The following is a 288,358-nucleotide window of genomic DNA, read 5'->3' as shown; positions in this document are numbered from 1 at the left end:
AACAATTTAGATCAGCTAATATCACATTATAATGTGACCTTGAGAGATGCTCTGGACACAGTGGCTCCCCTAAAACAAAAGTGATCAAAGCACATAGAAACTCTCCCTGGTTTAATGAAAACACTCGAGCTCTTAAATTAGAGTGTCGAAAACTGGAGCGCAGATGGAGAACAACAAAGCTACATGTCTTTCAAATTGCATGGACAGAGAGTGTTAATAAATTAAAAAAGCCCTCTTTAAAGCTCGCTCAGAATACTATTCTACATTAATAGATAGCAATAATAAAAATCCTAGGGTACTTTTAGAGCAGTGGCTAAATTAACAAATGGGAATTCAGATCAACAGTGCAAAATACCAACAGATATTAGCAGTACAGACTTTATGAACTTCTTCAATGAGAAAATTAAAAATATAAGATCCCAGATCTCAGCATCACAGTACAAACCAAATACTAGCTTAGCAGACCCTGTCACATTGCATTCAGCACTTTAATAATTTTAATCCTGTAACTCACCAGGAAGTCTTAACTTTAATTACTAAAATGAAGCCCACTACTTGTTCCCTAGATCCAGTGCCAACAAAACTAGTAAAAGTGCAATGGATGTTCTTGCAGCCTATTCTAACATTATCAATAGTTCATTACTGCATGGCACAGTACCTGATGCACTAAAAGTGTCAGTCATTAAACCTTTACTTAAAAAGTCAGACCTAGACCCACACATACTAAATAACTATAGGCCTATTTCAAATTTACCATTTCTCTCTAAAATACTAGAAAAGTAGTCGCCAGTCAGCTTCAGTCACACCTTACGCATTACAATTTATTTGAGAAATTCCAGTCTGGCTTTCGCACTGGTCATAGTACAGAAACGGCACTAACACGGGTTGTAAATGACATTCTGATATCCTCTGATGAAGGAAATTCCACTGTAATTATGTTGTTGGACTTAAGTGCAGCATTTGACACCATTGACCATTCTATTTTACTGCACAGGCTAGAAAGCGATGTTGGGCTTACAGGCCCGTGCTCGCTTGGTTCAGTTCTTATTTATCAAATCGATTCCAGTATGTACAGAAATGTGCTGACAGTACTCCATCATTATACACAGAAGTTCAATATGGTGTCCGCAGGGCTCAGTACTGGGACCTTTACTGTTTTCACTTTACATGCTTCCACTGGGATCTCTCATTAGGAAACATAATGTTAATTTTCACTCGTATGCAGATGACACCCAGTTATACCTTTCATTTAAATCAAATGAAGTTTCTCCGATGTTGTCTTTAATTAGTTGTGTTAGTGAATTAAAGGAATGGATGAATGAGAACTACTTGTCTTTAAATACAGATAAAACAGAGATGTTAATTGTTGGAGGGAATGACGCTGATCACAGCAATATTTTGTCGTCATTTAACTCAGTTGGAATCCCAATTAATTTTACTGAATCTGCCCGCAATCTAGGAGTTATCTTTGACTCTAGCATGTCATTTAAAGCGCATATTACAAAGTCGTCCAAAACATGTTTTTCCATCTTAAAAATGTTAGGAAATTAAGGCGCTTTCTAAATAAACAGGATTGTGAGAAATTAATTCATGCATTTATCTCTAGTAGGATTGACTACTGCAATGCGGTGTTCACTGGCTGTTCAAACTGTTCTCTATACAGCCTCCAGTTAATCCAAAATGCGCTGCAAGAATTATTACAAGAACAAGAAAATATGAACACATAACCCCAGTTCTTAAATCTTTACACTGGCTCCCAGTTAAGTTTAGGGCAGATTTCAAAATCCTCCTTTTAACATATAAAGCATTAAATGGCCAAGGTCCGCTTACTTGTCTGAACTTATCATGACTTACAAACCTGAGCACATTAAGATCTCAAGATGCCGGTCTGCTTAGGATTCCAAGGATTAATAAAATAACAGTGGGAGGTCGAGCTTTTAGTTACAGGGCCCCTAAACTGTGGAATGGTCTTCCTGCTTCCATAAGAGATGCCCCCTCAGTCTCAGCCTTTAAATCCCGGCTGAAGACTCACTACTTCAGTTTAGCATATCCTGACTAGAGCTGCTGATTAACTGTACATACTGCATCTCTGTTGTTAGTCATTAGCACTATAACATAAGTAACATGATAATTATATTTGAATACTAACCCTCACCTATTCTGTTTCTTTTCTCGGTACCCAAATGTGGCCATTGGTGCCACGGCCCACCTGCCAAGTTGTTTGCCTGCCTATGGTAAAGTCATCCCTGATGGAGGATCACAGGAATCATGGGAAAGAGGGTCCTTTCATCGAGCAACGTTTCAGCCGTGGCATGGCCAAATGGGGAGGCAGCTAGATGGATGAGAGGTCTCCAGGACTCTAAAAATATCCAAACCTAATTATGTCATATCATCTACTGTTAAACCGTAATTCTAAAATTTTTATTATTATGCTGTCTTAAGGAATTGTTCTGTTCTGTGTATTGTATTGTATTGACCCCCTACTTTTGACACCCACTGCACGCCCAACCTACCTGGAAAGGGGTCTCTCTTTGAACTGCCTTTCCCGAGGTTTCTTCCATTTTTCCCTACAAGGTTTTTATTGGGAGTTTTTCCTTGTCAGGAGTCAAGGCTGTTAAAGCCCATTAAAGCCCACTTCCTGTGTGATTTTGGGCTATACAACAAATAAACTGTATTGTATTGTATATCGCACCTTTTTACTATATAAATATATATATATGTACTGTATACACATAAAATAAAAAAAACCAACTCGAATGACAAAAGTAACAAAATCCATTTTAATTTATATATTGTAAACAAGTATATACACTGTGGGATGAAAATTTTAAGAATGCATGAAAAGGCAGTAATTCTGAAACTGAACTATCAAATAAATATGCAGTAAAATAGGATCAGAATTCCCCTAAACATTTCTGTTAAAACAATCTCACCGGAAAGTCATAAATGAGTGGAAACAGTCGACCGAATAAAGTGCTCTTAGTGTCAATGGCAGCCAACCATGAATCCTCAGTTACGATTGTGGCAAGGGCTCTTCATCTTCACTTTTAACTTCGGAAATTCTATCAATCGACCGGAGAAGCTGCGACACCATGGACAGAGTTTCTGCTCCGGATATTAGTTGTCTGCAATTGAAAAGAAATGTTAAGCAAATATACCAACGAAAAAAGATTTATGCTAATTACAAATAAGATCTCTTCTAAAGTATCTTGAACATTTGTGGTCTTACACACATGCATCTCAAATCTTCAGGCTTTTTAAAAACCATTCCTGTTTTATTTCTTTCAACTATTATGACAAATAACAAACCATACAGAGGATATACTTATTTAGTTAGAAAACGTCTTTGGTTAAAATAAAAATGACTTCAACAAAATAACCAGAGTCTCTCTGGGTGGTCAGCAAGAGTCACCTTCATGTTTCTGGATACAGACTAAAGTGTGTCACGTGCATATCCGAGGATCACCTTCATCAGAGGTAAGCACTGCTACGCTGGGACACGAGGGGATGAGGCTGCTGACAGTATTGGCTCTTTTCTCACCCACAGCTCCAAGAAGACACCCAATGAGGACAACTGACTCCGTTCCCTTCCAGTCCAACGGCCATAAGACTGAGACGTTCCTTGTGAACGTTCCTTCTTCCATGTGAACCCTGAATACAATGAGGACTGATTGAGGTCATTTTTGTTAGGTAGAATGCCTAGACGGGGCTGGGTGGTCTCGTGGCCTTGGACCCCCTGCAGATTTTATTTTTTCTCCAATCGTCTGGAGTTTTTTTTTTCTGTCCTCCCTGGCCATCGGACTTTACTTTTAATTATACGTTAATTAGTCTTCCCTAATTTTATTTATTTATTAATTCACTGCTGTGTTTCTGGCCGCTGTTTACATATCACCGTGAGCTAACTCCACGGCAGCACATAGTATACTCCATGACGTCTTCAGCGTCTTAGAGATGGCTCGTTCCGTTGCTGTTTATATTGCAGCTGGCGACTTTAATCAGTGCAGTTTACGGACTATACTTCCTAAATACCGCCAACACGTGAACATTCCCACCCGTGAGAAGAACACACTGGATCATTGTGCCAACGAGCTGGCTGATGTTCTCTGCTCCATCTTCAACCTTTCCCTCAGTCAGCGCATCGTTCCATCCTGCTTTAAGACTACGATCATCGTCCCCCTTGCCTGAATGATTACAGGCCGGTAGCACTCACTCCAATCATCATGAAGTGTTTGGAGAGAGTGGTGCTGGCCCACATTCAGAGCAGCATACCGGACACTCTGGACCCCCTGCAGTATGCCTACCAGCCCAACAGGTCCACCTCAGATGCCATTGTGGACACACTACATTATTCCCTCTCCCTTCTGGAGAACAAAGACTCCTACATCAGGATGCTCTTTGTTGACTACAGCTCTGCCTTTATCCCCCATAAACTCGCCCATGAACTGTCTGCACTTGGCCTGCACACCCTCCTCTGTGACTGTGACTGACTCCTAGGCAGGCCCCAGTCTGTCAGGATTGGGAATAAGATTTCTGGCACCATTATCACAAACACAGGCACCCCACAGGGATGCGTCCTCAGCCCCATCCTCTACACCCTGTTCACCCAGGACTGTGTCGCCTCGCACAAAGATAACATCATCCTGAAGTTCTCAGACGACACCGCAGTGATTGGACGCATCACTGGTGGGGATGAGGCGGCCTACAGAAGGGAGGTGGACAGTCTGGTGTTTTGGTGTGAGGACAACAACCTCACCCTCAACACAGACAAGATGAAGGAGATGATAGTGGACATGAAGACGGAGAGGAGACCTCACCGGCCACTGTTCATCCGAGGGCTTGAAGTGGAAAGGGTGAGCAGGACTAAATACCTGGGCGTCTACATCAGCGAGGACCTCACTTGGACTCTTAACACCACACAACTGGTCAAGAGTGCTCAACAGTGGCTGTACTTTCTGAGGAGGCTGAGGAAGTTTGGTTTGTCGACGAAGATCCTCGGCAACTTTTACAGCTGCATTGTTGAGAGCATGTTGACCAGCTGCATCACCGTGTGGTACGCAACATTACTGCTATGGACTGCAAACACCTGCTGAGAAGATCACCAGGACCCCACTGCCCTCTCTGCAGAGCATCTTCAACTGCAGAGTCCACAGAAGAACTGCCTCGATCTTCAGGGACCCCAGCCACCCCCCACACGAACTGTTCACACTTCTACCCTCAGGCAGGCAGTACAGACGTATGAAATGCACGACTTCCAGGCTAAAGAACTCTCTTTCCCAAGGCCATTAGACTCCTGAATAACTGACTGGAGTTTATAACCGTGGGCCACCTCATTCTATCGACCTCACACAACTGTATTTGACTTGTCCATCACACACCTACCTGCACAATTACACTTTAAACTTCTGTTTTTATACTTTATACTGCCTCTGTTACTTATTATCTATCTGCTACTTATCATTTGTGTTGATCTTTATACGTTTGGTTTTGTCGTTTGCTATGGGACAGCAAAGAAAGAATTTCATTGTACAGGGAAACGTGTTTCCTTACTGTGCACATGACAATAAACTTGAACTTGTAAAGCACTTTGAGCTACATTGTTTGTATGAAAATGTGCTATAGAAATACATGTTGTTGTTGTTGTTGTTCCTGGAAGGTGGTATCCCATTTTTTGGAAAAGCAAACCGCCAGGCAAAGCATGTCTTGACTGTTCTCCAGAGCTACCCAGCTTTATTTGGAGGCTCTTCAGCTGTGTAACTGTTCTTTTTTATTCTTGTTTTTCTGTTCTTGTTCCTGGCCATTGAACCTTACTTTTATTCGATGTTAATTAATGTTGATTTATTTTATTTTCTTACTGTGTCTTTTATTTTTCTATTCTTTATTATGTGAAGCACTTTGAGCTACATTTTTTTGTATGAAAATGTGCTATATAAATAAATGTTGTTGTTGTTTGTGCCATTGTGCGTTTGCTTGATTTGCCTTGCCAGCACTGCTGGCAATGGATGACCCACTTGTGTGTTCCCTCTCTTGACCACAAGTGCAAATACCAATAAAGTATATTGCAGTAACACAATATTTATACAGTGGTACCTCGGTATACGTCTGCTTTGGAATAAGTCCAACTTGGTATACGTCCTGTTTAGAGGCGAAATATTTTGCTTGGAATATGACCTTTGTTTGGAATACGACTCGTGTGCTAGAACAACACGTGTGGTATACCGGGCACGTGCCTTCAAAAAAAAAAAAAAAGTTTTAACCTGTACAGTAATCCCTCGCTATATCGCGCTTCGACTTTCGCAGCTTCACTCTATCGTGGATTTTATATGAAAGCATAACTAAATATATAACGCTGGATTTTTCGCTGATTCAAGGGTTCTGTGGACAATGTGTCTTTTTACTTCCTGTACATGCTTCCTCAGTTGGTTTGCCCAGTTGATTTCATACAAGGGACGCTATTGGCAGATGACTGAGAAGCTAACCAATCAGAGCACACAGTTAAGTTCTCCTGACTGAGAAGCTAACCAATCAGAGCACGCAGTTAAGTTCCTGCGTGCTGAATGCAGTGTTAACCAGGAAGTCTCGTCTCGCTCATTCAACATCAACGTGTTTCGCTGTGTAAAGAGTTAACTTTTGTGCTCTTTTGTGTTTATCTTTGTGCATAGTCAAGCCCTTCATTATGGCTCCAAAACTATCTGCTACTGCTTCAGGGGCCGTGCCCAAGCACAAACGTAAGATGTTAATGACTGCCGAAAAGGTAAACGTTTTGGATTTGTCGAAGGCTACGATTCTTTTTATTTAAAAAGTAGGAAAGGAATATAAGATCTACGGCCGCAGTGTCCTTTTAACCAGGGTGCAAAACGAGTTGTAAGTGGATGTAATAAGGCAGTAGTCTGGAAGGAATCTGCTTTAGGGATTTGGATTGAAGAACAACAACGGCGGTGCTACACATTTGCCTGAAGAGGCTCCTTTGGAAGAGCTGTGACGCTCTCCTTTGTTGTGCAGTAAAATTAAACTCATTGTTATCGGACATTTTCATTTATTTCATCTAATTGCTTTTGTATTTATGTATTTTAGTATTAAGCAGTGTTTAAATTATTTTATACAACCCCATCAATGTATAATATGCCAATAACAATAGGATTTTTTTTTTCCATGGGAACGAATTAATCATTTTCCCATTATTTCTTATGGGAAAAATTTGCTTGGTATAAGTCCTGTTTGGAGAAGTCCAAGGATCTGGAACGGATTAAGGACGTATACCAAGGTACCACTGTATTTTTGTTTTTTAAATAACTTACAAACAGGCTACGCAATGGTACAGTGCTTAGCACTGCTGTATTACGGTTCAGTCCTTCCTGCCTTTGTGTCCAGACGCTCTGCACATGTCCATATGGTTTGGTTTTTTTTTCCCTGGATACTCCACTCTTCCTCCTGCATCTCCAAAGATGTGCGTTTGTTAGGTAAACATGTGGATGTGTGTGATCAACTCCTCTGCTAATCTTTTATTTATAATATCCAAGAACGTAGGACAGAGCACAACAAAAATAAACATATGCATTAACCTCCTTGATTTTAAACCCAAGCGTCTCTCAGGTTTGGATTTCTAGGTAAACACGGTTAACCCCCTAGTTTTTCCTCAGGATATTTAGTTGCTGATGTCATCCAATGTAAAGCTTTAAGCCTGAATAACTCTCAGCACAGTACTCTGCTGCTATCTAGTAGAGAACAAGAACCTCATGCTGCATAAATATTACAAACATTTCTATGCATTTTTCACCCCTATGGTGGGGAGGAGCCTTCAACAAAAACACTTGGTGCATAAATGAAAAGCTGTAAAGCCAGTTTTACAACAAACTGAAACTAAACCATTAGCCGAGTCATGCATACGGCATTTACGACTGAACCTCTGTGACATGTGTGGCACATCCAGTCCCATGACGCTTCACTGTGTTGCAAGTAGCTTTGTGGCAAAATGACTGCAATCAAGTGGAAGGACAAGAAAGACGTTAGCCCCCTAAGCACCGTTCACAATGCAGCAACTGTCGATGTTTGTCTCAGGGGAAATGTGGAAGTCCCCAAGCCTGGCAAATGTGTTGGCTTACAATAATACAAGGGGTGGATCCGGAACGGACATTCTACCCTCTCATGCACAAGCTACAGAAAAAATCTAAGAACAGTATGCAGAGATATAGCGTATACTGTCCCAATTGTGACATCACGCTGTTTGTTCTTTACAATCTCAAAACAAGTCACATGAAGGACGTGTACTAAATCTGCAGACGACACCAGACAGACCTGTCCTACTGTATTCATGGTGACCTTTTGGTATTTATAGGTTAGGTTACACAAAATAACTCGATGGGAAAGGAACCCAATGTTTTTGACTTGTTTTTCCAGGTGTAAACATGTACAGATTTACTTATACTGTAATATACAAGATATAATATATAACCTCCCCCATTGTATTTAACCCTCTATACAGGATCTCCGTAACACCACAATTTATTTATTTAGCACATTTTCATACAAACAATTGGGCTCAAAGGGCCTTACAAGATGTCAAAGAAATAAACAGTTACATGCAAAGAAAAGCAAGTTAAAATTAGATAAGAATAATACATAAATAGTATACAAAAATAACTAAAGCATGCTCACATCGGTTATTTTTGTCTCACCTCTTATATATCCTGAATGGGCTTGGGGCTTTCCTGGAAAACCATCTGGAGGTCGGCCAGACGTGCATAATAAAACTATATCCCCTCCTACACATCCTCTTGGGATTAAATAATAAATTAATAAAGTATCTATCTATCTATCTCTCAAACCGCCGATCAACTAGGTATATCCTGTGAATAGCCCAGCACAGCAATTGCTACACGAGTTGCCGCGATAATGACGGATGAAAAAAAAAAAATCTAACAGCGAATCAACATTTCTCACGAAATTGAACAAAATGGCCACAAACTTATGAAATGATAAAACGGTGTGCGGTGAGAACAGTTTGTCTCGCACACAAATGTTTCAAGGAAGGACAAGAAAATGTGGAAGACATTCAATGCCCAGGTCGCCCACACTTGTCTCGGATGGATGAAAACATCAAAACAGATTATTCGAAATGATCGTTGCCTAGGTGTTCGAGCTATCTCAGAGTTGGCTGGTGTTGTGATGTGGGATTTTGCATATAACTTGATAAATGTTTTGTATGTCTTTATTTATAATTTAGGCAAACCAAGTGGTGAGAGGTATTCGTGTTTGCCCCCCCCCCTACCCCTCTTTTTATGACGGTCTCTTTGTAATTTTATGACAGGATTTGGGGGTGTGTCTTAAACCAGTTTGAGGAGTATTTCTCTGCTAAAGTCTTTGTCTCATTCCCCATACAAAGCCAGGTTAGCTTAACATATGGTCTTGGGGGGGTTGAGGTGTTAAGATGTCCTATTTCTCCCATTGGTCTGAGATATGGCTGTTTGGAATTGGCTTGTCTAAGAGGCCTTTAGGTACCATGATGTCCTATTGGTTCTAGGAATTGGAGAACACCTATAAATTTGCTTACTCAACCACATTCTCTCTCTCTTACCAACATATGATGAAGAAGCATCACTCTTGCTAACCTGTGATGAAGACAACACAATGAAGAGCACAGCTCAGCAGCCATTTTGAACAGACATGTGGCTGAAAGCTGAGCACCAATGATGCCTTAACTAGAGACATTTTAAGTAACTACAAGTCTGTGTGCCACCTGAATTACACATCACCATTTTATCAGGTTGTATGGTTGCCAATATTCAAATGTACTTTGCATTTTGTTGTTATTTATGAGTATTATCAGTATTACATTATTTTATGTGTAACTTAACTCCTGCTTGTCTTTTTACTACATCTAATTGCCTGAGGTTATAGATATAGAAGGGAAGGTGGGGAGAAGTTATATAGAGTGGTAAGTCTGTGAGATTAGGTATTCTAAGGCTACATATTAATAATAAAATAGGGGAAAGTAGAGCAAAATATATATTACTCTACCAAGATAAAACAGCTGGTATTGACAGGGAATCAGTGAGACGCCATTTTGCACGAAGAACCTCACATGACAAAAGTTTGTGCAAAAATGGTTTGGAAAATTCTTTCACCCGATCAAAAAAAGTGGCGGAAAAACACCTGTGCTGACATTTTAAACACGACTGAAGAGCAGCCTGATTTTTTGGAAAATGCTATCATATGTGATGAGACATGGATTTTTCCAATATGACCCGGAAACCAAAAAGACAGTCCATGCACTGGAAAACCCTGATGTCACCGAGAATGCAAAAGGCAAAAATGACGAAATCCAAAATTCAAGTCAAAGCTGAATGTCTTTTTTGACATTGTGGTATCTTCCACCAAGAGTGGGTTCTTGAAGTGCAAACTGTCAATCAGGCTTACTATTTGGAGGTCCTAAAAACCCTTCGAGAGAGAGTGAGGAAGAAGAGGCCTGATTTGTGGAGGGGGGGTTGCTTCACCAAGACAATACTCCCGTGCACAATGCTTTTTCCGTAAAGCAGTTTTTGACTTGACAAACATTCCTGTCCTCGATCATCCTCCCTATTCGTCCAATTTAGCTACCTGTGATTTTTACTTTTCCTCGAAAACCAAATGTGACCTGAAGGGAACACATTTTCTCTGAAGTGAAGACAAAAATGACAAGCCTGTTGAAAAGCCTCAAGCAAGAAGACTTCTAGCGCTGTTTCAATTAATGGAAGACACGTATGCAGCAGTGTAGAGATCGGGAGGGGGAGTATACAGAAGGTGCCAATGTTTCAAAAGCTGTAATTCATCAGTAAATATTTTTTTTTTACCAGTCTGGTTATTTTTGTGTCTCTCCTCGTATATATCATTAAAAGAAATGGAGTCCCTAAATACAGAATTGTTTAAGTCTCTAAATGAGAAGATCAGTTGGTCAGGGTACAGAACTTGTTTTTATGTTGCACTGTTGTCCTTGGAACGACTTTTCATATCACTGTACTGACCACAGATGACATGACATGACATGACAAAGTCCACTTGGCTTGATGAAATTCTTTCGGGTAGAAAACCAAGTACAGGATTGGCAGGAAATGCCTAAATAAAGTTCCCAAGCTTACCGACCACCACATCCCACAACTCCTACCTCTGGAATCCTTAGCAAAGGAAGGCTACATTTTATAATCTGAAAATAACTCCAGCTATAGTTAAATGTTGTTATACCGCTGGTGTTGTCCTCAACGCATTTTACAACAATGACAAAAATAAAGTTACAAAGCACAACATGCCTAAATAATTGCTTGCAATTTGTTCCTTCACTTTACTTACTTTATGGAGGCTTCAGCACTGTGTGCAGCTTTGCTAAGATACTCGGAGGCCAGCAGGGCGTTTTGCTTCGCACTGTTCAAGCTAACAGTCTCTCCAGCTCGAAGTCGTTCATTTTCTGCCTTGCAATTTTGCAGTTCATTCTGCACAAAACAAATCCACACATCGTTTTAAAATAAATGAAAGTTCTACACAAAAGGTGAGTGCATTGGGTGACTAAGCTCACGTTTTATTCCTAGGTCTGGGATGTCCAAGGAGACTATACAGGATCGGCTTCATGGCTTTAGGTTTCATTGAGATGATGGTTTTCACTCTATGACAAATTCATTTTATAATTGTAAATTTGGATAGAAATAAACTCTGCCTCTAAAAGAAAGCAGAATATGATACTCCATATCAAGTAGCGTATCAAGTGTCCTGCAATGGAAAAGGAATCACCCAAAATGGACAGAACTCTAGAACAATTTTAGTGAGAACAGGCCATTCAGCCCAACAAGCTTGCCAGCCTTGTTCACCTAATTTCTCCAAAATAACATCGACTTGAGTTTTGAACGTTCTTATCGCTCTACCACATTACTCTAACTTATTCCATGTGTCTTCGTGTGACTTACCAACGTTTGTGTGAAATCAGCACTTACATTTCAGCCATGTCCCTCCTGTGTTCTCATTTGGGATCCACTGTACAGATTGCCTTGATAATTTTGAACACTCTGAACAGGTCACCTCCAAACCTTCTTTGTGCTTAAACTGAAAAGTTCAGCTCCCTCAGCCTTTCCTCATCGCTGAGGCCTCTCACTCCATGGGTTGGTCTAATCGCTCTTCTACAGATATTCTGTAGTGCTGCTGGGAGTAGTCAGTAACACCGAGACCAAAACTGTAGTCCTGGTGAGGCCTCACTAGTGCATCATAAAGCTTAAGCATAGCCTCCTTTACCTTGTATTCCACACATCTACGCGCTTTATGACCCAACATTCTGTTAGTCTTTGTAATTTCTGCACACTGTCTGGATGAAGATAAAGAGGGGTGCACTACTACTTCTACTAGTTGCATCTCAAGTTTCAGACCTCCCATTGTGTGTTTAAATCTAACATTTCTACCTCTTATGTGTAATACTTTAGATTTATTTAAATTAAATTAATCTGCCACAAAGCTGCCCAAGTCTGAATTCCGTCAAAGCCCCTCTGTAATAACTTGTCAGATTCCATAAAGTTTAGTCATCCTCATCAAACTTTAGCAGCTTATTGCTTACTAGCAAAATACCCGCGCTTCGCAGTGGAGAAGTAGTGTGTTAAAGAAGTTATGAAAAAGAACATTTTAAAAATAACGTAACCTGATTGTCAATGTCATTGTTTTGTCATTGTCATGAGTGTTGCTGTCATCAAGGATTTGATTATCATTATTTCTTTCAATCAGGCTCCTATTTGGAGGATGTGTTGTGTTCAAGTTATATTCCGTGTTTGTCAACCATTGTAAAGATAACAGCCGTCATTCATCGAAGTGTTCACTACCCAAATCGGTAGTCGTGAATCTAAGATGTTTAACAGGCATTCCCTGTATTAAGTTGTGGATTTGCCTGCGAAAATTTAGCGGTAGCGTGTCTCTTAACTTAATTTAAACTTTCCCAGTCCTGCAAAGTCAGTTCACGTGAGCCGCTCGGAGTACATGCATCAAAGCTTCTCAGCTGTGCTTGTGCTATCTCATGCGATCTCGCGATGTCCACGGCTTTATTTAATGTTAGCTCAGACCTGGCACTTAAAAGTTGTATCTCGCGAATATCATATTCGTCTTAGACATGACAAACACCAGCGGCAGCGTGTCTATGAACCTTATTTAAAGTTCAGCTTTACACCCTGCTTTCCTATTCGTTTGCATAAGCACAGTCCTTCACCAGCAATTTAAACTCCCTAACAGCAATTTTAACTCTGTTACAAAGTGATCAAAAGTGTCATTTATACCCTGCGTCTTCTCATTAAACTTGTATCTCGCGAATATCGTATTCGTCATGGGCATGACAAACGCCAGCGGCAGCCTGTCTGTGAACTTAATTTAAACTTTAGGTTTACACCGTGCTTTGTTTCCGAAGTAGCTGCACTTATGAATATGCTTATATGCGTCACTCACTTCATATATTTTTGCTGCCTTTTCAATTGTGTAATGCGTTTTTTGAACAGGTTTCATTCATCGAAGTGATCACTACCCAAATCGATACGTCAGAGGGTTTCCGCAGTAGCTGCACTTATGAATATGCTAAGCACAGTCCTTCATCCGCGAATATGCAGTGGCAGCGGGTCTCCCTCACCATCTCATCTTCGTTTGCATAAGTACAGTCCTTCACCCACAAATATTTACCTTATATGGGCAGGCACTCAATTACGGGAGGCGTGATGATGCGGACTTAACTCCGCCTCACACGGCACTCGAGCTGCAGGCTATGGCCGTATATATGGACGAAAGTAGGTTCCAGTTATGACCATTATGTGTAGAATTTCGAAATGAAACCTGCCTAACTTTTGTAAGGAATGAGCCTGCCAAAATTTCAGCCTTCCACCTACACGGGAAGTTGGAGAATTCGTGATGAGTGAGTGAGTGAGTGAGTGAGTCAGTCGGTCAGTGAGGGCTTTGCCTTTTATTAGTATAGATACTCTTGTTCAGCTCATTTATATATAAATCTAATAGCTGTATAAACACCGAAGACGAGTTGAAATCTAAGTAATCAATGCACACCTCATGTTATTTATTTGACACATGATTTGTTCATTTGGTCTGGTAGAATAATACGCACCCAATGCCTTTCCTTTTTCGGAAAGAGTTACCCATTTCCGCTGCATCTTCTCACCATTGCTCGTCAAACTGACCACTCTTGTGCTTGAAGTATCTTACTAGGAAAATCTGGTAATGATTGCTACCCCACCGGCCTAGTCTAGGTGTATTGAGGCTTTGGTATCCCAACATGCGTCTTGATTTACTGTTATTTTTACTCCTCTTTGCCCATTATGCAAAGTTATCAGTCATTGGAGTTCCAGCTATAAGCCTCATTCACGTGGCCTGAGCAGGTGCAAGAAAGTTGCTGCCAAGCTGCTGTTGCCATCGTATAACATTGGGACTACAGAAAAGGGTGATAGGACCACTTTTCTTATTTTTAGACCTTTATTTGGTATCTTTAGTTTTGATTTTTCACCCTTCTTCTATATGATTTACCTATTTTATAATTTGGCTCCCTAACCCTAGCAACCAGATGAACATACAGTGAGTATAAGAAAAGAATTCCCCTTCAAAATATTCCTTTTTTTTTTTTTGCTTTACAGCCTTAACACACAAACCAATACTTTTTCCAGCTTTACTTACTCAATGCCATCTCTAACATTCAAGTGAAAGACATCACAGCTACAGTTCAGAAAAATGATAAAAAAAAAATCAAAAACAAGAACTCCTGAGTTTAATAAAGGAGCCCTAAACTCACTCAGGTGTCAGTGCCCCCCATTTCCATTGCGGTTACTGGTTTCCTTCCACCTGTGCTCAGTTGGAATGAGTATGATTAGTGAAGCTGTTCCAGGTCCATTCATTCCCCTGCTTGGAAGAGCAACTGACTGTGGGTGGCAGGCCACTTTCAAAAGATCTCCGGGATCTCCGAGTTGTGGACAGACAGAAGGCAGGAGATGGAGACCAAAAAAATCTCAAAGGCTTCATCAATCCCAAGGAGCTCAGCCATCATAAAGAAGTGCTTGGTACTACTAGGACCCTCCAAACTGGATGGAAGAGCAAGGAGGAAACTGGGAAGAGAGGCTACCACTTTGAAGGAGTTGCAGGATTTGATGGCACAGAGTGGTCATTAATGGTGTGCATGTGACAGCAATTTGACAAGCGCCCCACCATTGTGGCTTGTGAAGGAGGGTCGCACTTCTACAAGAAAGGCCACCTTAAGACTTGTTTGAGCTTTCCCAGAATGCATCTTGAACATTCTGATGCTAAGTGGAAAAAAGTCTTCTGGTCAGATGAGACCAAAATCAAACTAATTGGCCTCAATACCAAACAGTACACCAATGCAGCTCACCATCCACAACACACCATACCTACAGTAAAGCATGGAGGGGGCAGCCTCCTGTTGTGGGGGTGCTTCTCTGCCGCAGGGCCTGGGGCTCTCATTAGGGCAGAAGGAAAAATGGATGGTGAAAAATACCATCAAATTCTTGAGGGAAAACCTGCTACCTTCTGCCAGAACATTGAAGATGGGCAATATGTTCACCTTTCGACACGACAACGAGCCGAAGCACACAGCAAAATGGACCACACAGAGGCTGAAGGAGAAAAAGAAGAATGTCCTGGTGTGGCCAGTCAGAGCCCAGACCTAAAATCATACTGAAAATCTGTGGAGAGATCTGAAGATAGCAGACCAGCAACGCTCACAACCCAATGTGACTGAACTTGAACAGTTAAACTGTAAAGAAGAGGGGTTTGGGGGGGGGGGCAAATATTGTGCAAAGCTGATAGAAGGATCCCAACAGACTCAAGGCTGTCATTAAAGCAAAAGGGGGGTCAACAAAATGACACTGGGTGATTCTTTATTAATCTCAGTAGGTCGTGTTATTGATTGTTATCATTTTTCTGAACTGTAGCCGTGACATCTTTCACTTGGATGTTATAGATTGCATTGAGTAAGTAGAGCTGGGAAGAAATATTTTTTATGCATGTTTTCATTTAAGGCTGTAAAGCAAAAAAAAGGGAATATTTCGAAGGGGGGGGATTATTTTCTATACCAACTGTATACACATATAGGCACTTGTTCTTTTATTAGGGTGAATAAACTGATTTCTGCCCATCTGACAGTTATTCCCCGTCTGACGTATACAGAATTATTGTTTGCAGTGCACCATCTATTGGAACGCATTTTGTAATAGGTGTACTAACAAAATATATTGCATGTCATTCCAGCAGATGGTGCATCAAAAACATTAGTACTGCCTTTGTGTACATAAAAGCATATAGAAGACACACAGATACTCACAAACACATTGACCAGGGTAAATATTAAAAAGAGAAGCACCTCCAGCACTGACCCCTGGTAGACACCAGGGGCCTCATGTGTAAATGGTGCGTACGCAAAAAAATGTTGCAATTACCAGTTTCCACGCTCATATCACGATGTAAAAAAGCTAAACTTGGTGTAAAGCCACGCACATTTTCACGCTAGCTCAAACTCAGGTGTACGCAAGTTCTCCATTTGGTTTTTGCAAACTGGTGGCACCCAGCGTCAAAGCAGTGATTTTGTTCCAGTGTGGTTTCCCTTTCTTTTTTAGATCCACATCCCTGACGGGGCTTTATCATAGACTGAAATTAACCGCATATTTATATCACTGTATCTGAGTGTAGAATCACAGATCTACAGTAGCTGATTGGAAAGCGAATTATCGGTATACAGCATCAAGCACACGCTGCCTCAGCCATGCTGTCTATTTGAAACGCACTCACACGACAAACACTTCAGAGCCTTTCCAGTACGGACCTCGCGGTTCAGAAACGGTTTCATCCCAAGAACTCTAAACGCACTCAATCAGTCCATCAAGTGCTCCTTGTAGTCCTCCCTGTAATCTTGCGATATAGTTATAATATTGCACAACCTAAACCACTTAATAAAGCACATATTTACATATGATGACGATATCATTTTTAAGATGAAATGCAGCAAAATATGTTTAAATAAAATAAATAAATATATCAAAATAAAATACCTGAAGCTGTACGACTTCATGCTTCAATTTCACAACCTGGTTTTCGGCTTTAACAGCACGTTTCTAAAAAAAAAAAATCCATATTTAATATGCTGTTTACGCATTAAATGTAGAACTTCTTTGAGTTTGAAAAGCACGCAGGTAAGTCAGGATTATTCTAAAGAACTTAACGTTTTTAAGAGAGTACCACAGCAGTCACTCATTCACATTCCTTGTTTGGGCTAAGCAAGTATCTCCTGTCTAAGCACTGATGGAGTTTCCAAATGAATGGGTCTTTCCATCCATATTTTCAAGTATGTACATTTAAAAGCAACATTCTTAGCTTTTTAGAAAATGTGGTTGACAACTTTGGTTTTCCGTTATGAACATTTCAACTTCTGGCAATAGTTTTTTTTTTTTTTTGAAACTATTAATGCCATCGGAATTTAACTAAGTGGCAAATTATATAAAAGATATGGGTGCCACAATCAACGAGGAGGTAGTGGGGGGTCTTTAATTAACAAAGCTCAGCTTCACTTTTGAGCACTACTCTCATTTTCTGGAAATTTTTATTTAACAATAGTTTAATAAAAAAAATGTTTTCAGCATTGTGAGCACACAACTGGATAACTGATGTGTGGATTACACAGCAGGAGGAACTTAAACTTGTTTGCTGCTCTGCTCAATGTCTGGCCTTATTGTACCCAAAACTTTGTTCTCTGCTCTGTACGAAAACACAACATTAAAGTTGTTTTATCTGCCATCGTTACAAATAACAAGGGATAAGTAAAAGATAAAAAGACATGCTGTATTTCTGGGTGGAGTACTCCTTTAAGTAACATTTGTTAAATAAATATCCAAAAAGGCAAAAAACAAAAAGTCCAATAATTGTGCTTTTTTTTTTTTTAAAACACATTTTATCATTTCAGGTTCAAGTTTACATTACTAAATGACTCAGCTGATGTACACGAGGCCAGCATTCTCAAATTCTGTTTTTGAAGGAGTTCAACTGGAATATTCTGAAATACAGGACTGCTAATGGATGCCTGCGACAGAACCAAATGATGCGTGTTACACTTGTATTTTTGCATATATTGTGGTTTAACCCAACTAGGATTCAGTTTATGTGGGTTATTTCTTATTCTAGCTTGACAGAATAAGAATGATTATTCTTATTAGTTTTGGGTCTTGTCTTTTTCAGATCACACTGTTTTGATCCCCTTGCCTTGTCTGACTACATCCTGGACATTTTCACTCTCTCACAATAATTGGACATGTTTTATTCATTCACCAGTAACGGTGTTCTGCACAACATCATGCAGTGGATCCACTTGACTTGAGCATTCCTTCTCTTTCTCTGTAAGTTTATCATTGACTTGCTCAGAGGGTGATGCGCTTACCTGAGCAGCTCTTCTTTTCTCCACCCTAGTGGCTGATTCTTCTTCTCTTCTTCCATCAGCATGTTTTCGCGTTAAAACTGATTAAGTCTGTGTCTGTGTTGCAATTACTTAGTACGTTTTCTTTAATTTTTCACTTAAACTGGCACTTCAGTCTTCAATCTGCCTCAAGAATGATTTAAGATATGAAGAAGTAGGGGAAGTGACAGCGAAGGTGGTAGGGAATGAGAACGGCGCCCATACACATGCGCCACACTGCCGCCCTGTTGAGAGTTGATTCTACAAATTAAATTCTAATTTAAAGCAGTGGGTCCAGATGGTGTATCGCAATGACTGCTGAAGGCCTGTGCACTGGAACTGGGGAGTCCTCTACAGCGCATCTTCAAGCTGAGCCTGCAAGAGGGGAGAGTCTCGAGGCTTTGGAAAACATCTTGTATCACCCCAGTCCCAAAGGTATCACATCCTGGTGAGCTGAATGACTTCCGGCCTGTCGCTCTGACGTCACATGTGAAGACGACCATGGAGCGACTGCTGCTTCACCACCTGAGGCCACAGGTCTGCCACACCCTCGACCCTCTGCAGTTCGGATACCAGGAGAAGGTGGGAGCGGAGGATGCCATCATCTACATGCTACACCGATCCCTCTCCTACTTGGACAGAGGCAGTGGTGCTGTAAGAATTATGTTTCTGGACTTCTCTAGCGCCTTCAACACCATCCAACCTCTGCTCCTTAGGGACAAGCTGACAGAGATGGCAGTAGATTCACACCTGGTGGCATGGATCGTGGACTATCTTACAGACAGACCTCAGTATGTGCGTCTCGGGAACTGCATGTCTGACATTGTGGTCAGCAGCACAGGAGCGCCACAGGGGACTGGACTTTCTCCGGTCCTGTTCAGCCAACATACATCAGAATTCCAATACAACTCGGAGTCCTGCCACTTGCAAAAGTTCTCTGACGACACTGCTATTATGGGCTGCATCAGGAGTGGGCAGGAGGAGGAGTATAGGAACCTAATCAAGGACTTTGTTAAATGGTGCGACTCAAACCACCTACACCTGAACAACAGCAAGACCAAGGAGCTGGTGGTTGATTTTAGGAGGACCAGGCCCCTCATGGACCCTGTGATCATCAGAAGTGACTGTGCTGAGGGTACAGACCTATAAATACCCGGGAGTGCAGCTGGATGATAAATTGGACTGGACTGCCAATACTGATGATCTGTGTAAGAGAGGACAGAGCCGACTATACTTCATTAGAAGGCTGGCGTCCTTCAACATTTGCAATAAGATGCTGCAGATGTTCTATCAGATGGTTGTGGTGAGCGCCCTCTTCTACGTGGTGGTGTGCTGGGGAGGCAGCATAAAGAAGAGGGACAAACTGGTGAGGAAGGCAGGCTCTATTGTAGGCACGGAGCTGGACAGTTTGACATCCGTGGCAGAGCGACGGGCGCTGAGCAGACTCCTGTCAATCATGGATCATCTCCACTGACAGAGGCTCCAGGCAGCTTCAGCAACAGACTGCTGTCACTGTCCTGCTCCACTGACAGACTGAGGAGACCCCACAATGTGCAACTCTTCAATTCCACCCAGGGGGGTAAACGTTAACATTATACAAAGTTATTGTCTGTTATACCTGCATTTTTATCACTCTTTAATTTAATATTGTTTTTTATCAGTATGTTGCTGCTGGAGTATGGGAATTTCCCCTTGGGATTAATAAAGTAACTGTCTGTCTGTGTGTGTACAATAAAATAAAATAAAATAAAAGGAGTAATAAACTTGGAGGTCAATCATCACCCCGAAAGCGGATAGTAGATGTCACGTAGTATATGTGTACCAAATTTCAGGTCAACAGATCAAACGGGGTGCAAGCTAGTGGTGATTTAAATCCTGGACAGATACTGTAAGATACAAGTAAGCCCGTCATTTTCTAACCCGCTATATCCTAACACAGGGTCACGGGGGTCTGCTGGAGCCAATCCCAAAAGTCACTAAATAAAAACAAAAACACGGGGGAGGCTGTGTGTGTTTGTTTATTCATTTAGCCAACAGCATGCCTAAAGACCACGTCACATTAGACGAGTTTTTCACTGAATTTCAGTCGTGGTGTTTATTTACAAAATCTTAGACAGTTGGAGGCAGTGTGCTGCCATGAAGACCACCGCCTAATGGGACATGCCCAGTGACCCAGTCCAACTAGTCTGCGACTCGCTACAAGAAAGTCAAGCAGGTTTAATTTTGTCTTTAGTTAGGGGGGCAGGCTGTGTGTGCAGGAGAGCCGACAACCAATGAATGTTCAGCCGCAGTTCAATGCATACATTGTAGTGACGAGCAAAAAGGAAGCCACATGTTGTGAAGCTCACAAATAGAGAAGCTCGTCTGCCTGATGTCTTATGTACTAAAAAAGAATGGAAAAAAGAAAGAACAAAGGCCACAACTACAGCTGAACTGCAGTCTTTTATGTTTGGAATGAATGTTTGGACCTCACAAGAAGTTAAGCTCGTCTGTCTGATGTCTCATATTTTACATACCATAACAGGATGGGGAAAAAAAAGAAATAAAGGGCTGAGATTGCTGCTGAACTAGCCTCAGCTGTTAACCCTTCAAACAGCACCAGCAGCAAGCTATTGGCTGTCGGAAAAAAAGGGATGAGCACACTGCACCGAAAGATCGTCACTTTGATTGGTAAATGTGACATGGGCTGCATTTTTCAGTTGTGTGACTTGACGTGGTATGGCAATGAGATCAGCGACTGCCACACCGGCTTAACCTGACATTTCCCCACTTTTATGCTTACCCCACACATCCAAATCAGCTGCTGCAAAGAAATGCTCCCTCTCAAACACAACAGCAGTCAGCATTATGCTGGTCAAACGAATGGCCCCTTATGCCCAGTGACACTGTCATTTTCAACAAAAAGGATTTTTTCCCACTTTTACGGTTGCCAATTCTCTGTAAAATGCATCAACTTACAGTCATAAGCTGCAGATGTTGCTCCACAGACTGAACCATATCTTCCAGGGCCTTTGTCTCCCGTTGATCTTTTATTATTCTTTTGTGAAGTTCATCTGTTAATCGCTTTACTCTGAAAAGGAAGGCACAGTACATTGCAATCGCTACTTTATAAAATATACACCAATAGTTTTAACCTGGGGGTGGCAGTCCTTTCTATTGTATGCCTTATTATAATCAGCAGGAGCACCTGACAGATGAATTTGCCACCCAAAGGGAATCGGACATTATTGCCCACACTCCTGCACACCGCCTTACTATGTTCTGCACCTATACAATTGTACAAGAAATAACTAAGCTTAGCTCCAATGGGACATTGGTGCAAAACACGATAATTACATGCAAACGACACAACAGTGATAACTGAAACAAATTGACAATTCTACGAACTCTGGAATTCAACATTCTAACAGATTGTGGGGAAAAACGGAGTCTGGTAGTTTTGGCTTGCAGGCTGTGATACCATCAAGAATCTTCAAAGGCTCCAACAAATTCAAAATAGTGCTGCAAGAATCCTGATGAGGGTGCGGAAATATGAACATATCTCACCAATCCTTCGGTCACTTCATTGGCACCCTATCCATCTCCGTATCGAATTCAAACTCTGTTTGCTTACTCACCAGTGTATCCATGGAAATGCTCCACAATATCTCAAAGAGCTCCTAATATTACAATCCACTACAAGAAACCTCCGTTTTATAAATACCTACCGCCTTCGCCCCCCTGTGACCAAACTTCATACAATGAGACACCAAGCCTTTGCAGCCGCTGATCCAAGGCTCTGGAATGCCCGATCAGACAGCCTAAGAACACAGAAGATCGTGGGCTGTTTTAAAAAACAGCTAAAGACTTTTCTATTTAGGAAAGCTTATTAACAAGAATGCTATAATTATTGTTGTTGTTTTATCTCTGTTTTTATCTTGCCTTACCTTTGTTTGATCTTTTCACATTGCACTTTGAGATTTACTGCTAATGTAAAGTGCGCTATAAATTAAATGCATTATTATTATTATTATCATCATCATCACCCAGAAGGCAGCGGTGTGCCGAGACTGTGAAAAGGATGACTGGGCTCCTTTAAGGAGAAGTTAGCTATTTTTCAAGTCCAAGTGATTTCTTCCCAATCGTGGAACATATTAATGTGCCACATAAAACTGTGTTTTGGAGTGTAGCGATTTCTATAAATTTTAAAAATACCTCGTCGGTTCATGCAGCTTTCCATGGGACTGATGGCAACACAGGTCTAACATGAAAAAAGCCTTAACACTTACCAAATATGTTCACTTTGAAGCAACAAACATTTTGATTTACAAAAATATGCCTTTTGCATTTATCAGCTATCCCTGTGATAATGAAAGGAAACTAGAAATAATTCTTTTATCATGGAATTCATTTTCTTATCACCTGCCTGCTCACAGCTGCCATCGCGAGTGGAGTTATGACAACCTGACAAGTTATTTTTATAACCTACAGGGCGAGACTCGCACTGAGTGGCATCAGCGTGCTGTAACGAGCACAGAAGAGTTCCATTGTACTTTCTACAAATACAATCAATCTGTACATACATGGGGAGAACATGCAAACTTCATACAGACCCTGGAGCCACGAGGCAGGAATGACAGCTCTGCGCCGCCTTCAGAGGAGCTCCATATGTGGTGATAGTAGACCTGAAGACGTTGGGGCATACTGTAGGTGCAGACTGCAGCACTTGCTGAGCTCGTATACGATTACCTTGTTTGGAGGCTCTATTAGCCAGACCTCGTTTAACGGATCACGTTCTGCATGTCTGCTAGAAAACTGCAAACTGAGCATCTTGAGTCATTAATGGGTCAGCACCTGTGTATATGGAGACACTGGTTAGCCTCATTCATGATGATGGGCTCAAGGGAAGGAGGTCCTTACCGTATTTGTTCTGATTTCGATAAATGCAGCAGTTCTTTAATTTGTCTTTTGAGTTCTTCATTTTCTTCTCTTAGCTAGTAATAAAGAGAGAATGCAAGACCATTACAGTACATGTACACTGCCAATGTTAGAAAACTTCTGAAATGTTAAGGTATTTTTTTTAAAATGAGATTTATAAAAGCAGCTAACACGGACACACCACTTAACAAAAAAAAAGAGGAATCAAAAGAACCAGAAAAACCACAGTATGGAACTATTACACACGTAGTGATAACTAAACCGTCAGATATGCCCCAACAGCCAATGAAATCAAATCCATAACAGCTTGGATTCATGCTCTGGTAATGCAGTGGTCCTCATGCTCGGCCCCCAGGCGTCCGAGGCTTTGGGCTTTTGTGTCCATCTGTCCAGAATGATTGATCTTTGCCTTGATGTTCAATGACAAACTGTAGTCTTGCTCCAATATCTTTTTTTTTTTGGACAGCAAAAGCTTTTTCCTGGCACACCTCACAAGCAGGTCAAATTTGTGTGAGCTGTTCCTCACTGTAAACGCTTGCACTTTGACTCCAACTGTTGGAAGAGTTACCTTCAGAAGTCACAATAATATCTTGTAGTTTCTGGAGACTTCTTTTTACTATCAAACATTCAGCTCTTGGACTGAATTTGTTGAACCAGCTAGTCCTGGACAAATCAGCAGTCATTTGAAATGGGCACAATTTGTTGATGACTTTCCTTAATGTACTGTAGAATGATTGATTTCAAATAATTTGGTGATCTTTATAAATCCTTTGCAAGAATGTCTAATGCATCCTCAATCTTCTTTCTGAGGCCTTAGAGAGCTCTTTTGAGCTTGGCATGATGGCACCATTTATATCAATAACACAAAGAACACCACGATATCTGCAGTTTAAACAAGACAGTCATATCTACATACTCACTAAGAAGGCTCAAGTTACTGGCACCTCATTGGGAACATCTGATTTGAATCTGATGGATTTGAAATGGTGATAAACGTTCGGGTGGACTTACTTTTTCCACCTGACAAATAAGCATTTTTTTTGTTAATTTAGATAATAAGAATGAATACACCATGCCAGTTTAATTTGTCCCTTTTTCAAGTAGATCACATTTATCTGTAGGCACTGCTTGCATGAAGATCTCATGCTTGTCTGTTCAGATATGTTGAAAACATCAACAACGTCCAAGGGGTGTACTTACTTTTTCACACAACTTCAACAATAAAATTCAAAAACCTCCTTACATATCCTATATAAAACTCTCTTCTCTGGCAAGAATGACAATGCTGACCCAAGTTGTATTACTTATATACATATTTACGATTCCTTACATTTGAAATTGTAGGACATGATAAAAAATATCAATTCATGACTGCCAGCCTGGGTGTGGACAGAACTCTACTGGTCTGTAACTCACTTCCTGTCGTCAAGCTCGAGTAGAAGACAAAACTGAAAAAGGGGCCTCTTTAAATAATGTTGGCAATAGCTATGTTAGACTAGAAGTTTCTATGGCAATGTTTTTGTACATTTGTAATTGTAAATTATTAAATTCTTATTTAATATTATTCTTATAAATTATTAAAAATGCAGGCAGCTGATACATTAAATAGTTTTGGGTATCAGCAGAGATGCTGGGAAGCATTTACATGAGCCCACGGGTTAAAGAGTTTGAATCAAGTTTGTTTCTGCCACCTTTACAACTCGGTGATGGCCAGTGTGGTTCTCTGCACTGGTCTGGGCTGTGCTGGGCTGGTGAAGTCACTTCAAGAGAGGCCCACAGAATCAACAAGCTAATTAAAAGGGCAGGCTCAGTCATGGGTCACACTCTGGACACCCCAGAAGTAAAAGAGGAGTAGAGAATGAAGACAAAATGAGTGCCATTATGAACAACTCTGCACATCCTCTCTATGACACACCAACAACGAGGTCGTTCAGCAGAAGAGTGTCAAGTAGCACTACTGGGGGTCCTTTATACCACCAGTGATATGCTTGTACAGAGCCTGACTGGGACTGCCAAGTCACAAGATTTCTTTCTTTTAGTGTGTGTGTTGTGACCGACAGCTGGGGCTCATGCCCAGCTGGGATGCCCCTTCTGTGTATGTGCCAGGGCAGCAAGCATGGGCTGCACAGTACCTCCCCCAGACCACTTGGAGGCGGCCCCCCTGGGTGACTGTGGCGCCTCAGATACCCGCAGGGTTCCGTGGGAGACGGAGTTCTCCACAGCTCTGTTGGGAGCTGGGGTGGCCGCCAGGGGGCGCTGCAGCTGGGACTCCTAAACCCTTATGGGTATTAGTTCAGCCGAACTCGGCAATCAAGCATCTGGAGCACTTCCGGGTGAACTATAAAAGGGGCCAGCAGCCACCACTCCGAGAGCCTGAATCGGGGGAGAGGAGGACAGCGCTTGCCGGGAGGAGTGGAGGTAGAGGAGACCAATGTGTCTTGTGTAGTGCTTGAGGTGTTTTTGGGACTGTGTTGTGCCTGTGGGGACGGGGAAGGCGTAGCCCACAGGCGAAGAAATTGAAATAAAACATTTATTTGTTTGTTTTATCAGTGTGCCTCCCGTGTCCGTCTGTGTCGGCTCAAGCGCCAATATAGCACATTTTGTTGCAGTATATCTCTATCTCCGAACTGATTGATTTAAACAGCTTACTGTACATTAAAAAGCCACATTTCCCCTGGGGACAAAAAGTTCTGTCTATGTAGATATCGGTCAAATGGAAAAATTCAAACAGAAAACAAGACAACATACTTGATCTCCATTTCTATTCCATGTCGGCTGCAGCGCACCTTCCACCATGCTGTCCTCCTCCTTCCCGTAAACATTGCTGCAATTAAGAGATTCCGATGCTTCGTCCACCATGCTGCTGCTTGTCAGCCATGAGGCATACGACTCGGGGACATCTGAGCAGCCGGGTGAAGGGGAGGAGAAACTATCAGAAGATGTGTTTAACGACACAGCAGAAAGTTCAAAATTGTGAGCTTCTTCAAAGGCAGAAGGCTGATAGCTCCCTCTCCAGTCATCGTCTTCATCACACTCGTCTTCATCATCCTCATTACCTTCTCCTTGAGTACTGGGGAGCTTTATAAGATCAGAGAAAAATGGCTCCTGGTAATTCCTGCAGTGGTCAGACCCTTTGGGATTGACTGTGCACTCATCCAGTAATAAGGCGCTCGAAAATGCTTTCTAAAGAAGATTAAAAAATAAAAAACAGAATCAACTTAAGCAAGAGGAAAAATAAAAACAAAATCACACAGTAGCATCTTGATGGGCGTACTTAAGTTCTTCTATTGTCACCAAACTAAAATGTACGCTCAGACATGAAGTGCTAAATTTCCATCTGCCTCTTGGCCAATCAAATCACACAATTTTAATTCTTTTCTACATTGTGACCACAGAGGCCTTCAGCAGAATCAGAGAGTACAGACGTCAAACAGGAGGAGTTTTTAGGCCACAGAAAATAGTCAAGGTGATATTTCAAGTAACACGCTGTAACAAGCCACCCGTCACTTGATGTTGGGACAGCACAGAAAGGATGAGGCTGCAGAGGAAAACCTTGTACACGTGCTTAATGGTTAATAAATATATAAATACAGAGGATTCAAAAAGTGTCCACGGCCCTTCGTTTTATGAACACTTTGCATTGTGTTGTACATTGATGTCCATCAATCTATACTCAATAACCCATAATGACAAAGTGAAGTTTTCAGAAAGGTTTGTGAATTTATTACAAATCAAAAACTCAAACCTCTCCTTCCTAGAAGTATTCAGACCCTTTGCCATGGCACGGCACATTGTGCTCAGGTACATCCCGTTTGCTTCAATTCTCCTTGAGATGTGTAGCAGAACTTGACTGGAGTCCACCTGTGGTGAGCTGAGCTAAACTGAATAGACATCGTTTACAAAGGCACACATGGACCTGCATATACAAGGTCCCACAATTCACAAGGCACGTCAGAACAAAAACCAAGGCAGGAAGTCCAAAGACCTCTCTGTAGGACTCCGCAATTAAACTGTGGTGAGGGCAAAGGCATCAAACAATTTCTAAGCTTTCAGTATTCCCAGGAGTGCAGTGGTCTCAAGAAATGGAAGAAGTTTGAAATCACCAGGACTCTTAGATTTGGCCATCAAGCCAAACCGAGTTAACTGGCCACAAAGGGGCCTTGGTCAAGGAGGTCACCAAGAAACCAATGGCCACTCACTTCAGAAGTGTTCTGCTGAGATGAAAGAACCTGTCAGAAAGAGGTCCATCTCAGCAGCACTCCATTTATGGAAGGTTGCCTCCATGGAAGCCACACTTAAATAAAAGTCAGACCACAGTTTAAAGGACTCCGAGAACATGAGGAAAAGGATTCTCTAATCTGATGAGACAAAAAACTAAACTCTCTGGACAGATCTCCAAGCACTTCTAATCACTCGCCTAATACCATCCCTATGGTGAAACATGGTGGTGGCAACATTATGCTACAGGGTCAGGTAGACCGGTCAGAATTGAGGGAAGAATTTATTCTTTGAATGCAATCAAATACGGAGAGGTCCTCAAGGAAGCGCCTCTACAGAGTGCACTTAACCTCAGACTGGGGCAATGCTGCACCTTTCAGCAAGACAATGACCCGAAGAATACAAATAAAACAATGGAGAGGCTTCAGGATAAGTCTCTGAGTGCCCCTGAACAGCCAGCCAAAGCACAGACATAAACCCCAAAGAACATGCGTGGAAAGACCTGGCAGTTTGTAGACCCTTCCTATCCATTCTAACCGAGTCTGAGAGGATCTGACGGGAAGAATGGGACAAACTGCCAAAATCCAGGGGTGCAAAAATTGTGCAGACTTACCAAGACTTGAAGCTGGAATGGCTACCCAAGGGGCTTCTACAAGATACTGAATTACGGGTTCAAATACTTCTATGAATAAGAGGTTTCCGTTTTTGATTTAAAAAAAATGTGAAAAACTTTCTGAAAATGTTTTTAATTTGTCACTATGGGTAGGTTGATGGACAAAAATGGCAAACATATCCGTTTATAATTACATCTACTGTATATCACAATAAAGTGTGCAGAAAACGAACAACTCTAAAACACCTTCCAAATCCACCATAGTTTTGTCTCAATGTGTGCTTCTGACTTCACTACCCACTAATCTGGGAAGCTGACTATTTTGGGGATTGCAGGCATTTTGCCCCAATGGCCACAGCCGTCTGCTTCAGCTTTTCTCGAACAAGTTTGGATGAGCTGTGTTTGAACTTTGGAGCTGTATACAATAATGTTTCATGTAGAGAAATGCTGGGATTTATTTTGTTTAATTTTTCTTTTCATGTTGTGCAAAAGTAAAACCAACATTATGATCTTAGGATAAGAGGACCAGACAGTCTAGAACTTCAATGCTTAACTTTTCCCAAGAAAACAGGAGGTGCAACACATAAGCACCTTTGACAAGATCAAGCATTTTGCACAGACTTTGAGAGAAAGCTGTCCACCCATCACCAGAGAAGCTAGTCAACCACCTGTGTGTAACCATCATGAGGTCACATGGTGTTGTTTGTGTAAAGAACGGCCAGCGAGAGAGCGGAGAGAGAGAGCGAGAGGAGAGAGCGAGAGAGCGGAGAGAGACAGAAAGAGAGAGAGCGAGAGCGAGAGCGAGCGAGAGACAGAAAGAGAGCGAGAGCCCCCCCCAATCTACCTGGGCATCAAAGATGCTATCCATAAATCAGCTCAATCCAAAAGACGCAGAAGACATCATTCCTCCTCTGATGCAGATGTTAGCTACTCTTCACTAAGCTTTGAGCATTTTTATTAGGGCTTTACATTAACATTTAACTTTTTATTCACTATTTTTGATAGTGGATTTCATTAAAATACAATAATGGTAAATAAGTATTGTTTTGCTTTTACATTTCTATACTTTGTATATCTTGATTGACTGAAATAATAAAGCAGACAGAGGACACCTGGCGTGGAGAGGTGACAAAGTCTTTTTCACAGAGTTAGCAGGCTGTGGTGTGCGGGACCCTCCAACAGAAAACAGCACCTCTGGCCGTACCCCCTTGTTGGTTGGTAAGTAGCATAAACCAAGGTAGGTCAGCCTCGATGTCTAGATTAGGTTACTTCCCCAGACTGTAAAAGTGTGTCAGCCCCCTTGCGTCTACGTTATATCCGGGAAGCCCGTGTTTTCTTCATGATAAAGCATGCAGGTCTCTATATGGAGTACTGAAGAGTGATAGGCCGCGAGGGTAACACTCATACTCTGTGCTTAAGTGGGCACAATCTATGCCCGAGTGTGCTAACCTCAGAGTGCGACTATCCACTTAATCCAGATCTGGGTCACGGAGAACAGTCCCAGGAACATCAGGCAATAAGACAGAAATTACCCTGGGACAGGGCACCAGCCCAATGCTGGGCATACACATGCACATTTACATACTGTGCCGATTTTGAGTTACCAAGTAACTTCACATGCACGTTTTTTTTTGGGATACTGGAAGAAACCCAAATGACCCCATTTTAACATCAGTTCTATACGGCTAAACAACAAAAATGAATTATCTGTGTCTCTGCTTGCTATGTCCCAATTTTTATTTTGAATTCCTAAACAGAACACTTCATGCTCCTCCTAGATCCCTTTTAGCCAGAATCGTAAATTTAGTATACCTTTAGTATGCAGTACTTCTAAAAATTTCAAAAATGCACCACAAAAAGAGTAAATAACGTTTGTTAGATTTGGTCTAGACCACGGTCTGTGAGGTGGTAGAAGGTCTACACCAGGGGAACTCAAAGTGGTGTGGTCTGCAAGTGACAGTCTCACCACAAAGGATGCCCAGCACTTCACAGACTGAAGGGGCAAACCAGCTAACCTGGGTAAAACCAGAACAGCGATGCTGACGTGGAGGGACACTGTACCATTGTACATGGCACACACCACACGTGGTTACCACTTTACTTCTAGAATATTCTCTTTTAAAAACTACAAGCAACTGAGGCATTAGGTTTCTATTCAGGGCCACAGGATTTAAAATCCCCCCCGAACGATGGCCACCCCCTTACTTGCAAAAACAGGAAAATGGTCCACCAATTGGTCAATATGGAGCCCCATTATTCACAAAGCACCTGTATAACAGCTGTGGTACCTTCGGCAAGGCACTGCTCTTTCTCTTCTCTGCATGTAGTCTGGCGGTGGGAGGCTGGTTTTTACTTCGAATAAATTCCTTGAAGGAGAAGGGGTTAATTTCATCGGGCTCCTTTGTGGGTTCATCTGCATAAGATTAAAAACAAAAAGCGGTAAATGTAGGTAGAGACGCCATCTTTTCATTGGTGGAGTCTATGTTGAGGGTATTCTCTCACTTTTTGTTCATAGGTCAATGCAGTACCATGTACAGAGCCCAGTGAACTTGCTAATCGACATGCGACATTCTTTGGTGGCGCGATCAGAACTTCCTTACCTCAAAACTTCTGTCTTCTTTACAACCAAAACTTTAACACAAGTGTTTAGCAGGGAATTCAAAATAATCCGCTCAGTTTTAAGGCCTGTTTATACTCGGACGCAGGCAGCTGCAGACAAACTGGCGCACAATGCAGGCATATATGCTAGACTGTTTATAGTTCAAGGATTTTCTGTGTGACACGGAGCAGAAGCAGAATGCCCAGCCCTTCAAAAGTTTTTTGGTTTTTTTTCTTTGCCTTTCCATTTCAATCTCATAGATATTTCCATTTCTGCCGGCTCAAACTTTCATCATTGCCCAGAGTCTGGCCGATTTCTCACAATGAATATGTGGACATTTGGCTATTGCGGTGTACTTTTAATATTGGATTGTGTATGTGCGGGTAGCGCCACTTCACACAACAGTACCCCCAATAACTGGTAGTACATACAGCTGCATAAGACTGCATTACTTAACTCTCACGATGACAGCAAGCTTTTTGTCCCAATTCTGACATCCATTTTTAGGTGACCCAGATGTCAGATGTTTCACCCAAGAACTCTGACAAATGAGATGACACCATTCACTCCATCAAGCTGGCTAATAACCCAGTTGTCCCAATATGTCATCTTACAGGATGTGAAGGTGTCTGCTTCAACAACATATCTCGGTAGTTTGTTCCAGATTCCCACAAGTCACACCCGCGTCACACCTTCAGTCCTAAATGCACTTCCCCTTAATTTCCACTGGTGCCCAAAAGAATGTGATTCACTGTTAAGTATAAAGATATCTGCTGGACCTCCTTTATCAACGCCTTTGGGGATGTTGAAGACCTGGACGAGGTTTCTGTGCCGTCTCCTCTGTACACACTTTAATTGAGAGTCTGTCACAGTCCTGGGATGCACCCGTTTGTTCTTCTCTGCACAGCTTCAAGTGCTGCTGTGTCTTTTTCATCCAACCTTATTCTCTACTGATTGACCAACTTAACCTGTACAATGGATGACCCCAAGTTTTACAACTGACAACATTTAGGATGATTTTATAGGTTATAAATGTCCCTAAAACGGAGAGCAAAATCCACTAAAAGTATTTGGAGAGTCGAAATTGACCTGAAGGCCACAGCAGAGTTCACAATGCGACACCTGGAGACCTTTTTTGCTTTATGTAGCCTTAATGCACCTTAGTAAAAGTCTGAACACTACTGGGTGCCATTTAGGAGTTGTCAATGTCAAATTTATATATATAGCACATAGGAATGCTGTGGCCAAAGTGCTTTAAAATGATAGAATAAAAGAAAAATATACAAGTAACATGAATAACATTAATAGAAATAAAATAAATGAACACAAATAAATAATAAATAGAAGTAATGTTACATAATCACAATGAGGAAACAAACCATCAGTATTACTTGAGTTGTGAATTAACTTCGCACAAGTCAATGGAAAAATCAAAACCGCCATAAAATAAGAAGCTGTACAAACAATGGCAGTTTTTTGTTCGTTAATTGAGAGAAATGTAAGCAAAGACACAAGTTTTATCCTTAACAGATGATATTTAGAGGACTTTAAAAACACGAGACGGAGTTCAATTTCACCCAAAGACGTAGTGAGAGTTAAACGACCACCGCAGGCGAGTGAGGGATAACATCGGCCAGAAGGAGAGGCACTTACCGTCTTCGAAGAGCAAAGTCTTCGCCTTGGAAGCGGACATCACGTCCCCGGACCTATCGGGCTCCTCAGTCGCCACTCCACCAAGGGAAGTTTGAAATGACCCAGCAGTAGACTTGTATGCGGCTACTTATTTTATTGTATCACGTATCACGGCTTCAAAAAGAACAGACACAAAAATCCCACTTACTCCCAAAAGAGCAAAAAAACATCCTAAACTGCCAAACGGATCGCCCAACTGAAACGGGCGGAGCAGCTCGCAAGAAGACACGCACCGTGTCATGTGACCGACGTGTTCCCGTCACGTGGCCGCTCTGCCCGCCATCTTTATGAGTTCCGGCGTCTTCGGTTGCCTGGTAACCAGGCAGCTCAGCGGCCCGGGTGAATCTAAAATGAGCGAAACGCGAGATCTTCGGAGTCGGTCTGTCTGTCCGTCTGCCTGTTACCTTCTCACGATTCGATGACGCGGAAACGTGAGCGGAAAGAAGGCACGCAGGAGTAACTGGGCTAAAGCGGCAGCACGATCGAGCGATTACCGTGGCGCAGTGCGTGTAACACGCTGTTGGTCAGCTAACGTTACCATAGAAGGCGCTCAAGATTCTGAAATGTGGATCTGACAGGAAAATACATTGAAAAAAAGCATTTAAAATTGAACCCCGATCCACATATTTAGCACGTTCATGCTTTTAACGTTCTTTTTGGATTTTAAGGGCGGCTGAGAATAGAGTAACTCAATCCTGATCTCGATCCTGATTCTTGCCTCCTATATGTTTCTTTGTTTTGTGCTTTTGAACTTCTCACACACGTTTTGCAGCTGATCAACATCTGACTGTCCTGAATGTGCCCTGGCCTGCACAAAATGAATGAAACAAAAAGCAGATGGGAACCTCAAGATGGTGGCTGCTGCTCTACATCACATATGTATAGCTCATCAGCTCAGGAAGACAAGGAAGACAAAATCAAGAAGAACGACCAGAGCGGTTGGTTTGAATGCACAGTCAACACAAATCAAAGAATCAAAAATGAATAAAAGAGACACCAACTATAAATGTGATCCTCCTTGGCTGAGACTTGAGGTCTGATTTCAGTGGAGTTTCTGAAGGTCTCAGGATGTGGAGGACATTATGGCTGCGTTTGCTGTTGCCAAAGCCCACAAGCGGTGATCTGCAAAGTGTCTGTAATACCTTGATGTGCCTTTCTTATGTACCAAGATTTTTCATATTTTCTGTTTAAATTTTAGAATGTGCAGAGCTGTGTTTGCCCAGTAAAGTTCCTAAGACAATGGGCGTCAGTTCCAGTGTCTCGGTTAAGTCCTATGTAATTAGATCTAAGTGTCCTTCAGTATACTGTACAATATTTGGAGTTTTTTTTTTTCGTATACTATTTATGGTATATCAGATGTGGCAGACCCAGAAATTGTGGTTTCATATCCCACTATTGACACTGTGTGACCCTGAGTCAGGTCACTTCACTTCTCTGTGCTCCAATTAAAATAACAGAAGAAATGTCGTCAATTCCATCTCAGACGTTGTAAGCCGCCTTGGATAAAGGCGTCCGTCAAGTAAAAATAATATTATGAGGTCACTGGAGCCACCACTTGTTCTCATTGCAATCAAAACTATGGCTTGTGATTCAGGCATTGAAATTCTGTCTGTCGGAATTCATCCACGCTATTTGCCCAGGGAGAGGAGTTTCATCATCCTTCCTAATGTTTCTATTCCTCCCTGTGCTACTGGGCACTGAACAATGGAAATGGTTCATTCACTCTGTCAGCAACACTTTAATGACGACTCCCTCTGGCCCTGCAGCTATAATATTCCAAGTGACTTTTAGAGGAACAATGACAATGTGACTAGTTTCACTCGAGGAAATGACAAGCTGGACCTGCTGTATTCGAATGTTAAAGATGTCTTTAAGTGTAAACTACTGGCACCTTTGGGCAGATCTGACCACAACCTGACTCCTCTAATTCCCAGTTACAAGCCTGTTACCACCAGAAGAATGAGGAGGTGGAGGATGGATGCTGAAATGGCTCTGAATGACTGCTGCCAAACGACAAACTGGGAAATGATGTGCAAGTCACATGGGGACAATATTGAGGGACTCTGTCACTGCTTCACAGATTATATTAACTTCTGTGTTGACACAGTGGTACCCTCAAAGACAGTGCGCTGCTTTCCAACCAACAAGCCTTGGATTTCTGATGGGCTAATATGTCTGCTGAATGAGAAGAGAAGAGCATTCAAATCTGATGACAAAGAGGCTTTGAGGGACGTACAGAAGAAGGTGAATGAAGGAAATGAAGCTTAGAAATCTAAAATAGGAAACAAAACTCACTCAAAAAACTCAACATAAAGGATACCTGGAATGGACTGGACATCATTACTGGACTCAAACAATCTGGGGCTCAGCTGTGGACAAAGCTAATGAGCTGTTCTCTCCCACTGCCACCTTCTTCCAATGACCAGTCCTACCCACACACACACACACCATCCCTACTACATCCACAACTCCTACCACATCAGCTGGAATGGCCAGTGACAAGTCCACCTCTGACCATCAGCGTGGACTGTCTATAACTGAAGACCAAGTGAAGGGACAACTGAGGAAGCTACAGACAGGAAAAGCTGTAGGACCAGATGAAGTCCACCCTCAAGTTCTTTAGGCCTGTGCTGACCAACTTTGTAGTGTCCCCTGTCACCTGGTCAGTGTGGCCCTAAGGCTCCAGAAAGTAGCAGTGGCACCTACATCACACATCATAAACAGATTTAAGAAGCTGGTCCTGGACTATTTAAGTCCTCTTGTGGTAGCCCACCTGGACCCACAGATTTGCCTATTGGACAATGACTGGAGTGGAGAACACAGTTATCTATCTGCACCACAAGGCTGGGCAAAGCTGGCCACACTGTGAGGATTCTGAAATTTTGATTTCTCCTGTGCTTTCAGTACCATCCAGCCATCCCTGTCAAGGGGTCATCTCAGAGATATGCAGGTGGACGAGCCTGTGGTGTCCTGGATGATGGACTGTCAGTCGGGCAGACCACAGTTTTTGAGACTTAAGGATGGTGGGAGCAACACTGGAGCACCACAAGGAACAGGCCTGTCACTCTGTGCACCTTTGACTAGAAATATAAGAGCAGGTGAGGTCACCTGCAGAAATTCTCAGATGATTCTGCACTTATTGGGGGGGGACTGATAAAGGGGGGTGAGACAAAGGAGAGGACTCAGGGGGAGAACTTTAACAATTGTCTGCAACTCAACATCAGCCAAACTAAAAAAAACTGCTTATTGACTTTCACTGCACCAAAGAGACTCAATGTCTGGCCACTCGTCAAGGGGTGGATGTAGAGGGGGTGCACTTCAATGAGTACTTAGGGGTCCACATCAATGACAGGCTGGACCAATCACAGAAGACAGAGCAACTGGAGAAGAAAGAGCAGAGCAGACTCTTCTTCCTTAGGACAACATCCTTACTGTGGGAAGTGACGTCCTTCACATCTTCTACAACTCTGTGATGGCCAGTGTGGTGTGCTGGGCTGGTGAAGTCACTTCAAGACAGGACCACCAAATCAACAAGCTTATTAAAAGAGCAGGCTCAGGTATGAGACGCATTCTGGATCCCCTTGGAGGTATTAGAGTAGGAGAGAATTAAAACAAAACTGAGTGCCATTATGATCAACGCTGCACATCCTCCCTGTGACACACCAACTCTGAGGATTTTGAGCTGACATATCATTCAGGTGAAGTGCGGCAACAAATACAACTGGGGGTCCTTAATACCAACAGCAATACGTCTGTAGGGTGCCTCACTGTGAGTGTGACAGCCTAATCACAAGCTTTTTTCTTTTAAATTGTCCTCCTTTTTAGTCATTCTGGTGGGTTTACATATCTATATTTATTTATCTATCTGTTTATGTATTTATTTATTTAAAGAGCTTCTGTAAAAAGGCAGTTTTCCTCCTGTGGACAAGTAACGCTCTATCTGTCTATGTACAGTAGTATATAATGCATTTTCCATCCATCTATTATATAGCGCCTTTCACATCTATCAATCTATCTACTGTATCTGTTATACCACGTTAGCAAAACTAAGGAGATGATTGTGGATTTCCGCAAACAGACAACCGAGCACAGCCACATCTACATCTACATCGGAGGAGAGGCTGTGGAGCAGGTCAGCAGCTTTAGGTTCCTCGGAGTCACCCTCTATGATCAGTCACCCAGCAGCAGTAGTCAAGAAAGCCCAACAACGCCTCTACTTCCTCAGGAGACTGAGTAAGGCCCGGATGTCCCCCACAACCCTGTGCAGATTCTACAGGCGTACTGATGCATCACATCCTGGTACAGCAACTGCTCAGTTCAGGACTGCAGAGCTGTGCAGCGTGTGGTGGACACAGCACAGCAGATGACGGGCACACAGCTCCCTGTGATCCATGACATCCACACTACACGCTGCCTCAGGAAAGTGAACCTTATCAGGCAGGACCCCAGCAACCCTGCACTGTCACTTTTCCCCCTTCTCCCACCGGAAAAGCAATTAAGGTCCATTCAGATGCACACCTCCAGGTTCAGGAACAGTTTCTACCCAACTGCAATCAGAGTCATCAACAATCAGTAACCTTGTGTCACCACCACTGCTACTCCACTTATACTTCTGTCACTGCCTCTATTTATTCCTAGGATTCTCCATCCATCCATCCATCCTCTTCCGCTTATCCGAGGTCGGGTCGCGGGGGCAGCAGCTTGAGCAGAGATGCCCAGACTTCCCTCTCCCGGCCACTTCTTCCAGCTCTTCCGGGAGAATCCCAAGGTGTTTCCCAGGCCAGCCGGGAGACATAGTCCCTCCAGCGTGTCCTGGGTCTTCCCCGGGGCCTCCTCCCGGTTGGACGTGCCCGGAACACCTCACCAGGGAGGCGTCCAGGAGGCATCCTGATCAGATGCCCGAGCCACCTCATCTGACTCCTCTTGATTCGGAGGAGCAGCGGCTCTACTCTGAGCTTCTCACCCCATCTTTAAGGGAAAGCCCAGACACCCTGCGGAGGAAACTCATTTCAGCCGCTTGTATTCACGATCTCGTTCTTTCGGTCACTACCCATAGCTCATGACCATAGGTGAGGGTAGGAGTGTAGATCGACTGGTAAATTGAGAGCTTTGCCTTACGGCTCAGCTCCTTTTTCACCACGACAGACCGATGCAGAGCCCGCATCACTGTGGATGCCGCACCGATCCGCCTGTCGATCTCACGCTCCATTCTTCCCTCACTCGTGAACAAGACCCCGAGATACTTGAACTCCTCCACTTGGGGCAGGATCTCGAGAGGGCACTCCACCCTTTTCCGGCTGAGGACCATGGTCTTGGATTTGGAGGTGCTGATTCTCATCCCAGCCGCTTCACACTCAGCTGTGAACCAATCCAGAGAGAGCTGAAGATCACGGCCTGATGAAGCAAACAGGACAACATCATCTGCAAAAAGCAGTGACCCAATCCTGAGTCCACCAAACCGACCCCTTCAACACCCTGGCTGCGCCTAGAAATTCTGTCCATAAAAGTTATGAACAGAATCGGTGACAAAGGGCAGCCCTGGCGGAGTCCAACTCTCACTGGAAACGGGCTCGACTTACTGCCGCAATGCGGACCAAGCTCTGACACCGTTGTACAGGGACCAAACAGCTCTTATCAGGGGTCCGTACCCCATACTCCCGAGCACCCCCACAGGATTCCCGAGGGACACGGTCGAATGCCTTTTCCAAGTCCACAAAACACATGTAGACTGGTGGGCAAACTCCCATGCACCCTCCAGGACTCTGCTAAGGGTGAAGAGCTGGTCCACTGTTCCGCGACCAGGACGAAAACCACACTGTTCCTCCTGAATCCGAGGTTCGACTATCCGACGGACCCTCCTCTCCAGAACCCCAAATAGACTTTTCCAGGGAGGCTGAGGAGTGTGATCCCTCTATAGTTGGAACACACCCTCCGGTCCCCCTTTTTAAAGAGGGGGACCACCACCCCGGTCTGCCAATCCAGAGGCACTGTCCCGATGTCCATGCGATGTTGCAGAGACGTGTCAACCAAGACAGTCCTACAACATCCAGAGCCTTAAGGAACTCGGGCGATCTCATCCACCCCGGGCCCTGCCACCAAGGAGTTTTTGACCACCTCGGTGACTTCAGTCCCAGAGATGGGAGAGCCCACCTCAGAGTCCCCAGGCTCTGCTTCCTCATTGGAAGGCATGTTAGTGGGATTGAGGAGGTCTTCGAGTACTCCTCCCACCGACCACAACGCCCCGAGTCGAGGTCAGCAGCGCACCATCCCCACTATATACGGTGTTGACACTGCACTGCTTCCCTCCTGAGACGCGGACGGTGGACCAGAATCTCCTCGAAGCCGTCCAAAGTCGTTCTCCATGGCCTCTCAAACTCCTCCCATGCCCGAGTTTTGCCTCAGCAACAACGAAGCCGCGTTCCGCTTGGCCTGCCGGTACCTATCAGCTGCCTCCAGAGACCCACAGGACAAAAAAGTCCTATAGGACTCCTTCAGCTTGACGGCATCCCTCACCGCTGGTGTCCACCAACGGGTTCGGGATTGCCGCCACGACAGGCACCGACCACCTTGCGGCCACAGCTCCGGTCAGCCGCCTCAACAATAGAGGCACGGAACATGGCCCATTCGGACTCAATGTCCCCCACCTCCCTCGGGACGTGGTTGAAGTTCTGCCGAAGGTGGGAGTTGAAGCTACTTCTGACAGGGGACTCTGCCAGCCGTTCCCAGCAGACCCTCACAACACGTTTGGGCCTACCAGGTCTGACCGGCATCTTCCCCCACCATCGAAGCCAACTCACCACCAGGTGGTGATCAGTTGACAGCTCCGCCCCTCTCTTCACCCGAGTGTCCAAGACATATGGCCGCAAGTCCGACGACACACCACAAAGTCGATCATCAACCTGAGGCCTAGGGTGTCCTGGTGCCAAGTGCACATATGAACACCCTTATGCTTGAACATGGTGTTCGTTATGGACAATCCGTGACGAGCACAGAAGTCCAATAACAAAACACCGCTCGGGTTCAGATCGGGGGGGCCATTCCTCCCAATCACGCCCATCCTGGTCTCACTGTCATTGCCCACGTGAGCATTGAAGTCTCCCAGGAAAACGAGGGAATCCCCAGAAGGTATGCCCTCTAGCAACCCCTCCAGAGACTCCAAAAAGGGTGGATACTCCAAACTGTTGCTCGGCGCATACGCACAAACAACAGTCAGGACCCGTCACCCCACCTGAAGGCGGAGGGAGGCCACCCTCTCGTCCACCAGGGTAAACCCCAATGCACAGGCTCCGAGTCGGGGGGCAATAATTCTCCAGGCCTGGCTCCAGAGGGGGGCCCCAGTCTCCCGCATCCAGGCAAGGGAAAACGTCGTCCATGGTCTTTATTCTTCATCGGTTTGTTGAACCGCTCTTTGTCTCATCCCTCACCTAGGACCAGTTTACCCCAGGGGCATAAAGCTCCAGACAACATAGCTCCTAGGATCATTGGGACACGCAAACCCCTCCACCACGATAAGGTGACGGTTCAAGAGGGAGTTCCTAGGATTTTGGTTTTATTTATTTACTTATTTATCTTCATTTATTTATTGTGTGTGGGTTTTTGTTGTCTATGTTCACTGTCTGCAGGGGCACATTCAAGCAAGCATTTCATTGTACATGGTACTTGTATACATGGCAATAAAGAACTGAAATTGAAATATAGTGCCTTTCTTTATCTATCTATTATATAGTGTCTTTCACTTTGATTTATCTATCTATCTATAAATCCATCTATATATTAATTATATATCACCTTTCCTATCTATCTATCTATCTATCTATCTATCTATCTATCTATCTATCTATCTATCTATCTATCTGTTATATAGTGCCTTTCACATATCTATCTATCTATCTATCTGTTATATAGTGCCTTTCACATATCTATCTATCTATCTAACTCCTTTCTTATCTACTTGACGTTTATGTAGTGTCTTTCACTTCTGTCTTTCACAGTTAGCTCTTCTCACTAATGATGATAATGATGATGATGATGAGAGGGGTGACGTGTTGCATGTCGATTAGCACATACACGTACATAGTCTGTACAGATGCCAGTTTTAACGGCCCGACGAACGCAAACCCCGCGATGTGGTGAGGCTTCTTCGTTTTCGCTGAATGAACGCGCAATTCCGTGATCATGGAGGAAGGCCTTCTCATCAGGAGCCTGGTTGTTTATAACGAACTCTTGCTTGTTGATACTGCGGACCCTGGGGACCGTGATGAGGACCACCTCCCACCCCAGGCGGTGTGTCTGTGTGTGTTTTTAGGTTAGGTTGAAGTATGGAATTTCTGTTTTTCACTGTACACTTGGCGCCCTCTTTCGGCTTGACAAAGTGTTTTTTTTTTTTAGCTTTATGCCACTAACAAATATGGCAACTAAGCAGCATCCGGTTGTGGTTTCCAAAACCATCCGCCAGCGATCTGTGCCCAACACAAAGGGTCCGCCTCGTTGAGCATACAGCGTATTATGTAATTTTTTTTTCTTTTTCTTTCTGTTGTTTGTTCAGCGGTTTGTAAAATCTTCCTTTGCCGTGTTTTGGCTGATGCGGTCGGCTTTGGGGAAGCTGACCTAAGTTGCCCTCCGTGTATTTCTGGATTTTTTTTTTTTTTTACCTCGCTACTGACTTAACTTCCTGGGTGGGGGTACCGAGGAGAGAACAAACAGCGCATCACCGAGGGACACAAAAGGGGGCCGAGAGCAGCGAATTTCTCGTCAGGAGCCGGTAAGTGTGGCGGCCGCGGTGATTTTCCAAGTGACATGAAGCTGTCGTGGGGAGCACACCGGATTTGTGCTTTGAATCGGACGGACGTCGGCGTGGCTTTCTCCCCATTTCACTTCGCCCGGACCGCCGGGAGCTCCCGGAATGAAGGAGACAGAAACGCCGTCACTGGCGAATCGGATAGTTTGTATCCGTGAAGTAAAATGAAAACGGGCGCAAGAGGTACAGTGTCGTGTCGCCTTCGTTCGTCCCTCTTTAGTCACCGAATTCATGTCGGAGGGACGCTGGAAGGGAGGTAGCGGGCGAGCGAGCGAGCGAGCACACGCACTGCAGCAGTTCGGGACCCCCAGCGCCTGGCGATCGTCCCGCTAGTCGCGTTGAGGAGGGCCGGGGCCAGCTGGGGACAACGACAGGAGACGAGAGACAGGAACCTGCCCTGGAAGGGATGCCGGTCGAGTTTAGCGTCACCAGTCGGGTTGTCGGTGAGCCCGAGTCTGGGAGAAGACACAGAGGGCACTTCAACCCATCATCATGGCAGCGCAGGGCATGAACGTACGTGGAACAGGCGAGCAGGGCACACCCTAATGAGCCCCCCCCAGAGCACACCGACTCGGCCGGAGCCTTGGGAGGAGGAGGAGGACTGTTGTTATTACGGGAGGAAACTTGTGAGGGGCAGGAAAGTCAGGACGAGAAAAGTAAGCCAAGAAACAACACCGTCCGTTACAGCGGGGACCGAGCAGTGGGGGGCACTTGAAGAAAGTGGCTAAAAAAATCAAATTAGCGCCATTGGAGCCCACCTCTTGATTTACTGAATCCCCTTTCTCGAGGGCTGTCTAGCCTGGCAGTCATGGGTGCCCGGTGGGACCGCATCTGAGTTAGGGGGGCTGCTTTGTCATCGAACACTGCCAGTAAAATCTTGGTGTACTTTTTATTTATTTGTGTTGAACTAGTCGTGTATGTGACTAAGGCAAGTTGAAATCTAAGTAATCGATGAAGACCTCAGCGTTTGTATTTGGAGTGTATTTTATAATTCATGTAGTGATAGAATGCATTGCAGTTGCCATTCCAACAGGTGGTGCATCACAAACATCTGTGAGAATAAAATGCATTCCAACAGATGTTTGTGATGTGGATCTGTTGGAGTGACGAATATGATGCATACTATACTGTGTGTCTCTGTTATATGGCGTTTGGTATGAGATTTGTAAAAGCAGCGCTAATGTTTGCGATACACCATCTGTTGGAATGAAAAATGCAGTGCATTTTATGACTGCAAGTGTTTGTGATGCTCCCTCTGGTGGAGTGACAGATGCAATGCATTTTATTCCTAAAGATGTTTGTGTTGTGCCATCTGCTGAACTGTGCACTTTGTCGGGGGGACGCCCCCCCATCTTTGCTTCAGAAGCCACCCTAACACACGTGATTTGCGTGTGCATTAATTATTTTTCCTTTAGAGCTTTAAACTTGAAATAAACAGCAATTATGGGCACGAAACGTATTCCTGGATTTTTGCATTTGTGGGGGTCCTGCGCCCCTAACCCCCTGAATCCCAAGAGACAACCTGTATTCTTGTCAATGCAAATCTCGTACAGCTGCTCTTTTCTAAATGCAGGGTAAGATCAGAAGACCAGCTGGTCAAAGGGGGGACTGACTGTTGGGGACACAAACCTGCAGCCACAGGGAGGTCTGAACCCTATGTGGTGCTTTCTAAGTCCTTGGAGAGCAACGCTCCTTTATCGCTGTCGTGTCAGTGCAATGACAAGTTTTAAAAGGAAGGCGGCCATTGAAACAGAAAAGGGTCAAAACCAGGAGGTCGATCAGAGGAGTGCTGAGGCCAAATCGAGAAATTCAAGAGCGAAAAGTCAAAGACCAAAAGCACGTTTAGAGGGGAACATATTTGAAAGGATCGCTTTGTAAATGTGCAGCGCGGATGGGGACGTGTCATCTTGGACCACCGTTAAACGTGTCACCTACAGGGACATCGCACGCTGCCCAACTGACTGACAGCAATCGCTTTTTATTTCTTTTTTTGAATTTATTTATACCTTTTGTTTAACCAGGAAGTCCCACTGAGATTAAAATCTCTTTTACAAGAGAGACCTGGTCAAGGCCACAGCCGCACAAACTCCTAACGTATAGAATGTAATGTACGACAAACATTAAACCACGTAAATATATCGGTCCATTGTAACATACAGACAGCATCTCTCTCTCTCACTCTCATATATATATAGATATAAACTGCTCAAAAAAATGAAAGGAACACTTTGAAAACCCATCAGATCTCAAAGGGAAAAAGAAATCCTGCTGGATATCTATACTGATATAGACTGGGTAATGTGTTAGGAACGAAAGGATGCCACATCGTGTGATGGAAATGAAAATGATCAACCTACAGAGCCCTGAATTCAAAGACGCCCCAAAAATCAGAGTGAAGACATGATGTGGCAGGCTAGTCCATTTTGCCCAAATTGAATTGCAGCAACTCCAAATTGTCCGCAGCACTTTGTATGGCCCCTGTGTTCTTGTATACATGCCTGACAACATCGGTGCATGCTTCTAATGAGATGACAGATGGTGTTGTGGGGATCTCCTCCCAGATCTGGACCAGGGCATCACTGAGCTCCTGGACAGTCTGAGGTGCAACCTGGTGGCATTGGATGGACCAAAACATAATGTCCCAGAGGTGTTCTATTGGATTTAGGTCAGGAAAGTGTGGTGGCCAGTCAATGGTATCAATTCCTTCATCCTCCAGGAACTGCCTGCATACTCTCACCACATGAGGCCAGGAATTGTCGTGCACCAGGAGCCACTGTACCAGCATAGGGTCTGACAATGGGTCCAAGGATTTCATCCTGATACCTAATGGCAGCCAAGGTGCCTTTGTCAAGCCTGTAGCGGTCTGTGTGACCCTCCATGGATATGCCTCCCCAGACAATCATTAACCCACCACCAAACTGCTCATGCTGAATGATGTTACAGGCAGCATAATGTTCTCCATGGCTTCTCCAGACCCTTTCACTTCTGTCACGTGCTCAGGGTGAACCTGCTCTCATCTGTAAAAAGCACAGGACACCAGTGGTGCATCTGCCAATTCTGGTATTCTATGGCGAATGCCAATCGAGCTGCATGCTGCTAGGCAGTGAGCTCAGGGCCCATTAGAGGACATGGGGCCCTTGGGTCACCCTCATGAAGTCTTTCTGGTTGTTTGGTCAGAGACATTCACACCAGTGGCCTGCTGGAGGTCATTTTGTAGGGCTCTGGCAGTGCTCATCCTGTTCCTCCTTGCCCAAAGGAGCAGATACTGGTCCTGCTGATGGGTTATGGACCTTCTATGGCCCTCTCCAGCTCTCCTAGAGTAACTGCTTGTCTCCTAGAATCTCCTCCATGCCCTTGAGACTGTGCAGGGAGACACAGCAAACCTTCTGGCAATGACACATATTGATGTGCCATCCTGGAGAAGTTGGACTACCTGTGCCAGCTCTGTAGGGTCCAGGTATCGCCTCATGCTACCAGTAGTGACACTGACTGTAGCCAAATGCAAAACTAGTGAAGAAACAGTCAGAAAAGATGAGGAGGGAAAAATGTCAGTGGCCTCCACCTGTTAAACCATTCATTCCTGTTTTGGGGGTCATCTCATTGTTGCCCCTCTAGTGCATCTGTTGTTAATTTCATTAACACCACAGCAGCTGAAACTGATTAACAACCCCCTCTGCTACTTAACTGACCAGATTAACATCCCATAAGTTTCATTGACTTGATGCTATACTCTCATTAAAAAGTGTTCCTTTAATTCTTTTGAGCAGTATATTATATTATATATACACAGTATCTATACCTACATACACAGTGGACCCTTGACTTATGAACTCAATTCATTCTCGAGGGCTCGTTGTAACTCAAGTCGTTTGTAAGTCAAGACTATTTTTCCCATAAGAAATAATAAAAATACCCATAATGCACCCCGAACCTCCCACAGCAACACTTACTTAACCTTTTCATAATAAAGAAGGGTTGTAGAAGGTGCATAATTTACCAAAACACCAATCATGTTTCTAATGTACTAACCAAAAAGTTCTAAAAAGTGCCTAGCCTACCAGAAACAGCACTTTCATACTCGGTGCTCACCATTTAATTTGACATCTTTGGGCTGCAGGAAGGGAGGAGGAGGAGGAGGAGGAGGATGAAACAGAAGGTGGTTATTGTTTAGAAGGAGCCTCCTTATGCACATCTTTTCTTTGTAAAATTGTCGAGATGGTGGATTTCGACATGCTGTGCATATTAGCGAGATCGCTCACACGAACGCCACTCTCATATTTCCGCACAATTTCCTTCTTTGTTTCGATTGTGATCGCTGTTTCTCAAGTTAATAATGACGGTAGTCGAGCACTCAGTTCAAAGCTGGCCGTGTTGTGAACTGCTGTAATAATCCACTCCAGTGCTGACTCAGCCTGACGACATCATCATGTGCCGTGCCAGCCCGCTAGCTAACATCCCTTAACAATCGCTTTTTTACCTTCGTTACCTTCTCTTCCTTCCTTAGCAATTCTGCGTCTTGCTGGCCATGGTCTTCGTGAATTATATGTATAGAGAAATCACTGCCCTGTCCACAAACACACATACGTATCTGGGCTCCCTCCGACTGACGCTTACGAACGCTCTTGGCTGTTTGTTTACGATCGCACAAGCGGATTCACGTGACCGCATTCGGGTCGTAACACAAGATGTTGGTCGTACATCAAGTTGTTCGCATGTCAGGCCGGTTGTATGTCAAGGGTCGACTGTGTGCGCGTGTGTGTGTATATAATATAATATAATATGAAATCCAACATTATTCTGCTTTTCATGAGAGAACTACTTAATGGATTTAGATCGGGTTTCTTTTTAGAATGTGCTTGAACATTCCGGTTGATTTTGTGACTTCTGTCATCGTGCCGAGTATCCGAGTTCGCCTGCAGTAACGATTTGTTTGCGCTGATCCGGCGGGAGGGGGAGGGGCCCTCCTCACTCACACGCGCACACAGCGTCCAATGGAGTCGCTCTACCTGTCGCCACGTGTTGGAGCGCACCTCCACTTCGCTAGCGATACCTGTTGGCTCAGCAGACATTATCATCTGGAGATTGTTGAGGAGTCACGTTTGATGTCACGTTTTGAGCGAGAGGTCAGAGCTCCGTGTGTTTTAGAGGGTAGCTGCTCATTGATATCACAGCCATGTGCTCTTCTCCTAATGTGGGCAATGCTCTCCCATCAGATACAGTGCCAACGTTTGACGATGCAGCGTACCCACCTTCCGCTTGGCCAGAGATTCCTTGCCAGCCTTTTACATTTTTGGCAAAGAGTTTACTGCCAGATTCTCACTCGGATAGCAAAACCAAACCTATTGGATATCAAGAGGCCCTCGGATACAAAAGCTGTGATTGTTCTCAATACAAATGATTACATTTTTTATTGATTATTAAAGTTTCTCCTGTTTCACTCTTACGTGGGCGGAGCTGCGGAGGACAGCTAGTATAACACAATATAATGTACGGTCTCTACAGTTCAATAGCTACTGTACACAAACGCACAGAACAACCGCTACTTGTCTCCTTCACCACATTCTTTATGGTGCCCTTAAATTCATCAGTGGGTAGAAATGTAACCCATTTCAATTTGATCTAAAATTGGTTAGCGACGAAAAGGTCTAAAATACTAAATAGCACCCAAAGCCAAATAAACGTCACATTCAAATCCAACAACAAGAAACGAAGGTGATACGAAAAACAGAAGTAGAAACCAAATGGCGCCATAAAGTAAGTTGGCACACAACGCAGTGTCCCATGCCCGTGAATGATTAGAATAGTTTTCACGTTTTTCATCTCTTTTCTGTTGGGTTTGCGTGTCGTGTGATATTTAAACGTTCGGCCATTGTGTGTGTGTGTGTGTGTGTGTGTTGTGGGTGGAGCCCCAGGAGGCGGGGCCACCCTGATGTCACCACTGTGCCTTTATATTCAAGTCAGAGGAGGACCCAGCAGTGGGTCATTGAGTTTGTGAATTCTTTACGTGAGGGTTGCCATCTTTTACTTTGTTTTCTCTGTTCTTTGACTTTGGATTGTGCGCTGGCACTGGCACTGGCACTGGCTTGTCTCATCTTTGGAGCATTTTGAGTTTTTCTCAGTAAATTGTGCATTCTGAACAATTCAATGGGCAACTTGGTCTCCTCTCCCATATGAGAGATGTTTGGAACTGTATTTGTTTATTTTTTTTAAACTTTAAATCCCGCTGCTCATCTGGGCCTTAGTAGGCCGTGGCCTGCTGGTAGTGGCTGGGGACTGGCTGCCTTGGGGTGGCCTGCTGTTGTGACGTATTTTAGAACCTCCTTTTGTTACATCAATGCGTAAGTTCAAGTGCCTGCTGACTGCTGCGCCATGCTGGTCACTGAGCAGCGCCTGTCGTTCATATTGTGTGTGTTTTATTTTAATGTTTTTACAAAGCAGTACATGGCACTTGCAAAATGTCCAGGCTTGATGTTGGTCGTCTGTGGAATGCGGGAAGAAGTCCAGGCAGACACGGGGAGAACATGCAAACCCCACACAGCGAGAGTCTCCTTACCAGTGCGCCGCCGTGCCACCCGTCATTACATTCGTGTTTCTTGACGGTGCCAGTATTTCTGGAGCTGTCGTCGTATTCGTTTATCACATTTAGTAATAACACATTTTACTTATATAGCGCCTTTTCCTTGCCCAAGGCGCTTACATTTGGTTACTCTCATCTGAGATACTGTATATAACTAACTAACTATAAGTGGTGACCTGAGTTTTCGCGTATCATTTTGTTAAACGGTCAAAGTATCGATCGTATTGGAATTTCTGTGATTTATCTGTGGGGTACAACAAGCGTCCCGTAATCTGATTTGTGAAGTTAATGGACAGGTATTCTTGGCTGACAAATTTAATTTAAAGCGACGCTGTGTGAAACCAAGATGGAGGCCACAGAAAAGAAATGTCACGGTGACCGGGCGAGCGAACAGACGGAGCGCACAGACGGAGTGCAGGTCTCCTACCCGAGGTGGGGCGCGCGGCCCCAGCCAGTCCACTTAAAGGACCCTGAGCTCGAATCGGGTCCTGGAGCTACAGATGGCACTGCCTCTGACCCCAAGTGAGGTGGTCTCGGTAGGGGCAGCCGAGGAATGAGATGCCCCCCAAGACAAATGCTGAGGTTGCCTCCCTGTGCACAACACTTGCTGTATTGGACTGAAGTTCATCCGCTTTGTTAACGGAGGCTTCGTCCGCACTGCTGTGCTCTCATTTTACACCGGCGATCTCCAGCCACACATCGTGTATGAAGGAGTCTCCGCCCACATTAAAAAGGACCAAAAACGCGGACGATGTCGCCGTTTGCCTACACTGGGCACGCACACACGCATCGGCGGAAACGGGAAAAGGAGGTGAGGCCCCTTGAAGAGCCCCAGGGTTCACCGACCTGCTGTAGCAGCTGTGCGTGAGGAAGAGGCACACGGGTAAGCAACACAAGAAGCGGCGCCACCCTGTCAGCCATATTGGAATATGGCTGACCAATCTGGGAACGAGACGTTGTAATGAGACGGGCCAAGGAATGAGCGCAGATTAATCGGAGCAGAATTAAGAGTCTGCTTTCACTCCTCCACACTGCAACACTAAGCCGGCATCTCTGATCTTGTAGCCAACCTCTCTGGATGCATTCGCAAGAGGAAAACGGTAAGAATGGTGGCCACAAAACCAAGGACGACTTCCAAAGAGACCCTAAGCTCAACTCCAAGGTCGAGGACCACCGCCGTCTGATCTCGCCATCTGACAGCTTTTTGAGTGACAGAGGGCCATCTGTTGGAAGACAAACCTAAAAATGCATATTGACCAGCCCCAATGACTTCTGGGAGAACGATGAGGCCAAACTGGGCCTTCTTGACAAGTCACATCGGCTCGATGTCCACAGTCGAGAAATTGAAGAACAGCAGACCTGCCGTGAAACGTGGAGGAGACTCAGTCGTGTTTTGGGGGCTGCGTCTGTCACTGGGGTTCCTTGAGTCTTTGCAGGACCATCCGGACATTCTGGAGCCAAACGTCCTGCCTGGTTTCAGGGTGGTCTGTGTCAGTCACAGGTCGTGGACCCCCCAACAGGATGAGGAGAAGAACAAAACATGGGGCTCTTGTGAGAGGAGGCCCTTCACGATTTGAATTCCATGGAACATCTGTGGACTGAACAGAAACACGCACTCCGGGGAAGGAAGAGACCCCCTTGACACCTGACACGGCTGGAGTGGGTGGACAGGTGCAGGAGTCTCATGGTGGGCTCCAGGTGTGTGCAGGGGCTGTGCAGTCAGATGTGAGGTGAAGGGTCCCGTCCCTGCCGTCCTGCCATTTTCATTTTTGTTCTTTTTCGAATTATTCTGCTGAATCAAAAGCACAGTTGGATTTTTGTTCAAAATTACAGAATCGACTGTGATGGGTGCCAGAGACAATTGGTGGGGTCTTCTTTCTTGGCGGAGGGCTACCAACAAATGTGTCTCCCATGCCCAGTGTACCTGCTGGCTTGGCAGTGACGACTTTGGACACGCAGGGCCGTTGCTGTGCGGGTGCCTGAATTGTATGCCCTGCCGTATGTGCCAGTGGCTGCTTGCTTGTGGTGGGTTTATGCTGCCCCACCCCGGGTGGTCTCCATGCAGTTCTAAATAAGAAACCGCAGAGTCAGCTGCACATGCTGCCCCTTTTAGAACTGGACCCCCATAAGTCATCCTGAAGACGTAGCTCATAGCTGCCCTGATTTCTAAAATAGGGGGTGGGCGGGTGGTCCGCTGCTTTCACAGTCACGGTGGCCTAAAAGCGTTTCAGGCAGCTGTTTGACATGCGGACGAGCAAAATGAAAAGCGCAGCTCAACTTGCCCGCTGGCCTCAAAACCGAAAGGAAGCAGAAGGTTCAGTTGAGCCGCAGATGAGCAAGCCCACCGCCGCTACCCCGCTGCAGAAAAGTAGGAAAAAGACGAGGACCCTTGAGGATAACATGAGACCACCTGTCAGAAGGCTGAAGCTCAACTTGAGGTGGACATTGCAATGATGCTATAGCAGTAAATCCACAGAGTAATGGCCGAGACAAAGCCACCAAGATGTTTGAAGTGGGCACCCCTCAAACGTCATCCAGTTGAAGAATTCTGCAATGAAGGAGTTGATATCAGAGGCTGGTAGACCATTTTAGGAAACGCCGACTTGAGGGGGTCCTGCCAGCTGTTTGAGCTAAGGGTGCACTTACTTTTTCCCCACTGACATTGGTACACATCAGCTCCTGTCGGGGGACGCTGGCCAACGTGGGCACCACAAACACAGGAAGTGCGGGGCGGTCCTCCAAAAGGTGGACGGTGTGGGCACCCAGATGGGCATCAGTGGGCACCAACTGTGCACTTAAGAGCTTTAAATGTCGGATCATTCTGTGGTTTAACGGTAAAAGTAGGAAATGACGGCAGCTCCCGTGTTTGTGAAGTGCAGAGAGGAAATTGCAATTCCTGCTCCGTGTTATAAACGCCAGTAAACAGCACATCAGCGTTTCCCAGTGAGCCTCCATAATTGGTCTGGGCAGGGGTGGAGGCTGGGGGAGGGGTGGGCAGCAGAAGGTATCCCCCTCCGTGTTGTGTGACTCCCGTGCGACTGAATGTCACGCCTAACTGACAGAACTGAACCTGGCATTGTGCTACGGGACTGACCGCCATTTTCTCTCCTCTTGTGCAGCACATCCAGACGCTCCCATGGCGCAGGGGGAGAGCCAAGTCCCTCGCTTCTGTCGGCGCCACGTCCCTAAGGATATCGTCTGCTTGGAGTACAGAGCCCTGAAGTACAGATAACGCAGCCGCCCTGGACAGGTGAGTCCCGCTGGGCCGCTTTTTAAATGGCTTCTGTTTCTGTGAAGTGTTTTCAGTTGGGGGTCCTCGCTGTGGCAGTTTGTACAGAATGAGGTGCCACTTTGACGTACTTACAGTCACATCTGTAGTTTTAGTCACCTCCGAGTGGGTTAGGTGATTCAAGTGCTTAAAATGAGGATTAAATTAGCGCTTTGGATCCCCCTTGTTAGTGGTCACCCCGGTGGGCCGCAGTGGCTGCAGGTTTTCATTCTAATCCAGTTGCTTAAGTAGAAGCCGATCCTCGTCAGAAACGAATCTTAGTGAATTTCATGGTCTGTGTGACCACAGGGGGGTCCCCTAAACTCCCAGACACAAGTCCCGAGTTCAAAATAACCCCATCCAAGTGAAGCAATTCTTACTCTTTCTCTCCAGCGAGCAGCGCCCACCTCCTTCTGACCCCCAAGAGTGATTGGAGACGCCACCTCCTTTTATGTTGTCATACGGGCACTTCCCAAAATGGGGAGCTACCCCCCCAGCAGGGCCGCCCCCTCTGAACTACAAGTCTCAAACTGGGACCAAACCAGAGGAGCGTTGCCCCTTCTTAAGCTGGGGATGAATTGTCCCCGATGTCCAGGCTCCTCCTGTCCCTCCATCATACCTTCTCCCCATCTGGGATTAGAACTGGGAACTATCTCAGCCAGGCTGCTCCTCCATCCACATGATCCATCCGTTGTGGCCTTCTGGCCTGCTATGGCAGTGGGGACATCCGCCCATTATGGCATCTGCTCTTGTCCTTGCCGTACTCTGCCATGACAGGTCATTCTTATGCCGTAGATTTTTTTTTTTCTTCCTTTCCAAGGATGTCATCCAAGTGCTCTGAAGCCCAAAAATGGACGAACAATTCTCAGTCGTCCTTCTCTTCAAAGTGTTTTATTAAACCAGTGTTGGGGACGAGGGACAAAGTCTAAAGTTGGGGTGCTAACCTTAACCCACCCTGTTTAGTAATTAATCAAAAAAAGAGGAAAAAATGGCAGCAAAGTCGGCTCACAAACTGGAGCCCCTGCTGGCTCTTTGCTAAGGGTCTCCCTGTAGGGGTCCGTCCTGCAGTAGGTTCTGGTCGAGACTGAGACGCCTCATTCGGACAAACTGCCACCTTTATGTGGTTCAGACCGGCATGGCCGGGGCATCTCGGAGGGATGAGGGCGGAGTCATTTGACCTCCAGGGGCGTCGTCTTGGAGAGAGAGGCAAGATTGTTAGTAACGGCGCCCCCTCTCGTCCCTTAGTGGTATTGGATACCTGATCTGAGCCAACACCAGATAGTTCACGGTGGAAATGGAGAACTGCAGGTGGCCTTGTCATTTGCATCTTGTTGCTAATAAGGAGCCATTAAAACTGTGAATGCTGCTGTTCTGAGACTAAAATAAGCAATTAGGGGTTGTGGACATTTGCAGATGTGGTCGTGTATTGCTGTCCTCGTGTGCCCGGTTTGACCTGACGACCACAGTCGGGCAGTAAGTGTCCTTTAGTCTGGAGGTGCAGGCTTTGATTTTCCTGGACCTTCTACCTGATGGCCGCAGCTCCAACAGATGGTGACCGGGGTGTGCTGGGAGGACTTTTGTAGCTCTGCGTAGACAGCAAACGTCCTGCAGGGGGAGTAAGCCGAGTATCGGGGGACTTTTTTGCTTGCCTTATGACCCTCTGCAGGGCCGCCTTGTCTGCTATGGAGCAGATCCCATCCTGGGTTATCTGATTGTGGGTGAGAATATTCTCAATGGAGGGGCGATAAAGAGACCCCAAGCCCCCCGTTGTTCCAGAGTTCATTTCCTTCACGTACACAGGAAGTCGAGTCTTAGTTTCGCTTTCTTGGTCAGCACTCTGGTGTTGGTGGACCACGTCAGGCACCCCAGTAGTCTGAAGATGGACCCTCTCTGTATTTGGGCCCCATTTATGTGGACGGGGAGAGGCTCGTCCCTCCTTGTCCTGAAATCAGTCATGAGCTCCTTGGTGTCCTCTAGGTGTCATACCGAGGGGTCTGTGGAGCTCCTCTATAGGCCGGGCCGGGTGGGTGAAGACCTTTAGAGGCCCCAAGCACTTCACAGATTTTGGTGCCCCCGTATGTATGAGCTGCACTCCTTCTCAGTGGATGACTGAATGGTACCGGCGACATGACCAAGACGAGAACGATCACGTGGGCCTCGGTGGGCCGTGTGCCAGTTACCACATTCTCATTTTCTGGTGTTCCCAAGATTAATATGCAGCATATCGTTAACTTTCATTTTTATTTTTCTGTATCTATCTGTGTATCTTTTTTATTTCATGTGGGAGCCCCTTTATGTTGAACCCGCCCCATTTGCAGTTTCTGTGGTGCCCCCGATGCCCTAAGCACAGGCCCATTTTGCTTAATGGTTAATCCCCACCCCGTCAATGGGCCCCCTTGTTACCGTCCAGCCCCACCACAGTTGTGTCATCGTGGGTGTAGTGGAGGGGGTGCTCAGCACGGGGCACCTTTAACTTAAGATCTGCCACCGAGAAGTCGGCACACGAGGCTGCGATCGCCCAAGGCAGCTTTTTATGTGTATAAACTGGTGAGACAGCACGGTGGTCTCGAAGATGGCGGACTCAGCCTGGTATCTTTACACATATCTGACCTGAGATGGCGTCTGTGTGCTGCGGCCTAGCCTGCTGTGCCCGTTTTAGGTTTTTACTTTTGAGTTTTTCTGACGGCCTTGCTCTCCTCGATCCCCCAGCCTATCTTGACCGGCAGGACCCCCGCACTGTGCTGAGCCTGAGCCGCCTTCAGCTTCTTCCTTCCTTCTGTTCGGGTGATTTGGAGGCACCGCTTGCTGATTTTCTATTTCATTTTCTCCCTAGAACTCCGTGTCCCTGTAAAGTTCTCCCCGCACAATGAAGCCATTTTACTCCTGTGCTCTCCTAACTGCTGAGCTCACATTTTGAAACGTCCTCTGTGAGCAGAAAGGGAAAAAAAAAAACAAAACGTGGAGGTCCTCGGAATCGCAGCCCTTGGGATCGCATGTCACGCCGCTGGCTGGAATATTAAAGAGCGTTAAGGTGGACGGATGTGTAAAGGTCACGCACCCCCCAGGGCATGAAATGGGACACGGGTAAATATTTAACTCTTAGTTTGTATTAAAGCCCACCCTGCGTTTGCCCATTGGAGTCTTCAGATTTAGGAGAGAAGGGCGGCCCACGTGGCACCAGGAGCTCCGGGGCAGTCAGAAGGAACGGCTCTGCTCGCTGGAGCGTTTTGTGTATTTTTCTTTTTAAAGAGCAGAGTTCCTTCTTTTAATGAATAATGCGGTTAGGCGGACTCCGATTAATGGAGGCAGCGACACACAAGGGTGGCATGGTGTACCAGTGCTGGAAAAGTACCAGGAAAACCCACATTTTAAAATGGTACTTTAGCAGTGTTTTCAAGTAAACGTCGGCTTTCCTCTCAATCCCCCCGCAAATGCCAATGGAAAAAAACACCCGCCATGTACCGTCGAGAAAACAACGTAGGACTTCACGGGGCGCCCCCCCCATCGCTGCAGTGTGGTGCACCACATTTACACTTAATGCTTCAGAACCATATTGTGATTTGAAACTCTTTACGAATCCCCGAGGGGAAATTGTGGGGGGGACAGCCATTGCAGAGCACCCCCCGGAGCAGTCGTTCAGGTCAAGCGCCTCGTTGCTCAAAGGCCCAACAGAGTAGGATCCCCTCCGTCAGCGTGACGCGATTTGAGCTGGCAGCCTTTTCAGATAGCAGCCCGGGTCCTTAGCCACCGAGTTTTGGTCTGAAAGCTGGCACTGATACCAAGGTCCACATCTTAGTACCAGTGCAACAGTAGAAAGCCGAGTACCCGGGAGGCGGTGCGCACAGCCAAATGTGCCCGTCTGTTCCACTTTTTGAATGATTCAGCAGATAATTTTTAACGTGTTTGGCTTTGATTAACTGTATGCAAGTTCAGGAAACTGTCAGACTCAATCCACCCTTCATGTGACACCATAACGGGGAAAGTGAGAGGAAAAAATATTAAGGGCTTAATGGACCAGGAGATGAGCGTCAAAACCGGAAAGATGAAGAGAAACGCACAACCGGAATCCCGATATCGAAAGTAAAATCGAAACCCTTGGCCAAAACTCCCGACTACAGAGAGTTTTACAGCACAAAAGATTTGCTTTGATGTAGAGGTGGCCCGATGACGTCACACGGCGGCATAAAGCCCCCAAAACAGCGGTGCCTGTGAGAACACAAACTGGTGGTGTGGATCGCTTTAGAAACAAAACCCCTAAAATCGTAAGAACCGTCCCTGACCGACCACCTTTGAACCTCCTCAGCCCTGGTGGCACCTGAATACCCGACCCTTTAATGGCGGTCAGTGGTCTTTCAGGTGCATTGACGCAAAGATGAAACCTCCCAGTGCTGCCCCCCCACCTCACACGGGGAGGCTCTCGTCCCTGAGGCAGAATCTGCTCCAAGGCTTTTGGCCGTTCAGTTGACTTCCACTGCCAGGGAAAATGAGAAGCTTTAGCGTGGAGGTGTGGCATTCAAACAATTCCTCCCAAATACCTTCTACACAATAACCCACGTAAATGGACGGTGAATCCTTGCGTTTCTCTACTCTTCTCCCAACTCCTCTCTTTAAATTGGATCCCAGGAGCGCTCCGTTGTGTGGCCCCAGTCTGACAGAAGTACTTCGGGGTCAGGCAGATGTTTCTAGAAGGCAGTGATGGTGGCACTCCTGGCATGCTACAGGGCTGCACCATGGGACTACACTTCCCAGCATGCCTGTGGGCTAAAAAAGGGGGTAGTGACACAAGAATGCTGCCCTGCAGTATTGTGAGTATAGTGAGAAGAGGCGCTTTATAAATGGAAAGAGTTCTTCTTATGATTCTAGACTCCAGGAAGGCTCACTCCTCTGATTACGTCATCCTTCAGGCCTCCCTCCCTGGTGAAGGATCAAAGTTCTTGACCTGGATGGGATGCCATGCCGATCTCTAACGACACTTACAAGGCTGATCCTCTCTAAAAGCTGAATGTTCCCTTTGGGACAAATGAAAGTCCTGTCAGCATCTCTGAATGGAGATGGAGGAAATCCCAGCAGGCCCTCCATCCGCCCATCCATTATCCAACCTGCTGTATCCCAACTACAGAGTTACGGGGAGTCTGCTGGAGCCAATCCCAGCCAACATAGGGCGCAAGGCAGGAAACAAACCCTGGGCAGGGCGCCAGCCCACCACAGGGCGCACACACACACCAAGCACACACTAGGGGCAATTTAGGATCGCCAATGCACCCAACCTTCATGTCTTTGGACTGTGAGAGGAAACCCACGCAGACACGGGGAGAGCATGCAAACTCCACGCAGGGAGGACCCGGGAAACGAACCCAGACGGGTCTCCTAACTGCAAGGCAGCAGCGCCACCATGCCGCCCCTAAGAGAGAGATCACATGGGTTAATTTCTGTATGGACTCCTTTCGAAAATAAGCTCTGCTTCTAAAACACGGAAGACGTGTGCGACCCGTACTTGTGTAAAACACAACAGGCGCCATGCAACGTGACTCCTCCGCGTCCGCCATGTTGGAATGCAGCTTTCGTTTGTGAAAGACGGCCAGTCAGGGAATGTGACGTTGTAATAAGCAGGAGCCAATCAGGGACGGGTCACGTGAGAAGCACAAACCAATCGGAATGCAGTTAGAGGCTGCATTTTCAAAAGTCTTTGTTTTCGCCCCTCCACATGCCGACGTTTTCAGAAGCTTGTGACCCTGGGAAGCTTTTTCATAAAAGGTGGTGAAAATGGAGATGTAGTACGTATGCCACCCAAGTCGCTGGCACACGCTGTGACTGCCCCCATCTCACTAAGATGACATAATCAAAGTCTTCATCCGCAAGGCACTGGACAGTCATGTAGTGTGACGGGGACTTGAGGTGCAAAGCGTGACGCATACAATGGCGTTGTAACGGCAAAGGTGCAAGGAAGGCTAAGAGAAAATCCTAGAAAACCAAATGCAGTGAAGCGCGATGAGTACAACGCCCGGACGTTGTGGGCATGGCCTTAGTCACACGCCCGTCTTATCAGATTCTTTGTGTGTCTTGTCACAACAGGAGCACTGGCTCAGGGTGACGCGGTGACTCGCATGCTCCCCACGCTGTCACTTTATCCACTGGCCATCATGGTGCCACACAAAGCTGGCCCCATTCACAAAAGGGTGGCATGTCCGCCTGCACGAGAAATCAACGGAGGGGGGGCCTCTACCTGTGCCCACCAAGGAAGTGTCTGGAAGAGCTGGCTGGAGCCTTTGTGCTTGAGTCTTTAACTTGTCATGTTATGATCGTGTGACTGATGAGTGGCTCTCACGGTCAGTCGTCCCCAGCTGTGTTTCTGAATGGCAGTCACCCGCCTCTGCTCTGAAGTCCATCACGTGCACACAGGAATTTCCATGCAGGCTTCTGACCATGTGTGGGTGAGGGCACCGAGGTGGGTTTTCATTCCCAATGTTGTTCTTTTACTATCAATGGCGGCTTTGACGCTGCACTTGTGGACGCGCTGCCATCACATTTGTGTCTGGTCCTGACACCGACCTTCTAACCTGCTGAGCGAATTTAGGAGCTTGGTGTCCGTGTGACTTCTGATTTAGCCGCTGTTTGACACCACCGTTCGGAGGGCCCTCCTGTCCATCCCCTTCTTTGAGGGGGGCACAAGTCACTGTATCAGCCGCCTGACTAGCCGAGCATTCTGGGTGTAATCAAGTTTGACCAGACACCAGTGATGATTGTAATTTGATTAAATAACTCCTTGTTATGGACCTGCCATGGAGAGGGTGGCACCCGTCTGGACGGAGGGGACATTTACAGAGTTAATAAACGTCACCCTGTGGGATTTGATTTTTACAACCGCATCAATCCGTCCTCGACATCGTTGTATGGCTGACAACTGGGGGGGTGTCGAGTCTTTAGAGAAAATGGCCGTGAGGTCCTCGCTGCATACACTCGAGGGCTTGTTAAATTTCCTGGTACTGCACGCTGTGTTTTTGTGATCAAGTTGTTATAATAAATACAAGCTGTGTAAGATGAACGACTTCTGTGTTTTTAACGCTAACGGCTGCAGCGCACCATCTGTAGGAATGCATGTTGTAAGGCAGATGGTAATAAAATGCATTTCATTTTTCATTCCAACAGATGGGGCATCAGAAACATTAGCACTCCTTTTACAAATACAGTATTGTGCTAAATAACATTGACACCAGTAAGCAGACGGGGACACACACACACACACACACACACACACACACACACACACACACACACACACACACACATACACACACGTCCTTTTTTAGGTGGATTTTCTTTCTTTTAATTTTTGTGCTCCCTTTCATTTTCCTTCTTTCTTTCTTTTTTGTTTCTTTGTTCTCCCTTTCATTTTCTTTCTTTTTTCTTCATCCCTCCTTTCTTTCTTTCTTTTTGTGCTCCCTTTATTCATCCCTCTTTCTTTCGTCTTTCTTTTTGTGCTCCCTTTCATCCCCTTTCTTTTTTCTTCATCCATCCTTTCTTTTTTTTCTGCTCTCTTTTATTTTCCTTCTTTCTTTCTTTCTTTTTGTGCTCCATTTCATCCCCCTTTTATTTTCTTTCTTCTTTCTTACTCCCTTTATTCATCCCTCTTTCTTTCTTTCTTTCTTTCTTTCACTTCTATGGCTAACACACCTAAGGAGTGGGCTGCTGTATGCGCTGCTTCCCTCTGTGTCTTGTGTGCCCCGTCTTTCCCTGGCATTGTATCGGGTGTCCAAGCAGCTCCACACATTGAAGCCGTAAAGTAGCCGACGTCCCGTAGGTGACATTCCTCTGGTTGAAGTGGATTTTGACGGTGCATTCTGTTTGAGATTCTCAACAAAACTCGGAACTGTCTCGATCGTTGTTTGGGGGGTCCGAGTTGTTTCATGCACACAGTCGCTTCAAGAAGAAGCAGAGGACCTCACAAGTGTCTCCATATGGCTGACCCATCGTGGTGCTGCCGATGTGGACGTTACTCGGGTTTGTGTCTTCCACCCTGCCCTCATTCAGTAGGTGACTTGTTGGAGTGAAGGTCCGTTTCTGCTCGCACACACAGGATGCCCACCCTGGTCCGTTTCCAGTTCAAGTGTTCAGTGTGTGACGCCGTGTGGTAAGAGAATCCCACCCGGGCTTTTCTGCCGACGTTCTTTCTGTGCCTTTCCGTGTTGTTCTTGCAGATTTTTCCATTTCTGTCTGCACAAACTGTCATCCTTGTCCGGGGTCCGGGTGATTCGTCGCCATGAATTTGTTCAATGGTGGGATGTGGAGGTGTGGGTGGCATTGCCTCACGCGATTTGTTTCTCGAATGAGCTCGTGTGTTCTTATCTAGTTGACGGGGCTGCACACTTACAACATCCTGGAGACCCAGAGTCGCCGACACGAGGGTAAGGACTGATGATTAAATTTAAACGTAGGTCACGCACACTGTAGATTAACATCAGAACACTCGAGACGAGGACGGGCCATTCAGCCCAACACAGCTCGCCAGTCCTCTCAAAACTCGACTTGATGTTTTCTTGGAAGAAATAAGTGGAAAGTCCCAAACATCTTACTGTCCACCACACTACTTGGTCGCTCATTCCAAGTGTCTATGGTGATAGTGGACCCTCACGGCAATGTGGACGTACCAAATATAAAGGGGCCTTTAAATATAAAAAGAGTGAGTCTGTGACCCAAGGGTGACATCCTGAAACACGCAGGGTGGCAGTGGCACACCTCAGGCTGCAAGGTCCGCTCAAGTTGTGGTCTTACCAAGTGATGCCCTCCAGTTTACTATCAGATTGATCATGTAAGGCGCTATATGAGTGACAGGAGCAGACTGTAAAATGGCTTCTAATGAAAGTACAACAGTTAGATAAGAGCGAAGTCACCACGATGACCCCTATTGAGCCGAACGAAGTTCACAAAACAGATGAGTCATCCCCTGGGCCACCGACATCTGACCCATCGTCCTTATCAGCCTGCGCCAGGTTACGGAGGTCCACTGATAGCAGTCGCTGTCGGGGGCCAGCGTGAGACCTGAAGAGAGCTGCGAGCGTCACAAAGAGCCAAAGCCCACCCTGATCAGTTTGTTCTCAAGAGGCTGGAGGTGCAGAGTGTCAGCAGTGACTATCAGTGAGGCTAAGAGCGAGGGTCTCATCAGAGCATTGGTACTGAGCTAAGGGGGGCAGAACAGAGAGGTCCTTCAGAGTGGCACCGTAGGATGTCCATTTTTGGGTCCCCGAAACTTAGGACAAGGGTCCATAAATAATCAGGAGGAGATGGAAAGAGATTTCTAAAATTCAAGGAGAGTCCACAGGCGCTACGCTCAGGACCACTTGGTCTTTAAGTATCCTGCACTGTACATGAAGCATTTCTCTGTGGTCCACATTAATATTATTACTAACATCTAACATTATTATTTACCTGACCCCCTTTATCCAGAGTGACTTACACCGTTTCAGAGGTACAATTGGTGACATTTCTTTTGTTTTTCCAGTTGGAGTACAGGCAGGTGACGTGACACAGTGGCATCACTAGTGAGATTTGAACCCACAACCTCAGGGTGTAAAGTCCAAAGCCAAACAACTACACCTGCCATTCTCAGGGCCTTTACAAAGCTGAAAAGAACTCGTTTCACACACCAAGGACCTTCCAAAATGAAAAGGTGAATGTGAAGTGACAACCCGATAAAGTGCCAATAAAGAAGTGCAGCATGGCGGAGGGACCTCGGCACAAAGCCCTTCGTGGCGTCTCCCCTCTCTTGGCTCGGCTCCTCCAGTTGTAAAAATAAAGAAACAAAATCCTAAGCACGTCTGGCCTTTGTGGAATTTAACAGAATGGCGTCGGTGTCCACACGCAACTTGAAATAAGCAGACGGCGTACGCCTCCGTGAGTGCGCGTGACACACCGAGGCTGAAGTCCCCGATGGCCCACACTCTGGCGCTTCACACAAAACTTCAACTGCATGGTCTGGATGATGGGGACGGCGCCAGTGCGATTATTCTACCTGCTGCTTGGACCACCATATCTGCGGGCCAGCTGTCTGCTTTATGTGGGCGCTGAAAATTAAAAGGGAGCGAAGTTAGCGTTCAGCATCCGGCGTACGTAGCAAGTCTGTTATTCATCTGTTATCTGCTGGCCTTCTTATGCTGCCTGCCTGTCTGTCTACCTATCATATTGGGCCTTCTATCTATCTATTATATAGCGCCTTTCATGTCTATCTATCTATCTATTATATAGCGCCTTTCATATCTGTCTATCTATCTATCTATCTATCTATCTATCTATCTATCTATTATATAGCGCCTTTCACATCTATCTATCTATTATATAGCACCTTTCACATCTATCTATCTCTATCTATCTATCTATTATATAACGCCTTTCACATCTTTCTATCTATCTATTATATAGCGCCTTTCACATCTATCTATCTCTATCTATCTATTATATAGCGCCTTTCATGTCTATCTATTATATAGCGCCTTTCATATCTGTCTATCTATCTATCTATCTATCTATTATATAGCGCCTTTCACATCCATCTATTTATCTATCTATTATATGGTGCCTTTCACATCTATCTGTAGGCAGACCAATAAGAGAGCTGTGCCCTAACTGCCGGTCTCTCTGCCCACCTACACTTTGTACCCCTTTTTCCTTCCTGTCTGTTTTGTTCTCCTCTAACTTTTCGATATCGGTGCATATTCATATTTTTTAGTGTCTGTTGTTCCTCTCTGATCTCTCCATCCGTCTTTGCTCCTTTTTTCTTCCCCCTTTTTTGATATCGGTCCATATTCACATTTTTTGTTGCTAAGGTAGTTGCTATGTGTCACCCTCACCTGTGTGACCCCCCAGTAAATGACCTGTTCTTTTCTAAAACACCAGGAGGCTGTGTGGCCCACCATCGGACCGTCGGAGCATATTATGGAAGTCACTTAATAAAAGTAACAGACTAGCTGGAGTCCATTAAGCGGCCTGCCACCCAAATGTCTTTTGATATTCAGTCAAACCGCGTCGGTGGTCTCGTGTCTCGCCACACATTACGATAAGACTGAAAACATGACGGTAAATAGCAAACTGGTGGATTAACATTCGGTAGCACTGAGGGATGCCCACTGGGGTCTGAATTTTCCACTGGCACTCTGGTTACAGCCCCAGGTGGGCCGGGTGCAGGTGGGTCTGTCTGTCGGGTGCCACATTCTCAAGTCTATAATTCCTAACATTTTGCAGTCGCTCTGACACCGTAAGACGCCTTGTGACTGCGAGTCCCATTAATCGCACTGCGCTCTATGAAATGTACTTCTGGCTGGCATGCCCTGTAGCGATGGGTCCTAGCTGGTGCCCATGTTTGCTGGGTTACACTGTGGTGAAGATAACTGGGACCAGTTAAAGTGGACACAGATGTCCTAAATTGCATTGCACAGATGGTCACTTTAGTCACTTTGATGTTTTCTGGGACACCAAGCTGAGGAATCCTCTGTGCACATTCTGCAGACCACCGTCAGAGCCCCCCGTGTTTGTTAAACAAATAAATGCGGGTGAATGGGACTTCCTTTTATCACTCTGTCACCAGCTTCTCCTCCTGCTGTGGTGGCCTCTGAGTCCTTATCAGTGCCCGCCACTGGCGCCTGCTTCATTGTTGTCGATCCCCCCAAGCTGGGCTCTTTAACTCTGACGAATGTCCACAGCTTGTTTCTCTTTCCTTTTTACTTTTCTCATATATGAAGTATCAGGTAAGTCTTGGAGTCACCCGAAGGTTCGATGTCGAGATTTTGATGAATCTCGAAGTTTTTAGACCTCCCTGAGTCCCAGAGTATCATTTTTAGAATTCTGTCTGTTTGTCTGTCTGTCTGTGTGTCTGTAAAGACGATAACCTGAGTTCGCTTTCACTTACGTCAATCAAATTTTGCACACAAGCGTCAGATACAAAACGTCGATTTCTGTCAACTTTTGGCCTCTTTTTGCTAACCGGAAGTGGCGCTTTACCGTTTGTTCATGCAGCTGCAGAGTCCGATTTCTTTAATAATTGTTCACTATATAATTCATTTGATTTGATTTGTTGTTGATGGTTTTTAACTCTTTGAGGGCTGAATTGTCCAAAAAACTCAGTTTTCTGAAAAGCACACAAAGCAGTGGCTTCACACATAAATCCACATAAAACCTCTCTTGCCATGTGCTGTGGCTGCTGTTGGCATATGTTTGGCATCTCTGACGGCAGTGGCTGTGTGGGGGCACCTCAGTGGTTAGCAGGAATACACGATGGGCAGGCTGCCAGGCTGTCTTCACACAGCAGGTGGGTGGCAGTGGCGATTGCAATGTGACGCAGTCTGGTTTGTACCTCTTGACATCATAAGTGGTGGTCCTACCAGGCAAACGCTTCTGTAGGCGCATCAGCTACACGAAAATGTTCAGCGCCACGATCAGCTGGGGACCGATCGGATGATACGGGGACCTCACTTTCGTCTTCGATCTCCATCTCCAGATCACTTGCATCATGCACAGAGTCCGACAAGTCCGAGTCCTATTTAACGAAATTACGTAAAACGTCCACGGAGCATTCGGCTTTGCACATTCGCTTTGGTCTCTCGCCAGATGTCGATGCCATTTTAGAGGTTGTGTTAGGGCCCTAATCGAGGTCAAATCAACAAACCTACGGAACTTTCCCTTTAGCAAAGGGAGTCAAACTAAAACGGAAGGGCGAGTTTTGTTGCAGTTTACAGCTGATTACCGTCCTTTACCCCTGAATATTGACAGACATCAGCCCTGAAAGAGTTAACATACATAATGTAAAACAGAATCCTTGTCTTACGGTTTCCTCCTCAAATATCCATCCCCATATCCGAGTATACGAGAGAGTCGATTCTTTCACTTGACCACCCTACCCTGTCTGCGTACGCCGACTCCATTCGGAGAGCTGCTGCCGATCCCGACAGCTTGAATTGAAGACGACGCAATGACATGTGGTGTCACAGGCCGCGGGGACGGTGGGGTCACCTCCAGAACAGTAGCCGTGGCTGAGCACGAATGTGAGCCGCTGGGAGACCCCGACTGGGGCATCGAGAATTGTATGAGAAAAGCGGCTCAGGTGGCAGAGGACGTGACGCCCCGCTAACAGCACTGCTTCAGTCTGGGAGACGATGCTCGACGCCAAAATTTAAAGCAAACAGAAGTAGAAATCATTTCATAGCGACGGTAATAAACTTCAAAACTGGGCTTCTGTTGAAATGAGAAGCGATTGTAGAATTGTAGAGAGAGAGAGAGAGAGTGTCAAAAAGTAAAGGTGACTTCCCCTGGAACTCCGAGGACAGAAGAAGGTCGCAGTTCTGTCACTCCTTCTCCTCGCGGTCTCCCTGCCATCTTGTGTTGCTCCTCTTCATCTTCTGAGCTGCTCTGCTCTTCCTCCTTAACCTCATCATCAGAGGTGAGCCTCGTTAAGGCGATGTGACCGTGGAAGACATTCAGACTGCTGCTGTCTCTCGCTCTGCCTTGACCGTTGTGGACGTCTGTGGCCGAGGAGCAGCAGGACTCATTTTTTTGATTGCTTTCCTCTTCTTTTTGCTGCAAATTGCAGGTTTCAGTTTTCTCTCAAAGCATAACACACGCAGTACGTTACGTTGGTCACCGACTGTCTGTGTTCCTGAAAACGTGTCTTGTCTTATTCTGGGTTGTTTGATGATCTGAAACATTTAAGTGTGAAAAAACCATGCAAAAAAAAAAAGAAGAAATCAGGAAGGGGGCAAACACTTTTTCACAGCACTGTGAATGATACTCGACCAGACACATCCAAGCTTGATGGTTGCCAGCCCTATGAATCCAGACATCACTTGAACAGAACCTTTCTAGCAATGCGACGTTGAAAAAGAAAGTTCTGAACGAGAAACCCACCACTCCTCGGTCAAAAGAAATTCCAGAACACCTGAGAAAGAAAGTCGGGGAAGTTAGAAAGCAATCTCTGAAACGTGGCACCGTGAGGGTCACCATCTCCAAATGGAGAAAACCTGCCCAGGAGTGTCTGGCCTAGCAGAATAAAAGACTCCAAGATCACATAAAAACTCATCCAGGAGGTCAGGAGAAGAACATGTGAGGAGCAGCAGACCTCCATCAGGTCAGCTCATGACTCCAGTAGAGAGACACTGGGCAAGAAAAAATGGCATCCATAGGAGACTTGCTAGAGGAGAACCACAGCTAAACAAGAAGAGCATAAAGGCTGGCCTGATATTTGGAGAAGAGTCCAGCTGCAGTCAGGACACTTTCAGGCCTCGGACAGATCTGAGCACTTCAGACACTGTGAGGTCCGTAAACCGACGCCCCCTTCTGAAGCCCCTCCCCTTACTCAGACGTGTATTCAGAATTGATTAAAATTCTAAACTATCGAGGTCTGTCAGTTCTGTGTCCGCAGCACTCATTTTGGTGTCGCGTATTAGAAACAAATTGAACAACAAATCTTCACATTTTGTATTTTATAGAACACGTTTTATATCAGCGTTTGCCGGGTCTCGTTCATGAGGCTGCACTTTTTAATACGTTAGTTATAGACTGCACTCCATGGAGTAGTGGCTCTGTGGCTGAGGGTCTACGCTGGGAATCAGAAGACAGACAGACAGACAGACACTTTATTAATCCCAAGGTGAAATTCACAAACTCCAGCAGCAGCACACTGATAAAGAACTATATTAAATATCAGAGTGATAACAATGCAGGTATAACAGACAATAACTTTGTATAATGTTAACGTTTACCCCCCGAGTCACATAGTGTGGGGTCTCCTCAGTCTGTCGCTGAAGCTACTCCTCTGTCTGGAGATGATCCTGTTCAGTGGATGTTGTGGATTCTCCATGATTGACAGGAGTCTGCTCAGCGCCCGTCGCTCTGCCACAGATGTCAAACTGTCCAGCTCTGTGCCTACAATAGAGCCTGCCTTCCTCACCAGTTCATCCCTCTTCTTTATGCTGCCTCCCCAGCACACACCCCATAGAAGAGGGCGCTCGCCACAACCGTCTGATAGAACATCTGTAGCGTCTTATTGCAGATGTTGAAGGACGCCAGCCTTCTAATGAAGTATAGTCGTCTCTGTCCTCTCTTACACAGATCATCAGTATTGGCAGTCCAGTCCAGTTTATCATCCAGCTGCACTCCCAGGTATTTATAGGTCTGCACAGTCACCTCTGATGATCACGGGGTCCATGAGGGGTCTGGGCCTCCTAAAATCCACCACCAGCTCCATGGTTTTGCTGGTGTTCATTTGTAGGTGGTTTGAGTCGCACCAGAAGGCTGACCCTGTACAGTATAAAAATGGGAAATGTGAAGGAAGAAGATGAAGAAGAACAAATGATATGCTGCACTCCGCTCCATATTCTTATAGACTCTGAATTGAGTAAATCGTAGAATTTGTGTAAACAGTCAAAATATGCAAATACTACGGGCCAGACGTCTCTGTGGTCCTCTCTGTGTATTATTTCTGGTGTACAAAATTTGAATACAGTGGAACCTCGGGTCACGAACGTCTCTGAACACGTACAAATCGCGTTACGACCACAAAGTTCACCAAACTTTAGCACCTGTTCACGACCACACCCTCGGGTGACGAACAGGCCAGTGTCCCTTCCAGTTCGTACGCGCCGATGATTTCCGCACGTGCTCAGTCTCCCCCTGTGCGTTGTTCTCGGTCACACGTGTGTGCATGCGAGGTTAGTTTTCTTGGTTGCTGATGGTTAGTTTTTGTAGAAATTACGAAGTTTTCATTTTTTTCCCTATGCTTAAAACTCATTTAAAAAAAAAAAAAAAGTGTTTCCAGCGAGCGGTTCGTAAGGCCGTGGCGTGAACTCCTGCGATGTTACTTTTCTCTGTTCAAGGTTTTCTCCGTGTTATTCAATGTTTTTACGTTTAGTTTACTATTAAACTGTGCATTCTATGGTATAATTAACTATTTTTGTGCTTTAAAAATCTTTAAAAAAAATATATTTACATACAGTTTGTACGGTCTGGAACGGATTAATTGAATTTACATACAATCCTGTGGGGGAAATTAGTTCGGCTCGCGACCAAATCGGGTTGCCACCAGAGTTTTGGAACGAATTACAGTCGTGAAGTCGTGACCTGAGGTTTCACTGTATTGATTTTAACGCTGCATTAATTGTGGCGGAGTTTGTACTCCAGAGAGGAATGACGCACTCGCCCTCAGCAGCACGAGGAGGTATGAAGTAATAAGTGTGTTAGTTTGATACGTCACTGTGCTCTGAGCAGATCTATCTTATAAATCCGCCTTTTTCTACTCGCGTGCACAGTTGACACAGAGTCAGATTTGGCACAAGCGTTAGAAGACAAGACAGTTTGAGACAACTGGAGGACGTCAGAGTCAGCATGACATCGTCTCCTCTGTGCCTTGTTTAGAATGGCATGATTTACCCAAGTGAGGGCCTGCACATGGAGAAAGAGTGTAAAGCCTTGGCACATTACCCGGCACACCTCTGAAGCCGACAGACGGTTGGGAGATAACGTCGCCCGATGCTGAAAATCCTTCCAACGCATTGACGAAAATGGGAGGCTGTACACATCGGACCCCCACTCCCAAACTGGGTACTTGCCATCGGCTTCCTTCGTCTGTTATGCAGCATAAAAGCCGCCATTAAAGAAAGCGAAGTGATTTCTTACCGCTGTATCACTAAGGGAGGGGCATCGCCTTTTTATCCAACCTGCTATATCCTAAACTACAGGGTCACGGGGAGTCTGCAGGAGCCAATCCCAGCCAACACAGGGTGCAAGGCAGGAAACAAACCCCGGGCAGGGCACCAGCCCACCACAGGGCCCACCCACACACCAAGCACCCACACTTGGGACAATTTAGGATCGCCAATCCACCTAACCTGCATGTCTTTGGACTGTGGGAGGAAACCGGAGTGCCCGGAGGAAACCCACGCAGACACGGGGAGAACATGCAAACTCCACACACGGAGGACCTGGGAAGTGAACTCAGCTCTCTTTACTACGAGGCAGCAGTGCTACCACTGTGCCACTGTGCCACCCATCGCCACCTTCTATAATATCTGTATAGATTGGGGTTACGTAACACGCCACACTTATAAAAGAACTCATTCCCAGGGATGGATACAGTCGCCCAGCTAAGAACTTTTCTGTTAGCTGAGTGGCTTTGCGTGCCCATTTGTTGATGGCTCGCGACCTCGCAGCAAATACGAGGAGACGTTTATTACATCAGCACGCCCGTTTATCCTGGTGAAGCTTTTTTTATTTAGAATATTTTTTTGCACACACGTTCAGTTTGCCACCATTACTATAATAAGACATCTAGCACAAAAGCGTACCGCGAACACGGGGGTGGGATTGGGGGCGTGTAAAGCGGGCGGAGTCAAAAGAGCGGCCTCGGAATGTCTCGGGTCGCTGAATCTGTCCGAGGCCTAAAACTGTCCTGACTGCAGCTGGACTCTCTTGACTCTTTGCCCAAAGAAACCTCTTAATTGCCCCTCCAAACCCTTTGTGGATAAAGTTTTGTGGACTGCCGAGTCAAAAGTGGAACTTTTTGGACGTCGCAGTCCCGTAACACCAACGCACCTTTCCACGATAAGAAGTTCACGCCCGCAGTCGGGTATCATGGTGGTGGTACAGGGGTGTGGAAATCAAATTTTTTTTCTACTTGTCCGCCAGTTAAATTCACTTGCCCATAAATAAATAACAAAAGTGAAAAATAGTTTTATTGATACCGAAACTGCCTTCCATTTTCGGGAGTAATATTTTGCCACCTTGCTCTAGAACATTCTATAAAAGATCCCGTTATCATTTGAACTCCCTAATAAACGATGCCTTCATTTTAGCTACGTAACATTACAGTTACATAACAGAGCACTGGCCCGATTCATGTTCTTCAGCTTTTGTCTTGCAACATCTTCTCCCCCAAGAATCTTTGCCACCTCAGACAGCATGGGCTGAACTGCATGGTTCCTGGACTGATGGTGCGACTTTTCAGGTTTTTTCTGAGTGATTCAGAATTCCACAGCTGGTCATGGGTCAGACTCTTCTAAAGTAGCCGTATTGAACAGCCTAGCGGAACGCTCCGCCTCTTTAGAAAACGCTTTTCTTACTTTTAGACTCCTGCTTTGACATGCAGGCAATGTGTTTCGCAGACCGCTGATGCGACAGTAGTGTGTCTTTTCTGTCGACTTTCTTGCCGGTAAATAATGTGGATGTTTTGTCGGCAATAAGTGGATACCGACGGCAAATTTGGCAAAAAAACGGAGTCCGTGTCGCCTGCATTTACTCACGGAAACTCTTTGAGCCATTGCAATTGAAAAGAGCGCTTTCGTCTTTTATCGTACTCGCGGCCCCTTTCAGCTTTTGTTTTTCTTTTCTTGCCCTCATTGTCAGGTTTTTTCAGGGCCTCTTGTGCCAGTTTTAATCAAGAATCGATCCATTTCTCATCCGTAGCGAGAAAAACGTGCTTACTGCAGTGCATTATGGGTTACGCAGGTAATTCCTAATGACGTATTTCAAATTCCGCAAGATGGTACATTTCCAAAGAAGTAAATATTACCGATGTTGTCGGGGGGGGGGAAAAATAATCGCGTCTAAGTGAAGATTTTTGTAGAGATTTCATAACATTTGGAAACCATTCGAATGTTTTCTTTATTTTTAATAAACTGACAGCGCGAAACCGTTTTTTTATTTTTATTTTTATATGAACAATTCTCTAATCAAAAACGATCTGTACACAGCTCTTCAAAATTGATGTTGTCACGCAATAAATTTCTTAACTCCTCAATATATCACAACCTACACGAAATCGCAAATTTCAGGAAAGATTAAGAGCCTAACAAGCTTTGTTACGTGGTGAAAACATTTGCATTGTAAGTAAAATGACCGCATTTTTATGTAGAAACAACGAATTTTATCAATAATATATAAACGTTCTTGATTATAATGAAAAATCATCAGATTACATTGTAATGTCAGCAGGAAAATAAATGACCGCATCTCCAAATAGTCGGGTAAAATACTTGTGTAAGACCGTAAGAGGGCTTCCAAATCAGCCGTCATTTTGTAGACAATATTGAAGACCAATCGGAGACATGAAGAACATGCCTAAGTAGACTGTTTCCGCACAAAGTACGTACCCAAATGTTTCAAATTGGAACGTAGTGGTAGAAATGTGCCCTGCAAAGCACATAGAATTCTTTTTTTCACCAGAAAATGGCACGTGTCCGCGGACAACTGAAACCAGAGAAACACACTTGTCCAACAACGGTCAATTTACCCGCGTCGGACGAGTCGGGCGCTGGATTTCTGCACCCCTGCAGTCGCTGGGATGCTGTGAGGAGCCTTTGCTGCTCCAGAGCCTGAGTGACTTGCCATGAATAAGGGAAGCAGGAATTCGGAAGGCACTGAAGGAGAATGCCTGGTCATCCGCCTGTGATTGACCTGAAGCTCAAGCCCAGTTGAGTTGTAGAGTAGGACAAAGCACAAGAGCGAGACCACTTCTGGTTTTGGAGAGTCCTAGTCAAAGTGCTGCCCTGGAACCCCTTTGAGATGTTGTGGTGGGACCCCACATGGGCAGCTCATAGGGAGAAACCCGCCAGTGTGGCTCAAATGAACAATTCTATAGAGAAGACTGGGCCATAATGTCTCCACGGCAATGGCAAAGACCCAAGTATTAAGTTCGGGTGCAATTAGTTTTTCACACGGGGATACGGGTGCTGATGAACTTTGTTCCTTGAATAAATCAAATGATCATTTAAAATGTTGGCATTGTGTTTACTCGGGTCGTCTCTTCTGTTCTGCTAAAATAGTTTGGAGATCAGAAACAGTCAAGTGATACAAATAAGCAAGAGCAGGGGACATCAGAAAGGTCCAAATACTTTTTCACAGCACTGTCACCATGTCATTCCTTTGTCTTTCATTGCCTGCCTTGTAGGTGACCCTAACTAACTATGGGACGCTGTGACCAAGTTGTTTGAACGCCTGATGTCTGTGCCAGGGCCGCAACTCTAACTGCACTCAGTGTGACACGGGTTCCTGTGCCAGTTTACTATAGTAGAATAAAAAGCAGAAGCTGCTGGAGTCGGCTGCCCGTCGTGGTTACCCAGTTAACTGTTTAAGCTGCGGCCCGTCTGGAGCCCATGTGTTCACCGGCTGTGGCGGTCCTGTCGTGGGAAGCACTCATTTCACTCTTGTGACTCATTGTGTACTCTGGTGACACATGTACGCAGAACACTTTGTCTTGGTAATCTTTTGTGTGGCAGGCTGGGCGCAGGAAGCGTTGTTCTTCCTCTGCTGTAACATTTTTTTGAAGGTGAGTCGCTTCTCTTTGAATGACTTTTTATGCCTGGCCAGTAAATGGAGAAATGGCAAGTTCAGTCACTGCTATTGAGTCCATGCTGGATGTGGCAGGTCACGTCACCGATGTGAGACGTCCCGTGACAACAAAAAAAATAAATAAATGTGACTGTTGGCATGAAGGCGTTTGAGTTGTGCCAGTGTCAGTTTAACGTAAGTGGATCCAAAACGCTTGGGGGAATTGGCACGTCCTTTACATCCAAAAGTATTGTGACTGGGTGAGGCAGAATTACATGAGAGTGTCGGGGCACCAACTGGGTCTGAAGGTGTAATTGGCACCAAACAACAAACTAGAACTGCTTGATGGCACCTGCAACAGAAAATGATAGCATGTTGGCTGGTTCTTCTTGGGGAGGTTCATGTATGGTGTAAGAGCTCGCCCCACACTAAGTTCAGGTCCAAAAGCTGGCGACCTCTTCTGATTACGGTCAGGTTGGTATAGTGTCCTGGCCAGCTCGGGGTCCTTAAGTCAGGTCAGTTGCCCTCTCCTGGTGGCCACGCGGAGCTGCAGGTGGAAAGAGAGAAACTGCTAGTGTGAGCGCCCCCTCTCGTCCCATAGTGGTACCGCTTACCTCGGCAGAAGCAGGGCTGTGATCCCAGGCACGTACGCCTCACACCGTGCACTTAATAATAATTAGCAGGAAGTACCCTCGTTGTTAACCTGGCTACACGAAAACAAGAAGTTGTTCCAAATTCCTCCTTTTTCAGTACACAAGAGCAACATCAATCTCTCCCGGGATAGGAAACCTGGTCTGCTCCGTGACAGGCAAGAGTGCCACCAGCACACTACCGAGCCGCCTCTTAACGTGTCACCTGCTTAGTAGGGCTATCAAATCGCACAAACGTGAGGGCTCAGATACTCGTATTTAAAAATAAGCAAACATTCTAAAATATTCACACCTAGAATAAAAGGTTTCAGTTTTACATTTGTATTATGCTTCATTCTTATTAATAGTTTAGTGTCTTTGCTCGTGAAGTGTTTGCCAGTTATGCAGCGTGTGTGATGCTCCTTCACAAGAGTGAGATTTTCTGTGTATGGAACGTGATGTGATCAGAGAGACGAGTGGAATGGGGGGACACTTCACGTGCCTGTAATGCGCATATGAAACCCGTACAAGATCACTCACGGTTACAAAAACACGTTATTTTAGTCCTCCGCATCCTTCCCTCTCCTTGAGGCCTCCAGACTGTCACGTGCCATTCTGGTGCAGTCGGTGCCCATCTGTATTTTATAGAACTTGTGGCACGACGGGTCTATTCATGTTTCACAAACGGAGTTACTCAATGCACTAAACGCTGCATTGTAATGATCTTTAAGGATTCCTTCCTCATTATATTTTTTACTTACTTAAAAATTCTGCTACTAAGTTTAAAAAAAAAAAAGTACAAAGAAAAATTTCAAAACAGATCCCAAGAAGTGTAGGTTATAGTTTAAAAAGGAAGTTCAGGTGTGCGGAGCGGCCTGATTTGACAAGTTTGACAAGGAGCGGGATGCTGGTGGTCAAAGAGTAGCACGCAGGATTCTTTTCCTCATTTACAAATGCAGCAAAAACATCACACACATAACTGCACCACTCCTTGTTCTGGTTTACTTTTGTTTTAGGAATTCTGTGCAGCCTCCAGAAGACGCACGTTGGTTGAGGTAGCTAAGGGTGTTTTTCTGACACTAAAACTGATTTTTTTAAAAGACGTTCTAAAGAAAAATCAGAAATATGGCAGCTGTGTTCAATGAGAAAGAAATCGATCTTTTGTTTGCTACTGTGGTCAGCAGTTTTAATATAAAACGACAGCCAATCAGGGATCTCCTTTTCAAGAGTGAAACGTGACAGGATCAGGAGCAAAATGATACGTCTAGGGTGCTGTAGATGTGTTTAAAATCTGACTCTAGTACGCCTGATCACTAAAAAGCAGAGCAATAACGGTACACAAATGTGTCCGGTTTATAAATGACGATACAAGCTAATGATCAAAAATGAAGTGATGTGCAAAAGTACTGCAGGTACACAAAGCCAACGTTAGTGTGACATAAGAAATAAATAAAAAGGACTGTTCTTTTATAATCGAATGTCCATGTTTGCTTCTCGATTTATATTTGAACTAGCCAACCCGCGGCGTACCATACACCACATAATCAGGCCAGTTTTTTAATGATTTTTCAGCACAAGGAGAAAATGAACATTTGAAAAATCGGTAATGTAATAAATCAGCAAGAAAAGCAACATTGTAACAATGCACGGAACGAACCAACACCCAATCGTCTGTGACTGAAAACTGGCGGACCGCCATCGCGCCCTGCCTGCTCATGTGCCCACCTCGTCACTCGAGTCGTCGTCGTCTTTGCACAGTCCACATGCACCCGTGACTCACGTAGACATTTCATTGCTCTGTGCGGTTTTGGCTGCTTTTCTATATATAATCCACCAAGACACCCGACCACGGTAGTAGCGCGAATTGCTGTATGTAGCGTGTAAAACAGTTTGCTACGGTGCACGCGGTCGTACGTCGTAACCGAACACTCGGTTTTCAAAGACTGCTTACTTCATTGTGTTTTAACCTCGGTTGTAAAGGATTGTTTTAAGGATCCCATGGGATACCCCTCGCAAACCGTTTCACGCGCTGCATATGGCGACTCGCCTCCGCTAGGAACATGCCTCTATGAACAGTCAACATGGCCTCTACGGCAGACGAATATAAATGACGCCTTTTTTCTGTGTCGTCGCGTCCGAGTTGGTGGGCGTGGCTCTGCGAGTTGTCGTCGTATCCAATGGTCTTGGGGTTGGTGGGCATGGCTCCTTCCTGCATGCGCCATATGTGTCTTACTTGTCGGCGGCTTAGTGAATCCACGCCCCTTCCGGAGTGCTTTCCATGGGTGTCTTGCCTTAGTGAATTATATTTATATAGATTGTGATGTTTTCCATGGCGGGCCTCGTTGTGGACGTAGAGTCAGAACTCAAAGGTCGTGGTTAATGGGACGTTACAGATGTCACAATCAGACTTCAGTTATACACTCTTAAGGAGATAATACCCGGCTCTTTAAGTCGTATCCGTAAACGCGGACAACTAGGAAATGTATGAGCCGACCTTTATACCGTTGCCCGTTTTTCAATCAGATGTCAACGTTTACCTTTGAACGCTTGCTGATTCATTTGCCCTATAATCAGTTTTTTTCATTTAGATTCAAAATTATTTTCGATTAGTGATGTTCGTTCTGACAACCCTTGTACTTGGTAGATATAAGTGAGTATTAAAACTTTTAAACGTTTCTCATGTATGTTGTTTTGTCTCCTTATTTTGATAGCTTTATCAAGTTAAGTTGGGATACCAACATAAAACACCTTTTCTGGTAGATCACGAAACAAAGCCTGTATCTGGACAATGTGTTTGGTCCCCTAGAGGCGGCGTTGTTCGGCGGGCTGGTGACGTGCCTTCAGTCAGCTTGTGCAGACTCGTCAAGTGCGTCCCTTGGTTTAGTGTGTTGTCTTTGATGCCTCTGCTCATTCCATTTTAGTTGTCACTGCATCATTACATTTTACCATTGTAGCTGCTCCGGTGGCTCTGATTCGCTGTTGAATTTTATTTTTGTGACATTCTCATTCTTCTCTCAGGTTCTAACACTCCAATGTCCTCTTTCCTTTGTTTCTCATTTTGCAGGTAGACAATGATTCCCATTACTGAACTGCGGTACTTTGCTGACACCCAGCCAGCATACCGAATCCTCAAGCCATGGTGGGACGTCTTCACCGACTACATCTCTATCGTCATGCTGATGATCGCAGTCTTTGGCGGAACTCTGCAGGTCACCCAAGACAAGATGATCTGCCTGCCATGCAAGTGGGTCGTGAACAAGTCGTGCGACGATACCGTGAGGCTGCCGGCAGATCAGTTCCCCAACTCCACGGTGCCAACTGGCTCTCCATTTCCAGAGCCTAAAGGGATTAAGTACGACCTTGATCGGCATCAGTATAATTATGTAGATGCCGTGTGCTATGAGAACAAGCTGCACTGGTTTGCCAAATACTTCCCTTACTTAGTTTTGTTGCACACACTCATCTTCCTGGCATGCAGCAACTTCTGGTTCAAGTTCCCCAGGACTAGCTCCAAGCTTGAGCACTTTGTGTCCATCCTCCTGAAGTGCTTTGACTCTCCCTGGACCTCGCGTGCTTTGTCGGAGACCGTAGTGGAGGAGAGTGACCCAAAGCCGGCCTTTGGGAAGATGAATGGCTCGATGGACAAAAAGGCCTCTTCTGTCAGTGAGGACGTGGAAGCCACTGTCCCTATGCTCCAGAGGACTAAGTCTCGGATTGAGCAAGGCATTGTGGACCGTTCGGAGACTGGCGTCTTAGACAAAAAGGAAGGGGAGCAGGCCAAAGCCCTTTTTGAGAAAGTCAAGAAGTTCCGCACTCACGTGGAAGAGGGTGACATTGTCTATCGACTGTACATCAGGCAGACCATCATTAAAGTGATCAAGTTCATATTGATCATTTGCTACACGGGCTACTATGTCAGCAACATCAAGTTTGATGTAGACTGCAGTGTTGACATTGAGAACCTCACGGGTTACCGCATGTACCGCTGTGCCCACCCATTGGCTACCCTCTTCAAAATCTTGGCCTCCTTCTATATTAGCCTGGTTGTGGTCTATGGCTTGATCTGCATGTACACCTTGTGCTGGATGCTCCGTCGCTCACTCAAGAAATACTCTTTTGAGTCCATCCGAGAAGAGAGCAGCTACAGTGACATCCCTGACGTGAAGAACGACTTTGCGTTCATGCTGCATATGATAGACCAGTATGACCCTCTCTACTCCAAACGCTTTGCCATTTTCCTCTCGGAGGTCAGCGAGAACAAACTGCGGCAGCTGAATCTCAACAACGAATGGACGCTGGATAAGCTACGACAGAGGATTACTAAGAATGCCCAAGAGAAGCTAGAACTTCACCTCTTCATGCTAAGTGGGATTCCCGACACTGTGTTTGACCTCCTTGAGCTTGAGGTCCTAAAGCTGGAGCTCATTCCAGACGTTACCATCCCACCTACAATTGCCCAACTGTCAAACCTCAAGGAACTTTGGCTTTATCACACTCCGGCCAAAATTGAGGCTCCAGCTCTTGCCTTTCTGAGGGAGAACCTCCGGTCTTTGCATATCAAGTTCACTGACATAAAAGAAATTCCCCTGTGGATTTACAGCTTGAAGAACCTGATGGAGCTCCACCTGACCGGGAACCTGAGCGCTGACAACAACCGCTACATTGTCATCGATGGCTTGCGAGAACTGAAAAGACTGAAGGTCTTAAGGTTGAAGAGCAACTTGACCAAGCTGCCTCAGGTTGTGACCGACGTGGGCGTTCACTTGCAGAAGCTATCCATTAACAACGAGGGCACGAAACTCATGGTCCTCAACAGTCTGAAGAAGATGGTTAACTTGACTGAGCTGGAACTCATTCGTTGCGACCTGGAGCGAATCCCTCACTCAATATTCAGCCTTCACAACCTCCAGGAGATTGACCTGAAAGACAACAATCTGAAGACCATTGAAGAGATCATCAGCTTCCAGCACCTCCACCGACTTGTATGCCTTAAACTCTGGTACAACCAAATTGCCTACATACCCATCCAGATTGGCACACTCACCAACCTGGAGCGGCTTTATCTGAACCGGAACAAGATCGACAAGATTCCTAGCCAGCTCTTCTTCTGTCGCAAGCTGCGCTACCTGGACCTAAGCCACAATAATCTCACCTCGATCCCAGCTGACATTGGGTTCCTGCAGAACCTTCAGTATTTTGCTGTCACGGCGAACCGAGTAAGTCACATGACATTGTCGTTTTGAGATTAGTTGATGACCTGCTAGTGAAGTCCATGAAGATCACGAATATCTGAGATCTCCTGTCGTAGTCTTCAGGTGTCCAGAATTTCGAGGTCTAACTGCCTAGCGTTGGTGTTCATTCTCATAAATCAATTTCGGGCAAAGATGAGATGTAGCGTAGCAGTGAAGAGAGTTGAGCTAACTTACTGGTGGTGGAAAGTGTCCCTGGGTTCAGTGTCAGAGAGTTATTGTTGCAGATGAGGATTTATTTACATTTAAGTAAAATATTCCAATGCATATTTCATTTTTTCTTTAAGAACTGCTATTTTTTATTGAAACGCACACATCATGCATTGCCAAACGTGTCTCGGTCTGCTTGTCCTCACTCACCTTTGAGCCAAGATTCACTCATGGTTGTCTCCAGATGTGTGTCTCGTATCTCCGGCTCTGTGAGGACCACTCTTCTACTAACAGTGGAACAATTTTATTGTTAATTATTTGTATTTATGCAGTTTGGATTGTTTTTGTGTCACGGTCCCCCCGGCGTTTTGTAGTTTCCAAGTCATTACGGTGTTGTGCTCTGAGGAAGGTGGCATCACATTCACATTGTGTGGTAAAATCATCGCGGTATCCGTGATAAAACATGGCAGCATCAGACTATGAAAGCTGGAGTGTGTACCTGCGTGACAGTTCAGGGAACGGCATTCTTACTGTTTGTTCGTCTTAGCGTTTTATATTTTTTTGAACAAAAGTTTTAGTGTGTTACGTTGTTCGCCTTTGACGGCTCAACACAGGGTGAGTCAAAATGATGTTAACATTTGAATGGCGGAAACAATTTATTTACAAAACAGACTTGATATGTGCGAGATGATTTACAGGAATGTTTCAACCTGTCTGCCATCACGTTCAACACACAAAACCCAACGAGCAACAGCACCATTTAAAGCCCGGACACGCATTTCACGTGGAATAGAGGACACCACAGTCCGCATTCTGTCCTTCAGGTCATTGATGTCACAAACTTTCACAGGGGCGTCAAATCAGGGGAGTGTGGAGGCCATGACCGTGGAAATCGACCTGGAATGGCGTGTTCGAGATCAAAAGAATCCATTAGTGTTAACGTCATTTTGACTCGCCCTGTATTTGCTCGATGAAGGGGAGGTGGGAATTTCATCCCGAAGGGTTATCAGCAGAAGAAATGAGTACAACTGAGAAACAACGAAGTGAAACGAATTAACGTGACAATTGACGATTGGTTACACAGCAAATTGGTTAAATGCGTATCAATAGACTCTGCTGAAACAGAGGGGGGCAGAGCCCCCTAGTTATGTTAAAAAAATAAAATAAGCCACAAATGCGCAGGGAGCTCTTTACTCTGCAATGGTAGGGAGAACAAGAGCAGTGACGTGGCTGGTAAGTTATCCGCTGCTCCCCAAACTTGGTGCGTATTGCGCCTCTCATTTTGTTTTTCTCTACTGTGGTTACCGTGAAGCCTGCAAACACCAAAGTTAAAATGAGGGTACTAATAAAATCACGTGAATGCTTAAAGTCACCAGAATGAAGTGTATGAATGTTGAGGATCGACTGAACTTCTTGCTTAAATAAACGCTTGTCAGAAATGAGAGGAGTGCATGTAAGTGAAGTGCGTTATGCAAATGTAGACTTTTGACGTAAAACACAAGGCTCTCGGCCAATGAATGAGGGGGAGGCGGGTCTTCATGTCAGGTGTCCAAATTAAACTGAATGTGCTTCCGGTAGTTCATATGTAACAATATCTAAGCGTAGAATACACGAGTGTTAGATTACGAGAGCATACAACAGGATAACAGACATGGATTATGCAACTTGACATTTTTCTAGGAGTATTTTAATATTGTTACCTCTTGTTAGCCCCCCAGTTACATCAGAAACTTTATCTCTGTTGACCACGAAATGTTTCCTTGGCTATCACTACAAATAATGCAGTGTAAGCAGCAGATTAAAAAAAGCCCAGTTTTTGGTGGTGTTTTGTCTCGGTGGAGTTCTCTTTTACTCGACTTTCCCTTTTTGTATTATTAATGTGTAGCCTTTGTCAGAAGACCTCAAATCTCACAGACTCACCACTCTTCATAAGGTGTCGTACTTTATAACTTCTCCCCATCTTCCCTTCTATATCTGTAACCTTAGGCGATTAGGTGTAGTAAAAGACAAGCAGGAGTTAAGTTACACGTTAAATAATGTAGGATTGAGAATATTCATAAATAATGACAATAGGCAAAGTACAAGTGAATCCTGGCAACCATACAACCTGATAAATGGTGATGTGTAGTTTCAGACTTGTTAGTTTCTTTAAATGTCTCCAGCTAAGTCCTCATTTGTGGTCAGCTTTCTTCAGAGCAGGCCGCATGCCTGTCTCAGTATGGCTGCCAAGCTGCGCTCTTCATTGTGTTGTCCTTTTGAGTTCATGGTGGGTGAGTGAGAGAGAGAGAAGGAGGGAGGGGTAAAGCAAGCAAATGTATAGATTTTCTGTCTAACCCCTCCAGCCAATAAGGCGTTGTGGTACTTAAAGACTTCTGATACAAGCCATAATTCAGACCAATGGGGGCACAGAGTACCTTCACACCTGCCACCTCCCAAAACCATTTGCCAGCTGGGCAGTCTGGCTTTCCTGTGGGGGTTGATTGAGAGGGTTCTGCAGAGAATCACTGGCCATACTGGTTTTTAGGCCCTTTTCTCCTGACCCTGTCGTAAAATTACAAAGAGACTCGGTCCTAAAAGGGTACTTAACCATATAAATACAGACATACAAAATATTTATCAACTTTTATGCAAAATTTCACACCACATCAGGTGGCAATTCCATTAAGGGTCCATTCTGACCAAGTGTTGCAGTTAACGGAATGTGCCGTTTATTCAGATCTTCTGCTCTCCCATCCTGCTTTGCTAAAACTCCTATCAGACCAAGAAATCGGGACAGCTGTTTGCTGATGGGTAAGGGTCAGATCCCCTGAATCCCCTCTTCTTTTTCCCTATTTTTTTATTTCTAAATATTTTATTAAAAGAGCTTCTCCTTGAAAAAAGGCAGGTGGCTGTGTTATCTAGCTAGCTTGTCATCCTTTTATCTGTCACTGTCACAAAAAACAAAAACAAGCAACTGAATTAAAATGAAGTAAAGGACGCAAAACGTGCAGAGACTAAAAATGTCACTAAAAAGAAGCACCCGTCCCTCCGTTTTCAGGCTAAAGTCACAACCCTAACAAACGGGAGGACTTGGAGGAGATGTACGGTGACAATGCGTTGACGTGCTGACTCCAGACACACTGTGGCATTTTTAGCCCCGTGTCCTTTTTTTTTTTTTGTCTCCTCCCTTTTCTAGGCATCAGTCCAGGGCAGTAATACGACAAGCGGAAGTCTCCTGAACTTGGATTGTTCCCTGCTCTTTGGCTGGCGGCTCCCTCCCCCTCCCTCCACACACACACACACACACACACACACACATCATTCTGCCAGTCTGTAAACAAATGTGGCTTCCCTAACACGCGTCTGGACTTCCAGACCCTCTTGAGCCAGCTGGCATGAATTTCTGTTTGGAGCTCAGCATGTGTTGAGTGTGCTCTTTTGGGTGGGACTTTCCTGAACTCGACTTAAGTCGCTTGATTGTAGCACTCTCTGTGTCTCGTGTGTGTGTGTGTGTGTGTGTTCTGGCCAGTTGTTTTTCCTTTCACCCTGCGACTTCCTTGCTGTTCTGGTTTTCTGTCTCCAAGAGGAAATGTCAATCCCGCCTCCCAGTTAACTACTGCCAGTTTTCTTCCGCCACCCACTGTGCCCCACCCATGTTACTTGCTTTGTTTATGATCCTCTTTAATTTAGTTGTTTGTGGCAAACAGTTGGGCAGACCTGCGCTGGAGCCATGAAGACAGCGCCACTCAAAGGCTTCATGCGGCCTCACAGATTTACAGAACTACACCCTTGGCTGGGTTGTCTTCTTCCCATCTGTTATGCCGTTCAACTCGACTTGATGTCAAGTTATGCACAATTTTTGCACCCCCAAATAGTTTTTTTTTTCCCCACTAGTCCTGAATAAAAGCTACTTTGGACCATATTTGTGCAGGACATTGCACTTTTATGATAAAGAGATGTAATCAGAAGGACTTGAAGTTGTGCAGGCCACATCAGCTGACCCTCAAGCACCTTTTATTGTCACTTGACATACTTGTCACTATACAGTTGGCACAGTACATAGAGAAATGAAATCGTGTTCCTCCTGGACCCCACGGTGCCACACAGAACTACAGGAAAACGACACATTTTAATATAAAGTGCATGTGGGTGAGTCTGTGCTGACATTGAGGGAGGACAGTGACAGTGCAGGGACAGCCAGGGGTACAAATGAAGACAGTGCAGCGCCGAGCAGAACACATTTATGATATCTAAAGGCGCAAAAAAGTAGCAGATTGTGCCAAAATGTGCCCATCTCCTAATAATAGAAGGAACAGATGTAAAGATGAAGAAGGTAAGAGCGTAATCTACTGTCTATATGTATATATATAAAGTCAATTTATGTTCCAGCATCACGTCTGAACGAATCGAGCGATTTTCATGAAACTTGGTACACGTGTTCCTCATTGGTCGACTATAAATACTGGAGGGTGAAATCAGCCGTAACCCACCCCCTTCTGGGTAGTGTGGGGGTGATCTTGCGGTCTTGGATGCCTGTTATCATCCAGTTGACACTCGGAACAACCACCAGAGGGCGAACTGGAGGCGACTGCCAGCCTTCTGTATGTTTGAGCGCCACCACCGCTGCCACGCCCGCCCGCCCGCCTGTTGCTTTTCAAATTAAGTGGAGTTGGCCATTTTTTTGGTAGCGGTGCTGTTGCTTCACCGTTATTTACCGAAAGTCTGACGGTCTGCCCACCGTGAGCAGATTGTCCAGATGCTTTATTTTCCTTTATTATTCTGTTATCACAAGTGGACAGCTGGCAGCTGATGAAGTGTTTTTTGTTTTCTCTGTGTCAGAAAGTTGCAGCCACGTAGCAATCCTCTTGTTCTTTTCTGTCTTGCAGATCGAGGCCCTGCCACCCGAGCTGTTCCAGTGTAAAAAGCTGCGGACCCTCAACCTGGGGAATAACTGCCTTCAGTCTCTTCCGTCTCGTTTCGGGGAGCTCACCAACCTCACGCAGCTCGAGCTGAGGGGGAACCGGCTGGAGTGTCTCCCGGTCGAGCTCGGCGAGTGTCGCTTGCTCAAGCGCAGCGGCGTCATCGTCGAGGAGGACCTGTTCAACACTCTACCCTCAGAGGTCAAGGAGCAACTGTGGCGGGCAGACAAGGAGCAAGCCTGAGCCAAGCCGGGGCCAGACGGGGTGGGAGGAAAGGAGCAATAAAATGAACAAAAACTCCCACTGGCAGAAAGTGGAAGTGAAAAGAGAAGGAACTGCGTCGGTGTTTCTGGCTTCATTAGTCTGAGGAAGCTTTTCATTTATTCATAGCCTTGAGTGGCTGGAAACACTTAACGGGTTATGGTCTCCGTTCCACTTCAGTGCTTCTGGGAAATCTCGATAATCAGAAGCGAGTGTTCAGCTAAAGCTTTTATTGGCAGGGTGAGGAACAACAAAGCCTTTGAGTTGCACGCCTGCCGTTTGTGCGCAAAGGCTGAGTCCGTGTAAACAGCAATACGGCCGTCCCAAAGGCAGAGGTGGACGGCTTGGGGTCCCGAGGAGAGGATTTCAACCCCTACAGTCCATACGGTCACTTTTGGGCAAAGAACTAGAAGCGTAATCCTGAAGAAGACAAAGCCATGATTATCAAGCAGAACCTTTGAAATGCCCACACTACTGTGCCAGCTGCACAACACCCTACAGGCGTTCTCGAGAGACGGTGACACTCAAGTTTGTCATTCACATGTCAACGTGTTCTGGGTGACGACGTCGACTCACGTGATGCTAAATCTTTGGATTGCTTTTCTTGGGATTTGTTTTTTTGTTGGATCTTTTAAGGGGCAGTCAGAGAATTGATTGAAAGTGTGCCATCCATTCACTTTTTTTTCCAATTAGCAATATATTGAAATATTTGATGATGTAGCATTGGAAATACAAAAATTCGGTCACCTCACTCTTAATTACGACTTCATATTTTGCCAATATAAAAAATACTTTTGATTCTGAAGTCTGGCAAATGGCTCAAAAGTCGAGGAGTCGTCCACAGGTTGTCATGTTTGAATGTTTTTCCGTCTGTCGAGATCTCAGTTGCACAGCTCCCTTAAATTATGAGTTGTAGAAAACCAAAAGTTAAGATGAACGACGTCTGTATTCAATTTAAAGGGAAATTCAACAACACTAGAAGGCCCCTGTAAAGCTTTCCCGCTGTATTCAGCCGCTGTCTCCTTGAGCGACTCTCCACTGCGTTCAGACATTCGGACGAAAAATTCTGAGAAGCCGTCCGCCTCGCTGTGGAGTAACGTGAGCAGTCAAGTGGAGACTCGAGACGAGTCCGCATCGACACAAGTGGTTTCTTCATTTCGTTTTGGTGTTGGGTACGCCGTATGCGTATCTCCGAGAGGATTCTGCCTTTTTCCGTGACCTTTGGAGGTCAGAGCCCCGGTAACGGGATCATTTCACAGGCGGCCTGCTTTTCCAGATGTTTCAGACTTTTGTGACGAGCATTCAAGTCTCGAATTCCTCACTTCTGAGGGGATTCCGTGCAGCGTTTCTTGAGTGAGGGGTTTACGTCAAGGCCATTCATCTGAGAGTTCTTTGCTGTATTTCTTTCTTTCTTTTAGTCGGCTGCTTTTATTCAGTTCATGTTTTATTAATGGTAATGAATGTAGCCTAATGGTCAGCGTAGAAGCAGTCAGTGACAGATGTGAAGTGTTCACCTTGAGAAGCGAATCCTTCAGTCACTTTGATTTCTTTTACAAATAAATACAAATGATTCAAAGCCGTTTCTGTGTCGGTGTTTCGGGTCGAGGCTCCGCCCTCTTGTGCGTCTGGTATCCCCGCATGACTACTGAGCGCAGATCCCTGATCTCGGGCACCACCAGATAATCTTCTAGAGCGGGGGTCCTCAACGTCGGTCCTGGGGGCCCGCTGTGGCTGCAGGCTTTTGTCCCAAGTGGCTTCAATTATTAATTGGACTCCTGGGCTAATTAAGTGAATTGTGATTTACAAGGTTCTGTGTTGTGGGAAAAAATGAAGAAACTAGAAAACTAAGTTTGGAGAAAAACAAATATATATGTATATATGTCTATCTATTATAAAAGGAAATCCTGAGACGAGACGAGACGAGACTTTGGCCATGAGATTTGTTCAAGTCCCGCCCTCCTCTCAATCACGCCCTCTCACGGTCCTCTCGCCTCTCATTGGTGTAAATGCTTTTGTCAGACACACTTCCTGCGCTCTCAGCTCTTCTACATTTTTATGTTTTCCTCTGTGACAGATAGGGGGCGCTATCGCTAAACACCAGATAAAAGTCCAAAAGATGACCTTATTCTCATGTAACAGTGCACAAAGCACCCTCCTCTCCACTATACTCATTAATAAACACAATACTCTATAATAGCCAGTCCTCCACACTCCCAGACGCGTTGCCACCCTTCCACCCAGCTCAGCTCTCTCGTCTGGGAGCTCCCACAGTCCTTTTACATCTCCTGACCCAGAAGTGTTTCCAATCCCCAGGCCATGTGATCTCCTATCACTTCCGGGTCAGATAAAAAGTCCTTTTCTTTACCCTGGAAGCACATCATTCCCCTTGTCCATGTGACTCGGACGTACTTCCAGGGCGTAAGGCAAATACCCATCATTCCTCCCTGCAGCGTCTCCTAGTGGCCCCCATGGTATCCAGCAGGGCTGTGTATAAAAACTCCAGTGTCCATGATGACCTGCTGGTCTTCGGGGGACCTCCATACTGCAGGGAGGGCTCCACCTGGCGGCTTGGGGGTATTGGCCGGGATGAACAGCTGGCCGTACACCACACCTCACTTTAAGTTCCCAATAAAAGACGACTTATTGTGTCCAAATCTTATTGAAGAATTTCATCCCGAGGGTTATCAACAGAAGAAATTAATACACGGGCAGTCCTAGCAGCAAGAAACGATGAAGTCAAACGAATTAACATGAAAATTGTCGATCAGTTACACTGCAAATCGGTTAAATGCGTATCAATAGACTCTGCTGAAAGAGTTAGTGGTGATGGTACAGAAGAGGAAAACATCAACTTACAATATCACGAAGAATATCTACAACTATTAACACCGTCTGGTCTTCCAACGGCCGAATTACTGTAGAAAGAAGGACGTATCGTAATGTAATTGTGTAATTGATGTCTAAATAACGGGCTCTGCAATGGGACAAGATTAGTTGTATTCGAACAATTCTGACATGTAGAATTTTAACAGGTGACAATAAAAGTAATGAAGTACATGAAACACCCAAGGAGATCTGGATAAGCCATTTGTATTAAAACGTTTACAGTTTCCCGTTAGAAGACAATTAGCAAATCACAGGGACAAACGTTCGAAAAAGGTGGTTTATTTATTAGAGAGAAAGAAACGAAATTCACTCGCAGGCAGTTATATGTTGCGTTGTCGTGATGCATCAAAATAAAATTCAGTGCAATATTGACGAAAAGCTAATTCAAATATCGTTTTTACTGACGTTTTACAGTAAAAGTGTACGTTTCAAAAGTATTTACGTGTTCATTTCAAATCCAAACAGAACGAAAACGTATAACACAACGATATACCTCAAACGCAAAATGAAACATAATTTACTTTCAATTTATTACGTTTTCATATTTTGTACTTTGGTTAATTACTCGCTGTAATGTAAAATAGTTAGTTCTATTCTGCATAATTAACAATTGCCATGAAAATAACAATTTATTTTAATTTAAGCAACAGAGCTGTGAAGTGGGTAGCACATAGCGCCCGTCCAGAGGTTGGCGAGCAGGGGGCAGAGCCCCCCCAGTATATTGAAATGTACCAAGCAGTTATATGGGAATGATGTATTTTTGTTTCTTTTTAACAATATTTTCATCTCGATTCTTATTCTGTTTTTTGCCGGGTGTTCTAATTGTTTAATTAATTCATTGTTTTCTAATGAGGGGGTCTGACGCTGAGGCCTTTCATGATTCCGCGTTGTCTGCCTGGCTGTCTGCTCTGCCGGTTGTCAGTATAAAGATACACTGACGGGAGAAAAGGGCAAAATAGAAAGAAATCAACAAAAGGGAGGTAAGCATTGAAATCTCTAGCAAAAAATGGAAATCTTCCTAAATGTCTTATTAATGTAAAACATGCTGCGGTGCTTTCTTAATCTCTAAATGCCGCGGACTCGCTTATCACGAAATCTCCGTGAGGACTTGGGACCTGAAACTTGGAGTGTAGGGTACTCTCGGTCCACAGGTGCTCGCTAAGAAACGGTGTTAAGAATTTCGTGGTCTAAGCACAACATTTCTTACAGTTTTTTAGACCTGTTTGTCTGTCTGTCCGCTTTTCACGGATTTAGATCGTTTTTTTTTTCTTTTCTAGAATTTGCTTGAACATTCCGTTGACTTTATGACTTTCTCATTGCGCTAAGTATCAGAGTTCACTTGTGGTACCGATTTATTAGCGCGACTCCGAGAGAGACTCCTCGGGCTGCAGGCCGTCCTCACTCACACGCCACCCGCGGGGCGGAACCTTAACTCCGGCTTAGTTAGCAAACGAGAGAACTACTTCACGGATTTAGATCTGTTTTTTCTATAATTTGCTTGAACATTCCGGTTGATTTTGCGACTTCTCTCATCGCACTAAGAATCAGAGTTCGCTTGTAGGAGTGAGATATCGGTGCCAATCCGAGATGGAGGCTGTGGGCCGAGGGGAGGTGGAAGAGTGACGTCAGCAGTAGAGAGACGGGCGGGGCCTCCTCACTGTCCTGTGTCACTAATACGCCGGCGAAGCCACTGGGGACGGCTAGTGTAGAATAAGAGAAGAGAAAAACAATCCCAGCTAATTAATTGAGATGAGTGTTATCAGGTGGTGTCACCGATTATGAACCGGGTAAAAAAAGTCAAAACCTGCAGCCACAGTGGGCCCCCCAGGACCGACATTGAGAACCCCTGACCTTGAGGGTCTGGCTGCCATGGCTCAGATGTCTTAGGTTAGTAAAGGTAGATGGACGGTGTAGACCTCCTCATTACTTGTGACAAAGGCAAACTGAAAGCTCCAGTCCGTGCACAGAGCGCTCCGAGTGTCCTGCCCTGGATGTCGCCAGTGACCTGCTTTTTAAAGTCAGTTGTCACTCGGTCATTTATAACCCGTAAGTGACATGAAATACCGGGCTGCGTTTCTTTCCTGCCGTCTTTCATTTGCATTCTTGTCACTTCTCACTCGATTGTATTGTCAAATCCAGGCGACTTTGTACCGTCGGGTGGAAGATTTTAAAACAAAACATTAAAGCATTGGCTTCATCAAACAAGTTAAGTTTGGGCTGGAGACGCCGTAAATGAAATAATCACTTCTGGTGACAACTGGCGACACGTTCTCTTCCTGATTTAGTGGCACTGAGTCTTTTCTTCTGTCTGTGCCGTGTTATATTTGACTACTTGTGCCACTTTTACCTGCTGGATGCTGTTTTTGCCTCCGAACTCCCAATGTGACCCATCAGGCGCCAACCTGCTTGTGATGACAAGAAACGAGACTTCAGTCCCTTGGCCAGTGAGTCCGTATTAAGAAGGGGTGGAGGACCGGTGACAAGTGACAATGACGTGAATGGACCTTTGCATTATTGTGGGATGATTATACCTCGCCAAGTCGACTACTCTCGCACTGTAAGTTTAACACACACACACACACACACACACGCGGACCCTAAAGCACTCGTTGTAAGTGATACCCACACAGCTTGTCGCGCCATCGTGAACAACACATCGGTGTACCTGCGTATAACGTGACCCTTAAAAGCCCACACACCCTCGTCCCTAAGCTCACAGAGGATGCCACACCTTAGGTACCCACCAATGATGTGCTATTTGGCTCTGCTGTGAACGTCTCCTGCAGCCTGGTAACCCTGTGGGTCAGAAAGTGGCAATCTCAGCACGCCTGGCACTCTGTCTGCTTAACTACTGGAGTCACTCGAGATGGACAAGCCAAGTAGTATCTGGTAAGAAAACTGGAGTGACAGTAGCAGTGATAGAGTCCTAAATACAAAAGCAGCCGTGCAGTACTGTAATGTCAGAGAGCTCACCGAAGGTTAACAGCAAACGCAGAGTCAGCGTCCGAAGCGCCAGTCTGGTTCAAATGTAAGAGTCGTGCCGCTGCATGGACGTCGTTTTTGACGTGGCGTTGAGTGGAGGCTCTCTGTGTCTCTCACGCGGGACATTCTTTATGTCAAAAATCAAACCTTTGTGTTCGGGGCCTTGTGATGATGAGAGCAGCAGTGACTTCAGCGTCCGGCCCGCTGATTAGTAAAAGAATCGATGACATAAGCAGAACACTGGAAAAGCAGAATGAAAACCCTGTTAACGACTTCAAAACCTACAAATTCCCCACATAACTGCTTATTACATTTAAATACAAATCTTCCAGACTCGGTTTGTAATTTCTACATTGACTCCAAAGCACAGAAACTGGGAAGTAATAAGGACTCGCTTCATTAGGCTAAGAGTCCAATGACAAATGGAAGTTGGTGGGGTCCCCAGCACTAGGGCGGGGGTCTCTAACTGTGCACTGGTGACAGTCTCAGAACACGTCACGTAAAGAACGTGCTCTACATCTGCCTCAGCGCCGCCGCGGCCCCTCGACGTTCTTCTCCAACTCTACTTACTTTGACGCTTTGGTATCGACAGGTCCTGTTAAGGCGGAATTACGTCTTCCCTTGTTGGAAAGAAAAAAAAAATCAACTCTTTTTTTAGTGTAAAGAAGGACGTAAAAAAAAAAAAGAACATCAATTGCCGATGAGGTTTAGCAGGGTCTCCAACTCTGGGCCTGGAGGTCCGCAATGGCCGCAGGTTTTCATTCTAACCCTTTTCTTCATTAGTGAGCAGATGTTGCCTTCATTTTAATTGATGCACATCTTAAGACTCAGGCCCCTTAATTATTTCTTTTTTTTCTGTAATTGGCAGCCAAACAATATTAAGACACAAAATGAGCCAACAACCTGCGTCAATCACACAATAACTGAAAACAAAGGAAGGTCATGTTGACCTGCTCAGGTCCACCAAACATTTTGACAGCCCGCGCTCTTAAAAAAGGAAATGTCTGCCGCGGCCGAATGAGCGAGCGCCATGGAACGAAATAACGGCTTTAACCCTTTGAGGGCTGAATGTTTTTTTTTCCTGTGGTGGGTTGGCACCCTGCCCAGGATTGGTTCCTGCCTTGTGCCCTGTGTTGGCTGGGATTGGCTCCAGCGGACCCCCGTGACCCTGTCTTCGGATTCAGCGGGTTAGAAAATGGATGGATGGATGTTTTTTTTCTAAAGCACTCAGTTTTCTGAAAAAGCACACAAAGCGATGGTTTCACGCATACGTCAACATAAAATGTCTGCTGCTATGTGCCGTGGCTTCTGTTGGCGCATGTTCAGCATCTCTTTGGTGGCATTGGCTGTGTGGGGGCACAGGAATGTGTAGTGGGCCTGAGGCCTGGCTGTCTTAGCACAGCAGATGGGTGGCTGCAATGTGGTTTGTACCTCTTGACATCATAAGAGGTGGTCCTACCAGGCAAACATTTGTGTAGGCGCATCAGCTACACAAAAGTGTTCAACACTGCGATCAGATGACGCTGGCACCTCGTCTCCAGATCACTTGCGTCAAACTTGGATTCCGAAGTCAGAGTCCTGTTCAACGGAATTACGTAAAACGGAGTATGGAGTATTCTGCTTTGCACATTCGCCTTGGTGTCTCGCCAGATGTCGGTGCCACTTTACAGGTTGTTTGCTCTTCGCTACTCCTGCACGTGGCGGGCCCTAATCGAGGGCAAATCAACAAAGCTATGCCACTTTCCTCCTAGCAAAGAGGGTCAAACTAAAATGTAAGGGCGAGTTTTGTTGTTTGTCTACTCCTACATTTTGACAAAAGTCGACATCAGCCCTTATAGAGAGAGTGTATTGTATTGTATTGTATTGTGTTGACCCCCACTGCACGCCCAGCCCACCTGGACAGGGGTCTCTCTTTGAACTGCCTTTCCCGAGGTTTCTTCCTTTTTTTCGGGAGTTTTTCCTTGTCTTCTTAGAGAGTCAAGGCCGGGGGGCTGTCGAGAGGCCTGGTAAAGCCCATTGTGGCACTTTCTTGTGTGTTAATTAGCAATGAGAAGTGGCTTCAAATTAATAATCAGAATACATTGTATTTATATAGCGCCTTTCTCATGCTCAAGGCGCTGAATGAAAAAACTGAATGGAGTGAAGTTGGTTGGAGTTTGAGGCCCCAACTTAGTTGCTCATCTGTTGGCTCCCTCACGTCACATCAAATTTATGTTTAGGTGCCGTTTAAGGAAAAAAAAATCAATTCAGCGGACCGAGTCTCAAGAAAGTCCATGAAAATACAGCGGTACCTCGGAGTACGTCCTTAATCCCTTCCAGATCTGTTGACGTATACCAAACCAATTTTTCCCATAAGAAATACACTGTGTGCACAATTATTAGGCAAGTTGTATTTTTGAGGATTCATTTTAATATGGAACAAACACAGTGCTATCAGTCAATCCAAAATGTTAATAAACCTGAAACCTGAATGTTTCACAACGGAAATGTGAGTGTGAACATCATCAGGGGAATACATATGTGCGCACAATTATTAGGCAACTATTAGTGTGCAGATTTATTATGCAACTAAAGGAAAAATGAAAATTTTCCCATCTCACTTGTTTCTTTTCATCTGTTAGAGTGAGAATAATAAACAAACACCTCAAAATGTACAAATAAACATCTCTGACATTTCAAAACAAATCAATCAATCAATCAATGACCAATATAGCCACCCTTCTTTCCAATAACAGTCATAAGCCTTTCTTTCCATTCATGGAGTCTGTCAGTTTCTTGATCTGTTGACGGACGATCAGCTTTTTGTGGAGCAGTGACTACAGCCTCCCAGACACTCTTCAGAGAGGTGGATTGTTTTTCTCCCCCGTAAATCTAGCGTTTAAGAAGTGCCCACAAGTTCTCGATAGGGTTTAGGTCAGATGAGGAAGGGGGCCATGTCATTATTCCTTCATCTTTAAGGCCTTTACTGGCTGGCCACGCAGTGGAGAACTTCGATGCAAGTGATGGAGCATTGGCCTGCATAAAAATCATGGTCTTGTTCCTGTATCACTGTTTGAAGAAAGTGTCTTCAAAAAACTGGCAGTAGGTTTGGGAGTTGATTTTGAGTTCATCTTCAATGCTAAAAGGTCCAACTAGCTCATCTTTAAAAATACCAGCTCAAACGTTGGAGTGGAGCTCTGTGCCCATTACTGATCCACAGGTCCATCCATCTGGTCCATCAAGAGTCACTCTCATCACATCGGTCCATAAAACCTTTGACAAAAATCTGTCTTCAGATATTTCTTGGCCCAGTTTTGACGTTTCAACTTATGTTTCTTGTTCAGTGGTGGTTGGGTTTCAGCCCTCCTTACCTTGGCCATGTCTTTGAGCACTGAACACCTTGTACTTCTGGGCACTCCAGGTAGGTTGCAGCTCTGGAATATGAAAGTACTGGAGGATAATGGGTTCCTGGTAGCTTCACGTTTGATTCTTCTCAAATCTTTGGCAGCTAATTTGCGTCTTTTGTTCTCAACACGTTTATGGCGACCCTGTTGACTATTTGCAACAAAATGTTTGATGGTTCTGTGATCACACACCAATATCTTAGCAATTCCAAAAGTGCTGCATCCCTCTGAAAGACTTTTTACAATTTTTGACTTTTCAGAGTCAGTTAAATCTCTTTTTTGGCCCGTTTTGCCTGCCTAATAATTCTGCACACCTTGATATAGGGTGTTGATCTCCTTAGGCCACACCCTCCCTCATTACACAAATACACATCACCTGACGTGCTGAAATCCAATAAGCATTCAAGTTAATACAGCTTGGAGTTGGAATATACGTATAAAAATGATGATATGGTCAAAATACTCACTTGACTAATAATTGTGCACACAGTGTAAAGAGAAAATGATTAATCCGTTCCCATGAAAGCAAATCCTATTGTTACTGGCATATTATACTTTGATGGGGTTTTATAAAATAATTGAAACACTGCTTAATACTAAAAACATAAATACCAAAGCAAGTAGATGAAATAAATGAATGAATGTAACCTCACTTTACCTTTTAATAACGTCTTTGTTTTTCACAATCGTAGATATCGTCGTTCTCAGCATACAGCCAAGTCCCGGATACGCGTGCCACCCTCATACTTTTCACCTCCATGGTGATCCTAACCATTTTCTTTGTTGCTCGGCTCTTCTCATTAACTTTCTTAGAACTCACGGTTAATGAATTAACTAAAAATGTGTGCAAAAAAACACAAAACCGCGTGAAAATGATAGTTACAGCACGGGTTGTTCACTGAATGGTAGCAACTGGCGTAGTGACGCGCGTGGCCAGTCGTGGCTTTGTCTCGAGAGGTGAACCAGGGTAGCCTACGCGGTGTCGTGACTCATTTTGACCCATACGAGGTCCAGCACGCGAGTCGTATTCCAAGCAAAATGTTCCGCGTCCAAAGAGGACGTACGCCAAGTTGGAGTTATTGAAAGCGGACGTATACCGAGGTACCACTGTAACAGGGAATAGTTAATGAGCTGCAAAAACTGGTCACTGATCAAGAAAAGAGTTAGAATGAAAACCTGCGGCCACAGTAGCTGTCCAGACTGGAGCTGGAGACCCCCGGACTATAGTGGCCATTGTGAGGTACATAAAACAGGGAAATGAAATGAATTTAATAATAGAAGAGTGAAGTCTCAGAATCTGGTGTAGTAGCTGAGCCACTGATGGCCCATAATAAGTGCTGGAGCCCTGAACGCTGAAGGCTTTGTCACTACTGAGGTGATGCAGCCTGACACCACAAAAACACGTCATGTTCTCATTCATCTTCTTTCAGGCGGCTCCAGATAGGTGTAGCCGCAGCAGATCATCTTCTTCCACCTCTTCCTGTCCTCGTCATTGTGCTCTGTCACACGCGTCACCTGCATGTCCCCTCTCATCACCTCCTCTTAGGCCTTCCTCTTCTCCTCTTGCCTGGCAGCTCTATCCTTAGCACCCTTCTCTCATTATACCCCTCATCTCTCCTCTGCACAGGTCCAAACCGACGCCATCTCCCCTCTAATGTCCTCCTTGCTAATCCTGTTCATCCTCGTCACACCCAATGTAAGTCTTCGCATCTTCAACTCTGCCACCTCCAGCTCTGCCTCCTGCTTTCTGGTCTCGTTCTCATTCTTCTTCATACCAACTAGCAAAAATGGTTAAAAAGGAAAAGGTTTCAAGACTCTGTTAATAAATACAGTACATTGAACACGAGAGAGAACCACAAGAGCTGTTGATGCCCCTTTGGATTGACTAACTAATCTTTAAAGCCTACTGCGCATTGGGGCAGATCTGGCATCAGGGTGTTTCGGGGGCCTGACACAGCGTCTAAATGAAGTGATGGAGTGTGAGGAACGCCACGCTGCATCAAGTGACCCGGGGTCCACGCACTGCTTTGTTTAAACAGTTCTGATCGACGCTCCACTAAGGAGCCACGTCACCCAGGGGCCTACAGAGGTCTTCTTATCCCGTGGTTAATCAAATTTGCCCTTCGGTGATCCTCAAGACTTCTGGGGAAATATTCTCTGACAACAGCAAAGGCCGTAGGTCTTTATTATTTTATCTGGCGAGACCACAGCCTCGGGGGGGGTCCTTGATAAGCAACTGTCAGACACTGCGGCCGTGTGTCCCATCAGCTTCACAGCGAGCATCGTGGGCTCATTATGGGGAGAGCGTGGCCTGCCTTCAAACGTGTCTTTATTAATGAAAGCACACATTAGGACTGAAGCACAATGAGAATGTCAAGCCATACGCGTAATTAACTCTAGAAACCCAATCAGAACGCTGTAGTCAATATAGAAACACAGAAAATAAATGTCAACTGAAACAAGCATCTCATTTACAAGGATGACTCTGAAGCCTTTTGAAGGTAAGTAGGTGTGCAGTGGCCACAAGCAAATACCAATAAAAGGATGTCATTTTGAAATGAATTCTGGGATTTTAACTCTTTCAGGGCGGATGTCGACTTTTGTCAAAAGGAGGGGTTGACGGTGGTAATCAACTGTAAACGGTGACAAAATCCGCCGTTCTGCTTTAGTTGGAGCTTCACTGATTTGACCGAGATTCCCTGCGCTTGCGTGATTAACGAGGCACAAGTCAAGTCACGTTGGGGAGCCTGCACTGGTACAGCACGTTGGCACACCCACCACACGACGAAACAACTCGGGATCCCGGTGGGCAACCCCCCAGGCACACACGCGGTCCAGTCTCGCACTCTGGAGATGACCCTCTATCTGCCGCAGCCAGGTGTTACGTGGGCGACCCCTTGGCCTGGTCCAGCCACTCAGGTCCCCAACAATGAGGGTTTTATGAGCTGGATTACCCTCAGAGAAAAGCACCACATGGCCGTAGTGCCCTAACTGACGCTCCCTAACAATGCAGGTCATGTGTCTCATTTGGGACTCCATGAGCAACACAAATGGCGCTTTTCCACTGCATAGTACGGCACGACACGGTTCAGTTCAGCTCACTTTTGGGGGCTTTTCCACTGGTAACAGTATCTGGTACCTGGTCCTTTTTTTAGTACCACCTCAGCCGAGGTTCCAAGCGTGCCGAACCGTTACCAAAACGTGACGTGTAAACTCTGCTGGTCACTGATTGGCCGGAGAAAATCGTAATTACTGCATCACTGGCTATTCTTTTCTTTAAAGGTACACACACGCGGAAGTTTGTGTTCCGTCTCTCCATCGCTGGACGCAGTTTATTGCATAAGTGGATGAATGTTTCTTCAGACATTCGAAAGTTCTCCAGCCACTGAGTGTTTGTAAAACCGGGAACAATCACATCCCACCACTCTGAGGCACGGTTAAATGTCCAAACAGATGGTCTGTTGCGGCGACTTTTTTGCAAAATGCTGAAGATCTGTAATATACAGAATCAGCATTTTAATGTTACACTGGCAGTTAAGTTCATTTTATGCTTTGCAACAGTGATACAAGTTAGCTAGTGATGTGCTTTTTTTAGATGCTTACCTAAAGTGGTGTCGTTGTCTGCGTGTTGTTGTAAAAGTTCCACGGTGTCACGGCAGTAAAGGCGGCGCAACTATAACGACACGTGAATAATCCCGCCCACTCTAAAGCGGTACTAAACTGCAGTCGAAACGCAAACCGAGCCGAACTGAGCCGAACCAAGGTGAGCTGTACTGAACCGTGCTGTGCCGTACTATGCAGTGGAAAAGCGGTCCCCAAGAACTCTCTGAAGTGACACAGGAGTTCTCAGGTCACTGGATAGCATCCCTGTCTCACAAACAGGGGGCACCAGGGGCCTCATGTATAAACGGTGTGTACGCACAGAAATGTTGCGTAAGAACTTTTCCACGTTCAAATCGCGATGTATAAAACCTACACTTGGCGTAAATCCAAGCACTTTTCCACGGTACCTCATGGCTTGTCATACGCAAGTTCTCTGCTCGGTTTTGCAAACTGGCGGCACCCAGCATCAAAGCAATGGTACTGTTCCTGTGTGGTTACTCGTTATTTTATAAATACACAGAAACTAACCGCATATTGTTTATTAGTGTAACGCATCTGATTGTAATGAACTCGTAACAATATAATGGTGCAGGGAACAGCCATAGTATTCAAATACCAGAACTGCTTTAGCGTTGTTACTCTCACTTCTTCTTCTTCTCCTTCTTCTTCTTCTTCTTTCAGCTGCTCCCGTTAGGAGTTGCCACAGCGGATCATCTTTTTCCATATTCCTCTCACTGCAGCACTCGGAGTATTTATATCACTGTATCTGAGTGTGAATCACAGCAGCAGCTGATCGGAAAGAGAATTATTGGTATACAGCTTTAAGCACACGCTGTCTCAGCCACTGCAAAACGTTTCAAAGCCTTTCCTGTACGGACCTCGCGGTTCACAAACAGTTTCATCCCAAGAACTCTAAACGCACTCAATCACTGCTCCTTGTAGAACTGTGAGGACTTATAAGTACAATCACCTCACTGTAAACTTGCACTACAGTTATAATATCTCACAACCTGAGCCACTTTATAAAGCGCGTATTTACATATGATGACGAGATCATTTTTAAGGTGAAATGAAGCAAAATATGTTTGTTAAATTATACACATAAAACTTGAACTTCATTTAAATAATCTATAATCTTCACTGGGACTGAAGTGAAGGATAGAATAATTAAACATGTACTACGAAGATATTTCAATGTTCTTTAAACGTTTTGAAGAATCGGCGCTAAGCTTACAGATGGCTTAACTTCTATTACAGAGCTGATTGTGTGGCGATCGGTTACTTGGGGAAAGAAAAGCACGGACTGCGGTGACGGCTACGCCAATAGATATTGAATATAAAACAGAAAGAGAAAATAACAACACAGCTAAAAACGCAGCGACAAATTTTGACAATAAATTATTTCATCGAAGTGAAACACATGTTTAATAAAGTACTTTAACTCCTATCATCATGAAAATGACATCACGTATACATCTCAGTATTTGAGTTATTCAGAGAGCTGTAATATCACGAATGTCATGGACTCTGTGACCAGTTGGAGGAAGAGAGCCGGTTTAAGAAGCAAGTAGTGATTCACACACACAGAGCACATACGAGTAGAAGATCAAATACAAAACAAAGCATTTAACGTGCGACTTTAATTACGATGTGATTTGAGAAACTGGTTAATTAAACGATTTTAAGATGAAGTTTATGATGTTCTACTAAATGACAAAATAAACTACATGATTAAAGTGGAAATGTCGAGATTGAAGTTGACATTTCGTGCTTTTTCCCCACTGTGTCCCCATTTTTTTTTCTCTGTACCCTAATAAACTTTCATATGACACTCAGACGGTGGGCTACAACTCTTCTTTTCACGGCGACTTTGATATGTGACTTCTTTTTTATTTCCGGCACTGTGCGATTTTGTGAACGTGAGCTTTCAAGTTTCTCCAACACGCTATGTCACTCGATCAACTTCATTTTGTTGATTATTCCACGGTTTATTTGAACAAATTGTATGTTTTTCCTTTGCCTCCACTTGGTATTCGCTGAAATTCTTATATTTTCCCCGTGCTTTTCCCATTGCCTTTTCACAGAAGGCTGCGCTTAAGGGCGATTTATATTGATTTGCATATTCAAATAGGCGTAATTCTGGGAGGATTTGGGGCGTTACAAAATGCGCGCACGAAGCGTTAGTTTTCACGCTGATCGGGATTTATGTAGCTGAAGAACGTGGAAGTTGGAGTTCGCACAGATTCCTGCATCTGGATTTTTCTATGCGTAAGCACATTTCGGCTTTTGTGCTAACGCCATGTTATAGTGCGAGTTCTACGCACGGCGTTATACATGAGGCCCCAGGACTCTAAAGACTTGGAGCTTCGTCCTTTTGGAGATTTCAGGAGCGCCACACACCCCTTTATGACCTCATGACCCCCCCATGCTCTCCCAGTCCGACTGCTGACTTCATAGGAAGAGTCACCAGAGTCACATGAATGGCACTGCCAAGGTAAGTAAACCTCTTGATGACGAGGTCGTCACTCTCTCTGCAGACAGACACACTGCTGATGGCCGTGCCCAAGAGGTCATTAAAGGCCTGGCTCTTAGTTTTTATCAGGACCCTCACAAGCCCAGACCCTCAAACTCCCCACCCAGTCTCTTGAGCGCCCAATCAGAGCCTCTATTGAAGATCACAGCATCGTCAGCAAAGTCAAGATCTGTGAATCTCTCTTCACCAACAGATGCCCCCCCAGCCGCTGGACCCCCCGACCCTGCCCAGCACCCAGTCCATACATAGTAGGAGCAGAACACACCACTGACGGACCCCAGAGTCAGCTGAGATGGTCTGCCTCCGCTCTGCCCAGTACTCCCAGTACCAGTGGACAGGCTGGCCATGATATCCAGCAATCTCGATCAACTGAGTGAAATGCTCCTTACGAAAATCGACAAAGGCTGCAAAGAAACTCTGCCGATATTCACATTTGTGCCCCATGAGAACCCTCAGTGCCAGGATGCGGTCGATGATAGACTTCTTAGGCGTAAAACCAGACTGCTCCGGTCGCTGGTAGGTGAGGAGGTGACCATGGATCCTATTGAGGACGACCCTAGTGAGGACCTCACCTGGCACCGAGAGCAGAGTTATCCCCCTGTAGTCGACCCAATCCAGGCGATCACCCTTCCATTTCCAGATAGGGATGACAAGTCCTGTTTTCCAGTCAGTTGGGATGACACCAGTCTCCCAAATGGAAGCAAAGATTGCTGGAAATGCCAGGAGGACAGCCTTACCACCAGCCTGGAGAAGTTCACCTCGGATACCACAGATCCCTGCAGCCTTTCCCCCCTCAGCTGGTTCACCACCTGTGCCATCTCAGTGAGACTGGGGGGTTCACAGCTAATCGGAGGATCACCCTCAAGAACTGTGGACCCCGAGAGATCCAACGTCCCAGCTGGCGGATCAGTTCTGAAGAACTGGTCAGAGTAGCCAGCCCAGCGGGTCCCAACTGCAGTGTCATCCGTAAGGACTGTCCTATCAGCTGACCTGACTGTGACTCTCCAAGGATCAGATTGAGATGTGCGTAATGCTTCGATTCCTCTGTAACTAGGACGTGGGTGGCTGGACCACAGATGGCGTGTCACCTGCTCACAGATTCCTCTAACAAACGTCTCCTTATCTGCCCTCAGAGCTGTCCTGCAGCAGGGCAAAGTAGGCGACCACCTAAGACCCCCACTGCCAAAGGGCCCCAAATATAACTTAGAGGCGCTCATTTCAGAAGAAGGTGGTGGAATTATCAGTCTGGTTACACGCGAGAAGAGAGGAAACTGTGACGACAGGCGGCATCGACGGTGACAGGGGGGCCCCAGTGGGTGGGCAGATCATGCTCCTCGCCTGCCAAGGGGTCTGCACAACACATCGCTCAACAGCAGAAGCTGAGTGGTGTAACAAGGCGCTATATGAGCGCCGACCCGACACAGACAGACATGGAGATTCTTCATTTTCTTCACCTGTGGGGCACGTCATCCCTGCGTCCCACAAGCACAAAAGGCAACACACAAAATCAACTCTCTGTCTTTTAAATTCTCCCGACTCCGACTCCTCGAGTGGTGGCTGCTGACTCCTTTTATAAGACCCCCCGAAGTGCTCCAGGTGCTCGATTGCCCACTTCCAGCTGTGGCGAAAACACTGTCCATAAGGGCTCAGCAGATCCTGGTGCAGCACCTCCTGGTGGTGCCCGCAGATCTCAACAGGGCTGCACCAAACTCCTAGTCCTATGAAGCCGTGCGGGAGTCTGAGCAGGTCTGCCATCTAGCGTCCCGGGGAGGTATTGGGTAGCCCATGCTTGCTCCCCAGGAACATATACTGATGGGGCGTCCCGGCTGGGCATGGATCAACCCATTGCACAAAGTGGCACGACTGTGGGTGGTTTGCTGTAATTAAAACCTACCGTGTCTCCGTCGACTTATTCACCGCTAGTCTGGCCATCTAGCTTAGCGTTAATATCAGTGGAGCACAAAGCCATCGACCCCCTCGATTATTCAGACTTAATCAAAGACGCTGCCAACATGAAAGTACGCCAGGTGTGTTTATTTATTTCACACTTCAAAAAGAACGTCAAGGCTGACCGATAAAACCTGACATATCAGGCACACAATAACCAAAAGGGTGAAAGAAACAGAAACACAGAAGAGCTGAAGAGATTCATGCTAAATAGTACCCGGATAGCCAACATCTCACACGGGGGTCAAAGGTCAGGCAGTCAAAGTGTGTTTTTAAATAAGACCGCAGGTGAAGGAGCCCACCTAACGTGCAACGGCAACATCGTTCTGAAATCGTAACTGACAAAGCTCGATCACCTCGTGTCTTAGGAACAAATAAAAGTGTCTGGTCTGCCGACCTGAGAGGGTGAGATGGCACATAAGGGGGCAGCAGTTCCGACAGATAAAATGGGGCCCAACCACTACAGGATTTAGTAACAAATGCAAGAATCTTAAAATGGATTTGAAAACGAACTGGAAGCCAGCGAAGGGAAACCAAAATCGGCGCAGTGCTGTAACGATGACGTGCACTGAATTCACTTGACTCGAGCCTTCCTAATTGTCAGACTCCTTCTCTGTCCGTTTATCATTCGTTTGCTCAGATGTCGATGCGCTTGCCGTTTCCTGAGCAGCTCATCTTTTCTCCACCCTAGCAGCCCGCTGCTTCTCTTCTTTCTTTTCGCGCTAAAACTGATTCAGTCTGTGTTTGTGTGGCACTCAAGTGTTGAATCTGCCTCAAGAATGATTCAAGATATGAAGAGGAAGGGAAAGTGACGGCGAAGGTGGTAGGAATGAGCCCGGCGCCCGTACACATGCGCCACACGCCCGACCTGCTGGCCGCTGCCCAAGAGTTGTTTCAGCAATGAAATAAAATAAAAAGAGGAATCACCTTGGAGGTCAATCATCACCCCGAAAGCGGAGAGTAGACGTTACGTAGTACAGTATATGTGTACCAATACGTCAAACGGTGTGCGAGATTTAAAATCCCGGACAGACATTGGACAGCCACGCTAGCGTATTTTAGAAGAAGATGCGACTCGTTTCCAGAGGCTTCCCTTACAAAACAAAGACACTGCGAGTGATTCAATACTCGCAGGAATGACCGATTTCACTTTTTGATTTTCAATCAATTTGCAGAACACGTTTTCCCTTTGTTGTTATGGCTTATTGATGTCAAACGTATCATTTTATTCTAAATGGACAACACGTTCAAGCCTGTAGAAAGTGAAGGGCCCTGAATGCTTTGTGAATACACTGTGTGTGTGTGTGTGTGTGTGTGTGTGCGCGTCCTCCGCGTGGGCTTGGCACATTCTTGTTGTGTTCCACTTGGCTTCGTCTTCCTGCAGAGTGAAGACTTTCTCATGGATTGATGTCCTGATAGGTTGTGTGGCCTGTAGGGGGCGTATCACCACCCCAAACCCCACACACACAGTCCTGGGTTCAACTCCAGTCTTTTCATTAACAACAATATGAACCTCTTTGCAGGTTTCCTTCCCTCAGCGTCACAGCAGCTCCCACACAACCCAGTACAGCCTGATAAAGCCATCACTTTGCTCCTTCCGTTCTCCTCCACTTCTCCCAGTCGAGTGTTGTCCGTCTCCTGTCCCAACTCCGACTCTCTGGGCCAAGTGGAGGGCTCTTCTTAACACTTGAGCTCAATCAGGTGAGCACTTCCAGGCCAGGCAGAACCACCCTGGCATCAGTCAGTCCTCCAGGCAGCCCCCGTGGAACCTGACAGGGCAGCCCAATGGGACCAGAACACCCAAGCTACCCTGTGGGCATCCATACTGGAACCTGCCAGATGGGATGCTGCCACCCAATGAATGAGGGGGACACTCTGCCCATAGCAGGCTGTCACCCACTGTCCTGTCTTTCCAGTCTCCCAAGCCCATCCATGGCGTCCCTGAGTGGCTACTAGGACACCATCTCTGGTACAGCAGCTGCTGCAGTGTCCTTCCATGTCCGTGTTTTGGCCCAGAAGGCCAGCATCGCAGCTCCCTCACTGACCTTTCATTATCATGGCCTCCTGACCAGGCACTGGAGCAGTTGATTTGTAGGTTGCTAGTAGATGAACACGGACACAGCCATTCAACCTGGGCCAGTCCGTGTGACACTCCTTCTAACTGGCATCTACGTTTGCTCCAAAATGATGAGAAATTCCCATCCAAATGCCAAATAGTAAAGCCTGCGATGTGCTACACTAAAGTGACAGAAACATAGGGCATGGGACATACTTTAAGGGCATTTTAGGATGGCAGTTCCTAGTTTTTAACCTTTCCCAAGAGAAAGTACATAAACTGATGCGACGGCAGACAAGCTGGCATTTTAAAACCGTTCTATAACACTTCACGTCCCTTGATCATAGCCTCACTGACCATTCGCTTTGTGTTCTTTCACAGGGCGTCAAAGACACAATTCAAGGAAATGCAGAAGCAGCTCTGCTCAGCTCAGCCTGTGAATGCGCATCTTTCCAGGCCTTAATGACCAACTCACTTTTTAATCTCTCCCTTCATCTTCTCTAATGGCAGCTTTTTAATACCAACCCTCACCTTCTCCTTTCATCTGCCCTGACTTTGTTCTTCCTCCCATATGCCTCCCTACTTTTTCCTTTTCAGATGCACACCTGATGAAGGCTTTAGAAACCAAAACGCTGGGTCTTTTACCTTCTTTTTTTATTTGTGTAGATGCATGCGTATGCAGCCCTACACAAACTCCACAATGTCAAATTTGTACTTGAATTTAAAATTGAATGGCTATGAACCCAGGGTGCCATCTGTGTGATTTCTGCATGTTCTCCCTGTACCTACTCCAGGTATTTCACAGATGTGTATGGACGGCCGACTTATCTGAAGTTATCATGACTTACAAACCTGAGTGCACATTAAGATCTCCAATTGCCGGTCTGCTTAGGATTCCAAGGGTTAATAAAATAACAGGAGGAGGTCGAGTTTTTAGATACAGGGGACCCCTAAACTGTGCGGTGGTCTGCCTGCTACTATAAGAGATGCCCCTTTGGTCTCAGTTTTTAAAGACTCACCACTTGAGTTTAGCACACCCTGACTAGAGCTGCTGATTAACTGTGCAGACTGTCATTAGCACTAAAACATCAGTAACATGACAGTTAGAATTTGTTACTAACCCTCACCTATTCTGTTTCTCTTCTCGGTACTCAAATGTGCCACTCGGTGCCAAGGCCCACCTGCCAAGTCGTTTTGCCTGCCTAAGGTAAAGTCATCTCTGATGGAGGATCACAGGAATCATCGGGTAGAGGGGTCCTTTCATCGGATTGGCTGGCCCAGTGCTGACTCAGCTGTGGGATGGCCAATATGGGGGAGGCAGCTTGATGGTCTCCGGGACTCTGAACAAATCCAAATCCTATTATGGGATATCATCTCCTGTTGAATTCTGCTCTGTTCTTGTAATATTTCTATTGCACTATTCTATTGTACTGAGGATGACTTGTGTTCTGTTCTGTGTATTGTTCTTGTATTCACACCTTCACGCCCAGCCTACCTGGAAAGGGGTCTCTGTTTGAACTGCCTTTAATGAGGCTCCTTCCATTTTTTTTTGGGAGTTGTTCCTTGTCTTCTTTGAGAATCAAGGCTGGCGGGCTGTCAAGAGGCAGGGCCCGATAAAGCCCATTGCGGCTATATAAAAGTAAATTGTATTGTATGTTCGGTTAACTGGTGAGTCGAATTTGTCATTTCCCTGCCTAGGGTTGTGTGCGAATGGCCCTGTAACATACCCATGCCCATGCCACTGACATTTGCTCAGTGGGATGTTTTTGCTTTGTCTCTAATGCTGCCAGGATTGGATCGGCTCCTCACAGCCCAGGATAATGTGGATTTGATAATAGATGGCCAATTTTACTTCTCTAGGACAGTGGGTAGATAATGAAGTATAAAGTGTGCATTGAGGCATAAAGTGTCTTTTCTATGGTGGATTCTGAAAGGCTTTCAAATTCATTAAAAATTCCAAAGTGAAATTTCTCCTTTTTGTAAATACCGAGACCCTTAATTCGGTACTTTTTAGAAGCAGCCGTTACAGTTTCGAGTCTTCTCTGGTGAGTCTCTACACATCTTGGCATGCCTGGAATTAGTCAGTTTATCTCCTTCTTTCTGGGATTATGTGGTTTTGATCGTGGATGGAATGTCAGAACCTGCTTTTTATCCTGATGATTTTAAACATGACAATATTGATGCAGTGTGGCACGGTGGCGCAGTGGGTAGCACTGCTGCCTCGCAGTATGGAGACCTGGGTTCTCTTCCCGGGTCCTCCCTGCGTGGAGTTTGCATGTTCTCCCCGTGTCTGCGTGGGCTTCCTCCCACAGTCCAAAGACATGCAGGTTACGTGCATTGGCGATCCTAAATTGTCCCATGTATGTGCTTGGTGTGTGTGTGTGCCCTGCGGTGGGCTGGCACCCTGCCCAGGGTTTGTTCCTGTCGTGCCCTGTGCTGGCTGGGATTGGCTCCAGCAGACCCCGTGACTCTGTGTTAGGATATAGAGGGTTGAATAATGACTGACTGACTGATTGATGCAATGAACTTGCTGTATAAGAAAAAGATACATGGACGTACTAAAACTTGCGCTGAACGCACTTATACATTTCTTTGATTAAGTAAATACACAAAATAACCTTAGTAAAGGCAGGCAGACTTCAAACGTTTTACTGCCCGTTGCAGTTCAGTCTTTTCGCTTGGGCTGTCTACGCGGTTCGTCGCCGAGTGTGGGACCCTTGGCTCGATGCACACAAGACGCCCGCCTCAATCCCTTTATCCGCTTTAAAGGCTGGGAGACGTGCGCTTGTCTAAACCAGATAAAGCCTGTTAATAAATTACGCCGAGGAGGGTGGGCGTCAGCTTGCGCCACCCGTAAAATTCGCCATCGGCACAGCAGCCTTTACTCGCAGTAGGGACGCCACTCACCCGCTCAGCTTCCTCGCCGACCTCCGTCCTGAAGACATGCAGCCCGCGACAGCCGCGCGCGTGGACCAGGTGAGCGAGCGCCGGGGCCAATCAGATTGCCGTAACTCGCCGCGCGCGGGTGACGCGTCGTCCTGGTGATCGCGGACACGCGTAAGGAGGGAGGGCCGAGGAGAAGGCGAAACGCGTCGGCGGCGTGTTGGCCACTTCGATGGTCTTCTTCGTCGAAGTTACGAGATTTGACAGGCGCGTTTAAATAGTAAAGCGCCGCTGTTTTAGAGTGCAGGGTCCCTTTTCGATTTTGCTGACTGAAGTTCACCTTATTGGCCTCATCACGGGGCAGAGGGCAGCATGGACTGAATGAAGCAGGCGACAGACCGGCATTTCTGGAAAGCAAACGAGTTGGTTCTGTTCGGAGCTGCATGCGCACGGGGACAGCGTGGCTGGTAATCCTTGATATTTGCTTTACCCATATCGATAGAATTTATTTTGGAAAATTGCAGGAATCGCTTAAAGTGGCGGTTCTCACGTAGCCTCTTGTGGTCCCAGCTTTGTGTTCCTGATCCGCGAGTTATTTACCGGTAACTGAGCTCATTGTTTCATTAGATGGCCTTCCTCCCTTCAGTGGGAGAACTTCGACATTTAAGATTGGCGGTGGCAGACGAATCACAAAAAAATATGTCGGCGTTTTTAGAGTCATATCTGTGTGCTTCATATTTATAAGTTACAACGTAACGCAACTCTCTCCAGGGGCTGACCCTGCACTCGGACCTCCAAAGGTCAGGCAGAAAGACCATTTCACCTTGGGGACAAATCCAGTCAGTGTACCATGTTAGACAACAGAAAAGAAATGGCAGGCAGTGTGGTTTAAATATTTGTAAGGCTTGAGACTCCAATCCCACCACTGACACCACTGTGGGACCCTGAGCAGGTCACTTGAACTTCACCGATTTGAAAACCAAAAGAAATGCAACCAATGAGATCTATCTATCTATATTATAAAGTGCCTTTCACATCTGTCTATCTATCTATCTATCTATCAGCTTACATGCAATTCCATCACAATTTGTGTTTAGCAGCCATTTTACCAGTTAATTTTACCATATTCAGCAAGGGACATGACTATAGAAGATAGCAGAAGCAGAAACTGGAGAAGTGACTGTTCGATCAGATCATAAATATTACCATCAGATTCAAGCGCAGATTTTTATAACAAAGTCTTCCTATTGTGACCTTGTAGTATTCACTAACGAGGATATTTTTTATGCAGAGATTTCTGCCTGATGAGAAGTTTTGGGAAAGTGTCATATGCGTGAATGTGAATTTCCTCTTGGGATTAATAAAGTATCTATCTATCTATTATATAGTGCCTTTCACTCTGTCTGCCTGCCTGCCTGCCTACAAGGCTGAATTCTTTTTTGAAAACGCAGTTCTGCCAGAAGTTTTGTCAGAGTATTACTCATCTAGGAATAGCCATGGACAGTCACCTGCGAGATTGAGTGATGGGAATGATGGCAAGAATGTTTGGTGTGTATGTAGAAAACCTGAAAAGGGTAAAATGGTAGCATGTGACAATGATAACTGTGCTCTGGAGTGCTTTCATTTTTCGTGTGTTAAGATCAAGGCGGCTCCAAGAGGTAAATGGTACTGTGTAGCATGTTGGAAACCTCCAGAGTTTAAAAATCAAATGAGAAAGTAGATCTAAAGTAAAGCATGATTTCATAGTTACACCAGTGTATGTCAAGTTAATTGTATTGCATTCATCAGGCAGAGAAAAGACAAATCCAACAAAAATTTTTGAAAAGAACTATATATATATATATATATATATAAATAACTAGCAGGAGTACCCGGCATTGCCCGGGAATCTGTAACCAGGGAATTTCCCAAATGAAAGAAATTGAACAAAAAGTTTTCTGATTGACATTTTATTGTAAGTTCCTCCACTCTGGATTCTGTCTGCTGTGGCGTTTCGGACGCCCTTGAAACGGACTTTCTTCTGGCATCTGAAGTGGACCTTCCAATTCTATGTCTTTTTTTCGGTGGCATGGGTATATTGGTGAAAAACAGGACAATTATAATGTGTTACATGGTATCACATATGGAATAGGCAGCACAGTGAGATGAATTGATGGTATTTAGAATACATCGGAAAGCGAACAAACAGCACCAGTCAGTCAGAAAGAGCAAGACTGAAATCGTACTGTGAGTCAGAAAGCGAGCAAATAGCACAACAAATATGGAAAGCCAGTGAGAGAGAGAGTAGCACTCAAACCGTACTGGGAAAATGGCGGGGAGGGTTGCTCTGTTTGTAAGGAGCGTCTGTGTTGAACCATGATGCCATCTAACGGACGATGGCATGGTAACTACAGAGAGAAGTGACATACAACCGGTGCAGAGTTTGGGGAAAATGGTGGGGTAAGGATGCTGTCTTTTTAAGGCGAGTCTCTGTTGAAACGTGCTTGCATATAACGGACGTTGGCAAATGAAATACAGCACTATCAGTGCGTGTGGGAGTGTGACTCGCGGAAATGCAGGTGTGTCAGCTGGTCATGCGCACTGGTTTGTTCACGTTTTACATCCATACAGCAGTTCCCCTTCACCCAATCAAAGCAGTTGGCCTTCTTATACTTGGACACTTCCGCCATCTCTTGGCAATTTAAAGAAACATGGGCAAAGAGCGACGCACAGAGACTAAAGCTGCCGCTAGATGGCGCCGTGGTGAATGTCTGTTGCAACGTGCGGCCATCTTGTCGATGATAAGTACGGGGACGTGTGCTGAACGCTGTGTCGGTGAAAAGGTGCCCTGCTGTTCACCACAAACATTTTTCCCAATCAAACATACCCCATGACCTTCTCCTGGTCACAAAGGAGCCCCATCCCCATTTTGGTGCCGATCGGACACCTGGTGCAGATTTGTATGGTGGACAAACAAACGTACATACACTGTGACAGATAGGGGGCGCTATCGCTCCCTCGAACCCTCGGACAATACGTCAGACACCAGGTAAAAGTCAATACAAAGTGCACAAAGCACCCTCCTCTCCACAATACTCACTGCGTTACCACCTTCCACCCAGCTCAGCTCAACACTCTGGTGTTTCTCAGAGTCCTTTATAGTCCTTGACCTGGAAGTGTTTCGAACCTTAAGTCCACGTGACCTCATATCACTTCCGGGTCAGATAAAATATCCTCTTCTTCATCCCGGAAGTACGTCACTTCCGCTGTTGCTTTGCCTATGACGTACTTATAGGGCACATATGACTCTCTGGGCCTCCCTGCAGCGTCCTCTGTTGGCCCCTGTGGTATCCAGCAGGGCTGTAGAGGAAAACTCCATAGTCCATGATTCCCTGCTGGTGTCCGGGGCACCTCCATGCTGCCGGGAGAGCCTGGGGGTATTGGCCGGGATGACAAGCTGGCCATAGACCACAACACACACACACACATACCTGTACATACATTGACTCTGCTTTATATATTAGATATACAATTTTGCAATAGGAAACTTGTTTTTCTTCTAAATAAAACACAGCTTGGGACTTTATATAATGAAATAAAGTTTTATGTTATGAAAATGTGAACTAGCATTATGCAGTCAAGACAGACTATACATAGACAGAAAACTATCAAGAAGTGAATACTGTAATTGTCGTGATCATTTATATGCGCTTTACATTCAACCTGAGGATCCAAAGTGAAAAATAATTGCACCACCAGCGAGAGCTCAATCAAACTGCGTTAATTACGTATGAATTGATACAGTTAATCAAAAGGTGCTGTAAGAGCCATTTTCCTAGTTCTATAAGACTGATGAATATTTTACTAGCTAGATGATAATGGGAGGCTCCTATGACCCCCGTAAGTAGAACTGAATTGGTATATTCCTGCCATTTCTAACAGCTCGGAGTAAACCACATTCTTCAGTGCGTGGCAGCCTTGCCATGAGTAAGGTGTGAAGGCCTAAGGTTTTAAACTGTGCCAACCGGCCTACGGGCCTTTTGAGTGTTGGGTGAAGTAAACAACTCTAAGAAAACAGCGCTTCATTTATGTGCTGTGCCATCCGTCTAAAGCGTACAGAAGAAGAAGCTAAGAATCTTTCAGTAAAGAGCTTTTAAGTACAGAAATAACTAAAGTTTCTCAAGAAAAGCGAAGTTTAGAGAAGATACATTTTTTCCCTTTTGCCTTTTATTCTACATGTGTAACTATTTTTTCTTTTATTCTCGTGTGGATTATTTGCTTTTAACTTTCACTAAATATTTGTACAATGAATTTTTGGACTATGAGATTTCTTTCGACACGTGTTTTACCCGTGCTTGACAACGCCTTACGCCTCGGCGGCTAGCAGGTACAACAGAAGGGCACATGTTTGATAAAGTACAACACACTGTGACAGTTTTATCCAGGGTTGGGGTCTCTCGTTCCTGTGTAATTAGGTAATCAATTGGAATAATACTTTTCAAAATGGAATATTTCTGGGTGATATTTTCAAGAAAGCGCTCTACATGGATTCAGAGATGTGCCGTCTTCCTGGTTCTTGTTCCCTGGTAAAATGGCCGCCGCCTCGTTTTCATTTATGCGTACTTTGATAATGACGTCCACTTAATACACCCCATTGTATCTCAGATGCTGTATGTCACCTTGAATAAAAGGTGTCGGCCAAATAAGTAAATAGTAATATAAAGGACACAAATGCAGAGAGAGAGGTTAGGAGCAGGCGCTGAGACAGCGTGGTGCTGCACCCACCACATGGCGGACCACCTCAGGATCCCAGATTAGGACCCAAGTGCCGCCATGCGACGGGTGACACCTCAGCACCACACCAGTTCAGATGGAATGGAACCAGTGGGAGTTTTTTTTTTTTATGGTGACTGGAGTGCCACGGACCCCCAAGTTTTCCCTGCAGGTTGAAGGGCCAACTTGCAGGCCTGGAGGCAGATAAACGTCACACCCAGGACGGAGCAATTACAGGTTATACAAAAATGCAGCTGATATTTAAATGACAGAAAACATTTTTTTAGGTTGTTTGTCTACTTATTGTAATTGTGTCAAAGGAAGCCCTTTCTTCATTTTAACAAGTGGCGTGACATCCCAATGCATTCTGGGATTGAGTGAACTGGTTTGAAAGTTGCAGCACTTTCTGTTATTGATGCTCTTCCTCAGAGAGACAGATATTCCATTTTTGTTTTTGCTAGAATGGTGTGCGTGATGGAGATTCGCTCAGACCACCACACAGGCGGGCATGAGGGCCAGGTGGGCATGCAGTGGCGCTTTGAACTCTGACTACTTACAGTATATTCATAATAATAATACATTTTATTTATACAAAGGCGCCTTTCTAAGCACTCAAGGACACCGAACAACCGATAAATAAAAAAATACATTACAAGCAAAACTTAAAACATCAGAGAATGCAGAAAATATAAAAATGAAAACCAAACAAAGCCACTGTAATCAAAGAGAAAAAGCCATTTTGAACAGATGGGGTTTAAGTTTACATTTGAAAGTTGAAGCTGATTTGATGTTTCTAAGCTCAGTAGGCAGTGAGTTCCAGAGCCCCTGAATGCTCCGCTCCCCATGGTGGTCAGATGGGCGAGAGAGACGGTCAGCTGGATGGAGGAAGAGGAGGAGCTAAGGTTACGGGAGGGAATGGCACCACGAAGAAGGCCAGACAGATATGGAGGGGCGAGGTTATGAATGGCCTTAAATGTTAACAGCAGAATCTTTAAATCAATACGAAACTTAATGCGGAGACAATGAAGCTGCTGCAAGACCAGAGCGATATGGTGAATCGACGGGGGTCCGAGTGATAAGGTGGGCAGCAGAATTCTGGACCAGCTGACCCTTATGGAGAGATTTATTAGAGAGCAGTGACGAGACTGGCAGTGGTATGGGGAGTGAGGGATGTGATTCAATATCACGTAGGTGGCAGAGAGCAGACCGGGTGATGTTAGTGATGGGAGACTGGAAAGATGGAGGACACCCAGACTCTGGGAATGTTATCAATAGCAAGTGAAAGATTATCTATCGGCTTTGGATAATGATGATCTGGAACCAATGAGGAGAACCCCACTGTTTAATTTAAGAAAATTTGAAGAAAACCAGGATTTAATTGCAGCAATGCAGTCAATAAGTGAAGATGGTGGAAAAGAAGAGGTGGGCTTACTAGTGAGGTGGAGCTGGGTGCCATCAGCATAACCATGAAAATGAATGTTATATTTATATTGCCAAGGGGAAGGAGGTAAATGATGAAGAGGAGGGGTCCCAGGACAGAGCCCACCTGAAGTAACAGTGGTGGGTTGGGATGTGAAAGTTTTAAGCTGAATGAACTGAGTGCGGCCTGAGAGGTGGCATCTGAACCAGTCTAGTGCAGTGTGGGTAATGCCAATCGAAGATCATCTCTGGAGAAGAGTCGAGTAACAAAGAGTGTCAAAGGCCGTACTCAGATCGAGGAGGATGAGAGCAGCAATTAAAGCAGAGTCAGCAGCCATAAGGAGGTCGTTGGGAATTTCAACAAGTGCCGTTTCTGTACTGTGAAGGGGGTGAAAACCAGACAGGAACTCTTCCTATAAATTATTATGAGATAAGTGGAAGTGAAGCTGGATAGTGTGTCCCTTTGAATATTTTTGTGAAGCGCTTGGAGCATGAGAAAAGGTGTTATTAATATTCAAATTATTAAGATTATTACTGAGGATCTGGCCATTGCTGACAGGAGCAGCCTCAGGGCATGTAAACGAGAAACACGCTGAACACAAGATGTACGTCTCGCTGGCTGACTCGAAAGCTGTCGGCTCCTTTGTACTTGAAATTGTACAGAATGTGAAAGAGGGCATTGCACTGGGCAGGCCTGACGCCTTATGATATTCAAACCTGCTTACTTCTTATACCACAAGGCAGCGTCCGTGGCATCCACACTTCGACATGTCCATTGATTATTATTGATTATTAACATGTTTACATTACAATAAGGCTGTGGCCTTAAGAAATTGAGGGGGGGGGGGCTTATTTATCATTTTGAATTTATTATAAACTGTGCCCATGCTTATTTCTTCATCATCATCGTCATCGTCTCCTCCTCATATTGTGCATTCAGATAAATCGGAATAACGTTTATAACAAGTTTAGAAATGCGAGTGTATCTTTTTGTGGTGGACTTTGTTTCTTGACTTGTACCCTCATATGATGGCACTTAACAAGGAGCGGAGCGGAGCGGACACGGGGCAAGCGTCACTGAATGCTGAGCGGCTGCGGTGTGCTTCAGATCTTGTGTGAATATTCGGCTGGCCTATGAAAAGTGCTGTGTAAATATTTAACTTGTATTACTGCTACGACCTTTTCAGCTTACTTGCCAATATGCCAAGCTATGAATCCTCTTTTCCCCGTCTTCAAAAAAAAGTCACTCCATTCTTAATCTTGTTCGCTGTAAGGCTTTAAAACAAGTCTGCAGACTTTCTGTAGACTGCTTATGTCAAATGCCATTTTGACTAATAAAGAACAAAACAAATCATTCAGGTTTATATTAACCATCTGAAGGTTTCTTAGTTTAAGTTCACTCTCGCCACTCTAATACACACAAGCCAACTACCTGCCATTGCCCGGGTATATCTGCATAATGGGTGTCATTTTTGATTCCTCCCTTTCTTACTCCACTCACATAAATCACATTAAGAAACTTTCCTACTTTCACCTCCGTAACATATCTCGTGTTCGCTCCTTCCTTTCCTTTTCTAATGCTGAGAAACTTGTCCATGCTTTTATCACATCCCGCATAGATTATTGTAACTCGCTGCTGGCAGGTGCCCCTTCTAATCTTATATCACAGCTCCAGCTTATTCAAAACTCAGCTGCAAGAGTTCTTACTCGAACCAGCAGCAGCGAGCACATCACACCCATCCTGCTCCGTCTTCACTGGCTCCCTGTGTCTTACAGAATCGAATATAAAATCCTACTAATAACCTACAAAGCCTTAAATAACCTCGCGCCAAACTACATCAGTGACCTTCTCCATCACTATGTGCCTGCCCGTCCACTAAGGTCCTCTGATTCTGGCAATCTTGTTGTGCCCCACACTAACCTACACTCCATGGGTGACAGGGCCTTCAGCTGTATAGCGCCCAGACTCTGGAATGACCTACCGAAATTAATCAGGTCAGCTGACTCCATGAATTCTTTTAAAAAACAACTTAAAACTCATCTGTTCAGGAAGGCTTTTAGCTCTATTTGACTTCATTCCCCTTCTCTCAGTTTACCTCTCTGTCAAGATGCTCATGTAACCTGTGTGTGTGTGTGTGTGTGCAGACCATCAATTCTGTTGTCTGTTAGGCTTTCTCTGAGTTTACTGTCTTAATCTTCTTATTTATTAATTTGCTTTGTACTATGCTATATACTGTATACCCTGCCGTTCTTTCTTATGTTCTGTAAGTGCCTTGAGCATGGGAAAGGCGCTATATAAATAAAATGTATTATTATTATTAAAATCCGCTCTTATACACGTAATCACTCACCTCAGTTTCTCTGTGGTCCTCTCAAGATGATGCCACCTTCCTGGGGTCCCGCTTTTTATGTCCTCTGAAGGGGGCGGGGCTTCCTTCGGATCTTTTTTTTCAGGCTTGGTCACCCTCACTGGACGTGCTTTGGAAAAAGGATAGGAAGACCGTTAGCGATGGCGCCTCCTCTCGCCTGGGAGTGGAACTGCTGTATCTACCCGCGTTTTAAGTTGATGCTTACAGTATCATTTGTGATATTTTATAATGTCGGTCGTATAAGTCAAACGCGGAAAACTCGCGCTAATGGTCCAAGAGATTACGATATACTAACGCCCACCTGAGAGAGTCACCACGGAGCACATGCCCTTTTGTGCCTACATGACCACACGGTAATACCCAAACTATTCCAAAGCGACGTTTGCATGGTTTTTTATATCTCACACCCTCCTACACCTTTATCGTAAGAGCATCTCTTATCTACGATGGAGCTTTAAATCGGAAGAAAATAGGAAGCTGGTTTTTAATTAGTGACAAAGGAAATTCGATGTGTCTGAGAAACTGGTGCGAGATTGGAGGAAGCAAGAAGATGTAAAAAATACAAAATAATTAATAAATAAATAAAAAATAAATTTAAGTGTCGTATTTTTGAACGGGTGTATAAGTTGGGGTCTGATTTTATGACTGATTTTTTGCGAGTATATACGGTAACTTACCTCAGCTACGCTGGTCTTGGAGCCCTCTGGTGTGCATATGTGTCTATTAATAAAAGGTTAGGGGTCTCAGTGTTTGTGTATCTGTGTGTTTGCCTGGTTGCTATGTTTCTGTCATTCCAACAGATGGCACATGACAAACATTTGTAAAAATAAAATGCATTGTATTTGTCATTCGAACAGAGACTTCACAAACATCTTATTAATACGAATGTTGTCATGCACCATCAGTTGGAATGACAAATGCAATGCTTTTTATTACTACATGCATTGCAAAATACATTCCAACAGATGGCGCACTGCAAATATTAATGCGAATGTCTACATTGATCACTTATTATTTCAACCCATATTACACAGGTAGCACAGGTAGTGTATTTTATATCTACTCTCTGTATATAAAATCCTAAGCCTAAAAGTGCAATGATTTTGTGCAACAATTTTATGTGAAGTTTTTATGTCCTGTTTTTTGTCACACTTTAAATCGGGCTTCTTTTAAAGCCTACATATATATGTTTGGTATCATTATTTTCAGAATTTATCGAACTTTAATATGATGTTAGATTTTCAGATTCTTATTCCGTTTTTAAATTATAAACTAAAAAATATCAAGAACTCGCATCCCGCGAGACGAGACTTGACCACACGCAGGGCCGGAAATAAAACACAAAAAAAGAGTAGGACAGCTGCTGTACAGGCTTTTAAATATTTGAATCACCGTGCGACATGCAGATCACACGGCACAGCAGCAGCAGCAGCTGATCGAGCAAAGAGGAGGTAAAAAAACAACTGTATGTGTTTCCCGTTGTGTGGACGCCAGAGGAGCGACCGCGTCTCATTGGGTGTGTTCAGCCCGCCTCTTCACAACGTGAGCGGTAGAGACGTGAAGTGGCTGAGCATAGTGCGGGCTGGGGGGGGGTTTGGAAAGCGAGGCGAGCAGGGGGCCAAGCCCCCTAGTGTGTGTGTGTGTATAATAAAAATATATACATACACACACAGGGTGGTGCAGATTGTCTGGATGGCTTTGATTTATGCGGCGGCGAAGACCGTTCTTCATGTTGTCAGTTTGTACACTTCTTGATGGTCCGGGATTTTTTGGGTGATTTTCTATGTGTAAGAAGAGGAGACCAGAGACGTAGAAAGGTTTGGGGCAGCCACCCGTTTAATTTGGTTTCCCGGCTGCAAAAGTCTTTGAGGCATATTTAAACAGTTGTTACACAACAGAGTCCAAAACAGAACTGCCTGCCTAAGCAAAGGCAGTGAGCTTTATAGCTCAGAGGGCGGAAATGATGTCGTCCTCTGGGCGGAACTGGAAGTGACATCACCCTTGGGGCCGGAACCGGAAGTGACCTCATTCTTGGGGCCGGAACCGGAGGTGGTGTGTCCTTCCTGGAAATGGCGGCTCCTGGTGGGATTTCCCGGGTAAGACCTGCAGAGAACTCAGAAAGAGCGTCAGCGCCCCCCCCTGGGCAGATGTATAAACAGTATTGTCTAAGCCCTTCAGCTGCTTCCCATGCACACGTGTGTGACAAGACTCCCCCCTCAGCCCAGACCCGTGGGTCGGGCGACCTGCACCGAGAGGTCGTGGGCCCGGAGAGGGCATCGGCGTTGGCATGAAGGGACCCCTGTCGATGAACGAGCGTATATTTGTACTGCTGCAGGTCAAGAAACCACCTCGTGACCCGCGGATTCGACTCCCTGTGAAGGGCCATCCACTTTAAAGGCGCATGATCCGTCACCAGAGTGAACACGCGACCCAAGAGGTAGTACCGCAGCTGCGTCACCGCCCATTTGATCGCCAAAGCCTCCTTCTCCACCGCCGCGTACCTGGTCTCCCGTCCAACAGTTTCCGCTCAGGTACATAACGGGTGTTCAACACCGCCGACGCTTTGGCTCAACACGGCTCCCAAGCCTGTGTCCGGCGTCCGCCTGGAGGACAAAAGGGAGAGAGAAGTTAGGGGAGATTAAGATAGGTGCTGAAGTCAGAGCCCTTTTTAAGTCACTGAATGCAGCCCCCGCTTTATCAGACCATACCACCGTATTAGGAGCTCTTTTCTTTGTCAAGTCGGTCAAGGCGCCGCTCTCGGAGAACGAGGCACAAACCGGCGGTAGTACCCGCCAAACCGAGAAAGGATTGGACTTGCCGCTTGGTTTGGACGGGCCAGGCCATTATGGCTTGCAACTTGGAACACTGTGGCCTCACAGTACCCCGCCCACTAGGTAGCCCAAATATTTGGCTTCTCTCAACCCAAGTAACATTTCTTGGGGTTGATGCGGGCCCCGGCCTCTCCCAATGTCCGTAATACTGCTGTGACCTGCTGTATGTGCTCCTTCCAGGTGCTGGAATAGATGACAACGCCATCCAGATAGGCAGCACAGAACGAGTTATGGGGCCGGAGCACTTTGTCCACCAGACGCTGAAAAGTCGCAGGCCCGTGTAACCCGAATGGAAGGACACGATACTGCCAGTGTCCGCTAGGAGTGCTAAACGCGTTTTTCCTTCGGACTCCGTTAAAGGAACCTGCCAGTACCCCTTTGTCATGTCAAGTGTAGTCAAGAATTTGGCTGGTCCCAGTCTCGAGGAGGTCGCCCACGCGAGGCATGGGATAAGCATCAAATCGGAAACTTGGTTGAGCCGACGGAAGTCATTGCAAAACCTCCAACTGCCGTCAGGCTTAGCAATCAAGACGATGGGGCTGGACCAGGGACTACTACTTTCCTCGATCACTCCTAGTGCCAGCATTCGCTTGATTTCCAGTTCCACTTCTACTTTCTTTGCCTCCGGGAGTCTGTAGGGTCGCCACGGACGATCACCCCGGTCAGTCACTATGTCGCGCAATCAGAGAGGTCCGACCTGGTTGTTCACTTACCACCTCTGGGACCGAGCGGATAGCTGCTTCGAGCTCCTGTCTCTGTCTGGGAGATAGCTGTTCGAAATTAAGGGCACTTACTTCCGCAAGAGAGCAGGGCTGTCCGGAGGAGGGATCGGATCCCTCTCCTTCCACGGTTTCAGCAGGTTTACATGATATATTCGCTCAGCTGGTCGGCGATTGGGCTGTTTCACCAAATAGTCACCAATCCCTTCCTCTCCTTAATTTCAGAGGGGCCTAGCCAATGTGCGAGCAGTTTAGAGTGTGAAGTAGGAACCAATACCATGACGCGATCCCCGTTGGAACTCCCGGAGAGTCGTGCCACGGTCATACAGGCGGCCTGTGCTGATTGTGCCTCCTCGATATGACTTTTAGTATAGGTCTTATTACATCAAATCTATCGCGCAACTGGGCGATATACTCCAAAATGTTAGTGGAGGGCTGTGCCTCCCCTTCCCAGCCCTCTTTAAAATATCTAATAAGCCCCGGGCTGTCTTCCGTATAGTAATTCAAAGGGAGAGAACCCGTAGAGGCTTGAGGGACTTCCCGTAGGCAAAGAGGACAGGGGGAGGAGTTGGTCCCAATTCCTCCCATCCTTGCTGACTACCTTACGTAGCATTTGCTTGAGAGTTTGATTGAATCTCTCCACTAGCCCATCGGTTTGAGGATGATACACCGAGGTTTTTAAATGCTTTATTTTCAGTAACTTGGCAGTCTCCTTGAACGTTTCCGAGGTGAAAGGCGTTCCTTGGTCCGTCAGGACTTCTAGGAATGCCCACGCGTGAAAAGACTCCTACTAGTTCCGTGCAATATTTTTAGTGGTAGCCGCGCAATGGAACGGCTTCAGGGAATCGGGTTGCATAATCCACGAGGACGAGTATATATTTATATCCTCGGCTGAGGGCTCCAGGGTCCTACTATATCCACCCCAATCCTGTCAAAGGAACGCCAATAAGGGAAGGGGAATCAGAGGAGCACGGTCCTTCCTAGGAATTTGCCGCAGTTGACACTCCGGCAGGAAATGCAAAAGCGCTAACCTCCTCATTAATCCCCGGCCAAAAAAAACGGAGCTTAATGCGCTCTAATGTTTTATCGGAGCCGAGATGGCCTCCAAGAAGGTGAGAGTGGGCTAACTCGCAAACCTGCCGCCGTAGGTCCGCTGGACTAGCAACAACTTCCGGACCTTCCCTCATGTTCAGCAACCCGATACAATAATTCATTATCCATGACAAAGTGAGGTCCCTGTGGCATGGGCAAATGCGTGCGTTGGCCGTTAACGAGAACCACTGCATTCTTTATGTGCTTCAGAGAGTCGCCATTCCACTGTTCTCTCTTGAAAGAAGCCGGAGTCGCTCTAAACTGAAAGTGCAACTCAGAGAGCGGGTCCGTCTGACCTCAAGGGGCGGAGAATCCTCCTCGCTGCCGGGCGCTAGTGGATGACGTAGTAGCCCGCGACGGTCCGGGAGTATCTTCGTCACTCTCTTGGCCTACCGCCCCACTCCCTGTCGGCTGATTACACGGTGTGGAAGCAGCTTGAGATGAGTCTTTATCATCTATAACGAGGCCAAAAGCTTTTCGGGGAATGCTTTCTAAACTACCGCGGTTACTGTCAGACCAGTCCCGCCCGAGGATTACGGGAAACGGAGGATCCGGGTGTACCGCTACGGTAAGCCGCCGAAGGGTTCCTCCGAGACATACGTAACACCGGGCGGTATTGTACGGCGGATATCTCCGTGTATACATTTTAGACTGGTCTTTTTTTAATCCACTGTTGCGGTAGAATAAAACGGCGAGCAACGACAGACACGCTACTGCCGGAATCAAACAGCGCTGTTATTTTATGTCCATTAATAAGAAGCTCCCCCGTATGTTTATCCGCCAGGGATTGCTAAGGGCACACAAACAACCCCGCCATTGTCCCCTACGGTCCGCCTTGTTCCCCGACAGGTCGCAAGCCAGACGGCCCGGCGACTTCGGAACAGGCTCTGGATTGCGTGGAAGGGACTGCTTTAGTAGGACATAGCTCCCGGGTAGTCCACAGAGCGGCTGTTCTGCCTCCCAGGTTTCACAGCCGGCCTCTGGGTTTGCAAGGTTTGTAGCAGCTCGTCCATAGAATGGAATTCGCCCCAGGCCGGCTGGGCAAATCCTGGGTAGCTTTTAGCAGCAAAAACAGGCCACTTGCTGCACTATTGTAGGGGTCAACTCAAATGGCCGTAGCCACTCACCCACCTTTTGCCAGAGAGCCATAGCCTGCTCTGACAGCCCTTTGTTTGGGTTAAACTCCCAGTTTATTATTTCTTTCACCTGCCAGCCTGGGGACAACCCATCGTTAACAGGGACCTTGGTCCCGATGGGCAGCTCGGCTTTCCTGCCAAGGAGAGCATACTGAGCCACTCGAGTGTGTTCCCCAGAAGCCAGCCCACGCCTGTGGGTCCCCTCTACCTTCTCCACGAGATGGGTGGTCAACCCCGGGTTATGCTCATGGAGCAGAGCCTGCACCGCCCTTCCTGACCCTCCGGCACTCCCTGCCCTGAAACTCGCCCCGTACTCACCCACCTGGTTCCATGAAGTTCGTGTCCCGGTTCATCGGGACACCATCCTGCCGCTACGCCACTGTAAGAAGAGGAGACCAGAGGCGAAAGGTTTGGGGCAGCCACCCGTTTAATTCGGTTTCCCGGCTGCAAAAGTCTTTGAGGCATATTTAAACAGTTGTTACACAACAGAGTCCAAAACAGAACTGCCTGCCTAAGCAAAGGCAGTGAGCTTTATAGCTCAGAGGGCGGAAATGATGTCGTCCTCTGGGCCGGAACTGGAAGTGACATCACCCTTGGGGCCGGAACCGAAGTGACCTCATTCTTGGGGCCGGAACCGAGGTGGTGTGTCCTTCCTGGAAATGGCGGCTCCTGGTGGGATTTCCGGGTAAGACCTGCAGAGAACTCAGAAAGAGCGTCAGCGTACCCCGCCCCCCCCTGGGCAGATGTATAAACAGTATTGTCTAAGCCCTTCAGCTGCTTCCCATGCACACGTGTGTGACATATGTAATAAACTTAATAAGTTATAGCGTAATGAAAATTACATAGGGCCACCATATATATACAGTGGTGTGAAAAACTATTTGCCCCCTTCCTGATTTCTTCTTCTTTTGCATGTTTGTCACACAAAATGTTTCTGATCATCAAACACATTTAACCATTAGTCAAATATAACACAAGTAAACACAAAATGCAGTTTTTAAATGATGGTTTTTATTATTTAGGGAGAAAAAAAAATCCAAACCTACATGGCCCTGTGTGAAAAAGTAATTGCCCCCTTGTTCAAAAATCACCTACCTGTGGTGTATCACACCCGAGTTCAATTTCCTGATTACTGCCACACCTGTTTCAATCAAGAAATCACTTAAATAGGAGCTGCCTGACACAGAGAAGTCGACCAAAAGCACCTCAAAAGCTAGACATCATGCCAAGATCCAAAGAAATTCAGGAACAAATGAGAACAGAAGTCATTGAGATCTATCAGTCTGGTAAAGGTTATAAAGCCATTTCTAAAGCTTTGGGACTCCAGCGAACCACAGTGAGAGCCATTATCCACAAATGGCAAAAACATGGAACAGTGGTGAACCTTCCCAGGAGTGGCCGGCCGACCAAAATTACCCCAAGAGCGCAGAGACGACTCATCCGAGAGGTCACCAAAGACCCCAGGACAACGTCTAAAGAACTGCAGGCCTCACTTGCCTCAATTAAGGTCAGTGTTCACGACTCCACCATAAGAAAGAGACTGGGCAAAACGGCCTGCATGGCAGATTTCCAAGACGCAAACCACTGTTAAGCAAAAAGAACATTAGGGCTCGTCTCAATTTTGCTAAGAAACATCTCAATGATTGCCAAGACTTTTGGGAAAATACCTTGTGGACTGATGAGACAAAAGTTGAACTTTTGGAAGGCAAATGTCCCGTACATCTGGCGTAAAGGAACACAGCATTTCAGAAAAGAACATCATACCAACAGTAAAATATGGTGGTGGTAGTGTGATGGTCTGGGGTTGTTTTGCTGCTTCAGGACCTGGAAGGCTTGCTCTGATAGATGGAACCATGAATTCTACTGTCTACCAAAAAATCCTGAAGGAGAATGTCCGGCATCTGTTCGCCAACTCAAGCTGAAGCGATCTTGGGTGCTGCAACAGGACAATGACCCAAAACACACCAGCAAGTCCACCTCTGAATGGCTGAAGAAAACAAAATGAAGACTTTGGAGTGGCCTAGTCAAAGTCCTGACCTGAATCCAATTGAGATGCCATGGCATGACCTTAAAAAGGCGGTTCATGCTAGAAAACCCTCAAATAAAGCTGAATTACAACAATTCTGCAAAGATGAGTGGGCCAAAATTCCTCCAGAGCGCAGTAAAAGACTCATTGCAAGTTATCGCAAACGCTTGATTGCAGTTATTGCTGCTAAGGGTGGCCCAACCAGTTATTAGGTTCAGGGGGCAATTACTTTTTCACACAGGGCCATGTAGGTTTGGATTTTTTTCTCCCTAAATAATAAAAACCATCATTTAAAAACTGCATTTTGTGTTTACTTGTGTTATATTTGACTAATGGTTAAATGTGTTTGATGATCAGAAACATTTTGTGTGACAAACATGCAAAAGAAGAAGAAATCAGGAAGGGGGCAAATAGTTTTTCACACCACTGTAGATATATATATATATATATATATATATACACACACACACAAAATATAGTTACACCAATTAAAAAGTTCTCTTTAAGATCAAACCAAAAGTTTGAGAGAGGCTTATAAAAATGCCCATTTTATGAAATCTTTCAATTCAGTGAATGTGTGCCACACATATAAATGCTGTTGATTGATTCTGAAGTAATGCTGCCTGTGTAAGGCACTATATATTACAAGTCAGATGTATTTCTGAAGTTTTTAAATTTATATGCCACTATTTCTTTGAAGCAGGCTTATTCATACAGACTGACAAATATAAAACATTCACTTTTTAAGTGCAGAAACTCAAGTGTCTACTTACAAGTACGTAGGTTCAGTTTCTCCCACAGGAACAATTTAAAATAAAGGACTAATCAAGTTGGCCTCACGTATGCCCTGCTGGCGCTGGAAGAGAGGAAGACATGAACTCAACAACAACAACAACGGCCCCATTTGTTTCTGTTGCATTTTTTCATACAAAGAATGTCCGTTTGCTCCACGTGCTTTACAAGATGTCAGTACAAGAACCTCGGGTTTTGTAGGCCACACTTCTGTAAAGTGAAGGTGACAGGGTCTCAGAATGCTTCCCTCCTCTTGTCTTTTGACAGTTCTGGGACGATGGCTACCTTGTACTCGATGGTTTCTTCAGCCCTGAAGAGTGTGATGTGATGAAGGAGAGAATGGCCCTCATAGTCGAGGAGATGGACGTTCCTCCGCATTGCAGAACTGAGTTCTCCACGGAGCAGGAGGAGCAGCTGAAGGCACAGGTAGAATCTAAAGCTCTTCTTGATCATTTTCTGTATCTGATGGCATGGAGTCCAGGGTGGGGCGCTGAGCTGGGGTCGTCCTCATGTGTGGCCTTTTTTTAAGCAGGTCTTTAGTAAGCCTTAATGATCGACTAAATTGAGCTCAGCTCCTTTGGGTCTTAGGGGTGTGGGCCGATGATTTCAGGACATTGTAGGACAATTTTGAACTTGTCATCCTTATATTTCATGCTCCTTGCTTATTGCTAAATTACCCCAGTAATGGAGGGCTGATGCTTCAAGTTTCTGCATTTTCTTTTCATGCCTTCCGTATTGAAATGAACAGATGCAGGTAAGGAAGATTTCTACCACCCAGTCAAAGAACTTCAAATCTGAAATTCTCATTTTCTTTTAAAGTGCCAGTAGAATCAGTGAGGCAGCCCATCTGTCAGTCTGCACGGCCAAGGAGGGTCAGTGACCCCTCGATAGATGACTTCAATACTGCGCTAGTCTGAAGTGTTGCTCCCATTGTCAGGAGGAATCAAGCCGATGAAAAAGCCAAACCTACGGAGTGTGCCGGACACGCTGCTCTGTGTCAGTTATGCTAATTAGCTTTTTCATTTATGTTAATGAGCTTCTGTTTTGTTCTTGACGTATCTGAGCAAACCTGCACCCTGATATGTGATAGTTCTGGGGTTGGTGAGTGGTGTTCTCTATTTGCCTTTACTTTTTGATTTTTCACCTTTGTAGAATGTGATTGTATTGTTTGGATTTACATTTATTGGCTTAACAGACCCAAAGTGACTTACAAATGAGGTCCACACAATTGAGTAACATCAGCCCAGGGGCTGTTCTGAACAAGTGGAGCAGGACAAGGGTACAAAAGTTGATCACCACATGTAAAGAGCCATAAAGCTAACGTAACAATAAAGTATAGAGAGTCAGTCAGTCAGTCAGTCAGTCAGCATCCAACCTGCCATATCCTGACTACAGGGTCACATGTCTGCTGGAGCCAATCCCAGCCAGCACAGGGCGCCAGCCCACCGCAGAAGTGTACATATATATGTGTGTGTGTGTGTGTGTATATACAGTATATGTTTATGATTTTATTTACTTTAGTTATTAATGCACTAAAAAGCAATAAATAAAGTTTTCTTTAACCACAGTTTTCATGGTCATTTGTGACTAAATAAAATCGTGGGTTTAAATTAAATCGTGAGTAAATTAATTGATTCAAACAAATTTTAAAACTTGTTTAGTGTGGCGAGGAATTATAATGTTGTTTTTTTTTTTAATATTTTTTGATGAAAGTAGCTCTTCTATTTATGGATTGAAATGCATTCATTTATGTGCGCCCCACGATTTTATTTAGTCACATATTATCACGGTCGTTAAAGAAAAATGTATTTATTGCTTTTTAATGCATTTATAACTAAAGTAAATAAAATCGTTTTACTTGAAAAAAATTTTTATATATTTTATTTTTTAAATTTTAGTTTCTGAGTATTTTGCAGATGATGTTTCTTTAATCTTTTTCATGAACGGAAAGCATCTTTAAAAGGATTACATAATATATCTTCTTGGCAGAATTATTTCATATTTTGGTCTCCATTTTTCTGTTCAGGCACCTGTGGGATTAGCGCTCGGTCGCAATGGAAAAAATAAAAATTGACGACAGAACGGCAAACTTCCGACCGTACGTCCTGACGGTGATCATCGCGGCTACTCCTTCACAAGAGTAAACGAGTCAAGTCGACAGGCGTATTTAGCGACTCCACTCGATTCTCTCTCCGTCAATTGGAATCGCATAACCATTGATGACAGCAAAATCTGTTACGTAACTGCATTGGTTTTGACGGATTATTGTATTGTCATCGATCCTGAGCACGTATGCAAAATCTGAAGACGTTCACTTTGCAACAAATGGGTTTAAAATCAGCTGCAACATTTGAGCAAGACAAAAAAAAAAAACAGGTAGAGGAATGAAGTTAAATAAAAGTGTTTAAAAAAATGATCAATTAACAATATGACAGATCAAAAAAACATTTATTAACAATTTGACGGATATTCACAGAAGAGCAGGGTCTTCAAACACTTTGAATGGAGGTGTTTCCACTAACTACGTATGAAAAGAGCCTGGATTGAGATTTGATACCACACAGGGCTGGCATCGCCAGACGCTGTTCACTGACAGACCTAAAACAGAGCCAAGCACCTCACCAGTGTCTCCATATACTCCGGTGCTGACCCGCTGACCACTCTGTAGGCCACTATCAAGGATCTGAAATGAATGCCTGCTGCTAACAGAAGCCAGTGTGGCGACTTGAAGACAGGAGTGACTTGTGCCCATCTTGGCTGATTGAACACAAGAGGTGTGGGCCGCTGCATTTTGGACCGTTTGCAGTGTCTTGGTGGTACATGAGGGTCCTCCTGCTGGTAGTGAGTTGCAGATATCCAGACACGACAAGACCAAAGTTCTGCTTGTCTGTTCTGCGTTGTTATTGCTGTTTGTTTCTGGCTTCTTAGGTTTTTAAACATTGTGTAAAGTGTCCTTGGGTTTGAGAAAGGTGCTATATACTGTAAGTAACAAAATGTTATAAATAAAAATGAGAATTATTATGTCAAAGTGTGATAATTACAGAATACACGTGTGTGAATGAGAGGCAGGTCAGTGGAATGGTGAGGATGAGGGAGTAGAGCTGGCGAAGGTGGAGGAGTTTAAATACTTGGGATCAACAGTACATTGTGAAAAAGGGAGTGCAGGCGGAGTGGAATTGGTGGAGAAGAGTGACAGGAGTGATTGGTGACAGACGGGTATCAGCAAGAGGGACAGGGAAGGTCTACAGGACAGTAGTGAGACCAGCTGTGTCATATAGGCTGGAGACGGTGGCACAGGAGACAGAGCTGGAGGTGGCAGAGTTAAAGATGCTAAGATTGGCATTGGGTGTGATGAGGATGGACAGGATTAGAAATGAGGACATTAGAGGCTCAGCTCAGGTGGGACGGTTTGGAGACAAAGTCAGAGAGAAGTGAGATTGTGTTGGTTTGGAGAGATGCTAAGGATAGAGGAGAAGAGGAAGGCCTAAGAGAAGATTTATGGATGTGCTGAGAGAGGCCATGCAGGTGACGAGGGTGACAGAGCAAAATGACGAGGACAGGAAGAGATGGAAGAAGATGATCTGCTGTGGCGACCACTAACTGGAGCAGCCAAAAGAAGAAGAAGAAGAAGAAGATATCAAAGTGTGATAATTACAATACAAGTAGATCAATGTTAAGCTATGCTGGCCTACAGTGGCAATTTGAAGTGGCCCAGTAAAGCTGATGTCACATTACACAATCTTCCTGGTCAAAGCGATGGCAGGTGACAGTGTAGCCGTACCTGCTGTCATAACCAAACTGCTGTCAATAGAAATTAGCATGATGGCTAGCAGTTTATCGTTAAATTAATTTTAGCCTTGGTCGGTCCTCAAGCAGAGAACTCCGCTCTTCATTGCTGACTTCCCGGTGCGCCGTGCCATGCATCGCATTGAAATAATGACCTCGGTTGAGGGTTGGCATCCCATGAACTCCCCAAAGTGCCGTACTTGGCTCTTCACATTGCACTACACATTGCTCTTCTTTGCTCATCACGTCTTGCATAAAGGTTGGGAACACAACACACAGAGACCACCAGTGGCCCAGGGTCTTAAGTCATACAAGGACTCATTGGTTCCTGGAAAACCAAGTCCCTTTGGTGGGCATGAGCCTCTTGTCTCCATCCTTCACTCAGGTTCTGTTGGGCTTCTCCATGCATTTCCCAGTGGAGTTCACTTGATGAGCCTTCATTAAGTTGTTTCTTCTTTCTAAAGGGCAGTGCTGACTATTTCATGACCAGTGGGGACAAGATTCGTTTCTTCTTCGAAAAGGGAGTCTTTGACAAAAATGGTGCGTATTTGGAAACCCATTTTTATTGATTGTCTGTTTATTCACAGGACCACTTTATCGTAGTGCCCTGCAGCTGCAGTTTCTTCTGGACGGTATGGGTCATGCCAGCTGTCCATTCTCACCTTCTGGCTGCTTGTCGTCTATTTTCTGTATGCAGAGTCTGCAGTACATGAAACAGTTGTGTCCCCTTTGTTCAGGGATGTGCTGATTGCATTTTGAAAGACGGACACGACCCCAGATGTCCACAACACACACATTTTATTTTGCTTCCTCCACACAGCACATTACTCACAGTTCACACAGTGCACAGACCACCACGATAAAAATAATGACAGCTCGCAGTCCACTCCTCTCCTGCGAGCTCCGTCCTCTTCCACCCGACTGCTGGAAGTACCCCAGGTGTTCCTCGATTAAGGCGGGTGTGGCGGACGTGCTGCAGACCACGGCTCCAGAATTATCCCAGCGGCCCCTGGTGGTGGTGGCCACGTAACCCAACAGGCTGGAGCGTTACAGCCCCATACTCGTGGCCCTGATGTAACCCAGGGTGGCTGTCCTTTCATGTCCAGGGGAATGGCTTGCCCTTTTCTTGGTCTTCCCGACAGGGCACAGTTTAATTGGAGGATTCCTACCCTGTCCATTCATTCCATTCTGTTACACATTCAGCCCATTGCTGTTTTCTTATCCTGCCACAGCCCAGCTGTCACTCCTCACGGTGACCTGTTCATTCTGATGGCCTGTCCTGCTGACGTTTCTTTATCTCCTACACATCACACCCAGAACTTGATTTTTACCTTCTACTTTTGTGAAAGACGCTATATAGGCGCCCGACCCGACAGAGACTGACAACCGAGGTGCAGGTAAGAATAAAACAAAAAGATTTATTTTCTTCTGCTGGGGGGTCATCATTTTATTTATATAGCACATTTTCATACAAACAGTAGCTCCAAGTGCTTGTCTTCCCCGTGTCCCTCAGCTACAGCACAGTCCCACAAAGCACCACACAAAACAAATTCATCCTAATCCTCCCGACTCTGGCCTCTCGACTGGTGGCTGCAGGCCCTTCTTATAGCCCACCCGGAAGTGCTTCAGGTGATAATTAACCTAATACAGGCTGCACCTCCCGGTGGCTGAGCCCTGAAGTCCCACGCCTGTGGCCCCGATGTAACCCAGGAGGGCTGCCACCACGCGTTCCAGGGGACGTAGTGTGCATCCCATGGCTGCTCCCCCGGATCCAGCGTCAAAGGGGCGTCCCAGCATCCGCCACACTTTGTAAAATGCATTGTGACGTCGCTGTGAGTGGAAGGCGCTATATAGGACAGGGACTGTCGGACCTGTTGAACTCTATAATATTATTCCCTTTTTCCCCACTGCAGGAGACTTCTTGGTGCCAAAGGAGCGTTCACTTAACAAAGTCGGACACGGTGAGTGCAGCTCGGACTCTCCCCGCGTGTTTGCCTTCTGAGGCCATTGAACTGCTTGCTGTGTTTCACTTTTCTGTTGAATGTCCAGTTCCAAAGGTGATTACCAGTAATGGTGTAACCTTGACCTCTGCTCTTTAGTGTGACGCGTATTTATAAGCAGTTGAAACTGTTTTCGGGTGATCAGTCATATATGAAAAGGTGTGAGATTGAAGCTACAGCTTTACGCAATCACAGATTTTTCAAAAACCTTCAACGTTCATGTCCAGCCCTTTGGTCCGAGCTTCAGTTCTTCCTTGTGTCATTAATGTTTCTGTCTCCTGTTTGGTCTTGTACATTTTCTCAAATATTATTTTGAAGGTTTCAAAGATGGAGGAATCCATTCTTGTGTTCATTTTTTATTTGAAACTGTTTAAACCAAGTTGAAAATCAATTACGTTCTCCCTCAGTGCCATGTTGTTTTCTTATGATTTTTGTCGATGGATTCTATGCAATTACCAGGTGAGAGGAAAAGCGAGAGTGTTGGGACATGTGACGTCATCCACATGACCATATGAAGGTCAGCATGTGCGTGCATACCCTGAACGTCTCAGCTTTTAGATTCCTATTACGAAAAGCCTTTAGTGAGTGGAGTGGCGGAAGTGCCACATGAGCACCTGGAAGCTCTCCGGGTGTCCCTGGAATTCCATAACTGCTGATCTCCAGGGCTACACAATCCTCCGGGCGCCCCCCTGTGGTGGCCACGGGCCCCCAATAGCGTTGAGCCTCCATGCTTGGTTCCTGTGGCCCCCATACAGACCAGGGCGGCTGCCCTCTTGTGGTCCGGGGGGAGGCGCAGTCCCTCTCCCAGTCCTTCCAGGCGTCTGCCACATGTTATTAAAGGCACAATCTGTTTATCCGATAATATCAAATGGATTATTTTACAATAGATGTGGCCAGATAGCAATGGAGGACAGGAAACCGAAAAGCTCTGTCTGTGCTGGCCTATCTCTTTAATATGGCAGCCGCAGTCCCGCTGATGTGTGGGAGGACATCACCATTAAGACGTTCCCAGAACAAACTGAGAGAGAAATTACAGTAAGTGGGGGAAATAAGGAGCAAATAATGAGAGAGGAGATGCGGGTGTCGAGAGGGGAGAGTGAATTTGTGAGTTTATAAAAGAAGGTACAAGAGACCAAACTAACGAGGCCTCCAAAACGAAATGAATGTCCAAGTAGTACTGAGGCTCCTCCAAAGAAACATGGGGACAATCGGTGTCTGAATCCAAACGCCTGGAGCGACTTGTCAGACCTGTGATCCGTAAATTAAATAGCGAGGACAAAATAAAGCAACTGCCATCCCAACAGAGGCCTGAGAGAGGCTGAGGAGGAATCTCTACATGTGGAAGTCTGTCTGTCTGTCCGAGGCTACGGCATGACCCTCAAATGAGCTGGCAAGGAGGCCAAGTCGATAACACGACGCTACAGCATGAAGCTGAAAGAAAGCGACCCCATCGCCAAAGTGAGACCGCCGAGGAGAGACAAACTTGAGGGGGGCGAGCACATCCGCAAAACAACACCACCGACTCTGCATGTCACTTTCTCTCTGACGATTTCAATGGTTTCTAGGAGCCTGGGCTTACACAGCTAGTTAGGTTTCAAATTCTGTTCATGATTTTTAATATTTATATAGTCCTGTGTTATTGTTCTTTTCATTTTCATTGAACCTTACTCTTATTCGATGTTAATTAATGTTGATTTATTTTATTTTCTTACTGTGTCTTTTATTTTTCTATTCTTCATTATGTAAAGCACTTTGAGCTACTGTTTGTATGAAAATGTGCTATAGAAATAAATGTTGTTGTTGTTCTTTTCTTCTTCTTTTTAAAGGCGCAGTCATTGGAGTTGAGCGACTAAGCATTCCCCTACATCAGGGGTCCTCAATCACGGTCCTGGAGGGCCGCAGGTTTTTGTTCTGCTTCACTTTAGTGGTCTCGCTCGTTAAGATTTTGAACCCTTATTGCTTATTTTAGTCTTAAACGACTGTATTCTTGGTTTTTAATTTGCTCCTAATCAGCAATAACATGCAAAGCAGCATTTCTCCATTGAGCTCGTTTCCATTGACACCCCTGTGTGTATTTATCAATCACTATTGAGTTAAATGAAATACGCAGAAGGAAAGTGAAGGACTGAGAATCTCTCCTCCATTTTAGCCTTCAGATCATTTGGATGAGATCCTCAGAAAGGGGAAGAACATCGAGGATATGAGAATGAGCCGACATGGCAGAGTTAAAGCACCGACAAGCCATGAAATGAAATTATTGGCAAGAATTGCTTTCTAATGAAGCAACCGGAAGAAAAACCTGCAGCCACTGCGGCCCTCCAGGACTGGGACCGAGGACCCCTGCCCTCCATATTGCACTGAATGTGACAAATACAATGTGATTTGATATTTGGCTATTTTGGTACTTTGAGCTCTCCCTAAGATCATCCCTCCTTACTATTAATATGTTTAATAAATAAACGACCCTTTTTTAAAAATAACTGTAGTCTCCTTGATGCTCCTTCTGGTTTCAGGGTCTACTGGAGTGCTCCATGGCGAGTCGCAGTATGTGAACAATGAGCATGGCTTCTGTGTTTTAATTTTAATTTAGTTTTAATCAGACATATTTTGTGAAGCAGGTCCACTTTTGTCACTTTTCGCTCTTTTGAGTTTTCTGAGTTCCGTCTTTAAGGCGATCTTTAGATCCTCTGTCAGTTACTTGCTGGTACGTCACCAACACTTTCTGCCGATGCCATTTTTTTAAGTGCGTCTGTTTAATTTTATTATTTTTTTTCTTTTTTCCAGCACTTCACGCCTTAGACGCTGTTTTTAAAAATGTCACCCATTCTCCTCATGTCCAGGTGAGTGGCACTTGTGTAAATGACCGATCGCTTAGATGACCCCAGGCTTGAGCTGAGCAGACGTCTCTAATGAATGGCTCTTGTTTCAGGAGCTGGTCAGGAAGCTAGGCCTCATGGAGCCAGTGGTGGTTCAGAGCATGTACATCTTCAAGGTACGGTAGGCACCCCTTTGGTTTATCAAGATCCACGATGGTCGTCCACACTTATTAAGCTGCATTGTGTTTTGCTCTCCGTGATCTTCATGCTGGTTTAGCTGTCAAAATGGGCCTCTAAAATGAAGAGTAGAACCCAACGAGAGAAACCCCGAGCCACCAGATGATATGGCATTTGAATGTTTTGTGTCATTTGTGTACGTGATGGCCTTGCTCGCCAGTCACACCACCTTTAAAAGAGTCCGCCATCTCCGGTGGTCTTTGATCAGTCCTAGTTTCAGTTCTGTGGTGTGCCACAACATTTCAATGGGGTTTTGTACTTACTCAAGCGAGGCGGTTTGGATTTGATGAAAAATGAGCGGAGACAGGAACAGGCAGGGGGTCTAAACTGAGAGTCAGTCAAGACCATCATTTATAAAAAACCTAATCTAAGAGCAAGAACTTCAAGAACCGGGAAGTCCAATAGCAAAAAAAGTGACACAGTATGGCGTTTACTCCACAAACCTGGTGTAGACACCCTGGTGTAGCTGCTGGTGAGTTATACAGGGGTGGGCAAAAGTTGGGTTACAGTTGTTCGTATGGTAAAAGACATGCAGGTTAGGATTATTCCAGCACAGGGGTCACCAACTCCAGTCCTGGAAGACCACTGTGGCTGCTGGTTTTCATTCTAACCCTTTTCTTAATGAGTGACCTGTTTTTGCTGCCAATTAACTTCTTTTGAACTACCTGTAATTTGAATTGACTTGCACTTGAAGACTCAGACCTCTTAAATTGTTTCTTTTTTCCTTAATTAGCAACCTAACAATAACGAGATACAAAATGAGCCCAAACAACTGGTGTCCATCATACAATATCACAAAATAAAGAAAGATGAAGCTCTCAGGAATGTTGATCTGCTCAGGTCCACAAGAAATGTAATAGAGCTCTTAATACTTGGGTGTTGTACTGTGTTAGCCATTATGGGTTAGGGTTAGGGTCTGAAGAAGGGGCCTGAGTTGCTGAGTCGAAAGCTTGCATATTGTAATCTTTTTAGTTAGTCATTAAAAGGGGTCATTTTGCTTGGCTTTTCTCTGTAGAGCTGTTAGAAACAGAAAATCCACAATTTCGTAAATGTCTGCTAATGCACCACGAGAGCAGCAACAAGCCATGGAGTTAAAGAACGGGTTTAATTAACGACAATAACTGGCACCTCATTAAGCAGCTGCTTGGAGTGAAAGTGGTTGGAGTTTGAGGCCCTGGCGTAGCTGGTCTTCTGTTGGCTCCCTCACCTCACATTTCATTTCTGTTTGGGCGCCACTTAAGGAAAAACATGAAGTAAATCAGAGGAAGAAATCTTAAAAAAACAAGTCAATTAAAATGAATTCACAAGAAGTTAATTAGCAGCACAAACAGGGCACTCGATCAAAAAGGGTTAGAATGAAAACCTGCGGCCACGGTGGTCCTCCAGGACCGGACTTGGCGACCCCTGTTCCAGCAAACTCACAACTGTAAGCCTACTGTTGCGCACCCCTGTATGTGCGATCCCCCTCAGATCTGCCTTCAGAAGCGATGGTGACAGTCACAGACGGAATCATCTGTGAACTTGTAGTACTTTGATGAATGGCGGTCTGCGTAAAACTGTGGCCGTTTTAAAATCATTTGGTGTTTTTTTCATTACATTAGGTGGGCCCTTCACCAAACCGTGACCTGACCGCCAGGTTTCACACGTGTGCCAGGTCCTGAATACAGTAAGTGGGCTCACTCTAGAGCCTCGTTCAAGGACTCCTGAGGATCACCCATGTGGACTGTTGCAAATTTGAGTCAAGTGCTTGCTTTTTAGTACATGGAGCTTTCTGTCGTGAGGTGCCTTTTGCCCAGGGTTCCTCCTGATGATGGACTCATGAATGCTGCCCAACAGGCTGTGTGTTCAGAGATGTCCTTTTGCACACCGTTGTTGTAAAGAGCTGTGATCTGATGGTTTGTGGTCTTTACTGAACGCGTCTGGCCAATCTCCTCTGACCTTTTTCCTTCACACACAGTTTTTTTTTGGTTTATTGCTCCTTTTTCTATAAACCCAAGAGCTTGTTGCGCATAAAACACCACATGGATCGCCAACCATCAGACCGTGGGCAGCAAGGTCACTCCTCACCCTCGTCCTAATGTCCAGCCAGTCTTGATGATGTCCATATGCTACGATAGATGCAGTTGCAGCCCCATTATTGGCAATTTGTACTAACTAGCATGTGGGCCTCACAAAGTGGACTCTTAGTGTGTTTAGTGCCTGTTGGCTCAGCGCTTCGCTCAGATCCCCAGGTCCAGTCTGTGTGTTGTCTGGAGGTGTTTCTAGAATGTCCGTGGACTCTTCTTGCACATCCCAAAGATGTTCCTGGCCTGATATGTCTGAGCGGAGCCCCGTGATCGATACTTGTTGTTGTGTTTTAACTCGTTTTGATCGAACGGCTCTTTACTCCCCGGTTGTTAAATATGCACGGAGGTGTTGGAGCCGAGGCTTGGGACCTTCAAAAGAGACTCTGAACTGAGAGCCGCCATCTACTGTAGCAGAATGAAGCACTGATACTGAGTTAGTACTGCCATCTAGTGGAATGGACAAAGCGTAGTGATTCTCTTGAAGTGAATGGTTTTGTTCAAATTCATTTCATTATGAAATATGCCAAAAAATTCAAAACACATTTCTCTGGTACCAAATTCAAACTAACTCTGATGGTTGGGTTTACATAAAGGAACGGTCATCCAGTGGAAGAATGTTAAACAAAGATTTGTAAAAATCGCCTGTGTGTAAGATCTCACAAGTCCTCTGACAATGACAGCCTGCCTGTGTAGTGTGGATCAAATTCAAGACGAATACTTCACACCTTAAAGAAGCAAAACTTCTCAGGTAACGCCACCGCCACTGCCAACGAGTGTAGTAACAATAAAAATGCTTTTTCTCAATCCGCTGCTTCAAGTTTGAGGTCAGGAGTGCCGTGAACACGGGGTTCCCAAGCACAGTTGGTCCCAAAAATGACTGCAAATGCCCACTAAAGGTGAGAAAACCTGCAAACCCCAGCTAGTCGCATAAAGAGCAAATATTTATAACTAAAGATTTCTTTTTACAAAAATGCTCTCTGGCACAAACTAAACTCCAAGGAGCTCAAAGGCAAAGGCAATCCAGGGGCAAACAAAAACTGAACACTAAAATGAAACAAATCCAGTAATTAATACAAGCACAGAAAACCCGCCAACGCCAGCACCGTCAATGAACCGCAAGGGACTGTCACCATGAACTGGTTGTTGAATACCCAAGCCCGTCCAATCCTTGATATCATAAGATGCGATAAAATTGTGAATCTTGCAGAGTCAATATGAATTTCCTACTCTGGCGGGTTCAAAACTCCGGAATCCTTGTGAAATATGTGCCCAACACCCATAGACAAAGAAAAAATACAAGAAGAGAACTCAAATTGGTACTCAAATGTGCCACTTGGTGCCACGGCGCACCTGCCTGCCTAAGGTAAAGTCATCCCTGATGGAGGATCGCAGGAATCGTGGGGTAGAGGGGTCCTTTCATTGGATTGGCTGGCCCAGCGCTGTTTCAGCTGTGGAATGGCCAATTGGGGGAATTGGGGGAGGCAGCTTGATGGCCGAGGTCTCCAGGACTCTTAACAAATCCAAATCCTATTATGGGATATCATCTATTGTTGACTTCTGCTCTGTACTTGTAATATTTCTATTGCACTATTCTATTGTATTGAGGATGACGTGGGTTCTGTGTATTGTATTGTATTGACCCCCTTTGTTTGACACCCACTGCACGCCCAACCTAAGGGTCTCTCTCTGAACTGCCTTTCCCAAAGTTTCTTCCATTTTTTCCCTACAAGGGTTTTTTTGGGAGTTTTTCCTCATCTTCTTATAGAGTCAAGGCTGGGGGGCTGTCAAGTGGCAGGGCCTGCTAAAGTCCATTGTTTCACTTCTTGTGCGATTTTTGGGTCATGCAAAAATAAATTGTATTGTATTGTAACTCAGTACATCAATACAGAGGCCAGAAAATTGTAAAGTGTAACGTCAGGGCTCAGCCCATTTACTTATCCAAGGCTACTTATGATACAATTGGTTACATTTCTTTTCTTGGTTTTCCAATTGGAGCACAGGCAGGTCATGTGACTTGCTGAGGGTCGCACAGTGGTGTCAGAAGTGGGATTTGAACCCTCAACCTCCAAAGCCTTAACCAGCACACCACACTGCCTGCCTGGACACTGTTGTAGCTGAGCCAAGCCACTGAAAAGAGTCAAGTCTTCAGTACAAGGCGATGAAGGAAAACAAAACGAGGGCAGAGAGATCGGAAGACAAAGCCGAAAACGTTAAGCGAAGTCGTAACCAAATAAGGACACGAAAGAAAATCGAAAGAAGAAAATCCGACTACAGAAGTGCGATACGAAGCAAGGGGAACACGGAGAGTCACATCAGTATTTAACGTGTCATGGCGATGGAGTCACGTGCCGCGGTGCGTGAAGACCCTCCGCCAGCAACCAACAACGTCTTGAAGACTGACCATTCATTGTGCGATGTGCATAACGTTAAAGAACAATGCAATACACCTTACTGGCTGTGTAGCGCTCTTCAGAGTTCAGACTCAGGGCGCCATGCCACAAACCGACAGGCGAATTCACAGCAAGCCCCTCCGGCCCGATCTCCTGTATCTGCACAAGTAGAATTGTTCACACTGGACATGATTTACATGCTGATCAAGTGTGTCTGATGACAGGCCGACAAAACAGAAACGTGAGAGGCGATGAACTGAGTTTACCAGAAATTTCAAAGTCCAGCAGCCACACCAGAGGTCATAGTGGTGGAGTCCTGCCTTATGTTCTTGCTTTTCATCTTCTGTTTTGTGCATATTTGTGGTTATTGTAAGTAGAATCGGGGACAAAGGTGAGATGCAATGTCAGCTTACTTTTGATTCTTTATTTTCTAGCAACCTGGGATTGGTGGAGAAGGTAAGAGAGCATCGATTTTATCTGCTGATGCTGAGCCAGCCGGCCGGCCGCCCACCCAACACTCTGCTACTCTCGCTGTGCCTTTTGATGCTGTGAATCATAATAGTCTTCGTTCTCCATCTTCATCATTTGGCATTGCTGACGCTGTTCCTTCCTGGCTTAAATCTTCTCTTATCTGATAGGACGTATTTTATTACACTTGGTACCTAAAGGGCTCCGTCAGATATTTCTCGACAGTCCTTTTCGGGTCAAGTCCGGTTAAGCTTATTGTCATCTGCATACAGTAGTACAGTGAAGTTTGTACTTGCATGTCTCCTCCTAAAATTTATTAGCTCAATTTTTTATGAAAATATGAGCTTAAAATGTTTTCTCAGCCATCACTACTAAGTACAAGGTTGCCAGTGCCATATACAATAAAGATCATTTTCGGGTGGAGTGTTCATCTAATGCGCCAATGCCACCAGTACTGTGTTGACACATCTCCAGAAATGCAAGCCAATGGCCCTAAACAGGGGACGCTGGCCTTCCCTCTTGCTCTGAAGTGCCTCCTGCTGCCTCTAAGTGAACATTTAGGCCTTATGAGAATTAAAGGCTGGGCCGGGGTGACGTCACTGGGTAGCTGGAATGTCCTCCATGTCTTCACTTGGCTCTTACCCCTCAGTCCAGCAGATGGAATGGAGACTCTAAATTGACCCAGCAAGTGTGCCTTGTCATGGTGTGGCATCCATCGTCTTCAGAGGAGTTGTTCCTTCTTTGTACCCACTGAAGTCAGGAAACAGTTGAGCGGAAGAGTGTACACAAGATGACTGCCATTTTTATTCCACGTAGTTTTGATTTGTTCACTGATCTACTCTTCCTTTTTTGGCCTTAGTGACTCCCCACCAAGATGCCACTTTCCTTCACACAGAGCCAATGGGCAAGGTGATGGGCCTGTGGATCGCACTGGAAGATGCCACGCTGGACAACGGCTGCCTGTGGTTCATCCCTGGGTCCCATAAACGTAAGGCTCTGCAGTTTGAAGCGCAGTTTTCCTGATCTTAGACATGTCACCCTAATGTCAGGTGGTGCCTGTTAAAACCCTTTTGTTGTACCACTATAGGCTGCTATAATGTGTTATGGATTTATAGAACTGCTTTTTCATTGTGATGGCGTTGGCATTGTCACACCATCTTTTTGGCTGATTTTAGTTCTGACCCACCGCTGCCAGGCATGTGATTACTATCTTTATGACACACACACACCTATTGGCACATACGTATCCTACTTTAAGATAGCAGAATGGCATTCACAGACATCTGCTTATTACAAAATGAAAAGTACGGTGTGGGACTGGAGTAGCTGTGTAACGACTGTGGAAAGACAGACAGACAGACGCTGAATGTCCCAAACCAGGTATAATAAACGGCACCACAATCCCTAAATCAACCAGTCTCTTCAGTCTCTCAATATTTCGGCCGCTGTTACTCCTGTCCTCCCGAGCTCCGTCTTCTTCCTCCCGACTCCGGCTCGTCTACTCTTTTATAGCCACCCGGATGTGCTCCAGGTGCTCCGTGACGATCTTCCGGCGGCACTTCCTGGTGTGGTGGAAGTGCTGCATGAGCACCCGGAAGCACTCTGGGTGTCCCTGGAATTCCTTCTGGTGCTGCCATCCAGGGTTTCATAAACGTCTGGGCGCCCCCTGGCGGCGGCCCTCATGCAGACCAAGGCAGCTGCCCTCTGGTGGCCCATGGGAGGTATCGGCCCTCTCCTGGTTCTTCCAGGCGTCCCATCTGGGTAGGATCCCCAGTCGTCTGCCACACGACTCATTTCTCTTTGACTTTGATTTCCCTCACTTCCCTCACTTTGTTCCCTCTGATAACGTTCTTGTATTTGACGTCACAGGTGAGGATTTTGTCAGGGTCTCAGCCCTCTCTGTTTCAAGTCTGTTTGTGTCCACAAACTCGAGCCATGGACGTTCTGAACTGCATGGATGGCAGTTGACGTAAGGAACTGGAATCGAGTTAAACAGGCTAAGGTGATAACTGGGGTCAGAAACTCTAAGACGGAAGAATTACGGAGTCGGACCAAAGTCCCTGAATTGTGTATAGTGCCTTTCACAGTAAATGCTTCACACGTAGTGAGCAGGAGTGATACTCCATGCCCTTGGCCCCAGCATGCATCCCACCCTGGGCATCCTGTACTTCATGAACTGAGCACCAGTGAGGTGATGAGAGACACAGATCACTAAAAAATTGTGCAAGAAATAGATCATCTTTATTAGTCCAGTGCCAAACCACACTTTAATAGCAGTGGCACATCCAAAAACAATCGATAAATAATCCCAGAAAATATTCACATGTTGCAGGAAATATTGATACGAGCTCAACAAACCAGCCAGTCACGTCTTCTGAAGCCCTCAGAGGCTCTCTTAGCCACTCTTCCTCATCTCCATTATTCTCAGAAGACGCCCCCCTGAAAGTCTCTCGCGCTCTCAGCTCCGCAGACCACCCACTCCCCTCTTTAGAGCCGGCTGTGCACATCAACATGTCCGCTCTGCTCCGCCGTTGAGCACATCCAACCTCGATTTGATGATCCTTAACAGACAAACTCTAAGGCTCACCTCGGCCGCTCTCACGTTAAATAACAAAACAGGAAAACATCATGAAACCGATCTCTCTCACGGTCTCTCGACGGTGCCGACTACCCCGCCTAACTGACTCCATCTTGCTCATGCGTATCTCTGTGCCAGCGCGCCATTCCTCTGTCCCCGGTTATGATCAAAGCCTGACCCCGCTGTGTGCGCTCCACACAGTGGCGTACCAAAGTGTACCCCCCCTCGCGCCACACCCGTCTCCTTTGAGTTAAGACCCTTTTACTGTGTGTTGTACTGACTCGACTCCGGAGTTATCACAGCAGGTTGACATGGCCTTTCAAATGCCAGCTGAAGAGGAAGTCCCTTGTGGTTCATTTTGGTGTTTTGTGTGTCGTGTAGCACGTTGTGATGGTGCATGTTGTGCACAATTTTAAAATATGAGTGTTTAAAATTTGACATTTTCAGATTACGTTTGTATATTTGGCTGCTACCTTGATGTAGCGTACTGTAATTTACAGGTTCAGGACGTTTGTCCACTGGGAGTGGGCCAGGGTGGTATGATTTGTGTTGGGCCAGATCATAAGCAAGCGAAACGTTTTTTAAGTGATACCAGGAGAAACGGCGTAGACAAAAAGGCCAAAACTGAGAGAAAGCTGAATTAATAACCAAAACCATCCATCCATCATCCAATCCACTATAACCTAAGGCAGGGTCACCGGGGGTCTGCTGGAGCCAGTCCCAGCCAGCACAGGGCACAAGGAACAAATCCCGGGCAGGGAGCCAGCCCACCGCAGACCAAAACCAACATGGAGTCACATATCGTAGTTAAAATAATAAGCGCACGTCGTAAACCAGCAAGAAGTTGTATGAATGACAAAAATTCTTGAAAAGAAAAGAACAAAGCATTTGAATCCTTCAAGACTCGGATAAGGATGTGACCCCTAGGATGACCTTTTGTACCCGGCGAGTCGCTAGGCAAAAGTTCATGACTCTCTTAGGACACGCCCCTAGCAACCCCACGAGCTGCCCTCACTCATGACTGCAAAAAAACAACCCAAAATATTATACAAGAATTAAAAGAACAAAATAAATGAAAAACAACTAATGAAAGAGTCGATCTCTGCTACAAAAGATAACCCCGATTTAGTGGCAGATCCTGACAAAGTAAAATGTACAAAAATTAAAAATAAATACGATTTGGTTTCATTTTATAGTATTGATTTAACTTCCTTTTGGTACTTGGGTGGACCTTTCCTGATTTATTCTATGCCTTGGGAAATGTAAATTGGAATTCTGATAAGTTGATTTCATTGAGTTGAATTACAGTACATACTGGCGTATGAGCTGCGGTGGGTTGGCACCCTGCCCAGGATTGGTTCCTGCCTTGTGCCCTGTGTTGGCTGGGATTGGCTCCAGCAGACCCCCGTGACCCTGTGTTCGGATTCAGCGGGTTGGAAAATGGATGGCTGGATGGATGGATGGCGTATGAGTCAGGGTGTTGAAACCCAAAAAATCGATCATCAAATCAGACCCGACTTACACACCCGTTCAAAAACACAACACTTGATCTTCTTACCTCCTCTAATCTCTCGTCAGTTTCTCAGACTCATTGAATTTTGTTGCAGCAGCACAGTTGCCAGTTTCTTTCGCCACTTCAATGACTTTCAATTTAAAACCAGCTTCATATTTTCTTCTGATTGATAAGAAAGAAAAACATTATTAACTGTAATGATTATAAGTACTTACCTCACAATACCAATGACTGTATTTTGTATTAATCGTGCTGCAGAGAGTTATATGATTTATGACTTCTTCTTCGTTTAGGTAGAAAAAAATTAAGCTTGTGCACAGAATTATTAGATATAATTATTAGATAACTTTCTTGTATGAGAAAATGCTGACCTCTTGATACTAACAGAACACCCTGTGATATTACAAACCAAGGTGATAGTTTCCTGATAGAAACCTGACCCTTAAAGATTATTAATCTAACCAAACAAAGTCTAATAAAGATATTAAAGCTGTAATGTAACTAATGTACTGAACTAGAAGAAACTGCTTTAAACTGCTCTCGTGTGTGTGTGTGTGTGTGAGCTGATGAAGGCGCATTTCTAGCAATACGAGTGCCCTGATGACTCTTTAACTCTTTCAGGGCTGATGTTGACTCTTGTCAAAATTCAGGAGTAGAGGACGGGAATCGGCTGTAAACTGCGACAAAAGTCACCTTTACGTTTTACTTTGACTCTTTTTGCTAGAAGGAAAGTTCCATAGCTTTGTTGATTTGACCTCGATTCCCTGTGCGTGAATGAGTTGTAAAGAGTTAACAGCCTCTAAAATGGCATCGACATCTTGTGAGATTAAAGCAAATGTGCAAAGCAAAATACTTCATGGACGTTTTACGTATTATCGTTGAATCGGACTCTGTGTTTGATGCAACTGATCAGGAGATGGATATCGAAAATAAAAGTGAGGTACCAGCATCAGCATATCAGCCCCCAGCTGATCGTAGTGCTTAACATGTTTGTGTAGCTTATACACCTACAACAGCAGCGGACCACCACTTATGATGATGAGGTACAAACCATAGTGCATCACACTACGATTGCCACGGTCGCCCACCTGCTGTGCGAAGACAGAGAGGTAGCCAGCCCACAATGCATTCTTGCTGACCATCGAGCCATCCCTGTGCAGACACTGCTGCCAGAGATGCCAAACAGGTGCCAACAGCAGCCACGGCACGTAGCAACAGGTGTTTTATGTTGATTTTATGTGTTAAACCAGTGCATTGTGCGCTTTTCAGAAAACTGAGTTTTTTGGAGAAAATATTCAGCCCTCAAAGAGTTAAGTTGGTAATAAACTCCGTACACTCCTGTTAGGATGTAACGTCATTTACAGCAATCTGTGTCAGACCTCAAAATGAACTGCCATGTTTTTTCTTTTCCTCTCTTTGGTTAATGAATAAGCGAGGTAATATAAAGAGAGGATTTCTTTCTGTTCTAACCAGTCAGTGGCACTGAACGTCTCCTTAACTCACCAAGAAATAAAGAAGTTGCTTTTTATTTTAAATTGGTGTTTTTGTCTCTTCAGTGTCCACATCGAACGCTCCATCGTAGATAATGGATGCTCCCACTATAACGGTGTATGAGGATGTGAGATACAAAAAACACAAAACAGTGCAAACGTCGCTTCAGAATAGTGCGGGTATCACCGGGTGGTCACGTAGGCACAAAAGGCCGTGTACTCCGTGGTTACTCTCTCAGGTGGGCGGGCGTTAGCATGTCATAATCTCTTGGACCAATAGCATCAGTTTTCCACGTTCGACTTATAAGACCGACATTATAAAATACCAGAGACTGTACGGTAAAATCAAGCCCAACTTATCCACAGGAGAAATTAAACGCGAGTAGATTTGGTATTTTTGTGTCTTTTTACGGGTACTTTTTCTTTTTTTTCTCCCCACAGGTGCCACTATTTTATGTTGCCAGATAAATGACCTGGAAATGTGCAGCCAGTGACATCACAGGGTGACAGATATTAAGGTCATCTGAGATTACAGAGTGAGAACTACGAGACTGGCACTTTTCATTGTGTTCTTGGCAAACGTATCCTTGCAAATGAAATGCAGTCAACGTACTCTAAATCTAAAAAGTTCGAGACTCTGAGGCTACAGCTGCACTACTGCAGTATTTTTTAATTTACAAAGTGTTTTGAAACAAAAATGATCTGTGGCTACACTAGCATTTTCACACTTTTAAGAAGGTATTTTCTAGAACATTCTAACACTCTGGACGAGGACAGGCCATTCAGCCCAACACAGCTCGCCAGTCCTCTCCACTTACTTCTTCTAAAATAACATCAAGTCGAGTTTTCAAGTCCCTGACGTCTTACTGTCCACCACACGACTTGGTCGCTTATTCCAAGTGTCTATCGTTCTTTGTGTAAAGAGAAACGTCCGAATGCTTGTGCTAAATTGACCCTTCACGAGTTTCCAGCTGTGTCCCCGATGTTCTTGATGAACTCATTTTAAAGTCACCGTCTCGATCCACTGGACTAACTCCCTTCATCATTTTAAACACTTCCATCAGGTCACTCCTTCATCTTCTTTTGTTTAAACTTGTGAGAAGGGGGGCTGAAGACCCTATAAGGTTTGACACTTTAAAGTTTGGATTGCTGTTTCGGACTCCTGCCCGTGGCCCTCGCTGATCGATATCACGTGGCAGAGCAGCCACACCAGTCCAGCAAGTAAGGGAGCAACGTGAAGGTAGTCTATCAGTGTTTTTAAGAAGTGTCCGTGTCTTCTAGGGGTGCGTTCAGCCCCCCTGCTCACAAACTGTGAAGGCTCAGCTCTTTTAATCTTTCCTCATCACTCACCCCCTGTAGCCCCCCCATAATCGGCCCACTTGCTCTTCTCTGGACCTTCTCTTGTGCTGCTATGTCTTTATGGAGACCCAAACTGCCCCCAGGACTCCAGATGAGGCCTCACCAGTGTGTTATAAAGCCTGAGCAGAACCTCCAGTGACTTGTACTGCACACATCAAGGCGCTATATAACCTGACATTCTGTTAATGGCTTCTGAACACTGTCTGGAAGTCGAGAGCTTAGAGTTCACTACGACTCCTAAATTCTTCTCATGAGGTGGACTCTCGATTTTCAAACCTCCCATTATCTCCACCTACACTAAAATTGCCAAAAACACAGATGAGGTAGCCATTCCTCTCGACATCGCTGAAACAGTAACATTGACCCTAGGAAAGAATGTCCTTGGGTTTCAGCAGACCCCGTTCACTGTACACTGTGTTTTGTTGCCATAAACCCCTAACTTCACGTAACCTAAGCTCATTATAACATGTTGGCACTTAGGATCACTTGCCAAAACCCTTTCATTAGCACTGCACTTTGCTGCCTCTGTTGAAATGTGATAAATATCTGGCATAAAACACTCCGATTGTTATCAGACAATGAAGACGTGAGACAGGACCGCAGCTTCCCTTGGTGGGGTTTGTGTCGCTGCTGCATGATAGGCCTCTCTGAATCTTTTTTTTTTTTTTCCTGCTTTAATGGGCAACATGGGTTGGCTGCCAGGATGGATAGCCCAGGTGGCCCTTTCAATGGTAGGATGTGGGTGGACGGACGTCCCGACCAAGTTGGTTAGTTGTGCCTTTTCTGGTCAGGAAGCCGCTATAATGGATGGACAGGGGGAGCCATGTGCATCCCCAGTACACTTGATGGCGACATCCCTCTGGCATACATCCTGATTGGACACCCGCAGGGCTGCATGGGAGTTGTAGTTTTGGTGGGCAGTCCTGTTGGGGCTGTTGGGTGCCGCTTGGGGGAGCTGTTTGAGGCAGGGGGATTCCGCTTGACTCAGAAGGGCTTCCTGGATGCAGTGTGATGGCACAAGAATTCTGTACCCATGAGCCCGGTATAAAGGGAGCTGCCTGGCAGTCGGAGTTGGGAGAGAAGTGGAGAGTCATACTGCATATTGTATTGGAATACATCAAGGTATGTGTGGTCATAAATGTTGTTATTGGAGTCAGAGCCTGTGTCTGAGTAGTTGTGTCCAGGGTCCGGGGTGCTGCAGTGCCCCCTAGTGGTTCACACTGTGCATGGCTGCGAATAGGTGCGTGTATACAATATCTGTGCTCATTACTGGATTGGTCTACTGTCACACACAGACACACAACTTATAAGTGACGCCTGCACTGCCAGTCCCTCCTCAGTTCTCCACACAGGGACTCCCTCATCTTCAGCATGAACAATGTACGGGTGTCCCCAGATCTCATTCACGCCTAAATGCTGCTTGGCTCTTCAGGAATCCCCTAAAGACAATGAACGCTGATGCACCCTTTGGTGATATGCCACTTACAGTACCAACCGACGATGCCTCACTTCTGCCACACTGTTCTAGTATCGGGGTGCCCCCTGCAGCCTGATAACCCTGCTGGTCGGAGCAGCTCTCCTACACTAGGTGTCCTAATATTTACTTTATTTCTTCTATCACTCTACTTTTAAATTTCTGCACTTTGTCTTTAAATCTAATGTGGTATTTAATAAAGTACAGTAATAAGAAAGTATAATAGAAAATATAACAAATAGCAAAGTCTGCGAGTTTAAAGTCACAGAAAGCGGACTGAAAATCAGCAGTGCTCTCGTGGGTGACGTTCTCTGATGTCTGAACGAAGTGCTCCGTTTCTCCCTTTGTGACGCGTCTCGGTCTCTGTTGTCACACCGTCACTGCTCTGTGGTCGTGTGGCAGGCCGTCGTTTATGTCAAACACATGTGGGGCTGTGGACCCTGTGATATGTCACACGTGTGATGGGCTCGTTACCCTGGTGATGGACGTCTCTGCCCAAAAGCCTCGTAGATATCTCTTGTTGGCTCCTGTTTCTTTTACTATTAAGTTTTAAACTGTCTGACTATTTTATACAAAAAGCACCAGAAATGCCTCAGATAACGAGACACATGCAAAGTTATCAAGAACTGGTACAAAACAGGAAGATGTACACATGTATTTGGCTCAGTAGATTTTGAATGAATGTCGATGTATTTAGACGAGGTGCTTTCAATGTAAATTGCCTTTGTAATTGTAAGTGGCCTTTGTTAGGTCCTATAAATTCCTTTGTAAATTAGTTAAGTCCTTAATCGTTTTGAGAAAAATTGTACAAAACAAACATACAATAGAGGCAGCCTGCAGTTTCAAAAATGTGCAGCTTTTATCTTCGAGGACACAGGGTTACGCTTTTATAGACGCGGATAAGCGGACCGCGAGGATTTGCAGCACTGACTGCGATTTAGAATTCTCGTCTCTCTGGCTTCACGGCTTCACAGTGACAAAAGTTTTTCTGTTTTCTTATCCGCGTGTGTGTCTTACCTTCTGGTCCCACGCCAAATGATTTTCTGACAGAACGACGGGGAGGTTTTGGAAACCGCAGCCTTGTAGTTTCTTGTGTCTAATTGCAGCTTCTGGGTGCCAATTGCAGGTGGCGTTACTCGGCGTATGGTCCGAACACCGGAGGGCTCCATGCCACGCACCGAGTTCATCGGAGAGGAGCGACAGTTTGACGAGGAGGAATTCAAACCCGCCGCGGTGAGGAAAGGTACAGTAAATGGGATGAAATGAAGGAAATCGGCCATCTTCAAAGGGAGTGCGAGTGGGGCCGAGGAGAGCGCCTGCTGCTTAGGATCACGAGACAGAGATGGAGGTAAACTGGGCCTGTGCTGCTTTTACCTCAGGTGGTCTTGTTCTGATCCATGGTGAGGTGGTACATCGCAGTGCAAAGAATACTTCAGACAGCTCGAGGCACGCATATGCCTTCCACATCATGGAATCGAGAAATGGCAAGTGGGGCAAAGAGAACTGGTGAGACCTTGTTTTTATTTTGTTTTATATGAATTGTATTTTTATTTGCATTAATGTAAATTATATACAGTATTGTTTCTCACCTTTTCCCATGTAAGGGTCTTTGTGACCCACCTTTGGCGATCCATGTGCAATCATCACAGCAGTGACCCATCACGACCCACTAGCATTAGAAACAATAAAAACTCGGGACCCACTGGTGCCAGCCAGCCTGCGACCTGCTAGCGATTAAGAAACACTGAGACAGGAAAGGAGTGCAGACGGAATGAACTCAAGGTACAGCGGGACACAAGGCAGGAATGTCACGCTGACTACTTTGTGACCCCACGGTAGTTTAAAAGGTGCTATATACTTTCAAGGGCCTTCACCTCCAGGGTCAGGAGTTGGGAGGGGAGCTGAAACAACGGCTTGCTTGGTGAGGAGGAAGATGAAGAGGAAGGTCATTCTTAGGCTAGGCCCACACCAAGGTTATCATAGTTTTGCCATTTTATATTAGTTTTTATTTCTATATTTTTTCTGACTTTACTTGGAAATTCAGTTTAGTTTTAGTTATCCTTCATCGTGTAGTTTTAGTTTAGTTTTTATTTCACAAAGACATTTCTATTTTATTTTTATATCTATTAGTTTCAGTTTTAGTAATTATGGCCTGGTTAAAGAGCTACTGTGGAGTTTAGTTTTTGTGTCACAATCAGACAGAACTGTAAACTTAATTTAGTTTAATGTTATTGGAAGCTGACTGCACTCCATAGTTTACTATCAGGTTTTGTCAAAACCAGATAATGAAAATGAACAATTATATAGTATTAAAAATATTTTCTGTCATTTGTGCTGAAAAAAATGTGCGCTTATTGTTGGTGCTTTTTATCTTTTACTTTTATTGCCCACAATGGACCAATTTTTGATGAAATTTAGGTGAATTTTAAGGTTTTGAGGGTTTTTTGTACTCTAAATGTCTACAGCACACCACATATCCTGCTCCAAGACAATGTGCTTATGATGAAGACCTTCAATATTGCATTGAAATATCTCCCATACTGAGCTTTTGATCTTCTATCAGCTATATTGGCATCTGATTCCATTTCAGGCACTTAAATTTATAGACAGAATGTTGCCACCTGCAAGCCTGAAAATATATCAAAAAATCAGAAAATCTTTCTACCATGTCCTGACAGGTGTGATCATGAAAATCACGGGGGCTCAGGAAGAACAGGGGTCTTAGACTTGAATCACAGTGCAGACCCCACCTCGCTGTATTGAGGAAAACAAAGAAAAATAAGTGTGTAGTCTGAAGGTTAGGGGTGGTGAGACTTGAATAGCCCACCATAAGGACAGTAAAACCTTAATGAGTGGAGTAAGAGCAGGTAATTGGTATATAGATGGGCACAAAACGACAGAGACACCATCTGAGATTAGGAACAATATACACGACATGAGGTTTGTAGGCAAAGCAGGAAAAATCCCTGGAATGCAATATGTGTGATAAGGCTGATGTTAAGAACAAAACGAATACGATATTTGAGAGTGAGAAAAAAACTGAAAAAAAGGGGACAGATATTTTAAAACATAATTCTGCTACTGGATTATTTTCACATATCAGGTATTTTGAGCTGTGAATACAAACTAAAAAAAGATAAATTAATAAATATAGCATAAATACAAAAACACATTAGTAGGTTTAGCGTTTCCCCAGTTGGTCGACTGTCTTTGCCTGCCTACCTGAACGTTCAGTGGAGACGTTGCCAGCTCTGGAGGTTTGTATCGCTTTGTTGTTAAAGCAAAATGGATTGGTCAGCAACAATCTGCTGATCTTGTATGACGACTGTCAGTCTCTCGGTCAGCAGCCTTTTATTTTCTGAATGGATTTCTCCTGTGCAAAGTGGCAGATACATTATTATTAATAAAACGCAGGCACTTGAGAAATAAACGTTACTCACTCGGGATTCTTCTGTCCATACGGTGAAGGTTCTGTCGGCCTGCACATTCCGATTTCCGGCGTTTGGATTACATCTCGATATACAACAAGTGCAAAGGAAAGGCGGCCCAGTGAATCGCTTTCTATTTCACGCGCTTTACACGCCCGTAGTCGGCTCGCTCCGTCACCGCAAATGAACACCCGCCCTCTGTCACCTGCCACCGTTCACTGGGTGAATATGTTTTAGAGTTAAACGTTATAAGGGCTAAAGACTAGCGGCAAGAATATTCATTGAAAAACGAAACCTACACATATTTTTAGTAAATTATTATTTTATTTCAGTTAGTCTGTCCAGCTACTTGAATAGTTTGATTTAGTTTTTCATTTCGGTTTTGTTAATTATTTTATTTTGTTTTCTTCTTAATAGTTTCAGTTTTGATTTTAGTTTTCGTGGGCCACACTACTCTGTTTTCATTTAAAAACACCAACATTAGTCTACATTTTCAGGGGTGAAAACAAAGACTTTTAAAAACGAAAACGTCTGAAAATGCCAGCTCAGCATCACAGTGTGGACGTGTGAGATTTGTTTGTGCTTATTATGTGGCCCCTCCCTGATTGGGTCCTCCTCTTCACGTCATCTCATTCCATGAAGACGATATTCCAACATAGCGGACGCAGAGGAATTGCTTTCCATGACGCTTGTTGTGTTGCTCACCTGCATAAAAAGCCAATAATTCACCGATTGTTACAATTTTACGATAAATCCAATGGCCAGTGCCATTCCCATCCCTTCAAGGATATTTCCGACGAAGCACAGATGCCCAGGGTAGACAAACGACTACGTCACACGTGTCTTCGGTCATTTTAGTGCAGACGGAGATACTTTTGTAAATAATGTGAAAGTGCTAGTGTGGCCGGTGAGCGCTCCCATTTTAAAATGTAAATGTAGTAGTGGTGTGGCAGGAGCCTTCACCATACTCGGGTAGACAACTCAGGGCAGTCGAGGTGGGCCTGGAGGGGCTTAGGCTCCATTCCTTTGATTTCTGTCTGCTCCTTACCTTCTCCCAACACTAACTTGGACTGTGCTGTTCTTCTGGGTGTGGCGTCTGCTCCAGAGCACCCCCTTCTGGTCATAATATGTACAGTAGACTGTAACCTGCAGGTGGTGCTCTCAAACAGCCCCAAACCCAACAAAATGCCCAGGCAGCAGGTAAGGCCCAAACAAAATGGGATTTATAGAGGTCGGGTAGGATCAGCATGAAAAGATTGTGAACAGAAATCTGAAATCTCTCGGCGTAAGAGGAAACCAAGTGGCGTAGACCTCCTTAACTAAGGCTTGCACCCTGAACCTTCACAGTTCCTTTGTCATCATAGGTCAGAGGGCGCACACCCAGAATGCCCTGATGATAGATCGACCTCTGCCATTTCCTGACCTACCTGCTCACATCACCAGACCCTCACATTCCAAGTGGGTGTAGTTCAACTTCCCAAAGGTCCAGGCCGGGACGGTGAATGGGGGCCCAGGGTCCCATGGAAGTATCAGAGGATCAGGGAGCACATGCTGCATTTCACTGCCCTGACACAAGCTGAGCCACTGGGCAGCTGACTGAGCTCGGCAGGGCTCTCTTAAGGGCGTTTCAGGGATCACCTCCATCAGAAGGCTGGAAGCACTGGAGCCGCACCCAGTGTCATCTGTCAGGCGGTTGAAGTCAACTCCTAGTACTGCAGCCCAGGCGTCTGCTAGATGGGTCTGCAAGGTTTAAAAAAAAAAAAACACCCATCAGGGGAGGCATACACACCGATGAGCCTAACGGGCCCACCAGCCCCACCTGCCCAGGGGCCACTGGTGACCAGCAATCTGCAGCAGAGAAACTTGTGCATTGAATCGGACATGAAGAGTTTCCCTGATCAAGATGGTAATCTTTGGTGCCATCACCCATGCAAGCTACACCAGTAGAGGACCACGAGAGAGACCCTCATGGTCATTAGAATAACTACCCCTCTGCCCTCTCCTGGATTTTCAGTAGTCATTCATGTTTATTCTTTATTTCACTGAACAAATCCACTTTCAACATTTGTGGATCCAGCAGACCAATAAAGGGATAAGGTGCACAGGGAGACCACCCTGCCTGCACCTTGTAAGATGCCCTGTATGAATGGGGAAGCTAAGGGGTGGGCTTCTTTGATTAAAGGACACCAAATGTGGTCGGCTTATTTAAATAAGAGATGCAAATGGGTGGGGTTAATCAAGTAATGAACATAGCAAGTGTTGTATAATTCTAATAAGTTGAAACAAAGTGGGAGGGGTTATACAAATAAGGAACTGGGATGATATTATTCACTTAAGGGTCATAAGGAGGTGGGGTTACTCAAATATGTGGTACAAATAAGATCTGACTATTCAAATGAGGGGCAGACAAAGAGGGCAGAGCTATTCAAATGAGGAACCACAAAGGGGTGTGGCAATGCAGATAAGTGTCATTCAGATTTGTGACACCACAAAGTGGATTATTCAAATAAGGGACACAAAGTGGGTGGTCTGTTCCAGAATGGGACAAGTGGTAATGGGATTCTTCAAATAAGGGTTGCTAGAGGTGGGATTTATCACATAAAGGACATAAAGGAATTTGTAAGATTATTCTAATAAGGGAAACAAAGTGCATGGGAATATTTCATTAAAGTGGGTTTAACCAGATAAGGGACACAAATGAGTGGGATTAGTAAAATAAAGGACAGGGAAGGTGTGAGATTATTGTAGTAACAGTAACAAAGTGGGTGGGTTTATGTAAATAGGGAGTTAAAATTAATTAAATATTTACTTATTTAAATTTTTAGCACACTTAGGATTTGATTATTCAAATATGTGACACAATATGGAATGTGTTCATTCAAATAAGGGTCACTAGTGGTGTGGGACCTTTCAAATAGAGGACTCAGTATGGGCTATTTAAATAATGCTCAGAAATGGGGTGGTGAGGGGGGGTTCTTATATATAAGTAAGGAAGGCAGTGAGGATGGGATGGGATTGTTCACTTAGGTGTGAGAAAGGAAGCGCTGTTATTTAAATAAAACAAGATTAAATATGAAACAAGTGGTTGGGGTTATGCAAATCATGGATTGGGATGGGCTTATTCATATAAGGGTAACAGTGCAGATGGGGTTAATCAGAAGGGGCAGGGCATGTTCTAATACAGGATGCCAAAGGGGTGTGACCATGCAAAATAAGGGTTATTCAAATTTGTGACACACATGGTTTGGAGTTTTTAAATAAGGAGCACAACTGGGAGGGGTTATTCAAATAAGGGGCTCAGTGAGGCTGGGATTAGTCATAAAGGAGGTGCTGTTATTTAAATATTTGGCCCCAGCTATGGTGCCTTGGATTATTCTAATAAGAAACACGGTATTCAGGTAAGGAAGTCAAAAGGGCAGTGGGCTGCTTAAGGCAAGGGGTGGTCTTATTCAAATATGTGACAGGGGGCTTTGGTTTGTTTCCCCAGGTTACAGCCCACCGCTGAGCTGCCCTTCCCGCCGCTCTACATCTGACCAGCGGCCTAAGGGGACGTGTGCTACGTCACCACAACCTGCCTCGGCTCTGTGTGAGGCCTGCCAGATTCTGAGTCCAGCTGTTCCTTAATTATGTGGCATTAAAACAAAAAGTCATTTAAATGTTGTATACACGCTGGCTGTCTGTCCTTCTTGGAGCGTTCATTGTATTAACGGCTGCTTGTTTTATTTTGAGGGACATTAAAGAAGATCTTTGTCGTGGACTGCAGCAGTGAACACGTAAGAAATCCCACAGAGGACGTGACAAGCCAGTATTGTCCTGGCACCATCTGTCTCGGGATCACTCCTCTTACAGCACTGAGTGGTCACAATGGCCATCAACTAGAAAAGGAAATGAGAGCTGCTGGCGAGGACGATGCCACTTAGCGGTCAGTTTAGTGCCCAACTCTGTGGTGTGAGCTCCAGCTGGATGGGCATTCGTCACTCGACTCCTTTAACTGACCAGGTGAGTTTGAGGGGTCCTCCAGGGCCAACTGTCCTGACCTCAGGAAATCTAAACTCCAATCACTTGGGGTCTAAGGTGCCAGTCTGGGGGCTGAGGGCTGGCTACCCTCATGGCGGTTTCACACCATCAAGTGCCAACTTGAGAAAGTGTGGAGAACTTAGATGCACCTTTACGGGGCGTATGGCATCCAGCTGTGCCTGTGTCACCTCACCTTTGAATGGTGGGCACTACATAACAGGCAGGTAGACGTCAAAGGTCCTACAGTATATAACAGATAGTAAAGCACACTGTGGGGGGGTACCCAAAATCGCTACCTGCCGCTCAATCTCGACTTTTTTGCCGCTAGGTGTGACTCACTTACAGTATTCTGTGCCAGTCTGCCAAGTGGCGTTGCTCATATGCCATTCCGTGTCGGTGTTTCTTGGTGCTTAATAAATGTGTTCGGTGATTTTTGTGACAGGCGATCATAAAGAACAGCGAGTCTGCGTTCGATTTTTATTTTCGCTTTTGAAGAGGACGCTTTAAGTAAAACGCAGGTCTAAGAGTGGAAATGTCACTTGAAGACCAACCGAGATCTGGCCGACCTTCCACAATCAGGAATGACGAAAATCCTGAAAAAGTTCGCTATGCGATTTCCGAAGATCGTCGTCGGACTATTGGAGAGATTTCCGAGTTGACTCATGTGTCTCGGAGTTCTTTGCCACCTTCACTACTCGCCTGATCCTTTGCTCCGTGTGACTTTTACTTATGAAGAAAGAACTCAAAGGAAAGCGTTTTTGTACCGTGGAGGAAGTCAAAGGCAAATTGCTGCAAGCCTTTGGACGACGGTCCTCTTCAGCACCAGTGGGGAAACCAACCGTTGGGACGAGTGCATTCAGTCACATGGAGAGGACTTGGAAGGAGACTAAAGTTTCAGGAAGTAAAAATTCCGAAAATGATTTTTTTCAATTCCGGTCATTTTTGGGTACCCCCTCATATGATGGATGTGAAAGGCTCTATATAATAGATAGATACAGTTAGATACATATGAAAAACGTTTCATAAAAGACGAGAGATGGACATGAAAGGCGCTATATTACTGACAAATGGATACGACTGTGGAAAAGTCTAATGTATATGAAAGGCGCTACATGAGATATATAGGACTGACTCTCTCTGTGTATGCTGTAGGTATGAAAGGTGCTATATAATCAATGAATGGACAGGAGAGGCACCAGACAGACAGACAGACGGCTCTTCATCACAGATGGGTGGCATTTTATGTGAGCGCCATCTTTGAAAGGCTCTTTAATAAACGTCACTATATAAAGACGCTCTGTCATAGAGCCACACAGCAGCACAGATGATGCCACACACATTTTATGGAGAAGACACAACATCAATGATAGGAATGGCATCATAAAGGAGGTGGATTCTGTATAAACGAGAGAAGTCAAAGGCACTATATAACAGCTAGACATAGAAGCTACATTAACTAGACACCTGAGACATGTGCTAGCTGATAGCTAAGGCGCTATATAATATAGATATGATAGGCTCTATAAAAGACAGATGGCAGTACATATTCATGTGAAACAAAGTATAATTGATGGACAAATCAAAGTATGTGTTGGGCAGACAAGGAAAGGCACTATATAAGAAATAGTTAGAAACTTTACTGATGACCAACTTGTCCTCTTTTGCCCAAACTGCCCACTATAACTGAGGTGCTCACCAAGGGCACTTTGACTCCAATGACCCGCTGGGTGACGTCTGTCACTTGACTTCATTGCCACACGCAGCAGGCGGTCCGATCTCACGGACCAAAAAGCTGCCGCACTGCACTGCACTGCACATGGCTGCTGTATACTCAAGACGTTGGGGGTCCGCTGGCTCTCTCAGGGTCTGCGCTGCTTTCATCCTCGTTGTTAATCAAAACTGGCCGTGTGTGTGTGGCATAGGGGGTGTGCTGCCCTGACAAAGACTGGACCTGAAGCCTGCATTGATGACAGTGCGATGGACTGGTGATACTAAAGTGACCCTTACTGTGTGGGGTTAAGACCCCAGCTGCTCTGTGGCCCTGCTCAGCATATGTGGGTTAAGATGATGGATGGAAGCACAACTGACTCACCAACCAAAAAAATGGAATCCGAGGTGATGTGTCAGAGGAGTTTAAAATGATGAAGTGAATCAGTCCAGTGGATCGAGACAGTGACTTCAAAATGAGGTCATCAAGAACATGGGGACACAGCTGGAAACCTGTTAAGGTGAAACTTCACACAAACATTAGGAAGAGAATCACAGACACATGGAATGAGTGACCAAGTGGTGTGGTGGACAGCAGGACTTGATGTTACTGGGGGAGGGGGCAAGTGGGTAGGACTGGTGGGCTTTGTTCCATTCTCGTCACACTAATAATTACAAACGCACAGGACAGATGCGGTTAGCCCACCTGAAAAGTCTTTAAAAGGCAGAATAAGTGACCAGGTGGACAGTAGGGACCCTCAAACCTGATTTTGATATCATTTTGGAGAATCTCCGTGAATGGGTTCGGTGAGCTTACTGGACCCGACGGCCTTCCTTGTACCATGGAGATGTCACGGCTTTGTAACTCTTTAAAGACAGGCAGAGGAAAGGTAAGCAAATGTTGAAATGAAGACAGGATTCTTGACCAATGAATGGGGGTCAGAGGCAGATCTTCAGTTCAACATACAGCATTATGGGAATGACATCTTTCCTGTTGATCTTCAGCACTGGGTTTTCAGGAAGTAACCATTAATAATATTTTGATGTTTTCCACGTGGTTTGCTGCTGTCCAGAACTGGTCACCTCAGGGTTCCATGAAGTTGGAATCTTCAATATATTGTCATTACTCCGCCAAGACACGACATTCAAGATTCTTTTCAGCCTCCACTACACACGACATTGGGTAAGTAGCATATTAAAAATACCGGTTTGGGTCTGTTGTTCATTAAAAGCTGAAGGTAACTTTGAACGGTGGGCACAGCCTGCCAGGCACTCCAACTTCATCCTCATGGTATCCAGTCTGCAGTACAACAGCGTGGCATCTCCAAGGGCACCAGTGCTTGACGCCCAAAGGGATTCACATATTTTTTTTTTCCGTGTTTCCACAGCACCTGAACTTGCAGCACAAACCTGTTCAGACCACTTCCTGACCCATTAAGGTCAATGACCCCATCTTATAGCAGCATGTCCTTCTAACCCCCCAACCCAAACCTTATGAGCACTTGAACCAAGACCAACGCCCTCACTTCCATAACTACGTGGGCCAAGTCGTCACTTCCAAGTCATTGTAGTGGTGGCCCACACTGCAGGGCCTCACTCCCTATTTGTGTGTCCCGAGTGACGCGATCGAGAAGCTCATTTTCACCAACTGAATGTAGATATTGTGCCACATGACATCGATCTTTCGTCGATGTTCCAATTCATTGGTAGGAGAAACCCCACAGTAAGTGGGTCGGCAACCCAGTAAGCCACAGGCAGCAACTCCTCGCACTGAAGGCACGAGAGACAGCCGGTCAAGCGGAGAGCTGCCTTGGCTGGTCACTTGTCAATGCGTACTTCTGTTGTTATCACTTTAACACTGAGGATACCACTTGGTTAACGCCGTCGATTCCTGGAGTCATGGCGGGTACATGCGGCTGTGCCACCCAGCAGGCCTGCACAGCTCTTTATAGCCCTACAGGACGACTCAGCGAGTCCAGAACACGTCGGTGTGACTTTCAGTGTCTACTGCGCCATTTTGGAATGCATCTCGATTGACCAGCCGTGGATTATCTGGACTGCTGATGTGGGCTTAGTGCACTGGAGCGACTCCTCCGGCTTTGTGGTGGGTGCGTATGAGACGCATTCGATACGATAATTCCTTTGCTCCTCCTTTCTACACCGACTTATTACATGTAAATGATCAAAAGTAACAAAAGCCAGCGTCGAGGCCGACTGAGCTAAGTTGCCGTGAGCTTTCAAGTTTCTTCTTTTGTCAATGGGCTGCCAAAGTGACCCCTCACCTCTCACACCTTGAAATCTCTGTGACAGAAACTCCTTGTGATTAGTAATAAATCTTACTTCAGACTCACAGGGGTTTTCTTCCTGGGCTCCTTAAGCTCCAGCACACGACTAATTGGCCATGTGGTGCAGCACTCGTGGACATTGGGTGGCGGTACTCCTGCTGTACCCCTCAGATGACGACACCACATTCGCTTTGGTCAATTTCACCAATCAAAGCTGTTCAGTGTGCCCTGCACATCAGCCGAGAAGCATGAACTTCAGCGAGTGCCGTGTCTTCCATCTAAAACTCTCTGGCCATTGTTTCGTAACTTTAGGTAATAACAGGACCCCCCAGCCCAGCCCAGCCCAGCCCAGCCCAGCCCAGCCCTTTCCTTTCCTTAACCTAGAAAATGTCAGCATGCGCACCATTCAGGTGAACGGGAGGACTTGCTTTCATGCTTGGAAAGCTGGACATTTCTCATTTCTTTTAAATTTTATTAAAGAGTATTTTTGAGTTTTAAATATCGTTGCAGCAAGTCATATTCAAAAGTAACACACAAGGCAATCGCATGTATTATTATTACCCAGAATAAATAAATCATTAAAATAACAGCATCAGTCACTACTTGACCCTTAGAGGTGCACTGCTCCTGCGACCCTTCATTCTCCAGAACATTCGTCACATTAAACAGACAGACACCGACGCCATCCAAGCTTAGAGTTTCAACGACATTCCATTAAACCACACAATTCAAAATGGAGCCATTCGAACGGTGCAGGCTTTTAATGTTCTGTCAAAGCCACGGAATTCTGGATTTTAGATCTAGAAATATAAGCAGGGACACTGTGGACAAAAATAAATACGCATAGAGATCAATAACGGTAATGTGTACGGAAATGTGACGATAAACAGATACTAAAGATTAAATGAGCAGAAATGTGTCTGAAATGGACGGAGTTTGTTTCTTGTTATTTCTTCACTTGTCCGGTGACACAGCACGTAACATGAACAGTCACTTTCACCTGTCAGCATAGTAATCACCCGTCGAGTAATTTGACAGACCCACCTTTAAAGGCTGCACTTTCGACCAGTCGCCCAACGAGCCAAAGCGCCTGCTCAGAGTTGGCACTGGGGGTCCACAGAGGCCACGAGTGCAAGGAGAAGCTACTTTAACTCCAGAAACACGTCGTCATCTCTCAAGTCGGAGTCACTGATCCACCAATCCAAGCTCAGGACTCCCTAGAGCCCACCCACCCTCTCATCTCTGACAGGTTCATGTGGTGTGCGAGGTCACTGAAAATACATCAAGAACAATCTACTCCATGACACACTTCATTATTTAGGCTCAAAAAATCATTTGGTATTATTTACGTGTGGTCACATTATTTTATTTGCGTATTTAATTTTGTTCAAATTATTCTTCCACGTGAAAAGGCCCAACTGCATGTGATTCAAAAAAACATGCATCCCTGTGCGTCCCCCTAACGGGACTCGGATCCAATTAGAAATCTCCATCCATGTTTAGAATCGACAGGAAAACCGCAAAGTCTTCAGTGCCCGTCCCTTTATTGTGACTTTGGACATTACTGCCCATCAATTTACACTCCGTAAACCCTAATGACAAAGTGACAACATGTGATCTTCCTGGACGTGTTCAGCCCCCTTGCCGTGTACTCTAATGCTCCTTGAGACGCGTCTAAACTCGACTGGCCCGTGGCAACACGAACTCACTGGACGTCCTTTAGAAAGGCACACGTCGACCCGTCAATAGGAAGTCCCACAATTCACACTGCAGGTCTGGACCAAGCCACGAAGTCCAAGGACCCCTCTGTGGACCTCCCGACGTCGAGGCACAGATCGGGCCAACGGGACCAAACAATTTCTAAAGCGCCGAGTATTGCCAGGAGCACAGGGGCCACAAAAACTGTGAAATGGAAGAAGTCTGGAACGCTCTGGCCTCTGTTCTAGAGAACTGATCAAGGAGGAGGCCAAGAGCTTCAGACATCTGCTACTGAAATGGGAGAACCTGTTGGAAGGACGACCATCGCAGTGGCACTTGGACCAGACCAGAGCCACACTTGAGAAGAAGGCCTACAGGAGCTAAATGGATGAGACAAAAACGGACCGGGCTGCTCGTCACCTGTCTAGTGCCATCCCTATGGTGAAGCATGGTGGTGGCAGCATCGTGCCACAGGGGTATAAGGACTTGGAGACTGGGCAGAATTAAGGGGTGGGAGTTGAATGCAGCTTGAAGAAAAGCTGCTCCAGAGTGCCCACCACAATGAGGATGCAAGACATACAGCCAAGACAACGCCAAACTGGCTTCAGGACCCTTGAGTGGGCACAGAACAGGCTCGGAGAAACCCAAGATGGCAGTTTAAAGACGCCTCCCATTCAATCTAATCTGCCAGGAAGAACTGAATCAACTGCACAAATCCAGGTGAGCAAAGCTTGTAGACTTGGCCATGAAGACTCCTGCCAAAAGGGCTTCTCCAAACCTCCACGGTACCAACTAAAGGGTCTGAATACTCCGCATAAAGGAGAGATTTCAGTTGCCGATTAATAAACTGCAAACCTTTCTGCAAATGTCAGGATGTGTTACTGAGTGTACACTGATGGGCAAAAATGGCAAACGTGTTCACGTCAAATGATATCCAAAAACGCGCCAACATGGGCAGGACGTGACGAGTCTGAGTCCTTTCTAAATCCACTGTATGCTTTCCTTCTATGATCAGACCACAGAACCGGACAGTGTTGACCAGCACACGGAAGTCAGAATTCCACTGGACTCTGGACACGAGACAATAAAGACCCCATAAACCCAACTTCTTAATGTGTTCCTGATTTATTGGCCTATTAGTCAATCACGTATGGGGCCGTTCCTAACCAATGGCACCCCATAATAAACAGTGGCTCATGCTGGCAGATGCCCTTAAATGGCCGGCCAGTCAGGTAGTAACCGTATGCCACCGATTCCACTTTATGGACCTGAATGCTGCGGTGGGCTGGCGTCCTGCCTGTGGTTTGTTTCCTGCCTTGTGCCCGGTGTTGGTTGGGATTGGCTCCAGCAGACCCCTGTGACCTTGTAGTAAGGATATAGCGGGTTGGACGATGGATGGAGACCTGAACGCACGACTTGTCATTCACCTTTTGTACCTTTCACTTTCTTAACGTCTACAATACTGTCCGTGTTTTTGGAATACTCCGTGTAAGCCGATTAGCCTCACTCCTTATTAACCAGAATAAATAATGAATGACCAGAACAGCAGTCTGTGCTCGACCCTAACTGCTGCACTTCCCCTACGACCCTTCATTACACAGAATTTCCACACTCGTTCTTCACAGTAAAACAGCCAGGTATTGATTGACGTGACCGGAGGTGCACTCGGGCTCCATGGAGATCTCTCTTCTAAAGTTCTACATTTCAAGACAAAAAGATTCAAAAAAAGAAATAAAAAAAGGGAGAAAAATGTGACTTGGAAAAAGTCGTAACACTTTCAAGCTCCTGCGCCGCCATTCATAGCTGAAGGAGCAGAGAGTGAATGTTGGACGAGAATTTGTTTCTACACAGGGGTCTTGGTGCTCCACATTTATCAGAGCATGAGCAGAATAAAGAGGTACAGGGGCAGGATCAGATTGTCAATTTGACTCGTGAAGGCTTCAAGTAAAGAAACCAACGTTATCGAGCTCACAATCCAAGAGTAGCTTGCATTCAGGTTAATCGTCCCATCAAAGATGAGGAGCAAAGCCACAGCGATGATCTGTGCAAAGACTGAGGTGGCTGTCCCCTCCACGGTTTTCCTGGTCCCAGGCCACTTAATCTCTCCAAGGCTACTTCCAAAGACTGAGGCAACCGTGTCCCCAACTCCTACAGCCAGCACACCGGCGTAAGGCACCAACCCTCCTGGTCCAGAAAAGGTCCCCTTAGAAGTGCAAGGTCCAGGGAAAAGCCACACGGGGAGAGCTAAGCCAATCAAAAGGTAGATGTGGGTCAGGATGAGGGGACCTGAATCGCGCTCGTCGAGGAAAAGGGTGAGCAGCTGCCGAAGTAGCCGCCCTAAGGGTCTGATGCGAAAATACCGGACGTACTCCAGGAGAAGAAATGCTGAAAGACACAACACAGATGCCACGTGCAGGAGCTCCCGGTCATAAATTAAGCCGGGCACAAAAGTGGCCACCACAATCAGATGAAAGTACTTCCTCACCACCGTGGACGCCTGGTGTTTCTTCGACTCGCCTCGTTTGAAGTTCTGCTGCAGCACAATCCCAGAGGCCAGAACCGCCAAGAACAGCCAATAGCTCAGCAAATAGAGCCGCACGGTGCTGAGCCGCACGAAGTCTATCAGCCACATGAGGGGGTGCCTGCGAATCAGAAGGGCGAGCCACGGCAGGATGATCCCCAAGCCCAGAACGGCCGTCATCATGTGAAAAAACAGGGACGATACCCAGGTCTCCGATTCCATGAAGCAAAAAAGGAGCGCAAAGAAAATTCCCACCAGCAAGGACCCCACTATCGCGACCAGCAAAAAGTGAGTCACCGGGTCTCCTCGGATCTCGGAGACATTGAGGGAGCGTTTGATAAGCTGGTTGATGACAAAGCTGATGCCTCCGACGACGATTAGCGCCTCGCCAGGGGTGAAGCAGCGAGGAAGGAGATATAAAACGATCAGGCTGAGGTAGACAAAGATCAAGAGCACCTCCAAGACCTCGATCACTTCGGAGACGGTCAGCACTTGCTTGGCAGTGTAGATAACGGCGCTGCCGGCGATGCCAGAAATGATGCACGTGTTAGTGGGGACGGGCCGCGTGATACCGAGAGCGATTAAGGAGAGAAACAGTGCCAGCGTCATACCAGCTGCCGTGACCACCATCGAGAGACGCTCAAAATAGACATTCCCTGACGCCTGACAGCGCTCCTTCAGGACCAATCCTAGGAGTGGCATGGCCATGCAGGCGGGGAGGATGCCACTGTTGGCAGAAGGCCTAAAATGAAAGACGGCCCCCCCTGATTTCAGCAAGCGGTCCCATTTGTGTTGAACGTAAAAGGCCTGGATGGCTAAGGCAATTGAGCACCAAGAAAGCTGGTCCCAGATGACAAAGTGGACACAGAGGACAATAGTGAACACCACCAAGGACTCCACGAGCACCAGGCTGCTCATCGTGATGTTGGAGGAGGCTCGATTCTCCGACTTGCGTGTATTTTGGGTCACTCCCGCTTATTTCACAGAGTAAGACGACGCGGCTCACCACAGGGTCACCTGTAACAGAGAAGACAGCAATTAGACACTCGCTTTTTAGGGCAAATTATTCTGGTTTTTACTTTTGTCCCAAAAGTTGAGTGGCTGATAGTCCATAGTGTCCATTAGCACGCCATGTCATCTGAACAAGTCCAGTACCCAGTCTGCCCACCATGGGTCTATGTCTGTGTGGTCCTACCAGTGCAAAACACTGCCATAAGTGTGCCAGCTACACGGGCAATCAGCTGGCAGAGGTACCTGTGTGGATGAAAACTGGAGAAGAGAGAAAAAAAGAGAAAGGAGGGATGAGGGAAGGGGGCACAAAAGGAAAAAGAGAGAAAAAGAAAGAGTGCAAGAGCGACAGAGAGCGAGAGTTCAAAAACAGGCTCCTTTGTCAAGTCTGCAGCACATACGAACACTCTGGACGAGGACAGGCCATTCAGCCCAACAAAGCTCACAATTTCTTCTAAAAAAACATCAAGTCGAGTTTTGAAAGTCCCTAACGTCTTACTGTCCACCACACTACTTGGTCGCTTATTCCAAGTGTCTTTCGATCTTTGTGTAAAGAAAAACTTCCTAATTTTTGTGTCAAATTGACCCTTAAATTTCCAACTGTGTCCCCGCGTTCTTGAGGACCTCATTTTAAAGTCACCGCCTCGAGCCACTGGACTGTCCCTTCATCATTTTAAACCCTTCAGTCAGGTCGCCTCTTCATCTCCTTTAAAGGCTCAGCCTGGGCCGGTTCTAGACAGGCATATATGAGGGGACAGACAGAAGTGTGAAGGGGGCACATGGTGGCGACAGAGGTGGCAAAAGGGGTAGGGTGGGTTTGGGGGTGCTCTGGGTAACTTTTTATCAGGCCTCTACCCTAAGACCTGTCCAACTTGGGTGTCCCACCTGAAGGCTACGCTTCTGCTGGTGTGGCTCTTAGGGTCACTGGGGCACACAAACCCCCTGACCACGATAAGGTGACAATCCTGCAGGAGGAAAACTGAAAAATAAAACAACAAAAAATCAAATATCCCTTATCAGATTATAACTACAAACATGACATTTACCTTAATTGGATGGCCTACAGTATATCAAATATATTCAAACCTAACAACCGCACGGCGTTCTACATGAGGCCCCAGGGCTGTCACATACAATTTATGCAACTCAGGAAAGGCTTCCTTGTACTCCTGCCGGAGTTTACACACGTGAACAGGTCGGTTTCCTTTTGAACGGTTTTTTGAGCAGCATCTGTTTTGCCACAAGAACTTCATTTTTCAGTCTTACAACATCTGCTACAGTGCCAGCCATCACAGCCAGAGGATCTAGAAATGTGCTAGATGTGGCGCTCATCAGGTCAGTATTCTTGTGTGAAAATCTAGTCTCCATTCCTGAAATGGCCCTGTCAAGGATGTTGAGCTGGGATCTTTTCAGAGACTGATGGGGGTAATGGTAGGGTCACCAGAGTCTGTATGGCCCAACACTGAGCCCGGTGTCTGCTCATTGTTCTCCTTCTCTTTGTTGGATGTGACTCGTCCTCAGCAGGAGGTGACACTCCCCAACAGTCGTCCTCACGGATGTTTTTTTAAGGAGTCCCGTGCTGCACTACCAACCTCAGAAGCACTGCACAGATCGACTGACTGAGACTGTGGAAGAGCATTGGCTGGTTTCAAGACACCAAGCACGCGCACTGGGAACTTTCCAGTCTCAAAGAAGTGATGCCTCTTAATTTGGCATAGCAGGCCTGATGCCTCGGTTCACAGGTCAACTGCAGCATCATCCTCCTCCTCCTCCTCCTCCTCTGCCATCTCAGATAGGATACTAAGGATTTGTTCTTGATTGTCCACAGCGCACCTTGTCACCTCATAGTGGCTTGTCCATCTGATCTCAAGCAGCCTTTTTAGACAAGTAAGGTGCATCGTGTTTATGGAGAACATACTGGTGGTGAACAAAGTTGTAGTGTGAACTCGATAGGCTAAAAAATCTTTCTGCACACAACTCACTCTGCATGGCATGCACAGCACAAAGTGCAGTTGGTGGTTGTAGCAGTGGATGTATGGGGCAGATCTGTCAAGCCTCTTTGGGAGCAGAGCTTGTACCCCACCTCTAACCCAGTGGTTCTCAACCTGTGGGGCGGGCCCACCTAGAGGGGAGCGAAGATGTGAAAAAAAGAATCAAAAATATGAAAAAAAAACACCATCTGTCAAAACCAACACAAATGAACTTAAACTACATTCTGATACTAGAACAATAAATACAGAGGTAGACAAATGTCGATAAAAGTTAAGTAGGTACAATAAAATATGCATCTACATTTCAAAAAAACGTTATGGGGGGCCGCGATTAAAACCGTTATGAAAACTCAGGTCGCAAATACTTCAAGGTCGAGAAACGCTGCCCTAAGCCCATCATAACACTGTCAGCCCAGCAGCCAGCATCTCAGAGGTGATGGACTCTTCATCAAGTTGGTGCAAGTCAAGCAACCCAATAAGATGCTCCTCTGGCACGGAATTTCTGACAACCCGTATTATCACACTGCACCTACCTATCTATCTATCTCTGGTCCCATCACTTCTGAGGCAAAACCCTGCAGAACGAGCACTTTCATATTTTTTCCTGACCTCTCCAAGCACCTTGTCAGCCAGTGTTTGGATATCCTTAGATGTGCATTTTGCATTTTATGGGACACCCTTAGCAATGCTTGCTAGCTTCTCATCCTTCTCTAAGGTATATTCCATCAGTTTTAGAAAAATACCTGAAGCAACGCCATCCTAAATACCCGCTGCATCCTGTCTCAAGGTTTCTGCAGTCATTTACACAGAGACGCCTTACAGTTCTGCCGATACTCTTGACACAGTAATTGTTTTTATCAAGTTGTCTTTTACCAACCAACATTGAATCCACAGTCCCACTCCCCCTGTGGCCTCTCAGTCCAGATGGTTGTGGCTGGACACATGCCTCTGTAGCCCCTTGTCTTGATCAAGTGCCGCTTTCCAGTTGTTGAAACCAGTTAAGGTAAAAACTACATCCCTCTCATTAACTGTGCTGCCATATTTCCGACAGGGGAAACAGAAGCATGCGTCCCGCACAACAGAGAGCTCCGGCCATGGTCGTGTGTGGTACCAGGCAGGATTGAATGATTTTAATGTTGTACCACCAAGTAACACGTTTGGGGCAACTAGCCAGTATTGGCTGGGATGGTGTATTGCCATTTAAGTCACTGGGTAGCTGAGCGGGTTGCTTTTGGGCAGCAATTGTTGGCAGACGTACAGGAGAAGCAGTGCCTGTTGATGCCACAGGAGTAGACATGCCAGCTGCAGTTTTCATCATTGCTACCGCTATTGTAAGGTGACCAGAATTTTTTGGGCCAATCCGGGGACATGGGGGGTAGAGAAGCGTAGAATCCACAGATCACGAGTAGGGACTCTAAACACTACAGAGTACAAAGTGAAAGCTTATCACGTGATTTCTCGCCAAAGTTGCAGGATGTGGTAAAGCATAACCGCCGTCAAAACACCGCACACGCGCGTCGAGTTCAAATTATCGTGGTGATGCGATACATTCAAAAAAGTGAACCAGCTCAAACCGGGGACATGTTTCTGAGTGGGGACAGTTGTCCGAAAAAGGGGACTGTCCCCAGAAAACCGGGACGGATGGTCATCTTAGCTATTGGTACAGGCAGGGGCAGCGCTACACTTTTTAAAAGCTTGGTAGAAAGGATGCATCTCACAGCATTAACTTTCCCTTTGTGAGCTGCTGGAAGCTGAGGAGGAAAGTGAATAAATAAGCTTTACTAAAATCGCTGCGATTACATCAGCATATGAAACGAGAAAACTGTCGAGTGCAGAGCTGAAAGCTGGGGTGGGCTTTGTGTCGGGGTCTGACAGACAGACAGACTCAGGTCCTCCAGTCGGCTCTGAGCAGCAGACAGACTCACAGTGGTGCTTGTGAGATCGAGAAAGAAACACTTCTCTACCAGCCTGAAACTAGTCCGCCATTGACGGTACAAATACAGATGGATTTTTTAGTTGTTGTTAATTATCTCACGAGTCGCTTTGGATTTTGACGACAGAGATTTGCTGCTTCCTCAAAGCCTGCCGCTGTTTTGCAGCCCTGCCTACTGAGAAACCTGCCAGCGGGTCATTTGCATACTGACAGGGATTGGATGTTTAGCTGGTTGAGGGGGGGGTGGGGTGAGTGGAGGATCTCTGCCGAGTGTTGTGTGAGCTGCGGACAAACAGAGCGCGGAGGGAAAGAGCGAGCAGGAGGTGAAACCAACCATCTCATCTGTGCCTTTTCCAGTGGATTTTTCAGCTACTGTAGTAAATCTTGTCCATATTCAGTTTGTGGGTAATCAATTGTTTCCTTTTTCAACTTCTAAAAAGTTTGATTTAAAAGGGGGCAGGACATTTGTTTAAGGGGGCGTTGCCCCCTCTTGCCCCGGGCTCAGCTCTGTTAATCTTTCCTCATAACTCAACCCTGTTGCCTCCCATAATCAGCCTCATTGCTCTTCTCTGGACTTTCTCTTGTGCTGCTATGTCTTTATGGAGACCCAAACTGCCCCCAGAACTCCAGATGAGGCCTCACCAGTGTGTTATAAAGAACCTCCTGTGACTGGCACTCCACACGTCAAGGCGCTATATAACCGGACACTCTGTTAATGGCTTCTGAACACTGTCGGAAAGTCGATAGCTTAGAGTCCACTACGACTCCTAAGTCCTTCTCATAAGGTGGACTCTCGATGTTTAGACGGCCCGTTGTTTATTCAAAAATAGCTGAAAACACAGAGAATTGCCAAGAATATGTCAGGAATTTCAAAGAGGAACGTCAGAGATAATCTACACATTCCTGTATATTGTATACCAGTGCTGACAAATTACTGAAAACCCCAAATTTGAAAAGCGCTATGGTACCAGGATTTCAGTACTGGGAGTAAGCATCACTTCTGTGCAGTGGACTAGGGTCGGGAGGTAAACGGGTAACATAAAAATACCAAAAATCCTAAATGTTAAAACGTTACGATACCAGCATTTTAGGATTTTCAGTAAACTGGAAGCCAACGCCAGCTTTCCTTTCCATACCCTGCAACCGAGACCCCATTCACTTGACTCTCACAGGCTCGGGCTCACAAAAGTACACGGATTGACACAACGAGAACTTCATGGGACCCTCGCTCTGATATCCTAACAGGACACTCCAACTAGCATTCTACAGACAACGATGACGATGCAGATCTGCTTTGGGGTCTACCTGGGACTGAAAAAAAATAAAAACCAAGGAGAATTGGGGTGTGAGGTCTGTCTGTGGACGATCACAACTAGGACTTCATGAACCGCACAACAAAAGAGCAAAAAGAAAAGAGCAGAGAAGACCGGAAAGGCCCAGGCACACCGCGTTACCTTCGGAGCGGCGAGCCTACTGCCAAAAGCAACAGGACAGACAGAAGAAGAAGTCTACACCAATGGTAAGAAAACTTTCAAATAGTTTGTTGAAGTATACAAACATATCGTCAATGTTTATTGTATTTATGTACGAGGGAATGTGCTCACGTATGTCGCTGAATGCATGAAAACAAAAGTTCAACTTGTGGACGATAAAGTAAACTACAAAGAAGGGCGACGCCGTCAAGGAGACTGGGGCGTTGTACCCTGTTAGCCGTTGTGAATGCCATGAGAAGTCAAGCAAAACGACCCCTTTGATTGGCTAAATAAAAAGATCACAATACGCCAACTTTCAGGGCAACTCAGGCCCCTTCTTCAGGCGAGAGGCCACACGGAGACTGGAATTCCCTGCGTTTATAGACACACCAGCTGTGCAAGAAACTACTGAAATCGTCAGAAAAAAAAATTGAAATGCAGAAATGTCAGGCGATTGAAAGGAACGACTCTGGACGTCTCTCACCCCGGGGATTTCGCTTTGCCGACGTGCTCGCCTCGCTTGTGTTATTAGCGGCTAAGCGAGTTTCTGTTTCCTTATAGGTGGAGCCCTCACCCCGACTCCACTTGTCACTTCCGGGCCGGACAGACATTTATATACAAGACTAGGACATGCTGGAAAACCTTTAAGTGAGACATCTTAGATGTAAACGATGAATAGACCCCTCCAGACTAAGATTCATTTAGCGAGACAGGAGAACAACGTCCAGTCAAGATCGATGGATAAGAGGACTGTCCGACAAAGTCTTTGCAAGTTTTTGATGAGTTTTTCCATACAATGTGGGTCTGTAGTCAGGTTGTTTGGGTCAGTCCTCATATCTCCTCTCTGTCTAAGCCATGTTGTAATGTGTTAAATGGTAGCAGGAGTTTCACTTCACTTCCATTCTCTTCTCTCATGCGGTGTTTTAAAGTTGCCCAAAAGGTGTCATTTTGCTTGACGTCTCATTACAAGGATATCATCAGCAATGGAAATCAGACACTAGAGGGCAGCAGAGTCAGGGATTCCATCAAAGGCACCAAGAATGGTCACATGGTCCATGTTGACTGACACATTTCATTGTATTCTGTACTTGTGATGCTAAAGGCCCATAAAAGTACAGTGAACCAAAAGAAAGATTCTTAGCTGTGCCCAAAAAAAAGAAAGAAATAAATACATCAAAAATAAAACAAATCCCTTTAATCACTTATTTCTCGCCCATGTGTTTTTGTGCCAGAGTACACGGCCTAAATTAAATCAGTTTCAATTTATGGGTTTTCAATGGAGCCGACTTCTAGGACTGCAAGCTGGTAAAACATCAGTATTTTCAAAGAGAACATATTAAAAAAACTGAATTGAAAAAAGATACACAAGTAATTAAAAGGTGACCAATTCTGATCACCGAGGGTCACAGTGGCTGCAGGTTTTCACTCTGACCCTGTGCTTAATTAGTGATTACTTTCTGCTGCTAATTGTCTTCTTCTCCCTTCATTGTAATTGAATTATTTAAGACTAAATCCCTAAATTCATTTCTTTTTTCCTTAATGAGATACAAAATGGGCCGACGCCTAACCAGCTGACCAGCATCCATCACACAATATCTGAAAATAAAGAAAGGCGAAGGTCTCCGTGATGTTCATCAAAAATTTTAATGGAACTTTTTTGAAAAAAGAAAATCAACATTTGTGAAAATGTCTGTCGGCTGTGGCAGAACGAGGGCAGCTATGGAATTAAACGACGGCTTTAATTAAATACAAGAATCAGCTTTTAATTAAAAAACTGCTGGGAGTTTTAGGCTCCGCCTTAGCTGGTCATCTGTTGGCTCACTGCCTTTACATCTCATTTCTGATTGGCTGCCATTTAAGGAAAAAGGAAGCAGTTCAGATGACAAAGTCTTAAAAAAAACAAAAAAAAAACAAGCCTATTAAAATGAAGAGAATTTAATTAGCAGCAAAAACAAGATTACTAAATAAGAAAATTGACAAGAAGGAAAACCTCGCAGATCGCAGCTGGAGACCCCCGTCTTACACTCCAGAGCACGGGTGTCAAACTCCAGGCCTGGAGGGCCACAGTGGGTGCAGGTTTTCTTTTGAACCCTTTTCCTATAATTAACTTCTTTTCCTTTTATTTTAATAGCCCCCTGTTTTTAAGGATTAAGTCTTCTGAATTGATTCTTTTCTTCATTAAATGACAGCCAAACAGAAATGAGACGTGAAACGAGCCAACAGATAGATGAACAGCTAAATTGGGGCTTCAAACTCCAAGCAGTTCCTGAATGAGAAGCTGATTCTTGCTGTTAATTGAACCCGTTATTTAATTCCATGGCTTGTTGCTGCTCTCTTTTTGCCACAGACGACATTTCCAAAACTGTTGATATTCGTTTTTTTTTTTTTTTTCCCTAAGAACTCGTAAGATGTTTTGGTTAACTTGAGGGATCGACCTTACTGGAGACCTTCATCCTTATTTTCAGATTTTTTTTGATGGGCACAGGTGAGTTGGTCATGTCCTGCTTGTTTTATGTCTCATTACTGTCCGGCTGCTAATTAAAGAAAAATCAACTAAGGGGCCCGAGTCCAGCTCATTAAAGCGAAGGACTGGAGTTAGAGACCCCTGCTCCAGAGGTCTATCAACCAATGTACACTACGTGTTTATGCCAACAGAAGAACAGTTTAACGTTAGGCCTTTTTTAGGAGCCTAACAGTCATAATGTCAAATGTCTGGCCAAAGAGAGAAAAAAAAAAAAAAAAAACTTCAGCTGGCAGGATGAACCGAGAAAAGAAACCAAAGGGAATTCCAAAGACAAGAGAAACTACTGGAAATGTTCACCTAACCTGCATTTCTTTGGCGTTGTTAAACTGGCCCGTGTTTGCCCTGTCCAGGTGTTGCTCCTGCCTTGCATCCGATGGTTGCCGGGACTGGCTCCAGCTCCCCCACAGCCCTGTCCTGTATAAGCAGGCTATGATAATGGATGGATTGGTAGATGGAGGGTCATTTTCTTAAAACTCTTGAACTGTAATGATTTAAAAAAAAATATTTACAGACAGAAGCTTTAACAAACACCAAAAGCTTCAAATGATCAAGTTTTTGGTCTTGTTTGCTCTTTATACATTCACAGAGATATGAGGAAATGTCCAATGGTTTTTCAAACTGCAGCATCTTACCCAGAAGCAAATCAACAAAAACAGCAGCCCTCCACTTTCAACAGACACCTGCACCAGGAAGAGCCGAGGAGGAGGAGGAGGAGGAGGAGGACGGGAGCATGCGCAGATTACAGTGTGAGATCAGAGTGCAGCGGTGCAATGGGGGACCCCTCAGCACCACACTGAAGAGTAGGAGAGGTTTTTCTTTACAGAGGATGGAGTGCCAATCCTGCCACCAACCTGATCAGAAATAGATCAGCTAAGATCTGAATGGCAGCTGGCCAGGTGCCTATCAGGTGCCTATTCTGGCAGCGCTGAGCACCAAGTCAGGACTGGACAAAAGCCCACTGAACTTGACCAATTCAGCCTCAGCATCCGCCAAATGAATATGCAAACTCCACAAAGGCAGTGATCCGGGCTGATTTGAACCCAGGACTCTTGAGAAGTGAGGCAGCCATGTTACCCCACTGTGTCACCTGGAGGTTCTCAAGCATTTTTGGTTTGTGACCCCATTTTGAAATCTGAGCCTTTTTCAAGGCCCCAGCTGTTTGAAATATTATCAGTCACTTCCTATTCGATATATTGTGCCATTTTTTTTGCCCTTATGTTTAAATATTTTCTCGCCACCCCTTTAGCATATCATATGACAAGCCCTCTTGAGGTCACGACCCTAAATTGGGAAACGCTGCTCTGTACAAACACACCAGATCCGTTCCGGCTTTTAAGTGCTGAACCAAAAGGCCAAGTAATTTGGTGTGGGTTATTAGTGAAGACGTTAGATTTTCTTAAATCCGCATTATCATATTTGCTTATTCATTTTATTTACTTTCAGGGTCGTCGGCTAAACGCCAATAATGCCCCATCAAAGTAAACAGGCCTGGTCAAGGTAATAACTGTGGAAATCGTGGGATGAACGAACTAAAGACGGAGGAATCGAGACTGGCAACGATTAAAATGTACGCGCACACTAACATCAAACGTAAAGGCGATTTCAAACATAAACGTGAAACCAACAACTTTATTACCAAACTGTGAAATCCACGAGGTGCAGGTAGGCATCCTGCTGATGAGCGGAGCTCAGCTCCAGAAACACGCCTACCAGCGCACACAAAGCTCTGGACTCTGTAACGTGTAACCCGACCACTCAGCAGATTATTTCTTGTCTCTTTGTCAAAGCAACCTGGAATTTAGACACAACCGAACTTAAAACACATACTCACACATATGTCTTTAGCAGCCCCTATCCGAAGACACAAAGACTCAGGGTTCCCCCCCGCTGCGTCCCGTCGCATCTCAAATGGGATGCCAGCCCTTTTGATGATTTGGTGCTTTTCTCGCTTTTTCAGACCTTGCACAGCAGCGTACCGCCATGCTGATAACCTGAGTGGCTGACTCAGAGTCCACGTGGTTGGGGCTCAACGTCATCACGGCCCTGTCAACCCATCCAGCAGCTCGTAATCGGCATGTGACCTGGCGCCTGCACCAATCGCAGACGGAGCGCATCGTTGCAGGAACCGCGACAATTTGAAAGTCACGTGACCAGGGTGCCTCGCGTCTAGGGTCACGTGTTGAGTGAAAAGGAAATGGCGGCGGCGGCGGCGGAGATGTGTGTCAGGTAGGTAAATGAAACGAATCAAAACGCGCGATAATGATGGACTGTAAATTGTTTAATAAAAGGGATGGTTGGTGAGCGGCAAGGCGTCTTTAAAAGCGACTGGTTTAGTTGTGTTTTCTTTGCACTGTTCATTTGTCAGGGGGTCTCGTGGAACGTGTTTGGATGCTCGCCGCGCTTTTACTAACAAAAGACGACAGGAAAGTTTTGCGGCGCCTACGGTTCGAATTCCCGTACGGTTTCTACAGCCTCGACGCCGCGGAAAGACAGCAGAAACAAGGAATGATCCGAAAGGGTGGCAGAGACTCGCGGCTACAGCATGCCGACTTGGTCTCCCACCTCCAAACCGAGAGAGACCCCTCGAGGTAGACTGCCGTTAAGTTCACGCGGGCCGGGCGCATGTCGTTACCTCGGGGACTGACGTCTCTTGGCATGGATGGAGGCGCGCATGGCGAGTATACGGAGCTTTGACGTTTTGAGCAAGTGTCATAATGGAGATACGAGGGGGCGAAACTCCTTCATTGTGCACACTTCACGTGTGACGACAGGGAATGAGATCGGGGCAAACCGCGGCGATCGTGTGTACAACGGAGGGGTCTGTGGTGAGAACCGGGAGAAACTAGTGAGCTGGAGTAAGCAGGCTGTGACCGTGGATGGAGCGACCCCCGAGAAACACAGGGCCAACTTGGGAAAGAAAAGCTGCTCATTTACAGCGGACTCCGAACATCCTCGGCCCCCTTCGCTTCCTGTCGTGTTATTTGTGTTGTACGTTATACGTTTCAATGAAAAAATAGGCAATTTTTGCATATCAGCTGGCACTCAATAATTTACAGTGATAAAGTGAAAACGTGTTAGGAAATTCATTCACATTACTACTGTACACAGACCCTTAAACAATTACTTTGTACAAGCCCCTTTGGCAGGAATTTCAGCTTTGAGTCTTCTTGGGTTGGGTAAACCTCTACAAGCTTTGCATGCTTGGATTCGGGCAGTTTATCCCATTCTTCTTGAAGCTCTATTAGATTATGTGGGAGACATCTGTAAAATGCCATCTTCAGGTCTTTCCACTCATTTTCCATGGGGTTTAAGTCTGGGCTACTCAAAGAGACTGGTTCAAGTGCCACTCCAGCGCTTTCTTGGCTGTATGCTTTGGTACATTGAACTGTTTCCACAGTCTGAGGTGGTTTGCATGCTGGAGCACACGTTCTTCAAGGACTTCTCTGTGTTTGTCTGCTTTCATCCTTCCCTCAGTTCTGACCAATCCTCCTGTCCCTGCTGCTAAGAAGCACCAAAAAGCACAGTGCCACCACTACCAAATTTCAGTGTAGGGATGTCATTAGGCAGGTGTTGAGCAGTGCCTGACCTTCTGCAGGTGTAATACTTGGAGTCTTAACAGACCAGAGAATCTTCTGAATACTTTAAATACTGTTTGGTGGATTGCAATTGGGAGTTTGCCAGTCTGCCAGTAACGCCTGATTGGTGGAGTGCCACTCAGATAGTCCTTATGACATGTTCTCCCTTTTCAGCAGGGATCTCTTTTAGAGTGATCGTTGGACTCTTGGTTACCTGCTCGACTTCATGCCAGGTTACTCAGTTTGCTCAGACAGCCAACTCTCATTCCAAATTTTTTGCACTTCGCATTGAGGCCACTACTCCTGGGAACACTCAACTCTTTAGAAACGGTTTGATTCCCTTGTCCTGATCCACACCTCACCACAGTTTGAACACCAAGGTCTACAGGCAGTTCCTTAAGACTTTGTGACATGAGAAATGTGGCAAGCGAGGAGATCGTTTAGTCCATTTTTCGCTCATTTGTTTAGCTTATAGCTAAGCTGTCCCAGTATCTCATCCAGATCCTTCTTAAAGGCTGTCAAGGTTTCTGCTTCAACTCTGTGTTGTGTTAGTTTGTTCCCGATTTTCACAAAGAAGTGTTTCCTGGCTTCAGTCCTAAATGCACTTTCCCTTAACTTCCACCTGTGTTCTCGAGAAGATGACTCACCATTAAGTCAAAGCGAACTTTTATTGTCATCTCAACCATATACAAGTATACAGATAGACGAAATTGCGAAGCTCAGTGTTACAACATGAAGTGCAAATTAAAAATGAAGATTCAAAATTAGAACACAGACAAGACAAAGACGTCTTAAGTTGAAATATCTACTTTATTAATGCTTTAGAGAATTTGAAAGGCTGGATTAGGTCCCCATACAGTCTCCTCTGCACCAGGCTAAACCGGTTTAATTCTCTGTGCTTGTCACAGTACGACATGTTCTAAAGTCCTGGCGTGCACCTGTTTGTTCTCTCGTGCACTAGCGTGGTGACCACATTGCACGTCACAATACTCGGGATATGGCCTCACTAGTTCATTATGTACTCCAAGAATGGATTGGTTTTTGTCCGGACATGCATTGTGAATCGTGGACCTTCTATAGACTTCTGCCTTTCTCAATGACGTCCAGTCAAACATCAGTTTGCCAAAGGTGAGCTGCAGTCAAGTTCTGCACACATCTTGAGGAAAATGAAAGCAAACAGGATGCACCTGAGCACAAGCTGCTGTGTCACAGCAAAGGGTCTGACTAGAAATGAGAGGTTTCAGTTTTTGATTTAAAATAAATTTGTCATTCTTGGATATCGAGTGTAGACTGCTGGACAAAAATGGCAAATTTTTACTAGAACGTTTATTCACCAGGTGGAAATTTAGCTTTTTGCAAAAGCCCAGTAAATAAATATTTGGTCGTGACAGACAGCATCTCTTTTTTTTTTTTTTACATTAATATATGTTTTTATTATTAATTATAAGATTTGGCCTCTGGCTTGTTACTATAATATTTTTAAAGGACTTTGAAATTAAGGATATGCTTACCTGAGCTTCGGCTCATCTTGTTTGCCTTTTGAACAAGCTACGCACTATAGATGTCACATGATGAGCACTGAGGATCTGAAGGCTACCTTACGTTCACAACATCTGTGAATGTAAAAGACTTGAGGAATATAACGTGGGATACATTGGATATTCCTGTGCTCGGCCAGTGGCACTGTGATCACTCTTGATAAAGGAGGAGGTATGATATGCTATGATGGAGGAACAGCTCATCCAAGATCTGGAATGAGGATAAGTGCAAGGTGGAAATGATGCAAGACTGGCCTGCCACGGTCACTTTTTAAGTTGAAAGATCTATTGCATCTCCTGATGAGTTATGACGAGTTTGGTATTGCTGCATTTTGGGTGTTGTGGAGAACCTGCTTAAGCCTTCTATTGCAGATGCTGCTTAATGATTGATGTGTTAATTCTGATACAGTCAGACGTAGTGGAAAAAGCAAGAGTGGGTCTGGAGACTTGCATGATTAAGAAATGCTACAGAAAGTGAGCACTTTACAATTTAAGCCGAAATGTGCGATCCAGACTTGGAAATGCTGTCTGAGTTCTCCCATGTTGCAGACTTGGGGTGGGTTACGTCATCTTGTTGATGGCAACAGAAAGAAATGATTCACTAAGTTGTTAACACTCTGAAGATGAGTCATTCTGAATGCTGGGCTCCTCAACCGAGCTGCTTTGGATGGCAGTCCTGGTGCAGTGGTACACAAGTTGTGAAGGCAAAAATTAGGCTCCATCTTATTTTATTCAATAAATTCAATTTTATATTAATGTCCTGTCACATAAGTGCTGAATACTTTATCTTTGAGTAAGTCTCTAGTAGAGGCCCCACTAAATGACAGGCCTGGACCGTGACACATTACTGATAAATGAACGACAATGACTGGATAAAAAGAGATTGCTTAATGAATGTTATCAATTCTTGAGGGGTACGGTCTATTTGAATTTCTCCTTGGAATTAATAAAGCACAGTGGCACCTTGGTATACGTCCTTAATCCGTTCCAGATCCTTGGACTTCTACCAAACAGGACTTATACCAAACAAAATTTTTCCAATAAGAAATAATGGGAAAATGATTAATTCATTCCCATGAAAAAAAAATCCTATTGTTATTGACACATTATAAATTGATGGGGTTGTATAAAATAATTTAAACACTGCTTAATACTAAAATACTAAAATACATAAATACAAAAGCAATTAGATGAAATAAATGAAAATGACTTGTCCGATAACAATGAGTTTAATTTTACTGCACAACAAAGGAGAGCGTCACAGCTCTTCCAAAGGAGCCTCTTCAGGCAAATGTGAAGCACCGCCGTTGTTGTTCTTCAATCCAAATCCCTAAAGCAGATTCCATCCGGACTACTGCCTTATTACATCCACTTACAACTCGTTTTGCACCCTGGTTAAAAGGACACTGCGGCCGTAGATCTTATATTCCTTTCCTACTTTTTAAATAAAAAGAATCGTAGCCTTCAGCAAATCCAAAACGTTTACCTTTTCGGCAATCATTAACATCTTCCGTTTGCGCTTTGGCACGGCCCATGAAGCAGTAGCAGATCGTTTTGGAGCCATAATGAAGGGCTTGACTACGTACAAAGATAAACACAAAAGAGCACAACTCTTTACACAGCGAAACACGTTGATGCTGAATGAGCGAGACAAGACTTCCTGGTTAACACTGCATTCAGCATGCAGGAACTTAACTGCGTGCTCTGATTGGTTAGCTTCTCAGTCATCCGCCAATAGCGTCCCTTGTATGAAATCAACTGGGCAAACCAACTGAGGAAGCATGTACAGGAAGTAAAAAGGCACATTGTCCGCAGAACCCGCGAAGCAGCGAAAAATCTGCGTTATATATTTAGTTATGCTTTCGTATAAAATCCACGATAGAGTGAAACCGCGAAAGTCGAAGCGCGATATAGTGAGGGATTACTGTACAGGTTAAAACTTTTTTTTTTTTTGAAGGCGCGTATCCGGTATACCACACGTGTTGTTCTAGCACACGAGTCGTATTCCAAACAGAGGTCATATACCAAGCAAAATATTTCGCCTCTAAACAGGACGTACAGTAATCCCTCTCTATATTGCGCTTTGACTTTCGCGGTTTCACTCTATCGTGGATTTTATATGAAAGCATAACTAAATATATAACGCAGATTTTTCGCTGCTTCGCGGGTTCTGCGGACAATGTGTCTTTTTACTTCCTGTACATGCTTCCTCAGTTGGTTTGCCCAGTTGATTTCATACAAGGGACGCTATTGGCGGATGACTGAGAAGCTAACCAATCAGAGCACGCAGTTAAGTTCCTGCCTGCTGAATGAAGTGTTAACCAGGAAGTCTCGTCTCGCTCATTCAGCATCAACGTGTTTCGCTGTGTAAAGAGTTGTGCTCTTTTGTGTTTATCTTTGTACGTAGTCAAGCCCTTCATTATGACTCCAAAACGATCAGCTACTGCTTCAGGGGCCGTGCCCAAGCGCAAACGGAAGATGTTAATGATTGCCAAAAGGTAAACGCTTTGGATTTGTTGAAGGCTATGATTCTTTTATTTAAAAAGTAGGAAAGGAATATAAGATCTACGGCCGCAGTGTCCTTTTAACCAGGGTGCAAAATGAGTTGTAAGTGGATGTAATAAGGCGGTAGTCTGGAAGTAATCTGCTTTAGGGATTTGGATTGAAGAACAACAACGGCAGTGCTACACAATCGCCTGAAGTGGCTCCTTTAAGGGCTGTAACGCTCTCCTTTGTTGTGCAGTAAAATAAAACTCATTGTTATCGGACAAGTCATCGTGTCATTGTTGGTGAGTAACCATAATTAATTTTCTACTTTACAGTACTTAGTACATGTATGCATGCGTTTAGTGTCACTGTACACACATTTACTGTATACTATTTTTCTTGTATTGTACGTATTTATTGCTGGTGGCCTGTCTATCGTAATGGCTGTAACATATGTGCTATCGGAGACACTCAATATCTTTAAAATAATATTTAGGTTTTACTGTATATAAACAGTGTGTTTATATACATAATTTCAATGAATCTTACCTAATATCTAAGAGAATACAAAGGGATTATGCTGTATAACTCTGCGGGGAATATTTATAAACAGTGTGGGAGAGTTTATAAGGGCTTAAAATATATAAAATAACCATAGAAACATATGGTTTCTACTTCGCGGATTTTCACCTATCGCGGGGGGGTCTGGAACGCAACCCCCGCGATCGAGGAGGGATTACTGTATACCAAGTTGAGCTTATTCCGAAGCAGACGTATACCGAGGTACCACTGTATCTCCTATCTCCTATCTATCTATCTATCTGTCTGTCTGTCTGTGTCACTCAACGGACAATGAATGAATGCAGTTGTTACAGTGAGTGGATCTTCTTCTTCCGGCTGCTCCCGTTAGGGGTCGCCACAGCAGATCATTTTGTTCCATCTCTTCCTGTCCTCGTCATCTTGCTGTGTCACCCCCATCACCTGCATGTCCTCTCTCAGCACATCCACAAATCTTCTCTTAGGCCTTCAGATTGATAAAACGTGCAAATGCCGCAGAGGGATAGATCAGAAATGAAAGACGGACAGGGAGCATGGCTTGTTCTAAAGCAAAAAAAAGGAAAGCAGACGCAGAAAACTGAACTTTGAAGATGAATGGATGGACCAGTGTGTGTTTATTCTCCCTGTGGGTAGTTTAAAACCAGTTTGTCTCGTGTGTTCTGAAACGATGGCTTTAGTAAAAAGTAGCAATGTGAGAGAAAACACAGAGAATATCCGTGGATGGCAGTCTGATGACTGGACACGTAAAATAACTGGAAGCCCAGTATGACAGATCCACCAGAGTCCTCCTGCATTCATTTACAGCCCAGCTGCGTGCAGGTGAATGTTCAAGTAAAGTTGCATGGATTTTGGGGGAACTTAAAAAAACATTTTCTAACGGGACCGTTGTAAGGGAGTTCACTTTTTTAGTTTTATTCAGATTGTTCTGTTTTCCATCCATCCATTATCCAACCCGCTATATCCTAACTACTGGGTCACGGGGGTCTGCTGGAGCCAAATCCAGCCAACACAGGGCGCAAGGCAGGAAACCAACCCCGGGCAGGGCGCCAGCCCACCACAGGGCGCGCACACACCAAGGACAATTTAGAATCGCCAATGCACCTAACCTGCACGTCTTTGGACTGTGGGAGGAAACCCACGCAGACACGGGGAGAACGTTGTTCTGTTTTTTTTTTTACTCAAAATGTTAATGCGATAGGCCTACTTTTATTTTTTATTAGAGTTTGTTTTATATGTAATGTTAAAGATAACTATTTGTAGTTTATACTGATGCCATGCCAACTTAATTCATAGGGTTCACATGTTTAAAGTCCTTAATGAAAATTGAAAATAAATGTTGCTGAAATGTAGTGGTGAGGTGTAAACATTTTGTTGGTCAGACCTCTTTAAGTTTTCACTCGGTGCCCCTGCTCTGGTACCTCAGTATTTAACTTACCAGTCTGACAGGTAGCTTACTGCCCTAATATAATGACATAGTGAGTATCCCTACCCATTATTCCAGTTTGCAGTATCTTCTCTAATTTATGCAAAGAGCGTAACATAACCATCCAGGTAATGCGCAGTGTCAGTTTTTAAGTGAGATAGCGGCTATGGGGGCTAGTAAAGGTGTAGGTAGAGCAGTGTTTTCCAAACTTTTTTTCTGTGGTAGCACTCCTTTTGTAACCCAAAAATTTCCAAGGCACACCAAGATTCTACCAACCAAAAAAAGCATTCAATCTCTTAGACGTGCTAAACTGTCAGAAGGGGCAGCAGCTCAGAGTATTGGACACTTTTCCTAGCAGCTTCGTGCCTTTGCCCACTCATACTGGTGGTGTCTCTCAGCTGACCCAGGGCCAGAAGCGACTTGCATGTCCACTGGCCCGTACCTCTGTGAGAGCTGCTGGCATCCAGGTAGATGTCTCCTGCCTACTAAGGTGCTCTCTAAGTGCCGTGTCTGCCAAGCAGCGATCACAGAGCTGCTCTTGCGTTGGCTTTGTCCTCCTCGGATGGACAGGTGTCTCTCACGTCAGGACCCAGGGGCACTACCCTGTTGTTTCTGCAGTGCACCAATTGAAAGGCACTTGTGTAAAGTGTAATTGTCAAGTCCTTGATGGGGATAAACAATTGAGGATGGTATTTGTGGAGTTTTGACTGAAGTTGTATTGTATGCCCATTAAAGAAATGCTTGTTCTTTCAATGAGATCGGTCTTCAGCACTGCATTCAAAGTCGGCGGTTGTTTCGATTGTTCACTTTTTACTTTTTGTGTCTCTTATGCTGTGCCAATCTTAGAATTAATACAGTGGCCTTGTTTTCTTATTGCCTTCTTTTCAACTTGTCTTTTTAGGAAGGCATTCAAAGTCAGGTTGTTCTTGATCATGTCGGATTTTGTTAAACAAGGAGCCGTAAAACTTGATTTTTTTAAGTTTAAACGATGCCATTATTTATTTTTTATTTCCTTTTTGTTGATTCTGCTTTATTTCTATGATTCTTTGTGTTTGTACTTCATGATTTATCTATTAATTTTGTAATGTACATGTTTTAATGTTAGATGCAATTAATTACACACATTTATGTAATTAGTTAGTTAACTTTTTTTGAAACTGATTCCCAACCCTATTATATATACCGTATGTACTTGCGTTTAAGTTCTTCCGTGGATAAGTTGGGGCTTGATTTTATCGTATAATGTTCTGTATTTTATAACGTCGGTCTTTTAAGTTGAATGTGGAAAACTCCCGCTATTGGTCCAAGAGATTATGAAATGCTAACGCCCGCCCACCTGAGAGAGTAACCACGGAGCACACGGCCTTTTGTGCCTACGTGACCACACCGTGATACCCGCACTACTCTGAAGTGACGTTTGCACTAATTTGTGTTTTTTGTATCTCACACCCTTGTACACCTTCATCGTAAGAGCATCCCTTATCTACAATCAGAAGAAAATATGAAGCTGGATTTAAATGAAAAGTCCTTGAAGTGGCGAACTAAATTGGTAACAAAATTCGATGTGTCTGAGAAACTGATGGGAGACTGGAGGAGGCAAGAAGATGTTAAAAATAAATAAATAAATAAAGTGTCACAGTTTTGAATGGGCGTATAAGTCGAGGTCTGATTTTATGATCAATTTTTTTGGGTTTCAAGACCCGACTTATACGCGAGTATGTATGGTGTTTTCTTCTTGTGCTTCTGTAAAGTTTTCATTTCCCCCTGGTGATAAACTACCAGAGACTGAGTGAGGAGTCTGAGGGTCTGGGCTTGTGAGGGTCCTGATAAAAGCCAACATCCAGGCCTTTAATGACTTCTTGGGCACAGCAGTGTGTCTGTCTGAGTGTCGACCTCGTCATTGAGAGGTTTACCTACCCTGAGCAGTGACATTCTTGTCACTCTGGTGACTCTTCCTATGAAGTCAGTAGACGGACTGGCAGAGCATGGGGGGTCATGAAGTGGCTGGAAAGGGGTTTGTGACGCTCCCGATATCTGCAAAAGGACGAAGGTCCAAGTCTTCAGAGTCCTGGTGCTTCCTGTCTTGCTATGTGGTTGTGAGACATGGATGCTATCCAGTGACCTGAGATGAAGACTGGACTCCTTCATGTGTGTCTCACTGGAAAATCCTAGGGTACCGTTGGTTTGACTTTGTGTTGCTCATGGAGTCCCCAATGTGGCACTTGACCTGCATTGTAAGGGAGCGTCGGTTACTGCAGTAGAGCCATGTGGCACGATTACCTGAGGCTGAGCTGGCTCTTAAGATCCTCGTTGTTGGGGACTTGCGTGGCTGGGCTATATCAAGGGATCGCCCACATAACACCTGGCTGCGGCAGATAGAGGGTCACTTCCAGAGGGTGGGACTGGACCACGTGTCTGCCTGGGGCGTTGCCAACAGGGATCCCGAGTTGTTTCATCGTGTAGTGGGTGCGGCGACGTGCTGTACCAGTGCAGGCTCAGCTATTTCACTCTCACGTGAGTGAAGAAGCACTTTTTTCTGTATGTGTCTTGGCCTTCTTGCAGACGTTCAAGCTGCTTTATTACTATTCCTGTGATCTCCTGCACCCGAGATAAAATCAGACTGAATTGGGTTCAGCTCATTTAGAGAAGGCAGTTTGTGTTGGCATGTTTTTGCCATTGGTCCATCAGAGGCATCGTGGCTAAAGTCAGTTACAACTGAGGGCGGAGTGGTGGCTCTGAGGCTTATGATCTGTGCTGGCATCCCGAAGGATGCTGGTTTGAATCCCCGTCACTGCCAAAAGAGATCCTACTCTGCTGGGCCCTTGAGCAAGTCTCTTAACCTGTAATTGCTCAGGTGGCGCGCTGTACATTGGCTGACCCTGCGCTCTGACCCCAAGGGATATGCACAAACTAACAAATTCTTAATACAAGAAACTGTATAAGGTGAAATAAAGAACCAAAAAAAAAAAGTCAGGATTGTGGTTCAAGTCAGACTGGGGAGCCTGCCCTGGTACAGCGTGTGGCCACACCAACAACGTGATGAAACAGCTTGGGATCCCGGTTGGCAAACACCCAAGCAGACATGCAGTCCAGTCCCCGTCTCCGGAAATGACCCTCTACCTGCCAGGTGTTACAAGAGTGTCCCCTTGGCCTGGCCTGGTCAAGCCAGTCGGGTCCTGTGAGCCAGATCACCCTTGGGTGACGCTCCCTCACAAAGCAGGTCATGTGCCTCATTCGGGACCTCGTGAGCAACAGAAAGTCAAACCAGCGGTACCCAAGGATTCTCCAAAGAGGCAGAGTACCAAAGGAGAGTCCAGTCTTCGTCTCAGGTCACTGGATGGCGTCCCTGTCTCGCAATTATATAGAAAGACATGACGCACCAGAGACTCTAAAGACTTGGACCTTCATCCTTTTGTAGAGATATCAGGAAAATGGAGTCACATAACTGAAGCAGAAACATGGACGACTTTTAAAAGGCATCTGCATTTGCCACTGGGCCAGCTTTGCCAAAAGTGCTTATTAAACTGAACCGTCTCTCCTCCCTTTCCTCAAACTATACGACCGTAAGCAAGTCACCCAATATGTCTGCGCTTGAAACATATAAAGACGCTTCTGCACTAGTGAGAGCCATTGGGACAGTACAACTACAGAAAGGCAGCGGATTCACAAAGTATGCAGACCCCTTTACTTTTTGCACATTATTACATTTCATTTTAAATGGAAATATTATTCAGCCGTAGTGTCTCGAAAACCTCTACGGGGGTCCTTCATACAAACAGCAATGTGCCTTTATAATGCCTCACTGCGCCAAAAGAGAAGCGCTCGTTCTTTGTAGTCATTCTGGTGTACACTGGATTTGAGAGGGGTTTAGATTAAATATACAGGCGGACTCAAAATGATGTTCACATTTGAATGGCGGAAACCATTGATTCACAACACCTACTCCATATGTGCAAGATCATTTACAGGAATGTCTTAAGCTGTTCGCCATCACATTCATTCAAAACATGGACCATATGTGGCACATAAATTGTCCAGAAAAATTGTATACAAGTAAATACATAGCAGTGTCATTAGTGTTAACGTCATTTTGACTCATCATGTAGTTAACTGGAGAGTTTGGTACAAGTCCTACTGTTTATCACAAACTAAATGACTGCAGTCTCATGAAAACGGTTCTAGGACAGCACTTGCCACATCAGTAGGTGCCAGCTTGGCAACTTGTCGCAGACACTTAGTAGTTTTTAATTGTTACTTTGTTACGGGGAACTCCAGTTTCTGTTTGACATCTTGTCTGAAGAAGGAGCCCGAGTTGCCTCGAAAGCCTGCGTGCGCATTGTCATCTTTTTAGTTAGCCAATAAAAGGCGTCGTTTAGCTTGACGTCTCACCCCTCATTAGAAGAAGCGAACACATTGCAGACAGTAACAGTGGAGTAGCCTGTTAGGAATGAACCGACAGTCTGTGTCTTGTATGTAATGTGTTGTTAATGTGTACGTTTACTTGTTCCTTAGAAGATATTCTTGTAATTTACTTGTAAAACGTCTGACCGAGTGAACTTACTACAATGGAAGGAAGCCTGCACCTTTCTAGATAGTCCTTTTAAGTGCAGCTCTGTCAATCGCAGCAAGTGAAACGGTATGCTTCAAAAACACCCAGCCCACTGCTATTGACTTGTTTAGTAATTTACTTGGAACTCCGTCATCAGAATACAAATCTGTACAAAGAGAATCGTCATGTCCCCTATTTGTCTTTGAATGTTTCTCCTTTATTTCATATCGATGGATTGTGTCTTGTCCAGCCGTTCACTGATCACGTAACGATGGCTGAACTGATTTTCATGAAAGTTTGAATGCAGGTTGCGTTATGTGGGCGGTATGGCATGTATGGTATCTTTGAGTACACCATGGGTGGCCGTAAAATTGAGAGTCCAGAAGGGTCCAAATTCAAGAAATGAGCAGCCATGTCAAAACCATACAACAGTAGGCCAATTTTCAACAAGAGATTCTTTGTTGTAATGTTTATCATTGTCTGTCCAATAAGGTAGTGAGTGCTTATTTATTCATGGTATGATGTCACATTAGAATAAATCAACTGTGTGCTGCCTTCCAACCTCTCCTGATGTGCCCTGGTCTGCCACAAGTGCTGTTATTGTGGAGTGGAAGCGCTGAGGAGCAGCAATAGCTCAGCCATGCAAAGTCACAGAGGGGGGCCGCCGAGCGCTGAAGCCTGTATAAATGGCCTCCCCTCTGTATCGTCACGCACAGCAGAGTTCCAAACTGCCTCTAGCAGCAGCATCAGCACAAGAACTGTGTGCCAGGGGTGCCTCACAAGATCACGATGTGCAGCGACAAGCAGGTACTGGAGTGCTGCAAAAGAGGGTGCCATGCGGCTCTGGAGTAGTGAGGAATGGCACCTCATTATCAGGCAGTCTGATGGATGAATGGGGGTTTGGCAGATGTTAGGAGAACGCTGCCTTCTGAACTGCATACCGCCTGCCAACTGTAAAGTTCAGAGAGAGAGAGAGAGAGAATGGCAGGGTGTAGGCTAGGACCCTGGGTTACAGTGAAGGGACCTGTAATTGCTGCAGCAAAGACATTGTAGACAATCGTGTGGCAGAAGTTTGTTGAAGGCTCTTTTCTGTCCAAGCATGACTGTGCTCCTGTGCCCAAAGCCAGGTCCATGAAGACATACAGTGGGTATAGAAAAGAATCCCCCCTTCAAATATTTCCATATTTTTTTACTTTACAGCCTTAAATGAAAACACACAAACTAAGATTTCTTGCCAGCTTTACTTTCTCAATGCCACCTCTAACATCCAAGTGAAAGAAATCACAGCTACAGTTCAGAAAAATGATAAAAAAAATCAAAAACAAGAAATACTGAGATTAATAAAGGACCAGCCCCCCCCATGTCAGTGTCATTGTGTTGTCCCCCCTTTTCCTTTAATGACAGCCCTCAGTCTGTTGATTCTTCTCTCTCAGCTTTGCCCCCCACTCTTCTTTACAGTTATACTGTTCAAGTTCGGTCACATTGGATGGTGAGCGTTGCTGGTCTGCTATCTTCAGATCTTTCCACAGATTTAGTTCTGGGCTCTGATTGGCCACACCAGGACATTCACTTTCTTCTCCTTCAGCCACCTTGTGAGTCCGTTTTGCTGTGAGCGTCGGCTCGTCGTCGTGTTGAGATGTGAACATTCTGCCCATCTTCAACTTTCTGGCAGAGGGTTGCAGGTGTTCCTCCAGAATTTAATGATATTTTGCCCCCTCCATTTGTCCTTCTACCCTAACGAGAGCCCCAGGCCTCCCACAACAGGATGCTGCCCCCTCCATGCTTTACTGTCGGTATGGTGTGTTGTGGATGGTGAGCTGCATTGCTGGACCGTTTGGTATCGAGGCCTAATAGTTTGATTTTGGTCTCCTCTGACCAGAAGGCCTTTTTCCACTTGGCATCAGAATCTTCAAGGTGCATTCTGGGAAAGCCCAAACGAGCCTTAATGTGGCCTTTCTTGAGAAGTGCAACCCTCCTGAACAAGCCACAATGGTGGAGCGCTTGTCAAATTGTTGTCATCTGCACACCATTAATGACCACTTTGTGCCATCAAATCCTGTAACTCCTTCAAAGTGGCCAGTGGCCTCCCTTCCCAGTTTCCTCCTTGCTCTTCCATCCAGTTTGGAGGGTCCTAGTAGCACCAAACACTTCTTTATGATGGACTTTACTGAGCTCCTTGGGATTGATGAAGCCTTTGAGATGTTTTGGTCTCCATCTCCTGCCTTCTGTCCGTCCACAACTCTGTCCCTGAGATCTTCTGAAAGTGTCCTGCCACCCACAGTCAGGTGTTTGCTGTCAGTTGATCTACCAAGTAAGGGAATGAATGGACCAGGAACAGCTTCACTAATCACACTCATTACAACTGAGCACAGGTGGGAGGAAACCAGTAACCATAATGGTAATGGTGGGCACTGACACCTGAGTGACTTTGGGGGGTCCTTTATTCATCTGAGGATTTTTTTATCATTTTTCTGAACTGTAGCTGTGATTTCTTTCACTTGGATGTTAGAGGTGGCATTGAGTAAGTAACGCTGAGAAGAAATCTTAGTTTGTGTGTTAAGGCTGTAAAGCAAAAACAAAAGGGAATATGTCAAAGGGGGGATTCTTTTCTATACCCTCTGTAGTATTGGAAAAAAATTCAGAATTTGAAAGGGCGATCCACCAGCCTGCCCACCAAAGTGCCTGTAATCAGAAAAGGCAGCCTGGTGGCAGGCCGCGCCATCAGAGCTTAGAATGGTTAAAGGAGCAGGTGCTCACTGACACTGATGACTGTTACGTATGACTAACGTTGCTTCGTGTGCTCATACCACACACTCCACTAAAATGTGCTTTCTGTCTACTTTGAATGCTTGCTGCTTATGCCCGTGTTATGAAAGGTGCCCATGAGGGACCACTTGTTGTATTGTAAATTCACATTGTGCACGTCATTGGAGTGCCCAGAATGAGGAGGGGTTCCACTTTGTTAAAATGCTCGATTCAGCTCTGTAGATTAGATTAGAGAATCTTTATTAATCCCTCACAGAAATTCGGATGCATAAAAACAAGAAGACGGACTCGCCAGTCAGTTGATCAGTAGAGCGTGTGCTGAGTTGGCAGCGTGTTGCCACACCCACCACACCAGGATTGGGACCCAATGCAGCGGGTGACACCTTGGCACCGCCACAGTAAAAATGAACTTAACAAGTACATTGGGTGGAAGCATTGAATTGCCTGATAGCAGTGGGCAGAAAAGACCCCCAGAGGTGCTTCTTAGCACACACACCATGGTAGAATAAGCCTGTGGCTGATCGTGCTACGAGAGAGCGAGTTCTCATGATGGCATCCAATTTTGTCACTGCCCTCTTTTCCACAACAGTAAATGTCTTTTATGAGATGGATTTGCAGTTTGATAAAGAAGCTTTATTGAAATCGTGGTGCGTTGTAATGGTGCTTTTTATTTTCTTCAAATCAGCTAAATGTTAAAATGGTGTTTATTGACATCCTCGCTCTAAGTATGCAGTAACAAGTTATTAGGCTCCAAACCATTCAGATGTTTAGTGATACATTTGCACTTTATTTGTCCCCTAGGGAAATGGCTTTTTACAGACACTCAATAAGAAAAAGGAGCCCTGTGTTGGCTGGGATTGGCTCCAGCAGACCCCCGTGACCCTGTATTCGGATTCAGCGGGTTAGAAAATGGATGGATGGATGAATATATTATGACAAACGGGAAACTCACTCCCAAGTACACAGCAGAATGACTACAAAGAAAAGCAAACCTCTGGCTTGGAAAGAACTAGGATGAGCACTAAGGCCTCAGAAAGGCGTATTGGCGCATGTCTTGTGCTGAGTTATCGCTCGGCTGAGAGTCCTCTGTGTGTGTGTGTGTGTGTGTGTTACTCAAATCAAATGATGTCGTCTACTGTGCACAGCGCAGGCAGATGGTGCGAGTGATGTCACCTCAGATCAATATTACAGTAACACGATTCAACTGGTAATGAGAACTTTCATGGTCATTTTTTTTTTCAAAAATGCCAACCCCTGGGCTAAGAAAGGGATCACTGCTTATTGCTCAATCATGGATAAAGGACAATTATTAGATTTTAATTCTCTAAAAGAAAAATTTAGTTTGGAATCCAAAGACTTTTACAGATACCTCCAGCTCCGACAACATTTCTGCCAGAAAATTAAAAAAGGGATCGATCGATGAGGAGCCAAATAAGAGTGCTCTAGTTAAAATATTCTCCTCGGCTTATAAGGCTGAACCAATGTTTAAGACTATTACAAAACTTTATAGAGTCTTGATGGATTTACATTAAAGAAAGATTAAAGATTATCTTCTCAACCAAGGACTGGGAAAATACATGTAAACAACAATGGGCAACCTCCCGTTCTCCATATTGGAGAGAATTCTGCTGGAGAAATACTATTAGGTTTTTTTTCCTTACCCCAAAACAGAAAAATAATTTTCAAGGCAACTCAAATTGTTGGAGACATTGTGGCTCACAGGATGCGAACCATTTTCACATATTTTGGGGATGTCCTAAAATTAGAGGTTTTTGGAAAGATATACATAAGGTATTGGAGATTATTTTAAACATTACAATTGATTTCAGTTTTAAAGTACTTTATATGGGCACGGTGTCAATGGTTTCCTGGGAAGGGAAAAAAAAATACATGTATAGAATAATTCTTGCTTCAAGTAAAAAAGCTATTACTAGATGCTGGTACAAACCTAATCCGCCACAAATACAGGATTGGATTTATGTTGTAAAAAATGTGTTTATAATGGAGAAAATTACTTTCAGTATGAATAACCAAATAGATGTGTTTGTCGAGTTTTGGTCCAGGTGGATTGAGTATATAACTCCTATTGAACCCGATGTCTTTCTGTTATAGAACCTGTGTTTTATGATAAGTATTGTCTATACATCCCCTGTCTTCTGTAAATAGGTTTTTTTTTTTTTTCTTCTTCTTCTATAATTGACAGCTAACCCAAAGAGAGAAATTGATCTGTTTTATGCCACGAAGAGCTTTTTTGATAATATATAAGCTATATCTGTTGTAAACGTGACAAAAGTCATAAACAGATGGATTGGATTGTATCTCTTTTCAATAAAAACTTTTTTTTTTTTGAAATGGTGATTAGTGGTGAGAGGACCGGGTGGTCTCGTGGTCTGGAATCCCCACAGATTTTATTTTTTTCTCCAGCCGTCTGGAGTTTTTTTTTTGTTTGTTTTTTCTGTCCACCCTGAACCTTACTCTTATTCTATGTTAATTAATGTTGACTTATTTTATTTTCTTATTGTGTCTTTTATTTTTCTATTCTTCATTATGTAAAGCACTTGGAGCTACACTGTGTGTATGAAAATGTGCTATAGAAATAAATGTTGTTGTAGTTGCCGTGTCTCGGAGATATCTAAACGTCACAGATCAACATTACATCTCGCCTGAGTCGCCTCGAAAGCTCACATATAGTAATCTTTCTAGTTAGCCGTTCAAAGGGGTCATTTTGCTTGACTTCTCACTACATTCATAATGGCTAACACAGTACAAGACCCGAGTACTACAAACAGAACAGATCATCCTTTACTATATCATATAATGTGCCTTGGTGTAAATGTGCAAGATTTGTAAATCCGCACACACAGCATCTCAGTAATTTAAGGACAACGAACGCTTATTCCAGTGCTGCTCCGATTAAGACGCGAGGAGTAGAAATGGACGATTACAGAAACCAAAGAGAGAAGCATCTTCTTTCTGAACTTCCTGTAAACCGAGAGCACCAAGGCAGGCCGACTTTACCAGAGGGCCTTTACATTAAAGAAAGTGGAGCAGTAAATGGAGATGAAGGAATTGGGGGAGTGCGGTTAGTCAGACCAGACAGCAAGGACAGCTTCTTTAATGAACTGAAAATGGACGCCGCTGTCCCAGTTTGGATGGTGAGCGAGCTTGTCTCAAGTACAGCAGCCCACATCTTCAGTTAGTAAAAGAAGAATTTGAAATTCCTGCTTGGTAAACAAAGACTTCTAGTCGAACAGCACACGAGTCTGCTTGACTTGTAAACTTGTTAAGCATGTCGGCCTTCTCAAGAAACATCTTAAAAACGCTTTAGAGATCTGCAGCTTTTGTATAAAGGGTTGGACTGCTTAGAATGTATTTGTGTGTGTCACACGGCATATGTTCTGGTCAGAAATGGTCGTCCATATTTGGAATTACACCTCAAGAATTAAAAATGTCAAGATGGTACACTGAAGAAAACAAAACTGTATTCATATTTAACTGCAAAAAAAACTGTAGTGCAACTAATGATTCAAAAATGATGAAAGAAGTGTGTGTGTGTGTGTGTGTGTGTGTATATATATATTTACATGTAAGCAGTGTTTAACTGTGTGTGAGAATGGATATATTTTTGCCAAACAAAAAGTGAAAACTACTTTTTAAAATGAAGCTTTGCTTTTGACAAGTACATTGCAGAAGAAATTAAACAATAGGGTAACTATTTTATTTTCTTTAGTGCCATTTAGTTTGATACTTTCTGTACATATTTTATTAGTTGAAAAGTCTGTATTTTAGTATTTTTAAATACTTTATTAATCCCAAGGTGAAATTCCCATACTCCAGCAGCAGCTTACCGATAATAACAGTATTAAATTAAAGAGTGTTAACAATGGAGGTTTAACAGACAATAACTTTGTATAATGTTTACCCCCCCGAGTCACATAGTGTGGGGTCTCCTCAGTCTGTCAGTGGAGCAGGATGGTGACAGCCGTCTGTCACTGAAGCTACTCCTCTGTCTGGAGATGATCCTGTTCAGTGGATGTTGTGGATTCTCCATGATTGACAGGAGTCTGCTCAGCGCCCATCGCTCTGCCACGGATGTCAGACTGTCCAGCTCCGTGCCTACAATAGAGCCTGCCTTCCTCACCAGTTTGTCCGCGTAGAAGAGGGCACTCGCCACAACCGTCTGATAGAACATCTGCAGCATCTTATTGCAGATGTTGAAGGATGCCAGTCTTCTAATGAAGTATAGTCGGCTCTGACCTCTCTTACACAGCTCATCAGTATTGGCAGTCCAGTCCAGTTTATCATCCAGCTGCACTCCCAGGTATTTACAGGTCTGTACCCTCTGCACAGTCACCTCTGATGATCACGGAGACCATGAGCCGTCTGGTCCTCCTAAAATCCACCACCAGCTCCTTGGTTTTGCTGGTGTTCAGGTGTAGGTGGTTTGAGTCGCACCATTTAACAAAGTCCTTAATTAGGTTCCTATACTCCACCTCCTGCCCACTCCTGATGCTGCCCACCATAGCAGTGTCGTCAGTGAACTTTTGCACGTGGCAGGACTCTGAGTTGTATTGGAAGTCTGATGTATGTTGGCTGAACAGGACCAGAGAAAGTCCAATCCCCTGCGGTGCTCCTGTGCTGCTGACCACAATGTCAGACCTACAGTTCCCGAGACGCACATACTGAGGTCTGTCTGTAAGATGGTCCACGATCCACCGATGTCACCAGGTGTGAATCTACTCCCATCTCTGTCAGCTTGTCCCTGAGGAGCCGAGGTTGGATGGTGTTGAAGGCGCTAGAGAAGTCCAGAAACAGAATTCTTACAGCACCACTGCCTCTGTCCAAGTAGGAGAGGGATCGTGTAGCATGTAGATGATGGTATCCTCCGCTCCCACCTTCTCCTGGTATGCGAACTGCAGAGGGTCGAGGGCATGGTGGACTTGTGGCTTCAGGTGGTGAAGCAGCAGTCGCTCCATGGTCTTCATCACATGTGACGTCAGAGCAACAGGCCGGAAGTCATTCAGCTCACCAGGACGTGATACCTTTGGGACTGAGGTGATACAAGATGTTTTCCAAAGCCTCAGGACTCTCCCCTGTTCCAGGCTCAGGTTGAAGATGCGCTGTAGAGGACTCCCCAGTTCCAGTGCACAGGCCTTCAGCAGTTGTGGAGATACACCATCTGTACCCGCTGCTTTGTTTGCTTTTCTTAGCGAGCGCTCTCTCTGACATTCTCTGCTCCTGACGGCGCTCCTTTGAAGATAAGATATGTTTGCATTCTTTTAATTGTGAGAAAGAACTGTCATCTCTGTCTTGTCATGGAGCTCAGTTTAAACTTTCATGTCTAGAGGGCTCTAATAATGTTAACAGTGTGGGAGAGTTTATAAGGGCTTAAAATATATAAAAATAACTATACAAACATATGGTTTCTACTTCGCGGATTTTCACCTATCGCGGGGGGGTCTGGAACGCAACCCCCGCGATCGAGGAGGGATTACTGTACCAGGAGAGGAGAAGGCAGCCACCCTGGTGGGTGCTGGTGCCACAGGGACAGAGATTGGAAGCTCAGCCTTGTGGGCCACGCCAGTGGGCACCTAGATGGTTCCAGAGCCTTGGACTTCAGTACGTCCGCCAAACCAGGAAGTGCTGCCGGTACGGGAACCAGGTACACTCCGAGTGCTTCTGGATGCCCATGCAGGTCTTTCACCACACCAGGAGGTGGTGCAGGAGGGCCATTGGGGAGCAGCTGGAGCACATCTGGGTGTATTGTAAAAGGGAGCTGGAGTCGGGTGTCAGAGGGCGGAGCTTGTGAGAGAGAGGAGTGAAGTAAAAGCGTCGAAGAGAAGGACTGAGCTATATTGAGGTGATTTGTGCACTGTGTGCCGTGCTGAATTGGATAAGAAGACAACAAAAAGCATGAATTTGTGTCTGTCTGTGTTGGGTTACGTGCTGGTATAGCGCCATCTATTGTCACATCGCCTACAGAATTTCATTTTGTCAATAAAAGATGAACAGCTATAGCTATACAGTAGTTTAACTATACCAAAGTTAACACTTGAATGTAGCACCTTAGACTGCAGCATGTCTGGGTATGTGAGAGCTTAGTGGAAAGGGAATTTTTTAAAGGGATGAAAAACTGTAAAAAAAAAAAAAAACAAAACTCTTGTCTGAATCAGCTGATCCAGTGCCTTGACGTTGGTGCTCGGTATCGGCCCAAATTCTACCACACGGCGTCAGTGCAGCACTTGGTGGTTTTGCTGTACTTCGGTACTTGACAACTCATAGTTTGTTATAGCGTACATTCTAACTTTTCAGACTTGAGATATTTATGAAATTCAAACTAAATCTATTTATCTCTTTATTTCATCAATAGAAACTGCCAGAAGTAATACATATTTTAATTGATTTACAGTAAAAAGCAAACTGAAGTTACCTAAAGGACTGTGTCTTTTGCTAAGAAGTACAGTGAATGTTAAAACCGGCAGGTTTGTGTGATGTACAAAAAAATGAAACCAAAGTGAATCGTGTCGGAACTTTCTACACTTCTATCACAACAGTGCAACATTTACAAAGAATGTAAAACAAATCAGAAAGGGGAAGAAAAACGGTCCAAATCAAAAGCCGGGTTGCATAAGTAAGTATAGTTAATGATGTGGCTGTGTTCAGAGTCACGTCCAGTATCGTCGTTAACGTACACTGCCAACTGTGATTGCCCTCCGATCGTTCAGCCCTTCCTCTAAGGTAATCCTGACGACATCTTAGTGTAAAAGCCGTGGTCTGTCAAGAGCTTTTAAAAGATAACCGGGACTTCATTGTGAAAAGGGATCGATCCAGGAGAGGGTATTTGGAGCACATTGAGGGCAATTATCAACAAATATGGCACAACGGTGGCTCTGCCAAGAACTGAAAACTGGTCAGAGAGGCTGCCAAGAGACTTTAATGGCAACATTAACCCTTAAACCGCAACATACTTGGGGGTTAATGTACCTCTGGGTGCCAAATACTTTTTTTGCTGCACTTTTTAAGTAAATGTCACAATTCACAAAGAAAATGTGAAATTTTAATGGAACACATTTTTTTTTTTTCATGCAAAGAGCATCACAAATACTGCAGCACTGATCCTTTTACACACTGCTAATGAACTGTAAAAAAGTACTTTAACAATCAATTATTATATGTACAAGGTGCAGCCGACACCATTGATGAGATTCAGTAAATCGAGCAAGCACACGGAGGTAAGCGCTGACGCTGGCAGGCCAGTCTAGTGCAGCGGCTCAATCCCAGGGACAGTGAGGCTGCAGTGCTGCCGGGGCCGGCAGTGGTCATGAGCTGGTTGGTCAACGAATATACGGCACTGACTGAGCAGCTCCGGCGTGCTGGCAAATTGCATTGGGAACCGACTATAGCCTGTTCCAGCAGTTTAAGGGCTAAAGGAGCTGCACAACTTCCTGGCAAGTACTGGTTGCTGCCTACGTGTGATAACAATCTCTCTCTCTCGTATTCTTCAAATGTCTGGGCGGTGGGGTAGGGTAGCATGAGAGAAGCCTTGTCTCATGAAGAAGAATATCCAAACCTGGCTAGATTTAACAAAAAGATCCACCGAGTCTCCCAAAACCATGACCAAGGCTTAAACATTTTGACCATAATTTGCAAAGATATGTTTGGGACAAAAACAACATGGCACATCACCAAAAAAAAAAAAACAAAAAACATAGCCATGGTGAAGAGTGGTGCTGGTGGCAGCATCTTGATTTGGGACTACTTCAGCTGTAAGCGATGATGAATGGCTCCAAATATACATCTGGCAGGAAGCTGGAGGAAAGAGGAATTTCACCTGTCGGCATGACAACCACTCCGAGCAGGCATCCACATCATCAAAGGAATGGCTTCACCAAAAGAAGATCAACCTTCTGGAATGGCCCAGACCCGTGCACAGGAGAGGCCCTCTCAATTGGGTGGAAAATATGACCAAGTCAAGATGTGCCAAGTTGGCAGACGTCAAATCAGGAGGTGCTTCACCAACAACAACATTTATTTCTGTCACACATTTTCATACAAATAATGAAGCTCAAAGTGCCTTACATGATGAAGAAAAGAGAAATAAAAGACAAAGTAAGAATTAGAATAAGACGACACTAATTAACATTGAATAAGAGTAAGGTGGTCTGATGGGCAGGGAGGACAAAAAAAAACTCCAGACGGCTGGAGAGAAAAATAAAATCTGCAGGAGTACCGAGACCACCCAGTCCCCCTCTGGGCACTCTACCTAACATCAATGAAGCAGTCCTCTTTGTATTTAGGGTTCTCTTGGAAGGACTTGATGCTGAGGGCCATGTAGCTTTCTGGGCCAGTATGCTAGTTTAGGGTGGGCAGACAGGCAGGTTTTTGTAAATATTTATTTATTTTCTCTGATTTGTTTTCTCCTCCTTTGTACAGGCGGCAATTTCACTATAAAGCTGGGGAAAGTCCTGACACACTTGGTTCATTTATTTACATCACAAAAACCTGTCATTTTAACAGGGATGTGTAGACTTTAGTTACTAATGTTGTTCCTTTTTGGGTATGGAGTGCGATTAGCGAATGCCGCTTTGAGAAACCACTTTGGCCACAAGGGCACTTAGCAGTTTCTTGTGTGTTCTTTTTCTTTTTAGTCCACACACAACATGGTTGAGTTTCAAGCAATGACAGAAGTTGCTTGTGTTCGGTTTAATCTCGGCAACATGTTTCCAATGAAAGCAGTTAGTTACTGGAGTTGGCGACTGTGATAAGGTGCTGCTGTGTGTGTTTTTAATATATACAGTGTAAAAGAGTGAGGAGGAGACAGCAAAAAGGTTTGGGGTTTTCCGGCCCCGTATATTGTCGATAATCCACAATAAATGAAAAAAACTGGTCAAAACTATAAACAAAAACTGTTCATAAGCGCGGTGCCGAATCATGGCGTCGGCGGCCATTTTATGGGGGAGGAGCTGGAAGTAAGGGATTGCTGGGATGGAACCGTGAGGGAGGATGGGATCGATGACGTCAGGAAAAGATGGAGGAGGAAGGGCGGAAGTAACGCAGTGCGGGCAAACCCGTCTTATGGTGGCGTGCGTCTTTTTTCCTGTAAGAAAGCATAGGGAGAAAGTTAGTGCCCCGCCATTCCCTGCCAGCGAATGTCTTCCCAGGTGTGTCAAGATCCTTCCGCGGTCTCCCACTCATGCGTGCGTGACAACAGACATGAGCAAAATTGTTTGGTGGGAGCATCTTCTTGTTATTATCAGTTCATTTTCAACATATCACCCAGTTCGAATTCCTTGCAGATGTGTTTTGTTTGGTGTGTTCTTTGTCTCCAGTAGTTGTTTGTGTTATTTGTGACATCTTCAGTAACACTTGATATTTACAGTGCCTTGTCTTTCTTTTGCAGGAGTAGCAGAGAGTTATGGACAATCCTTTTGGGGAGATCAGCACTAAGGGAACCAGTATGTGCACTTTTTACTATAATAAATGATCTACAACTGTGGTTCTCAGTGTTTATGACCCCCCCATGATACCCACTTGTACAAGTGACAGTTCAAGGTGATGTTCAAACTACAAGAAGGGGGAGTTCAGGGTGATGTTTGTAGACGGGTGCAGAATTGGTTCAGACACAGGAAGCAGAACGGTGATGGTGGGAGGAACCTCATCAGAACTGGCCGATGTTAAGAGTGTTGACCAGCAGGGGTCAGTGCTGGGGCCTCTGCTGTTTTTAATTTATATTTATAGATGATTTAGATAGAAATATAAGTAACAAGCTGGTTAAGTTTACAGAGGATACCAAGATAGGTGGATTAGCAGATCATTTGGAATCTGTCACATCATCACAGAAGGACTTGGATAGCAGACAGGCTTGGGCAGATGAAATTTAATGTCAGTAAATGTAAAGAATCTCACATAGGAAGTGAAAATGTGAGGTTTGAACGCACAAAGGGAGGTCAGAAAATCGAGAGCCCACCTTATGAGAAGGATTTAGGAGTCGTAGTGGACTCTAAGCTATCGACTTCTCGACAGTGTTCAGAAGCCATTAAGAAGGCTCACACAATGTCAGGTTATATAGCGCCTTGACGTGTGGAGTACAAGTCACAGGAGGTTCTGCTCAGGCTTTATAACGCACTGGTGAGGCCTCATCTGGAGTCCTGGGTGCAGTTTGGGTCTACAAAAAGCACATAGCAGCACAAGAGAAGGTCCAGAGAAGAGCGACTAGGCTGATAAAAGGACTAAAGGGGTTGAATTATGGAGAAAGATTAAAAGAGCTGAGCCTTTACAATTTAAGCAAAAGAAGAAGGTGACATGATTGAAGTGTTTAAAATGATGAAGCGAATTAGTCCAGTGGATCAAGACTTGTATTTTAAAATGAGTTCATCAAGAACACGGGGACACAGTTGGAAACTTGTGAAGGGGAAATGTCACACAAACATTAGGAAGTTTTTCTTTACACAAAGAATGATAGACACTTGGAATAAGCGACCAAGTAGTGTGGTGGACAGTAAGACGTTAGGGACTTTCAAAACTCGGCTCGATTGTTTTTTTTTTGAAAGAAATAAGTGTAGAGCACTGGTGAGTTTTGTTGGGCTGAATGGCCTGTTCTCGTCTAGAGTGTTCTAATTTGCTGCAGACTTGACAAGGGAGCCTGTTTTTGAACTTTTTTATTCATTCATTTTTCACCTCTTATCCATGATTGGATAATTGGATCATTTCTGTCATAGTCTTAGCAGTGAGGCCTATTTTCCCTTTCCCAATTCACATTTGGCAACTCATATTGTGGGATCCCATGGCATTTCTGGGCCATTGGGGAGATACAGTCCTCCCAGTGAGCCCTGGGCCTTCCTTGTGGTCTCCTCTCTTCTGGTCCTGCCCATAAAACTTCCACTATGAGGTGTCCCGGAGACATCTGTATCAGATGCCCGAACCACATCAGTTGGCTCCTCTCAATGAGAAGGGTTAGCAGCTCAACTCTGAGCCCTTTCCATATGTTTGTGCTTCTCACCCTATCTCTAAGGGACCGTTTGTACCTGTAGTTCCATCCTTGTCATCATTACCCAAAGTTCATGACAGTAGGTGAGTGTAAGGATGTAGATCAACTTGTAAATCGAGAGCTTTGCCTTCAGGCTTAGCTCCTTCTTCACCACTACAGATTGGTGTAGTGGCCACACTACTGCGCATGCTCCTCTCCACGTGGTCTTCACCTGGTGTCCCGCTCCAGGTCATGCCACTGCCATCCCTCTTCACACTAGGGTGTGCGGTATTGGAAAATAAAATATATATCTCGATATTTTCTGGGACTTTGACGATAATGATAATTCCAAGATAATGTAATGTATTATTTCAAATTATATTGAATTATGTCCTCTATAACTTTACTTATCAGGTCTTTTTGTATTTTTAAACGTCATAATAAATAAGATCAATTTAAGCTAAACCGCATTTTATAGAGGAACCCCAAATTACGCACCAATCGCAATATGAAGCCTATGCCCAAAACAAGGTAGCCTCTTCCAGTTATTAATCCGTAGTGCACTGACAACGTTAGCCCCGCTGTCTGTTGTCATGCAAACCATGCGGTCTTCTCGCAGTGACCATGATGCCAGCGCATCTTTCAGACCTTACGCAATGATGTCGCCAGTGTGATCTTGTGGGAAGTAGGATGTTTGCAAACAAAAGCTTTGCAGTTGCTAGTTTTCGTCAATGAAATGCACCGTCAGGGAGAGGTACGGCTCGGATGTTCGGCTTGACCATAAATCCGTTGTGTTGGCAAAATGTGAAACCTTTTGCGGTTTATGCGTCAGAGTTTGGCGACACGAATCATACAACTTAGGCAGAGCTGTTTGACTGAAATATTTTCGGCCAGGCAGTGTGTTCCTTGGGTCTCAAGTATTCAATTGCTGTTTAAAACCATCTCTCTCAACCACTTGAATTGGCACCATATCTTTTGCGATGTAAGTGGTGACGGTGTTTGTTATGTCATGCCATCTGTTGCTTTTCTTGTCGTAAGGCACTTTTTTGCAGAATGAGTCCGCTAAAGTTTGCCGAGTGTGTTTTTGTGCTTGTACCTTGGTTACTTTAGACTTGTGCTGGACAGTTGACTCTTTAAGCTTTTCATATTCTTCGTATTCTGTGCGGTGGTTAGTTTGCAAATGGTGAAACATGTTAGTTGTCGAGCTGTCTTTAATGGCAACCGATTTACCACATAGTTTGCAGATTGCCGTCTTTTGAGCAACATCAGTCTTTTCAAAACCAAACCACTGCCATGCGAGTGAGAATGAACGATGTCTGGCAATTAACTCTGACAACGTAGATGGCGTGGCTCTTCTACCATCTGGTGCTGTTTGTTCACTCATTTTGAGGCAGGGAGCGACGCTAACTTGCGGCTTGCTGGACGTTCACGCCTACGCAACTCGCTTTGTGCACGCGCAGTGGTCTATACTGTTGCATTTGTGAATGAACTCTTTCTTTTACTTTCTTCTACTTGATAATTTAAGTCTGCACATCGTTAAAACAGCAATTAAGATATAATCGTAAACGATGTATATCGCACACGCCTACTTCACACTCCACTTTTACACTCGCTGCAGTTTCTGCACCTCCACACAGTCAACAATGACCCTGTTGCTCTTTTCTCCAAAAATCACCTGAGCTGCCGTTTCAAGTTGATGTGCTCGCCACTGCACCTGCTAACTCTTCCAAAGTAAAGCCCCCTCTGCGGCCCAGTCATTCCTTTTTATTTCGCCCAATCAAGGGGCCACACCCTTGTTGTTCTGGCAGTGCAAGTCTTTTGAATGTTTTGTTCGTGTACATGACAGGCAGTTCTCCGTGATGCTCTGTGCCTGCCTCACCAGATCCAAGTGTCTCGTAGTCCCCAGGCTGCATCCTGGCCTTGGTGCTACAGTATTTTGTAAATTGGTTAGTTGGCCCGCACTGTAACTTGATTTTTAATGATCTGAGTGTTTTGCTGCTAACTTGCGTTCCCCCTGAAAGTTTACTGATGTTCCCCGATTGAGAACCTCTGATCTACATTGCCTCCTGTTTTTCTGTAATTTGTAGCAAAGCTTATCCATTTTTGCAGATTTCTCATTAATTAGATTAGATCAACTTTATTACTTCCATGGGGAAATTCAGATACACACAGCAGCAGAAAGATAAAAAAAAAAAAGAATGCAGACTCAAAGGACAAATAACGGCAAATCAATCAATCGATTTGATAGAGAACTAAATAAATATATATTGTGCAGATATTTCAAAATTATTGGAAAGGAGCATTAAAGTGACTGATAGCAGTGGGCAGAAAAGACCACCTGAGGCACTTCTTAGCAGTCCATGGTGGAATAAGACTGTGGCTAAAAGTGCTCCAAGAGAGCGCCTCCTGGTGGTGATTTGTTTCATGATGCTATCCAATTTTGCCGCCATCCTCTTTTCCATAACGGCTTCTAAGGTCTTCAGGGTTTGCCCAGTGATGGAGCAGACCTTTCTGATAAGTTTATTTAGGCTTTGTGCTTCTTTTGAGCTTAGGTTGCTTTCCCAGGAGACCACAGTGTAGAACACCACACAGCCTACTATGGACTAGTCTAGTGGAGCATTTCCAGCAGCTCGCTTACATATATTAGAAACGGATATTCCCAGTGAAAGTTCAAACAGACGTACAAAGCCAGGTTATGAACATCCATAGGCCTCTATATAATTGTGCACTTGTATGTAAGCAACATAAAAAATATCCCATGTTTAGATTAGCCTGCCATGATTTGGCAAAGATAAATTCTTGCTCTTTTCGGCCATGCTTGACATGGTTATAATGATGTAATCGGCTGCATTGTGACTTCAGTCCAGTTTTATTAGGCGTTTTCACGTTTGAAGTTTGATGTCATTTATGGCAGTAATTTGTTCTTTTTACTTGTTCAGTCCAATTTCCTCACATCAATCTGCCCCTCTCTTGATCAGCCTGTTTCATATGTCAGAGCACTATTTTTGGATTTTTCTTCAGCGTTCAACACCATACAGCCTCATATACTGATTGGGAAATTGAACAGAATGAATGTCATTCCATTTGTTACACTATGGATTCAGGACTTTCTTTTATATCGTTCACTTTTCCAATGGTCATTCATTGAAGCACAGGAGGTCCGCAGGGGTGTCTCTTATCTTCATTACTGTTTACTCTACACAAGTGACCTGAGACAGAACAGTGACCACTGCTCCATTATCAAGTATGCTCATAGGACGCATATCTGGGGAGGATGAAAGCCATCATCTAAATCAAGTGAACTGGATGGTAAACTGGTGCAATAAAAACTCTCTCACTCTGACTGTAAAAAAGACCAAAGAAATGATATTTGATTTTAAGAGACAGAAATCTGTATGTTCACCCATTGTAGTTCTGGGAGAGGAGGTAGAAATAGTGACTGAATAGAAAGACTTAGGAACTAACAATCTTAACTGGAATACTAGTACAAAAAAGTATTCTGTAAATGCAACCAGCGCTTATTTCTCCTCCTAATTAAAGTAGACAAGGACCTCGGTCTGATCCAGTCTGTAATCACTCTCCGTTTCATGGCCTGGTTTAATAATCTGACAAACCCAAACTCAGATTATGAAGTACGCAGCTAAAGTTATTGGGGCTGATGAAGATGATGTGACTAGTGTGTGTGTGTGTGTGTGTCCGAGGGCAGGCAACGTTAAAGAAACTGGAAATCATCTCAACTGACGACAGACATCCATTACATGGAGAACTAAAGTTCAGTAAATCAGGAAGGAGAGTCGCTTTGAAAACGCACACAAATCACTCCAGAAATTCTTTTCTTCCTCCTTGTGCCATTCGACTTTTCGATAAGAAATATCGGAGATAATGATTAACGTTTTGATATATAGCCTGTAACCTTTTTTTTTTTTTTTTTGGTGTAAATATGTATTATCGAACTGCTTTACCTTAACCTGTCTTGTTACTATTTGTTTTATTTCATTCTGTCTGTTATTAGATGCAACGGAGAAGGCAAATTTCATGTTTTCTTGAGTAAACCTGACTGAATAAAGAAACCTTAATTTTATTTTTCTGATTTTTTGTTTAGGCCCAAATTGAATTGGAGTTGGACAGGAATTGGGAGCGCTTGCTGTCTGGAGTTTCTTATTACAAACTTCCAAGGTATGCAATCCTGACAGATGTCACTGTAAAGCGGAACGCAGATATTTAGCTGTCGGTTGTTTCATTTTACAGAAACCCAGGTACAGGTGAGAGGTTTTTAAGTAAAGAGTTAAAAACAAAAGTAAATTGTTAATGTTTGCTTTTGGCAAGAAATGAAAAAGGTTTTTGACAGTAATTGTAAATAGTTATAAATTAAATTCTTTTTTGTACTCTTTACCCACTTCATAATTATATACGGTGGTACCTCGGTATACGTCCACTTTGGAATAAGTCCAACTTGGTATACGTCTTATTTGGACGCGAAAAATTTTGCTTGGAATACGACTCGCGCGCTTCCCTCGTTTACCTCTCTCGAGAAAAAGCCATGACTGCCCACGAGTGTCAGTATGCCAGTTGCTAGCATTCAGAGAACAACCCGCGCTAGAACTCTGTGAATTTTCACGTGATTTTATGTTTTATCGCGTAATTTGAATTGAATGTTCAAAAGAATGAAGGTGGCATGCGTATCCGGGACTTGGCTGCTGCATACCGTATGCCGAGAACGAGGGTATCTATGATTGTGAAAAACAGAGACGTTATGAAAAACTAGAGTGAGCTTACATTTTCATTTATTTCATCTAATTGCTTTTGTATTTATGTATTTTAGTATTAAACAGTGTTTAAATTAACAACCCCATCAATGTATAATACGCCAGTAACAATAGGATTTTTTTTCATGGGAACGGATTAATCATTTTCCTTTTATTTCTTACGGGAAAAATTCATTTGGTATACGTCCTGTTTGGTATAAGTCAACGGATCAGGAACGGATTAGGGATGTACACCGAGGTAGCACTGTAATTAAGTTTTTTTTGCTTTGTATTTTTGTGAAGCACCTGGTCATTGTTTGAAGGTGCTGGAGGATGACGGATTAGCCTTCGTTTAGTGCTGTGCAGACACATACAAAGTGATTGTCGTGTCACTGATGGTGCACCATTGTGATGATTTGTCTAAGAGCATGCTAATCAGCTGAAGCTAACTTCAAGCACGAACTTCCTGTCCCGTGTGGAGTAAAAACCTTTCTTATTTCACTTCCACAGCTCTGCTTCAGCTGAAAAGCTTAAGGCTGATAAAGATGTGGCCCAACCAATGAAAGACTTTGCACTCAGAATCAGTAAATTTCTGGTAAATGGTGTCAAATGTATATCTGTGATTTGCCCTGATTAATTTGGCCTTTTTTGATTAGAGAACTGAGAATACATCGTCGTGTTTTTCCTTTTTTGTTTTAGAACCTTGATGAGCTGCAGAGTGTTCAGGTTTTACAGTCTTACCTACAGGAGGATTTTCGGGGGACAAGAGAGTCACTGAAGGTTAAAAACATTGCTATCTAGTGTGTGCTCTGCTTCCACTTCTGTTTTGATGATGTTCACTGTGGGCTGTTTGTTTGAATTTTTTTTTATTCAGACTGTGTTGCAGGATGAAAGACAGAGTCAGGCCCTGCTTTTAAAGGTGAGTAGTACAGCAGAGGATGTACCCGGCACGCGATACAGTAAAACCTTGGATTGCGAGTAACTTGGTCTGCGAGTGATTTGCAAGACGAGCTAAACGTTTTAATAAATTTTAACTTGATAAATGATCGAGGTCTTGCAATACGAGTAGTCCGTATGATGATGATAATAATAATAATTCATTACATTTATGTACGCTTTGTCTGCCGAGCATCACATGATCACAACTCAGCTGATGGTTCTTCTAATCGTCTCCCATGCTTGGTCTCAGTCAGTGTGCCCCACTAATCTAGTCAACATCTGTACAAGCGTATACTCTTTACTACAGCATTGTGACCACGTGTGTGTGTGTGTGTGTGTGTGTGTTGTAACATGCAAGTCCCCGTCTTGCACCCCAAAACACGAAGCCGAGTCTCAATACTCTAGCAACACCAGCTTTATTTAGCATGAAACAGGAACATCGCGGTTATTTATTGTAGTGTGATCTGACGCTCTCCTATACACAGACTCGGCAGTCAGGCAGGCTCATGCCCAGGTTATACTGTGCCCTTGTATCGCCCATCAATGGCAGGCGCTTAAAGCATGTCCGCGATCTTTTCTGATTCTCTTTTACAGCGAACTGCGACAGCGTTTCGTGATGCTCTTCTGTGTGTCGTCCCGTTGGGTGGAAACCCAAAAGAGTTTAGAAACCTTACAGTGCGTAAAGCATTTTTATATTTCGTGTCCAAGTGTAGTGACTCTTCAGGCAAAAGCAACTGTCATTGCATAGGCACCTTGTTAAAGTCGCAAAAAAAGAAGATTCCAGTGAGCCGACAGATAGCAGGGATTCTGTTAGTCAGAGTGAAAGTCGTCCTACACGATAACCTTCCTCCTCCTCATCCTCTCTCTCGTCTCCTTCAAAGGTAAACTGCAGGTTAATTTGTTTGACGTATTTTTACTTTATATTTTGTATTAATCATTCTTATATGAATAGTTTTGGGTTGTGGAACAAATCATCTGAGTTTCCATTATTCATTTTGGGGAAATTCGCTTTGATATATGAGTGCTTTGGATTACAAGCACGTTTAAGGATCCAATTATGCTCACAATCCAAGGTTCAACTGTATTTTTAAATTTGTGTCATTGGTGTTGAGGGTTGTTACTCTTTATTAGTTTAATGTAAATCCAGTTTAGTTTATGCAGCAAGAAAGAATACTATATCAGTGTATGAATAGGGTGAACGGCATTTGTGACCTTAAACAAGTCGCTTAACCTGCTTGGATCCTGCTTTCAGTTCAAGAATTGGGTTCCATCATCTTATACATCAGGTAAATAGTCAACCTGGGTCAGGTGTCATGAAAAAGTCTTTTATTTGTGATCACCTTTTTGTACTCATTAATTGTCAAGTTTAGGCATGTGTGTTACCACAGTTTGAAGTCAGCTTTAATAGCACATTATTCATTCATCGGTGAAGTTCTACGTCTGAGAGGTTGTGTATCGTATTGTCTGCGGTGGACTGGCACTCTGCCTGGGGTTTGTTTCCTGCCTTGTGCCCTCTGTTGGCTTGGATTGGCTGCAGCAGACCCCCGTGACCCTGTAGTTAGGATATAGCGGGTTGGATAATGGATGGATGATTGGATGTATCGTACTGTTGTTATGCTAGAACTGTTTGTTTTGCTTGTCATGTCCATTGACTCCTTTACTCTTTACGTTGCAGGCCAGAGAGCCGCCTTACACGCACAATTGCAGCTGTTACAGAGTGCCTACTTCTATCATAAGTTCTTTTTTTCATTTCTCAGTCAAGTTCTCATGACTTGATATTTTTTTTTGCCTTTTGTTTTTACTGTTAGATTTTCGATTACTACTATGATGAGAGGATCTGCCTTCTTCGTTGTGTCCTTTTCCTTCTTACATATTTCCAGGATGAGCGCCATCCTTACAGAGTAAGATCTTATTAACATACTTATTTTGTAAATTGTTTTGGGTCCATGATAGGACAACGGTCACACATTTCCATTTCATTTCTGTTCTTGTACACAGTGGCACATCTCTTAGAATTGTTTTGTTTTGTAGGCAGAATATTCGAAATGCATTGAGAAGCTGGAAAAGGACTTGATACCAAGGTACCGGCAGCAATTTCAGGATCTGTTCAGAGCTGAGGCTCCAACGTGGGAAACCCATGGCAATCTCATGGTGAGTTTTCATGTGGTATGATGGGTTGCATCAGGTTTTAGGTGGTAATGAGTGACCTGTTAAATAGCCAGCATGCCTTTGTGTTTAAGTTCAGGGACTGGACAGTAGTATTGCAAACCAAACACTTGATAAACTACAAAAACGATGTTTCTTAGCTGTAGTGGACACAGCCCTTCAGGCAAATTAAAGTGATCACTTTACCCACATGTACAAGAGTTTTTATCTGAAGGTTCTCTGCTCTGGTGGTTATAAAACCACATCCACCACCTTAGTAAACTATTTGCCTACTATTTGGCTTAGTAGTAAACTGTCTGAGATGCACCTGTGCATCCAAAAACACAACAACAGTTGTGACATCTGCACAAGAGGAACCAGACCAGCTGTGGCAGTTTCTGTTGTGGCAAAAGTGCTACATCAGCGCCGACCTGACACAGACTGACACTGGAGGCACGTCAAAGCGGTAACAAAAATCTATTTTTTCTTCAGCCGTGAGGCACGTCTTCCCCGTGTCCCACAGGCCCACACAGTCCCCAAAAACATCAAAACACCCTCTTCTTCCACTCCTCCCAGGCAGCTTTGTCCTCCTCCTCCTCTCAACTCTGGTGCCTCAAGTAGTGGCTGCTGACTCCTCTTATAGCCCACCCGAAAGTGCTGCAGGTGATGATTGACCTAATTCAGGCTGCATCACAGCCCACACGGGCTCAGGATGCCGTGCAGCTCCCCATGGCGGTGGCCACAGAGCCCAAGAGGGCTGAGCTCTGGTGTTCCACGATTGTGGCCCTGATGCAACCCAGGGGGGGCTGCCACCAAGCGTTTCGGAGGACGTAATGGGCAGCCCGTGGCTGTTCCCCCAGATTCAGTGCCAAAGGGGTATCCTGGCGCTCTGCCACACTGTAGAATGCAACATTTTGGTTAGTGGAAACTCGGATGTTTGTAACGTGCTATTAGTTACTTGTGTGTTACTTTGCTCAAGAGCAGGGGTGTCGAATCCGGGCCTGGAGGGCCGCAGTGGCTGCAGGTTTACATTCTGACCCTTTTCCTAATCAGTGACCAGTTTTCACTGCTAAATAAATTCTTTTTCCTTTCATTTTAATAGCCCCCTGTTTTTAAGGATTAAGTGCTCTGAATTGATTCTTTACTTCATTAAATGACAGCCAAACAGAAATGAGACGTGAAACGAGCTGACAGATGACCAGCTAAACCGGGGCTTCAAACTCCAACTAATTTCTCTCCAGTCACTTTCTTAATGAGAAGCCGATTCTTGCTATTAATTAGACCCGTTATTTAATTCCACAGCCTGTTGCTGCTCTCATTCTGCCACAGCAGACTTTTCCAGAACTGTTGATTTTATGTTTTTTTTTCAGAACGGCGTCAAAATATTTTGGTGATCTGAGAGATCAGCCTTACTGAGACCTTCACTTTTCTTTATTTCCACATATTGATTGATTGATACTTTATTAATCCCAAGGGGAAATTCCCATACTCCAGCAGCAGCATACTGATAAAAAACAGTATTAAATTAAAGAGTGATAACAATGCAGGTATAACAGACAATAACTTTGTATAATGTTAACGTTTACCCCCCGAGTCACACAGTGTGGGGCCTCCTCAGTCTGTCACTGAAGCTGCTCCTCTGTCTGGAGATGATCCTGTTCAGTGGATTCTCCATGATTGACGGGAGTCTGCTTAGTGCCCGTCGCTCTGCCACAGATGTCAAACTGTCCAGCTCCGTGCCTACAGCAGAGGCCTGCCTTCCTCACCAGTTTGTTCCTCTTCTTTATGCTGCCTCCCCAGCACACCACCGCGTAGAAGAAGGGCGCTCACCACAACCGTCTGGTAGAACATCTGCAGCATCTTATTTCTGTGACGGACACAGGTCAGCTGGTCATGTGGCGGCTTGTTTCGTGTCTCATTATTGTTTGGCTGCTAATTAAGGAAAAAGAAACATCTAAGGGACCTGAGTCAAGTTAATTAAAAGTAAGGCAAAAGAAGTTAATTAGCAGCCAAAACTGGTCAATGATTAAGAAGATGGTTAAAATGAAAACCTGTGGCACACCAGGACTGGAGTTCGACACCCCTGCTCTAGAGGCAAGATGTCCAAACTTAATTCCAAATTCTCCTATTTAAAGTATCTCTGTAGTAGTGGCTTGTCAGGACAAAGCACTCCAGCGCTGCACCCAGGGCTTGAATTTCAGAATGGGGTACTGGCTGTTCCGTACAAATTTTGCCTACAAATTCTAATTTTCAATGAGTGAATTTCTTCCACATTATTTATTTGATAAGTAAGAATATTCAACATTTGTAAGTGACTTTGTTTTTTTTATAATTGTGCCATATTTGTTTCTTAGTCATTTTTGTTTTCCTTCATTGTTCACACTTCATTAAGCCCGCATGCATTGATGACAACTGTTAGCAGTTGCTCTTGACCGGAACTTGCAAATGTGAAATTTGGAAATCTGTTCAGTGAAGCTGGAGAAGTGCTGTACATGAGTTGAAGACGTGGGGGTCGTGTGATGCCCGGTGTTTAAACTGTGTTTTAGAAGGAGCTCAACCACACTTTGTTAAATTGAGGGCTAAAGCCAGGCTACTGTAGTATACTGTTGCTCTCAAGTCAATGCAGAACTTCAGGAAATTGACTTCGACCGTCTAGTGAGTTTGTATTTAGTTATATTCCTGTTTATGTGACAAACTGACCGTTACCAGTTCTTGGCTTTTTTGTAACTAAGCTTGTTTGTAGTCAACATTTCTTTACAATGGACTGACTGCCTATAAAATCTGAATTTGAAAAGTAAAGTCAGTCACTCTCAGGCTAAAATACCTGTTACCGCTTTTATTGTTCAGATTGACTTCATGCAGGAAATGTGTGGAGATGTGAAACAAAGATTTTAGTGTAGGTGTATGGAAACGTTTGGCCTCAACTATATAAAATGTATGTATCTGTGTGTGTATACAAATAATACATAAATCTAGAACTGCACAAGGGCTCCACACATTTTTAAGTGTGTTATACAATGGCATTGAAAAGAAAAATGCATGAAAGCTGTGCTTTGAGGAGAAGTATTGTGTGTGGGAGTGAGACATGGCAGATAGAAGTGGAAAATGAAGCAGAGCTGGAAAGAACAGAGATGAGAACGATGAGGTGGATGTGCGAAGTGTCACGGAGTGAGAGGAAGACGAATGCTGAGTTAAGGGAAAGACTTGCTGGGGAGGTGATGGGAGAAATAGACGGAGGTGGTTTGGGCTTGTAGAGCGAAAGACAGGGGTGTTGACCGAGTGTAGAGGTGCAGCAAGAAGGAAGTGGAGGCGGCTCAGGCCCAGAGATAAGGCATGGTTGACGGTTGTGGTGGATAATACAGTATGAGAAGAATGGGTCTCGCCCAAAGGCTGCGTGGAGAATGGAGAAATAAGATTTGTGGGCCAACTGGCTCATTGGGGATGATCATGACGCTGTAATACTTTTCAGAATAATGTCGTGCAGCAGTAACAGTAGTCTTTTGGGTAAACATTAGCAACTTTGCACACAGTTTGCTGTAATTTTGGCCTTTTCTTCCAGGCAGATTTAGGATGATACGTGTGCACTGCAGTTTTCAAGTCGTGTAACAGACTATCCGTGGGTTCGAGAACATTCATGTTTTTGTCCTATAGCCACTCCAGAGTTACTTTGGTTGTGTGTTTAGGATGATTTCCTTGTTGAACTCAAACATTTTCTTTTGCAGTCTTTGTGTTTTCCACCACCCATTCTTCATTTTCATTTAACCAGATGCTTAGTCCCTGCCCATTCCCTGCCCATAATGCTACCATTGGCATTCTTCACTCTTGATGTGCCTCTTCTTGAGTTTTGGACAGTGCTCCCTTTCTGGAATGCACATTTCTTTAACTCTTAAGCCCTTTCTTTGCCCCATCTGAGCACAAACGTTATTCTCACGTTATTACTCGAGAGAGAGGTTAGGAGCAGGCGCTGATACGGCACATCGCCGCACCCACCACATGACAAACCAACTCGGGATCCAGATTAGGAGTGCAGCCAGACAACGGGTGACACCTCAGCACCACACGAGTTCAGATGGAGTAGAACAGTGAGAGGTTTGTTATGGTGGCTGGAGTGCCAATTCTGCCACAAACCCCCAAGTTTTTCCCTGCAGATTGGAGGGCCTAAATGCAGGGATGGATGCAGATTAACGTCATACCCAGGACGAATTATTACTGGGCTGCTCTGATATAATTTATATAAACCCATATGTGCTTTCATGAGGTTCTTTTTGAGGAATGGCTGCTTTTTTTCCCTCCTCTTCCACTCCCAAATACTGGTCTGGCCAGCGTTGTAGAGGTCACGACATGTTTGACTGTAATCTTGTCTGCTGTGCTCTCCGTCTCTTTCAAGGTGATTGTTGGCCTTTTTGATAAACCTTTTAAGGTATGGCCTGGGCCCGTTGACTTAGCTTCTACTTTCTGCCAATTGAACCAGCAGTACCCACTGGCATATCCAAATGCGCAGATATCGTTTTGTTCCATTTTCCTAATTTTTGAAATCTTCTTCTTTCAAATGCTCTTTAGTCTTCATTTTCAATGCTAGCCTGTAGATTTACATTTTGAATAAATCCTCTGTAACTGCAGGGTTTTTATCCAGAAAATCTTTCAGTCGTTTTATGATTCGCTGGTGCGTGCCATTTGTAAGGCAGTTGTCTCCTCTCCAGCAATTGTTGTTCATCTGTTTAAACTTAGAGCTTCTGAATACTTTTGCAAGGCACTGCATACAAGTGTGGCAGAACATAATACTTTATGCACTCAGAAATTATGGAAAACCTAACGGATGATGACGATGATGATGATGTAATTACCATGACAGTAACCAGTATCTGTGTTTTTTCTGTTTTACAGACAGAGAGACAGTTGTCTCGTTGGTTTGTGCAGTGCTTGCGAGAACAGGCTGTGATTTTGGAAATCATATTCCTTTATTACGCTTATTTTGAGATGCAGCCTGCTGACCTCCTCAGCTTTACTCAGATCTTTAAGGAACAGGGCTTTGGACGTAGACAGACTAACAGGCATTTACTAGATAAAAGCATGGATGCTCTCATCGAGCGTATTGGGTAAGTGAATGTACACAGTGTTGGTTTTTTTTTTTTTTTAGACACGTGTGAAAGTTACTGTGTGTGTATATGGTGATGGACGCCTCCACGCTAGGAGGACCGGGGGAACAAGCGTAGCCAGAGTGTTACCTCCCCTGGGACACTAGATGGCAACCTCCCTGGGTTGCAGCAGGGCTTCATGGGAGTTGGAGTGTGGTGCAGCCCTGTTGATGTCCGCAGGTGCCACCAGTGGGTGCTGTAGCAGGAGCTGCTGAGCCCTTTTGGGCAGTTGTTGTTCTTCTTTCACACCCGGAAGTGCAGCCGGAAACCAGTAATCAAGCACCTGGAGCAGTTCCGGGTGCCTTATAAAAGGATCCAGCAGCCACTATTTGGAAGCCAGAGTCAGGAGGAGGAACAATGAAGTTTGACCAGAGTAGTGGACAGGAGAAAAGATCAAGAGAAGGAAGAGACTTGTGATATGGTGCCGTGCTTGGGCTTGGGCCGTGTTATACTTGTGGCGAATGGGGAAGGCGTTTCCCACAAGGGAAAAAAGAAAACTTAAAAACCGGTGTGCCTTGAACTTGTGTCCCGTGCTTGTCTGTGTCGGGTTCAGCTGGCAGTGCCAGCCTGGTGGGCCACAATGTTTATATGTTGTTTGTTGGATTTTTTTTATTTTTATTTCATTGGTTAAGGTTTATTGGGGCACCTGGCCTACTTGGAAGGATACTGAAATTGGCCAATAAACTGGCAAGAGGTCTAATGTTAGTGAAGGTTCATAATTGTAACTGTCATCATCACTCAACAGGTACTTCAGTTCCCTGATTTTGGTTGAAGGAATGGATATTGAATTCTTACATAAATGTGCCCTTGAAGACCGGATGGATCAACACCAGTTTACCAACATTCCTGATATTTGTAAAGTAAGACAAAAGCCATTATTATTGGAGTTTGGTTTCACGGTTATCAATTTTATTTATCAAAAATACATTTTAACTGTCACTTTATGGATTGCTTCGCTGTCTGTGGAAATATAGGGGAAAGTTTATTTTCATGTAAGTTATATTTGCTATTAATTACTTTTAAATAAATTAAGCTAGCAATAAAACACAAACTCAGTGCTAAAAGAAAATTTACAACAGAGCGGTCATCTGAGCCCATTAACAAATGCTCATATGTATTAAGACCAATCGTAGTTTGTGCTTTGATAGTTTGGAATTGTGTATTGTAGCACTCACTCGTTAGCAGCCATAATGTTAACTTTTTGAAGAAGGTGAGGTCGAACACAATGTGTCTGGTAGAGACGTAGCTGTTTAGGTCCGAGCTTTTCATAAGTGCAACACACCTCCTGCATCACAACCTACACTGCCCTGGTGCCAGTCCGAGCTCTAGGTGTACAGAACTGAATTCATCTCCAAACTAGCTGCCTCATCAGCCGGTTCTCGGGCACCAAGTGCCTTTTATTCAGTTAGACCAGTGGTTCTCAAAGTCACGTCCAGGAAGACCCCATGTGGCTGCAGGTTCTGATTGATTTGATTTCATTAACTGCTCTTCTTTTTCTTCTGTTATCCTGAAATTAGAAAAACACAGCAGTTTTTAATGTAGCTTTGATTGGTTACCACTCTTTTTTTGTTATTGTCTTAATTTTCTTTTTTCTTCTGTGTAGTTTGCTGCATTAATGACAACTAACAATGTGTAGAGCAAATGGCTGGGCAAGCGGCTCTGCATGCTGAAAGGCCGCAACTACTACAGCATCAGACCCACTAATGTGCTCAGTAGTTCATCAGGATAAAATAAACAGAAACTGCAGAAATTTAATGATGATGAAAAACTTGAAAAGCAAGTTTAAAAGGAGAAAAAAACACTAAATTTCCCAGTGTAGCATACATTAGTTTATACATCTAAAATAATTAGCTGTCTTAGTTTTGTAATTTCTACAATGACTCTTGTTGCAGCATAGAGTGCACCGGAGATTCTCACCTTGCAAGAAGGCTCTAGGAGTCGAAGGATAGGCAAACAGAGTAATTAGTTTTATTGCAATAAACAATGACACAGACTCAACCCAATTAAGCCAAGCTGAGTTGAGCCTCGAACAAGCTAAAAGTTACAGTTTATATAATCATTTCTTATCATTTTGACCTCACTGCTTATTCTGACCCCCCACTCCAGCTGGCCTCTTGCAGGCCCACCCTCTCTGCAGCCACCAGTATTTCTCACACCTTGTCACCCATTGTCATTCCTTGCTCCACCTTATTTCCTAACTAGCCCTCAACCTTCTCTGACCGCAGGCCGTCTCCATTCATCGTCATTCTCCCCCTCATCTGTTCTTTTGGGTTATTAAATATTGGTGGTTTCTCCCGGAGCTCAATTAAAAAAGAAATATGGCATATGCCTTTATTTAACTATTTACTTGGCATACCTGATTCATGTAAGTTTTAATGCTTATAAAAGTTTATATCTATTTGTGCCCATACATGACTTTTTTATTTTCTATACCCTGAAGTATGGAAATGGGGAAATCAGAGTTTGCCTAATTAGGCTAGGAGTCCAAATTAAAAAGAAAAGATGGTTGGAACAAAAACCTGCAGCCACAGGTGGAGAATCACAGAAATAACGATATAACAATTATGCATTGGGCTAGTTTATAGTTGTTACAATAATTCACTTCAGCCAAGGAGACCACGACTCATAGATTTTCTAATCCCTGCCAGCTGAGCACAATAAAGTATACATGCCTGCATTATTAATCTGTTATTTTTAATTATATTAACATGTAATGTATTCATTTGTATTCGCTCCTTTCAACAATATATTCATTGCTTGACATTTAAGAGCTACTTTTTTAAACTAGTTAATACTGCTGCATGTATTTCTTTTTTTCTTTTCATTTAGGATGTGGACCAGCTGCTTTTGACATTTGGTGACATTCCTCATCATGCACCAGTGCTGCTAGCATGGGTGTTGTTACGTCACACCCTCAGTCCTGAAGAATCCGGACCAGTGGTCAGAAGAATAGGCAGCACAGCCCTGCAGCTCAATGTGTTCCAGTATTTGAGCTCCATGCTGAAAGCTTTAGGGAGTGGGGGAATCAACGTGAGTCTCCTTAAATGCTTTCTCAGTGTGTCTGGATTTTATTCCTTTCTAAAAGACACATCAAAGAAAGTTTATTTATCCATCATTCTGCCAGGATTGTTGCCATTGTCTTCATTTATTTAACCATAAGCACACAAAACATTAAAAAGCAGATGATGTAAATAAAGGTTCGTTACCACAGCAAATGTATACGATAACCACGTTAAGTTGTTGCTCCTTACTTATTTTTCAAATGCCAGTTTTCCTCCTTTCGTTCCTGTTACCCATACAAATCATTACCTATGCTACGAGTGTCCATTCATATTAAAGCAGTGTGCTGAAGAGAGTGGTGATTGTTATTTAACTAATATTGTTCTGGCAGCGTGCTGCTCCCTAATGAATCCAACGTCCTGGGTTTGCGTCCTGCATGTTCTCCAGTGTCGTTGCAGATTTTGTTGTCAGCTTCTCCAGTTTTCCTTACACATCCTGAAGAAGTGTAGGGTATGTTGATTTTAGAAAAAACTTTGTTGATTTATTCAAACATTAGATAGATGAGGACAGGCCATTCACCCCAGCAATGCTTGCCAGTCCTATCCATTTAATTCTTCTAAAAATGTCTGGTTTTGCAAATCCCTAAAGTCCTACTGTCCACAACACTACTTGGTCACTTATTCCATGTGTCTGTGGTTCTCTGTGTAAAGAAAAACTTCCTAATGTTTGTGTGAAATTTACACTCAACGAGTCACCAGCTGTGTCCCTGTGTTCTTGATGAGCTCATTTTAAAGTCACCGTCTCGATCCACTGGACTAATTGTCTTCATAATGTTAAACACTTCAGTCAGGTCTCCTCTTAATCTTCTTTTGCTTAAACTGTAAAGGCTCAGCTCTTTTAGTTTTTCCTCATAACTCGCCCCCCGTAGCCCTGGACTCGGCCCAGTTGCTCTTCTCTGGACCTTTTCTTGTGCTATGTCCATTTTGTAGCCTGGTGACCCAAACTGCACCCAGTACTCCAGATGAGGCCTCACCAGTGTGTTATAAAGCCTGAGCAGAACCTCCTGTGACTTGTACTCCACACGTCAAGGCGCTATATAACCTGACATTCTGTTAGCCTTCTTCTGAACACTGTCTGGCAGTTGATAGTGACGAGTCCACTACAACTCCTAAATCCTTCTTTGATTTTCAGACCTCCCGTTATATTTTTAAACATTTGTGCTTCCTACATATAATACTTTACATTTAATCTGCCACAAATCTGCCCAAGCCTGTCTGCTGCCCTAGTCCTCCTGTGATGATTCAACAGATTCTTGACTATCTGCCAATCCACCTATCTTGGTATCATCATGTTATTTATGTTCCTATCCTAATCATTTTTAAATATTAAACATAGCAGCGGCCCCAGCACTGACCCCTGCTGGACACCTCTGTTAACATCAGCCAATTCTGATGAGGTTCATCGCGCCATCACCCTCTGCTTCCTGTGTCTGAGCTAATTTTGTACCTGTCTACACACATCACTCTGAACTCCCACATCATTTAGTTAACGCCTATGTGGTTACTTATCAAATGCTTTCTGAAAATCCAGATAATCTCAGATGCCCCACTTTGCTCGTATCCTTTTGTTGGTAAAACACGACCTCCCTCTTCTGACTCCATGCTGACTGTTCAGTAAAACTCCTGTTCTTGTCATGTGTTGCTCAGTTTTACCTTGATGCACGTTAAGTTTACTAGCCTTCCTGGTCCCCCTTTTTTGTATAACAGGATAATATTAGCTATTTTCCAGTCCTTCAGAATCTCTTTGGGTCGTCTTTCACCTTATCTGCTGTTTTACTCTCTTTTAACCGCCCTGATATTCTTCTTAATGTTTGCCCTCATGTTCTTATACACTATACTGTTCCCGTTAGAGTTATTAGTCTTATATGTCTTATTTGTCTGTTTTTTTTCCTTCTTTTTTTTCAACTCTTTATTAACCCCTGTGAAGGTCCTGCATTATGTGCTAAACATTTTTTAATTGAATTGGCCTTGCATGAATATAGGTAGTCCATGATTGTGCCCTGTGAGCGACTGGCGCTCTTGTCCTGAGCTGTTTTCAGCTGGTATTTACATTTATTTATTTGGCAGACGCTTTTATCCAAAGCAACTTACAACATTTGAGATACAATTGGTTACATTTGTTTGTTCCAGTTGGAGCACAGGCGGGTGAGATAACTTGCTCAGGGTCACACGGTGCCAGTGGTGGGATGTGAACCCACAACTACCGCGCCACAATGCCTGCAAATAGGCTTTGGCTGAATTAAGTTTGTTTCAGAATGTTATGTACATTACAGTTTTTAAAGGTTAGAAAAATGAACTGTGGTACCTTTAAAAACTTGTAATTTTTTGTTTCAGTAACTGTTTTGCTCCTTGATGAACTCCTTGGTTAGAAGTGCTTTTGAGAAATGTCAGTGTAATGTTCACTTAATAAGGCTGTTAGGTTGGCTGGTCAAACTCAGGCTGTCACAAGTCATCGTCCTTTAAAATGGTGCATATCTTTCCTTCTCCAAAGCCTTTCACTTGTTAAGCTCTTTCCGTTTTTATTGCAATTCTTGCAAGCATTTCCATCCCTTTTGATGAAGAACATGAGAATGTCGTAGACTAGGTCTTGAATGACATTGAGGTTTTATTAGCTGTGGTGCTGCTAACCTAAAAACCTCTAACTGTCTTAGTGAAATAGTCCTGTTCAATCTTTAGTCAGATGATGTGATTCTTGCCACCTTCCCACAAGCTATCTGGTCTTCTGCTGAAGGACAGTTTCTATTCTCTTGGCCACGAAGCTCTGTAAGTTCATTTCCATTTCTGATGGCTGTTTGACCATTTCTTCTGTAATATGAATTCTCAGTGTCCCCCTCCAGTCTGATTCTGGACTCCCAGTTCTTGATTGTGAACCTGATAGTCCATCGCGAGTGGAGTGCAATCTCTCATGTAAAGTTATTAAACAAAACATTTTGTCTTTTTTTCAGTCGTATTTAATGCAGGAATCGCGTGTATTGTGTGCTGTTCGACCCCGTTAATTAGATGACAGTTGATATTTTGAAGAGAGTGCTGTAATACATATGAATGGATTTTTAATGGTGCAAAATTTTTGTTTCTTTCTTGTTGGTTATTTCATGACCCATATTGCTTTATTGGTTGATTAATGAAATAACATGTTTGTTGTAATGTAGGGCTTAATAATAATTTAATAAGTTTTTGTTTTTCTTGCAGTTTACTTCCAGCACTGCACGAATGTGTATATATGGACTAATTTCTTTTGTTGTCACATCGTTTGAAGAAGATGCCCTTGGGAGTCAACAGGTAAGAAGAGAGAGATGGAGATGGATTTTCAAATGATGTTAGATGAGATAAATTACATTTTACTTGACTGTGTCGCTTTGTTTTGCACAAGATTGCTTGGGACTGTCTATTTTATGCAGAGTTTCATAAAAAAGTGAGTGCACCCAAAGAAATGTTAAAAAAGGAAAAAAAAAACCATTTGTAGACATATCAAGATTTGAGCTTCATTTAAACAGTGTCTTTAGATAAAGGCGATGAAACAGTGAAAGTTTAACTAAGCAGTAATTTATTCAACAAAAAAGAATCTGTAGAAAAAGTGAATATCCCCCTGGCTCTAATAGCTGCTAGTTCACCCTGGGCTCCTTGGAGACTTCTTTTAGCATTGTGCATGCTGCTATTGGGCTGAAATTGCTGGGGCGGCCTGGCCTGGACAAATTGGCAGTTGTAGATGAACTTTCAGTCAGTGAATTGGCTTGAAGAGATTTTGAAATTTCTTCATAGACTCCTAAGCATCTACAGCCTTCTTTGTGAAGGCCTCATAGAGCTCTTTTGATTCTAGGCATGATGAGCAAACAAACGAAGTGCCTGAATTGAGATAAGCTTTAGACAAGGTCCTCTCTATAATTATGTTTTAATCATTAGTTCCTGATTCTCATTTTAGATTTTTTTTAGGTAGTGATAAATGTAAGGGACTACAAAATATAAATGTGATATGCTGTTTGTTTATTTTATTATTTCAACCTTTTCTGTAAATAGTGTTTAAATGAAGATATGTCCTTCTATGTTAAAAAAGAAACACAATCATTGGGTGTACTTTTTCCACAATTAACGTGATTTTTTTTTTTTTTTTTCTTCTACCAGGACATAGTAGATGCTGCATGTGAGGTTCTGGCTTCCCCAGGCCTTCCTGAAGTCTTCTGGGAAACAGTAAGTTGTAATTTGATGAAGAGTAAATGTTGACAAACTCAAGAGACATTTAATACATCTGTCAACACTCACTCATTACCAGGTTACTCTAGAACCAGTAATTACCCAGTACCAGGAGAGAGAACGTACAAAGACATGCCCAGGATATGCAGTCTCCACACAGAGAATTAGTAGACCTGAAAGTTAAACACATTTGATTCCAGCCCTTTACACCAGATTAGAAAGGTTTCATTACTTTTTATGTTAGATGGGCCTCTCATTCTTTTCCCTTGTGATTATCTAATTCAGCGATTCTCAACCTTTTTCTCCTTGTGAACCCCTTTAAAAAACCGGAATAACTTGGCGAACCCCCTGTGTAGTCATTACGATAGGTTTATCCTTGTACGTTGGGTGTTTTGTTTCAGTGTGTCTACGAAGAAGTGATGGTTTTAAACTGCTGTTGGCCAGGACTTCATTATCAATTACACAAAGCGGTTTAGGTTTTGACTCATCCCCAGTAAAATAAAAACCCATTTGTAAATAGTCGCTGTCATATTTTCGTTTTTTCTCTTTTGTCTTACTATGTTCACCTATTTTTTTTCCTTGCTTTCAGTCTGGAGAGACGCTAGCCCACTACAACTTTCAGTATCGTCACCCTGTGTTTGTACCAAATCAGGGACTGAAGTAGAAGAAGAAGCAATTGATTGCTCGTCCATCTTTTTTTTTCACACTTGATAAAACTACCCGTTTTTAGCCATCGATCCTTAATAAAATTAGGGAGTAATAATTATTCACTTTTATGTTCGACGTGCACACGTTTAAGTAAAAAGTCTTTATCGTAATTTATTTACACACTATGCACTATTAATTTATCTTATTAAAATCACTCGTGGTTCTTAAGCTCCTTGTACGATTCAATTCGACTCTACTATCCCTTGCCTGATCGCGGCATTTTTATATCGGCAGACGTTATTCTCAGTCTTTCAAACGCATTTGGGGTTCTTGGTTCGCTGAATTGGAAGTTTCCAGATCATACGAGAATGTACACGCATCGCCAGCGGCATAGTGTCTCATCGCGTTACAGATTGTTACCTGTTGGGACTCGACTATTTTACGGAATCTTCCGTTGCAATGCGTAAGTGACTGAGGTAATATTCATGAATTTGACATTTAATTGATTTGTTGAGCCATTTTTGTTATTGTATTATTAATAGTTCTGTGAATATATTTGCCTACGTTTAATATTTCGTTATATTTTACCTTTGGGATTTAAAGTTCCGCCATTACAATATTTTTTTTCGTGAACCCCTTTTATAAAGCACAGTTCGCAAACCACCGGTTGGGAATCACTGGTCTAATTGATTGATAAATTCATCATATTATTTTAGCATCTGGCTATATTTAGGCCAGGTTTATACGTCATGCGACACATTCTCCAGTGGACGCCATTGCCATGCAAGCGTTGTACTGTTTATAGTTGCACGCATACTTTACATAAATCTGGAAGATTCCGCCAGGTGGCAGCGCGAGATACCATCACGTTTGGCTTCGCTGTGTTGTGAAGTGCGTGAAACATCCATTAAATTCCGAGGACACCTTGACACACAGTATCTGAAAAGGATGGCTGTTTAATGATTAAATCCAACAACCCAGGGATGCGCCCATTCCAGCAAGCATTGGGGCGTGAGGCGGAAACAGTCCTTAGAAGGGGCATCAGCTCATTGCAAGGTGAACACAAGCACTCACACTGGCATCATTTTAATGTCACCGAATCCCCAAACCTTCATGTCTTTGGAAAGAAACCAGCGCACACTGTGGAAACCCACCAAGAAAACTTGCAAACTCCAGACAGGGAACACCAGCGACGTGACTCTGTGCGAGGCAGCAGTGCTACCACTTTGCTATCGTGCCACCCCCATATGTGTAATTATTAACAGTATTCATTATTTAAACAAAATTAATGATGTATCTGTAAAATGTAACATACATACTTTAATGCATTTCATCATGAAAGTGATATCAAATATAAATCTAAGGATTTTGAATGTGCAGAGAGCTGGAATATCATACATTTAATGTGTTCTTTATGGCAATTGCTGCTTGCCGCTGCTGTCAATGCAGGATGAAGCCCCAGAAGCACGTAGCGATTAACAACTGGGTCGGTTTTAAGATGACGTTCATGACGGTCAACTTCTTGATAAAATAAACTATGAGATTAAAGCTGAAATTTCCACTTTAATCACAAAATACGCCTTTTCACCATGTCCTTAATTTTTTTTCTCTGTGACTCAAATACGCCACCTTACATTCTGTTGCTGTTGTGAAGGTGCAAAAAAAAGACGGCACAGAAGATGGCATGTGAGACTTTTAAAATGTATTGTGTCATTACGACCAGGAATACGTGACGCTTGAATATAAAAGCACCACGAATACCACATCAAACCATTCATCAAACATCGAAGCATGCACACTGATCCTGGAGAATCCAAAAAGCAGCTTTCTGTCACATGTAGATAGTAAACAGAGACTCTGATGTCACATTCTGACTTTTATCACACTGCGCCCCCCAAGTTTTTGGTGGTACTGCATGCGTCATGTTAATTTCTGAGGACATGCCCAGAGGACGCGTCAAATGAACACTGGGAAGGCGTGGCAGCCATGATACGTGCATGTATGCGTTCTGAGCGTGAAGTATACACGGCCCTTAGTCATATTAACTGAGCTAATGAACCTTGCAGTTTTCCAACTTTTAACTAGGCTGCTACATTCTTCAGTTTCTGTAAATAGCATAGAATTTGTAGCTTAAACTAAGGCTACACCAACACTAAAATGTTTTCACTTAAACATTGTGTTACAATAAATTTAAAAATTGAAAATGATCTCTGAACCATAGTATTGTTTTCATATTATTATTTAAAGTATCCCCACTCACACTAAAATGATTGAACACGCATGACATAGGTGTTGGCCTACACTGGGTGTGCACACATTGGTGGATAAATCCTTGAGCGGGCGGTAACGCTACCAGCCAATAGGATTTATTAAAAAACTGTAGCGGCCAGTAAGTGATTTATTACCTTTTACACGTGTAGGCAGCATTCAGGACTGTACAAATCACAACTTGGATGTATACAGGTAAGCAACACATCAAGCTCCAATGAAAGCAGCTCTTCTATGCCCCACTATGTTGGCGTGTGTGTGTGAGTGAAAGGTGAACAATCAAAGAATGAGACATTGTTATGAGCAGGATCCTATTAGGTAAGGGCGCATCATAGGCACGAACCAATCAGAGTGCATTTAGAGTCTGCAGTTTCAACATTACAACACTAAGGCTCAGTAGTTTACAGCACTGGAGAGCAGATACTTTAAAGCAAGTAAAATTCCAGATTGGGGAAATTTAACATGAAATAAGCAGAATCTAAATTCGTAGGAGGTTTAAAGTAAAGAAACCCAGTTACATTATCACTGCAAGGGTGCCTGGGTCTAGAAAATACAACATCTGGAAAGAAAAGAAAAAGGAAATGCTTCATATTTTCAGAGCTATCATTTAGGCCACAAAGTAGGTATAGTTTTACGATGGGGCTGTTTGGATCTAGAAAATGCAATATCTGAGAAAGAAAAGAAAGAAAGAAAACTCTTATTTACTTTCAGTGTCACCCTTCAGGTCACCCTACTTACCCACATTAGGTTCCTGTATTAGTGTCTGGATGTGCACTGTCATCCCCTGTACAGTTTCTCTACAGCATTTTTATGTTCAGTTGAAAAATGAGACTTACCTAATTCATAATTTTTCAGTCTGTTTGAATTTGAATTAAAAGTAAAAGCTGTCACTTTTTTTTTTATCTTGTTTTTAATAGAAGCCAAATGTTGGCCTAGGAATGATTTTGGACAATGCTGTTGGGATTTTCCCCCATAATATTAAACCCCTGCTTCAACTTTTAACTGCCCTCTTATCAGACAAATCCACCGCCAAAAAGGTGAGTGTTCTGAGATGGACGTCCCATCATCAGACTTCTCCTAATGTCCCGCTTTGACTCCCATACCATAATTCTAAGAAAATCCTCATGAATGACTTTGTAACATGTGTTCCTAAAATGTAATTCTTGATGATGCACTCAACAGGTGTACAGCTTTTTGGACAAGATGTCTTTTTACACAGAAGTTTTTAAGATGAAGCCTAATGACATCTTATCACACGAAGATGAGACGCTGTGGAGGAGGCAGGCTCCGAAGCTGCTCTACCCCTTTGGTATGACTATTCAGAAGCAATGGATAGTTTCGCTGGTTACACCCTTTGGCCTAACATTTATTTGCTAGAGTGGCCAGTGTGTAGATGTGAAACAAGCAGAAAATGATTTGAAAATGTGACATGAAAATTAGATGAGTTCTCTCTCTGCTTTTAAATATTCTTGTCTATAGTTAATGCTTGGTGTTTTACATAAGGTCTGGTGAGCTAATTGGTGAAGTCAAGTATTGTATTTTGAAATGACGAATGTGCTCTTCTGCTTTGTTGTACAGGCCAGGGTCAGACAAACCTGCGAATGCCACAGGGCACATTGGGACAGGTTATGATGGGAGACCAAGGCTACGTGGTGCGTTGGGATTACTCCTATAGCTGCTGGACTCTCTTCACTTGTGAGATTGAAATGCTGCTGCATGTCGTGTCCACGGCAGGTGATCAAAATCTTCCTCTTATTACCCATTGACAGTCTTTATTTTTGGATCTTTTAAATGCGTTTTCATTGTTATCCAAGCATAAATGATTTTTTTTCTTGTGATTGGCATTGTTTCTTAAACTTAAATGTTTTAGAATTACCAGAATTCTTTACCATTGGAAAGATGTGTCCTTCCACCGGTGAACAAGCATTTTGCTACTGGGATTCTTTCACTTGTACTTTTAACAAATTTCACTTGCTGACTCCAAATCTGAAAATCGTTTTCATTAGTTATGATGTTCCAGGTCTTAAACAACTAGGGTGACTGGAAAGTAAAGACGATGCGTTTCAGCATTTAAGAAATAAATGTGGTCTTGAGAACAGTGAAGATAAAATGAAGGAAGGTGTTTCGGTTGTTCCTGAAATCTGTGAACTAATGCTTGACGAGGAGTCCATAAGGAAACTAAAGCCCACTGAATCGGCACCCTCATTCGTGCGGGTTGTCCAGACTTTTCTTGACAGTCACAGAGCAGAGAATAACGCTGAGCTTGTGGAGAACCTGCTGAAAGCGTATCAGCTTACACAAGCCAGAAGGTCCCTGAAGACGCATGTTTTACATTCTCATTTCGACTTTTTTACACCAAATCTAAGCGATGTCAGAGATGAGCATGGGGAAAGATTTCATTAAGATACAAAGGTGATGGAAAACTGATATCGGGGAAAATTCACTCCGAGCATGATGGGTGACCACTGTTGGCTCATTCAAAGAGACACAGATGTGCAGTTCAAGCACAAAAGCAATTTTGAGCAAATTGACATAAATCTGCTTTAACTTGTCTCTGGTATCATCTTCGGGTTTGTTTTCAGAATAAGCACATTCAAACAATGTTGGTGGGACAGAGTCCAAACTCCAGATATCGTGTTGATAGATTACGTATATTGATATTCAAAAGTGTCAAAACGGCAATGATGTGATGATCTCAAAAACCTGACGTGCTGTCTTAATTCCGATTTCATATATGAAGCTTAACAGAGAGCTGCTCTGAAGTTCCCAGTAGCAAACCAATTTTTTGTAAACCAGTGAATCTGCAAAGTCCAAACTGCAGTACTCCCTGCAATCCTTATGTTCTGTGTTGAGGTGCTGGGAATAAAAAAGTGCTTTGGGTATCTTTCACCAACTGAAGGGGCCGCTGTTTGGTTGGCGCTTTGTAACAAATGCATCAAGTAATATCTCCGGTATCTTTTAAAGGTTTATTCAAGCTACAGTGGCTTGCAAAAGTATTCGGCCCCTTTGAACTTTTCCACATTTTGTCACATTACAGCCACAAACATGAATCAATTTCATTGGAATTCCACGTGAAAGACCAACACAAAGTGGTGTACACGTGAGAAGTGGAGCGAAAATCATACACGATTCCAAACATTTTTTACAAAGAAATAACTGCAAAGTGTGGTGTGCGTAATTATTCAGCCCCCTGAGTCAATACTTTGTAGAACCACCTTTTGCTGCAATTACAGCTGCCAGTCTTTTAGGGCATGTCTCTACCAGCTTTGCCCATCTAGAGACTGAAATCCTTGCCCATTCTTCTTTGCAAAACAGCTCCAGCTCAGTCTGATTAGATGGACAGCGTTTGTGAACAGCAGTTTTCAGATCTTGCCACAGATTCTCGATTGGATTTAGATCTGGACTTTGACTGGGCCATTCTAACACATGGCTATGTTTTGTTTTAAACCATTCCATTGTTGCCCTTGCTTCATGTTTAGGGTCGTTGTCCTGCTGGAAGGTGAACCTCCGCCCCAGTCTCAAGTCTTTTGCAGACTCCAAGAGGTTTTCTTCCACGATTGCCCTGTATTTGGCTCCATCCATCTTCCCATCAACTCTGACCAGCTTCCCTGTCCCTGCTAAAGAGAAGCACCCCCAGAGCATGATGCTGCCAGCACCATATTTGACAGTGGGGATGGTGTGTTCAGAGTGATGTGCAGTGTTAGTTTTCCGCCACACATAGCGTTTTGCATTTTGACCAAAAAGTTCCATTTTGGTCTCATCTGACCAGAGCACCTTCTTGCACGTTTGCTGTGTCCCCCACATGGCTTGTGGCAAACTGCAAACAGGACTTCTTATGGTTTTCTGTTAACAATGGCTTTCTTCTTGCCACTCTTCCATAAAGGTCAACTTTGTGCAGTGCACGACTAATAGTTGTCCTATGGACAGATTCCCCCACCTGAGCTATAGATCTCTGCAGCTCGTCCAGAGTCACCATGGGCCTCTTGGCTGCATTTCTGATCAGCGCTCTCCTTGTTCGGCCTGTGAGTTTAGGTGGACGGCCTTGTCTTGGTAGGTTTACAGTTGTGCCATACTCCTTCCATTTCTGAATGATCGCTTGAACAGCTCCGTGGGATGTTCAAGGCTTTGGAAATCTTTTTGTAGCCTAAGCCTGCTTTAAAATTTCTCAATAACTTTATCCCTGACCTGTCTGGTGTGTTCTTTGGACTTCATGGTGTTGTTGCTCCCAATATTCTCTTAGACAACCTCTGAGGCCGTCACAGAGCAGCTGTATTTGTACTGACATTAGATTACACACAGGTGCACTCTATTTAGTCATTAGCACTCATCGGGCAAGGTCTATGGGCAACTGAGGGGGCTGAAGAATTACGCACACCCCACTTTGCAGTTATTTCTTTGTAAAAAATGTTTGGAATCATGTATGATTTTCGCTCCACTTCTCACGTGTACACCACTTTGTGTTGGTCTTTCACGTGGAATTCCAATGAAATTGATTCATGTTTGTGGCTGTAATGTGACAAAATGTGGACAAGTTCAAGGGGGCCGAATACTTTTGCAAGCCACTGTATTTTCAACATTTTTTCAACTGTTATTTCATTAGGACTTGGTTTTTGATCTTGTAAGTACGAGATAAATCTGTACAAGCTGTCTTCTAAATATTTAACATAATTTTTCAAGATTGTTTTAGTAAAAGAAAGCTTTAAAACCCCAGATTTAATCTCTGGGACATTCGTGTTAATCTAATTGAACTGTCTAATTTGTCCTGGTGTCACTTCGAAGGCTGTGTGCTCAGCAAACAACTGGTGCCTAAGTTTTGTGTAATGGGTTCTGATTCCCTTTTCTTCTTCTTTCGGCTGCTTCCGTTAGGGGTCGCCACAGCGGATCATCTTCCATATCTTTCTGTCCTCGTCATCTTGTTCTGTCACCCCCGTCACCTGCGTGTCCTCTCTCACCACATCCATAAACCTTCTCTTAGGCCTATCTCTTTTTCTCTTGCCTGGCAGCTCTATCCTTAGCATCCTTCTCCCAGTATACCCAGCGTCTCTCCAAACCAGCGCCATCTCGCCTCTCTGACTTTGTCTCCCAACCGTCCAACTTGAGCTGACCCTCTGATGTCCTCATTTCTAATCCTGTCCATCCTCGTCGCCCCCAATGCAAATCTTAGCATCTTTAACTCTGCCACCTCCATGCTCTGTCTCCTACTTTCTTGTCAGTGCCACCGTCTCCAACCCATATAACAGGGAATTCTGATTCCCTGCACCCACAAAATTGGAGTTTGGACAATGGTTGATGGATTTGGGTAGCTGGCAGAAAATGCAGTTAGATTTTTAGTATTTAATTTTAAATTTGAGCTGCTTTTACAGTATCTCTCCAGCCTTAGTTGTAGCCCACCTTTGTTACCCTAGATACCGAACCAGACTGGGTTATAAGTTTAGGACTAAAAATATTTTCAATGTTAAAGAGAAATGCATTAACATTAAAACTTGAAAAGCATATTAACTGGAATCATAATTGTTTCAAACTTCTGCACAGTTTGTATTGTCGATTAAATTTGAAATGCATAGATTAGCCATTTTTACCCATCAGTCTATGCTCAGTATCCCATAATGACAAAGTGACATGGTATGCACATTCTTTACATATGCAAATCCAAAACCAAAATCTCTCCTTCATATAAATATGTGGACTCTTTGCTCTGCCATTCCAAATTGTGCCGAGGTGCCACCTGTTTGCTTTAATTCTCCTTGAGATGTGCCCAGAACCTGAACGGAGTCCACCTGTGGCCAGCTGAATTGATTAGACGTCATGTAGGAAGCCACAGTTCGCAGTGTATGTCAAGACAAAAAACAAGCCATGAAGTCCACAAATGTCTCTGTAGACCCCTGCAGTAAAATTGTGGTGAGGCACAGGTCAGAGCAAGGGGGTCAAAGCATTTCGAAAGCATTCAGTGTTCCCAGGAGCACATTGGCCTCAATAACTGTGAAATGGATGAAGTTTGCAACCACCAGGACTCTGTCTGTCTCAACTCTTTCAGGGTGGATGTCGACTTCTGTCAAACGGAGGTGGCAATCGCATGTAAACGGTGACAAAACGCACCGTTATGTTTCACTTGGACTTCCGTTGCAAGTAGGAAAGTTAGCTTCATTGGTTGATTGAGATTCCCTGTACTTGCGTGAGTAGTGAGGTGAAAACTATGACAAAACTAGCATCGACGTCTGGCAAGAGAGTGAAGCAGAATACTTTGTGGATGAGGGATTGCATGTGATCACTGAATTGGACTTTGATACAAGTGATGAAAAACAAACCTGAGGTACCAGCATCAGCTGATCACAGGTTCATGTAGCTGACACACCTATGGCAACGTTTGCCTGGGAGGAGCGGCATTAACAATGATAGGAGGTACAAACCAGATCGTGACGCACTACAAACGGATACGACTCCAGCCTGGCTGAAAACCTAAACGGCTCATCGTCATCTCATAACGGGCTTAAGCTTCGAGTTTGGTATGTTTCTGTCCAGCTGTTTTACGTCTATGCCAGTCTCAAGAAATGTGACACACACACACACACACAAACAGACAGACAGACAGACAGACACACCCATCATGGAGATATCCATGTCTTTGGCATTGGGGACCCTAAAATGTCAAAATCTGTTGAAAACCGGAGCTCAAAAGTTTTGACGAATCTAAAGCTTTCGCTCCTCTCCATAGATGATAGGTTATAGTGTGGGATGGGACCAAAGCGAAAAAGAAATGCAAGCAGTCACACCTTAAATGTTCTAAGCCATCGGGGATAAAGGTGTCAGCCAAGTAATCATTTCAACATGCTACCAGGAGAAAACGTGTATTCAAATTGGCATTTGCTGCCCAACTACAAATGCATACGACTCGAGCCTGGCAGACAGCCTGGCAAACTGGCGGCCACAGCATGTGGCAACAAACAATTTCATTTTATTTCTGTGTGAAACCATTGCTTTGTGTGCTTCTCAGAAAACTGTTTTTTGGAAAAAAATATTCCGCCCTCAAAGAGTTAAAGCAGTGTTGGAGCAGACTGTGTTACTGCATCCTCTGAAGTACAACTTGGACAATATTACACTGTAGAAAGAATGAAAACCGCAATTAAGTCAAACGAGGCAGAGTGTTCTTACCCTTAGAAGTGTAGGCCTTTCATTTAGAGAAACTGCAAAAAAAAAAAACCAGTTTCAGTGACTCCAGCGGTGTTTACACAATCCAAAGCCAATTGGACAACTGGAAGGAGGAAGAGAAATGGCAGACTCAAAGTCACAACCCAATCAGAAGACCAGTCTCTGAGGGTCACCAGCTTCACCACCTCACAGCACAACAGCTTCACATTGGTAGAGAAAAGCAAGTCTCAGTTTCTACTGTGAAGAAGAGACTTTGTGCTGCAGGTTTGAAGAGTGAATGGCAGGAAGAACGCCATCCCTGAAAGGACAGAGTAGGGCCTTGAAGTACTGGCTGTGGACTACTAGAGACTGGAAGAAAGTCTTCCGGACTGATGGACCCAAACTTGAAATCTTCAGTTCATCACGTTAGGGTGTTTATACGCCATTGAGTTGGTGACATGATGGCTCCTCAGTGTGTAACACCAGCTGTCCAACATGGAGGAGGAAGTGTGATGGTCTGGGGTTCTTTTGCTGGAGGGAGAGTTGGTGACTTGCACTGAGTAAGTGGCATTCTGAATAAAATGGGTTACCACAGTTTGGCTGTTTTATCAGCAGAAGGTGGCTACTCTGATTAATCAAACATTTCAATACAATTTTGTGCACTTAATAATTCCTTGACTTTTTTGTTTGTTCTATGCCTTGATTTCATTAAGATAATAATCTGCATGCATGTCCATAACAAATTAAAAACCTGAGGTGTCCTAAAACTTGTGACTGGTAGTGTATAAGTGAGGAGCCAGCCCACCGCAGGGCAAGTCTTACATTTCAGCTTCAGCTTTTCAAGCAGATTATACAGGACTTTACTTATTTCTTTACAGCCACTTAAAACTCTTTAGTCTTTACGCTGAAGGCTTCTGCAATATTTTTGCTAAATTCTTTTATGTTGTTTGAAATGCCAGGAAAAGATGTAGTCATAGTAGAAGTGGTGTATGCTTATTAACTGTGTATTCTCATTGTTACACTTCCAAATATAAATTCAATCTACAGATAATATTATGCAGAAAATCATTGAAATAAATTGTTTCTCAAACTTCTTTTATCCATCCAGCATGACTTTTTTATGTTTTAATGAGTAATTTACCTTCAGTAATATTACATATGTATGTATTTTTATTTAGATGTTCTTCAGCATTGCCAAAGGGTCAAACCAATTATTGATCTGGTTTATAAGGTGATCAGCACTGATTGGTCAATTTCCGACTGCCTCCTCCCTATTACGTCACGTGTTTACATGCTCCTTCAAAGGTAAGGTTAATCATCGTTGTCACAGAGATGTTCATTCTAAAGTTTTCTACTGTGACAGCTTTAAAACATACAAGTAACTTTTTTTTTTTCATTTATTTAAGGCTGACATCTGTTATAAACCCTCCAGTTGACATCATTGCTTCCTGTGTTAATTGTTTAACGGTACTGGCAGCAAGAATGCCAGCAAAGGTACGAAGTAGGATATCAAAACTTATATGAGAAGTAATCCATCCATCCATTGTCTAACCCGTTGAATCCGAATACAGGGTCACGGGGGTCTGCTGGAGCCAATCCCAGCCAACACAGGGCACAAGGCAGGAACCAATCCTGGGCAGGGTGCCATCCCACCGCAGATGAGAAGTAATAAAATGTCTAAATAAAAACAAACTTGTTATATTGTTCTGTGGACGAGTGGTGAACATTTTTTCATTTCATTTCCAGTTTAGCGAGAACCAATCACAAAACAATAACACATTGTACTAGTGAGAAGTTAAGCAAAATGGCTTTTGAGGCAACTCAGGCCCCTTCTTCAAGCCTGCATATTGTAATCTTTCTAGTTAGCCAATAAAAAGGGTCATTTTGCTTAACTTCTCACTACATCCATAATGGTTTTCACAGTACAACACCCTAGTACTACACAGATACTCTTTCTTTTTTATATTTTAACCAAAAGCTACAGCTTTTTTGGTGGAAATGTAAGTCCATTCAGTGGTTAGTTGGAGAGAAGCAGGTATGCTGACATTGTACAGCATTAAAAAGTTATATAAGGCGGTCATAACAGCATTGGAAAGCAGTTTGGTTAGACAGCAAAATCTCCTAGTGTACATCCTTCCCAGCCTTATTCATACATGCATGTAGTGTACGTGTACTCCCTACTCTTTAAACTTCACATTAGCCAAAATGATCAAAGTTATATCAGGAGGGTATGTTGTTATTTTAAACCATGCACTTGTCATATAACAGAAGTCAGTTTCTTGGATATTGCATCCCAGTGCTACGTGTATCTGTATCCTTCGTTTTTTATTGAAGCTGCTCCAGTCTCCCATCCTATGTTTGTCTATCAGTTGTACTTAACACGACATCTCTGTTTTATTTAATGGTCTGACAGGTCTGGGCAGATTTGCATCATACAGGATTTCTGCCATTTGCAACGGTACCACTGACCAGCATGGCTCAGGCTATCCGGTAATGTGATATGTTAATTTTGTCTTTTAAGTATATTTTTTAGTCTTGACTTATTTAATGCAGTGTGACATGATGAAGTAATTATCATCCAAGCTTTTTCATTTAGTCGAATTGATTTTGTCTGCTTTTGTGACTGCAGAGCATCAGTGGTGCTCAGTCAGTGAAGCCTACAATGATCTTCCTCCTTCTATGCGGTGTATCTATACTACTTTCTCTTACACTGGTGTAAAGACGAGTGTTTAGTGGTGCTGGCTGTCTCGTGTGTATAAGTCCCATCTTCCCCTCTTTGGTGTACCAGTTGTTTAAGTATTGTCACTTTATTATGTTAAAGTCAAATGTACAGCACACAGTGTATGGCCCATAGTCCCATTTTTAGTGCATGTTCCTTATTGCAATTACCACATTCATTTAACAACACGTATAGATGTAAAAAATACTAACGTTCAGATCCACTGTGAGTTGTTTGAAAATAAAAAAAAGTCCCAAATTTCAGCCAGTCATTTACAGTAACACCACCCCAACTCCATCCACCTTAGTGTAGCATTAGTCAGGATTACGACTTTCAAGATGCAGTGTGTGTCATTGGCTGCCTTAAATTCAGGGGTACTTGTTGCTTAGGGGGCTGTCCAGCTTGACGCCAGGGTGAATTTAAGAGAGAGCGAGACTTAGTGTTTGAAGCTTGTCAAGACTGGGAGCTGTTTCTACAAGTGAAGAAAAGTGGAGCAGAAAGAAGTGGTATAGAAGCACAAAGTCCTCGGGGAGCACCCTGTTGTGTGTGGCACAAGAAAAGCACGCAGGGCAAGAGCATAGCGACAAATGCGCAGAGCTAAATATGCTCGGCTAATAATGCGCCTTTTATTTACCGGAAAGATATTACATTTTATATAAAAAAAAATAGAATGAATGAAATGCAAATGTGGCAAATAAGGACAAACACTATGAATGAAGGGAAAACACAAAACCTTACTATGCAGTTTAGTGCACCACATTATGTACAATCCCTTTGACAAGTTTAAAACTGTCACCCATTATGTGGCAGGCTGCAGTGGAGCTTGTCACTTAATTAAGATGTGGGAGGATTTCAGTATGGCTGAAAACCAATGTTACATTATAATTTTAAAAACTCAGATGGTTTATGCTCTTGTTTTTTTTACACTAATGAACAAATGTTTTAATGCTCGATTGTGTAAACACAAATGGCACTTTTATGCATTTAAATACTACACTCAGCTAGTATTGATAGCAAGTGTTCACTTCTTTGGCTTGAACTAATGAAAGCGCAGCTTCTTTCTCTTTCACTCATGGCGTTGCTGATCAAACTCAGGACGAGACTCGGCTTCTTCCTTTAACTCCAAACCCCCATTTCAAATCTCAAGATCACTTAATCCAATGCAGACGTACAGGTAAGGTGGCCAGTTCTGGAATGAATGATCGGTCAGGTTGGACTCCACTTATTTTTCTTAAAGAGGTTGGCTCACTTATAATGCACAGTTCACATAGGAGTCTTTACACAAAGACGGTACTTTTAAGATATTAATACACCAACAAAAAGTGCATTTCCCTTTGCATGCCAAGATTGGTATATTCCTTGAGGGCACACGTTTATTAAATGTATTTGCAAGTTTTCCCACAAATTTCTAGTACACAGTAACCCCTTCACATTTGAGAATGTGCCATTTGTGGTTTCATTTTTTTGCAAGTTGGCTGTGAACAATTAAATTGGAATATTTTTGGAGCTTGCAGAAAGATCCCAGCAACTCAGAGAAAATGTGCTAGGCAAAAATATATATAAAAAATACTGAAAGTGATTTGTATCACATAAAATCATATAGAAATATTAGTATTATTTAGTATTTGTTAGTGTAAGTGCATATTTTACCTTTAGTATTTAAAATTTTTTGGTTTAAAAAAAATAAATAAATTGTGAGGCGGTGCAGCAGAGGTGTTAAAGACTGTGCTTCTGTCCAGTGATCTGTCGATTTTAGCTGAGCTGGTGAACGTCGTTGCTTAGAGCGGCTGATGTTCCAATCTGTTGGCTGTTTTCATTCTCTGAACTGACACTACAAACAGCATTTCAGGTTCGGATCTCAGCTTTGAGACTCTCCCTCCAGTGCTGCTATAAAGGCCCTGCAATCTGCCTCGCCCTCTGCTTGTGCAGTCCTACCACTGGCCCTGCCTCACACAGCTCACCTGGAGTCATTGGCAGCTCATTCTGGCACACTTTTTCTCAGCTCTTTGAGAAGCTTCACTGGAATCCATGCACCCATAACCATGGACTGCAGCTGTTGGAGAAGCGGTGGTGGAGCTGCAGAGGAGGCAGTCTCTCGGCTGTCCTCCTCCCTGCTCAGATGTTGCAAGCAGCACTCCAGATCCAAAATCACAGCTTCAGAACTCTCCAGGAACTCCTTTTAAAGAGTCAAGTAAATTCCTTTTAGGTCTTCATGGCACTCTGCGATTTGCTAAGTTGCACTGTAGGTTTTCTGCTCCCGCTTCTGACACCAATATAGCACTGGCATCACGTGCTAGAATGGATTCTCTTGTTTTGCACAAGGCTCTTTTAGGTGTTTTGCTATCCTTAAAAGGAACTGTCGCTTTTGCAGACTAGGCACACCTGCTGCTGGTAATTGAGAGGCTCATCTCTGGTGGGTGCAGTTTGTCAGTGCTGTTACAATTTTACGAATTGTGAATGTTATTTCCAGTACGATTCCAGTTCAAATTGAAACACTTGTAAAGGTTTGGGGGCCCCCCCAAGTATTGTTCATGCATTTTTACATTTGCACCCCTAACACTTACAAATGTGAAATAGTTGCTTTTCTTCTTGTAGGGTAGAAATGAAAACATTTTTATCTGGTATATTAGATCGACTTGTTCATCTTTTTGCAGGGATCAGCTTCTGTGGCCCTGACACTTGGGAAGTTCATTTGAAGGTGTTCTGGTTATGCAGCAGCCTTATTGCAATAAATAAATAGATGATTATATAAGTACTTGAGCATCTTAATGATATAAATGGCACTTTTCAGAACATTTGACTGCCATTTGTGGAGAAGCAGTGCTGTAGAGGAATATTTGAGATATCCTAATCAATGTCCTAATTTTTGATGCACAATTTATAAGAAGGTCATCGTCAATCGTTTTTACAAATTGTGATGGCCAGTTGGTCTAATGCACTGCTTTCTTTAATGGGTGTTTTATCATAGTATTTCCCTCTACTTACCCTTTACCTGTTTTCTCAAGGGTAAGTGTACTCGTCAGGTTCGTTATCAGGTTGGTCTACTGTTGCACTTTAAGATTATCACGCACATACATAGCTATACGCATACACACAGACCCTAACCACAACAGTGCCCCATGAATGAGACACACACGCCTGGTTAACCTCTAGCACTTTAAACCACACAAGTGCTTTAGGAATAACACAGCACTTCATGAGACTTGCTTATTAACAATGTTTTACAGATCTCTCAGACCTAAATATTACTTTTGGTCTACAAGAATACATTTAAACATACAAAGGCTCAGCATCTTTGACTATAGGCCATTTATCAGCCAAGAATGTTTTACTTTACGTACTGTTCCCTACTATTGGGTGGAGCTCACACCCTCAGCCTTAGTAAACCTCGCAGCACAGAGTGTATGGCAAATCTCCAGCTGCACCGGGTGCTCAAAGAAATCTAACTTATTACTTCAGTCACTCTCTATAGACATTAAGACAAAGCATAGAAAGTTAAAAGTAGCATGATATTTATTACAGGAATAATAATACCACCACTGGAACAAAGAATAATATAAAATAGGACTGAAAAGTCTGGATATATAGTCTTTAGAAAAAGCTTACGAAAAAGTTACAGATGACAAGGATGAATATCGCAGGCAGCTTGTGATCTAGCACTCGTAGTTGCTCGTGAAGCTTTTCTGACGACCAGTGACGTCTTTGTCCGTCGTTCTTCCTCCCTCCCTCCTTCCTTACTTACTATATCACTCCTCAGACAAGGCATATTTATTCTAAAATTGTACTGGGGGGGTTTGCAAGATGTGATTGTTAGATGTTGTGATTGGCTGGCTGTCAATATGATGAATGAATTCACTGTCCGTTTTCCCAAACAATAAAACTTTTTTTTTTTTTTTTGATGTTCTCCGAGGTATCGGCAGATCTTCCTTTCCCAGGCTATAAAATGATTAGATGTTCATCCTTTCTCAGGTTATAAAGTAGTGGAGCCATCAGCATGTCTTCTTTTCTTTGTTGGATCAGCTGTTTTAAAAGTGAGGTATAACTGGGAAGAAGATCTGCTTTGATTTGTCCTGAATGTAGTTCATCTGTTGTCTTGTCTTGAACAAAATAAAATGGAAATAGTAACCAAAATGTACAGATTTTGTACCCCACAACAATGGATAAGTAGAAATATAAGTTTATCATTTTAGGTATAAAAATAAATCTAAGCTGTGTTTTTTTTTTATAGAGCTGAAGGCATGAAGGCTGGAAATTATGGAAACTTGCTTGTCTTAATTGAACAACCTCAGGGGGAGTATGCAGTTACAATTGCTTTTTTGCGCCTGGTCACAACACTTGTTAAGGTAAGCTTCTCTTTCATCCTCTAAGCTCTTTTTTGTGTCCTCCTTTTTCATTTTGTTTGTGTATTGGAAGCTTCATTTAACAAAATGTACAGTGAAGCCTATTATTTCCAATGTGGAATTTCTAACAGAACCTTTATCATTTCAATTTGCTTGTTCATTTTTTCGTTTGTAGACTTTGATGCAAGATATCACCAAAGGTTTGTGAGTGATGATTAGTTTTGATTGTCCTTTGTCTGCTTTACAGGGTCAGTTGGGTAGTACACAGAGCAAAGGACTCATTCCCTGTGTGCTCTTGGTTCTCAAAGAGATGCTGCCATCATATTGCAAGTGGAGATACAATTCCTATGGCGTACAAGAGCGAATAGGTGAGGCTGGTTTTGATAGAGGGATTATTGCTATGTTTGGTTGTTTTATCAGTTTGGGTCCATTTTGTATCTGGTCTTTGATTGAACTTTTTATTGTATGCTTTTTAGTTCACCATGAGTTGATGATGTCATTTCTGTGTATGCTATCCATTTTCCAACCCCGCTGAATCTGAACACAGGGTCACGGGGGTTTGCTGGAGCCAATCCCAGCCAACACAGGGCACAAGGCACGAACCAATCCCGGGCAGGGTGCCAACCCACCGCAGGACACACACAAACACACCCACACACCAAGCACACACTAGGGCCAATTTAGAATTGCCAATCCACCTAGCCTGCATGTCTTTGGACTGTGGGAGGAAACCGGAGGAGACCCACGCAGACACGGGGAGAACGTGCAAACTCCACACAGGGAGGACCTGGGAAGCGAACCTGGGACTCCTGACTGCGAGGCAGCAGCGCTACCACTGTGCCACCGTGCTGCCCCTGTGTATGTTATTCATTCATTTAATCAATAATAATCACTTGCAAGTTAGGCGCATAAGCTAATTAACAGTAATGTTTTCAAAGGTTGATGTGTCTTCTGTGTCGGCATAGGACGTATACACAAAATAAAAATACTAACACAATAAAATAGTCTGCTTAAATAGGGAGAAATTAAAATGCCTTGAACCAGAGCATGTGAGGGAAAAAAACAGCAATAGTAAATCATTATATGTATCTACGAGTTATTCTGACGTGAATGCAGTCTTGTACATACTTTAATGTCGGTTTCCATGCCTCTTGGATATATTTTGGTGAGGCTATTGTCTTCTAAGTTTCCAGTTCTTCTCATCCAACATGTCTGTGTTAGGGAGCTGAATGTTTAACTTCTTGGTGAAACCTGTTAGGAGTGAAATGTATATCATAAAACAGTAACTGATTTCCCCACCTCAGAACCCAACACATTTTTAAATTGAAGACAGGACTCTTTACCAATACATGATGACGAAATGAAAGGCCTTCAAGTCTAAATGTCACTCCCATGATGCTTTTAGGCTTCCTGTTTATGTCAGTGCTGTTAATTCCAGAAGTAACTATTTAACAATATTTTAGCAAGAAAAACATTCATTTTGCACGTTTTGAGCAAGAAGTTGTATTAAAGACAGTGATTATGTGATACGAGGAACATGAGATTTCTTTTTAATCCTTTATTACATGAATATTTTTCAGACTGTTTGGCATTGGACAGCACCTTTGTTGTGTCATAATCTTCTTTTTCTCTATTGTGCATGAAAACCTGAGATTTTTCTCGGCAACCAACAACAAAATGCATGCTGTTAGTGACATAAAAATATTTTTTGAATGAAGTATTCCTTTAAAGACTCCATTATAGTAATCTGCGGAAACTCAAGTATTAATTTTTGCAATATATGTTACTGTGATCTCCTAAAGCTTTTTGAGTTGAGATGAATCACTTTGCTGTTTCCATGTAGGTTGTTTAATATTGGAGCTGATCCATGCCATTTTAAACCTGAGTCCAGATGAAGAAACCCAAGGAAGGTATGGATGTGAAGCAAAGATGAAAATGGAAAAGCTTTATTCTACATATTTTATTTTGCTGCTGTTTTTGAAATAATATTTCCATTTGATTCAGAGTCCTGATGTTGTTTGAACCGTTAGCTTTATTGTTTTTATTCCTTCGCTATATGAAGGCAGAAAATGGTTAAAAGCAATGTCTCATTTCAAATCCATAACTCGTTTTATGTATTTTTATTTGTTTTAGTAACCTGAGCTTACAGTCCCTGTGTGTCTACAGTCTTGCCAACACTGAGGCTGGTCAGGCAGTTGTTAGCATTGTGGGTGTCGGTGTCGATGTGATTGACATGGTCATGGCGGCACATCCAAGCAGGTTGGTTCAATCAAAACACATTAAAGTGCTTAAAAGCTTTTTGATACCCTAATTTTTAGGTGTGGCTTGTCATTTTTCCATTTATTGTGTTTAGTTGTGTGTGTGTCAATAACAGTTGAGGTCAAATATTGTTAATGATGCGGGCTGTTAATTGTATTAGAATTTGGTTCAGTTTCATCTGTGCTCACCAATGTTTTGTGCTGGAGTGTGTGATTTCAGTTTGGGCCTCTGCAGTTGCACTGCTCTTCAGTAGAATTTAGTGACGAGAGTTCTTCTTACCCTTAAAAATTCATCAGTCTTTGCAGTCACTGGATCTGTTTGATCCCAGTTAAAAACAAATTCTCAAGGCCATTGAACTTGGGTTGAACTGTATTGTACTTGATGGGTGGTTGCCTTTTCCTTTACAAATACTTTTATTTGTTAAAAGTGGAGATGTTTTCTGAAAACTATTTACTTTTGTAAATCTGTACTGTTACAAATGCTTGCCGATTTTTATCCAGGTCTGAATTCACCTCGGTGAGTTTGTGTGTGTTTGGAAATGGATCCTGACCTTTTTACGTTTTGTACAGTTTGTGTGAAGGTTTGGTATTATGAAGTTATTTATTAAAACATGACGGAGGGGGCAAATATTGTACTAATGCTTGATGTGTGGTGGGCTTGTTTTCCTTTACAAATGTTTGTAATAAATGATGTAATGCCAAACCCGGACCTCGGAGGGCTGCGGTGACACCAAGTGTTCTCCACAGCCTCTTTCTTAATTATTAACCATTTAGTACTTTGAATGATATAGCTCTGTCCTCCTTTCATTTTTATTTTTTACAATTCAGGTCACTTAGTCACTCATTTCTTTTTTAATAACCAGCAGTCAGACAATAATGACATGAAAAGGAAGCCCGCATATGACCCACTAAACTTGAACCCATTATACAGTATCTTTTCAAAATGAAATACTGGAAAACATAAAAAATTGTGATAACGCTGTAATGAAGTGCCGTTTCCAACTAGCTAACCAGGTTCACAAACGCTCCTGAATGTTACACCATGCAAACCGTTTCTTGTTTTTATTTTGCAGTGGAGGAACAGAAGGCCCTGGTCAGATGCTAATTCAGACAGTGAAGCTGGCCTTCTCTGTCACCAACAACGTCATTCGGTTGAAACCTCCGTCTGATGACGTGTCTCTTTTGGAACAGGCGCTTACTCAACATGGTACAAACTGTTTATTTTATTTCACTTGTTGAACATTTCAATTTTGCTTTATTTGTGATTTCATGGCCGTATCTCTTATTGTAGCTCATAGGTGACAGAACACTTTAATTAGTTGAAGTTGCACTTGTATGTAAAAAAAAAAAAAAAGAAAAGAAAAACAAACTTTCAGCAATGAAGATGATGATGATGATGGCCTGCTCATCTTTAGAGGGTTTTCTTATTTGGGCGCAGACTTGATTTATTGATTTCTCTAATTGTAAAAGAGGGCTATAGATGGATAGGAGAATTGGGTCTGTAGCCTGATGCCCCATTTAGGGTTGGATAGATTAGAGTAGAGTAGAGTAGAGTGGGCAGTAAGCTGCTGCTAATGGCTGACCACTTTTATATTGCAGCCCAACCCACTGAAAACGTTTGAGATGGTTAGGGTGACTGTGTCGTAGCAGTTATTGATCGGCTGTCCTGGAGTGAAGCTGTTCGACCCAGGGGCTCATTAAGGGATGTTACAAACGAGAGCCCTAATGTACCTGGGTGTGAAATAGTTACCCTCTGTGACTGATGTATGAGCAGCTGGGTAGGGTGCTATGAAGTGAGGTACCCCTTAATTAGCCTGTCAGCTGATGACAAATGTCTTCTGTCACTTTGTCATGGAGTGCAGAGGGATGGGAGCTGCCAAGGCAATGGCTGACAGGGTGTGTTTTTAACAGCCTCTCCGGTGCTTTCCTTCAAGCTGCATGAGTCTGTGTGTGTGTGTGTTTTCTCATTTCCTTTTTTTCTGCTCACTAGAGACTCTGTCCAGCCAAATTGGCTTTTACTGTAGCTCTTCACGTGACCTGAGCCAAAGGGTGTTTGTGGAGGATAATCCCTCAGCATGACCAGACTTCCTTGAGGTTTGTCAGGCGCTCTACAAACAGGCGGGGAAAAAAGTCTTCATGTTTGTTCTGCTTTTCAAGAAACACATTTAAGAGCGGCATTCCCTGCTACATCAAATGTGCTATGACACATGTGCGTGAATGCTTCGTTAGTGTAGTATTTGTCTATAGTGCCAGTCTCGGAGAAGATCTGTTAGATTTTTTTTCTTCTTTGTTAGATCATTGTTACTAATTGTTATACCAGCATGTTAAAGTATGAGTTTATCTGTACTAACATTCCACCATGATTGTTTTTTCAGGGAGCCATGGTAATAACCCAATTGCTGTTTTGGCAAAGTACATCTATCACAAGCACGATCCAGCACTTCCACGCCTTGCAATCCAACTGCTAAAACGTCTAGCAACGGTAAATAGTTCCCACATATTAATGGTGTGTGCTTCTGGAAGGGCATTAGATGTGCATTTTCTGCTTTGTTTTTTCTCAAACCTTTTGTAGTTTTAGGAAGAAAGAAAGAAATTGAATTAATTGGCCACCACTGGCAGGCTGCAAATCCACTACCAGGCAGTGTGTGTTCTCATATTCTATTATAAGGGAGCAAAGCATCTCCCAGTTTGAACAATAAGAAGATGTAAATCAGTTTGGTCATCCATTTGATGTTGTGCTTACAGTATTTGTGAAATGCAATGAAAGTTTATCAGTTTTATTAAGAGGTGTATTAAATCTTCAAATAACTTTGACTGACGCTCTTAACTCTGAATTCTTAGAATTAGTATTTACAGTCAGTTTCACCGTACTTACAGGTCGTTAAATGAAGTGATGCAGCCAGTCATTGTCCAGCCCGCTATACCCAAACACAGCGCCATGGGAGTGTGCTGGAGCCAATCCCAGCCAGCACAGGGCGCAAGGCAGGGTGCCAAACAATCTACCTTGTACCATTTTTGCTTTTATGGTTCATTTTAAATGTTATGCTTTTTGTAGTTTTTAACTTGCTTACATGATTTAGGTTGACTCTTGTACTTTCAGAAGTGAATTGCAGGAATCGAATCCTCACCTCTGTCTCTCCCGTGTTCCTGTTGTCCAAAACTGATGTAAATCTGGGTACTACACCTCTGCACCTTATTATTCCTTTGGAGGACTGTTGCCACCCTGATTTTTGTTATATGCATTGCAGTGACAATAAAAGTGTCCTATTTAATGCACCTTAGAAAGGAGGCACAAGTTCACAGTCTTTGGAGCCAGAAGTGTTTTGGAAATTAGAATTTTTCAGATTACAAAAGGATACAAACCTAGAATATTTCCACAGGTCGAGTATTCCTTGATGGAAAGCATTGAGACACGTGTTTAATCAGATGTGATTGTGATGTGGTTTGCAAAATATATTCTCAAGTAGAGTAATGCCCTGTGCACTCGGCTGGTAGTTCCATAAAAGCTGGTCGCTTTTTTCGTGGCACTCACTGCAGTTGTGTTCTTTGTGTCATGTAAGAACTAATCCAGTCAGACTATTGATAGAAAGCCCATTTAAGCTGAACCAAAGTGCTGCACAAGATGAGCTAAAAGAAACAATTAAAATATCAACACACATTGCAAAACCACAATCATGACAAGCTTTACATAAACATTGTGCTCCAATTACACATACGGGTGTACATGAAGCAACATATACTGTACAAACAATGTGTATCCTTGTATGGGGTCAAAGGCCAGTGACAAGAAAGAAGTCTTTAATCCATCCATCCATTATCCACCCCACTATATCTTAACTACAGGGTCACGGGGGGTCTGCTGGAGCCAATCCCAGCCAACACAGGGCGCAAGGCAGAAAACAAACCCCGGGCAGGGCGCAAGCCCACCGCAGAGAAGTCTTTAATGATGACCTAAAAGTAACCAATGTCAGGGCAGACCTAATATAATAAAGTGAGCTATTCCAAAGCGACCACTGCAAAACCTTGACTTCTAGCCCAGACCTCCGCACCATTTAGAGCTTCTGCCTGGTAGATGTTGGTGTGTAAACGTGAAGGAGTTCTGAAAGGTAATGGAGGGGGGCATTCCATTCAAACATTTAAAAACAAGTAACACAATTTTAAAATCAACTCTGTAATGGACTGCAAGCCAATTGAGCATTGGTAAGATATGGTCACACTTACAAGAGCCTGTCAGTAGACGACTAGCCGTCGTAGTAACGATGCCTGAGCAATACCTACATACAGAGAGTTACAATAGTCCAAACACAATGTTATAAAAGCATGAATGGCCTTTTCAAAATCACTAAAGGAAAGAAAGGCCTTACCTTGGCTAGAAGTCACAGCCGAAAAAAAATATAATAATGCATGGACTAAAATGTCACAGTACAACTTTGTTTCGGAACTCCTCTCATATTTTTGTACAAGTTAAAGACTGTCTCTTAACTTTCCTTTGACTAAATGTTTTCAGTGGTCTTCATCTGGAATGTTTTCATTCATAAAAGAGAATAAATATGTTGTACCTGGGTGGGAGCAGAAGCCTGTAGGAGTCTCCCCTCACAGAACTGCTACAGTAAAACTGCACTTGAACTGCAGCCTGCAAATAATTGTTGATTAACTGAAATCTGACCAAACCCGAGTCATTGCTTTAAGAACCGCATCTTGACCCAAACCCACACATTTATTATTGAGAGTCAGTAAAGTAACACTTTATACACATTTTGTTATGTCACAGCCTTATTCCAAAATGGATTAAATTCATTTTTTTTCTCAGAATTCTACACACAACACCCCATCATGACAACAGGAAAAAAGTTTACTTAAGATTTTTGCAAATTTATTAAAAATAAAAAAACTGAGAAAGCGCATGTCCATAAGTATTCACAGCCTTTGCCATGAAGCTCCAAATTGAGCTCAGGTGCATCCTGTGTCCCCTGATCATCCTTGAGATGTTTAATTGGAGTCCACCTGTGGTCAATTCAGTTGACTGGACATGATTTGAAAGGCACACACCTGTCTATAGAAGGTCCCACAGTTGACAGTTCATGTCAGAGCACAAACCAAGCATGAAGTCAAAGGAATTGTCTGTAGACGTCCGAGACAGGATTGTCTCGAGGCACAAATCTGGGGAAGGTTACAGAAAAATGTCTGCTGCTTTGAAGGTCCCAATGAGCACCGTGGCCTCCATCATCTGTAAGTGGAAGAAGTTCAAAACCACCCAGGACTCTTCCTAGAGCTGGCCGGCCATCTAAACTGAGCGATCGGGGGAGAAGGGTCTTAGTCAGGGAGGTGACCAAGAACCCGATGGTCACTCTGTCAGAGCTCCAGAGGTCCTCTTTGGAGAGAGGAGAACCTTCTAGAAGGACAACCATCTCTGCAGGATCCACCAATCAGGCCTGTATGGTAGAGTGGCCAGATGGAAGCCACTCCTTAGTAAAAGGCACATGGCAGCCCACCTGGAGTTTGCCAAAAGGCACCTGAAGGACTCTCAGACCATGAGAAACAAAATTCTCTGCCAACTGCTGGCTAACAGTACTGGTGGCGGTTATTGTTACACCGGGGCTCGACCGATCCGGTATGGAAATTTGTATTGCTGTCCGCATATTGATTTGGCAAAATTTTACACCGGATGCCCTTCCTGACGTAACCCTGCCCATTTATCCGGGCTTGAGACCGGCACGAAGAAACACACTGCTTTGTGCATCCCCTGTGGCTGAGTTCTAGAACGTTTAAAATTATTGTCCTGATAAAATTTATAAGAGCTGAGAGTGCAGGAAGTGTGTCTGACAAAAACACTCACGCGACTGAGGTTAGATGACCGTGGTCTTGTTTGAAGGTAGTAGGGCGTGACTTGAAAGGATCTCATGTTTAAAGTCTCCATCTCATGGGACTTCATACCGGGCTGCTTTTGGAATCTTGCTGGTCATAAAATTAGAATATCATGACAAAGTTGATTTATTTCAGTAATTCCATTCAAAAAGTGAAACTTGTATCTTAGATTCATTCATTCCACACAGACTGATGGATTTCAAATGATGATTAGAACTGACAACTAATGGAAGTCCCAAATTCAGTATCTCTGAAAATTAGAATATTGTGAGAAGGTTCAGTATTGAAGACACCTGGTGCCACACTCACTCTAATCGGCTAATGAACTCCAAAGCCTTGAAATGGTCTCTCAGTCTAGTTCTGTAGGCTACACAATCATGGGGAAGACTGCTGACTTGACAGTTGTCCAAAAGACGACCATTGACACCTGGCACAAGGAGAGGTCATTGCTAAAGAGGTTGGTTGTTCACAGAGCTCTGTGTCCAAGCACATTCATAGAGAGGCGAAGGGAAGGACAAGATGTGGTGGTAGAAAAAAGTGTACAAGCAATAGAGATAACCGCTTGTACCCTGGAGAGGATTGTGAAACAAAACTGTGGGGGAGATTCACAAAGAGTGGCCTGCAGCTGGAGTCAGTACTTCAAGAACCACCAGACACAGACGTATCGTCTGTTTCGGCTGTCACATTCCTCGTGTCAAGCCACTCTTGAACAAGAGACAGCGTCAGAAGCTCCTCGACTGGACTGCTGCGGGTGTGGTCCAAAGTTATGTTTTCTGATGAAAGTCAATTTTGCATTTCCTTTGGTAATCAAGGTCCCAGTCTGGAGGAAGAGAGGAGAGGCACAGAATCCATGTTGCTTGAGGTCCAGTGTAAAGTTTCCACAGTCCGTGATGGTTTGGGGTGCCATGTCATCTGCTGGTGTTGGTCCATTGTGTTTTCTGAGGTCCAAGGTCAACGCAGCCATCTACCAGGAAGTTTTAGAGCACTTCATGCTTCCTGCTGCTGACAAACTTTATGGAGATGCAGATTTCATTTTCCAACAGGACCTGGCACCTGCACAAAGTGCCAAAGCTACCAGTACCTGGTTTAAGGACCATGGTATCTCTGTTCTTGATTGGCTAGCAAACTCGCCTGACCTTAACCCCATAGAAAATCTATGAGGTATTGTGAAGAGGAAGATGCAATACGCCAGACCCAACAATTCAGAAGAGCTGAAGGCCACTATCAGAGCAACATGGGCTCTCATAACACCTGAGCAGTGCCACAGACTGAGCGACTCCATGCCACGTTACATTGCTGCAGTAATCCAGGCCAAAGGAGCCCCAGCTAAATATTGAGGAGCTGTACCTGCTCATACTTTTCATGTTCATACCTTTCAGTTGGCCAACATTTCTAAAAATTCTTTTTTTGCATTGGTCTTAATTGATATTCTAATTTTCCGAGATACTGAATTTGGGACTTTCATTAGTTGTTAAGTTATAATCATCAAAATTAAAAAAAAAATAAAATAAACATTTGAAATACATCAGTGTGTGTGTAATGAATGAATCTAATATACAAGTTTCAATTTTTGAATGGAATTACTGAAATAAATCAAATTTATATGTCATGATATTCTAATTTTATGAACAGCACCTGTAATTCTCACTGGCAGCACAAATTAAATCCTCCGACTTAAAGTTTAAATCCCAAAAATATATTGGATCTCTTTTCACTGTTCCGATATTTCACTGTGTAGTGAAATTTATTTCATTTGTTTGCACTAGTGCGATTTTTCGATATCCATTTTTTGAGATTTTCAAATTTTCATACTTCCATTACCTCTAACCTGCTCTGTATGTGTACCGCGCCCACATTCTCGTGGGACGTGTGAGCATCTCTCCAAGAAAATCACGTCTTGTGTCCTTCCAGAATTTGAAACTGAATTGAATTGAACTTGTGGCTCGGCGTCTTCATCTCATTAGCCATCCACTCTGCCTCCTCTGTAACTTACTGCTGTTTGCCGTTTTTGCACCACGTAGACACTCTAATGAATTATTTTGACTTGAGTTTTTTGTTCAAGCCGCGTTGCATGCTTTTCTCAGCCTCTGTTCTCTATCCTTCGCTGTTCTTGTGTGATTTGCCCGTGGTGTTATTCACTACACTGTCCCGTTTTCTTTCTTTACTCTGTGCACTGCCACACGGTATCCCAAGCTTATCAAAAAAACTGGTTTACAAACAAATCCGTTTTCCCTGTTCTAGTCCCGTTTCTTCTACATTATTTTGGATGCAAAAGTAAATTATTTCTGGATGCATTTAAATGTGAGATTTAATGTCGCTTTCCATTATCAGACATTGTTGTTAAAGGTGTGCACCAAGCTGACATATCTCGCATAATGCTATTGTAAAAGTTATATGAAGATAATAATGAAAAGATATAGAAAATGTCATTACTATTAACATATGCGTAACAGTGCTGAGCCATACTTCATGAGCTGTGCATCAGTTTGGTTGGTAGCTCTCTTATTCACTTTATCGTGATCTTATTTTCCAGTTAGTAATAACAAAGTGTCCTCACCCATCCAAAGTAACTGAAGATGGCATATCAATTATTTGATATTTCCAAGTACAGTAATCCCTCGCTATATCGCGCTTTGACTTTCGCGGTTTCACTCTATCGCGGATTTTAAATGTAAGCACATCTAAATATATATCACGGATTTTTAAGCTGATTCGCTTTCTGGACAATGGGTCTTTTAATTTAGGTTACATGCTTCCTCAGTTTGATTGCCCAGTTGATTTCATACAAGGGACGCTATTGGCGGATGGCTTAGAAGCTACTCAATCAGAGCATGTATTACATATTAATTAAAACTCCTCAATGCTATAAGATATGCTTCCCGCGTGGCGTTTGTTTTGTTTGCTTCCCTCTGTCTCTCATTCTCTCTGCCTGACGGAGGGGGTGTGAGCAGAGGGGGCTGTTTACACAGTGGCTGTTTGCCTAGAAGATAGGACGCTCCTCTACAAAATGCCGCTTTATCGCGGTGCTTCTCTATACTTAAAAGCAGGTATTGATTTTTGATTGTTTGCTTTTCTTAGCGCTCTCTCTGACATTATCTGCTCTTCACGGTGCTCCTTTGAACATAAGATATGTTTGCATTCTTTTAATTGTGAGAAAGAACTGCCATCTCAGTCTTGTCATGCAGCACAGTTTAAACGTTTGACTAAAGGGTGTTATTTCATGTCTAGAGGGCTCTAATAATGTTAACAGTGTGGGAGAGTTTATAAGGGCTTAAAATATACAAAAATAACCATACAAACATATGGTTTCTATTTCGCGGATTTTCACCTATGTATCTGGAACGCAACCCCCGCGATCGAGGAGGGATTACTGTATCTAGTTTTGCCTCCTGCTGTGGGCTGCAGTCCTGCACGGGGTTTGTTTCCTGCCTTGTGCCCCTGTGTTGGCTGGGTTTGGCTCCAGCAGACCCCCATGACCCTGTAATTAGGATATTTACGGGCTGGATAATGGATGGATAGTTTAGCCTCGAAATATCAAGTAATATGTTTCTATAATGAGTCTCGGGAGTGCCTGGCAAAGTGCCTGGCTTTCCTGTTGGAGAAGTGAGTAAATGGTGGTCCTTTCCCCTTTCTGTTCAGTAGGTGCTGTTAGCAGTCGCACATGGCTTTCAGTGTTAACTATGACTTGGCTGTTGCTACTGCATCAGAAGCGTAAAAGGGAATGTGTCACAGTAACAATGGGTTGTGGTTTTTTCTATTAATGCCCACCTTTTTTTTAATTTCGGACTGCACCGAAACCTGCATAAAATATAATTTCCTAAAATTTCAGGCTGCCTGCATTTTGTTGCAGGTCCCTTTAGATTCATTGTGCCAATGCATGTCTGAGGCTGGAAGCCAGCAACACAGGCAACACATCTGAGGAGATCGTGGTTTTCATGTGATTCTAGAAAGTTGGTTCAGTTCATCTGGACATCACAGTTTTTGCCGCAGGAGATACGTTACATCACTCATCCAAGTGACTTCCTCAGTCTCAGTTGACGGCAGGTTGGCATCTCCAACCTTATAAACAGTACCTTTGCATAACGACTGCAACTAGCACCTTTGACTAACAATGGGCCGTGTGATCAATGATATGCAAATAGTCCATTGATCATTGGCCATGAGTACCATTCACAGAGAGTTGGGGGAATGGCAGCGATCAGCGCATTGTAAGAGGGTGAAAGATGTACTCTTAGGCCCCCTCCTCGGTTCAGAGATGGTCGTTCCTTTTTCACGTAAATGGCCTCCTTGACTCCTCGCTCAAACCAGCGTTCCTCCCTGTCCAAGATGTCCATTGCGCTTGCATCGAGACAGGTTTTCATGTGACTTTAACCTTTGCATCTTTTAAAAGACATAAACTCATGTATAGAGGTTGGCTTCCTGAAGTGACATCATGACTTATAAAGTTCACAGTTGCACTCTGTTCTTGCTGAATTGTGCATAAATAGACAAGGACTTGACATGCAGGTTTGTGTTTGCTCATCACAAGACATGAGTGCCCAATGGACATGCTTAGCACAGTTCAGATTACAAATTTCAGAAATTTGCATATGGGACTGTGGACATGTATTTTAAAATAAAACATGTTTGATTAATACACACTTTTTCCAAAAACTACAATATGTTTTTAAACTGTGTATATTGTTAATTATACTGACTTTATGAGTAATTAGGTTTGTTAAACAAATTTCTGTTTTTCCTTTTCTTTTTTTCTTTTTTTTTTTATTGGCAGGTTGCCCCCATGTCTGTGTATGCTTGTCTGGGCAGTGATGCCGCTGCAATCAGAGACGCCTTCCTCACACGCCTTCAGAGCAAGACGGAGGACATGAGAATTAAAGTGATGATTCTAGAATTTCTTACAGTGGCAGTGGAAACCCAACCAGGGCTCATCGAGCTGTTCCTCAACTTAGAGGTGAAAAATGGAACAGAAGGATCAAAGGTAAAAATATACTTTCTAGTGCTTAAATTTTAAGTAACACATACCTTGTAGAAAGATGCTTTACACTCTGAAACTGACTGCAAGAGCGGAGTCTCTTAACAACACTCTGATTTCTGAATAGAAAGGCCAAGGGTCTCCTCTTCTCACATTGACATTCTCACTCTCCTCCCGTTAACAAAATGCTTTAATAATGACACAGGTTTACTATAATCAGGCCAATTTAATGTAACATTTTTTTAAAATTATATATGTACCACCAAAATGTACATTTTTGCCTAAATGTTACTGAAAATCCCCATTAAATATTAGCATTATGGTGATCAGACTTCATTGTAGTTAAGCACTTCTATGGGTGATCTGTTCAGGTTGCAGTCTGTTGATCAGTTTTCGGTGAACCATAAAGCAAAATATTGCAATCCTGCAGCTATCAACAATTAAACTGAAGGATCAGAATGGAAAACATTTTGTATATATATATATATATATATAGAGAAATACCTATAAATCCCTGGGAGTGCAGCTGAATGATAAACTGGACTGGACTGCCAATACTGATGCTCTGAGAGGACAGAGTCGACTATACTTCATTAGAAGGTTGGCGTCCTTCAACATCTGCAATAAGATGCCACAGATGTTCTATCAGACGGTTGTGGCGAGTGCCCTCTTCTACGTGGTGGTGTGTTGGGGAGGCAGCATAAAGAAGAAGGACGCCTCACACCTGGACAAACTGGTGAGAAAGGCAGGCTCTATTGTAGGCATGGAGCTGGACAGTCTGACATCTGTGGCACAGCGACGGGCGCTGAGCAAACTCCTGTCAATCATGGAGAATTCACTGAACAGGATCATCTCCAGACAGAGAAGCAGCTTCAGTGACAGACTGCTGTCACCGTCCTGCTCCACTGACAGACTGAGGAGACCCCACACTAAGCAACTTGGGGGGTAAACGTTAACACTACACAAGATTATAGACTTTTATACCTGCCTGGCACTCTCCACCTTGCATTTTTTAACTTGCACTGCTTTTTTTTATTGCTCTTTAATTAATATTGTTTTTATCAGTATGTGTGAATTTCCCCTTGGGGATTAATAAAGTATCTGTCGATCTAGGCCTCGCTCCAATAAAAAGGTTATTCTCAGCAGTAAATCTTTTTTTCCCCCACTTTTACTTTGTAGGAGTTTCTACTTCGAGAATGGAGCTGTCTACAGATAGTCTTGGATCTTATTGACTCAACCCAGCAAGGAAAATATTGGTGCCCTCCTCTGCTCCACCGAGCTGCTCTCTCTTTTCTTCATGCTCTTTGGCAAGACAGACGAGACAGTGCCATCTCTGTTCTGCGCACAAAGTGAGTAGCGGTCTTTGTCTGTTTCTAAGCTGTTCTGTCTCTTTAATTCTGTGCTGATGCGAAGCTTCTGAGGGTCTTGAGAATCTTTTCTTACTTTTTTTCCTAACTAATTAAAATGAATCAAACCAGGAGTTAAGTTTTATCTGTGACTTTTATCTTTTCTTTTGCAAAAGTTTTAGACTTCAAATGTAATTAGAAGGAGAAGTGAGCTGTGGGCAGCCCCATCAGTACAGAATGTTTTGATGATTTGGGGATGGGGAGCGGGCAACTATGCAATTGTAGAGCTGCTTAATGGAGGCTCTGATCGGGGCACTCGAGAGTCTGAGTGAGGAGTCCGAGTGTCTGGGCTTGTGAGTGTCCTGATTAAAAAAACCAACATCCAGGCCTTTAATGTCCACTTGGGCACAGCCATCAGCAGTGTGTCTGTCTGAGTGTTGACCTCATCTTTGAGAGGTTTACTTACCTTGGCGGTGACATTCATGTCTCTGGTGACTCTTTCTATGAAGTCAGTAGACGGATTGGGAGAGCATGGGGGGGACATGAGGTCGCTGGAAAGGGGTGTGTGGCGCTCCCAATCTGTGCAAAAGGACGAAGGTCCAAGTCTTTAGAGTCCTGGTGCTTCCTGTTTGTGAGATATGGACGTTATCCAGTGACCTGAGACGAAGGCTGGACTCCTTTGGTACTCTCTCTCTGGGAAATCCGTGGGAACCATTGGTTTGACTTTGTGTTGCTCATGGAGTTCTGAATGGGGCACATAACCTGCATTGTGAGGGAGTGTTAGCTATGGCACTACGGCCATGTGGCGCGTTTCCCTGAGGGTGATCAGCTTGTAGGATCCTCATTGTTGGGGACCCGAGTGGCTGGACCAGGCCAAGGGGTCGCCCACATAACACCGGGCTGCGGCAGATAGAGGGTCATTTCCGGAGGGAGGGACTGGACCATGTGTCTGCCAGGGGGCTTGCCAACTGGGATCCCGAGTTGTTTCATCGTGTAGTGGGTGCGGCAATGTGCTGTACCAGTACATGATCTCCAACTTGACTTGACTTGGTTATTATTGAATTTAGGCACATAATGTATCAAAGTTTAGGTGTACTGCATATCCTCACAGAATTCTCACTTTTACAGATGAAATGATTTCAGTTCTTGGCACCACTATTATTCATAGTCTGAAATGAGATTAAAATACCAATTAAAATATCTGACACATCAGAGTTAGGGTTAGGGACACTACAGTTCTGCAGGTTACCAAGTTGTGTTTTCAGTTTTTACACAAATGACAGCAGCACTCGGTGAAGCTCTTTGCTGATAAAACTCCTGGATTATTTGTCCTGTTCTTGATGGTGACGATTCTGCTGATATAAGACCATTCGAGCAGCTGGTTTCCTGTCCTGAATACTGTACTGAGACGGCTATTGAAATGATCGGAAACTTCAGGAGAAGGCCTCCCATAAACAACTGTGGTTTAAAAATGGAGTCAGAATCTCAGATGAAGGCTAAACATACAATCTTTTTAACTTTTTAATTGTAGAATATTTTTTTCCCCAAGTTTTCTGAAAAGCACGCAAAGTGAGGGTTTCACACATAAATCAACGTGAAACCGTCTGCTGCAGTGTGCACCTGTCGGGGTTATTGGGGATGGGCGTGGCTCAACGGTCCGCAGGGATGCACGGTGGGCAGTGGGGGCAGTCGCAGTGAGACGCAGTCTGTCATTGCAAGCAGTGGTCCTCCCAGGTGAACATTGCTGAAGGTGCATCAGCTACATGAACGTGTTCAGCACCACGATGAGCTGGGGACCGATCAGCTGATGCTGGTACCCCTTTTTGTTATCCATCTCCAGATCATTTGCATCAAAATCAGAGTCTGATTCAGTGATAATCTCAAAACCTCGTCCTCCAAGTATTTTGTTTTGGTCGATGCCGGTTTAGAGGCTGTTTGCTCTTTGCTACTCTTCTCACGTGCAGGGAATCGAGGTCAAAGCAATGAAGTGAACTTTTCCTTCTAACAGAGTGGGTCCAACTAAAACGTAATGGCAAGTTACAGCTGATTAACGCCTTCTACCCCTGAATTTCAGCAAAAGTCGACATCTGCCCCGAAAGAAATAAAGAAATGTAAAGTGCCGGAGACCATTGTTAGTCCAGCTCTCCTTGCTGCAGTCCACTCCATTCTTGCATCCTCCTTAATTGTTTAGCTGAGAACAACCACTGCTGAGTAAAAGTGCAAACTTCAAAATATCATTCGGTCAGCAGAGAAGGCAATTGCCTGAGATTTGTCCAGACCCCAAAATCCGTATAACGCCAGGTCCAGGAACCTTGCACGCGAGATTATTGCTGATCCTTTCCATCCTGGATGTCAAATCTGTTAAGCCCTCCGTTCTGGGACACTTTACAGGGTGCTGAAGGTTAAAAGCACATGGCATGAAAGCAGGCAGTGAATCTTCTTAACCTTTCATCCATTTCCAGCAGTCAGTTGTGTTACAGAGTTCACTAGGTATTGTGTTAATAACTGCTGGTATTTAATAGCAATAATCTTTTACTTCTATTCCTTCTATGCCTGTGTTCTTTGTATGCATTTATTGTGTCGGTGTAAGTGACCACCAAGTTCAGTTTCTTGTATGTGGTAATTGTCTAATAACGTGATTCCATTACAATAACTGTCTGGTATGGCAATGCATCTGCTCATTCAAAACCTAAACTGCAGCAGGATGTTGGAACAACAGAAAAGATAGTAGGCCTGAAATCGAGTTCTGCTGCATACACCATAAGTTAGGGAATATGGCAAAAATCAAATCACCCAGGCAACCATCTCTTAATAGTTACTGCCATGATGGAAACCTTACTGGTCAAAGCAGGATCTACCAGACATATAAACAGTGTGGAAGAAACACACTTCACTCTTCTTTTAGGTGAGGGAATGCGAAGCCTTTTTATTTCAAATAATAAAATAAGACCTGCTTGGTTCAAACATTAACACGCGAGTCCCAATGTTGCCAGTATAACTGCCGGTTTTTATATTTCAACCCGTTTGTACACATCAGGTGTATCCAGCAGGGTCACGTGTTCCTTGGACAAATGTTCATTTTAGAATTGCAGCTCATACTATTGAACCTCTGCATATCCATTTCCAGTAACCATTGGCGGAGATTCTGAGATAAGAGAAATATGGTACAAAAGAGAGGATATACAGTGTTTAGCTTGCTTTAAAATGCTGCTTTCACGTCTAATATACGTTGCAGTACAATAAATACATAGAGCTGAGGAGATGCCATTGGGTAAAAATACAACTTCAGTAGGGTCTTTCACACTTGCATTTTCCATCTTTCGGTGGAGCGTGGAGGCATTTTCTTGGCACAGAGTAGATGTCATATCTGTGCCAACACGCCTTTTGGCTTTGAGGCTTTCCCAACAGTCTATTTTGACCTTCATTTTCCACTGCCCAGTACGGTTTATGGATTTGTACCCAATTAGCCCATTTAGTGAGGTATTTGGAGGTTATATTCACCAATGCCATGTCTGGATTAAGCTTTCTAAGACTATTCTGCTGTCTTCTGTCCTATCCTACTGGTTAGGTTAGTTATTTTGCGTCCTAGGCCAAGTGTATTACTGCACCAACCGACTTTTTGGTAGCTAATCCCCCTGCCCCCTTATGATCTGTGCCCTCGGGTAATGCCTAATTCACCTTCATGGTGGCGCCAGCCCTGGTAGCACTTTTTCTAATCACTAACTTTCATTTACAACCCTTACTCTGCCTGAAAAATTTGATGTCTTTTTTTTTTTGTTAGAAAATGTGTGTACAGTATATGTATGCTAAACTTAAGTGTTTTAAACAAAAACCGTGCTGACAAATCACAGTAATGCTGTTTACAACAGACCTTGTGTGTAGACCCCCTGAATCAAAACAGCAAAGTTACACTTGCATTCCTTTAACGACATAATTAAATGTTTAATCACATCCGTTTTGTTTCCAAGCTTACATGGTGTGCATTTGAGAAGGTCGGTTAAAGAAGTCGCACAAGAGGGCAGATCAAAAAGCTAAGAATGGACCCGAGTTGACTTGACAGACTGTGGGCAGACTGCCTGCTTCACGTTTGATGACGTGTTCTTCCACATTAGTTACTGTGCTTTAACATGGTCTCTCTCACATCGCTGAAAACTTCTGTTAAACCTGAACTATGCTTAGTTTATAAAAGCTGTGAGTTCAATTCTGCATTGTGTTGCTGTTTTATATATTCATTTTTTTGCAGTATATTAATAGTCACTACTATATTATGGTGTCACACTTCTATTAGATATCAATTATTTGAATGCTTTGAAATCATTTTTGGTCTGGCACATCTCGACTTACTGGTACTTGAAAACCCCACATGAGGTACCATTGGACTTGTCTTGATGTCTAGTTATGCTGGGTGTCAAGCAGTGTGTAAAATGAAGTCTTTTGATATTTTAGGGACAAATTTTGGGAGAATTTGATGACGCCACTATTTGGGACTCTTCCTGAACCCAGTGAACTAACAGAGGTACGACATCAGCCACTTTTTTGACATTCTTATCTTAATCTGAAAACCGTGAAGCGTTTCTAGTGGATGTTAATGTTTTTTTTTTTTACTGGTTATATTTACAGCCTTGCATAATTGAGACTTGCTCCTTGGTGATGAAGATAATTTGCCTGGAAATTTATTATGTGGTCAGGTAAGCAGATAACATCCAGTTAACTGGAGTATGCGTGTTTTTTTAGAATTAGAATTAGAACAATCTAGACGAGAACAGGCCATTCAGCCCAACAAAGCTCGCCAGTCCTATCCACTTGCTTCCTCCAAGAAAACATCAAGTCGAGTTTTGAAAGTCCCTAACGTCTTACTGTCTACCACACTACTTGGTAACTTATTCCAAGTGTCTATCGTTCTTTGTGTAAAGAAAAACTTCCTAATGTTTGTGCGAAATTTACCCTTAACAAGTTTCCAACTGTGTCCCCGTGTTCTTGATGAGCTCATTTTAAAATACAAGTCTCGATCCACTGTACTAATTCCCTTCATAATTTTAAACACTTCAATCATGTCACCTCTTAATCTTCTTTTGCTTAAACTGTAAAGGCTCAGCTCTTTTAATCTTTCCTCATAATTCAACCCCTGTAGACCTGGAATCAGCCTAGTCGCTCTTCTCTGGACCTTTTCTAGTGCTGCTATGTCCTTTTGTAGCCTGGAGACCAAAACTGCACACAGTACTCAAGATGAGGCCTCACCAGTGCATTATAAAGGTTGAGCAGAACCTCCTTGGACTTGTACTCCACAGATCGTGCTATATAACCTAACATTCTGTTAGCCTTCTTAATGGCTTCTGAACACTGTTTGGAAGTTGATAGCTTGGAGTCCACTATGACTCCTAAATCCTTCTCATAAGGTGTACTCTCGATTTTTCGACCGCCCATTGTGTATTCAAACCTAATATTTTTACTTCCTATGTGTAATACTTTACATTTACTGACATTAAATTTCATCTGCCACAAATCTGCCCAAGCCTGTATGCTATCCAAGTCCTTCTGTAATGATATAACGGATTCCAAATTATCTGCTAATCCACCTATCTTGGTATCATCTGCAAACTTAACCAGCTTGTTACTTATATTCCTATCTAAATCATTTATATATATTAAAAATAGCAGCGGCCCTAGCACTGACCCCTGTGGAACACCACTCTTAACATCGCCAGTTCTGATGAGGTTCCTCGCACCATCACCCTCTGCTTCCTGTGTCTGAGCCAATTCTGCACCCATCTAAAACATCACCCTGAACTCCCACTTCTTTTAACTTGATGCCCAACCTCTCATGTGGCACCTTATCAAATGCTTTCTGAAAGTCCAGATAAATAATATCATAAGCTCCACTTTGATCGTATCCTTTTGTTGCCTCCTCATAGAATTCCAACATGTTAGTAAAACACGACCTCCCCTTCTGAACCCATGCTGACTGTTCAGAATAACTCCTGTCCTTGTCATGTGTTGCTCAATCTTATCCTTAATAATTCCTTCCATTAATTTTCCTGTGATGCTTGTTGCTTACTGGCCTATAGTTGCTTGGATCTGCCCTGTCACCCTTTTTATATAATGGGATGATATTTGCCATTTTCCAGTCCTTTGGAATCTCTCCAGTGCACAGTGACTTCCTAAAAATATGTGTCAAGGGTTTATATATGTACTCACTAGCCTCCTTAAGAACACGAGGATAAATATTATCTGGGCCTGGTGATTTGTTTGATTTCATCTTATTTAATCTGAGCAGCACTTCTCCCTCTACAATTTCCAAATCCCTCAGTACCTCCTTAGTAGTTGTGTTTACCTCTGGCAGGTTATCCACTTGCTCACTTGTAAACACCTCAGAAAAATGTAAGTTTAGGGCATCTGCTATTTCATTGTCTGTATCTTTTAATTCCCTTTACTATTCCTGATGAACTTGACCTCCTCCTTAACTGTTCTTTTACTACTAAAATACTGAAAGAATCTCTTGGGGTCTTCTTTCGCCTTATCTGCTATATTCCTCTCCAACTGTCTTTTAGCCTCTCTGATATCCTTCTTAATGGTTGCCCTCATTTTCTCATACGCTACGGTTCTCTTTGCAGTCATTAGTCTTATATGCCTTATACAGCAGTTTTTCCTTTGCAACTTCTTTTTAAATCTTTATTAATCCATCGTGGAGATTTTTTAGTTTCCTATTACTTCCAAATTTAGGTATGTATCTGTCCTGCATTACATGTAAAACATTTTAAACCTGTTCCACTGCTCCTCGACTGTCTCCACATTTAAAAGCTTATCCCAGTCTATCCTACTTAGACTTTGTCGCATCTGCTCAAAATTAGCCCTACTAAAGTTCAACTTAACAATTTTAGTCTTTGCATCTGTACTCTTACAAAATACTGAGAATTGTATTACATTATGGTCACTTGACCCTAGTGGTTCAATCACCTCTACACCCTCAATTCTATCCTGATTATTACAGAATACTAAATCCAGACAGGCTTCACCCCTTGTTGGTGCTTTAACATGCTGTGTTAAAAACAGTCGCGATTACTTCTAAAAACTCCTGCTCTTGTGCTCCTCCATCTGTAAGGTTATCCCAGTTAATATTTGGATAATTAAAGTCCCCATGACTATAATATCCCCTGTAAACTTGCCTTTTGATATTACTAAAAGATGTGTGTTGAAATTACTGTCTGAATTGGGTGGTCTATAACACACTCCTAAAATGAGACCTTTTCCCTAATATTTTCCAGGCGAAGCCACATGTCCTCACTAAGATGGGGCTCATCATCCAACTGAAGATGACTTACATTTAATTCCTGTTTGGCATAAACAGCAACCCCACCTCCTTTTCTGTTCTGTCTATCCTTCCTAAAAAATGTGTATCCCTCTATGTTACACTCATCCCCATCTTTGTTATTTAGCCAGGTTTCCGTTATTGCTATAATATCATAATTGTGCTCTGCTACATACAACTCCAACTCACTTACCTTATTTTTGATACTTCTAGCATTAAGGCAAGCTATTTTTAATGTGTTAATCCTTCTATCTTTACGTGTTTGCTTAAAATTTACATTACTATGCATTTTTATTTCTACACCATTGTTTGTTCTTCCATGTATAGATCTAAATCTGGCCTGTCCTAAACTCCCTGCCCCCCCATTCCCTAGTTTAAACAATCCTCGACTAGCCTACACATACGCCTCCCCAATACATTGGTGCCCCTCCGGTTCAGATGTAACCCGTCCACGGCGGAACAGGTCCCATCTGTTCCAAAAGGAGTCCCAATGCCCCATAAACCTATACCCTTCTACCCTGCACCAAGATTTGAGCCACGCGTTAAGCCTTCTAATCTCCTCAATCTTACCTGGACTGGCGCGTGGCACAGGCAGAACTTCGGAGAAGACTACCTTGTCAGTTCTGCTCCTCAGCTTGGTACCTAACTCTTTGAATTTGGATCGCAGAACTGACAGACTACCCTTATGTATGTCATATGTATTTTGAGGGACACTTTGATTAGGTTTTTCTTTTTTAGGGCTGACACTGGTCACCAGTTTCATATTACTGGAGTTGGCCGATGCTGATGCCAATTTGGCTTTTTTTTTTAATAATCTTTTTATTGATTGATTTATGGCTACGCTGCAGCATAGCCAGCTGTGTATTAAGGCCTTATATTCTTATTAAAGTGTTTTTTTTTCAGTTGAACTGCAGACCACAGGCATTACCTGTTCATTTTTTTTAACAAAGAAGATACAAGAATAACTTGCTTAATAAGTTTATATGTAAAATTGGAAATGTCAACTAACCAGCCTATTGTTTACTGAGTGGACACATTTTTTTCATCTCTTCATTTTGTAATTAAAAATGTCATCGCAAGCTGCTGTGCTAAACACAAACTCGGGTACCAAAGCAGTGCCCACTTCAATTACAGGACAAAAGGAAAAAAGTCTGAACTCATTCTCCCTTAATTTCTGCATTTCTTTTCTTCCACCCCAGCTTCACTTGGACAACATCCTTTGTCTAACTTTCCTCTTCATGCACAGGACGGCTCCTCAGATTTCCTTTTCTCAGTTTATTAGTCCACTTTCTTTAATGTAAAAGGCAATATTCCTGTCTTCACTCTTTCCTAAAGTTTGACTGTCCAATCTGTTTAGAGGAAGTTCTGTCAGGACAATGACATGCGTGATCCATCTGGAACTGATTAGATTTGTGTAATACTTCACGTAAAGGTGCACTACACCTAAATGACGTAAATCTAAGAAAAGCTGATTGTGAAAAAAATAATAAAAAGTAATTTAGGTTGAAAATCTGCCAGTCTAGTTCAGCAGCCAATCGATCTGAGCATGACTAACCTTTTTGTGTGCGTTTTAGAGTTGCCCTTCCTCCCTTATGAAACAATACTTTTGCTCCCTTTATCTCATCATTTATTTAGATTTGCACAGGTCATTAGCTCGTGTCTCCTTCTAAATGAAGTTTGTCTTCAGAGTTCAGACTACTAATGTGAACTTTCTTGCTCAGCAGTCTGAATGACGTAATAAACCTTTTCAAGGCTAATGGTGTTGTACCCTGTTGGGCCTTATAAACCACAAAGACCTGAATTGATTTTATGTTCACGTTAAGAGTGCTAGTTGAATATTTAAACCAATTGTATAATAACATTTATGGTGAAAGTCTCTGTTTTTTTTATGGTTCTTTCCTGACCTTAGAGGTTCTTTGGAGCAGTCTTTAAAAGATATGCTGGAGAAATACTCAAGGCTCGAACGTTACCAGTACTGGTCAGGTTACATCAAATCACTGGTGTGTCACATGGCAGAAACTGAAGGAGACCGAATCAGCTCTGTCACCGAGTGCAGAATGCTAGTTTCCGCATGGAGAATCTTGCTTATTCTTTCATCGAGCCACGTAAGTTTTTGTATTTTTCTTTTTGGGACTTGTGGAGAGGTGTCAGATGAAGAAGACAGTGGCGTCATTTGTCAGAAATACAAGAAACTTCTCTCTTTTGATTTAGTGACACTGTTGTCACACTAAGAAAGGATGTCTATGTCAAGTCACATTTATGTTGTCTCTCCTCATATTGCAGTCTTGTTAACTTTCCTTCTCTCGGTCTGCTCCATTTAACAAAATATAAAAATCCACAACTATTGCCTTCACTCCAATCACTTCAGCTTGATTGATCGGTCACATTCACACAGATGTCCCTAAGCCACTCGTAGATTGTCTTTGCCTTGTGTTTAGATTCTTTGTCCTGTTGGGAGGTGAACCATCAGCCCAGTCTAAGGTCCTGAGTGCTGTGAAGCAGGTTTTCATTAAGGATCTCTCCCTGTACTAAGCTCTGCTCTGCTTTCCCCCAGCCCAGTCTAGTCTCCCAGTCAGAAAACCCCACAGCACTATTCTGCCACCACCATGCTACACTGTTGAATGGTATTACACAGGTGGTTTCCTTCAGACATGAGGCTAATCTTGGATTCATTAGACAAGAAAATCTTGTTTCTCGCAGTCTTGAGAGTCTTTTGGGTTTAATTTCTGCAAACTCCAGTCAGGTTTCCACATTTCTTTTACCGAAGAGAGGCTTCTGTCTGCCCATTCTGTCATAAAGCCCTGAGTGCTGGAATGTGGCAGTGATGGCTGTACTTCTCGATGTTTCTCCCATCTTCAAACAGGTTCTCTGGAGCTTAGTCAGAGTTACCATTTGGTTTATGATCGCCTTGCTTAGCAAGGCCCTTCTCCGAAGATTGCTTAGTTTGGCTAGGAAGCCAACTTAATCTTCTTCAATTTTAGAATTATGGAGGCCACTGTGTTCTTGGGAACCTTCAATGCTGCAGATGTTTCTTTTTTTGAAGCCTTCTCCAGGGACTCTGCTCTGTTGGGCCCTTGAGCAAGGCCCTTAACCTGCAATTGCTCCGTCCTGGGTGTGACTTTAATCTGCATCCATCCCTGCATGAAGGCCCTCCAACCTGCAGGGAAAAACTTGGGGGTTGGTGGCAGAATTGGCACTCCAGTCACCATAAAAAAAAAAACTGCCACTGTTCCACTCCATCTGAACTGGTGTGGTGCTGAGGTATCAGCCGCTGCATGGCTGCACTCGGGTCCTAACCTGGGATCCTGAGTTGGTTTGTCGTGTGGTGGGTGCGGCAATGCGCTGTATCAGTGCCTGCTCCTAACCTCTCTCTCCAGATCTGTGCCTCGACACAATCCTGTCTCCAAGCTGTGCGGCCCATTCCTTCGACCTCGTTGCTTGGTTTTTGTTCTGAAACATATTGTCACCTGTGGGACCTTACTATGAAAATGCGTCTGTCTGTCTGTCTTAATCTCGTCCAATCAGTTGAATTGACCACAGGTACTCATTGATGATCAATAGAATGGGATGCACTTGAGCTGAATTTTCAAGGTTCATAGCAGAGGCGCTGAACACTTGAGTCAGTGTGATATTCCTGGGTTTTATTCTTATTACTTTGGTTAGATATTTGTGAACATTTCTAAAATCCAGTTTTGCTTTGTCAGTCTGGGGGTATTGAGTGTTGCTTTATGTGTGGGATTCTTTTAAAGGATTTAAGTACACGGCTTCAAGAAATCGACAAAATCTGAAAAAGTGAAGGCGTCTGAATACTTTCTCACTTCACTATATAAATGTAATGTTATTATTGTCTTCTACTGATTGGAATTTCATTTAACTGCTTATACATGACAATAGCTAATGCTGTCCACTTTTGATGGTGTTTAACTCTTCTTATTCCTCAAGCCTTTGCATGTTCTACTAATGCTGGTTCTGCTGTTAGTGCCCAGCTGACTTTGTGCTGCACATTTTCAGTGACCTGGACATGTCTTGTTTTATCATTTGTCTTTTTTCTTTCCTATTTTCTAGCCTGATATAATGCATTTGACAGACACACGTGTTCAGAAAGAGCTGTTCATGGATATTCTGCACAGTACCAAAGCAGTGGTGAGAACAAACCAGTTGCTATATCTATTTATGCTTTAGATAATTAAGATGTATGAAACTACAGAACATTACTTTTCTTTTTTGAAATTCTTGTAATGTGAAGATTTCCATTGTAAAATGCAATACAGCGGTACCTCGGTATTCGTCCAGATCCTTTGATTTATACCAAACAGGACGTATACCAAACAAATTTTTCCCATAAGAAGTAAAGGGAAAATGATTAATCCATTCCCGTGAAAACAAATCCTATTGTTATTGGCATATTGTACATTGACAGGGTTGTATAAAATAATTTAAACACTGCTTAATACTAAAATACATAAATACAAAAGCAATTAGATGAAATAAATGAAAATGTAACCTCACTTTACTTTTTAATAACTCTGTTTTTCACAATCGTAGATACCGTCATTCTCAGCATATGGTATGCAGCAGCCAAGTCCCAGATATGCATGCCACCTTCATACTTTTCAACAATCAATTCAAATTTCCGCAAAAAAACACAAAATCACGTGAAAATTTACAGAGTTATAGCACGGGTTGTTCACTGAATGGTAGCAACTGGCGTACTGACACATGTGGGCAGTCGTGGCTTTGTCTCGAGAGAGGTGAGGGTGGCATGCGAGTCGTATTCCAAACAAAGGTCGTCTATCAAGCAAAATTTTTTGCGTCCAAGCAGGACGTATACCAAGTTGGACTTATTCCAAAGCGGACGTATACCGAGGTACCACTGTATATTCATTTAAATAAAACCTGTGACCAAATGCAGTGTGAAAATAATAGCAAGTTAATTAAATCTACATTGAAGTATTCAGCTTTCAACGGTAAATGTAAAAATGTTTTTTTTTTCTCCACAAAATACTTTATATTCACATAAGCAATGAGTAAGGTAATGCATTTAAAAAAAAAATTAAGATAATTTAGACTGTCAATCATATAGCAGGAGGCACAGTCAAGATTAAAAGTGCTTTCAGGAATTGCAAAGGGTGGCATCAATCAGTTCCACAAAAACATCAGGAGAATGCCAATAAAGTGCCATTAGTCATTCTTAACAGGTACTCTTCTTAAATGTGTACAGCACAATATGTACAAATTGCCAATACCTGGTAAATTATATTCGGGTTTTCCCAACTCGGTTACGCTCCCACTATTCATTTCAGTGTGTAGTGTTTTTGTTTTGGTATCGAATATAATACGATTTATTTTTGTATAGCGTTCTTCACAGAGTGTTGGCTCTGAGCGCCATGACAAATCTAATGGCCTGCCATCTTATCATCCCTCTTTTTATCTTAAGTCGCTGCTGACCACATGAGTACAGCCCTCGTACGATTGGCACGATTGTGGTAGCACTGACTAATAGGCGAGAGTCTGTAGGGTTAAATGATTAACAACAAATAAATAACTCGGTGAAAGTAAATGGGGCACTTGACTAATGCTGCTGGAAACATCGCATTGGGTGTTTCAAAGAAGCTGATTGGCTGAAAGTATATATATCAGTTTGATCAAAAGGAGACAGTGGCACTTATCACATTCTGAAATGTGTCACTAGACAGTAAGATTTGTCAGGTTTTTAAAAAGATAATTTCATCATGGCTTGGAGCTCTTGATTGACAAATTTGAATATTGTGTTACATTGTGTTTTGAAGTGGCGTACACTATAATGTACTATATTAAATATTTGAGAAGTTGTATTTGCTGATGGTTTCTTAATTCCGGTCTTTTCTTTTTTCCAGCTATTAGCTCCAGTTTCAATTCCATGTTTGCAACTTGGCTCACTTCTTACCACCTTGTTAATGATTCTACTTAAGCAGTGGAAACGGTACGTTGACAACTAAACCTGTGCAAGCAACAGCGTGAATTGAAATCCGAATGCAATTTCAGGCCTTCTCTATACTCCTGGTTGTACTGAAGAGTTGTGGCAAAAACATCTCGGAGGCCGATTAGTGTGACTCAAGCCACCAAAGCACTGGTACTGTGAGTGCTGGGCAGAGTGGAGGCAGGACCTCTCAGTTGATTCTGGGGTTCATCAGGGGTCTGTTCTGCTCCTACTCTGTTCAGTGCTCGTATGGACTGGGCATTGGGCAAGGTCATGGGGTCTAGCGACTGGGGGGCATCTGTTGGTGAAGAAAGATTCACAGATCTTGACTTTGCTAACAATGCTGTGATCTTCAATGGAGGCTCTGATTGGGGCGCTTGAGAGACTGTGTGAGGTGTCTGAGGGTCTGGGCTGGCGCGTGTCCTGAATAAAAACCAACAGCCAGGTCTTTAATGACCTCCTGGGCACGGCCATCAGCAGTGTGTCTGTCTGTAGAGGGAGTGATGACCTCATCATGTCTCTGGTGACTCTTCTTGTGAAGTCAGTCGACGGACTGGCAGAGCATGGGGGGGTCATGAGGTTGCTGGAATGGAGTGTGTGGTGTTCCCAATATCTTTACAAAAGCACGAAGGTCCAAGTCTTTAGAGTCCTGCTGCTTCCTGTCTTGCTGTATGGTTTTGAGACATGGACGCTATCCAGTGACCTGAGATGAAGACTGGACTCCTGTGTCTCTTCAGAGAATCCTTGGGTCCCGTTGGTGTGACTTTGTGTTGCTCATGGAGTCCCGAATGAGTCACATGACCTGCATTGTGAGGGAGCGTCAGTTATGGCACTACGGCCATGTGGCACAATTCCCTGAAGGTGATCAGCTCGTAGGATCCTGATTGTTGGGGACCCGAGTGGCTGGACCAGGCCAGGGGGTCGCCCACGTAACACCTGGCTGCAGCAGATAGAGGGTCACTTCTGGAGGGTTGGACTGGACTGCGTGTCTGCCTGGGGGGTTGCCAACTGGGATCCCGAGTTGTTTTGTTGTGTGGTGGGTGTGGCGACGTGCTGTAGCAGTGCAGGCTCCCCAACTCGACTTGAACGTATATAATAAAATATAATACAACTTATTTTTATATCAGTAAGTAGACCATAAAATACTTTTAGGAAGCTCCTTTAAAGTGAACTGTAAGATTCAACATAGCGTTTTAAATGTTTAGATGACGTCATTTATCTTTTCCTTAGAGTTATCACATCCTCTACTGAAATCCTGGATCCCTTAGCTCAGATCTTGGAGAGTGTGCTTCAAGCAGACCAGCAGTTGATGGAAAGGACAAAGACTGAAGTTTATTCAGTGCTTATTTCTGTTTTACAGATCCAACGGTTGAATGGTGAGGATTTCTTCCAATGTTACACATTTTTCACAAATGAGATTTATGTGCTTTAAGAGACAAGTCAAATCACACGCACACTGCTGTAGACACTTGGGCTTTTTCACTTTTTCCACCTCCTTGTAGTCACATTACAGTACATTTTTCTCCATTTCACATGAAGTCTTTTAACCATCAGTATTGGTGCAGTTTTGATCATCGGTATAAGTCAAATGAATACTACTGCCCTGTCCAGGGATTGTTCCTGCCTTGTGCCGATTCTTGCTATGATTGGTTCCAGCTTCCCAATGACCCTGCCCAGGATAAGCGGCTTTGGAAAATGAACGTATGGATGTTTTATTTGTAGTTGCCGTTGAAACCAAAGGTCACGTCTGAAGTAATTCAAGAGACAAGTGTAATGCGGTTCCTTAAAAGCTTTCCAAACCTCTTGATACGTTTCATAAAAATGTGATTGTTTGCGAAGTAACTGATCTCATATTAGTTTACTACCCAATCTCTGAAATGTATGTTTCAGAAGTGTAAAGGGCACTTGTCCTACTATTTCTTACGCTAAACTTTTCCTTGAAATGAAAGCTATAAACTGTTAGTGATGTTTGTACAGCGCACTTCTGAGTCAGTATAACGTCTTAGTGTTTGTGAAGGTAGAAAATATACAGTACATGATTTCAGTCTTGAAATATTGAGATCTGAGTGAATGTTGTAATTTGCGTTTGTGATTTTAAATGAGTTGTGTAGGCTGCTCCTTAGTTGTATCAGCACTATAGCATTAATATGAACTTAGCAAAGTTATTTATTTATTCATCACCTTTCATACATTAAATGTACTGTGAACACCAGGGGGCGCCACTGAGCCCCAAACCCCAGACATATCTATACAAAAACACTCCCAGGGTGCAAACAAACTTTTTGTTATTTACAAAAATACTTTTAACAGGACATCCCAATACACCACAGCAAACAAATGTTTTCTTCTCCTTTCGGGTGAGTTGTTGTCCAGCTCTTCTCCCAACTCTGATGTTCCTGGCTGAGATCGAGCAGCTTCTTTTATCTGTGACCCAGGAGTACTTTACAGTGCTGGGGCGTGACCTGTTGGGACCACTTCCGGGTTGACCAGAAGTCCCTGAAAGTAGGGACTGTGTATTCCAACAGCTCCCCCTGGTGGCTCCCTCAGAACCCAGCAGGGCTGCCGCACTGGACAACAGATCCCAGCATGCCCTGTGGGTGTTTGTGTTAGAATGGAAACCTAGGGATACCGCCATCTGCTGTAGTGAGGGAGAAAGTGTTCATCTCTCCCAGTTGTTTCATTGGACTGGCTGCCTGGCCAGGTAAGAATCTTTGTCAGGATACCAGTCCATGTGTGTGATCCTTTCAAGTACATAAAAGTGTTCTGGAAATAATAAGAATACATTTTGTTTATTTGTAGACACCTTTCTAAACACTCAAGGACACCGAACAATAGACAAATCACAGATTAAAAACAAAAGTAAAATACTAAAGTTAAAATCAGACAGAGCAATTGTAATCAAGAGAAAAAGCTATCTTAAAGAAATGAGTTATAAGTTTAGATTTGAAAGTGAAAATGAGTCAAGTGGATGGAGGAAGAGGATCTGAGGGTACGGGAGGGAATGGCAACATGGAGGAGGTCAGACAGATATGGAGGGGCGAGGCTGTGGAGAGCCTTAAAATTAACAGGAGGATTTAGAATTGAATTGGGAACTGAACTGGAAGCCAATGAAACTGCTGCACGACGGGAGTGATGTGGTGACTAGAGGGGTCTAGTGATGATGTGGGAGGACAGCTGAATTCTGGACCACTTGAAGTTTATAAAGAGATTTGTGAGAAAGACCAAAGAAAAGGGAATTGCAATAATGGAGACGAGAAGTGACGAGGCTATGAACAAGGATAGCAGTGGTGTGGGGAGGGAGTGACGGGGGGGCGAATACGATTAACGTTACGCAAGTGGAAATATGCAGACCGGGAGATGTTATTGATGTGGGACTGAAAGGGTAAAGTACTGTCAGGGATGACACCTGTGGGGAAGGGGAGACAGAGGAATTATCAATAACATGTGTGTTCCATTGTCATCAATGAGAAGTGAACCCAGCAGTTGTTTTGCTATGTTGGAGGTTTAACAATGAATGATAGCAGGATTATTGAGCAGAGCAAAGCGGTCCTGGAGAAGTGTTTTAGAAACCTGTTCTTAGCACATCCATTCATCAGGAAGCAGAGCAGACGAATCTGCGCTAAATTGCATTGAGAAGTGGAAAGCTGTCCATTTAATGGCGATATGGGCTAACCATGCAGAACTCCAAAAAAGGCGTAAAGTGGAGATGATGTGCAAAAACTGATCAGCACAGTGGGAAGTGCATAACGCGTGGAGTACACGATGACAAAATCAGAGCGGGTAAAATAAGCAGCCGCTCTTTTACAACACGTGTCAGATTTTGCCGTTAAGTACGACTTTTTTTTAAATGCATTCCGTTTATATTCAGATTGTCATGTTTGGTTTGACAACCCTAAAGTTTACCTTCAAATAATATTCACTGCACTTTTTTCAAAACAACGCTGCACATCTGTGACACACCATCACTGAGGACAATGAATCATTCAGCCGAGGAAACACGACTGGGGGTCCTTCATACCAACAGCAATACATCTGCACAAAGCCTCACTGTGACTTGACTTTTCTTGCTTTGTAGTCATACCAGCTTGTGTTCAGATCAAAGTGTGTGCGCATATTTATTTATTTGTTTACTTACTTATCTATTTCTGCATGTATTTATTTAAAGAGCCTGTGTAAAAAGCCTGATTCCCTCTGGAGACAAATATCTATCTGTCTAATATAGTGCCTTTCATTCTATCTATCTCTGTATCTGTATCTGCAAGCTTGCTTCACAGGAATGAATGCCTGGGTCTCTGGGGAATCTGTAGTTGTGTTTCTCATGGCACAGTTAAACTACATGCAAAATAATAAACTGGGGCCTAGAGGTGATTCTTTTGTGTGTTTGGGGGGAAAAAATAAAAGGTGTGATGGGATTATACATTCAGTATCGGAAATCAACAGAGTTTCAATTGTGGAGATTCATTTTTTTCCATCATTTTTCTTATCAGATATTACACTATTTGTGCTAGTAGAAGACAGGATGTCCTGATTTCCCACTCCAGACAACATATTGAGCGCCTCTCCTGCCCTTTCATTATCTGTCCATCAGTCCAGCCAATGATTTTCTGTTATTGCTGCTGGTTTCTTTAGCGTATTCCCTAACCACATTTGCTTACATTTATTATAGCTGTGTCCTTATTTTGTATTGTAGTCTTACACTGCATGCGTTTTTGTTGTAGTTGTGTTAACTGCTTACAGTCCATTTACTTAGATGTATTTTTAAATTTCTCTCCACCACCTACATGTGTGTTTTCTTGAGTATCTTTTCTCAGCTTGTTCCTGAAATGTGCTTCACTCCTTAGGGTGCCATCTTGGCTCAGTCATGTCAACTTGGAATACTTTTGTAGATTCTAGCCATCTCCTAACCGTCTGCTCACAGCGTGGACATGACAGACAGCGGTGACGTCTATAGGTGGTTCTACTTGAAGACTTTAACTAAACTGAAAGCAGATATCGACTTTTGTTTAATATGTGTGTGCTGCATACTTGTGATTTGTGACATCTGAGTCATATATTACAATGAAGAGCAAACTGTTGTTGAGTTCCTTGGAACTCGTTCTCACTGAATTGTTTTAAACAGAAATGGAATTAGAAGTTAGGTTTCATTTCACTTACAGACCACCTCTTTGTGTTTTCAGTTAACGAGTTACCCCAGCTTCCTCAGCTGCTGCCAAGTGTTTGTGAGACTGTCCAGGAAGAAGCACTGGCCCTTCTGGACAGCACCCGACATGCCGCCTTGTTATCGGAGAGTATGATGGAGGACAAAGATAGCATGGATATGGATGCTTCTCCAAAGTCTTTTCACTCTGACGAGAAGGATGGGGTGAGATATAGAAAGCTGCTTTAAACCATCAAGTGTCTCTTACCCATCCTCATTTACATGCACTGGAAGTTTTTATATTGTTTTTAAGAAAAAAAATGATTGCAGTCTTTCCAGCCAGCTTTAACAGTAGACTCTGCTTGCCACTCCTGGTAAACTAAACTAGCATGTTTTCATAGTTTTATTGTTTTCAGTTTAAACCTGATTATAAGCATTTAGTTTACACACATTTTGCTTGTAAGTAAAGTCATTTTTAAGATGAACTGAAGTTTCTTGAGAGCCAACTGTAGTGATTTCCCCAGGAGGGTCCCCATTGACAGTCTTGTTTTGTTGACAGGCATACTGTGCACTCATTGGTCCTTTTGCCTTTTATCGTTTCCCCCAGGTATGTGTGCTCGCTCTGCACCTAATCAAGGAGTTGTGCCGTGTTGACGCTAATGGTGAGCACTGGCTACCGGTGATGCGGCGACTCCCCGTGCTTCCCTCCATCCTTGGCACACTGGAGTTGAGCTTGCGGGCCAAGCAGAACCTACACTTCAGTGAGGCCGCACTTCACCTTCTCCTGACACTAGCCAGAACTCCACAGGTAATGGTCACCTTTAGATATCCTTACCAGTTCTTGAGTGCTAGCATTGACACAAACTGAATCCTTGCTGCCATTTTGCAGGGAGCAAAAGCAGTTGCAGGCGCTGGAGTCATTCAGAGCATTGGACTCCCTCTGCTCAGCGTATATGAAATCAGCTCAAATGGCACCTCTCAGGTAAGCTTTTGTAACGGCGTCAGTCATGATTTAGTGCCTAGGCGTCTCTGCTGGTGGTGCTTGGTTTTACTTCTGTATTTTTTTACTTCTGTTTTAACCAACATGGTGCTATTTGCATCTTGATAAAGGACGGTCCTTTTTTATACTTGCTGGAAAATACATTTTCTTTTATCTTCCTCTTTTTTGTACACCAAGTAGTTTTGCTACTCCAAATGTATAGATGTGCAGCAGGGGTGTCAAGAAACAAAGGCTGGATTTTGAAAGTGGCCCACTTCATCAATTTTCATAATATTTCACTTGTATATTTAAAATATGTTTATTTTACATTAAGTCATTTTCAAACCAGCTTAATCCACACCAGGGTTATGGGGTTTGGTGGCTGGAGCCTTATGCCAGGTAGCATTGGGCCAAGGCAATAACAAGCTCTGAATAGGACAAACACACACACACCGACACACCAAACCCACACGTGGCATCGCCAGTTCACCTAACATGCATGTCTTTGGACAGTGGGAGGAAACCAGAGTACCTGGAGAAAGCCCATCTAGACACAGGGAGAGCATGCAAACTTAAAAAACCCAGGACTTGAACTTTGGTCTCTTTACTGTGAGGTGGCAGCTTTACGTCTGTACCTATATAATTTAGCTGGATGGCATGAAAATGTGTCTCCTATGTCTGCTTACGTTTGACTCCATAGCACACCGCAGCTACTGACTTTTGTAGTTCATTTAGACGCTAGCTGCTCATAATGACCCAAGGGGTGGAAAAAGGTGACATACCACACTGCCATAGAACTAGCAAAAGATGCGACAGTCTTGTGGAGGTGGTAGCTCGACTTCTCACGTAAGCTGTGGCAAGAAGACCACTGAATCCCCTGGTTTTGCAGCCTCTGCTCACTAAGTCCTCTTCCTGCACCGTCAAGGAATCGCCAGCAGTGAGGCACGAGGGCACCTTGATTAACAGCTGCCATTTCCATTATTGGTAGGCTGTATTGTCCCAGATGCTTTTTAGAAATTTTACCGCTTTTGTTAGCACATGTCCAGGGAAAGTAAACGGGCAAAAAAAGTTAAAGAAAATATATATATATATATGTGTAATCTTTTTCTTGATTTGGTTATTGCCCATAATTTTCAGAATGTGCAGTTTGTACCACAACTATTTCATGCACATTCCCTATCAGTTTGACATTTTCCAGCTGGCATGCTTTCTATTTGGGTCATATTTTGGTTTTTATTTCAGTACACGGTAATTGTGATTGTAGCATTAAGGTCCATATGGTTTTTATTTGAGTCGGTCCTTTCATGCTTACCTGCGTACAACAATTCAGCTGTCTGTCAGCTCCACTGTGTTACCTGCTGTTAAATCAGCCTGACGGTTTGGATATTCTGTGAGGTTTGTAGCTCGTCAGCGCTCACTGTAGATACTGTATGTGTGCCGCCTCCAGGCCAGTGTTTCCTAAACTTATTTCACTTTTTGATATGTTGGGTTTCTAAGGCTCTGTGGCTGCAGGTTTGTGTTTCAGTCAGTGGGTCTTTTACTGATCTCATGTCGTTTGCAGGTGTTTTTTCCATCTTCTCTTATTCTGTATTCAGAAAAGCACAACAATATCATTTTTACATTTATATTACAGTCAGAAATCATTATTTTTTGCAATCACTTTAAATACTTAAACCTCTTGTGTTGTTTTCTAATTAATTTGCCCTCCTGTTTAATTGGCTCCCTTTATTGTATCCTAATAAAAATGAACGAGCCGAGCAGACACCTGGACACTGAATTCTGAAAGGCTGCAACTACTTCAGCATCAGGCTCACTAAGATGCTTATTAGTAAATTAAATTAAAGAAGCAGAAAATTTGAAAAAGCAGAATGATAATCATGAGACTTAAAACGTATGTTTAAAAACACTATTCTCATGTAACATGCATTCTAATAAAACTACTTTTTCTGCATTGCCCCATAGCACAAAAACCAGCAAATAACAGCTTGTTTAATTAAGCTCTGTGTCCAATTAAAAGAGAATTTGGTTGGAACAAATACCTGCTGCGTTAGTATACGTGTGCTGCATCACATATTAATATTGTGTTAATATTGTTTTTAGACTGTTTGGTACGTTTCTACCCCCACCCCCTGTTTAATTAATACATATTGGTATGTCCCTAGCTCCCTTTTTGCTATTGGTGCTGCTTTAGCCTTCGCTTTATCGTCCGCCATATTGTATTTTAGGTTATGGAAATTATCGTCCTTTTATCTTCGAGTTGTCAATGGTTTTTCACGTCCTAATACTTGTATGACTTCTTGCCAGAAATCTATATTAAAGTATTCGGATTCTCAGCCTTGACTTTCTTTCTGTCCATGCTCACTAAAACCAGTGGGGCGACGCACTCAACGTACGGACTGGGTCTTAAGAGAGAAGCATCACTAATTTGGTGTTTGGGGACAGAATAATAAGTACTAAAAAACAGTGAAGCAAAAATGAATAAAAATCAGCAGAATAAAGTAATACATATACCTGTGACCTATGAGGAAAATGAATCGGCAAATGGCTCTGTACTTTGTGGAACATGACTGTGGTGCGTACTGGTTTAGTCACAGCTCAGAACACGCTGATCATATTTTCCCATTTAAGGTCCAATTTGGCACAGCAGACAGTATGCCTGTATATAAAATTTCACGTTGTCATTTCTTTTACCCAGAAACTAATGCTGTTCAGGTGTTTGGAGACCCGTCACTTCAAAAAGTGGCCTTCCGTCAAATTTCTATTTCTTCCCCGTGGTGCTTTGAATATTTACAGCTTGTACTGAATCTGTAAATCTTCAAGTAACTAAGTGTGCCTCTGTTATATTTACAGAGTATGCGCTCTCCGGTTTTTGTTCCGACTTGTGTGTTGTTTTTGGCAGTCACCTTGGGTTAAGTGAAAGTGTCTGCTAAATGTATCCTATGATCCTGTTTTAAAATAATACCATTAGGTATTTCAGTTTTCACTGTACGTTCTATTTTAAGTCTTGGCCCATTTGAAACTCTTATAGTAGTTAACAGCTACTGCAGCTGTTTCAAATGTGCTCCTCATTAAGTGGCCATAAATGTCACTGGAAGTTGGCAGCCAGTCACTTTTTATGTTGGCAGGCTTTAGTTAAACATGTCTTCTCCTTTGCAGAGTGGTTTCTCTAGGAAGTCCCAGGATGCTCCATCATGGTCTGGCGTGTATCGTCTTTCTATGTCTTTAATGGAAAGTCTCTTGAAGACCTTGCGCTATAACTTCCTAAATGAGGCCCTTGACTTTGTGGGAGTTCACCAAGAGCGCATTTTACAAGTAAGAACCATCATTTGGGTTTATTCTGTATTATTTCACGTCCTTTTTACTTAAACATGCTGGTAGTTGGTAGTGAGGCCAAGAGAGAAGGTGCTTGCTACTGTGTAATATGAAACCCTCACATTTGCAATTTCAAAGTCAGAAACCCAAGTGGAATTAATTCTTTTTTTTTTTTTTTGCTCAACTTAGTAATTTGGTTCTTTCTGTCTCGGAGGCCTCGGGTTTGCAGCTTGCTCCTCTGTGCTGGAACACATAACAGAGATGGCTTGGGCCCTGAGCAGCTTCTCACTAGAAGGCAGGATGTCTGATGCTTCTGTTATGTAAGTTGGAACTTGTGCACTGATAATTCTGTTCCTCCTCATTCGCAGTGTCTGAACGCAGTACGCAGCGTGCAGAGTTTGGCCTGTCTTGATGAAGCCGATCACACTGTGGGATTCCTGTTACAGCTGTCTAACTTCTGTAAAGAGTGGCAGTTCCACCTTCCACAGCTGCTCCGGGATGTCCAGGTATGTGGTCCACGTTTTGCTGATTGATGACAGCAGCCTTTCTGATTCACTAGCTTGTATAAAACAGATGAGTGACCTACGACATTGGCAATGGCTGCCAAAAGGTAGAAATTCAAAGTAGCATCTGCTGCATCTCCTTCAGTTGAAGCTTTTCCATTGTTGCTCATTAATTTGTTCTTTGCCTTTTAATTTTAATAAACAAACTACCTAACACAGTCAGATTTGTTCATTATTCGCATTAGTTGAACAAAAACTGCAAAAAAGTTGGGCTAAATTGAACATGTATAAATACAGATCTCACTGTGGATTCTCCCTATGATCTTGAGATCCACTTTAATATGATATGACGCTGGCCGATACAACAGTGATCGTGATTCTAGTTTGCTACAATATCTAAAGCAACAGAAGAGTCGTAAAAACAGCTTATAAAAGACAATCATCAGGAGAGAAAACTCCAGTCTAAAGCTGTGTTTACACCTGTCATGTTGACGTATCCTCCTACTTGTCTCGTGCTGATGTTGTCAATGTGAATTATTGTTCATTTTACACCATGTAGTGCCGTATGGCCAAGTAGCTAACAACCTTGCAGGTGCGCTCCTCATCACTGCGTGGCTTAAAGCAAAGGGCGCACTCTGTCATGTACTCTTTACTGAACCTGTAAAGCATCTTGGGAGGTATTAACGATTTAGTGTGCTCCATAATTGTAATTGTTGATCTTTAAAAAAAAAAAATGCTTTGATACTTCCATACTGTATGTTTGTTATGGAGCGCTTGATCAAAGATACTGGAAGTGACATGTTTGTTCTTGTATTTGCAGGTCAATCTGTCTTACCTTTGCCAGACGTGTACATACCTGCTGCACAGCAAGAAAATGCTGCACCTTTACCTTCAGGTACCGTTAACCATACAACTGGGGAATAGCTGTCAGTAGCTCTGAGGCAAAGGATCTGTACTGGTATCCAGAAGATTGCCAGTTCAAATCCCATTACTGCCAGAAGGGATCCTACTGCATTGGGCCCTTGAGAAGGGCCCTTAGCCTTCAGATTGCTCGAGGGCTACTCTACAATGGCTGACTCTGTGCTCTGATCTCCAAAATATATGTGAAAAGACAATTTCCCTGTGGGTATTGATAAAGTATATGAAATCAAATAAAAAAAAAAAAAAAGTATTGGACTTAATCGTAGAGACCTGCTGTGATTGTAGAAGAGAAGGCTGAACTTGAGATTTTGTGTTTGGAATCATTAAAGATGTCTTTAGCAGATTGGTAACCTATGTTTAAACAAAATAAACCGTCACATCCTGGTGTTTTTTGTGTTTGTAGACTAAGAGTGGAGACGGTGCCCCCGCTGGTCCTCCTGCACAACCCCAACGTGCGTCCCAAACTCCCACTAAAGCACTGCATTCAGAACCAGTAGACGTGGAGCAGAGAGCTCTTCTTACAGTCCAGAACAGCCTACTAAAAATCCTCAGCAAGACGCTGGCAACTTTACGGCACTTTACCCCCGATCTTTGCCAGATCCTGCTTGATCAGGTAAACACTCGTCTGGTTTTGAGCAGTAAAGCCTGACTGGAAACTGTGTGAGCAACATTAGCTGAAATAATTGAATGTGCAGTGGCGTTGGTGTGATTTGGGGATGTGCCAGATGTTGCAAACACTGACATTGAGGATAAGGAGAACACACGCAAAAGCAAAATAAATTGGGCTGAAAATATGTTTAAACACTACACTGAGCAGCCTGGGGGGCTTGTGTGTACGTCTGAGCATTTATGTTGAAATAAATAGTCATTTCTGTTTTGACTTTAAACTTTGACTTGTTGCTCTTATACTCCTTTTTTGCTTACTCTTCACAGTCTCTTGACCTGGCAGAGTTCAATATCCTCTTTGTCCTGAGCTTCACAATGCCAGCCTTTGACTCTGATGTTGCTCCATCCTTTGGGACTCTACTGGCCACAATGAGTGTGGCGCTGAACATGTTGGGAGAGGTCAGACCGCTCAGTTCTTCTTCTGATTTGATCAATGTATGCTACATGTCACATCTCTACTTTTAGCTGACGTGCCTTGTTGGCAGGCAGTCTGGCTGACAAGCTGAAATGTGTGATGTTCTTGCCTATTATTTTTCTCTGTGTACTGTGTTGTGCTGAAATATCAAAGCTGCAATAAGGGGAAATTCAGCGAAGACATCTATAAATTGCAAAATGCTGACTTGGCTCATTTTGTAGAAACAGAAAAATGTGGAGGAAAGGTCATGTTAAGTGATGAGACAGACAAACTGAGCTTCAGAAGTTCTTTATATTAGTCCTGTGAACAAAAGGTCGTAAATGCAAGCTATTGGCCGGCCTATGCTGTGAATTATTTGCTTTATGTGCATCAGAACTTGGTGTAGAGGTTATGTTGCTGACTACTAGCATTTAAGACCAATGAGCAGATCTCGTTTACTTAACTGGCTTTACTGCAGTTTGCATTTACAAGTCTTTATTATTTAACATTACAAACAGGCTGACCGAAAGAAGGAACCTGCATCGCTGAGTGTTGAGGCTTTGGCATCTGCTGAGGAAACCCAGTCACTGAGGTAAGTTTGGATTAGGAAGTTGATGGGTCACGACTTTTTCACTGAGGTACAAAGAAAGGGTGCCTGTTTGACATATAAAAACCAACTGGAGAAGCGTATCTGATCATTTCTATTTATAAATGAGCACTTTTATACACATTACACGGTTCAGAAGATTGTTACATTCTGGTGTAATATTGTGCTGCTTCGAGATAATTTGGCAACACCATTAGAATTTTTTAAAGACATGGTAATAAGAAGAAGGCAATGTGGTTCAAACTGTGGATTATGGAATCAGTTCAAGAAAAAAAAACATTTAGACAGTCAATATTCAGTTAAACAAGTGTGGTAAGAACAGGGCATTCTCAAACTTAACTATCCTGTTCAGCCAGATTGTCCAAAATAATATTAAGACCAGATTTGAAGGACCCTAAAGTCCAACTGCCCATCACGCTTCTCGATCACTTAATACATGTGATGTGTCTGGTTCTTCGCATGAAGCAAAACTGTGTGAAATCTTCCTGAAATAAGTGTCCCCATTTTGTTGTTGAAGAAATCATTGTAAAGCGACAGCTGGGATCCACTGTGTTAATGCCTTTCATCTTTTGAAATACTTCGATCATGTCCCTTCTTAATCTCTGTTTGCTTAAACTAATCAAGTGCAACTCCTACAATCTCTCCTCATAGCTCTCAGTCCTGGAATCAGCCTAGCTGCTGGAGTGTCTCGAGTGCTGCTATGTCTTTCTTTTTGTAATTAGAGACCAAAAGTGTACACAGTACTGCAAGTGAGGCCTCTGCAGTGTGGTATTCAACCTAAGCGTAGGCTCCCTTGATCTGCACTTGTATATAACCTAACATCCTGACTGCCTTGATGTGCCGATGAATCTACTCCTGCATTCTTTTCGTAAGGGTGCTTTCAATTTTCAGATCTTCCATCATGTATTCAAATTTCACATTTCTTCTTCTATCATTTAATACTTTGCATTTATTTCCATTAAATTTCATCTGCCACAAATCTTCCCAAGCATGCATGCTGTTCAAGTCACTCTGTAACAGTTTAGCTGATACTGTCATTCCTCCTGGTTTGATATCATGTGCAAATGTAGCCAGCTTATTCATTACTAGGGGGCTCTGCCACCTGCTCGCAAGCCTGCGTGTTGGCCCTACGCGCTCGCCGCTTGTGATGAATCGTGCTGTGCTTTTGGATAAACACGAATCTCAGCTCTGTCTTTCGAAACTATTATCGCTGACAATTTGTCACATGTTGGTTTATTATATATGTGAGCGTGATCGTTCCCATTCATGACCGTGTTTTTCAGATAAATTTTATGTACAGTGCATCCGGAAAGTATTCACAGCACATCACTTTTTCCACATTTTGTTATGTGACAGCCTTATTCCAAAATGGATTCAATTCATTTTTTACTTCAGAATTCTACACACAACACCCAATAATGACAACGTGAAAAAAGTTTCCTTGAGGTTTTTGCAAATTTATTAAAAATAAAAAAACTGAGAAAGCACATGTACATAAGTATTCACAGCCTTTGCTCGATACTTTGTCTCTGCACCTTTGGCAGCCTCAAGTCGTTTTGAATATGATGCCACAAGCTTGGCACTCCTATCCTTGGCCAGTTTCGCCCATTCCTCTTTGCAGCACCTCTCAAGCTCCATCAGGCTGGATGGGAAGCGTCAGTGCACAGCCATTTTAAGATCTCTCCAGAGATGTTCATTCAGAAGTCTGGGCTCTGGCTGGGCCACTCAAGAACATTCTCAGAGTTGTCCTGAAGCCACTCCTTTGATATCTTGGCTGTGTGCTGAGGGTCGTTGTCCTGCTGAAAGATGAACTGTCGCCCCAGTCTGAGGTCAAGAGCGCTCTGGAGCAGGTTTTCATCCAAGATGTCTCTGTACATTGCTGCAGTCATCTTTCCCTTTATCCTGACTAGTCTCCCAGTTCCTGATGCTGCCACCACCATGCTTCACTGTAGGGATGGTATTGGCCTGGTGATGAGCGGTGCCTGGCAAACGTGACGCCTGGCATTCACACCAAAGAGTTCAATCTTTGTCTCATCAGACCAGAGAATTTTGTTTCTCATGGTCTGAGAGTCCTTCAGGTGCCTTTTGGCAAACTCCAGGCGGGCTGCCATGTGCCTTTTACAAAGGAGTGGCTTCCGTCTGGCCACTGTACCATACAGGCCTGATTGGTGGATTGCTGCAGAGATGGTTGTCCTTCTGGAAGGTTCTCCTCTCTCCACAGAGGACCTCTAGAGCTCTGACAGAGTGACCATCGTGTTCTTGGTCACCTCCCTGACTAAAGGCCCTTCTCCCCTGATCGCTCAGTTTAGATGGCCAGCCAGCTCTAGGAAGAGTCCTGGTGGTTTTGAACTTCTTCCACTAATGATGGAGGCCACTGTGCCCATTGGGACCTTCAAAGCAGCAGAAATGTTTCTGTAACCTTCCCCAGATTTGTGCCTTGAGACAATCCTGTCTCGGAGATCTACAGAGAATTCCTTTGACTTCATGCTTGGTTTGTGCTCTGACATGAACTGTCAGCTGTGGGACCTTCTATAGACAGGTGTGTGCCTTTCAAATCATTTCCAGTCAACTGAATTGACCACAGGTGGACTCCAATGAAGCTGCAGAAACATCTCAAGGATGATCAGGAGAAACAGGATGCACCTGAGCTCAATTTGGAGCTTCATGGCAAAGGCTGTGAATACTTATGGACATGTGATTTCTCAGTTTTTTTATTTTTAGTAAATTTGCAAAAACCTCAAGTAAGCTTTTTTCACGTTGTCATTATGGGGTGTTGTGTGTAGAATTCTGAGGAAAAAAATGAATTGAATCCATTTTGGAATAAGGTTGTAACATAACAAAATGTGGAAAAAGTGATGAAGCGCGGTAAATACTTTCCGGATGTACTGTAAGTGCGATGCTTTTGGGTGTATGGCCTTATATCCATTATTGGCTGTAGAATTTCGATTCTATGTTGTATCGCTTCTCTGTGATTATAAGTATAAACCTGACCAAATTGTGGTTTCTTTGTAATTAAACTTGTAGTCGCTCTGTCATATCACCCATGTCCATATATGTGATCACTTTTTGCTGTTATGTTATTTCACCAAGTAATAATTTCCATTTGTTAGTGCTAATGTGATCAGTTTTTTTAGACTTTCGAATTTTAGTACTTTCAGAATTTCTAACCTGCTCTGCATGTGTATCACACCAACGTTTTTGAACCTCTTTACAATGTTCTACTTTGTCTTCTACTCTTTGTCTTTTATTTCTGAGCCTGACTGGACCTGTTAGGTTTTCACTTCATCTCTTGGCACAAAGTCTTGTCTCGCCTCGCAGGACATGAAGTTATCTCTCTGAAAATGTCTCGTCTCGTCCCAAGATTATATTCAAGCTTGTCTAGATGGTTTATATTAAAAAGAGCAGCGTACTTCCAAAAAATCACTCTGTTTGGAAATGTACAAAATATTAGATATGGGCCAGCTGAACCCTCAGCCTGTTCACTGCGTCTTTCAGATTGCATTATTGGAAACTTGGCTAACAGTAAACAGTTTAGCTGTTTATTTAAAAATCTTCAAAAGTTTAATGAGGCCCGATGAAAGTCAGAACAAGCAATGTGGCAATCTGCCTCATATTACAACTTATTTAACAGGAAAGTAGCAGGTCACAGGTACAGGACACAAGCAGAAGACATAGTCAAGTTCATTGCGAAGGGCCTTTATTCTCTGCTCTGTGGACAACCATTTTCCAGACCTCTGCGCCACCATTTTTGTAATTGGTGTTGTGCACAGCGTTGATTGTATTTATCTCTCAAGGGCTTTAGAAGGAACGTGTCTCAAGGTCTGTAGAAAGTTAGAAGTCTTGGCCCCTCTAAACACAGCATATTCAGGTGTATGAATTGTTTAAAGAAAAGGTAGAACTAAGGAGCTGCTCTGCCGAACTTACTTAAGATATTCACTGACGTTTGTTTTCAGAATATGTGTTTCTAGGAAGGCTTGTTTATTCCTAAAAAGCTCGATATTTACCCACACAATCAAGTCTAGGTAACTACTAAATTAAAAACATATTAAAAATCATGTGAAGCTGAACTGCACCTGGTTGCTATAACTCCATTTCCAATGAATGTTTTTGAGCAGACTGTATGTAATAAAGAGGTAAATTGCAGCTAAGAAATAACTGTCCTCTGTCATCCAAATAGTTATTAACTGTTGCCTCACAAGGATGTCTTTTGTCCAGTAATGTACATTTTATACACAAAGTGCTGTGAAAAAGTATTTGCCCCCTTCCTGAATTCTTATTTTTTTTTTTTTGCATGTTTGTCACACTTAAAGGTTTCAAATCGTCAAAACAAATTTAAATATTAAATAGATAACCCAAGTAAACACAAAATGCAGTTTTTAAGCGATGATTTTATGTATTATAGAAAAAAACTATCCAAGCCTATGTGGAAAAAGTAATTGCCCCCCTTGTTAAATCACATTTATTTGGAGTTCAATGTCACCAGCCACACAGCCAGGCCTAATTACTATCAAGAGATCACTTAAACAGAGCCTGTCAGTCAGAGTGAAGGAGGCCAAAAGATCCCAAAAAGGAAAACATCATTCTGCGATCTAAAGAAATTCAGGAAAAGATGAGATACAAAGTAATGGACATCTATCAGTCTGGAAAAGGTTACTAAACCATTTCTAAAGCTTTGGGACTCCAGCGAACCACAGTGAGAGCCAATATCTGCAAATGGACAAAACATGAAACAGTAGTCAGCCTTCCCAGGAGTGCAGCGACCTCCCGTCCAAGAGGTCACAAAAGAACCCAGAACAACATCTGAAGAACTTGCAGGCCTCACTTGCCTCAGTTAAGGTCAGAGTTCATGACTCAACCATAAGAAAGGTACTGGGCAAAAATGGCATTCATGGCAGAGTTCCAAGGCAAAAAACCACTGCTGACCATAAAGAATATAAAGGCTTGTTTCACTTTTGCCAAAAAACATCTTGATGATCCCCAAGACTTTTGGGAAAATATTCTGTAGACTGACGAAACAAAAGTTGAACTTTTTGCAAGGTGTGCGTCCCGTTATATCTGGCATAAAAGTAACACAGCATTTCAGAAAACGAACATCATCCCAACAGTCAAACATGGTGGTGGTGGTGTGATGGTCTGGGCTGCTTCACTGCTTCAGGACCTGGATGACTTGCTGAGATTGATGGGACCAGGAATTCTGCTCTCTACTAAAAAAATCTTGAAGGAGAATGATCCAAAACACCAGCAAGTCCTCCTCTGAATGGCTTAACAAAAACAAAATGAAGGTTTTGGAGTGGCCTGGTCAAAGTCCGGACTTGAATCTTATTGAGATGCTATGGCATGACCTTATAAAAGCGGTTCGTGCTCAGAAACACACCAATGTGGCTGAATTGAAACAATTCTGCAGAGTCGTCCAAAATTCCACCACAGCGATGTGAAAGACTGCCAGTTATCGAAAACGCTTGATTGCAGTTGTTACTACTAAGGATGGCACAACCTGTTATAAGGTTTAGGGGCCATGCAGGTTTGGGTAGTTTTTTTTTTTTTTCCTTAATAAATAAAATCATCACTTAAAAACTACATTTTGTATTTTCTTGGATTATCTTTGTCTAATATTTTAATTTGTTTGATGATCTGAAAAAAAAAAAAAAGAACTCGGGAAGGGAGCGAATACTTTTTCACAGCACTGTATGTCACTATCTGACTTGAACACTATTTTACAGAGTGTGCTGCTGATACATTACATTTCATTAGATGATGTTCTGTTACTTTTTCAAGGTAATTGTGAAGCAAACAGAAGAGGCCTTTGTAAAGTTTAGATGCACGAGGCCTACGGCCCCCTGAGCTCATATCAATGGAGAGTTGCAGGAGTAAATCCTCTCCATATTTAGGAATCCCAAGTTAATGCTACCTGACCATACCCTGAGTTCATTTAACTCATTTCAGCCCACATAGACGTTTGGGGTTTTTTTCTTTCTTTTAAGGTCAGCGTTCTCTCTGACGTGGCTCTGTTTTGTGGTATACTTTAAGATTACATTGGATGAAGGTGATAATTATTTTTTATTGTTTTATTAGATCTCTTCTGATGTTTACCATGGAAAACTGCTTCTACGTGTTGATCTCCCAGGCACTCCGCTATCTAAAGGATCCCAGCTTTCATATCCGAGACAAACAACGAATGAAACAAGAATTAAGCTCAGAGCTGGTATGCATTGTCTTTATTTTATTGCTCTTAAAACCTTTTTGTTTCTCACAAGTACAAACCGGATTCCAAAAAAGTTGGGACACTATACAAATCGTGAATAAAAACTGAATGCAATGATATGGAGGTGCCAACTTCTAATATTTTATTTAGAATAGAACATAAATCACGGGAGAAAATGTATCATTTTAAGGGAAAAATATGTTGATTCAGAATTTCATGGTGTCAACAAATCCCAAAACAGTTGGGACAAGGCCATTTTCCCCACTGTGTGGCATCTCCCCTTCTTCTTACAACACTCAACAGACGTCTGGGGACCGAGGCTGGAGACCTGTTTCTCAAGTTTAGAAATAGGAATGCTCTCCCATTCTTGTCTAATACAGGCCTCTAACTGTTCAATCGTCTTGGGCCTTCTTTGTTGCACCTTCCTATTTATGATGCGCCAAATGTTCTCTGTAGGTGAAAGATCTGGACTGCAGACTGGCCATTTCAGTACCCGGATCCTTCTCCTACGCAGCCATGATGTTGTGATTGATGCAGAATGTGGTCTGGCATTATCTTGTTGAAAAATGCAGAGATGACGTCTGGATGGGAGCATATGTTGTTCTAGAACCTGAATATATTTTTCTGCATTGATGGTGCCTTTCCAGACATGCAAGCTGCCCATGCCACACGCACTCATGCAACCCCATACCATCAGAGATGCAGGCTTCTGAACTGAGCGTTGATAACAACTTGAGTTGTCCTTGTCCTCTTTGGTCCGGATGACATGGCGTCCCAGATTTCCAAAAAGAACTTCGAATCGTGACTCGTCTTCCATTTTGCCACACTCCATTTTAAATGATCCCTGGCCCAGTGACAATGCCTGAGCTTGTGGATCTTGCTTAGAAATGGCTTCTTCTTTGCACTGTAGAGTTTCAGCTGGCAACGGCGGATGGCACGGTGGATTGTGTTCACTGACAATGGTTTCTGGAAGTATTCCTGAGCCCATTCTGTGATTTCCTTTACAGTAGCATTCCTGTTTGTGGTGCAGTGTCGTTTAAGGGCCCGGAGATCACGGGCATCCAGTATGGTTTTACGGCCTTGACCCTTACGCACAGAGATTGTTCCAGATTCTCTGAATCTTCGGATGATGTTATGCACAGTTGATGATGATAGATGCAAAGTCTTTGCAATTTTTCGCTGGGTAACACCTTTCTGATATTGCTCCACTATCTTTCTGTGCAACATTGTGGGAATTGGTGATCCTCTACCCATCTTGGCTTCTGAGAGACACTGCCACTCTGAGAAGCTCTTTTTATACCCAATCATGTTGCCAATTGACCTCATTAGTGTTAATTGGTCTTCCAGCTCTTCGTTATGCTCAAATTTACTTTTTCCAGCCTCTTATTGCTACTTGTCCCAACTTTTTTGGGATTTGTTGACACCGTGAAATTTTGAATCAACATATTTTTCCTTTAAAATGATACATTTACTCGGATTAAACGTTTGATCTGTCATCTACGTTCTATTACAAATAAAATATTGACGTTTGCCATCTCCACATCATTGCATTCAGTTTTTATTCACAATTTGTTTAGTGTCCCAACTTTTTTGGAATCCGGTTTGTACTTAATGACTACCACTGGTCATTGTGTTGGGGAGCATTTTACACGAGACTACCATCATTCCTGGGTAGTGGCTGTGGTGCCTGTCAGCCATTTATCCAGACAGGCTTTAAAGTCCATCAATCCATTATCCAACCCGCTCAATCCTAACTACAGGGTCACGGGGGGTCTGCTGGAGCCAATGCCAGGCATCACAGGGCTCAAGGCAGAAAACAAACCCCGGGCAGGGTGCCAGCCCACCGCAGGGAATTTAAAGTAAATTGAGCATTTTAACACTTTATTAATGTACATGTGTATTTAGTTTTGGGATTTTCCGAAAAGCAACAAAACGGTCGCAGATAATGTCACTCTTCGCTAAAGTTTTACTGCAGTGAATTCAAGCACTAGTGATAAGTGCGAATGTCAAATTAACAAGCAAATGAATCTGGCAAAAATAAGGGTGAGAAGTTAATGGAAAGTACAAGCAATGACTTGAAATTTAAATTGGTGCAACAGTCCCTCTGCATGAATGAGTGGGTTAGGATGGGATAAAGCCAGCATGATGTTAAATACATAAGGAAGTGTGCTCTTGCAGCTCGGAAGCTGGAGAGATCACTCTTTAGATAAATAGATACTTTATTAATCCCAAGGGGAAATTCACATAATCCAGCAGCAGTATACTGGTACAAAAAAACAATATTAAATTAAAGAGTAATAAAAATGCATATAAAAGCAGACAATAACTTTGAATGATGTTAGCATTTACTCCCCCGGGTGGAATTGAAGAGTCGCATAGTGTGGGGTCTCCTCAGTCTGTCAGTGGAGCAGGATGGTGACAGCAGTCTGTCACTGAAGCTACTCCTCTGTCTGGAGATGATCCTGTTTAGTGGATGCAGTGAATTCTCCATGAATTTAGCGCCTCAAGATGGAATGGCTTCCAGTTCAAGGGCAGCGCTGAACATTGTGAAACTGAAGAGCAAAATCTTTGTTCACTGAATGTACTTGTTCGTTTTTTTTTTTTTTTTATTCCCATCACAAATATTAAGGATTCTTTATAGATATGAGAAAAGAGTGGAAGAGAGGTGAAAAAGGGAGTGCAGGCAGGGTGGAATGGGCGGAGAAGAGCGTCAGGAGTTATTTGTGGCAGACGGGTATCAGCAAGAGTGAAAGGGAAAGTCTACGGGACAGTAGTGAGACCAGTGTGATATGGGTTAGAGGAGGCAGAGTTAAAGATGCTAAGATTTGCACTGGGTGTGACGAGGATGGACAGGATTAGAAATGAGGACATTAGAGGGTCAGCTCAGGTTGAGAGACAAAGTCAGAGAGGCGAGATGGCGTTGGTTTGGAGAGATGCTGAGTATATTGGGAGAAGGATGCTAAGGATAGAGCTGCCAGGCAAGAGGAAAAGAGGAAGGCCTAAGAGAAGGTTTATGGTTGTGCTGAGAGAGGACATGCAGGTGACAGGTGTGACAGAGCAAGATGACGAGGACAGAAAGATATGGAAGAAGAGGATCCGCTGTGGCGACCCCTAACAGGAGCAGCCGAAAGAAGAGATATGAGGGTGCTTAATCCAAATAATGGAACAAAATTCCTCTATCGCATTCAGTTTTTGACAATTTTGGGGGGCACTTTTAGAGAAAAAAAAATTGTTTAGACTTGAAAAATTATACATTTTGATAATTAATCGTTTTAAATGTAATTATTACTTACAAAAAGTAGTCACTTGGTAGTTTATTTTAACTCTTTTAATCCTCGGTGCAGTGGCCAGCACAAGGACTCTCTCCTTCCTACTGTAATGTCTCTCCATCTGTGCAGTGTCCTGGTCGAGCCCCTCTCCTTGCTCATCAGAGACCCCACCCATTTCCTCAAGTTTTGACGCAGAGACTTGATCCAAATGAGAGTGTAGGACACGGACGTTTTAAAGAAACGATGCATCCAAGTACTAGACAGACCAGTTCCTCATAGTCTTCCATTATATTCCCACGAAATCTACGGCACAATTTTTTTTCTCTCAGTAATTGTAGGCTGTGTATTCTTTTACCATTGGCTTTACATGTTACCTGCTCCAGACAATGGAAGGATCAGCCTGACCTTGAATATTTGTGTAAAAACTATTTAAACAACAACTTTCTCTCTTCTGCACAATCAAAATGTATTTTTCTAACCTTAAGGTATTTATATTTATCCTATTTTATAAAAATAAAGAGAGAGAAAAAATACATACTGAGAGTAAGCACGGCGTGGCAGGTACTTGATTTTGGGTTGCGTCCCACACTAGTGAAAGAGCAAATCCAATTTCAGTCATGAACTCGGCACACCCAAGTCAGTAAAGTACACAGATTGTTTCGTTTTTTTTTTTTTTGCCTTTTGAGGATTTTGTCAGCTAATTTGATCAGCGTGACTCCAACAGAAGCCCTTGTAGAAAGTTTTATTCTGCCTTCAACTGCCATCCCTCTCTTTTCCTCTTTCTCTTTGTTGTTTTGATGAAAGGATTGCTTTCTTGCCAATATGCAATATCTATCTTAGTAATTATGTTTTTCTTAGAAATGGCTTGTAAAGAGCCTTTATGTAATATAACCTGATGTTCAAACACTCTGCAAACTCTTTTACTTTAATAAATGTAGTAGACTGAAAGTTCTGAAGCACACACACCACACATTTGGCTTTATACTGTATGTGTGTAGCGGCTCTGTATGGTCAGTGGTATCATATGCATTATTACCTGTATGTAACAAATAAGGAGAATAAGTGTTATCCTTCCTATTCTGAAATGTTTTACAGGACCCCTATTTTACAAAATAGTCCAAACATTTGGTCAATAGAAGTCAACACTAGAATCACCAGGGCCTACGAAAAAACTTGTAGATCCGTCCCACCTTAAATCGCTTCTTAAATCCGTTCACACCTCTCCTCCAGCGTCTTTTGTCTTCTAAATGTGCTGATAAAGACAATCTGCAAGCAGCTGGCTATTCCATCCCTCCAGCGACTTAGAACGTGCACAGACTTCTCCCAGCTTGTGCCTTGATTGATTATCTGGGAGTGAAGTGGAGTTTTAGAGTGGAAATAATAGATCGTTGTTTGGAGCACACGCATTTCATGTCTGTTCCGTTTCTACAGTAATCTGTGTAAGCACATTTTTAAAACAGAAACGTTTTTCATATTCTAGTAGTAAATGACAAAATGTAGGCATAAACTATATAATGTATGAAGCCTGAAGTCCAAATATCAAAGAAACACTTTCACAAAAGGTACAAATATAACAGAACAAGTGCGCTTTTATTCAAAAATATAACTGCAGAAAAAAAAGCCGCCTTAGCATGCAACATTGACACGTATTTACTACGACTGCCTCCGTGGCACAACAGTATCAGCTGCTGACTGGGAATCAGAAGGTCACGAGTTCGATCCCGCACAACTCCATTTTGAGAAGTGAGCTGCTGGTCTGCACTCCAACAGAAGAATTTGTTTGCTTAGTTTATGCAGGGAGTGGGCCGGTGTGGCTAGCAGGCGCAGAGCAGACTGATCTCCAAAAGTTGAACGTAGTCCATGTGGTGTGCAGTTTAGTGTTTGAGGTGAGGTTGGTCAGTCCATCTCCATTTTTCTTCTCTTCCTTCTCACTGTGCCTTTATGTGTGTCTTCGGTGTTACTGCTTGGTCACCTTACTGGGTGATCAGAAACCAAAAACCGCAGAACATGATGCTCTCGATGCAGCGTAATTTAATATTGTGGATATGTGATCATTATTTGATGTGTCACCTACCCATACTTTTCAACTAACTAGAATTCTCAAATTTATGATGGACTATTCTAGTAAACAATTGACCACAGTGTTGGACATGAGTGACCAGAATTTATTTTGCAGTAATGGGGAGAAGTGTCAGTGGTCTGGGGATGTCAAGTACATCATCTCTGTGTTTGGGGGCTGCTGCTCTAGAGCCGCTGTCTCCTGATGTTTCTACTTCGCCTCGGTCTTAATAATTTTATTAGTACTTCTTACATTTTTGATGTTCCTTGTAAATGCAGCCGATTTTCTTGGATTGTGCAGGTGAAGGTTTGAACAGTTTGAGCACAGAGGTCCTGCCTGCCGGTTGTCCTGACGTTGTCTCGTTTTGCTTTTCTCCCCACAGAGCACTCTCCTGTCTAGCCTGTCACGCTACTTCCGCCGGGGTTCACCATCATCGCCCGCTGGGGTGACACTGCCATCGCCTCACAGCAAGCCTTCATCTGTGGGCTCCAAAATGAGCCAGGAAAGCCAAGAGCCCCTCATTCAGTTGGTACAGGCGTTCATTAGGCATGTCCAAAGATAATTCATAGGTCAGTTCCCTTTTTTATTTTATAGGAGATTAAGCAACCAATTGTAAATAAAAGAAATGACAAAGCCAGTGCTCCGTATCTGACACCTGTTTATACCAACAAAACTGAGGAAGGGGACATTTTTATTTTTATTTGCTGTACAGCAACAACAAAAGAGGACGTGTAGGTGTGAGGTGACCTGTGTGACGTGTCAAATGCGGGACCCCAATGTCTTGTCTGTCTGAGTTCTAAGTTCTTTGTGCTTCTCAAGTCGTTTTCAAGTTTCCCCTCACGCTGGCCACTTCATTTATACTTTAAGAAGGTGCTGAGGATGGTTTTAAACAGCAGCAGTTCTCCTAATCCGCCATTCCCAAGGTTCATCCACAGGAAGCTGATGGCTAAAACCCCCAAGTAGCCCTGCTTGGAAAGTGAAGGAGATGGCCTGCAGTATTCTGACCATACGTTAGTTTAATGTCACAATGTGGCACTTTGAGAAGAGTGGAGTTGGACCTTATGCAGCATGTCATGATTTGAAGGAGACGCGCATTACAGTTGGGGATGACGCCCGTAAGGTCGTGTTGATGTGCTTGTCAGTCTGCTGCCTATCCGTTCCTTTAAAAAACTGAGACCACCAAGTACAGGGTGCTGCCCCTCCTCGCCACGCTTTTTGTGATCGGTTTTACTTGAAAAAGGCACAAGTGCTTCGACAAAGAGCCCTTCAGTGGGACCGAATGAGTTTTAGTGTCTTTGGGATTTTATGTGCTTTTTCCTGAGCGTGTGTGTGTGTGTTAGAAATGCATTGTGGGTATGTCCCTGCGCTCATGAATGAAAGTCTGTTTGATTGGCATATGATACACAAGCACAAACCTGAGCAAACATCTGTATATAGCATTTTTGTTATCCTACTTTCATATTTATATCATTAAAAGTCTTTTATAGCAAATGATGTCACATGTGCTTTCTCTTGTTGCGCCGAGTCTGCTCATTGGCTTTCTTGGAGCGTCTTTGAAGTCCCCAGTGTGACCTGCTACCTTGTGTGCAGATTCAGCGGCCTGCTGATTTCACAACTGGCAACGGTAACGTCAAGCTGCCGTTATTGGGAGTCATAGGTGTTGGCATTCGGCTGTCCTCCCAGTGATGTCCTCGTCCTGTCAGTTTCAGCAGTATTGAACACGAGAGTATTCGGGGAATGTCACCAATAGTGACACATTGCACAGACCCCTGCGCCACCCACTAGTGACATGTTTTGAATGACACGCACCTATGTGATTCGCTGTGGTGACATTTTAACTGTCACTTTTGGTCCTCAAAGTCCTCATCAAAGTAAACAAAATGTCCGCATGGCGTAACATTCTGGTGTGCGTTTGGAAACTTCAGGCCCTGACGCACTGTTGCGGTCGTGAGGCGCTCAGGTTCTCGTGGTTTAACGACGGTCATTTAGAAGACCCCAGGAACACACGCAGCCTTGACGTGACACCGAGTGTGCGTCTGTGGAATAAACCGCAGAGAGAAAACCAACTAAAGAAATGACGCACCTGAAAAACACCAATGGTGATGATTACCTAAACAAAGATACAAAAGAAAAGTCGACAAAACACGTGAAGGCTCTAAACGGTAAACACTCGCGCCGCGGTCCAGCGTCACAGATGCACATGGCGGTGATGAGTGAAACAAATGAAAAGTCGAGTTTTGTCCAACTGTGAAACGTGTGGAAGTTGAGCGCATGCCATGAAGACGATTTCCACTCCAGACGAGACCACGTGAACCACCTGACATGGGACCAGGAAACAAGTCCAGCGAAAACTCAAACCCTTGGGGAGAACGTAATTGTAATGCCACCCAGGATGATGACGGCTCTCCTCTGCTGCTTACAGCTCGCATCTAAATTCAGGGCTTCGTCGTCTTTCTCTCGCCGTTGGTGGCAACAGCTGCTCAGTGATGCAATGATGCCGAGGCTGCTGGGAATTGCAGTCCATTTTATGTAGCGCTGCTACAACCCTGCATGGCTTCTCCGGTGATTTTCTATTTCACACTCGGTTTACGTATTCTTAGCACTCCTGTGACGTACAGTTGTGTAGTCTGACATCCCCAAATCAAAAAGCTGTTA

General features: G+C 43.9%; 5 protein-coding genes across 8 annotated transcripts; 3 read left to right on the top strand and 2 right to left on the bottom strand.

Moving 5' to 3' along the window:
- Positions 1 to 2,766: 2,766 nt before the first annotated feature.
- On the bottom strand, positions 2,767 to 32,736 carry entr1 (endosome associated trafficking regulator 1). Its single transcript, XM_039762591.1, has 8 exons — positions 32,437 to 32,736; positions 30,473 to 30,597; positions 26,102 to 26,536; positions 23,336 to 23,409; positions 21,395 to 21,506; positions 17,043 to 17,105; positions 11,320 to 11,459; positions 2,767 to 3,125 (listed from the first exon to the last, which is right to left on the bottom strand). Exons 1-8 carry the CDS (start codon positions 32,474 to 32,476, stop codon positions 3,014 to 3,016), a joined length of 1,101 nt encoding a protein of 366 aa, XP_039618525.1. The 5' UTR covers positions 32,477 to 32,736; the 3' UTR covers positions 2,767 to 3,013.
- An 8,248-nt stretch (positions 32,737 to 40,984) lies between these two features.
- lrrc8aa (leucine rich repeat containing 8 VRAC subunit Aa) lies at positions 40,985 to 84,182 on the top strand. 2 transcript variants are annotated; one of them, XM_039762589.1, is made up of 4 exons: positions 40,985 to 41,236; positions 50,969 to 51,099; positions 75,112 to 77,263; positions 82,312 to 84,182. In XM_039762589.1, the coding sequence occupies exons 3-4, from the start codon at positions 75,119 to 75,121 to the stop codon at positions 82,585 to 82,587; spliced, it is 2,421 nt and encodes an 806-aa protein (XP_039618523.1). In that variant the 5' UTR covers positions 40,985 to 41,236; positions 50,969 to 51,099; positions 75,112 to 75,118; the 3' UTR covers positions 82,588 to 84,182. The 2 variants fall into 2 exon arrangements, with proteins under 2 accessions (XP_039618523.1, XP_039618524.1); XM_039762590.1 differs by lacking the exon at positions 40,985 to 41,236 and adding an exon at positions 41,512 to 41,928.
- Positions 84,183 to 104,789: 20,607 nt separating this feature from the next.
- On the top strand, positions 104,790 to 151,284 carry phyhd1 (phytanoyl-CoA dioxygenase domain containing 1). Of its 2 annotated transcripts, none has more exons than XM_039762586.1 (11): positions 104,790 to 104,971; positions 122,282 to 122,440; positions 126,265 to 126,340; positions 127,714 to 127,761; positions 130,585 to 130,640; positions 130,730 to 130,792; positions 135,744 to 135,765; positions 136,637 to 136,765; positions 145,318 to 145,434; positions 145,571 to 145,697; positions 151,107 to 151,284. In XM_039762586.1, the coding sequence occupies exons 1-11, from the start codon at positions 104,939 to 104,941 to the stop codon at positions 151,150 to 151,152; spliced, it is 876 nt and encodes a 291-aa protein (XP_039618520.1). In that variant the 5' UTR covers positions 104,790 to 104,938; the 3' UTR covers positions 151,153 to 151,284. The 2 variants fall into 2 exon arrangements, with proteins under 2 accessions (XP_039618520.1, XP_039618522.1); XM_039762588.1 differs by lacking the exon at positions 104,790 to 104,971 and adding an exon at positions 105,117 to 105,345.
- A 4,832-nt stretch (positions 151,285 to 156,116) lies between these two features.
- On the bottom strand, positions 156,117 to 170,777 carry dolk (dolichol kinase). 2 transcript variants are annotated; one of them, XM_039762584.1, is made up of 3 exons: positions 170,607 to 170,777; positions 169,078 to 169,256; positions 156,117 to 160,864 (listed from the first exon to the last, which is right to left on the bottom strand). In XM_039762584.1, the coding sequence occupies exon 3, from the start codon at positions 160,763 to 160,765 to the stop codon at positions 159,200 to 159,202; it is 1,566 nt and encodes a 521-aa protein (XP_039618518.1). In that variant the 5' UTR covers positions 160,766 to 160,864; positions 169,078 to 169,256; positions 170,607 to 170,777; the 3' UTR covers positions 156,117 to 159,199. The 2 variants fall into 2 exon arrangements, with proteins under 2 accessions (XP_039618518.1, XP_039618519.1); XM_039762585.1 differs by lacking the exon at positions 169,078 to 169,256.
- A 158-nt stretch (positions 170,778 to 170,935) lies between these two features.
- nup188 (nucleoporin 188) lies at positions 170,936 to 287,194 on the top strand. The gene is made up of 44 exons (XM_039762583.1): positions 170,936 to 171,001; positions 195,072 to 195,126; positions 200,740 to 200,813; positions 201,893 to 201,977; positions 202,082 to 202,162; positions 202,257 to 202,301; positions 204,130 to 204,222; positions 204,353 to 204,472; positions 209,351 to 209,562; positions 210,347 to 210,461; positions 212,431 to 212,631; positions 215,850 to 215,939; positions 216,780 to 216,845; positions 220,682 to 220,801; positions 220,947 to 221,073; positions 221,343 to 221,498; positions 228,068 to 228,194; positions 228,296 to 228,383; positions 229,303 to 229,379; positions 233,837 to 233,951; positions 234,196 to 234,316; positions 235,792 to 235,858; positions 236,082 to 236,207; positions 237,280 to 237,413; positions 238,582 to 238,688; positions 246,843 to 247,049; positions 248,223 to 248,392; positions 252,836 to 252,905; positions 253,010 to 253,077; positions 257,605 to 257,800; positions 259,761 to 259,838; positions 261,572 to 261,657; positions 262,885 to 263,030; positions 266,832 to 267,016; positions 267,399 to 267,599; positions 267,681 to 267,773; positions 270,927 to 271,082; positions 271,451 to 271,588; positions 272,406 to 272,480; positions 272,910 to 273,119; positions 273,440 to 273,571; positions 274,085 to 274,158; positions 280,246 to 280,375; positions 286,086 to 287,194. Exons 1-44 carry the CDS (start codon positions 170,970 to 170,972, stop codon positions 286,263 to 286,265), a joined length of 5,229 nt encoding a protein of 1,742 aa, XP_039618517.1. The 5' UTR covers positions 170,936 to 170,969; the 3' UTR covers positions 286,266 to 287,194.
- The last annotated feature ends 1,164 nt before the right edge of the window (positions 287,195 to 288,358 follow it).

Source organism: Polypterus senegalus, chromosome 9 (assembly GCF_016835505.1).
Source record: "Polypterus senegalus isolate Bchr_013 chromosome 9, ASM1683550v1, whole genome shotgun sequence".
Classification (NCBI taxonomy): domain Eukaryota; kingdom Metazoa; phylum Chordata; class Cladistia; order Polypteriformes; family Polypteridae; genus Polypterus; species Polypterus senegalus.
The sequence above is the reverse complement of the archived record's forward strand: the minus strand, read 5'-3'. Positions and strand labels throughout refer to the sequence as shown.

Coding starts and splice junctions, on each gene's coding strand:
- entr1 (XM_039762591.1), bottom strand. CDS start 32,476: ATGTCCGCTTCCAAGGCGAAGACTTTGCTCTTCGAAGACG. Junction 30,598..32,436: donor GACTTTGCTCTTCGAAGACG/GTAAGTGCCTCT, acceptor AATCTTATGCAG/ATGAACCCACAAAGGAGCCC. Junction 11,460..17,042: donor ATGAAGTCGTACAGCTTCAG/GTATTTTATTTT, acceptor TGTTTTGTGCAG/AATGAACTGCAAAATTGCAA.
- lrrc8aa (XM_039762589.1), top strand. CDS start 75,119: ATGATTCCCATTACTGAACTGCGGTACTTTGCTGACACCCAGCCAGCA. Junction 77,264..82,311: donor TTGCTGTCACGGCGAACCGA/GTAAGTCACATG, acceptor TCTGTCTTGCAG/ATCGAGGCCCTGCCACCCGA.
- phyhd1 (XM_039762586.1), top strand. CDS start 104,939: ATGCAGCCCGCGACAGCCGCGCGCGTGGACCAG. Junction 127,762..130,584: donor ACTTAACAAAGTCGGACACG/GTGAGTGCAGCT, acceptor TCTTTTTTCCAG/CACTTCACGCCTTAGACGCT. Junction 145,435..145,570: donor ACCCGCCGCGGTGAGGAAAG/GTACAGTAAATG, acceptor CTTTTACCTCAG/GTGGTCTTGTTCTGATCCAT.
- dolk (XM_039762584.1), bottom strand. CDS start 160,765: ATGAGCAGCCTGGTGCTCGTGGAGTCCTTGGTGGTGTTCACTATTGTC.
- nup188 (XM_039762583.1), top strand. CDS start 170,970: ATGGCGGCGGCGGCGGCGGAGATGTGTGTCAG. Junction 238,689..246,842: donor TGCTAAAACGTCTAGCAACG/GTAAATAGTTCC, acceptor TTTTATTGGCAG/GTTGCCCCCATGTCTGTGTA. Junction 271,083..271,450: donor ACCAAGAGCGCATTTTACAA/GTAAGAACCATC, acceptor CCTCATTCGCAG/TGTCTGAACGCAGTACGCAG.